The 254,844-nt window shown below is 43.0% G+C and overlaps 1 protein-coding gene across 8 annotated transcripts; it reads left to right on the top strand.

The window, feature by feature from the left end:
* Positions 1 to 65,942: 65,942 nt before the first annotated feature.
* Positions 65,943 to 239,402, top strand: LARS2 (leucyl-tRNA synthetase 2, mitochondrial). Of its 8 annotated transcripts, none has more exons than XM_036899365.2 (21): positions 65,943 to 66,057; positions 69,809 to 70,062; positions 74,717 to 74,845; positions 86,482 to 86,573; positions 88,998 to 89,058; positions 132,575 to 132,664; positions 142,350 to 142,493; positions 167,343 to 167,450; positions 169,505 to 169,664; positions 180,485 to 180,589; positions 183,157 to 183,272; positions 185,068 to 185,351; positions 188,811 to 188,909; positions 191,610 to 191,747; positions 203,775 to 203,875; positions 206,413 to 206,595; positions 208,098 to 208,267; positions 209,968 to 210,045; positions 212,716 to 212,827; positions 231,860 to 231,987; positions 236,475 to 239,402. In XM_036899365.2, the coding sequence occupies exons 2-21, from the start codon at positions 69,829 to 69,831 to the stop codon at positions 236,652 to 236,654; spliced, it is 2,712 nt and encodes a 903-aa protein (XP_036755260.2). In that variant the 5' UTR covers positions 65,943 to 66,057; positions 69,809 to 69,828; the 3' UTR covers positions 236,655 to 239,402. The 8 variants fall into 8 exon arrangements, with proteins under 8 accessions (XP_036755260.2, XP_036755262.2, XP_036755264.2 ...); XM_036899367.2 differs by having other exon boundaries at positions 191,619 to 191,747; XM_036899369.2 differs by lacking the exon at positions 212,716 to 212,827.
* Positions 239,403 to 254,844: the final 15,442 nt, after the last annotated feature.

Consider the following 254,844-nt stretch of genomic DNA (forward strand, 5'->3'; position numbering starts at 1 on the left):
CAGATTAGCACAAGATTTTTGATACACATTGACAAGGTGCCATGATTTATACACTCCAGCCATGTACGAGCCTGCCCATTTTTCCAAAACCCTACCAAACTAGATTTTTAAATATATATATATTTTGATAGGTAAAAACATAATGGTATCTAATTTTAGTTTTCATACCTGATTACTCATGGAGTCTGAGCATACTTCCATATGCTCATCAGCACACTGGGTTCCTTTTTAGTATAATTTTATCTTTAATTTATTGTTTGTGGAGTTCTTTATATTAAGAAAGTAATCCCGTCACTTATCAAGTTGTAAAAGAAAAGGAATCTCATATTTCAGTCACAGCCACTCTCTCCTTGAGGTCTAGACTGGAATCTCTGACCTACTAAGAGGAGCAGCACGTATGGCACAAAGAAAGCTCTTAGCACAGAGCCTGGCATGCAAGAGGCCTCAGCAAGTTTGGGTGCACACTGCCCTTGCAGATGTGCACCCCCGGCTGGTCCCACTGAGCCTCCACAGAGGACGTGTCCCCTCCTGTGACCACAGGTGCCATGTAATAAACCACTGCAATGAAGTTCAGTGGTCTCGACCCTGACTGCTGCCACCCACTTCACTCCGCTCTCTCCATCTGCTCATTTTGGCCCAGACCTGTTGGATCTGCCTCTTGATTTTCCCTTGGCTGAACTACAGACACACTCCCCGGTTTACAACAGCTCGATCTGCAAAGGCCCCACCCCCAGAATCATGGCCAATGCAAGATGCCTGGTTCAAAGGATTGCACTCGGCAAGCACAGAGGGTGGGGGCTGAGGTGGGAGCTGGGGGCGATGCATGCCTCCAAGGAAAGCCCTGGCCAGGCTGGCCTGAGGTGTGGGACATCCTGGACAGGCCAATAAGTTGATGTCCCATCAAGCTGATATATTTGTTTAATTCTTTAATGGAAATAAATACAAAGTTATTTTCTGTTTTAAAAAAATAGACTAGTGTCTTGCCACTGTGTTTCAGCCCTGGGCAAGTTTACTCTTGATTCACTGAGACTGAAAAATGACAATGGAACATTCTTGGAGTGAAAGGGTTTACGCCCAGCTTTATTCTCACGGTGGCAGGTCAGCTAGAATCTCGTCTGTCTCAGAGTGAGTCTGCACGCAGCAAGCTGGTCTCTGCCTCTGGGCCTCTCTGTCCCCTGCAGCCACTTGAGTCTCTGTGCTCGGCACTGCCACCACTCCAGCCTCTGCCCTCCTGCAGCCCTGCAGTGGTTCAGCAGCCGAGCCACCTTGTCACCCAGAGCACTGGGCAGAGCCCTTTATACAGAGTCAGTGATAACATATTGCCCACAAGTGTGTAGTGAGCAAGCCAACCAGGGTCAGGTGAGAATCCTGGCCACAGGAGCTTCATTTTCTCTAAACCTGGAGTGAGAGCTTTTTTCCTCTATGTTCCAGAAGTGTCTCTAAACCTCTCTTCTAAGTTTTCCATGTTGTGATGTCCCAAAGCTTGTCTACATTGTCCAGCCAGACTGTGAGCACCTAGAAACTGGAGACTTTCCCCATTTATCTCAGAGTCCAGGAGCCTTGTCTGACATATGGAAGGTACTGGAAAGAATTGCTACTCTCTTTCTGTTAGAGGATACAGTAGATACATGGACTCAAAGAGAGGAGCAAGAAACCTACACCTTGCTGATCTCAGGCCCCTTTGGACACCAATGCCCAGTCCTGGGTGACTTAGATCTGAGACAGGGACCGTGGGTATAGTCAGAGTAGGGTGAGGGCCTCTGGAGAAAACAAGGCAGGATATTTGCAGACAGGGCAGTGTAACTACATGCAAGGAAACCCCCCTACCAAAACTCTGTGTTAAACATTCAGCTCTAGAGTCATTCTTCAGTGAGATCAGTTAATATTTCCCAGATAAAGAAGAGAAGCACGTGTTTTTATTATGTTAATCATTTGTAATCATGTAAGATTCACTTTAGAATGCTACAAGGACCAGGCCTATGTGCTGTCATTCCTCCTTCAGATGTGATTAAGTGATTTGCAAACAGGACAACTAATTTAGCATGCAGGCCCAGCTGTAAACAACATAGAAAAAGGCAGGAAGGATTCCACCTTAAAGATAAGATTGCATTTTAACACCGAAGTTAAGTAAGATTCTTAACTTACTCTTTAGCAAACAGACAGTAACTCTGCCCACCTTGGGGGTTGGGCAGGCAGCCTTGTTTGATATGCTCCCAGACCAAGACGCTGGTATCCCAGGGAGAAATCAGAGCAGTAAATTTCTTGTGTTAAGTTAATTCTAAATATTCAGGGACCACTTAACAAGTCCACACCCCTAAACCTTTATCCAGTTCCCAAAATTCTTCAACTGCCTATAAAACCCCTAGGCAACGCACCACTACAGGATCTCTTGTCCCCTTCTGACATGAGCCAGGAGCTCTGTCCTCTCACTGTATCTCTCAGTAAAAGCCTCTCCCTGGCTCTCCTACCTTGGGTGTTTGCTAAGTTCATTTTTTGACTCCACAAACAAGAACCCCAGCATCAGAGCCACCATGCCTGGGCTGTGGAGGGCAGCCCAGAGACCTGCCCTCCTCCCCTCAGCTCTTCTAGATTATTACCTCTCTGAACCCTGAGTCACATTCGGCTCATCTTGTCCTGGATTAACTTCAAAAGGCAGTGATTCAACTTGGAGGAAGGGAGTGAGGGTGAGAGCAAGCCGGAGGGGCACTGAATGAAGTCTGGGACTGGGAGGACTGCCAGGCTGCCCTGGCCACAAGGAACAGGAAATTAGATTCAAAGCAGAGACCTGTAGGCACAAGCGGCTTCAGAGGCTAGCTTCAACAGTTTATGATAGCCTACTGTAGTTCTTCCACGCACACCTGCATGTTTTAAATTCTCTTCACAATAAACAGTTTTAAAAGAAAACAGCTGTGAAAATGTGTTATAGAAAGAGAAAAAGATGGAAAGCAGTCATCCATTCTCCAGTTTTCTCACTCTGGGCCCCAAGGTGGTGAGATGCTCTCTCCCTATCTGTACCCTCCCCAGGATAGATGCAGCTTCTAGGAACAGGATTCAGTAACCCCCCCGCCCCCCATACCTCCTGGCTCCAGGCTAAGAAACCATTCCTCTAGTCCCCCTATATCCTGCCCTTGCTTTGAAAATAGTATTTTTCTTTAACTCTCCACAGAGTACTTTATTTGATCTTGCTACCTTTTACCGTCTGGAATCCTGACTGATACAGTTTTGTTTGGAACTTTTCCAAAAGCTGCTCACCATTTTGGAACATCATGTCACCAGTAGCAATGCCATGATGGTATCTGAGTTGCTAATTCAACTCACCTTTCTCAATCTGCATGTCAGAGCAGACACATCTATGTGTCTATGACAATGATATTTTCTAGCATAATCATGCTCAAGCATTTACATGTTGAAATGAATGCTGTTTTGTTATACATTCCTTTCCTTTTGTTTCTTCCTTTTACTGCAGTTAAGGATTGTATTGGTTCTTTTTAAATCATGTATATGGGGAGAGTATTGCATTCACAATAGTAAAAAGGGCATTGTAAATTATGTTATAAAAAGAAGTTGTTAGAGTGTTGCACAGAGAAGGCAAACAGTGACTCTGTGGCATCTTACTACACTGATGGACAGTGACTGCATTGGGGTATGGGTGGGGACTTGATAATATGGGTAAATGTAGTAACCACATTGTTTTTTCATGTGAAACCTTCATAAGAGTGTATATATCAATAATACCTTAATAAAAAAATTTTTTTAAACTAACCATTGCTTTAAAATAAAATAAACCATAAAATAAATATAATTAAGATTGTAAAAAAAAAGTTGTTGTTGGGAGCAGACTCACAGACTCCAAGAAGGGAGTAGCAGTTTCCAAAAGGATGGAGGTGGGGAGGGTGGGAGGGGAGGGAGGGAGAAGGGGATTAAGGGGTATTATGATCAGCACACATAATGCAGGGGGGTCACGGGGAAGGCAGTATGGCACAGAGAAGACATGTAGTGACTCTGTAGCATCTCACTACGCTGATGGACAGTGACTGCAATGGGGTGGGGGGAGACTTGATAATATAAGTTAATGTAGTAACCACAATGTTGCTCATGTGAAACCTTCATAAGAGTGTATATCAATGATACCTTAATAAAAAAATATATATTTTTAAGTACATAAGAAAAAAAAGAAGTTGCTGGGGCTGAAAGGCTAGAATCCAGCCACTGCTGTAATTCTGCTCCCGGCTATCTGTCCTGCTTCTCCCCTGCAAGAAGCCTGGACTCGTACTTTTACGCTGACCACATCACCAATAGGCAAATAATAATCATTGCCATTTGTGAATGTCTTCTATGAACTCTGCTTCACATATGCTTTCTCCTTTAACATTGTCCTTACCACTCCTGAGTTGCTATTTGATATATGATAATGCCTATCCTCACTTCCCTTTACAGCTATACTAAAAATTAATATGACAATAAAACAGTAAATTTGTATAATGAAAAACAAACCCTGTAGTTACGATATTAACAGCCCCTCTTGGAACAGGGCTTGGCTGTGCTAGGTTCCCAGTTATAACTGATGGGCTTGATCTTAAAGGATAAACCACTGGGTTCAGGCATCACAAAGATGAGCAGTGCCCTGAGCAGCCCTTCCCCCCCATCACTCCACTCCTGTCCACCAGAAGCAGCCCTGTCTCTGTCTCCAATTGCTCCCTTTCCCAAGGCAGTACATCAGAGCTCAATGCTTATTTTCTCATTGACATATTATTTGCATAAACTTCACCCGTTTAAAGTGTACATTTTGATGAGATTGAATAAATGTATACAGTCCCGTAACCACATGTAACCCCATCACAATCCAGAGCAGCACCGTCTCCTCCCACTAAGAAGCCCCTCTGCCCCTCCCCCCACCAGCCTCAAGCAGCCACTGGTCTGCTCTCTGCCATTATGGGTTTGAATTTTCTAGAATTTTGCATAAATGCTCCCATATATCACTTTTTGTGTTTGACTGCTTTAACTTTAAGATAATATTTTTGAGAGTCATCTGTGTTGTTCTGTGTATTGCTATTTTGTTCCTTTTTATTGCTGAATCATTTTCCATTGTATACATATTCTACAATTGTGCATCCATTCACCAGTTGAAAGACATTTGTATTGCTTCCAATTTTGGGTGATTATGAGTAAAGCTGCTGTGAGCATTCATGCATACATCTTTATGTGGACATAGGTTTTCATTTTTTCTTAGGTAAACATCTAGGAGTAGAATGGCTGGGTCATAGAGTAAGTCTATGCTTAACTTTAAAAGGTACTACCATAGTGTTTTCCAGAGTGGTTGCACCATTTTGCATTCCCACCAGCAATGTGCAAGAGTTCCAGTTGCTCCACATCCTTGTCATTGCTTGGTATTGTTAGTTTTTGTTGGTTTGTTTTAGTCACTCTAATAGTGGTGTTGCAGTGTAACATGTGGTTTTACTTTGCGTTTCCCAAGTAACTAGTAACGTTGAGTGTCTTTTCATGTGCTTATTACCCATTTATGTATTTTCATTAGTAAAATGTGTGTTGGAATGTTTTGACTACTTTTATAGGATTGTCTTTTTATTATTTAATTGTACAATGCTTAATTTTTAATAGCTAGCTTTTCCCTAGGACCCAGTTACGGAATAAAAGTCTGATTTCTGTCTCTACTGTTTTACTTCACTTAAAGAGACAGATTGAATAATACTAAAATCCAGAAAGTGTCTCCATTCAAATCATGCTGACCATCACAAAATTACTTGAATTTGTTGTGCATTGTTAAGCTAAAAAAAATATCTGTGATCTGGTTGACATGACTTTGCTTCCCTTTTTCAGGAACATAAACATGTAAGAATACTTGTGTGAGAAAACACCCACGTTCAAACTGACACTTTCTTTTTCTTTCTTATGTCAACTGAAGTTAGGTAATTACAAACAGAACTTGGAGAAATCTATCCTAGAAATCAGTCCCTTAGCTTCTGGATACTCTGATGGGTCACTGCTCTGAGTGAGGAAATTTCTTTACATCAGGAAATACATGCCCTGGCTCAAATTCCTGGAGTTTCTGATTTTTACATAAAGCCCTAAACATGCCAGGGAACCCTTACATATATATAGTTTGACCATGTTTCTGTGTTTCATTCAATTCCCTACCACAATAGGACACAGAGTAAACCTATTAAGTTTAATAATTTAATGATAGTTACCATCTATAGTCTGCTTATTGAGTGTTTGGCCCTAGGGACTTTCAATTATTATCTTATTTAATCCTCACAGAACCCTGAGAAATGGTGACTATTTATCCCCATTTACAGGTGTGGAAGCTGAGGGTGACAGAGGAGAAGTAACTAACAGCCTAAGGCCGCAAGCCCGCAAGGGCAAGGCCAGGTTCAAACATGAGACCCGTTGCCGCTGACCACTCTGCCACTCCGTGCCCGTGCGTTGTCTGTGTAGCCAGAATGCAGAGGCCCTCGGGCTGGACACACAGCCAGCTGTCCCTCCCCCAACTCCCCCTCAATCTATTTGCAGAGTTTGAAAACTAACACTTTTGTTTCCTAGACTTCTTGGCTGGGGATCTGAATGTGAATGAGGTTCTGCCAACAAGATACTCCCATGCAAGATAACCCATTATAAGTTAAATCGTGCCCATCCAAAAAGATACGTTTAAGTTCTAGCCTCCAGTACCTGTGAATGTGCCCCTATCTGGAAATAGGGTCTTTGCAAATGTAAACAAGTTGAGTCCTTGGGATGGGCCCCAATCCAATAGAACTGTGTCCTTGTAAGAAGAGAAAATGCTATGTGGAGACAAAATCACACATGTGACAACAGGCAGGGACTGGAGTCATGCAGCTGTGAGCCAAGGGATGCCAAGGATAGACAGCTACCACTGGAAGCTCAGGAAGAGGCAAAGGCCAGAGTCTACCCAGAGCTTCTGAGGGAGCCAGGCCCTGCTGGCCCCTGGATCCCAGCCTTCCAGCCTCCAGAGCTGTAAGAGAGCAAACTTGTGTTTTTAGGTCACCTACGTCATGGTACTTTATTCTGGTGCCTGAGCAGACTGACATGGGAAGGTGGCCGCAGGGCAGAGGCTGCTGGTGGGCAGGCTCGGGTGGGCATGAGCACTTGCGGTTGCAGCTTTACAGCAGTGTCGTAACTCGGGGTCTCAGCTTTGAGGCTGGATCTTGAAGCCTGTGGTTCAGGGCAGCCCATGGATCCTACTTGCCCAGCCCTTCCGATGACTTTTATAAGCCCTCAGTTCCCTGTAACAGATCCTTTTCTGATCCTGTACCGAATCCGACTGACATACATTCCTAATGCTGCTAAGTATTGGATGGATGTAAAAGAAGAGAAGGTTCTCATTGGGCAGTCAGGACACGCTACAGGAGACATGCAGCAGCAGGGGTGGGGGGCTTCACCCCTGCCTGGGCCGGCCACTCTCCTCTCTCTGCTCTCCAGACTGGGCATTTGTCAGCCCTCCAGAGGCCTGCATGTCCTTTGCAGAGCTGACATCCTAAATGTGCCTCGCCCCAGTTTGGCTGGCAACCTGGGCTGGATTGTTCTATTGTCAGCTTGTTTACTCTGAGATTGGTATTTTCCCAAATCCATTTCCTGTTATGCTGCTGGGTTTGAGTTGGCCAAAGCTGAAGTGCTTCGAGACCTGAGAGGCAGAAGTGAAGCAATAACTCTAAAGGCTGTCATCGGTTCGAGGCACTAAGAGCGGGGCTGGTTCATACCTTCTTGCTCCGAGTTCTCCCTCCTGACGGCCAGGCCTGCTGACCAGCCATGTCCCCGGATCACTGCCATGCTTCCCCATGATCTCCCAGGCGGCCACTGCTGCCCCTTGCCTGGCACGCAGGATGCCTACCACCTGATTTGAACATGTTTGTCCTTGTCCCAGGACTAGGGACACTCTCTGCTTAAAGGTCCTGCATTCTCTCCTTTTTTATGACTTTGTTCACTTGCTTTTAGAATTAGAATGCAGTAGGCTAGATTTAGTTCCAAGCCTTTGTCTTTCTCCTATTTGCCCCATGAGATTCATGCAATGCTGAAGCTCGTCCTGTTTTGAGGGTCGGTGCAGGTTGAGGAGGACAAGTAGGACTTAAGTGTCATTGTTAGCAGCGGGATCCACACGGCATGGTTACAGGCATGTTGTACATTTCAAAACGCCAGAAACCACAGCCGACTGGGGTTGAGAAAACCCTGGATAAGAAACATGAGGCTGCACATGCTGTCTGGCTTAATGGCTGCGCTTTTTCTCATGGGATGAGAGTTGTTACAGTGATGGGCTGAGTGAGGGAAAGCGTGGTTTTAGGTGATTATCTATAGTCAGGGTCATAACTCGTTTGGACCACTGCAAAAGTTTTCCTTGCGGAGCTGTGCTTGAGACATGTTTCCTTCACGCCATGGACACCATGAGGGATGAGCTGCAGTTTTCTGGGATTCCCAGAGCTGGGCCCAATTTTAGCATCTTGGCATTACCCAAAGTCCTACAGGGAGCCCATAGCTGCTAAGGAGGGTAGGGAACTGTCAGGCAGGCAGCCCAGTGACTGGGAATGGACATGTTTTACTGGTTGTTTTCCCATCCTCTTCTTCAGACTCTAGAGGTTGTATATTCTGGAGTGAAGCCTTTCAGTGGCTGCCCTTCTGAACCAGTCATAACCCTTTGGTGGGTACAAACTGTTTTCACTTGCAAAAAAGATACAGAGCCTGGCTAGAAAAATCTCGTGTCAGACTTGGCTAATCTGAAACTTCCTAGACTACAGATATCCTTTTCTAACAATCTGGCTGACACCACATCTGTTCACATATTGGAGAGTCCTTGGGAAATCCTCTGTAACTCTCACAGTACTCTGTCTCTACCTGAAATCTCTGGGCCACCCAGACCTCCTCACCTCTGGCTCCCATGGCTCAGGGAAGCGACCACATTTGCACAGGCTCCAGGAAGACTCAGGCTTGCCTCACACACGCTGCTCTTCACTGCAGGCATTTATCCCTGTAGACAGAGGCTATAATTATACCAATCACTCTGCCGGCTAGACCCAGAGTACCCCCATGATTAATGGAGGAGATTCACTCAAAACACAAGATGTCTCATTTTCTAGTCGGGTGTACAAGCAAAATACCATGGAAATGTAGCCTCCACCACTCAGCTGGAAGGTCTCAGCAGGCTCCCTTTTACTCCCAGGTGACAGGAAACAGCAGGGGTATCTCCTTAGAATACAAAATCATCATCAGGATGGGGGTGGGAGGGAGGGAGTAGAGGTCCCAGGTGGTTTTTAACAAGTTTTTAGGGTATCTACTTTCAAAAGTTATTTTACAAAAATTTATTATAGAAAAGTTTGGAATTACAGAAAAATATGTGAAAAAAAACCAAAGTCATCCATAATTACACAAGCCACAGATAACCCTTCTTGGCATTTTTGAGTATCTACTTCCATCTGCCTTTGGTGCATATAGTAATATGGTCACATGAAACATTCTGGGTTTTTTTTCTTAAACTTTTTCTTTAGCACATCCTAATTATTAAATACTGCCTGGCAACATATATGGAGCATAAGCTATGTACTAGGACCAATTTTCCACACTCTACTTGTATTATCTCATGTAATCCTCTCAGGTACTAGAAGGAATGATAGGTTTATTTCTTCCATTTTACAGATGACAAACAGAGGCACAGAGGTGTTAAAACAACTTGCTTGGGGTCACTAGCTAATACACGGTGGAACTCAGACCCTGGCAGCCTGGCTGCAAACCCATACTCTTGGCTGCCCCCATGCTGTGCCCCCCACTAGTGAGCTGTTGACCTGAAAATGTCTCTCGGCCTTCCTGTCACGGCCTGTGTAGGCCTGGCACAAGGCATGCTGTGCAAACCTTTCCCGAGCACCTGCTGTGTGTAAGGTGCTGTGGCTGCAGATGTAACAGAGTCCCGTCCTCAAGAAACTGAAAATGTCAGGAGATGGACACCATTCCCTTAAAGTACGGCAAAGCCAGAGAATTCATGGAAAGGCCTCCAGGGGGAGTCCTGCAGGCAACAGTGAAAGCAGGGACCTGCCGCTGGGGTGACCCTGAAAGCTGGCCAGGGGGCTTACCCTGAACAGCTGTGGATCCTTGTGGGGTCAACCTGCCCAGGATCAGGGCTGTGGTGGCGCTGGGAATCAGGCAGTGGAAGAACCCTGGTTTTGAGAGGGCCATTTGTTACCGTGGTGCCAGATAGTCAGGGGCTGGGGGGCAGCCAGAGAGCAGCACAAGTACCTTCTGCCCCCTCAGCAGGAAGACACGTGGGTAAGAGGACATCTCAAAGGTGGAAGCATTTTGAACAGCCAAAAGCAGCCGACCAAGGGGCAAAGAGAAGGCCTGTAGGTGTGCTTTTGTTTGCAGGAAAGTAGGTCATCTTCATTAATGCACATCTCTTGAAAATTGATCCTGTCCCCCTGTGGGTTGGCAGCTGGGCCGTGCCTCTCTGTCGTCAGAGAGTGTCAGTGTCTGGGAAGCATGTATGGAGGTACTTTCCTGCTAGTAAGAGCCACGGCCACAGTGCCCAGGCATTTCCAGAGTTTTCCCACACTATCTCACTGAAGCCAGTGCAGCAGCTTCTAGGATTTCTCTTGTACAGACAGGAAGTGAGCCTCGGAGAACACAAGGCCTCACCCAGACCACACGGCTCCTGAGAGGCTGAGCCCGGATTCAAGCCCGAAGCCTTCCAATCACAAACCCCTCACTCAGCCGTATTCTGTGACTGTGTCCATTTGTGATACTTGAAGCTCGATCTGGCCAGGAAATAACCCAAAACTTCAAACCCTTGGGGCTCTGGAGTCATTTTGTTCAGGCAAAGGGCCACTGGGCTGGAGGATGTGGCACCCGGAGAGGTGGTGGTGGTTCTGTCTCCATCTGGGCAGAGCCCAGGGACTGGCTTCCAGGAGCCACTCACACGCCACCAGGGGCTCCAGGGAGGGCTCCGGGGGCAGGGCCCTGCCTGCTCGCTGCCAAAGCCACTCAGCGACAGACCAGCACACCCAGAGCTCCATCCACACACACTGGGTGGACAGGACACACGGGCTGGCGGCGGGACTCCTGAGCTGTCTCAGCGAAGCTCTTTCTCTCCTCTCCCCACCAGCCTTCTCACCCCAGTCCCAAAGGTGCTCATCTACCCTGCCCGAGGGCCACCTCTGGCTTCTGCTATGACATCTTTCCTACAGACAAGCACCACGGCCATCTCGATGCTCAGCCCACATCTCTCCCTCCTGCATAGACTTCCCCCTGGCCAGGGGCTCCCTCCTCCTCTTGACTCCTGGCACACCTGCCTTAGCTGTGAAAGCCTGGGGGCCCTCCAGAAGGTCGCCCTTCCTGCTCCCCTCTCTACCCCTCTTCCTCTCCTGCTTGCTGCTTTATCATCTCCCCCACACACTTCTTTTTTTGGTAAGGAACCAAAGTTGCCATCTTGTTAAAGGAGATAAGAAGTGTGGATAAAATGAGGGTTCCCATGCTGCATGTAGACTTGCTCTGAGTGCATGGGATTTTAGTGATTGATCTGCCACCTGGAAATAAAGTTGGGTATAACCCTTTCACCCCAAGAACGTTTTACTGTCATTTTCTTTGATCACACTGAATCCTTAGTGAACTTGCCGGTGGTTGAAACCCATTGGCAAGATAGGAAGTTGTAAAGACATTACCTTTTTAGAATGGTATCAATAGAATAATATTAACATTCAGCATATTTCAGTCCCAGCTTCTTTTGTTTTTAAGACTATGCATTTCCAAGTCTAACTCTCATATCCATTTAAAAATTGAATTTTCCTATAGGCCCTCACCACCACTGTCCCCCACTTCCATTAGGAACTATGTAAGCCGTGTACTCTCACTCCTGCCACGCCAGTTTGCTCCTCTGATCTGCGTTGTAGAGCCAAACACATACCAGGCCTGCCTCTGGATAAAGCAGTGGAAATAAAGTCTAGTCCCATTCATTCATTCATTCACTCACTCACTTGACAAATGTTTGCTCATTATCCACTATGTGCCAGGCACTGCTGTGGAGACACAGCAAGGAACTAACATCTAGGGCAAGGAGCCAGAAATAAGCAGATAGCATGTAACAGGGAGTGGGGTGCTATGGAGAAGAGTGAGGCCAAGTACAGGGGCCAGGGAGTGGGGTGCAGATGAGGAGAGGGAAGGCCTTGCTGCAAAGGTGATCTTTGAGCCATTCGTGAAGCTCCAGGTGGCAGGAACAGCAAGAGCAAAGGCCCTGAGGTGGCTTGGTGAGCAGAGCATGCCAGAGGGCAGAGGAGAGGATCATGGGAGTGGACCGAGGAGAGAGTCTGGAGCCAAGTTCAAGGTTGGGGGTAGAGCACCAGGGCCTTGTAGGTGAATTTTAATGTCTTTGGGTTTTGTCCAGGTGAGCTGTGGAGGCTTTGGAGGATCTTAAGTTGTTTTTAACTTATGTTTTAAAGAATTACTCTTGTCCTTGGATATAGAAGAGATGTGGGGGCAGGGGCAAAAGCTGATGCAGGAAAACTGGCTTGCATGCTGTCAGTTCTCCAGGGGCTGGATTCCAGGTACATTTTGAAGAAGCAGCAGATGAGATTCCCTGATGTCTTGGATGTGGGGTATTAGAGTAAAAGGAAGAGACCAAGTGATGCCAAATTTGACTTTATATAGAAACAATTTTCAAAGTACTCTTGTGCATAGTATAGAACAGAACAGAATCCAGACCTTTTGGGTCAAGGGACTTTAATGATGGGGCTATTAAAGAGTCCAGGCAGGTTAAGGAAACACAGAGACCAGCCACAGTGGGGGCTGTTGGTACCCCGGACCTGAAGAGGTAAGAAGGAGGGAATGGTATTTTTGGATCCCTGAAAGAGCTGGAGCTTGGAGGAGGAGCCGCTTCACAGCAGCTGTGGTTATGGGGCCCCTGCCAGGGAAAGAGCAGGAGCCCAGCAGGGCAAACCTTCTCTGGCTCTCTGCCCCCATGCAGGTCTCTGCCAAAACCTTGCACTGGAGACCCCAACCAGAATCCAGGAGGCGAGGTAACAGGTGATACACTCCTCAGAGACAGCCTCGTGGCATCCAGGGCAGGGCGAAGAATGTGTGAGGGAAGAGGCAAGAGGAAAAATCCAGCACCCACACAGAGGCCTTAACCTGGGAGAGAGCGTACCGCATTGTTCACTGCTGCTCTCCATAGACCATGCTTAAGCTCCAGTTGGGGAAAATCAAGTTCTCTGGAAAATACATCTTTCATAGGAACAGTGATTAGGTACTAAAAACCAGAGACTGTGAAAGCCTGATTCTTGAGGGCTTTCCAAAATAGACGTAAGCAATCATTGGCTTCAGATGGTAGAAATTTTTGGAAGGCAGAAGCATAGATATAAGACCCTTGAAATAATTTGTAGTTCTAGTATTAACATATGTGATACAGTATTTTCCAAATTGGCCTACATAATTTTGATATAATGGACATAAAAGTAATTCCCAGGCAAATTATATACTAACATGTAAATTCAGATTACTATGTATCCCTTTTCAGGACAGACACATGTTAATAACTGGGATGGTGTAAATGGGTCTTAAAATCCTTCTAAATTCTGAATAAGTACAATGGTTTAGAACCAAAAAGAATTCACTGCACACTATGGCTAAACACATCACCTTCTTAATGTAAAGTATTATTTTAAAAAAATTAATGCTTTCTTTTATTCCCCTTTTTTCCCCAACTAAAGTCTAGTTTTCCACAGGAGAGCAGCTGGCCTTTTGATTTGAGCAGAATTTGCTACTGATTATAAAGTCAAAGATCAACGCTCATCAAAAATCAAGTCAGCCTGGAAATCTTTTTATTTTCCTGAACCGTGTAGGCAGATTTTCTGGTAAGGCACTTGCTCAGGTATTGGCATTGCAGAAGTGTTGTGCATCTGAAAAGCACCCTGCAATCAGATCCCCCCACCTAACACCCGGGCAACGTTGGTCAGCATTTCCCCATCAGTCCAGTCCTTTCTCCATGCTCTGCGGAACTGTGGCTGGGCCAGAAGTCTTTGAGTTTAGTACATGTACCAGAGGGGGATGAGGTGGGGATGCAGACCTGCGGTGGGGCCTTCAGACCCCAGTAGGGTACGAGGGCAAACCATCTTCGGCTCCCTCTCTCCTCTGCCTTCTCTCGACAACGGCTGCCTCGTGGTGTCTTTTTGCCCTTTTTTTTTTTTTCCTTTTCTCATCTGATGAGGATTTTTTAAGAAAGGATTTTTAAATTATAAGGAAAAGAAATTTTAAAGGTTTGTAGGGAGGGGAGGTTTGGTGATGTCAGCATCCTTTGTTTTATAGAATCGAAGAAATGGGAAAGACTAAAAACTCGATTTGGATGACTGCGTGAATAGATACATAAAACTCAGGCAGTCAGAGAGCGTGAATTGGTCTGTGAGAGAAGAGGGCGCGGTGAGAGGAGGGCGGGAGGGGGTAAAAGCGGGTCCCACGCGTCTCGGGTGGAAGAGGGGGCCTGGGATCCGAGGGGGAGAAAGACGTGTCTGGGGAAAGAAGAGTCGAAGGGATTCCGCTGGGTGTTTTCCGTTATTTCCAGCTGTTGATCTGGAATCTATCTGCGCGCAGCCCGCGAGGCAGGGTCACGGGAGCCCCGGGTCCGCGCGGGCCTCCCCTCCTCCCTGTGCGGGAGGAGCTGGCGTGGCTCTGGTCCCCGGGCCGGTCAGGTCTGTCTCCTCCCCGCCCCCTCCTGGGCTTCGCTCCGGCCGCCAGCACCTCCCCTCCCCGCGGCGCTGTGTCCTCCTCGCCGAGTTCTCCTCCTCCTCCGCCCGCGGACACACTCGGGTCACCTCACCTTGAGGAGATCCTGCCCCGAGGGGGCCGCCTGCCCGGGCCTCTGCCTCTGCCCTGCACCTCTCCTCCCGCGTCTTGGCTTCCTCTTCCTCGCACCCCTGACCAGGCCGCACTACGGTCTCTCCGGAACCCCTTCCTGCCACAGAGACGCCCCGGGGCCTCGAGGGCGCTGGAGTCCCCACCTGCCGTCTGCCCCGCCCTCCGGCTTCCGGGGCGCAGGGCCGCCCCTCCCCGACAGCCCCTCAGCCCTCTCCCCACCCCTGTCTCCTCTCCTCCCCCAGGCCGGCCCACACCGCTCCCAACACTGACTGTGGCCCAGCCTCCCTCGAGCGGGCTGCTCCCCAGGCCCCGCCGGTTGGCGCTCCCCGCCCTCCCTCCGCGGCCCTCCATTTGGTTCACCTCAGCGATTTCACCCCACCCTCCACGCCTGCTGCCTGAAATTCCCCCTTCCCACCGTTTCTTTGTTACCACATCTCTTCCCTCTACAGCTGACCTTCTCTCTTGAGAAGTCCCCTTTTATTTCTCTTTTCCCCTGATCATAAATACGTCCTGTGTCTCAGCACCCTCTCTCTGTTCCCACTGACATAAGTGTATGTTACCATAAAGAAGGATCCGCTTTACAGGGTTCTCGTGAAGACCAAATCAGAGACAGTGTGGGTAACACACTTAGTAGTAGGCCATGGTGAGTCTTTAAAGGCTGCAGAATGATGATGGAAAAAAGAAGGCAGCGTTCTCTGACAGTGCATGCATTCCCCCAACCCAAAGGCGGTGCTGTGTTCAAGTATTCTCAGTCTTGGAAATGTAAAAAGAAAAGTCTAAATTTGTAGATATATATAATTAAACAGCTATGGTTTCCACTTTATTTTTCTTCCTTTCTTCTTACCATGCCGTTTCCCTTAGTTCTACATAGCAAGAAAAGGACACAAAAGACTTGGACTCTGGAAAGGCTTGTGCTGTGAATTAAAGAAAGCATCTCATTCATTAATTCAATAATATTAACAGGGGACACTTGTTGAGTATTTACTCTGTGCCCAAATCCATGCTGAGAACTTTAGATGACTGACATTCAATCTGTATAAACGCTCTGTGGGAAAACTGCAAACCTTATCACTACTTCATGAGCAAAAAAAAAAAAAAAAAAAAAAAACCAAGAAATATTTATTGTGCCAGGCCCTATGCTAAATGGGGAGGAATGAAAAAAAAATTACACATCATCCTGGCATATCAATAAGCAGAGGATTATAGAGGCAGACAGGCACATAAACAAAAACATGCAATAAAGTATTAGGGGGCCACCATAAACAGCTGCTAGGGGGTCCAGTTGGGCTTGAAGGAGAAAATGGTCCCTTCTCCTTAGTGTTACTCAGCTGTCTGTAAGTCCTGGGGCTTTTCAAAGGGTTGGAAGATAATGAACCTCTGACCAACATCACAACACACCCTTTTTTTTTAACCAGAGCTCTCAACCAACCCCATTTTTCCAGGTCTCCCCTACTTGGAGCTTTACCCCTGCACTCCCATCAATGTGTTATCCCTCAGACCCTTGGGTCTGCTCACCACACCCTAGAAAGAAAAGCTGATCTAGATCTCAAAGGCTGGCTGAATAGACTGACAGTTGGGTTATAATCACTTTCCCCTCTCCAGAACAAAGCATAATCTCAGGAGAGACCAGTGTGAAGGGGGCACTAAAGGCAGCTGCAGTCAGACCCTGGGAAGGCGAGTCTGAGAGCCTGTGTTTGTGGACACTGAGAGGGAGGATGACCACAGGCCTGCAGGGTGACATGAGCTGGCTCTTTAAAGGCTCCTAAAGCCTTATTGGAAAATTGTGATGGAGAGACCCCTTGCCCTCTCCTCCTTCCCAGGACATATGGTAACATCTTTCCTTCACTCTGATTACCCTCAGTTTTGGAGCTTGGAAAGAAGCTAATCAGAAGGCTAACACTGTATAAGGTACTTCAAGTGCAATTTAGAATCTGGCATGATGAAGGGAGTCATCAGGGGTGTCATTATAAAGAAGTGTTCCCACGTAATTAGGGCATGAAGGTACAGGCTCTCTGTGTAGGGCTGGGAGAGTGGACAGGAATGGTCACAAGAAATGGGGGTACAGCTCACCCTCACTCTCGACATCTCCTGCCTCTGCACACCAGCCGTAAGGAAAGCCAACCTCATTGCATTCCTGGCTGCCCAGCAGTGTCTCCTGTCAACCCCTCAGCAACCCTCTGAGGTAGGTATGTTGGTTTCCTACTGCTGCTCCAACAAATCATCGCGAACGTAATAGCTTAATGACACACATTTATTTTCGCAATGTTTTGGATGTCAGAAGTCTGAAGTGGGTCTCACTAGGCTTAAATCAAGGTGTTGGCAGGGCTGTGTGTGTCCTAGTCTGGAGGCTCTGGGGAGAATTCATTTTCTTGCCTTTTATAGCTTCTAGAGGTTGTCTACATTCCTTGGCTCATGGCTCCCTTCCATGTTCAAAGCTAGCAATGCCAGTCAAATCATTGTCACACCATATCACTGTGACATCGACTCTCCTGTCTCCCTCTTCTACATTTAAGGATCTTGTGTGATTAGCTGGACCCACCTGGATAACCCAGAATAATCTCTTTATTTTAAAGTCAGCTGATTACTTCACCACTTGCCATATAATTTAACATATTCACATGTTCCAGGGATTCAAAGATTAGAATGTAAACATCTGTGGGGCCTCTGATAAGTAATATTATCATGATAGGTAATAATATAAACTACCATGACAGGTAATATTATTATATTCTATTTCCCAAGTGAGGAAAATAAGGCACAGAGAGGTCTGTGGCTTGTCCAAGGCCACACAGCTAGTGAGCAGTGGAGCTGGGATTCACCCATGCCCTCTGATGCAAGACCCTGTATTCTTAACCTTTAATTGTATTCCTTTCCTATGTTCCTTGTTCTTTTATTCAACACTCCAGGGAAGGCCTGTGTCGCTGGAAATGGAGGGGTTGAGGGTAAGGCAGAGACAACAAAAGGCCCATAGAAAAAAATGCAATAGTTGGGGTGGGGACAGAGGCAAGGATTTCTGGTGGTATGACATGCAGGGGTGGGAGAGCCATACTCTGTACCCCAGAACAGAGCCAAACAGACGACCATCTCCCTGTGTTCAGTCACAAGAGACCTGGGTTCAAGTCCCAGCTTGCCACTTATGTCAGTGTGTCTTACAGCCACTGCCTAATCTCTGAGTTTCCTTATCTGCTAAATGATAAGAATGGAACCCATCTTGTGGTTTGCTGTGTTAACTAAAGCAGAGTATGTGAGGCCCCCAGGGGGGCCCAGATCATAAGCAGTATTCCATAAATTCTGCTTGTGCTCCCCCATCTCTCCTTGCCCCTCTTCCCAAGGAAATGAACTTACTCACGTGTAAGTATTAATGGGGGAAGTGGTGGCCAAGATTTCTGCATTCTGAGTAGCAGATCTGGGAGCAGTGGTGGCCCCTGGGTCTCCCTTCATCAGGCTCATTGGAAAATACATTCCACACACTTGACTGCTTCTTGTGAGTCAGAATCTGGCAGCCAATGATGGGTTACAGGCTAGAGGACACTGAAAAGGAGTATGCAGGAGAACAAGCGCTCTGTTTTCATCTGTGTTGGGGTGGCCATTAGATTTAATTAGGGAAAATGCCTCTGTGGCTAAATCTAATTTTAAAAACATTAATGTCATCCCTCTCCTTTTCCATCTCCTTCCATCATTACTCCCTCCCTCCCTCCCTCCCTTTCTTCCTTCCTTACTCTCTTGCTTTATTTTTAGATAAAGTAGGAAGAGAGAGAGAGGAGAAATAAAATGCCCATTAAACTTAGAATTCTTTGGTTACAAGCAACAGAATCTGACTCCAAACTAACTTAAATGAAAGTTGGAATTTGGTGGAAGGACATGGGGTAACACAGAATACTGGACATGTGGGTCTCAGGAAGACAGGTGCAGGGCAGCTGTTGGGGCAGGGTGGGCCTAGACAGCGAGGAGGAGTGGGAAGTCCCTGCGGGGCAGCAATGGAGCCCTCCCAACCTGCTCCCAGGCTCGGCACTGTGTCCACTGCTCACCTTCCTGGGAAGCAGAGGGTACTGGTCTCACCTGGGACACCTGCTGGCCTCTAGTCTCGGAAGGAGAGAACCTTGAATGACTGTCCCTCCAGAGCATCTCCAGAGGGCAGAAATGAGTTCCCCCAAAAATAATTAGGCAGTGGAGAAAGGGAATGGAGGCTATTAAGAAAACAAGTGACAGCACATCCTTTTACTACATTTGTAAATGTATCTTTCATCCCCAGCCCCCTCCTCCAGGACATATTTTCACTTCTTCATTCATTCTGTTTATGCTGCAAAGTATCATTTTTTAAGCTATTGCCATAAAAAATAGGAGAAAGAAAACCATGCTTCTCGGTGCTTGGGCAGAAACTTTAAATAAGTTTTATTATGGGGTCAGCTAACTTGGTCAAGACGGGACCCTGAGCATAGTGGCCTCTTGCTGTGTCAGCACCAGTCTGAAGGGGAACGAAAAGCCTGTAAGGAAAAACCAGTCTGGCTCAACCCTGCATGTTACAGCTGAGACACAGGTCTGAAAGGCTCAGCAACCTGCTCAAGGTCATGTGGCAATTCAGAGGCAGGGTTTCACTACTCACTCCTTCCATTAAACAACCTAGGCCTCTGGGGGTCCCATTATCAGTTGGGCACAGCATCACCCCACCATGGATAAAGACAGATGCCTGGAGCTGTCCTCTATGGCATGGTGCTGAAACCCAGTGCCCAGGGTGGACTCCTGGCCTAGGGGAGTACATGCTGGCTGCTCTTGAATTGTGCACCCAGAGAGCTGGTACCCCACTGGGGAGTCCCAAGGCAGATGCCAAACTGTCAATAATTCAGTCCGTGCCTTGGCAATCAGTGCCTCTAAAGGCTTAAAAAAGGAAAGAAAGGAGAAACCTCTCCAGTCTCTGATCTTACAGAGCAAGGCAAATTAAGATCCAAATCTCAGAGCAGCGGAAATCTCCTCCCAAAACAACATATATCTATGAAAATATAACAAAGACAACCCTTCCTAGAATAAAGACCAGAGGACACAGGACAATATCCAGACCACATCCGCACCTGAGAGAACCCAGCGCCTCGCGAAGGGGGTAAGATACAAGCCCCGGCCCCGCGGGAGCCGAGCGCCCCTCCCCCCAGCTCCCGGCGGGAGAAGAGCAGGCAGAGCGGGAGGGAGACGGAGCCCAGGACTGCCGAACACCCAGCCCCAGCCATCCGGGCCAGAGTGCAGGGCGCTCAATACTAGGAAAACAGGGCAGCAAGAACAGTGAGCAGGCACTGGAGGCTGGGCGACAGAGGACATAAGAAAAGCGCGAGACCATTTATTTTTGCTTTTTTGCTGTTTTGTTTTGGCGAGCGCTTTTTGGAAGTCTTAAAGGGATAGGGACCCCAATACTAGGGAATCAGGGCAGAAAGACCGGTGAGCAGAGGCCTGAGGCTGGCACCGCAGAATAAAGAAAAACGAACGACCACCTTTTTTTTTTTTTTAATTAAAAACTTTTTTTTTTTTTAATTAAAAAAATTTTTTTCTCCTTTTTTTTTTTGGTGGGCGTTGTTTTGTTTTGGCGGGTGCTTTTTGGAAGTCTTAAAGGGGCAGGGCGGGTCACTTAATCCAGAGGTAGGGAATCAGGGACCTCTGGGCACCCTAACCCCTGGGCTGCAGGGAGCAGGGAGGCCACATACGGAGATAAATAGCCTCCCAGCTGCTCCTGCTCCAACGCGACTCCACCATTTTGGAGTAGCTGCCCGAGCCAGGCCACGCCCACAGCAACAGCGGAGATTAACTCCATAGCAGCTGGGCAGGAAGCAGAAACCCTGTCTGCACGCAGCTGCGCAGCACAAGCCACTAGAGGTCGCTGTTCTCCCAGGAGAGGAGGGCCACAAAGCAACAAGAAAGGAAGTCCTTCCAGCCGTCACTCGTCCCAGTTCTGCAGACTATTCCTATCACCATGAAAAGGCAAAGCTACAGGCAGACAAAGATCACAGAGACAACACCAGAGAAGGAGACAGACCTAACCAGTCTCCCTGAAAAAGAATTCAAAATAAGAATCATAAACATGCTGACAGAGATGCAGAGAAATACGCAAGAGAAATGGGATGAAGTCCGGAAGGAGATCACAGATGCCAGAAAGGAGATCGCAGAAATGAAACAAACTCTGGAAGGGTTTATAAGCAGAATGGATAGAATGCAAGAGGCCATTGATGGAATTGAAATCAGAGAACAGGAACGCATAGAAGCTGACATAGAGAGAGACAAAAGGATCTCCAGGAATGAAACAATATTAAGAGAACTGTGTGACCAATCCAAAAGGAACAATATCCGTATTATAGGGGTCCCAGAAGAAGAAGAGAGAGGAAAAGAGATGGAAAGTATCTTAGAAGAAATAATTGCTGAAAACTTCCCCACACTGGGGGAGGAAGTAATCGAACAGACCACGGAAATACACAGAACCCCCAACAGAAAGGATCCAAGGAGGGCAACACCAAGACACATAATAATTAAAATGGCAAAGATCAAAGACAAGGAAAGAGTGTTAAAGGCAGCTAGAGAGAAAAAGGTCACCTATAAAGGGAAACCCATCAGGCTAACGTCAGATTTCTCAACAGAAACCCTACAGGCCAGAAGAGAATGGCATGATATATTTAATACAATGAAACAGAAGGGCCTTGAACCAAGGATACTGTATCCAGCACGACTATCATTCAAATATGACGGTGGGATTAAACAATTCCCAGACAAACAAAAGCTGAGGGAATTTGCTTTCCACAAACCACCTCTACAGAACATCTTACAGGGACTGCTCTAGATGGGAGCACTCCTAGAAAGAGCACAGCACAAAACAACCAACATATGAAGAATCGAGGAGGAGGAACAAGAAGGGAGAGAAGAAAAGAATCTCCAGATAGTGTATATAACAGCTCAATAAGCGAGCTAAGTTAGGCAGTAAGATACTAAAGAGGCTAACCTTGAACCTTTGGTAACCACGAATTTAAAGCCTGCAATGGCAATAAGTACATATCTTTCAATAGTCACCCTAAATGTTAATGGGCTGAATGCACCAATCAAAAGACACAGAGTAACAGAATGGATAAAAAAGCAAGACCCATCTATATGCTGCTTACAAGAAACTCACCTCAAACCCAAAGACATGTACAGACTAAAAGTCAAGGGATGGAAAAACATATTTCAAGCAAACAACAGTGAGAAGAAAGCAGGGGTTGCAGTACTAATATCAGACAAAATAGACTTCAAAACAAAGAAAGTAACAAGAGATAAAGAAGGACACTACATAATGATAAAGGGCTCAGTCAAACAAGAGGATATAACCATTCTAAATATATATGCACCCAACACAGGAGCACCAGCATATGTGAAACAAATACTAACAGAACTAAAGGGGGATATAGACTGCAATGCATTCATTCTAGGAAACTACAACACACCACTCACCCCAAAGGATAGATCCACTGGGCAGAAAATAAGTAAGGACACGGAAGCACTGAACAACACAGTAGAGCAGATGGACCTAATAGACATCTATAGAACTCTACATCCAAAAGCAGCGGGATATACATTCTTCTCAAGTGCACATGGAACATTCTCCAGAATAGACCACATACTAGGCCACAAAAAGAGCCTCAGAAAATTCCAAAAGATTGAAATCCTACCAACCAACTTTTCAGACCACAAAGGCATAAAACTAGAAATAAACTGTACAAAGAAAGCAAAGAGGCTCACAAACACATGGAGGCTTAACAACATTCTCCTAAATAATCAATGGATCAATGACCAAATCAAAATGGAGATCCAGCAATATATGGAAACAAATGACAACAACAACACTAAGCCCCAACTTCTGTGGGACACAGCAAAAGCAGTCTTAAGAGGAAAGTATATAGCAATCCAAGCATATTTAAAAAAGGAAGAGCAATCCCAAATAAATGGTCTAATGTCACAATTATCGAAATTGGAAAAAGAAGAACAGATGAGGCCTAAGGTCAGTAGAAGGAGGGACATAATAAAGATCAGAGAAGAAATAAATAAAATTGAGAAGAATAAAACAATAGCAAAAATCAATGAAACCAAGAGCTGGTTCTTCGAGAAAATAAACAAAATAGATAAGCCTCTAGCCAGACTTATTAAGAAGAAAAGAGAGTCAACATAAATCAACAGTATCAGAAACGAGAAAGGAAAAATCACAACGGACCCCACGGAAATGCAAAGAATTATTGGAGAATACTATGAAAACCTATATGCTAACAAGCTGGGAAACCTAGGAGAAATGGACAACTTCCTAGAAAAATATAACCTTCCAAGATTGACCCAGGAAGAAACAGAAAATCTAAACAGACCAATTACCAGCAACGAAATTGAAGCGGTGATCAAAAAACTACCAAAGAACAAAACCCCCGGGCCAGATGGATTTACCTCGGAATTTTATCAGACATACAGGGAAGACATAATACCCATTCTCCTTAAAGTTTTCCAAAAAATAGAGGAGGAGGGTATATTCCCAAACTCATTCTATGAAGCTAACATCACCCTAATACCAAAACCAGGCAAAGACCCCACCAAAAAAGAAAACTACAGACCAATATCCCTGATGAACGTAGATGCAAAAATACTCAACAAAATATTAGCAAACCGAATTCAAAAATACATCAAAAGGATCATACACCATGACCAAGTGGGATTCATCCCAGGGATGCAAGGATGGTACAACATTAGAAAATCCATCAACATCATCCACCACATCAACAAAAAGAAAGACAAAAACCACATGATCATCTCCATAGATGCTGAAAAAGCATTTGACAAGGTTCAACATCCATTCATTTAAAAACTCTCAGCAAAATGGGAATAGAGGGCAAGTACCTCAACATAATAAAGGCCATCTATGATAAACCCACAGCCAACATTATATTGAACAGCGAGAAGCTGAAAGCATTTCCTCTGAGATCGGGAACTAGACAGGGATGCCCACTCTCTCCACTGTTATTTAACATAGTACTGGAGGTCCTAGCCACGGCAATCAGACAAAATAAAGAAATACAAGGAATCCAGATTGGTAAAGAAGAAGTTAAACTGTCACTATTTGTAGATGACATGATACTGTACATAAAAAACCCTAAAGACTCCACCCCAAAACTACTAGAACTGATATCGGAATACAGCAAAGTTGCAGGATACAAAATCAACACACAGAAATCTGTGGCTTTCCTATATACTAACAATGAACCAACAGAAAGAGAAATCAGGAAAACAACTCCATTCACAATTGCATCAAAAAAAATAAAATACCTAGGAATAAACCTAACCAAAGAAGTGAAAGACTTATACTCTGAAAACTACAAGTCACTCTTAAGAGAAATTAAAGGGGTCACTAACAGATGGAAACTCATCCCATGCTCTTGGCTAGGAAGAATTAATATCGTTAAAATGGCCATCCTGCCCAAAGCAATATACAGATTTGATGCAATCCCTATGAAACTACCAGCAACATTCTTCAATGAACTGGAACAAATAATTCAAAAATTCATATGGAAACACCAAAGACCCCGAATAGCGAAAGCAATCCTGAGAAAGAAGAATAAAGTAGGGGGGATCTCACTCCCCAACTTCAAGCTCTACTATAAAGCCATAGTAATCAAGACAATTTGGTACTGGCACAAGAGCAGAGCCACAGACCAATGGAACAGACTAGAGAATCCAGACATTAACCCAGACATATATGGTCAATTAATATTTGATAAAGGAGCCATGGACATACAATGGCGAAATTACAGTCTCTTCAACAGGTGGTGCTGGCAAAACTGGACAGCTACATGTAGGAGAATGAAACTGGACCATTGTCTAACCCCATATACAAAAGTAAACTCAAAATGGATCAAAGACCTGAATGTAAGCCATGAAACCATTAAACTCTTGGAAGAAAACATAGGCGAAAACCTCTTAGACATAAACATGAGTGACCTCTTCTTGAATATATCTCCCCGGGCAAGGAAAACAACAGCAAAAATGAGTAAGTGGGACTATATTAAGCTGAAAAGCTTCTGTACAGCAAAAGACATCATCAACAGAACAAAAAGGATCCCTACAGTATGGGAGAATATATTTGAAAATGACACATCCGATAAAGGCTTGACGTCCAGAATATATAAAGAGCTCACACGCCTCAACAAACAAAAAACAAATAACCCAATTAAAAAATGGGCAGAGGAACTGAACAGACAGTTCTCCAAAAAAGAAATACAGATGGCCAACAGACACATGAAAAGATGCTCCACATCGCTAATTATCAGAGAAATGCAAATTAAAACTACAATGAGGTATCACCTCACACCAGTAAGGATGGCTGCCATCCAAAAGACAAACAACAACAAATGTTGGCGAGGCTGTGGAGAAAGGGGAACCCTCCTACACTGCTGGTGGGAATGTAAGTTAGTTCAACCATTGTGGAAAGCAGTATGGAGGTATATCAAAATGCTCAAAACAGACTTACCATTTGACCCAGGAATTCCACTCCTAGGAATTTACCCTAAGAACACAGCAATCAAGTTTGAGAAAGACAGATGCACCCCTATGTTTATTGCAGCACTATTTACAATAGCCAAGAATTGGAAGCAACCTAAATGTCCATCAATAGATGAATGGATAAAGAAGATGTGGTACATATACACAATGGAATACTACTCAGCCATAAGAAAAGGGCAAATCCAATCATTTGCAGCAACATGGATGGAGCTGGAGGGTATTATGCTCAGTGAAACAAGCCAAGCGGAGAAAGAGAAATACCAAATGATTTCACTTATCTGTGGAATATAAGAACAAAGGAAAAACTGAAGGAACAAAACAGCAGCAGAATCACAGAACTCAAGAATGGACTAACAGGTACCAAAGGGAAAGGGACTGGGGAGGATGGGTGGGTAGGGAGGGATAAGGGGGGGAGAAGTAGGGGGGTATTAAGATTAACATGCATGGGGGGGTAGGAGAAAAGGGAGGGCTGTACAACACAGAGAAGGCAAGTAGTGATTCTACAACATTTTGCTATGCTGATGGACAGTGACTGTAAAGGGGTTTATAGGGGGGACCTGGTATAGGGGAGAGCCTAGTAAACATAATATTCGTCATGTAAGTGTAGATTGGTGATACCAAAAACAAAGCAAAAAAAAAAAAAAGGGCAGTTCCTGTGTGGTAACCTCCAACGAGTTCTACACAAGGGTATAAAGGGCATATAAAAGTGTAGGCAAAGGGTCTGTTTGTGTTTATACAGAGGATCAAAGCCTAATTGGGCTACCCCGAAAATGAACTAAGATACGATATGAAAAAGAACTTCCAACATCTGCACTCTCTGGAAGACTCATGCCAGAAGATGATCATCAAAAAACCCCAACAAAGATCCACGCACTGCTACAGCTGTAGATGCACTCATCCCACCAGTTCCTGGACTTGCCATGGGAATGAGGAAGGAGATATCTAAGCTGGCCTGTGCATACAGTAAAACAACAAATTTGACTGGATCTATACTGTTGGAACTCAACCAAGAATTTGGAGAAGTGCAAATTGTAGCGCTCCAAACTCTTACAACTACAGACTATTTACTGTTAAAAGAACATATGGCATGTGAACAGTCCCCAGGAATGGGTTGTTTTCATTTGTCTGATTTCTCTCAGACTGTTCAAGTTCAGTTGGACAGTATCCACCATATCATAGATAAGTTTTCACAAATGCCTAAGGTGCCTTAATGGTTTTCTTGGTTTCACTGGAGATGGCTGGTAATTACAGATATGCTTTGGTTATGTAACTATACTCCTATTATGTTAATGTGTGTGCGCAATTTAAGTAGTAGCTTAAAACCTATATATGCTGAAGTTACTCTACAAGAAGATTTGTCAAAGAAATAATCAATCTTCCCATGTTTTCTTCCGCCTGCTACTTCTATAGCTTTTCTTCTTCCTTCCTAATTACAACCCTTAAATAGAATTCGTGCCTCATATCAAATTTACCGAGTATCATAACTCCTCCAAGTGGTAAAGATACCTCAAGACAAATGCTGGGCATAGAAGCCACAGGGCATAAATATGCAAAGAAGTAAAAAGCTAACCTTTTCAAACAATAAGGCTTCCCTCTCACTTACCAACTTCACATTTCCCTGTATGGCCCTGGAAGATGACTGGTTAGCCAGAGACGGGTAAGATTCCTCAAGGGAGGAACAACCTAAGACAGGCACAGTCGCAGGGGGCCATCAGGTGAGAAATTGGGGATCAACAGAGGTGAGGCTTAGAACCTCACCCCCCCTGTTCTCAGAGAAATCTTCTGCATACGTGGATGTTTTATTGCCCTTGTCTAGCTTGGATTAACACACAGTCTACAGGCACACACCTGATCATCTACACTTGCTCTCTTACAACACTAAACTATGTTTTCTACCTTTATCTTGCATCTACCTACCACTTAAGCATTTTATTAAAAATAATAATAATAAAGAGAGAAATGTGGTATCCACATATAAATCAAGTATAAAAACCAAATGAGTATTCATATTTGAACTGACTGTTTAGAGTTCATAATGCATGAGCAAAACCGGAAGTTTCTGTGATGACTGCCCTTGTACTGTTCACTATGTAACTTATTCATTATGTAAGAATTTGTTCTCCATGTAAGAACTTGTTTGTTATGCCTCAGAAGATTGGAGACTGACGAAAATTAGGCTTGGGGTGGATTAATGATTGTGCATTGAGCACTGACTCCCCTATACAGAATTTTATTGTCGTTAACAACCATTTGATCAATAAATATGAGAGATGCCCTCAAAAAAAAAAAAAAAAAAAGGACAGACTTCCAATGGTAAAATAAATAAGTAACCGGGATGTAATGTATAGCATAAGGAATATAGTCAAGATATTTTAACAGCTTGGTAGGGTGATAGCTGGAACCTAGAATTATGTATATAAATGTTCTACCACTGTGTTGTACACTTGAAACTAATGTAATGTAATACTGTGCGTCAACTACCCTTCAATAAAAAATAATTATTAAAAAAAAAAAGATCCAAATCTCTCTCACCAAGAAACCAAAGGAAGATACAAAATTCAATAGATTTTTTTCCCTTTAAAATGTTGGATCCCATTTGGAAGAAGGGTTTCTGTCTTTAACAGAGAAACATGTGAAGTGCATGGTTTGTCCCCATGGACACAGAACCTGATGAAGCGTAGGCTGTTTCAGGATGTGGTTAACAGATCGTTTGAGCAAGGGATGCAGAACTGGAAGAGGGGTTAGGTTTCTAGAAGAATTGGGTATCTCCTGCTACCCAGTGACTTCCAAATTGCATCCTTCATTTTAAGGAGGGCAGAGAGGGGTGAGCTACTTTAATGAAAGTTGGCCCTACAGTGAACTTCCAAGCCCTAGTTCCAATCACTGGGCCTAATTGCCTTGCTCTAAAGGGATGGAATCTAAACCCAAACACCTCATTTTACCTTTATTATATTTCTAGGCTATCCTTGCACCCAGGCTTTTCTTCATGAATAGGCCCCTTGAGTCAAAAAACAAACAAAACAAAATAACCTGAGACCAACCAGCAAAATGAAGCAAAAATAATAATGTATTTCACTAGGAATAAAACATTCTGTTGTGTATTTTTAAATCCACACACACCAAGTTTTGGTGTCATGAATACCTCATTTCACCTTTCTGATACTTTTAGCCATTAGTTGGTGGGAGGTTTTCAGAGTAATGTTCAAATGTCATCTTATCTGAGAGGGTGGCCATCGCATCCTCGTACCTAGAAAAGCCTCTGGCACATATTAGCTGTTCAATAAATATTTGTTGAGTTAATGAACAACAAATTCTTTCACTAGGATGTATGCAGAGCCAGTTGCATTGATACTCTAGGAGCAAATGGGTCATTCCACAGCATTCCTCAATGGCCCCCTGAGGTGGGCACAGTGTGGAAAAGGGTAAAGGCAGTAGTGCCCTAGGGTCATCATCTTGGAGGACTTGAGAGTGAAGTTTGGGAGGACAAAAATGTACTTGGACATTTTAGAAATAGTGAACTTGTAACAGAGAGCAACATGGAGACAAATGATGTACATGGAAGTAATTAAATTTAGATGAAGTCATGAGGGTGGTGGCTGCATGATGGGATTAGTGCCCCAGAGAGCTTGCACGCTCTCTCTCCACCCTGTGAGGACACAGCGAGAAGGCGGCCGTCTGCCGGCCTGGGAGAGAGCCTGCACCAGAGCCTGACCATGCTGGCACCCTGGCCTTGGACTTCCCAGCCTCCAGAACCGTGAGAAATAAATGTGTGCTGCTCAAGCCACCCAGTCTGTGGTATTTCGTTAGGGCAGCACAAGCAGACTAGGATACTCAAGACATTGTGGAGCAGAGGCCATTCCTGCTATGCTGTCTCGATTATTGACCCATGAAATCCATAAGCATAATAAACTGTTGCTGTTTTATGCCACTAAATTTTTGGGGTGAACCTTTTAAATAGCAATATCTATTAACTGGAGAGATGGTTCCTATTAACTGGATCACCCTCCTTCCAGAGCCTGGTACTGAGAACCATGTAAGCCTTTAGTTGACAAAGGCCATAGCTGCTGACTAGTGGGGAGGGAAAAAGAGCTGGCCTGAGAAATAAGCAGGCACAGAGCAGTCAGCAAGGAGGAGGAGAGAAAGACCCAGCCCTGCTTGATGAGAACCAGTCAAACCCCTAGATCGAGCTGGGTCAAATTTCCCCTCCAACCTTTCAGTTACATGAGCCAATAAATTCCTTTTTAAAAAAGTCTCAAACCAACTTGACTTGGTTTATGTTCCCTGTAGTTATAACTAGAATCCAGGGATTAAAAGGAAGAAGAGAGGCATGGGGATGGGGCAGAGGTAAGACAGGGCTGGACCTGTCCTGTTCTTCATTTCAGTGTAAAAGTGGTGTCTGTAGCAGACACTGGAGGCTGCCTACCTAACGTCCTCTACTCACCTTCTCCCTTGTTAATGGAACCTCAGTATTTTGCAGGTGCCATGCTCCCCCAGTGGCTAGAGGACAGTGACTCCGAGTCAAATCCAGGTTAGTTCTAAGCTAATCAAGGCAGTTCTCTGTCCCTTATCAATGACTAGCTCAGGAGTGGGCACGTGACCAAGTTCCTCCAGTGAGATGTGAGGAGAGGTCTCTGGGAGGAGCCTCAGGGAAAGGCTCCCTCTTCTCAACAAGGAGACTGTAGGAGAGATGGGCCCCCAGCCTCTGAACAGTATGCTTTGGGATATGACACCTGGAATGGCCATAACTACCTTGTGACTACAAGTTGCCACTAAGCAGGACAGCCAGCAGAGGAGGAACCTGGGCCTCTGATGACATCAAATGCTAAATTTATCTTGCCTGAGGCACACCCTCTTCTGCCTCCTGATGTGTGAAATAACAAAGACAAACCAGTCTGAATTGAGGTTTGCAGCTTGCCGCCCTGATATTGCAGGGCCTGAGGGAGGCCAACTTGCCACCATCCTTTATTGTGGAAGGAGCTAAGGCCCAGAGGGACAGCCGTGTACACAGGTCTCAAAGCCAGCTAATGGCAGTGTGAGACCAGAGACTGACTTACCTTCCTTCTCCTAACACAAGCCTCATCCTATCATACAGTTTCTAGAATCTTCAGTCATTGCCTTGCCCCCATCAGCGCAGAGCCTTCTGTAGTCAGTTGTGTCTACGGAAGCTCATCTGATTTGAATCCAGCAGGCAGTATTCCATCTAATTAAGCAATTATGGGCAGGAAGGCTACATCTCCGGAGCCTACCTGTGTTTTGTGATGAGTCTTTATAAACCCTCCCTGGTTGTTGTGACAGATGCCAGGGGCTGCAGAGCCCTCTGGAAGCAGGTCCTGCTGGGCCACAGTGGGGGCTGTGGCATGTCTGTTTATAGAATCTGAAGTCTGCATTTGGATAATTGCCTCCATGTAATTGTCAGATTAATGTCACCTGGACCAGAAGGTCTGGTGTTTTCTTCTTAGGAGAAGAAAAACAAAACCCCTTGGAGATGCCCAAAAACTGTGAACTTGTAAAAACCTGACTCCCAAAAGTTAGTGAACCAGGGTAGTGAGGCAAGAGCATGCCGAACAAGTGTGCTTGTGCATGAGGGAGCGAGGAGCCTGAAGGGAAATGTGTTGATTTTCCTGCTTCCCTCACACACACATACATGTACCCACAACCACACACGTGCACAAAGGTGTGCAAATTCTCTGAGAAGCAGGCAACTGTGGGCACCCTCTGTCATAACAACTGCTGTCAGGAGAAGCTCACACCATAAAATTCAGCAAGAACATAGCTTGGGAAAAGCCAGGTCCAAACAAAAGTTACTTTCATCTTGAACATCGGAGCCATTGTTGTTACCCAAAGGGTCAGCCCTTCAGCTCAAATTCATGGGCAGTAATATTTCAGCACTAAAGTAAGTAACCTTCTCTCAGAAGAACTTCTTAAAGAAACTAGGGCTGGTGAGACAAGTGCTCAGCCAGTCCAAACAGGCCTGTGGGAGGGAGACACCCCTGCAGATGCTGCCGAAACAGCATTGCCCTCAAGGCTGGGGAGGGGGTGAGGTCCTCAGGCAGGTGTTCTGTGGGCAAGTCTGGGGGTCATGTGTCTTTGTGGCCCAGGGCCTGTTTCCCTGAGTGGCTCTGAGGGGTGAGTGGTGAGTGCAGGAAGGAGGCAGAGAGCGTGATTGGTCCTGTGTGCAAGTAGGATTGTGTGTGTTTGCACACCTGTGCACATACATTCCTACACACAGGAACCTTTAGGAATTTGTGTATCCCTGACAGTGGGAAACGCCTGGTTGTTGGCAGAGAGCACTGGACTGGGAGCCTGGAGTCATGCTAATGGAAACAAAATATTACCTAAGTATGTAACTTTAACTTTTCTAGTGGTTACATTAGAAAACATGAAATTAATTTAAAGAATACTTTTTATTGAACTCAACATATCCAAAATATGACCATTTCAACACACAGTCAATACAAAAAATGTAAATGAGATATTTCATATTCTTTTTTTTTCTCTTATGAAGTCTTCAAAATCTGGTGTGTATTTTACACTCACAGCAACATCTCAGTTTGGAACAGTCACACATCAAATATTCAATAGTCACGTGCAGCTCATAGCTACCGTACTAGGCAGTGCAGGTCTAGAAACTTGAATTTCAGTTTCTGCTCAGTTTCTTCCCAGCTTTGCAGCCCTGAGAAAATTATCTGTTTTCAGCCACAGTGTCATCATTGGTATAGTGCTATTAAATAGTCCATCTCATGGCCATTGTTTCACGGTGTGCTGCATGTTTTTGGGTACCCAAGGAGCCAAATCAGGGCTACTGGACTGGCTGTACAGTGGTACGTTGGAACTGGCTCATGCTGGCTCACAAGAGCCAATCGTTAGTCATGAATTTTGTGAACTGGTGTTAGACCGTTAGTCTCTTGAAATCAGCCATGGTAGGATTACATCTACACTATAGGAAGTGGGCGAATGCTTACAAATCAGCCCCTGCCACTCCAGAGAGCTGATCGTTAAGCATGTACCTGCACACACTGAATTTGGGTATATTTGTATGCAATTGAAGGGGCAAGTGTGGACCACAGGATGTTTCCCGGACTCTTTGCTCCCGAGGAGGCCTTATCATCTCCCTTTGGCAGCCCCACCTGTGGGCAGCTCCATCCCACAATTCTTTTCTCCCACTTGGAGAGGTGGCAGTGAGTAGTGGTGAAGCTGGAGGTGTGTGGAGTACACCCTGGTGACACTATTTGCTAATTTTGTAACCCTGGACCGGCTACTAACCTCTCTGTGCCTTAGTTTCCTCATCTGTAAAAATAATGCCTGCTGAGAAATAGGGTTGCTCTTGTTGAGGAGTAAATCCTACCCATGTGAAGTGGTAGAACAGTGTGTACTGCATAGTAAGTGCTCAGAAAATGTTGCCTGCTCCACGATGATGACTGTCTGCAAGCTCCACCTGACCTGGCTCTGGCTCTCAGTCCTGGTCACTGGCCAACGTTCCTGAAGGGGCAGGGTATATGGCAGGCAGGGGCATCCAGAGGCGGTGCCAGTGGGGTGGTCAGGACACAGTCACGCTGGGCCAGGATTCTACCACAAGGACTGACCAGCTGCCATGTGTGCCCTCGATGGGGAGCTGGTGGGTACACAAAATTAAGAAAGACCTTTGCTCCTGCCCTAAGGAGCTTACAATAGCTCTTTGTGTCTCAATTATTTTTAAGAATGTAAAAAATGGTGAAATGTTGAGACCAAAAAGTTTGAGAACCATTGGACTGTGGTGTAATGGAAAGACTGCTAAATATGGGGGCCAGAGGGCTTGGCCCAGGTTCTAACTCTGTCACGTAATATTGTGTTTCTAATCCCTTGACTTCTAGCCTCAGCTTCTCCCTCTGTAAAATGGGAGTGATAATGTGGCTTGCTACTCCAGCCACCTCCAAGGTGCTGTGAAAATGCATTTGAAAACTCTAAAGGCCCTCATAGGAAAGGGCACCCTCAGGATCACTGTTGGCACAGGTGGGCCCAGGGACCTCTGTTTTGAGGCTGACCTGTCACCATCCAGGAGATTTAATTGTTCCCCATGAAGGGTAGGGAAGCCCAGAGAGTGCCCAGCATGCTCCCCAAGCCCTGTCATCTGGCTTCCTGGAATCCCAGGGATTCTGAGGTGTTTCCCAAGCAAAGCATGAAAAACAAAACTAACACACTGGGTACTCTGGAAACATTGCTAGAAAATCCAGGTGATGAAGGGATTTGAGGCTTGAAACTTCTAGATCTCTGCTGCCTTTCTTTGGCTTGATTGACAGCCTCAGGTGTGACACGAGCTGAGACCAATCGTAACGAGGACTCTAAGCCCCCAGCCCAGCCCAAAGGGGACATTCCTGTTTACCCAGCCCTTCCTTCTGTTGACCCTGACCTGCTCTGGCTCCAGTGCTTTTTTCTCACCCCAAAGATGCTGCCTGGAACCCATAGGAACCCATAGGTTGTCTCATGCCAGAACCCCTATCTCCTACCCCACTCCCCCAGGGGCCTAGGCCTTAATTCTGGCCACTAATTGGCATGAGGAGACCCCACAAGAGCTGAAGAGCTTTTCCCAAAGAAAGGCCTCGAAGGTTCCTGGGATGTTTAAATACATCAGTATTAATAGAGACTTTTTAAGTGGAAGAAAATGCCAAAATTAGAGCTGGTCAAAATGCTGAAAAACCTCCGTGCCAAACTCAGAAAACAAAAGGGTGGGAAGGATAGATTCTCCTTAGCAACGCTCTGGCCATTAACCCTTCCCTCTGTACTCCCCCTCAGGCAGAGGCCCTCCCCGGTGCCTCTCCCTCAGACCTGCCCTGTAGGTAGACAGTGAACATCTGAGCAGAGGTCTCCAAATGACACCCTGTCAGTTTGTCTATCTAGTTCATTGCTATTTTTGACAATGACTTTCAAAATGAAAATTATTTTTTTCATATAAGTGTCTTAATTATAAAAATAAAGCTTCATTTAAGAAGTTTAAAATAGGGAAAAGAAAAAATATCACTCAAGTCCACCATCCCCCGATGCCACCACCACAACCACCACCATCCTATTGGTGTCTTTTCTTGCAGTCTTGGTCCCTATAAATACATTTTATTTTAGCGTTGTGATATTTGTCTTGGCTGGTTCCCCGGAAAGCAGAGTCTGAGACAAAGGTTTCTGTGCAAGTATCTTATTGAGGAACATGACTCGGGAGCAGGAATGAAGAATGGGGGAGCAAAAGAGGCACAGGTGTGTTACGAATCAGCTCAGTGCAACCGGATGAAGGGTCAGAAACCATCTGGGGAGCGGCTTCCATGGGTGGGGTGGAAAGAGAGAATCATTCTTCGGTAGGCTCCCAGCCCCATTGGTCGAAGGCTTTCCCCACGGGGTGACACCCCTACACTACTGGGCTGCCCTTGCATAGGTGCTGACTGGGTTCCCTCCTGGTCCCAGGCAATGGCGCTCACAGAGAAGCCCCACGGTGAGAAGCAAGAAGCACGGGGATCATGATGTTAGATTGCACCTGTGAGAAGCTGGCTGGGGTCAACCCAGAACTGGTCACCCCGACATTGGCTACACTGAGACAGGTGGGGCCCAGCGAATCTGAGGAGGTGTCGGTCTTTCTGATGCACATGTAATCTCATCCTTGTTTTTCCCACTGAACATTATGTATTTTCCATAATGGATCAATAGTTCTCACAATGTTTAGTAACTGCTAATTATGTTTCCAAGTAGATGGAAAGAAGCGCACTTTGAATGTAAATGATTTTTATACATTGTGTTTTCTGCAAAAAAATAGTGACAAGCCAGCCCACTAAGGCCACCTGTGAAGGGTCACTTAATGCCTTTGTGGCTTGGAGGGAGCTGCCATTCTTCAATTCAAGTGAGTAGTGGGAGGGTATTGATCTCCTTACTAAATGCTTCTGCTTCTATTTTAAATGCCTTTGGAAAACTTTGATGATTGGAAGTCAGGAGAGAAAAAAAACACTGATATTTATTTCTGAATAAAGATCTATTCCTTTTTTTTCTCCCCAGTGGCAGTAGTGTTAGGCTTGCTGGAGAACTCTGGATAGAGATGGGTTAGGACTCCGTTTGTCTCTTTGCACTCATCCATTCGGTGACTATGGAGTACCTGCTGTATATCAGGCACTGGGGACCTAAAAATAAGGGAAATTCTCTGTTCTCACCCAGGTGATGCAGGCATGTGAACAATCAAATATCATCATGACAATGCTCTGATGTAAGCATGGGACACAGGAGGAAAAGCGTAGGTCTGATATTCATTCATTCACTAACTGTATTATTACCTATTGCTGGGAAACAGGCTGCCCCAATATTTAGCCACATAAAACTATAAAACATATTATTACACTATTTTGGTGGGTCAGGAGTTCAGGAGCAGCTTAGCCTGGTAGTTTTGGCTAGAGGTCTCTCATGATGCTGAAGTCAAGGTGCCAGCCAGAGCTACAGTCGTCTGAAGGCTGAACTGGGGCTCAAGGATCTCCTTCCAAAACGACTCCCTCACATGGCTGTTAGCAGGAGGTTTCAGTTTCTCCCTTCTGAACTTGGACTTCTTGAGTGTCCAGGACATGGCAGCTGGCTGCCCCAGAGGAAGTGATCCTAGAAAAGGAGACTGAAGCCAGAATGTCTAGTATGACCTAGCCTCAGAAATCACACACCATCACTTCCACCATATTATGTTGGTCTCAGGACAACGCTCTTCAGTTCAGGAAGGGACTACCAAGGGGTGGATACCAGGAAATGGGGGACCATTGAGGACCATCTTTGAGGCTAACTAACACACTGATTCATTCAATTGCCATCTATTAAGTACCTGCCAGGACACTGGCACTGAGCCCAGGGCTGGGGATGCCAACAGGTTAGTGAATAATTGAGTTCAGGGAGCAAGTCTTTGGTCAATTTGTATCTCCAATGTGTGGAACACAGAAAGTCTCATTAAATGCTTATTTATTGTCAAAAGGAAACAACATGTGATGGTTAGGAGCTGGACCTCTGGAGTCAGTTTGCCTGGATTCAAATCTGGACTCTTCCTCCCAACCCTGATGCTTTTCCAATTAATTTTACCTAACCAGGGTTGGTTTATGTTGTTTATAATCAGGAACCTTAATTAATACTCATGAGTTTCTCCACTAGTCCTCTTTTACTAGTTCAGAGTCCAGTCCAGGATTCCCATAATGCATTTAGCTGCCATGTCTAACAGGGTGTCCCTGGGGTTCTATCTTCCCCTTTGTAATTAACAATCCTCTGGTGGGGAGATGCTTTGACACGATGAAGCTATCCTGTTTCTCACCCTTTTGTCCACTAATTTTAGCATCCATGGATGGTTCTTTTGAATAAGTATTTCTGTGCTGTTTACCTATGGCTGATTTCCTATTTCTATCATTCCTTCTACATTTATTAATTAGAATTCTATGATAAAGAAGAACTGTCCCTAATCTTTACTTCTTCAAGTGTTTATTTCTATCAGTATGGACTTGTGGATGGTTTCTTTCTTCCTGTGGGTTATCATCCATTACTGTGATTATCTGTTGCCCAAATAATTTCAGATGTGGCTATGGGGAATTCTCAAGATGGCTCCTATGTATAAAGGAGTATTTTTTTTTAATCTCCATTTTCTTATTATAAAAGTAATATATCCCTGGCTAGAACACATATGGGACCTATTTATGCAACTTATCTGTGCTGACTTATAGATCTATAATTATTTCAAAAAGAAAAACTTTTTTAAGTAATACATGCTTATTGTAAAAAATAATCCAGGAAGTACAGAAAAATATAAAAATAATTATCTCTTAGACATAATCTCTGTCTATATTATGGCTTATTTCTCTCCAGATTTTTTCCTTATCATTTTAAATACTATCATAACACAATTGTGGCAGCACGAGCAACAACATTCTAGTCTGTCATGGAGGGAATGCAGGCCAGGGATTACTGAAACAGTAACATCACCAGCCCTGACCTTCCGTGTGTCCACCAGGTATTCCTTGGCCCTCCTGGTACCTAGCCTTCTTTAATCCATCCCCAGGAATTAGATGTGTTTGGGGTTAGGTGGGCAGTACTGATCAGACAGGGCATTGATCTATTGGGTCAGGAATGAAAAGGTATCAAAATTGGTTTGTAGAAACAGAAAACAGAAGGAGTTTCTGTTTAAACACAGTATTAAGGTAATAAATTCAGGAGAATGTACACAGGTCAGGCCGACTTTGCAGACAGAAGCCAGGTAGGAGGATTTTATTAGAGGGAGAAAAAAGAGAAGGAAATCATAAAATATCAAGTTTTTCTATTCTTGCCACTAAGAAACAGGGTGTCCAAGGACTCAGAGGGTGTTTAACAAAACAGACTTAAGGTTTTGGTCAAGGACGGGCTTCCTGCCTCCTCTCTGGGTTGCCCTGACAACCTCCTCCTTCTGGTATTGACCTTATTGTGAGATATAAGGAAAAACAGGCAAATGAAGAAAACAGTCATTAGAGGCGGAACCAGATGTGGTAAGGACTTTGCTTCCTCCTGGGGGGAGGTCCAGGGAGGGGCAGAGGCTCTGGGGCTGTGATGCAGTCGTGAGGACTTGGAAGGAGAGGTGAGGTTTCTTGGAGCCTGCATGCTACAGAAACCCAAGGTGTCTCTCAGAAACTTCAGTGAAGCAGGTCAGTGTCAATTAAATCTCAAAGGCTGCATATACTCATTGACTCTCCTGCTCTCTTCAGATTAGTCAAAGACGCTTTGAAGAAAACGCCAGAACTCCAGGCTCAGGAAAAGGCAGCCACTCACTCTTCCAGTATGTCTCAGGGTCTCCCTCTTAGGCTGGCCTTAAACCCCTCTCTCCGTTTCCACCTCTCAGAAGATTTGGGACCATCAGAGGAGGGGTTCACCAGTAGTTACCATGCTCTGCTCCTTCCAGAGAGGGAAACTGCGGCCAAGACATTAAGTAACTTGCCTAAAATCACGAAGCTAAGAAGTGTTAAGGATTCAAACCCAGGTCTGATCAAGTCAAAGTATTTACTTGATAATTACCTCACTCTGTGATACAGAGCACTGGTTCTCAAACTATAACTTGCATAAGAATCCTCTGATTAAAGGATTGTTAAAACACAGATTGTTGGGCCCCACCCCAGAGTCTCTGATCTGGTAGTTCTGGGGGACAGCTTGAGAATTTATATTTCTAACAAGTTTCCAGGTGGTATTTATGCTGCTGGTCTGGGACTACACTGTGAAATGAGCCTACATAAAGCAAACCATTTAGCCCCTGGACCTCAAGTATAGCCTTTGTGAAAGAGGAGTAGGACTAGACTCGCAGTCCTAACTTGCGTTCTGAGGATCCTACTTGTTGTACAGGTGCCTTAGCTGGGGGGCAGGGATCAGAAGGCTGAAGGAGTTCAGGTTCTCACCCTTAACTCCAGCAAAGCTCCGCTTGGATCTCTTTACATATTAGAGTTCCATGTGGGATATTATTGGAAAGAAGTTTCTGCTATTAAACACAAAGTCAAGAACTACATACAGCTGAACTAAAAGATGTTAAATATCGTTTGCTCCTGTTATCTACTGCTGTGGCTTAAAACAACTATTTTAATATGTGATTTTGTGGGTCAGAAATCTGGGCAGATCTACTCCTCATGGGGCCCACTAAGGTTACTCAGTGCTACTGGGCTGGTGTCCAGGCTGGTCTGAAGGGCCCGGATGGCTCCACTCACATGCCTGGAGCCTCATTGAGGGGCTGGAAGGCTGGGCTTAATAGTGGCTGTCAACTGAACACCTATTTACGCGTGACCTCTCTGAAGTTGTGGTCTCAGGGTTGTTGGACTTCATGGCATCTCAGGGCCCAGAGCAAGTGAGACAGGACTGTGGGTGTAGTCAGAGTAGGGTGAGAGCCTCTGGAAAAAGACCCTTACCAAAACTCTGTATTAAACAATTAAGCAAAGTCAGAGTCACATTAATTCTCTAAAGTAAAATATCGAACTAGGAATATAAGCATTCCTCAGTGAAATTAGTTAAAACTGAAAAGCCAGGAATAACTTGGCCTGGAATGTTTGAACATCCCCCAGATAAGAAAGTATCTCAGCATAGCCCATGTCTTCACTGTGTCCATTAAATGAGGCTATTGTAAAATTTACTTTAGCCTGCTAACAGGCCCAGCTTATCTTCTTTAACTTTGCCCAGACGCTGCTTTTCCTCCTCCAGCCCTAACCAAGTAATATATAACCTGGGCACTTAATATAGCACGCAGGCCCAGCCGTAAACAACATAGTAAAAGGCAAGAAGGATTCCACCTTAAAGGTAAGATTGCATTTTAACACCCAAGAAGTTAAGAAGTAAGATTCTTAACCTACTATTTAGCAAACAGACAATAACTCAGCCCACCTTGAGAGCAGGACAGGTCCTATGCTCCCAAACCAAGAAACTGCTATTCTGGGAAAGAATCAAAGCAGTAAATTTCTTATTTTAACCCTGCAAAATAATCCAGAAACCTGATAAGAAACTTAGTGTCTCCTCAAAGATAAACATTTAGAGACCATTTGGTGGGTCTGCCTCCCTAGCCCTTTGTCTCTCAACAGCCTGCAAATCCTCTAGACAACACACCACTATGGGCTCTCTTGTCCCCTCCTGGCGTGAGCCAGGAGCTCCATCCTCTCACTGTATCTCTAAATAAAAGCCTCTCCCTGGGTCTCCTACCTTGACTGTTTGCTAAGTTCATTCTTCGACTCTGCAAAGAAGAACCTCAGTGTCACAAGTATTCCAAGAGACAGGAAGAAGAAAGCACCAGTCCCTTAAGGCCCAGGGCTGAAAACTAGTCAAATCACTTTGCCATCTCTCATTTATCAACAGAGTCAAAGGAGTTGCCCAGCTTATGACTTAAGACAGGGGAACATACACTGATTTTCAGTGGGTGGAATGTGTGGTAGCTATCTTTGAACTGCACCTGAGAAAACTTAGCCACACCTGAACCTTATTTAGATGATGCTATCCTGGTCCTTGAGCCAAATGTGGTAAAGGGATGAGACTTTTAGGGGTGAGTGTATTTTGCATGTGGGAGAAATGTAAATAATTTCAGTAATATAACACCTGCTCTTGATGTCCAGTCTTCTTGCTAGAGGAAGCCCAGGAGTCTGGAGAAGCCCACAGAAAGAGATCTGACCCCCATCTCCACACAACCCAATAGCCCAGCTAAGCTCCCAGCCCACAGCCAGCACTAACTTGCCAGCCATGTGAGTGAGCCAGCTAGGAAGATGTGGCTTCTCCAGCCCCAGTGGAGCTCCTGAGCAGACACAGTATGGAGTAATATGACACCAAGTAGGGCACCATGATGGATAATGTTATGTGTCAACTTGGCAGGGCCATGATGCCCAGACTTTTGGTCAAATGTTATTCTGGATGTTTTTGTGAAGGCGCTTTTTGGATGAGATTAACACTTAAATTGGTGAACTCTGACTAAAACAGATTCCCCTCCATAAAGTGGGTGGGCCTCATCCAATCAGTTGAAAGTCTTAACAGAACAAAGACTGACCTCCCTGAGCAAGAAAGAGTTCTGCCAGCAGACAGCCTTTGGATTCAAACTGCAACTCTGAGCTCCATGGAACACTAGTTCTTGAATGTTAGTAAGTCCTCAGCTCAAACAAACAAAAAAATGGTTCCGTGGGTCAATATTGTTTGGGGAAACCCTTTGTTAGTATTTGAAGGGTCTCTGTGTTGCAGAACTTCTCATAATTTGGTCATGGATCTCTTTCTGTATAGCACATCTGGAGACTTGGAGAGGCTGATCTAGGCTTATTGTGAGCTTCCTCACAGTTAACTTTTATTCCGTCCTGAGGGTGGGTATGGGTAAAATTGCAATATTTCCAGAATCTCTCCTGGCTTTAGTTCATCTGTATATCAATAGGTGTTTCCAAGGGGTGGAGAGAAATACCATCTACATATCAATAGGTAATTACAAGGGTGTGCAAGGGTTTGTCTGGACCGTAGAGGTTGGGTGGAGTGCTCTACTGCTGCAGCCTGGTCAAGGGAGAGACGGGAGGACTGCTTGTAAGAAATAAGCAGGTTTCTTAACTTTATTTCTCCCTTTGACTGATTTCAGTTTCAAAGGTATTTTGCCCTGGGATTTCCCCCCCAGAATCACAGTGGGTTATCCTGGTCCATTTCCCCTCTTTTAGAGGGTCTCATTTCTGGGAGAAAAAGGGGGTCCCCTTTTTAGGTGAAGGGAACTTGATGCGTTGCTTTGTTCTGTTCCATCAGAGCAGGTTTGTGGGCCCTGAGGGAAGACTCCAGCCTGAGAGCTGGTGCTCCATCCCAGCCCTCCCCAGCTCTATAGACTTGTCCCTCCTGTGAGGGAGTCTGGGCCACTCCATTAGATATTCTAGAGCAGAACAAATGAATTATTTATGCCCTTTTCTCTGGCAAAAAATGCAAATGATATGCTAATGAATACATTAGTATAATTTCAATGCGATTCCTGGAGACTTCTTTTGCCTCAGAGGTGCTTCCTCTGCCCACTACTGGCCACGGGAGGGGCAGGTGGCCAAGGAACCAAGGAAATGAAGACTTCCTGGCCAGCTTTTCGTGACTATGGAGGTCAAAAGACTGCTTTTCTGGTGGCAGGCTGCCCATCTTCCTAAATGCAGTTTTGGGGACTTGTGTGAAAGCTGGTTTCCAGTCACACTAGCAGGACAGCCCTCAAAATATCCAGGATGCCCTTCCTCGTCAATCCCTATCGCCTGCACCCCCTTCTTCCTCCCCGGGCTGAGAGATGCATGCCTACTCTGTGCTCCACAGTCCCCGTTCTTACCACCATCAGACTATGGGGCAGTGGGGTGGGGCGTGGGGGTGGTTTCAGTTGTCTGTCTCCACCAGGAGACATCAGATCAGTGTGTGTGTGTTCAGTGTCTTTCTTTTCTTTAGCCCCAGGACTGAAGATGGTGTTTGGTATATGCAGGATGTCCAGACATTGTTTGATGGGTTGAATTGAATTGTTCATATGTGGTTAGTTCAATTCAGAAAGAAACTTGGTTATTTTGATAAGGATTAGTCTTTTTCTTTGGATCTGCTAAGCAAATTTAATATATAAACAAGACCCAGGTGGAGAGATGTTAAGCACTCTTTAAAAATTCTTTTTCACCAGCACTTTGGCAGCCTCCATTTGATGAAAGTTAGCTAATTTCAAATGGTTTAAATATATTTGTTCAAGTAAGTTCAATAGGACCAATCTCTATTTGGAAAAATTCTGCTAACTCTCATTGTCTTTCACTGTATGGCCTTAGAAGTAATCCACTTTCATTTCATTTCACTTCTTTCTTTCCTTCCTTTCTGTTTATTAAAGTTTCATTATTTGAGCTTCCCACTTGTTCAGATGGTCTTTGTTCCCAAAATTAATAGAAATAAGTAAGTATTGGGAAGTAAACTGGCGGTCATGTATCTTGTCTTTACATCTGCATTGCTTTGATGTTACAATCGACTCTGTCACACCAGAGACCGCTACTAACAGGGCAGTTCCATGGGCCGGCAGCATCACCTTCTCCTGGGAGCCTGTGGGAAGTGCAGAATCTCAGACTTTCTGATCCCTGGGTGATTCATATGCATATGCATGTTTGAGAAGCAGAGGTTTAATTAACCTGGAGAATGTCCCTGTCCTTACAATGTGGGGACTGAACAAGGAGAGAAGTTTTGGATACATACCTCTTTGAATTTATCAGCACTAAGTAGCCTATACCTTTACTGGATCTATACACTCATCAGGTTTCCTTGTGTGTCCCACCCACACTTCCTAGAAGGGGCAGCCCCACATACAGTATTGAAGACCTCCACTACATTGTGCCAGCTGTTTCACACGCATTCTCTCCTTTAATCCTTATAACAAATCCATGAGGTGGGTGCCACTCCTGCTGCCCTCACAGGGGAGGGGCCTGAGGATCAGAGAGGTGAGACAGCTTGCTTGCTCTCCCCCAGCTGGCATAGTCCCTGCGCTGCCCAGAGGCTTCTGTGATTGAGGCCTGTTAGCATTCCCCCCTCCTTTCTGGGGAAAGGGTGGCCCAATTTTAATTGATTACAGAACAGTCTACTGCCTGGCAAACTGCACAGTGGCGCCATCACCTATTGCCAACCCTTTGTGGACAAGAGAATGGCATTTCCAGCCTGACTCCTCCTTCTCCCTCCCACCTCCCTCCCGCCTCCCACCCTGGGACCCAGGTGGACACGTTAGGTGATGTGATTTTACTGTTCAGCCAGCCAGGAGTGTCAGTCCCTTCTCCCCTTTGGTTCTTCCCCTCTTCCACCCTGGTGGGAAGGAGGTCATTTGGCATAAGAATGTGAATTCTGCCATGAAAGGCGATCGGCATTAGGAAGAGAAGGGCTGCATTGGCTTACAGGTTTAAAAACTCTGTGGGGCAAGGACCCAAGGGTGAAAAGAGCACAGGGATGAGGAGGAGACTAGAAAGAAGGGGCTCCAGGGGCTCCTCCACATGTATTCTGATTGGTCTGAAAGGCGATTAGTAGGAAGAGTATAGATATGTTTGGCACCATCCCCTGTATTTGGGATATGTCTGTCATCAGCTACCAGGAAGACACTGTCAGATAAAGGATATGCTGGCAAGTCCTTCCAGCCACTAGGAGAGATCGAGGTGCTGTTACACTACTGTCACCATTAACATCAGCCACCGGTTCCTAAGCTCCCTCCATGTGCCTAGACAGACACTGTTAAGTTCTTTGCATGCACCATCCCTACACCTCATAAACTGGGCAGAGTAGGAAACGGGCCTATGCACTCTCTATTTGATGTATAATTTGGGCAGAAAACTCTAAACTAGATCTTAGGGAGTAACACACAATGTGCTGTCCTCTGTACATAAAACTATTCTGGGGGTCATGGATCAGAGGAGCATGATCATTGACTTAATTTTTGTCTAGTTGGGAAGAGAAGACACAGACACATAAACTCAAGGGTAATCAACTCTCCAGGAATACAAGAAATGCCAAAAGGTGGTATGGCCAAGTGCCAACTTAATGGCAGAGATATAGGGACAATAAGATCCTATTAACATTTATTTATTAAAACTACAGTTATCACCAAAAGATGGGTGAGATATATTTCATGCATTTGCAAATAAATATATACCTATAGTCCACTCAGACTAACAATAACAAATCCTGAATATCTTCAGGTCAAATGTAACTCAATTCAGATCTTCCTCAACTTACAGTGGGGTTATGTCCCGATAAACCCACTGTAAGTCAAAAATGTTGTAAGTTAAAAATGTAGTTAATACACCTCCCCTACCAAACATCATAGCTAGCCTAACCTACCTTAAATGTGCTCAGGAAAACTTCTGTTAGCCCACAGTTGGGCAAAATCATCTAACACAAAGCCTATTTTTATAATGAAGTGCTGAATGTCTTATGTGATTTATTGGCTGCTGTACTGACAATGAAAAACGGAGCAGTGGTGTGGATCCAGGATGGGGTAAGCACATGTGGGTGTTTATCCATCTGGTCAAGTGGCTGCCTGGGAGCTGCAGCTCGCCGTCTCCTGCCCAGCATCACCAGAGAATCTCGTACTGCACATCCTTAGCCCAGGACAACATCAAAATTCAAACTTCAAAGTACAGTTTCTACTAAGTACACATCACATGTGCACCATCATAAAGTCAAAAAATTGTCAATCGAACTATTGTTAAGTTGGGACCATCTGTACTGTTTCATACATTCAGTATTTCTTCAAAAAGGATTATCCTTTTCTAGAAGCAATCACAAGGCCTAAGGAGATTTGTAGGAATAAAAAGGATTTTTTTCTTCCCTGTAATGAACAGATTAAAAGCTTAATTCCAAGGTCCGTCTCTGTGTCCAAGTACAATTGTAGTGTGAGCCACTCCAAATGGGTTTTTCACATACACTCAAGAACTGTAAGGCATTTGGTGGGGGGGGAACCAAAATTTTAAAAGCCAACAGAAGAGGTCACTTCCAGCAAACTGTGAGCCTTAGGAGAGATGCCCTAACTGGGTACTTTTTAATATCAGGCTGCAAGGAAAATACTGATTTTACTCCAAGCCACTCAAGGCCAAGATCACTTTGTGACAACTTTCAGAAGGGCATCTACTCCCATTTTCTTGGTTACTGACCTCTTGGATACTGGCTCTGAAAAGATCATTGTGAGTCTTTTGGCCCATCAATGCCAGGTCTAACCAAGACCTAATAGTAAAGAACAATTATCCAAGACAAGTGGCGAGGCAGACTTTATTCAGGGGGTTTTTGTGATAGGGACTGCTGCCGTTTGTGGCAGGGGAGGGAGTAAGCTCAGCTCTGAGTAAGACAAGGAAAAGTGGGAATTTACAACCAAGGAGCAGAGTGTAAGGGGTCAGTGGATGGAAAATTACTAACATGAAACATAAGGGGTACGGGGAGAGTCTGGCTATACTGACCTGACAGGATTCTTGCTGAAGGCAGGCCAGGGTGACGAGACATCGCTAGGTGGGGGGCAGGGAGTGGGGGGTTGGGGGATGGGTGGAGGATGAGGAACCCTATCAGATATCAAGTGTGATCAGATACCAAGGGTAGGAGAGCCTGGTCAAACTCACTTAGGTTTATTGCTAAAATTGGGCCAACCCCAGTCCAAAGGCTGAGGCCTAGTTGAGAAGAGGGTTTAGAGGCTGATTCAAGTTTGGTCAAGGAGAGACTCTTTGAACAGAAGTGAAAAAATGGTCCATCCAATCCTGAAGCCTATTTCCTAAGAAGCAAAGCTTACAGCTAATGGAAAACTGATATTTTTGTTAGTGTTTTGAAAGAGAATAATTTAAAGGAGCACAAGATTAAACACTTGAAACAAGGCCTGTTTGGACATTGCAGGGTTGAAGTGATGCTCTAAAGAAGCAGAGCCTCAATCTGAGGAAAACCAAGGCAGATGACCTTTAGAACAAGGAACAAAGCCTTCCTTTCCTCTTTACCTTGTGAGTGGTGGAGACAGGTTGACTGCACGGGATGATGGCTAGTTGATAGGCCTGTTGATTTTTCATTAATAGACATTTAACTCATATTCATCAGGCAGGCATGTGCAACAAATGCTAAGGAAAGCAGCCAGGCTTTAGTGATTAAGAGCATGGGCTCTGGAGCCAGACTGCCTGAGTTCAAATCCCAGTTCTAATCCTTTGAAGCTGTGTGACCTGGAGCAATTTTCTTAACCTCCCTGTGCCCCAGTTTCCTCATCTGCAAAACAATGACCACAGTATTTAGCTGAGACAGCTTGTTATGAAGTTTAAATGGACTAATACTCAGCACGTATTTAACACAGTGCCTGACACATATTAAGTACTCAACAAATATTAGTTATTGGAACTTCAAGGGTCCTGGGGCAGATACAAAGATAAATCCAGAGGGGGGATAGCTATGGACAGACCTCACACACAAAAGGGGGCCAGATAAGAATATAAGTTTAAATTGCCTTTTCCTGCCTCATGTCTATGCTTCATCCAAGGTAGAGTAACAGATGAGGAGGGGTGCTCTCCCTGAAGGGGAGTCCTAGAAGAAGGGGTGGGACGCACAAGGGCAGGCTGGCACTGCTGTCCTGAGGGAGCCTTTCCTGCAGGTCCACCCAGCTCAGTGACAGGCATTTGCACTTGCATGAGCCCTGAGGCCACACCAGTTCCAGCACAGCTAATGGGACAGATGTTTTGGGGGCTGGAATGTAATCAAGAAAACCTACTGGCCACTGCAGGGACAGGAAGCCAACACTTACTGTGAGCCACCCGTGCTGGACATTGTAGAAGGCATTTTACATGGAAGGTAGGCAGCATCGCTGTTACCCCATTGACAGGTGAGAGTGCCAGGGTAGGTGATTTGTCCAAGTTCATACACCAGGGAGGGACTGACCCACAATTCTACCCCTGGACCTGCCTCCCTCCTGAGCTTACTCAGTTGCTGTGGTGTCTCTCAGGTGCCTGAGATTCAGTTCCTGTCCTCAAGGAGCTTACACTCCGGTGGGGCTATCGGGGAGGTGTACTCCGTACCATTTCCTCCTCTGCTGAATGGGATTAGTAGCAGAGAGATCTGTTTCTTTCACCCACAGCCTTGGCACTTGCCAGCCACTTAGCAATGTGTGTAGACCAGCTCTTCAAATTCAGTAAATAACAAAAACTGTAACTACTATTTATCAAGTTTTTACTCTGTCTGGAACTTGGTCAAGTACTTTACATGGTAATCTCACTTAAACCTCCCAGCAACCTAATAGGTGGACACAATAGTCCTCATTTCACAGAGAGCAGCTGAGGCTCAGGGAGGCTGAGCAACTTGCCCGGGATTGTTCATCTTGAGATCAGGAGAGCTGGGTTTCACGGCAGGCCGCCTTGGCCGGGAGCATGCACTGCGGACCACTACACTGTGGCTCACCAGTTTCTTTTAATTGGATGTCTTTTAAAAGACACTCTATGTAATATATATGGTTGATTCATTAAATTGAACTCACAGCCAAAAGCTTTATGGGTCATGCCTGAAGGAAGCTTGTCTACCACATATATTTTCTCCGTTGACACATCAGAGCTTTACTGTGCTTACAAACATGAGTAAGCACGTCAGCACCATGTTTGAGAGCCATTTTAAACAGCGAAATCACCAAAAAAAGAGGCACAAAAAGGTAAAACACACAGCACAGAATATACTGGGGGAAGGACCTTGTTTGTAGTATGAGAGCTGAAAAAATAGGCAGAGTGTCCCCTTATTCAGCCTCAGCTGGCTTGAACAGTTAAGAGGCCTCCCCGGCTCCTTACATGGGAAGTTAAGGGGCAACCAGCCTCAGGCAGGGCTTGATCTAGCAGATCCTTCCATGGTGCCAGGACCCGATTCCTATCTCACGTTACTTCTATTCTTAGCAGGTTCTCCCTTGGTGGTTTTGAGATAGCTGCAGCAGCTCAGAAGGATTTTATTCCCACATGCAGGAAAGAGGATCTGGGTTCTGGTGTTCCCAGCAGTCCTGTGCTCCCTTAGTCCTAAAGGTCCTAAGCTCTGGCTTAGGTCATGTGCTGCATGGACTGTCTCTGTGGTCAGGGGATAGAATGAGCAGATTGGATTAAGCCAGACATCAGAACTGGGGCATGAGGGGTCAAGTCCACAAGACAAAATGGCTCAGAGTCAGAGGAAGGGGTCCTTTCCTAAAGGAAAATACAGGAGCAGTGATCAGAAAAGATGGAGGAATAGGTTCTGCTAGGAAACATAGATGATACACCAGGTCTACGTCTTACGTGATTTGATTAACACAGGTGTGGCATTTTTATTGAAAAATAATCCATATAGTAGCAAGAATCTTAGGGTTTGCCTTTATCTTCATAATGGAAGACTGAAAGCTGTGCCCAGAAGATCTGAATCAATGTCTGAAACATGACAGCTCAGGTAAGAATTTACATGGCTGTCCAGTAGTTTATTTTTGGAAAGGTCACAAAAGCATGGAAATAAATGTCAAGTTGGAATTATTTATTACTTATGCACTTCTAATGATTTCTAGTGAGTTTGCCTTATCTAGTGAGATAAGCAGGGTGGAATAGTCTTGTTTTTACACGGAAGGAAAGAAATGGAGATTCCTAGTCCTAGAAATTCCTGACATGCAAACTTTTATACGAGACAGAGCAAGCGTAGAGCGAGGTGCGAGAGGTCAGGAAAATAGAGAAGTGAAGCTGCACAGATTCAAATAGCCCTCAAAGATGTTTAGGGAGCCTGCAAAGAAGTCAGCAAACTAGTCATTATAATTTTTTAAATAGTGCTCAAGTTAATCCTGAATGCCTAAAGCTGGGCAGGTTCCAGTAGAGCAGGTGAGGCAGGGGAGGTGGGAAGGGGGTGAAAAGCCAAGGTAAGGACCAGAAAGAGGTGGTCTGAGGTGGCTGGGAAGAGAGAAAACAGTGAAGGAGAGCAATCAAGAGAGAGACAGAGAAAGAAAAAGATGAAGACGTAGGAGGAGGAGGAAGAGAAATTTGGAGGATCAGACCCCATGATATGGAAGGCACACAGATTGGAGGAAAGGCAGGGGGCCCAGGCAGAGAGAACTAGAAATGCAATTTGAGCGTCAGAGTCTCCCTGAAATCAAGAAGCCCGTCTTCTTCAGTGTTGTGTACCCATTTCCTGATATAAGGTCTGGCTCTTGCAGCGTTTGCAGCTCTGGCTGAATAAAAACTAAGGCTGACGAGACACCCAGAGAGGCTGACAGGAAGCTGGACAGGGAGGCGCGGGGGTGGAAGCTGTGCAATGGTTCAGGCTAAAGATCAAATGCTGTTAAAAGAAATGTCAGTAAGTATGTTGGAAGGAAAGTAAATTTTGCAAGTCATCCATACTATAGAAGCCTCTCACAAATGGAAATGGAAGGTAATGTAATTTCTGAAACAGGACTAAGCCTATAGAGTTAAAAACAATATTTTTCATTTTTTAATCACACAGTAATATATATCTGCTGTAAAAGACTTCATGATTGAATACAGTGTTAAATGTTCAAGTCCACCTCAATGATCTCAAAAGCTGCCCCCTTACCTTTTCAGAGACCTCTTTCCTTCAGTTACTCCTTCCATTTTCCACATCATTGATTTCTCCTTTGACTTTATTCACTTACAAACATGTTCATGCATTTCATATTCCTTTAAAGAATGCACCAAGGAGAAAATGCTCAACCTTCACTTCTGTGGTATTTCTACCAAAGATACAAACCCTGAATTAAATCAGGAGGGAAATTCTACAAAATCTCTAAACAGTATTCTTTGGAAGTGTCAAGGTTATGAAAGGCAAATAAAGATGGAGGAGTTGTCCCATATTGGAGAGACCAAGGAGAATGATATTTAATGCAGGATGTACCCTGGACTGGATCCTAGACCAGATAATAGAAGAACACTTTCCTGATGTGTTGGTGTATTAATTATCTTTTGCGGAGAAAAAAACTTATCCCCAATCATAGCAGCTTAAAACTATGAACATTTGCTATGTTACACAGCTTTTGAAAGTGGCTCAGCCAAGAGTTTCTGTCCCAGGGGCTCTCAAGAGGTTAGGCTGTGGAGTTCGGGGACTGCCACCTTTGAAGGCTTGACTGGACTGAAAGAAGTGTTTCCAAGCCCGCTGACTTGGCTGTTGGAGATGGCCTCAGTTCCCCACTGTGTAGCCCTCCTCATAGGCTCTCTCAGGACATGACTTCCTGCCGAGTAGGTGATACAACACACAGAGACAGAGAGAAAGAGAGCTCAAGAGCTAGGACAAGATGGGAGCAGCAATACTTCTGTAATTTATTGTAGGAAGTCACATACGCTTACTTCTGCTGTATGCTATCGGTGGTACTAACAAATCCTGGTGCATCCTGAGAGGGAACTACATAAGGGTGTGAATATCAGGAGGTGGGGTTATTGGGTGCCACCTTGGAGGTGGGATACCACAGAGAATGTTTACCAAAAGCCTAAAGCAAGCATCATACTTAAAGGTAGAGCACTAGAAGCAACTCCATTCAAGTGAGGGACCAGTAGAATTAGACAGGGACTTCGACTACAATGGCTATTAAGAACTCATATTCAAGTGTGAAAGAAGGCTCTCCTTCTCTGTGAGGACAGTTTCTCTCTAGCATGTTCGACCCTGACCTATTCTTGTGCGGGAGTCCAGCTCCAGCCTAGGGGTGGGATGCCCGAAGGTGCAGGACGGAGTCGGCGTATGGAGAGACAGGACACGGAGTCAATTGGAGGTGATCTCTCAACAAAGTGCCAATGACAGCTTTATTTATACCATTTTGCACAAGGATATGATTATTTTGTATTTGTTCTTTTGATTAACAAGCATAGGCAAGCTTTTTTCTTTCTGTTTCTTTCTAATCTATACATGGTTAGCCAAGTGTTAGACAGGTGATCTTTCTTCTGTTCCTTGACCTAAACTTTTCCTAGCAACATGTACTCTATTGTGTCTCTCATTTCTATCAAAGTGGTTTCTGAGTAATGCATGTGACCACAGAAACGTGCAGCATGTAGCAGTGACTATGGAGTCTATCAGCTCAGGGTAAAATACAGGTCACTCACTACTACAGTTAGCTAGGCAGGTATCATCATCTATATTTCTAATGCAATGGGTACATTTTATCCCCGTATAATATTTATTCTATCACAGGTAGATGCAAGATAAAGATAGAAAGCATGATTTAGTGCTGTTAGAGGGCAAGTATAGATGATCAGGTCTGTGCCTATAGACCAGGTATTGATCCAAGCTAGACTAGGGCAACAAAACATCCACGGGTGTAGACAATTTTTCTCAACACTGGGGTGGGGGAAGGTTCTAAGCCTCACCTCTGTTGGCCCCCATTTTCTCACCTGATCACCCCCCTGCAACTGTGCCTGTCTTAGGTTGTTCCTCCCGTGAGGAATCTTACCCCTCTCTGGCTAACCAGCCATCTTCCGGGGCCATACAGGGAGATGTTAAAGCTGGTAAGTGAGAGAGAAGCAATATTCTTTGAAAATGTTAGTTTTTACTCCTTTGCAGATTTATGCCCTGTGGCTTCCAGGCCCAGCACTTGTCTTGAGGTATCTTTACCTCTTGGAAAAATTATGGTACTCTGTAATTCCAAATATGAGGCACAGGTTCTGGTAAAAGGCTGTAATTAGGAAGAAAGAAGAAGAGCTATAGAAGTAGCAGATGGAAGGAAACATGGGAAGATGGATTAAGTGTCAGACAGGGATATTCCATTCAGTATTCCCCCATAACTCTATTTCTCTAATTTTCCTATATAACTCTTCATCACTAATTTCACCAGCATTGCAAACAAGGGGGGCATTCTTACTTAGGTGGGGATGGGGCGGTCAATGTTTGACTAACTGACTGCAGGTTTTGGTATTCCATGCCAAGATCGCCATCTGGCCTCTGTGTGTTCTATTCTTCAGGAGCACTGTCCTGAAAAGCTTCTAGGAAGTTTATGTTCTCCTCCTTTCCATGCTGCTTATCAAAGGTTAGCTTAGTCTTTGGCAAAAATGCAAACAAAAGCAAAGCCAATAGTATGATGGAGAATAACAAAATCCACGTGGGAGGGGAGGGGCAGAAGATGGCGGCGTGAGTAGAGCAGCGGAAATCTCCTCCCAAAACAACATTTATCTATGAAAATATAACAAAGACAACCCTTCCTAGAATAAAGACCAGAGGACACAGGACAATATCCAGACCACATCCACACCTGAGAGAACCCAGCGCCTCGCGAAGGGGGTAAGATACAAGACCCGGCCCCGCGGGAGCCGAGCGCCCCTCCCCCCAGCTCCCGGCGGGAGAAGAGCAGGCAGAGCGGGAGGGAGACGGAGCCCAGGACTGCCGAACACCCAGCCCCAGCCATCCGGGCCAGAGTGCAGGGCGCTCGATACTAGGAAAACAGGGCAGCAAGAACAGTGAGCAGGCACTGGAGGCTGGGAGACAGAGGGCATAAGAAAAGCGCGCGACCATTTTTTTTGCTTTTTTGCTGTTTTGTTTTGGCGAGCGCTTTTTAGAAGTCTTAAAGGGATAGGGACCCCAATACTAGGGAATCAGGGCAGAAAGACCGGTGAGCAGAGGCCTGAGGCTGGCACCGCAGAATAAAGAAAAACGAACGACCACCTTTTTTTTTTTTTTTAATTAAAAACTTTTTTTTTTTTAATTAAAAAAATTTTTTTTTCCTTTTTTTTTTTGGTGGGCGTTGTTTTGTTTTGGCGGGTGCTTTTTGGAAGTCTTAAAGGTGCAGGGCGGGTCACTTAATGCAGAGGTAGGGAATCCGGGACCTCTGGGCACCCTAACCCCTGGGCTGCAGGGAGCAGGGAGGCCCCTTACGGAGATAAATAGCCTCCCAGCAGCCCCTGCTCCAACGCGACTCCACCATTTTGGAGTAGCTGCCCGAGCCAGGCCACGCCCACAGCAACAGCGGAGATTAACTCCATAGCAGCCGGGCAGGAAGCAGAAACCCTGTCTGCGCGCAACTGCGCAGCACAAGCCACTAGAGGCCGCTGTTCTCCCAGGAGAGGAGGGCCACAAACCAACAAGAAAGGAAGTCCTTCCAGCCGTCACTGGTCCCAGTTCTGCAGACTATTTCTATCACCATGAAAAGGCAAAGCTACAGGCAGACAAAGATCACAGAGACAACACCAGAGAAGGAGACAGACCTAACCAGTCTCCCTGAAAAAGAATTCAAAATAAGAATCATAAACATGCTGACAGAGATGCAGAGAAATACGCAAGAGAAATGGGATGAAGTCCGGAAGGAGATCACAGATGCCAGAAAGGAGATCGCAGAAATGAAACAAACTCTGGAAGGGTTTATAAGCAGAATGGATAGAATGCAAGAGGCCATTGATGGAATTGAAATCAGAGAACAGGAACGCATAGAAGCTGACATAGAGAGAGACAAAAGGATCTCCAGGAATGAAACAATATTAAGAGAACTGTGTGACCAATCCAAAAGGAACAATATCCGTATTATAGGGGTCCCAGAAGAAGAAGAGAGAGGAAAAGAGATGGAAAGTATCTTAGAAGAAATAATTGCTGAAAACTTCCCCACACTGGGGGAGGAAGTAATCGAACAGACCACGGAAATACACAGAACCCGCAACAGAAAGGATCCAAGGAGGGCAACACCAAGACACATAATAATTAAAATGGCAAAGATCAAAGACAAGGAAAGAGTGTTAAAGGCAGCTAGAGAGAAAAAGGTCACCTATAAAGGGAAACCCATCAGGCTAACGTCAGATTTCTCAACAGAAACCCTACAGGCCAGAAGAGAATGGCATGATATATTTAATACAATGAAACAGAAGGGCCTTGAACCAAGGATACTGTATCCAGCACGACTATCATTCAAATATGATGGTGGGATTAAACAATTCCCAGACAAACAAAAGCTGAGGGAATTTGCTTTCCACAAACCACCTCTACAGAACATCTTACAGGGACTGCTCTAGATGGGAGCACTCCTAGAAAGAGCACAGCACAAAACAACCAACATATGAAGAATCGAGGAGGAGGAACAAGAAGGGAGAGAAGAAAAGAATCTCCAGATAGTGTATATAACAGCTCAATAAGCGAGCTAAGTTAGGCAGTAAGATACTAAAGAGGCTAACCTTGAACCTTTGGTAACCACGAATTTAAAGTCTGCAATGGCAATAAGTACATATCTTTCAATAGTCACCCTAAATGTTAATGGGTTGAATGCACCAATCAAAAGACACAGAGTAACAGAATGGATAAAAAAGCAAGACCCATCTATATGCTGCTTACAAGAAACTCACCTCAAACCCAAAGACATGTACAGACTAAAAGTCAAGGGATGGAAAAACATATTTCAAGCAAACAACAGTGAGAAGAAAGCAGGGGTTGCAGTACTAATATCAGACAAAACAGACTTCAAAACAAAGAAAGTAACAAGAGATAAAGAAGGACACTACAAAATGATAAAGGGCTCAGTCAAACAAGAGGATATAACCATTCTAAATATATATGCACCCAACACAGGAGCACCAGCATACGTGAAACAAATACTAACAGAACTAAAGGGGGATATAGACTGCAATGCATTCATTCTAGGAGACTTCAACACACCACTCACCCCAAAGGATAGATCCACTGGGCAGAAAATAAGTAAGGACACGGAAGCACTGAACAGCACAGTAGAGCAGATGGACCTAATAGACATCTATAGAACTCTACATCCAAAAGCAGCGGGATATACATTCTTCTCAAGTGCACATGGAACATTCTCCAGAATAGACCACATACTAGGCCACAAAAAGAGCCTCAGAAAATTCCAAAAGATTGAAATCCTACCAACCAACTTTTCAGACCACAAAGGCATAAAACTAGAAATAAACTGTACAAAGAAAGCAAAGAGGCTCACAAACACATGGAGGCCTAACAACACGCTCCTAAATAATCAATGGATCAATGACCAAATCAAAATGGAGATCCAGCAATATATGGAAACAAATGACAACAACAACACTAAGCCCCAACTTCTGTGGGACACAGCAAAAGCAGTCTTAAGAGGAAAGTATATAGCAATCCAAGCATATTTAAAAAAGGAAGAGCAATCCCAAATGAATGGTCTAATGTCACAATTATCGAAATTGGATAAAGAAGAACAGATGAGGCCTAAGGTCAGCAGAAGGAGGGACATAATAAAGATCAGAGAAGAAATAAATAAAATTGAGAAGAATAAAACAATAGCAAAAATCAATGAAACCAAGAGCTGGTTCTTCGAGAAAATTAACAAAATAGATAAGCCTCTAGCCAGACTTATTAAGAAGAAAAGAGAGTCAACACAAATCAACAGTATCAGAAACGAGAAAGGAAAAATCACGACGGACCCCACGGAAATGCAAAGAATTATTGGAGAATACTATGAAAACCTATATGCTAACAAGCTGGGAAACCTAGGAGAAATGGACAACTTCCTAGAAAAATATAACCTTCCAAGATTGACCCAGGAAGAAACAGAAAATCTAAACAGACCAATTACCAGCAACGAAATTGAAGCGGTGATCAAAAAACTACCAAAGAACAAAACCCCCGGGCCAGATGGATTTACCTCGGAATTTTATCAGACATACAGGGAAGACATAATACCCATTCTCCTTAAAGTTTTCCAAAAAATAGAGGAGGAGGGGATACTCCCAAACTCATTCTATGAAGCTAACATCACCCTAATACCAAAACCAGGCAAAGACCCCACCAAAAAAGAAAACTACAGACCAATATCCCTGATGAACGTAGATGGAAAAATAATCAACAAAATATTACCAAACCGAATTCAAAAATACATCAAAAGGATCATACACCATGACCAAGTGGGATTCATCCCAGGGATGCAAGGATGGTACAACATTAGAAAATCCATCAACATCATTCACCACATCAACAAAAAGAAAGACAAAAACCACATGATCATCTCCATAGATGCTGAAAAAGCATTCGACAAAATTCAACATCCATTCATGTTAAAAACTCTCAGCAAAATGGGAATAGAGGGCAAGTACCTCAACATAGTAAAGGCCATCTATGATAAACCCACAGCCAACATTATATTGAACAGCGAGAAGCTGAAAGCATTTCCTCTGAGATCGGGAACTAGACAGGGATGCCCACTCTCTCCACTGTTATTTAACATAGTACTGGAGGTCCTAGCCACGGCAATCAGACAAAATAAAGAAATACAAGGAATCCAGATTGGTAAAGAAGAAGTTAAACTGTCATTATTTGCAGATGACATGGTACTGTACATATAAAACCCTAAAGACTCCACCCCAAAACTACTAGAACTGATATCGGAATACAGCAAAGTTGCAGGATACAAAATCAACACACAGAAATCTGTGGCTTTCCTATATACTAACAATGAACCAACAGAAAGAGAAATCAGGAAAACAACTCCATTCACAATTGCATCAAAAAAAATAAAATACCTAGGAATAAACCTAACCAAAGAAGTGAAAGACTTATACTCTGAAAACTACAAGTCACTCTTAAGAGAAATTAAAGGGGACACTAACAGATGGAAACTCATCCCATGCTCGTGGCTAGGAAGAATTAATATCGTCAAAATGGCCATCCTGCCCAAAGCAATATACAGATTTGATGCAATCCCTATGAAACTACCAGCAACATTCTTCAGTGAACTGGAACAAATAATTCAAAAATTCATATGGAAACACCAAAGACCCCGAATAGCCAAAGCAATCCTGAGAAAGAAGAATAAAGTAGGGGGGATCTCACTCCCCAACTTCAAGCTCTACTATAAAGCCATAGTAATCAAGACAATTTGGTACTGGCACAAGAGCAGAGCCACAGACCAATTGAACAGACTAGAGAATCCAGACATTAACCCAGACATATATGGTCAATTAATATTTGATAAAGGAGCCATGGACATACAATGGCGAAATGACAGTCTCTTCAACAGGTGGTGCTGGCAAAACTGGACAGCTACATGTAGGAGAATGAAACTGGACCATTGTCTAACCCCATATACAAAAGTAAAGTCAAAATGGATCAAAGACCTGAATGTAAGCCATGAAACCATTAAACTCTTGGAAGAAAACATAGGTGAAAACCTCTTAGACATAAACATGAGTGACCTCTTCTTGAACATATCTCCCCGGCAAGGAAAACAACAGCAAAAATGAGTAAGTGGGACTATATTAAGCTGAAAAGCTTCTGTACAGCAAAAGACACCATCAATAGAACAAGAAGGATCCCTACAGTATGGGAGAATATATTTGAAAATGACACATCCGATAAAGGCTTGACGTCCAGAATATATAAGGAGCTCACACGCCTCAACAAACAAAAAACAAATAACCCAATTAAAAAATGGGCAGAGGAACTGAACAGACAGTTCTCCAAAAAAGAAATACAGATGGCCAACAGACACATGAAAAAATGCTCCACATCGCTAATTATCAGAGAAATGCAAATTAAAACTACAATGAGGTATCACCTCACACCAGTAAGGATGGCTGCCATCCAAAAGACAAACAACAACAAATGTTGGCAAGGCTGTGGAGAAAGGGGAACCCTCCTACACTGCTGGTGGGAATGTAAACTAGTTCAACCATTGTGGAAAGCAGTATGGAGGTATATCAAAATGCTCAAAACAGACTTACCATTTGACCCAGGAATTGCACTCCTAGGAATTTACCCTAAGAACACAGCAATCAAGTTTGAGAAAGACAGATGCACCCCTATGTTTATTGCAGCACTATTTACAATAGCCAAGAATTGGAAGCAACCTAAATGTCCATCAATAGATGAATGGATAAAGAAGATGTGGTACATATACACAATGGAATACTACTCAGCCATAAGAAAAGGGCAAATCCAATCATTTGCAGCATCATGGATGGAGCTGGAGGGTATTATGCTCAGTGAAACAAGCCAAGCAGAGAAAGAGAAATACCAAATGATTTCACTTATCTGTGGAATATAAGAACAAAGGAAAAACTGAAGGAACAAAACAGCAGCAGAATCACAGAACTCAAGAATGGACTAACAGGTACCAAAGGGAAAGGGACCGGGGAGGATGGGTGGGTAGGGAGGGATAAGGGGGGGAGAAGTAGGGGGATATTAAGATTAACATACATGGGGGGGTAGGAGAAAAGGGAGGGCTGTACAACACAGAGAAGGCAAGTAGTGATTCTACAACATTTTGCTATGCTGATGGACAGTGACTGTAAAGGGGTTTATAGGGGAGACCTGGTATAGGGGAGAGCCTAGTAAACATAATATTCGTCATGTAAGTGTAGATTAGTGATACCAAAAACAAAGCAAAAAAAAAAAAAGGGCAGTTCCTGTGTGGTAACCTCCAACGAGTTCTACACAAGGGTATAAAGGGCATATAAAAGTGTAGGCAAAGGGTCTTTTTGTGTTTATACAGAGGATCAAAGCCTAATTGGGCTACCCGGAAAATGAACTAAGATACGATATGAAAAAGAACTTCCAACATCTGCACTCTCTGGAAGACTCATGCCAGAAGATGATCATCAAAAAACCCCAACAAAGATCCACGGACTGCTACAGCTGTAGATGCACTCATCCCACCAGTTCCTGGACTTGCCATGGGAATGAGGAAGGAGATATCTAAGCTGGCCTGTGCATACAGTAAAACAACAAATTTGACTGGATCTATACTGTTGGAACTCAACCAAGAATTTGGAGAAGTGCAAATTGTAGCGCTCCAAACTCTTACAACTACAAACTGTTTACTGTTAAAAGAACATATGGCATGTGAACAGTCCCCAGGAATGGGTTGTTTTCATTTGTCTGATTTCTCTCAGACTGTTCAAGTTCAGTTGGACAATATCCACCATATCATAGATAAGTTTTCACAAATGCCTAAGGTGCCTTATTGGTTTTCTTGGTTTCACTGGAGATGGCTGGTAATTACAGATATGCTTTGGTTATGTAACTATACTCCTATTATGTTAATGTGTGTGCACAATTTAAGTAGTAGCTTAAAACCTATATATGCTGAAGTAACTCTACAAGAAGATATGTCAAAGAAATAATCAATCTTCCCATATTTTCTTCCGTCTGCTACTTCTATAGCTTTTCTTTTTCCTTCCTAATTACAACCCTTAAATAGAATTCGTGCCTCATATCAAATTTACCGAGTATCATAACTCCTCCAAGTGGTAAAGATACCTCAAGACAAATGCTGGGCATAGAAGCCACAGGGCATAAATATGCAAAGAAGTAAAAAGCTAACCTTTTCAAACAATAAGGCTTCCCTCTCACTTACCAACTTCACATTTCCCTGTATGGCCCCGGAAGATGACTGGTTAGCCAGAGACGGGTAAGATTCCTCAAGGGAGGAACAACCTAAGACAGGCACAGTCGCAGGGGGCCATCAGGTGAGAAATTGGGGATCAACAGAGGTGAGGCTTAGAACCTCACCCCCCCTGTTCTGAGAGAAATCTTCTGCATACGTGGATGTTTTATTGCCCTAGTCTAGCTTGGATTAACACATAGTCTACAGGCACACACCTGATCATCTACATTTGCTCTCTTACAACACTAAACTATGTTTTCTACCTTTATCTTGTATCTACCTACCACTTCAGCATTTTATTAAAAATAATAATAATAAAGAGAGAAATGTGGTATCCACATATAAATCAAGTATAAAAACCAAATGAGTATTCATATTTGAACTGACTGTTTAGAGTTCATAATGCATGAGCCAAACCGAAAGTTTCTGTGATGACTGCCCTTGTACTGTTCACTATGTAACTTACTCACTATGTAAGAATTTGTTCTCCATGTAAGAACTTGTTTGTTATGCCTCAGAAGTTTGGAGACTGACGAAAATTAGGCTTGGGGTGGATTAATGATTGTGCATTGAGCATTGACTCCCCTATACATAATTTTATTGTTGTTAACAACCATTTGATCAATAAATATGAGAGATGCCCTCACAAAAAAAAAAAAAAAAAAAAAAAAACAGACACAAAAATAAGCTTGAATGAATGGAAAGATGTATTGTGTCTGAGGGACTCTAAAATTAGATTCTAAGATAAAGATACAAGTTGTCATTATTTATTAAAGATAAACTCCTTTTAAAACCAAAAAAAAAAAAAATCCAGGTGGGTAATATGGGGAGCCAGCTGCGAAGGCCCCTGCTTTGTGGGGGGTCTCCTCCTGCCTGAGCTTCACTACACAGCTTGAGCAGCATGGCTCCCGGCACTCTTGAGGTTGATTTCTGGCCAAAGGGACAAATAATGTTTGGGAGTAACTTCAATAAATAATACATTCATATTAAATGATATATGTATATTAAATAATATTATTAAAATATATTTTAACTATTTTTATTTAAGTGTATTTATTAAATTCATTTAAAAATATTTTAAATATTTTCAGTAAGTATTAAATGTAATATTTACATATTAAATATTAATAAACATTAAAATGATATTAAAACATTCCAATCTTTCTTTTTTATTGTGTTAAAATATTCCACTGGTGGTAAAATTACCACTTTAACGATTTTTAAGTACCATTAAATGGCATTAAGCATATTCGTGCTGTGCAACCATTACCACCATCCTTCCCCAGGACTTTTTCATCTTCCCAAACTGAAATTCTGCACCCATGACATTCTAACTCTCCACTTCCCCACCCACCAGCAGCCTGGCAAGCACTCTCTGTCTCTGTGGATTTCACCGCCCTAGGTGTCTCATACCAGAATCACATAATACTTGTTCTTTTGTGCCTGGCTTGTTTCACTTAGCATAACGTCCCAAGGGTCATCCGTGTTGTCACATGTGTCAGAGTTCCCTTGATTTTTGAGGCCGAATGATATTCCATGGTATGGGCATACTACATCCTATTTACCCATTCATCCCTCAATGGACATTCGGGTCGCTTCCACCTTGGACTTTTGTGAGTAATGCCTCTACGAACATGGGTGTACACGCATGTCTTTAAGCCCAGCTTTCAATTTTCTTGGGTATTTACCCAGACATGGGGTTGCTGGGTCCTACGGGAGACTGTATTCTTGCTGTTCTGTCCCCCAAGCTGCACTCCTCGCAGTCCTTGGCTTGGGGCCTCCCTTCATCTTCAAAGGCAGCAAAGCAGTGTCTTGTTTCAGTGGCCGCAGTGCCTCCTCTGTCTCAAATTTCTCTCTGCCTCTGTATTGTGAGGACACTTGGGATTGAATATAGGGCCCACCAGGATAATCCTAGCTCAGGATTCTTAATTTAATCATGTGGATGAAATGAGAGTTCCTGTGGCCAGGATTCTCACCTGGCCCTGGTTGACTAGCTCACTGCACACCTGTGGGCAATACATGGCTTTTGACTCTATACAAAGAGCTCCGCCCAGTGCTCTGGGCATGACACGGTGGCAGAGCTGCGTGCAGGAGAGCAGAGCAGAGGCTGAAGTGGTGACAGTGCTGAGGACAGAGGCCCAGAGGATGGCTGTGTGGGATGACTGTGCAGAGAGGCCCAGAGGACAGCTGTGCAGGGCAGCTGTGCAGACAGAGGGGCCCAGAGGCAGAGACTGGCTTGCTGCATGCAGACTTGCTCTGAGTGAATGGGATTCTAGTGACTGATCTGTCACCTGGAAATAAAGTTGGGTATAACCCTTTCACCCCAAGAACGTTTTGCTGTCAAGTTCTTTGGTCACATTGAATCCATAGTGAACTTGCCCAGGGCTGAAACCCACTGGCAGGACAATTGGCGTAGTTGGCAGGATTCACTGTTGATCAAGGAAAAAGACAGGCTGCCCTTACAGGAGAGGTGCTTCAGCGGGCTGCCCCTGTGAATGGGGAGACAGTGGATTGTCCCCCAATGGGTATATGGTATGAGGTGGCTTGCCTCCTAGAGGACTGGGCTGCACCCCAGGACTGGAGGCAAGTGGAGGTGACACTTGAGGCAGTAGGGGTGGCCCTTGGTATAGTAAGCAGATCCTTTGAGAAGCAGAGTGTCCATGAGGCAGTGGGGACTGTGGGTTGGCTGCTTCTCACAGTATTAAAAAGGTCCACAGAGGAGACCCAAGAAAGGGCGGTGCAAAAACGTGAGCTGCAAACTTGTGTGGATTCCCTGAGGAAGGAGATGGCATGATGCAGGAGGAGGCAGTACAAGAGTGCCAGCATCAAGGTGCCATTGGAGACAAGATGGCAGCACTGCCAGGTGTTCTGAAGGAGGAAGAGGCCATCAAGGAAAAAGACAAACTCCTGAGAGAAGCGCAGGTGGAGGTGGCACAAGAACATTAGCTGCGAAGCATTGAGCTGAAGGTAAGAGACCTTCTGAAGACTGATCTGGCATTGTTGTGAGGCACTGTAGCAGAGGAGGCACTTGGGGGAGTGGAGAGAAAGGTGCCATCAGCCCCAGAAATGGAGGAGCTGGGGAAGGATGAAGGGGTGGTGCTGGAGGCACTGGCCCCTCCTGTATTGAAAGCATGCCCAGTGGTTGTAAAGAAAATAAAGACCCAGCAGCTGAAAGTTCCCCAAGGAGAGGAGCAGCCCCCTCCCCAGGTCGTGGAGCACTCTATGGTCCGCCTCTATACTCAGGCTGAGCTGGGGGCTGTGGGACTTAGAGGTGGATGGAATTGTTCTGTCAGGATCAGAGATGGGAAAGCTGTCTTCCCTGACAGTGCAGTCCGCCTTGAGGCAGCAATTACAAAATGCAAGGTGACGTGTACAGTAGCAGAAGCAACGAAAACCCGGAAAGAAAGAAGACCTGTTACTTGCAGGAGGAATTTGAGGGGCCCCGTGAGGGTTACGAGGACCCAGATGTGGGTTGATTTGATATGGGCAGGAGTAGATGGAAGGAAATTAGACAGGAAGCCAAATAGGATCTCACTGGAGCTATAGCAACAACTGAAACCAGAGCAACAGTTTCAGCCATTAAGACCAAAGAGGCAGAGGTCAGAGACAGAGCCACGAGTCCGGCCTGTGTGTCTGCAAGACTTTTTGCTGGAGAGGGTGGAGAACAATGTTCAAGCTTCCTTGCACAGGGACCATTGCAGAGGACTAAGGGCACACAGATTGAGAGGAGAGAATCCTGGAGGGGTGGAGTGTGGATAAAATGAGAGTTGCCGGGGCCAGGATTCTTCTCACCTGGCCCTGGCTGACTAGTTCACTGCACTCCTGTGGGCAATACATGGCTGTTGACTCTATATAAAGAGCTCTGCCCAGTGCTCTGGGCATGACACGGTGGCAGGGTTGCAAGGCTGTAGGAGAGCAGAGGCTGGAGTGGTGGCAGTGCCGAGAACAGAGACCCAGAGGACGACTGTGTGGGACGACTATACAGAGAGGCCTGGAGGACTGCTGTGTGGGATGGCTGTGCAGGCAGAGCGGCCCAGAGGTCAAGACCAGCTTGCTGCATGCAGACTCGCTCTGAGTGAATGGGATTCTAGTGACTGACCTGCCACCATGGAAATTAAGTTGGGTATAACCCTTTCACCCAAGAACATTTTACTGTCAATTTCTTTGGTCACATTGAATCCATAGCGAACTTGCCCAGAGCTTAAACCCATTGGCAAGACAATCACATCTGCAAAGTCTCTTTTGCCACATAAGGTGACATTCACAGATTCCAGGGATTATGACCTAGATATCTTTGGAAACCACTTTTCAGCCTAACACACTAGCTAATAGAAAAAGTAAGAGGAACACAGAAAGCTATCATGAAAAGAAAGGCCCATAAAACCCACTGTCCCTAGAGATCATCACAGGAAATAGTTTGAGGCACATTTTTCTAGATTTCTTTCCAAATATGTTTTTTATTTCCTCTCCTTTTTAAAAAGTCAAAAATGTGATAACTTTCTACACAGCCCAGCAACTTGTCTCCATTTAATAATGTATCTTTGCAGTGAGGTTCTTTACAAACGAAAGGGATTTACTTTTATTCTACTGTCTTCTTTGATATAAAAATAGCAACTTTCCAGTAAAGCAAGTGACTTTTAGAAAAATTCTATTTGAGATAATCTCCTAGAAATGTCAATGTTAACTTTAATTCATAAGAGGAAAGAGAAAATTTGAACTAGGATAAGGGAAGAGGCTAGTTAGAACTTAGTATTTTGGGTAAATGAGAGAAAGGATACTCTAATTATATGTAGATGCACAACATACCTGAATGTTTAATCACTCTATGTGGCATGTTAGCATGAGAGTCAATGATCCCATGGCATCAGTTTAGATTTAAGCATCCTGTTCTAGGGGTGGAGAGATTAGGTGACATGGACTGGGATCCTGGTTCTGCCAGGCTGAAGGCCAGCTATGTGACTTTAGGCAAGCTGTATCTAATTTCTGGGCCTAAGTGTCCCCAACTTTGAAGTGAGGGGATTGGACTGTAAGTTGTCTAAATTTCTAATGATCTACCATTCTGCAATTTGGGAAGAGTACTATTCTAGCAGACTAGAGACCCAGTTTTGAATTCCAGCTTACTTATGACCATGAGCTAGACAGCTCTGTTGGGCCTCAGTTTATTCACCTGTAAAATGGGCAAGCTGGATTAGAGTGTTCTCAGGATCCCTTCTAAATCACATCCTAAGTCAGTGAGTCTTTAACTTCAATGTGCCTAAGAATCCCCTGGGGATATAAACTTCAGTGTCTCATTCAGCAGGTCTGTAGTGGGGCCTACACTTCTAGCAAGTTCCCAGGTGAGGCTGATGCTGGTCTAAGGACCACACTTTGAATAATGAAGTATTTGGATTCAAACTGTCAGGAAACTTTGTAAAAGACTGGGAAACTGGCAGAAGAGATACTGTGTGTCCCTTGGGTGAAGGGCTTGCCTGGGGTTACCTGGTGCTGTTGGGGTATGCACCTTTGCTTGTTTTCTGTTGCTCAGTTTTGTAAGAGTAGAAGTTAAAAGCAGAGCATGGGTAGTAATGGGAAGCATTTTGTTTGATAGAGGTACCATTGATTTCAGCCCTGTAGAAAAAGGTGACTCCCAAACATTACTTTTTCTTGTCCTATAGGACATTAGCCAGTTTTGTACAATTAGCAAATTCATTTCAGTATTCCTGATGGTCCACATACATGAGTTCTTCAAAATATCCTTTAAACCGGTTTTACTTTTTTGAAAATTATACTTTTAGCACCACTGGTCCTTTGCAATTCATTCATTGATTCATTTACAGCAAGAAACACTTGGGGGAGGAGGGTCTTGGATACATAAATTCCTCTAGGAAAGTGGCTGGTCGGGAATCATGCTTTTCATATTCTTAGCCCAGGTGAGAAAACTACACTTTACCCCAATCTTAGCTGGATAATTCCCCTCCCAGGGCTGTAAAGTCATAGAATATGGTGGAAGAAGATACTTTAACCACCAGCTGGTCCATTAACGATAAAGAGGTCGAAAGACCTGCCCAAGTCCAGGTGGCTATAGCCCTGCAGGGATTCCGAGCCCGGCCTCAGGACTCCGGCGGCACTCCTTACACCTGCCATCTAGTTTATTCCGGGGCCACAGAACCGATGGCTCTCACACGCCTGCTACTATTTGGAATGATTTGACCCTCGGGCGTCTATAGAGGGACGCGGGGTGGAGCACCGGGCCGGAGGGAGCCTGGGGCCGCCGCGCCCGCGGGGTCCGGCCCCGGCCGCGCTCCGCCTCCGGCTCCGCCCCTCCTGTCTGTCTCCTCCGCTCGCTACCGATAAAGTTGTTGTTCTGCCAACATGGCGGCGCCCGTGGCTCTGTGCCGGGCCGTGTGCCCCTAAAGCTGGGGACTTGGGCACGAAGAGCCGCAGGCAGAGCCTGTGAGCAGGTAAACCCCTGATCGGGGCTCGGCGGGGCGACGGGCCGGGCTCCGTTCCCTCTCCTCCCGGGGGCAGGAGGTTCCGACTGGCTGGGGACGGCAAGGGAAGGTGCGGGCTGGGTCAGGTGGTCCCGGAGCCGCGCAGTTTCTGGACTGAAGTCTCAGGCCCGGGTCCCCAGACTCTGAGCCATGGACCGTGTTGATAGCTCTGGACCCTAACCCAGGAAAACGCACGTGTACATAGAGTTTTGTACCCAAGTGCCTCTCCCCAGCACTCCCCTATCCCGATTCATCTCCGGATCTTCGCTTCCTCGGCTGGGGGCTGGGGGTCTGAACTCGGTTAAAGGCTATCCAGCGCATCTCTGGCCCGCGGGTCATCGCCACAGTATGTGAGAGCTCGAAGGTCAGAGGTCATCTGGGTCTAGCCCTCATTTTAGAAGCTGAAGTGCCAGACAGGAAATAATTTCCTTGAGGTCACAGGAATTAGTTGCAACAGCCAAGATATTTATTGTTTTTGTCACAATACTTGTTTTCTTTAAGATGCATTTCCCTTGGTATATTCTTAAAACATTTTCTTTTGGGTAAAAATGCCCTCATGTGCCCCTCCCATGTGTTCTGTTTCTTTGCCTTGTCTCCTACTCTTCATCCACACATGATTGTCATTTCGGGTCCAGTTCTCAGGACTCTCCTTCTCTGACCACGTGCTGCTGCCCCCACCATTCTCAAAAAGCTTAACCTTAAGTTCTAAATAAGGCTGAAGTTCAGGGCTGACTCTAAAGAGGAGTGAATAGTGGGGATTGATGCTTTGGAAGGCTGTGGGAGGAAAGATTCCAAACATTTAGGCAATAAACTGAGTGAGACAGAGCTGAGGAAGAAAAGGGCCAAGCTGATCATAAATTATGAACCACACCTTTCATGTTGATCAGAAGGGGATAATCTAATAAAATGGCTACTCCCTGTTGTCAGGAAGAAGCAGTGCCCTTCTGGGTTTTGGTGGGTAGAGAAATAGAGAGCAGGGCCCTGAAAAAGAAAAAGCGGACAGGGCTGAGCCCCAATGAAGTTCTGTAATAAGTCATAGCACTACTAAGTACACTATATGCTGTGTCCCACTGAGTCCTGGGGACCCTCTGACAGAAAGGATGTGAACTTTTGTTAAAGGGCCTTGACACATACTATCAGATTGCTCCCCAGAGAGGTGGAATCAAAGTACATTCCTACCAGCAGTATATAAAAATGTACATTTTTTGCTTAATAGTTTTTTGCAGATCTTTTAAGAAAAATGTCTCATTGTTTTAATTTACATTTCTTGGATTAGTTCTAAAGTTGATCATTTTCACATATCTATTAGCTATTCTATTTCCTCACTTTTCCTTTGCCCATTTTTAAATTAAGGTTTTCAATGTTTCTCATATGTGAACTCTTTAGGATGACCTTTTGTTATTGCAGTTTTGGCAAACATTTTCTCTCAGCTTATTGTTTGCTTTCTAATTTTGCTTTTGGTGTTTTTGATATGTAGGCATTTTACATTTTTAGAGAGTCACATCTATTAATATTTTCCTTTGTGAATACTTCCATTGCTTTTATGCTCAGGACAGAAACATCCTGCACCTTGTAAGATTTATTAAATGCTCATCTACATTTTCATCTTGTTTTATAGTACTTAAAAAAAAACTACTCAATATAGGATTTACTTTGGTGTATTAGAGACAGCGCTCTAATTTGTTTTTTTACCCCATGCATGGAATAATCTAGTACTTTGTAATCCACTTGTGCCTTTTTCTTCATAAACTTTAAATTTTTAAAAATTCCCAGATCTGTTTCAGGATTCTCCAGTCTATACCATTGATTTATGAAAAGGAGAGGTTATTAGTGAGCCAGGTATTAATATGAACATATTTAGAAAGCTTATTCTTGTGTAGAGAGGGATGTTATGTGTTATTTATGATTAGCATATAGGGTAACTAGTTATAGAGATGGGATTAGCATTTTAAGTGGAAGAATGACATTCCTTTGTCTTGCTCATATTGGTGATCAGTCTGCACTTTTTGAAATTTCATTTATTACAATGGCTAACCAGCATTGAAACAAACATATGAGATTGAGATCAGTTAATTTGTATTTTTATAGTTTTGTTGTTTCCCATTGTTTCTATGATAGTCCAGAACACTCTCCTTATGTGTTCTTAGGGAATGCAGTCCAGGAGTGAAATGGCAAGCTTGTATCTATAAGCATCTGCTAAATGGCTTGTGAAGAGATGGAAATGCTGACTTAGCAAGAGAACCATAAAATCCATGTGTCCTGTGAAAAGTTCTAATTATAAAGAAATGCAACCCCTAAAAAAATGCAATTGCCTTAATTGTACAAAGCGTCTATTAGGTTGGTCATATTAAATTGATAATAACCAATTTCATACAGGTCACTATAATATCTGTAGTCATATCTGTACACTTTAAATAGCCAAGCCCAATGGATAGGGAAGTTTGTTCAAGCCCGTGTCTGATTCTACCTGCAAAAGGAGCAAGAGGCATTAAATACAGTGAGAATTGGTATGTCAAGAACTTTGGCAGACCAACTTGTGAAATGCCAGCACACAGATGCCATTTTATGTGAGTGCGAAGCATACTTGTCTAAGCGTCTAATGAACCCTCCTGGCAACACTTATGACCCAGTATCTTTGTGAAGCAGACCAAACCCTACTAGATACGGAAAAATTTTGAAAGAATCAAAGCATTAACACCACCAGTTCAGAGTGCCCGGTCCTTCCTTTATTTCTCCCTTGGTTTTGAAAGACCTCTTTTCATCTGTTTCTTCACTCTAGCACTTTTGAATGCTGTTATGCAAGAAAGCAAAATGCTTAGGCTGTGTAGTCATAATCTTAAATATTTGATGAACTCTCACCCTAAACTTTTAAACAGTGATGAAACCTGAAAACTCCTGTGAAGTCATTTCTGGATTTCACCTTTGGAAGAAGCTAGTGAAACATTAAAGTTGAATTTTGAATTGGAATCAGATGTCCTAATGAACCCATGAGTTGTATTCCAAAGACCATAGTACTCACCACACTATACCAGATATTTCTGTGTTCCCTACTAGTATGTAAATGCTGTGAAAAAAGGGATTTTGTTTTTGTTCACTGCTGGGTCCCTACTGCCTAGAACAGTGTGGACCTAGCGGTATTCAATAAACATCTGGTAAATGAATGAAGAACTAAATGAATAAACAGTCTTCTAAATAATGGTTATTTCCTGGCTCAGCCTACTGGGTTTATTTAATTTATAATATGTATGAAAATGCTAATAATAGCTTAGAGTCTCTGCTCCTCTTGGGATGCTTGTGTTCAGATCCTTTCTGATGTTCGAGCCTGAGGCCAAGCCACAATGTGCTTGGAGCTCTGCTGAAGCCTGGGCGCTGGGAAGTGAAGCCTGCTAGAAGACCCTGGGCTGGCCTGAGGGGAGGGTGGGAGGGGGCTCTGCTGCCTCCTCTGCGGCCCGTGAAGTTGTGTCTGGAGTGGGCCCAGGTCAGTGTCCGTTTCTTCCTGTGGGACTTTTGTGTTTGGGAGCACTGAGCACCTTTATATATTTTCCATTAAGTTTGCGTTTAGCCAATTAAACCCTAAAGTATTCTTTTCAGGGCAGGAAATCATCAAAAGAGGAGGCAAGCGTGTGAACAGGCAGGGACCACTGGGCTGTGCTGGAAGGGAGGACAAGCCCAGGAGAGGGCCCCAGGCTGCTCACAGTGAGTCTCCTGCCCTGTTTTTCAGGGTGTCCCCATCTTCTGAAGATGGCTTCTGCTTGGCAGAGACTGGATTTTTATGCCTCTCTTCTGAAAAGACAGCTAAATGGTGTGCCAGATGTTATCAGCTGGGGAAGAAGAGTGATTGCTGGATGTTCCAGAGGTATTTACAGTGCCACTGGAAAGTGGACGAAGGAGTATACATTGCAGACAAGAAAGGATGTTGAGAAATGGTGGCATCAACAAATAAAAGAACAGGCCTCAAAAATTTCAGAAACTGATGTGAGTATTCTGAGAGATTCTGAGAGGGTACAGAAGAAGGGCTAAGGACTTGAACTTAGGGCTTAGACTGCCCGTGTTCAAATAAGTCATTAAGTATGTGACCTCGAACCAAATGATCAAATCTGTCTGTGCTTCAGTTTTCTTCCCTAATATGACAGTGTTAATAATGGCGCCCATCTGCTTCCAAGGATGCTTGTGAGGAGTAAATGAAATGGGACAGGGATAGTGCTTTAAAGAGTTTGAGTGTGAAGCACGTATCTGCAAAGTGCAGGTGGGCAGCATCTGCTGGGGAAACTCATCAAGACAGGAGCCACACAGGTGTCAGGTCCTTCATGGTCCATTGCATGGTGGGCAGCATGCAGGGAGCTGCAGTATCAGATATGAGGCTCCAGGAGAGAGACCTGGGCCCCTCGGGCTGTAGAACTTTTAATCCACATATTCTGAGAAGTACCTGCCCTCCCCTGGCCTGACCTTGGCCTTCAACCCTATTCTGCCATCTCAGCATCATGGTTTGGGAGGTACCAGCCCTTCCCTTGTGTGATCTGGGGCTGGGATCCAGCCTTGCAGTAGCAGCTGTACCAGTTGGTGGACACCTGGTTTCTGGTCTGTGTGTGCTGGCTCAGCACTCTCCCGGACTCAGTTGTTTTGAGAACTTGCTGTAGCCAGTTTCCAGGGAGCACACTGCTGGAGGCCGACTGCTTCTGTAGGATGTTAGCCTATTGCAGATCAGCCTTGGATGTGTTAACCTCACCACTGGATATTGATGAACATGACAAATGGGAGATGTGATTGTGATGTGAAATGTTAGATCTAACCAGAGCAAAGCATTAGTTTACTCTTACATTCTGACCATCCCTCACCAAATAATACAGATCCTCTATGTTCAATTAAAGAGATAAGGCCAAAGGCAAGCAGTTGAGTAAATGTAACTGCCCAAGACCACACTTCACTAGAATTGCCTTTTCCCATCTCCTAATTGTCACTCTTACCAGACTCATATTTTCTGCAAGATTGGTCATTATGAAAAATGTGTGTGTTCGGGGGAGTTACTTGTGTTAAATTGAAGGGTGGTTTTTGGCACTGATTAGAAAGAAAATCTGGCAGTGAGAAAGATGTAGGATATAACAAGTAAAATGATAAAAAGGAAAGTTTGAATATGATGCATAATTGTTCAGTGAAAGCTTGACTTTTACCTCATTAGGAGTGAAAAGCTTTCATGTCAACATGACCAGACTAATGCTACTAAATGTATTCTGGAAACAAACTCTAGGTAGCAGTTTAATTCTGAATGAAGAGCATAAAATTAGTTTTTTTCTTTTCTTCTCTCTTTTCTTTTTGGTTTAGTTTATAATGTAGTGGTTTCCAAACACTTTAAACTTGGGGATTACAGATTTTGTGACATCTCATTCTTCTCAAGCATATGGTTTTTTAAAAAATTAAATGGGTCACAGTAAGCTATGTTTTTAATTGGAGAAATAGCTTAAGGGACATTGTGGGTGGTCCCCTGGTAGCAGTCTGTTAGGGAAATGGTGAAGTGGAGAGAGCACTTGAGAAGGAGTCCAGAGCCTGGGCAGTAATGCTGGCTCTGGCCCAAGAAACCAGTGTGATCACAGCCACATCATTTCACCTCTTAGATCCTCAGACTCCTTGCTTTGTTTATCTGACAGAATCGTTTTGAAAATCAAATGAGAAAATGTATCTGAATACATTTAACAAACTGAAGTGTTACATAAATAAAAAATACAAGAAGAGAAAAACAGTGGTATGTCTTTGTCAGACTGAGAATGTGACTGGGTGCTGGTGGAGTTTGAAGCATTTAGAATTGACCTCACTCTGGTGTTCGGTACATTTGAAATCTACCCAAACAAGTTTCTAGAAGTTGAATGTCTTGCCATCATCTTCATAACCATCATTAGGAGACGAATTTTTGTTTCATGAGGCTTGTACTGGGTGTCAGGCACCATTTTCCCATATATTACCTCATTTAATCCTGAAACAACCCAGGAGATAGGTATTTTTATCCACACTTTCTGGGTAAGAAAACTGACATTCAGAGGAAGGTTTCGTTCTCTGCTGAGATGCTCTCCTGGAACGTTCTTTTGCCTCACCTTTGATTTGCAAATTGTAAACTGAGCCCAGAAAGGCAGAGGAGTTCGCCTAAGGTCTCACAGCCAGCGGCAAGGCTGTGGCCAGAACGAGGGCTCCAGGCTTCTGTCTGCCATCGTCAAGGCTCTTGGACAGCTTCGGAACGTGCTCTATGGAAAGGCAGGAATTATCTTTCTCCTGATGTCAGAAGCTGACAGAAATAATAGGACCCACTTATAAAACCCATCCTTTTCCCTTTGCTTGCAATCTTCATTTCTTTTAAAGGCTTCAATGCTTACATTTTTATATAATTATGAAAATTTCCCTTTCAGTCAGATTCCTGCTCAATTATAACATAAACTCCCATAACTCCTTCTCTCTTTTCCACCCCCAGAGGATAGAACATATATCATTGTCACAGAGGAAAATGACTTAATTCATATAGAAGAGCAAAAGGCGGGGGCAGGCAGTAGCTGAATACCTTTTCTGCAATAAACAAAAATATTCATGAGTTTTAAAGACTTTTGCTAGCAATACTTTCCTATATATCTTCTATAAACTCAGTTTTGGAGTTTGGCTTGGCTAGAATGTAATAAATAACTCGATTTTCCTATAAATTTACTCTTTGTTGGACAGACGAACTAAAAGGAAATGCAAATGAATAAGCTGTATGTGGAAAATGTTTGGGCAAGATTAATTGTTAAATAGAAACAATATAAGAAACAAGTATATCACTGTAATAAAAACAAGGTGATTATAATAAAAGAAAAATAGGTTTAATGTATAAACCTTAAAACAAAAAACTAGAAATAGTTTATATCAAGGATTTTGTTTTTTCAGATCCCAAAGAACTCTGTATCAGCTGTTTTCCTGTCCCCCTAAAAATTTCCAAATAAAAAATAGACCGAATCCATTGCACAGAGGAGTAAAGTTTCCCTAGAGTAGACAGTTTGCATCTGATTCTGTGTGCAGTGATACCTTCTGTGAGGGCCTTGTTTATAAGCTGAGAGGATTATCTGTCACTTTCCCTCTTAAAGGCAGTAAGGCCTACGTCTCCACCTGTTCCTGAGCCTCGGACCTCTCATGCTCCTGAGGTTTTCCTACGAGTTATGGATCCACAGTTTCCAATTAAAGTGTGTGATCGATATGCTGCAGTATGTCCATTTATATACATCAGTTGCAGCTGTCACTTCTGCATTTGAAGATGATTTTCTAGGTTTGTATTATCCAGACTATTTATTCTCTTTTCCCTTTCCTCCTTTAGGCAGCTTTACTAACCACTCATTAGCAATTTCTAGAGGATGTTCCCCTCTAGTTTATTTTGCTACATGTTAGTGGGCCTGTTAAAGGTTTGTTTAAGTTCTTTGCTGAAGGAAATTTAAACCAAGAGTGAAATGACATTTGGAAAGAACTTGATTTCTGGTTTCTTTTGCTCGCCGATTACAGTTAGCTTTGTCAGTTACCATCAGTAATGCAAATAGTTAGCAAAATATTATACCACTGCCCCCAAATACACATACATAGAAGAGTGGTTATGAATATTCTGTTTTGTATTTGTTTTCACTACTTTTGGGGAAGCAAAGCTCTGAAGAACTCAGTAGCGCTCCAGGAAGGGTGTGAGGACAGAAAGAGGAAAACAGTAGCAGAAATAAATGAAATAGTGATAAGATCAAGATAGTCCCAACCCTAGTGACCAGAGAGATGCAGTCACCTGTTGTTGTTTCTGCTTTGGGAGGAGAGACCCACCCCCCAGGAGGATTTAAGGCTGGTGGAGGAACATTCCTATCACCTGGACAGGATTTGCAGAATTTGTTGGGAAAAAATGGCCTTTGGTAATAACTACTGTTGGGGGCCAGTTACTAAACCCCTGCTGGGCATGACTGGGGGCTGTGGTGGGGGTGGGAGAGCAGGCAGGTAGTAAGGGAAACACAGTGCTTGACCTTGAACCACGGTCCCCAATAAGGAGTCAATTAAATGACTTAGCGTCCTTTGGAGTCTTATCCCCTTGTGTGCCAAACTCAAAGTCAGCAATGCGGTAAGGAGTCCCTGCCCTGTGCTCATTCTGTTCAGATGCATGTGCCATTTTTCTGTTTTGCTAAGATGAAGCTTTCTCTTTGAAAGTTTGAGAGTTCTGCAGAATCTGCGGATAAATGCATCTACAGGAAATTTAGGAAGGGGCTCCATTTTTAGAGTTGTCAAATCTATGTGATTTAACTATTGTTTCCTTGAAATAGATGGGTATATGTGTTAGAGCTTCATTTGGAAAAACATACAGTTAAGACCTAAACAGAAACTGTCTTAAAAAGGAAAAAAAAAAGGATAAAAAATATATATGGGCAGTTAGCTCTTTGAGGTTGGTCAGCATTCTTTTGGACTGTCTTTAGTTCAAACCAGGGCTTTGAATTTTGATTTTTGTCAATTTACATTATGGAAACAATTTCTTTAAAAGGTAACTTTTTAAAATGTTAAATTACTGCATTGAGTAAAGTGCCAAAATATTATGTGAATGTAGGGTTCCCAGTAAATGCTTAATAAATACTCATTCTCATTCTTTGTCATTCTGTCCTAGAAATCAAAGCCCAAGTTTTATGTGCTTTCCATGTTCCCTTATCCTTCTGGCAAGCTGCACATGGGCCATGTGCGTGTGTATACCATCAGTGATGCCATTGCACGGTTCCAGAAGATGAGAGGGATGCAGGTAAGAAAAGACGCCTGCTGGAACAGCCGTCTTCCCCACACAGGACAAGAAAGCAGTAATACGTATTCAAGACAAATCAAAGAACCAATTTTAGTTAAGATTAGGACAGCTTTGAAGATAAACATGAAAAAGTTGATGTTTCCTTTGTGAGTTGGAAGACATTATAATAAAGCATCTAGAATAACTGGGGGGAAACCATGTGTTTGGTGTTGTGCTACGGGTGGAGATGGGATGGGAGTGGGTGAAGGGTAATTACAGATGTGGGTAACACATGATACCTGCCCAGGAGGAGTTCACCCTCTGGTGGAGGTGGAACACATAGACAATTGTATAGGGGAATGAATCCACTAGTGCAAATATGGATCACACACTGTGAGTAGGAGGTGGGGGCCAAGAGAAAACTCTTCCTATTTGATATTTTCTGTATTCTTTAATGAGCATGTATTAATTTTATAATAGAAAAACAAAGTTTTCGTAAGAAAAATTCTTGGGGAGTAACATCTTTGGGGGAATTTGGAAAGGCTCCGTTAAAGACAGAACATGTGACATGGGTCTTGAAGGACAGGGTGAATTGACAGGAAGAGATGGAGACGGGCCCTTCCTTGGCTGACGTGGATCGGTCCTTTTACCCTACTGTCTGTTACCCCAGAGCCTGCTCTTTACTCCTTAGCAATGCGTCATCTGTAAGATGAGGGGGAATAAGGATAATAGCGTGTTGGACCATTTACAAGAGGGGTCAAGGTGGGGCTGAGAGCATGGACCATTCAACCAGATGGTCAGGGATTGAAGGCTTAGCACTTACGAGCTATGTGGTCTGTCACTAGTTACTTAATTAACCTCTCTAAGAACTACTTTTCCCTGATCCACGAAGTGGGGATAAAATATTACCTGCCTGTTGGCCTGTAACAAGGATTCAAAGAGGATAACTATAGAGCACTTGGCACATAGTATGTAACAAAACCAATAAATATTAGTGGTGATTGTGCTCATCTGTGCCTAACTCTGTGCATTAGTCACCTCAGTAGCTTGAAACCTGCCATGGTGGGATGGAAATCAGCAAATGCTACAAATCAGGCCTTTTTCCTCTAAAGAGACAATTGTTAAACATTTACTGGCACTGCCCCTGGCTGTTGCTATTATTAACCTGTCAGGCTCTATACAAATGGTGTGCACCACCTCCTAGTTCTTTGTAAAGATTTTCGTTTCAAAGGGTAAGTGAATCCATTGTCACAATTGTTTTGAAAATTCTGCTGAACTGACACTGGCAGCAAGAAGTATTCCTAAAAAGGAAGTCAAGTGGTAACGGTTCTTGTCACTGGAAGAGTTAATAGCTTCATGCTGTCAGATTCAGAGATTTGTGTTCTACCTTCACGTGGCCAGAGGTGTTCGTCTTCCTGGTTTATGGCATGTTATTTTTCCCAGACACTGCTTTCCATCATTTCTGCTATGTTTATTAGAAAGAGTTGCTACAGAATGAATTGGCCTTCTGCCTGAAGTATGCTTCTTTATCTGCCTGTGAGTCTTCAACTAGAGTTATCTTATTTTTTTAATTTATGCCAGCTTATTTTGGGCGATTACTGAGTGCAGGCAAATTGCTGAAGATTAAACTTGTACAGCAAAATTGTACATTTGTGATACGGTTGAAGAGGTGTAGGTGGGATTCTAATTCCCTTGGGAAGGATGAGAGAAAGCTTGAGGCAGAGCCCAGGCTCAGAAATACTGGGACCCTTGTAGGCAGCTCAGATCCAAAAGACAAAATGGAGACTCCCCCCCTACCTACAGTAACTGAAGCCCATGGTCCGCCTGGACCTCGCAATTGGACAACTAGGTTTGAGCATCTTTCTACCCACTTTCTGAGTGACCCTGCACAAGTTATTTAACGTCTCTGAATCCCACTTTCCTCCTCTTTAAAATAGGGATAGCAGTAATTCTTACCTTGTGTGGGTTAAATGAGATAGTATGTCGGGGGGGCACATCATAACCCCTTAATAAGTGGCAGATGAGATAATGATTTATCCTGATCTGATTTACTCTGGGAAGCCAGTCACCACCACTTTATGAATGAGTCCCTGCTCGCTTCTGCCTGAAGCATGCTGTTTAGAGTTGCCTTCTGCAAAGTAGCCTGACTGCAAAACATTGCCATCAATTTGTATTGTCTGTCCTATGATTTGATTGGTGCCCCACACCACTATGTGCTATATGGCTTACAGAATCTTAGTCTGTGGGCTCAGCAGGTACTTAGGGTTCTCTTTATTCCTATGTTCAATTGCTCTGTTTAAGATGATAAGCTGTCTGTTTGGGGTATCCTTCAGGTTCCCCTGAAATTAATTTTCTTATTAATTTTCACAACCCATGTTTAGCTTAGATCATCTCAAAAAGAACTACCACGTTTGGTGAGAACTTTGTCCTGCCATTTTTAAGTGATATGGCAAAAGAGGAACAGAAATTTCAGTGTAATTGTCAGTAACATGAAAGCGTATTGAGCTGTCTGCTGTTTTAAAATCCCTCTTTCCCAATGCCAGGACTAGTCCTGGAGATAGAATGGGATTAGATTCAGCTCAAGTTCCATGATCTTCCCTCTATAAAGAAAGAAGGAATATGGAATCTGGAATAAGAGGGTCTGACACAGTTGGTTAATTCATTCAAGAAATAGTCATTGAGTACCAGCTTTATTCCAAACACTGGACTTTCTACTGTATTAAATAGAAATAATGGAGTTTTAGGCTCAAAAATCAGTCAGTAGGCCTAAGAAAAATACAGCAAGCTTTATCTTTTTTGAGAACTTCTTATTTTTTGGTTGGTTTGCTTTGTTGTTGAACGGAGATAGGTGAAGTAGTTCTCAGGTACTCTAAGAACAGCATTATGAAAAGTAAAAAGTAGGGTGACCCATGCACTGAGTCTTCTCTTTGCAAGGCCACCAGTGACCTCTGTGGATGTGTCTCCATCCTCATCTTTCTCAGCTCAGCGACATGTCGTGCAGTAAACCATTTCCTCCTTGAATCCCAGCTGCCTTGGCATGAGACCTCACTCTTCCTGGTTTTTCTCCTGTATCTTTGCTTCTTCCTCTCAGTTTCCTCCACAGGTTTTTACCTGCTCCATTCCATCTTTCCCTGCTCTTTATCAGGTTCAGAAAGTTCCCATTATTCTTAGTTTGCTGAGATTTTTGAGAAATGCCTTTTTCTGCAACTATTGAGATTGTTTTTCTCCTTTAATCTGTTAATGTGATGTATTATGTTGATTGATATTTTACATATTAAACCACCTTGTGTTCCTGGGACAAATTTCATTTTGTCATAATGTATTTTTTTAATGTAAATACTGCTATATTCGGTTTGTTAATTACCCCTTTGTGTGTAGGTAATATTAATCTGTAATTTTCTTTTCTTCTGATACCTTCTGATATCAAAATGTCTGTCTGGTTTTAATATCAGGGTTATGCTAGCCTCAGAAAATGAAGTAGGAAGTGTGCCCTTCTTCCTGTTTTCTGAAAGCTTTGTGTATGATTGGGGTTATTTCTTCCTTTATGGTGTAATAGTCTTCACCGGTGAGAGTGTCTGGGCCTAGAGTTTTCTTTGTGGGAGTTTCTTTAGTGGAAATAGGGCTATTCAGATCATCTGTTTCTTTTTGTGTCAGTTTTAAGTTGTTTTCCAAGGAATTTGTCCACTCTACCTCAGATTCTGCTCTGGACTGCCTTTTCTTTTCTGTCCATTTTCCTGAGGTGGTCTGCTTCAGTTTGAATGTAGTATTTTTTAAAGTATGAACATTTCTAACACATAAGTACAAATAACAGTATCCCAGATATCCAGATCTGCCATTAATAGGTAAAACAGATACTACCATTCAATCATATTAGCCTTAGTTTTTTTTTTAATGTTACAGATACAGTTGTTCCTCTACAAAATCAGATTCTAATCCTTCAATTCAAAGTAACCACTAACCTGAAGTTAGAATATGTCCTTTGCCTTCATATTTACATGTTTTTGCTCTAGATATTAAGGATATACACACACACCTTAAATGTAGTATTATTTTCAATTTTATATAAAAGATATCTTACTTAATATTCTGCATATTTTTTCACTCAGTATTTTGTATTAAGATTTATCCTATGTCTCTATAGAGTTAGCCTATCCATTATAAGTGCTGTATAATTATAGCAATAGTTAATTACCTGTTTTTGCATAGATAGAGTTTAGATTGCCTCAAATTTTTGCTCCACTGAACATCTTGTACCTGACTTGTGAGCCTGTGGGAGAAGTGGCATTGCTGGGTCATGGAGTGGGCACACGCTCAGCATTATTACATCGTGCCAAATTGCTTTCCAGAGTGTTGGTGCCAATTATTATTCCCACCATCAATGAATGATATTCCTTATTGTCCTTCCTCCTTGACAGCACCTAACAATGTTAGACTCTTTAATCTTTCCTAATTTGATATATAGGAAGTGGTATCTAATTGTACTGCTAATTTTTCTCAGTACTGGCCTAGTGAGACTGAGATATTTTCATATGTTTATTGTCTATTTAAGTTTCCTCTTCTCTGATTGGCGTGATCACATTGTTTGCCAAGTTTTTGGGTTGTCATTTTTATATTGATCTGCCAAATTCTTTATATAGTCTGGGTTATTGAATCTTTGTTGTTTAAATGCAATGCAAATATCTTCTCCTGGCCTGTGGTTTGTCCCTGTGTCTTGTGAGCCCAGCCAGACTGAAGATTGTAATATGGGTTTGAGAATGGGTGAGAATGATGATTTGGAAAGTTCAAAGTTGCTTTTGCTTTTGCTTCCACCTATAGTAGCAGATAAGTTTGCAAAGGAGAAAATGAGAGAAGAATGTAAGTGGATTGTGGGGGCTCCCATGATCTCATTGTAGCTCATGGAGATGGCCTGAAAATCATGGCCATCACAGTTCTCCTGGGGAAAGCTGAAGTCATAAGCAGCTGAGCAGACCACAGACACATGTAGGTTAGATGTGGGCCTTATAAGCAGAGTGGTCAGTGGTTTGGGGTGAGGAGGTGGTCAGGAGTAAGGGCTTTAGTCAGCAGCAGTCTAGATCCCTGCATGACCCACCTCACAGATTTGTTGCATGGTTCATGTGAAATGAACAATGAGAAAACCCTTTGAAAACTCTAACACAATTTTCTGGTGTAACCTGATTAATAGTAGCCATAATAAGGTAATCCTGAAGTTTGGCTATTTAAGCAGAAGCTTGAAGCTTGAAGCCAGAGATAAAGTATTCTCTTCAGGAATCAGAAAAGGCTGCACTGCCAACCAGTTTCTTCTTAAACTCATACATTGCCTGATGACATATGTAAAGCTTTGTACCACATGGTGATTTTGTTGTGTTTTTATATGTTATATGCACAGATGGTTGGAAAAATAAAATTACCCACCTCTCACCTTGGCTGGTCTCCCTGGTACCTTCTGGGCCAGAAGTGGGATTATTGAACCATCCAGGTACCCAGTGCCCCTCAGAATTAGGCTTTGACTAATTTGTCTCAGATAAAAAGCCACTGGGCACTGCCTAAATACAGTTCTCTGCTTGGGTCTTTTTGCTATTCACTGCAGAGGAGGAAAGAAATTGAGGCTGTGTGTTCACAGATGAATGATCATAATTACCGACAAATATCAGGAAGCAAGAGGAGTCCTTAGTAGCAAGTGAACAATAATACATGTTGTATCATTTTCAGTTTGCCAGTCAGTCAACAAGTGTTGATGAAATGCCCAGAGAGTGCATAGCGTGGCATTTAGTTTTTAAATTTCCAAATTCTGTAGCTTCTAAAAGTTGAGAGTGGATTTCTAGGGTTTATCCTTTCAGATGTAATTGAAGGGGTGAGTGAATTGCTGGTTTGTTGTCTTGATTGGACACAGGCTAATGTGTCGCCTGTCATGTTCTTGCACACCCCCAGAAAAGGTCTTCTGCCCTGGGCCTATGTGCTGTCATCTGGATTTTTTACTCTGAACAGTTTGTTAGATTTTAGTCCCCAATCTGAAATAATGGTGGGTTATTACACTTGCCAAACAAAATTAAATGTGATGTTTCTCATTTCTTGGAAATAAAGTGTTGAATCTACTCCAGAGAAACTACAACACTCTGAATATAGCAATTTTTGGAGAAGCAGTAACCATGGTTGCTCTCAGAAGCTGAGCTGATTTCAAATATAAAGTTTAGTTTTATGATGCGAGAGAGAAAGCTGGTCACTCCTAGGGACTGTTTGGCCCTTTCTAATTAACAGCTATGCAGGCTTCTCTGTCCGTCGGCAGGTGACCAGCCACCCCAGCTTCTTTCCCTTCTCCTTCCAAAGTCTTCTTACCTCTGATGGATCTTATTTCCTGTGTTGAAGGAAGAACTGTATCTTTGCCTATTCTATTTTTCCTTCTTAAAAAAGGTAATTTAAAATTGCACATGAAATCGCACACTCCGCCTTTAAAAGAAGTAATACAGTATAGATAAGGCTACGTCCCCTTTGGCCATACCCTCCCCGACCAGGCCCTTCTGGGCAGAAGTCCCTGACATTCTCCATAGCCTTGTCTGTACTTCGTTATATATAGCTGAGCTCTCTCCTGTGTCCTTTTCTTCAGGTCTGCTTACCATCCATCCTTCCTGGCAGCCCTGAGATGCCCACGGCTCAGCCCATCAGGGTGGGCCACGGTCATGTGACTGCGTCGTCCCAGAGGCTGGTCGAGCCCCGGCTCCCAGGCTTCACCCCCTGCCCCGCTCTGTCCTGACTTGCCAGGGCTCCAGTCCCTGTTTTGCCCCTTACCGGTAGCTGGTCCTGCCTCTCCTTTGACACCTCAAATCCTGGTAGATGTTGCCGTCCTCCTAGTGTTCCTGTGCTGGTTGTTGGTTGGCCTGTTTGCTGTCAGCACCATCCCCTGCTTTGGTTCATGTGGCAGAGAGGCTGACCGGTGCAGGCCACGTTACCCAAGCTCTGGTGTCAGCTGGCCTCTGGCTGGTTTTAGACAGTAAGAAATTATGACAAGACGAGGGCAGGAGGAAGGGGGAAGCGGGGAATTTCTCTTTCTCTCAGGCCTGGTTAGAATCTTCTGCCTTAATCCAGTTCCGTCTGGACAGACCTTCCTGTTTCCGCATCTGCAGCTGATTTCAGCTTTTGGTCTCTGTTAACTCCCGTTAACTCTTGTTAACTCTGCTTCTTCCCTTTGTTCCTTTAGTCCATAGGTGGGGGCAGTGTCCTTCTCTTCCAAAGTTTGGGGTTGTTTCACTGTTCCCTTGGCTTCAAACTGAATTTTAAATACTTAGAGTATTGTTTAAAAGACAGCTGGAAATGATATTCTTCACACTCTGGAAGTTTATTGTATAGATTTCCAAGTTATAGCTACTAGGACTTTTAGAAAGCATAGCCAAGAAGAGGTTAATTCTTGTGGAATTGAGAGGGCTCAGGGGGCATATAAATCAGATGAATATAGTTAGTTGTGGAACTGTAGAAGGATTAAACCAAGTTATGGTGATAGAAATAAAGGAATAAGAATTTCAGAACCCAAAGGGAGTGTTGAGAGTTCTTCCAGTGAATGTTTTTGATAGTCTTGGCCATAAAGAAATCAGACAAGAAAGTGGCATCGTGTACCTAGAATGGAGGCATTTGACCTGTACGATGTGTAGGAGACCAAGAGGTAAAGGAGTCTGGCAGAGGAAGTGCCTGACATGGTATCTTTTACATAAATGAGCTATAAAAATTTGACCAGCAAATAGGATCTTCTGCCTGGGGGAAAGGGCAAACTTTTGTGTTTTGTAGTCCAAACCTTTGGTGTTTTATAGTTTATTTGGTGTTTTAGAGTATAGGTGTTCGCTTTGTTCCCCGTGATAGTAGAGAATCATTGTACAGCACTAGCATGAGTTCTGCCCTGGTCAGTGGGTCTCTGGGAAACCCAGGGTATAGAAACGCTGGGACCCTTTCCTATTTCATAGGAACTTGGCTCACAACGTTTATTCCAATAATCTAGCCCATGGTGGAAAGAGCTATCCTGACTTAAACATGCAAAAAGGCTTTCCCAGTCTGTATTCTAGGGCAGACATTTGTTTTTCGGTAATTTTTGTTAAGAATATGAAATATTGAGAAGCTTTAAGATATTCTAACTTTATTTTCATAGACAGCTTGGGTAACGTGAGCTAAGAATATCTTTTAATGGCAATTTCATCTGAAAACAAAAATAGAAATGAATAAGTATATTACATAAATCCAGACTGGTTTTTGTGACTATCTCTGTATGGATTTTATTTAAAAATATGGACAGTACCTAACAGAATGTTAATAGGGAGAAACATTGAACTGGTGCCATTTTAGCAGTTCCAACAGAGAAACCAAGTGGTAATTAAGTTCTTCCTGTTCGGGTGGAATGGTACGGTGCTCTGCCCAGGGAGCAGCCCTAGGAGAGCACAGCTGGGTGCTGCACCCCAGTGCTTTCAGTGGAAGGATTTCAGAACTTTCTACTAATCCAGGACAAATCTCCGACATAGGATCTTTTTTTAAGCTCTTGAAAATTAAAAAGAAAAGAGAAAAAACTGTGATGCTTAATAGTTACTACAGGGGAATATTTTTCATCTATGGATTAAGCAGTAGTTGGTAGGAAGCTGTATCCCAAAGGGTGGTTGTTTTCATCAGGATTCCTGGTTACCCAGGACTGAAACCCAGCTCAGACCAGCTTAAGCAGAAAGGGAGGTTTTGTTTGTTTTTATCTATAAAACAAACCGGTGTAACTTACAGAATCCAAGGAAAAATTGTGCCACCCAGGCCCCCTAGAAACTGGGAACAGGTCCTTGAAGGCTGTCCATGTCCCCAGTCTGTCTGCTCCCATTTCTGCTTCTCTCCATTTGCCAGCTTTATTTTCTCAGACATCTCCCCCAGGTGGAAGGCAGGGCCACCTGGAGTCCTGGTCTCATATCCTTGTTGCTTCCTGACCAAGGAGAGAAGAGAGTGGGCCATTCTCATCACTGTCTCTGTTGCACACTCCTTCCCATCCCCACCCCCACCAGGCCCAGACCGCAGACAAGTCTGGAGAAAGGATTCAGGCATGTGCCTCTCTCTGTAGCCAGACCGCAACAGGGCTATATAAATTTGGAGGAGGAGCAGTTTCCCAAAAGAAGGGAAGGGTGCTATTTAGACAGATGACACTTTGGGTCTATCACATTTAGCAAGAGGAAAAGAGACTTTGGGTCCAAAAGATCAACTGGATTTGGTTATGTCCACTCATGTTCCTAAAACTACATCAAGTAGGTGTTCCCAGAGAATGTTAGAGTATTTTTAAAAGACACACATACACGTACATAATTTGTACAGGTGTCCATATGTTAAAGGCTGGTGTTACTGGTTACATTAAGGGGTTGAGAATGGGGATCAGGGCCAGGGGGAGAGGCTCAGGAGAGGATTGTCTTTATATTCATGTATTGTGTCATTTTGCTTGTTAAAATAAGCTTGTACTGTGTTCATAATTTGAGAAACATCCAATAAAGGGAAAGGAAGAGCTTCCTATTCAGACTCTCCTCGGGAGGCGTATGGATGCAAGGACTAGAGGTTGGTGGCTTGGGAGTCATGTCAGCTCAGGCTGGAAATCCAGGGCTTCCCGGACGTCCCAGACACCAAGACTAGGAAGCACAGCCCAGGCCGTGGCCAGCCCGGTTCTCCTAGAGCAGCAGCAAGCTGGAGGGGGCCGTAGTGCTGTTCGTCACCAAGACGTATCTCCTCCAGAAAGCAGATTAGAGCCACCACCACCCCTCATACAGCAAAACCTACCAGGCAGCATCCGGCGCAGCGCAGTGGTGGCTGCCTTCTGCTCATGGACTACCCTGGTCTGATTATCTGTGGCAAGAGCAGCTGGCCTGCTTTCAAGCAAAGCCTCTGATGTGAGCCATTAATTCCATGGGAAAGAACTGCTGGGTCCCTTTTATGGAAAAAGGCCAAGTAGCCAGTTGGCCCTGGAGCGTCATGGTCTGTTTGGTTTGGTTAAGAACTTCCAGTGCCTGGGACAAACTGCTACAGAAGCTTGTCGTGAAAAACACACCCTTAGGAACATAAGTAGATGAGGACGTGTAAGTTCAAGGTGTCTCACAACTTTTTATCAGAGAGCCACCATAATTAAAGTGGATCAAGCAGGTGACAACAGTTGCTACAGTGGCCAGTGCTGCCGTTTACCGTGCAGGATGCACCACAGATATCACAGCAAATAATTCTTAATAGTTCAAGGAGGCTGCTGTTAGTTACCATAAATGGTTGAGACTGAGTAAGTAATGCGCCTCAGGTCCCACTGCCTCTACAGGGCGGGTTTGGGTTCAGGTTCTTTCCTCTCAGACCACACAGTTTTGATGAGTGGGCCTTTGTGGGCACTTCCCATTCATTAGCCTAAGGAGTTAGAGCAGCTCTGATTTTAGGTGCATGGGCTTTGTTCTTGACATGGAATTATTCCGTGAGACTACTGAAACCCAGTGAAAAATAACATGCATAATGGAAGATGACTTTAAGGCAAGTGGCCCCAACCACTGGGAGGAGCATGCTCGGTCTCTTTCTGCCACCTGCTGTGAGAGACAAGGGAGAGGACAGATCTGGGGACTGGGGTGGGGAGATGAGGCCACTTTGGGGGACTTTGAATTACAGGTGCTTATGGACCTAAGGCAGCAATGGCCATGGGGGATACTTGTGAGCACCCTGGGGGGTTCTTGGGCCAGACTGAAGAGTGGAGGAAATTCCAGGTGCACAGAAAAAAGAAATAGGAGATAAAAAACATGTAGAACAATAATAATCCCAATGCTTAAAAATTAGATATAAATTTACCAAATTTAACTGGTTATGTATGTCTGTATGGTGGAATTACAGGTCAGTTTTATTTTCTTCTGAATATCTGAATATTTTTCTCTGTGTATAAGATTATTTATGGTGGACATGCATTACTTCAGTAATCAGAGGGAAAAGTTATTTGTAAAGATAAAACACCCATTTCTTTAGTGGAAAATATCCCATTTTGATATGCATGGGTATGAGGTGGTGATCAGCAAATACTTCTAAATATTCATCATTACCTTAAGGAAATCTCAACAGCCTCTTTAAGCGCTAAGATCTTAGGATTCCATGTTCTCCTGAGAATGGAAATATCTTAAAGGGAGTGATTTGAAGTGGCTGTTGCACACTTGAAATGTGGCCAGTGTGACTGAGGCACAGAATTTTTAATTTAATTTGTTTAAATGTACATAACCACATGTGGCTAATGGCTACCATATTGGACAGCACAGCTCTTTAATTGGAAAATACTAACATGAGGTGAGCATTATAAATGCCTATACATTTTTATATATGTATATTTTTGAAATTGAAAGAAACTTTTTGTAATTCCAGAAAAATAGTTCATCTTCTTTACAGATGATACAGACCAGAAGAAGAAAGTAGAAAGTAGTCATGAAAACATGTACTCAGAGATAACTGCTGTTGGCCCCTTGGTGTATAACCTTCTCAATTGTCTTCTATGCTTATGTCATCCACAGCCAGCTGGCTTTCAGAAGTATGGTTTGAAACCATCCAGAAAGGGATAAGACATGTTATATAGGCAAGAACACCCATTTATTGCCCAGAAGAGGATACTGATAGAGGTCTTAGCAGTCTGTCATGACTAATGTTTCTTTTCTGGATGCTAGGTCATCAACCCCATGGGATGGGATGCATTTGGACTACCTGCTGAAAATGCTGCCATTGAGAGGAATCTGCATCCAGAAAGTTGGACGCAAAGGTATGCATCTACAGGCATATTCAAACACTTACATACAGAAATGTCAAAACATTTTTAAAAATCTGTGTTGGAGGAAAAGAAAGCAAATAAATAAAACACTGTAGTCTGCCAAGCGATAAACAGAATCTTATGTATTGGTGTTTGCCTTTTAACATGCTGTATTCTTATCCAAGAAATCACAAGGAAGGTTTTGGGTATTCATTTATGTGTTCATTTTGATGGCTTTTTATTTACAAAGTTATTCTTCCTTTGAGCATTTGCACTGGGAAGGAAAAAGAAGGAGGACAGGGATGAATTTGTTAAATTTCTACAATGCTTCTTATCTTGACCATAGTTTGAGCTATATCCAAATTCTGTGTGATCATTGTCTCTGAAAGTTCTGTTAATTCTTTGACTTCACCATCCCATAGCAAGAGGAATTTAGATGTTCAACATAGACATATGTGACAAATATATTTTGGGTGTGGCTTTCTCCAAGGGGAACACATTACCAATCCCACCTGGCCTCAAGCTTTCATGTTGATGCGGTCCAGTGGTGGCCATCTCTCTCCCTCCCGGTAAAATCTTGAAGGCCTCATACCAGAACCCAGCAGAGTGTTCTGGGCTTGCCCCATAGCCTTTCACAAATATCCAGGGCCTTTCCCACACCATCCCTCAGAGATAACAGGAGGGCAGTTTCAGGGGCTGTCCCCATTGTCTTTCACCTCCATTTGCATTATCTTGTCCCAGGCTACATTGCAAAAAATGTCTACTGTACCATCCACTTATCTTTTTTTCCCCAACCCCTAGTTTCTACTTTTTCAGTTATGATTAATTCTAGATTAATGGGGGTGATGAAAAAAGGAAATTATGATCAAATATGACATAAATTTGATGTAAGCTAGATCAAGGATTGACAAATATTGGCACGTGGACCAAAATTGTTCCTGCCTGATTTTGTAAATAAAATTTCATTGCAACACAGTCATACCCATTTGTTTACATATTGTCCATTGGTTGCTTTCATAATACAATGGCAGAGTTCAGTAGCTGTGACAGAGACCATATAGCTTCAAAAGCTGATAACGTTTACCATCTCATCCTTTACAGAAAAAGTTTGCCAACCCCTCCACTAGATAGTAACCATTGAGAAGATGGCCCCTGAATCAGGCCATCTAGGTGCAAATCCTGCCTTTCCTTCTTGCTACTAATCACCTTGAGGAAATGACTTAATGCCTCTATGCTTCAGTTTATCTGTAAAAAAAGATAGTCATAATTCCTACCTCATATGAATAAATAAGGATTGAGTACTGTCTTAGATGCTATAACAAAAATACCATAGTCTGGGTTGCTGATAAACAACAGAAATTTATTTCTCACAGTTGTAGGGGATGGGAAGTCTTAAGATCAAGGCACCTGCCGATTTGGTGTCTGGTGAGGACCCACTTCCTGGCTTACAGATGTCCTCTTTTCTCTGTGTCCTCATCTGGTGGAAGAGGGGCAAGGAAGCTCCCTGGGGTGTCTTCTATAAAGTCACTGATCCCATTCATCAGGGCTCTGCCCTCATGACCTAATCACCTCCCAAAGGCCCCACCTTCACCTTTTGTCATATTGGAGATTTCGTTTCAACATATGAATTCAGGGTGCAGGGGCGACACAAACATCCTCTATAGCAAGGAATCTTCTGCAAAATGCTTAGCACAAGTCCTAGAATAAAAGGTGCTATTGTTAGCCAACCACACATCACCTAGAGAATTTTTTCATGGCTTTTCATGTTTTCAGCTGCTTGAACTGAAAGAGGACACAGTAGAAATGAATCAGTGCTTTTTCTTTAATGACTAGAAAAAATAACTTGTTTCCTTATTTCATGTTATATTAATATTGATTAATTCATTTTGCCCTCTGTCTTTCAAAAACTGTTGAATAGTATTAGATTTTAGGTTTTGGTTGACAGCACTAAACCAGGTTTCTTTAAAAAACTGTTGAATAGTATTAGATTTTAGGTTTTGGTTGACAGCACTAAACCAGGTTTCTTTTGTTTTCCCACAATTTGTACATGAAGGTTTTTTTTCTCTTCAGTCTATTTTAAACTTGCAAATGCTTGGCTTAAATTTATGCATAATGCAGATATATGGATGTGTCAGGAATGCACATATCAAAGCGGTTGCCTAACTGAATGGACAGAGGAAGGGCCAATCCAGGGCCAAAGACCACAATAGTTTCTAGTAGATTCTGTATAAGTCCAAAGAATAGGTGTCTTCTAACATAGTGATATTTTTATTGATTCTTAGTGATTAATTTTTCTGTCAGAGCAAAACAACACTTCAAGTCCTTTTGAATAATCAAGATTTTTCCACTTCCTTTCACCTTCTCAAAGTGTAGCTTATTTATGGTCACCACCTCCCCAGAAAAAACAAACAAAATTTTCTTCCCTTTCTTTCACAGTAATATTGAACACATGAGGAAACAGCTCGATCGACTGGGCTTGTGTTTCAGCTGGGACAGGGTAAGTCACCCTTTTTGCTGACAGGTCTTTGTTTTAGCAAAGTTCCCGATTGCACAGGAGGCTGTGCATTTACTTCATGATCTTTGGGGTGGGAGAAGGGAAGGGAACCAGGCAGAGAGCAGGAGGGAAGGATTAGTGAGCGCACCACAAATAGAAAAGTATCCCCACTGGATAATTTGCCTGCAGACAAGAATTTTAAGTAGAATTAAGCTAAGAGAATTAACTTCTTATTTAACTTCATAGTTGGCTATGATTTATGAGTGGCAAAAGCTTTGCGCAAGGATTTCTCCTGTTTTTAGTTTAAAAATACCATTGGAATCTATGTAAAGATGATTAAACCTCAACCCATTTGGTCCTTCTAGGTGATTAGCTGTTCCGTGATTGACCATTTATTTGCCTTTTGCCCCAAATTCAGAATTGAGGCTCATGACAGCCTGTTATGATTCTGTCACATAAGTGTAACTATGTATTAAACCAGTGGAGAATTCCAGGCCGGGGAGGATTTCAGTGCAGACCACCTGGGTGTTAAGAACACTCATTCTAAACATGAACTGAACCTTTCCAAGCTCTGGCCAGAGGCCTACCCTTTAGACATTGATGAGCGGTCTGTGAGGCTAAGATGGACTCTTGCTTGTCCCCTCTGTAAGGGCCCTTCCAATGTCATATCCCTCTTAGCATTCCATTTATTCCACAAAATGACTGGGGTTTTCATTCTGGGCCTGTCAAGTTCACATTTACTCATGAGAAGCACCTACAGTAACCCTAAATGAGCTCTCCTCCTCCTCCCCCAACAATTTCCTAAATGACAGAGATTTGATGAGTACAGTGAAAAGAGGTGAAAGTCAATTTTTACTTTTTTTTTCTTTTGGTAGTTTCTTTAGATAAGGTCATGGGCTAAACCAAGTTTAATTACACCATGATGGCATTTTTACCACTGACTTGTGAAGTCACTAGTGTTTGATTTGGTGGAGGTGTGAAAAAGTCCAGTTGCCTGGGTCAGGTTGTCCTGAGCATTGCTGATAGAGAATGAAATTCATGTAATGCCTGGAGAGCCAAGTGATTCCAGAGTTCTCCATGGGTGAGACTCTAAATTCCTTGCGAGCAAAGAAGGACTCATTAGCCCTCTAGGGTTAGGGTGATGACTAACAGAATCCTGTACAGGAACATTAACCATAAATGATTCAGAATATTAATGGATTATTTTCCTGATTATCATAGAAGGTTAGAAGATACAGAAAAGTATAAAGAACATAAGTCAGTATGACAAATTTAACAGCCTGTGATGATTCCTTCTAATCTTTTATTTTAGAATTATAAACATCTATATAGTTTACTTTTGCAAAATTGAATTCATAATGCATGTTTATCATTTTTTTTTACCTACTATTCATGAACGTTTTCCCATTCTACTGAATATTTTTTGGAAAAAGTCACTTTTTATAGCTGTATTACTGTCCATCTTATGAATATATCCTAATTTAATGTAACCTATCACTTATTATCATACATTTAAATAGATTATGATGTTTCTCTACTTAGTGTAAGTATGGGTTTGCAATCCCTCTTGTACAAATCTGTGGTCCAAAAAGCTTTAAAAACTGAAAGTTTTTTCATAACTCATTTGACTGCAAAACCTGACCTGAACTGATGCTTATCTCACAGAGAATGAATATTCATAAATTTTACTATGGGAATAGAAATGTAATTGATCACCAGGTACTCTCCCAGACTTGGCTGGATAAAATACACTATTATCTTTTAATATCCAAAAAGACCTTAATTTGGAAGCACATTTGACCACAAGCATTTCAGATTAGGGATTTTGAACCTGTTGTGCAGTGTTGTGATTCAATATCACCATTGCTTCTACCTCTGTCTAGTAGTTACTGGCACTTACTATGGGTCAGCACCCATTATCTCTTTGGATCCCTAGAAAGCTCTAAAGTGTAGGTGCTTGTATTGACATCACTTCATTGCTGGTCACTCAAGTGGCAAGGCTGGGCTAATCTACTGGCCAGCTTGTCTGCATTCATCCTCCCACACTTGGGGCAGAAATCTTGGCATGTAAGTTTTATTACTTCTTTAATATGAATTCTCAAGAAAGCCATGAACAAATTTGAGGCTTGTGGTTCTTAAATGATAACTTAAAATATAATTTGGCTTATGGTATTTAAAGGTATAAGGACTGTACGGATTCACACTCCCAAGTTATCATGCAGTTGTTTTCATTTGCATTTCTTTTAATTATTAGTGGTAGTGCATTCTTTTCATGTATTCAGTGAATGTTTGAATTTGGAATGTGTGTGTGCATGATCTAATCATGTGTTTTGTCCATATAGGTGGGGGTGTTTGTCCTTTTCTTTTTTTTTTTTTTTAATAATTATATTTTATTGAAGGGTAGTTGACGCACAGTATTACATTACATTAGTTTCAAGTGTACAACACAGTGATAAAACATTTATATACATAATTCTAGGTTCCAGCTATCACCCTACCAAGCTGTTACAATTGTCCTTTTCTTAATGATTTTTATTTTGTTACGAATATTTTTCCTCAATTTCTCATTTGCCCTCCATTTTGTTTATAGTGGGATTATTATTATTACACAAATATGTACTTGTAAAGACCTTCTTTGAGAAGGTAAATAAATTCATATCTCAGTCTTTTCTCATTTAATTTTTACATTTAACTTGACTGGAATTATTTTAGTATATGATATAAGATACAGAATTACTACTTTTTGTAAACAACCAATTGTAGAGAAATTAAAGAAGACACCAGTAAATGGAAATATATCCCATGCTTATGGATAGGATGAATTAATATTGTCAAAATGGCCATCCTGCCTAAAGCAATCTACAGATTCAGTGCAATCCCTGTCAAAATACAACAGCATTCTTCAATGAACTAGAGCAAATAGTTATAAAATTCATATGGAACCACAAAAAACCCAAATAGCCAAAGCAATCCTGAGAAGGAAGAATACATTGGGGGAGGGGTCATTACGCTCCCCAACTTCAAGCTCTACTACAAAGCCATAGTAATCAAGACAATTTGGTACTGGCACAAGAACAGACCCATAGACCAATGGAACAGAATAGAGAGCCCAGATATAAACCCAAACATATGTGGTCAATTAATATATGATAAAGGTGCCATGGATATACAATGGGGAAACGACAGCCTCTTCAACAACTGGTGTTGGCAAAACTGTACAGCTACATGTAAGAGAATTAACTGGATTATTGTCTAATTCCATACACAAAAGTAAACTTGAAATGGATCAAAAACCTGAATGTAAGTCATGAAACCATAAAATTCTTAGAAGAAAACATAGGCAAAAATCTCTTGACTAGAAACATGAGCAAATTTTTCCTGAACACATCTCAGTCAAGGGAAACAAAAGTAAAAATTAACAAGTGGGACTACATCAAACTAAAAAGCTTCTGTACAGCAAAAGACACCATCAGTAGAACAAAAAGGCGTCCTACATTATAGGAGAATATATTCATACATGACATATCCGATAAGTAGTTGACATCCAAAATATACAAAGAGCTCATGCACCTCAACAAGCAAAAAGCAAATAAGCCAATTAAAAAATTGGCAGAAGATCTGAACAGGCACTTCTCCAAAGAAGAAATTTAGATGGCCGACAAGCATATGAAAAGATGCTCCACATCTCTAATTATCAGGGAAATGGAAATTAAAACCACAGTGAGATATCACTCCATACCAGTTAGGATGGCTAACATCAAAAAGACAAGGAACAACAAATGCTGGTGAGGATGAGAAGAAAGCGGAACCCTTCTACACTGTTGGTGGGAATGTAAATTAGTTCAACGATTGTGGAAAGCAGTATGGAGGTTCCTCAAAAAACTAAAAATAGAAATACCATTTGACCCAAGAATTCCCCTCCTAGGAATTTAGGATGCAGGATCCCAGTTTCAAAAAGACATTTGCACCCCTATGTTTATCACAGCACTATTTAAAAATAGCCAAGAAATGGAAGCAACTGAAGAGAAGAAATCCTGTCATTTGCAACCACATGGATGGAGCTAGAAGGTATTATGCTCACTGAAACAAACCAGGTGGAGAAAGACAAGTATCAAATGATTTCACTCATTTGTGGAGTATAACAACAAAGCAAAACCGAAGGAACAAAACAGCAGCAGACTCACAGACTCCAAGAAGGGACTAGTGGTTACAAAAGGGGAGGGGTGGGAGAGGGCGTGTGGGGAGGGAGGGAGAAGGGGATTGAGGGACATTATGATTGGTACATCCAGTGTTGGGGTAGGGGGGGTTCACGGGGAAGACAGTGTAGCACAGAGAAGACAAGTAGTGACTCTATGGCATCTTACTAAGCTGATGGACAGTGACTACAGTGGGGTGGGGGGGGACTTAATATAGGTGAATGTAGTGACCACAAAGTTGCTCATGTGAAACCTTCAGAAGATTGTATATCAATGATACCTTAATAAAAATTTTTAAAATAACCAATTGTTTGTTTTTATTTTTAAAATATTTCATCACTGATTTAAAAGGCTGCCTTTATTGTAACTTGGTTCTTTTATGCTATTATTATACCTAGTTCTATTTCTGTTCATTTGATCTATTTATTGTATCATTATGAAACTATTTTTAATTACAATTGCTTAGTAGCTGGTTTTTAATACCTGGGAACAGACGTTTCCTCTTACTGTCTCAGTAACAGTGCCACTCCTATTCTCTTATGTTTCTGTTTCCTTGATATGGTTTGCTCATTTTCTTAAACTTTTAGCCTTTATTTGTTGAATTCTTTTTTGACATCACTTGTAGATACAGTTAATTTAAAAATTTTAAAGATGGACAATTCCTGAGGGGGAAACCTTTTTTTGGCCACTCTAGAGTTTTGGTCTTTAATAAGAAAATGTAAGCTATTTGTATTTATTTTCATAACTGGTGTTTATTTTCTGATTAGACATTTTTTCACAGCATCTTGCATTTTGGATTTTGTTCTTTTTTCCTCTACAGATTTTTTAAAAAACAATTGTATTTTTTTTAAAAACATGTTTAGAATCAACATTAATAATAAAGTAGTATGTATTTTTTGTTCCCCATGTAAGGTAAGAAAATTAGCAGGCAGTTATGTGTCCTGCTTTCTAAATGAATTTTCCAGAGGATTTTAGGCCTCATTTATTCCTATATTATAATTTTTCTGATCATATATCATTTCCTAAACATTATGTTTGTTATTTGGTTCTAGTTTAAAAATCGCATTCATAAAAACTATTTAAATTTCATGAGCCTTAACTAGTTTCAGTGCCCATCATTAAACCTTTAGGAGCATGACCACCTATTTTTAAAATTTTGATTTGTGGGAATTTTAACTCTTGCTTTTCTGACATCATACATCATTTTCATTTTCATTTTCAAACTGAGAATGACTTTCCTTTGCTTTCAAATATGAACATCAATTTTTGGGGCTATAGAACTATTTTTTCTTTCAAAATTCTGTAGTACACCTTGATCCTGGATCTTTTCTTTTCTTTTTTTTTTTTTTAATAATTATAGACTCACAGGAAGTCACCAAAATAATACAGAGCAATACTGTGTACTCTTCACCCAGCTTCCTCCAGTTTTTACATTTTATGTAACTACAGTATAATACCCAAAACATGATATTGGCACTGATGTAATACTATGTGGGTAAAATTGTAACATTTCTAGAATATCTCGCCTGGCTTTAGTACATCTGCATATCAATAGGCATTCAGAGGTGGACAGAAGTATGGCTTTAGTGCATTTGCATCATTCCTCAGGGGTGGAGATCCAGAGCTAGTGATCTGCAGACCAAACCTTTACAATCTGTTTGGTCGTAGGGAGCAGCAAAGTGAGGGGGCAGAGGAGTAGTTTATTTAATTGACTAGGCCGTGCCATTTATAATTAACATTCCGCAAGTCTCATAAAAGATAGGTAAATCTGCAGATGGCTAGCTGACAATTAACACAATGTTTCAAAAATAAGGTGGCTCAGAAATGTAATCTTCCTCCCCCAGATGGAGAAAGCCAACTTTAAAACCTGGGTCCTGGCCTCATTCTTCCTCTCCTTGGACTTACACCTGAATGGCGATGGACCAGTATATCACTTTAGAGATCAATCCATCAGCCTCAGGGGAGTGGAGTGGAAGCTCTGTTTAGTCTCGGCATCATCTCTTCCTTCCTGGGTTTGGGGCACCTACTACTCCTGGTGCATCTTTCTCTTTGGCTGATCTTCACCCAGGTGTGAGTTATGGTATCATAGGTACTCCTGGCCATAACTACCTGTAAGTCCAGGGAGAGGAAATCCCGGGGCAAAATACCTCTAAAACCCGAAATCGGTCAAAGGGAGAAATAAAGTTTAAAATTCGCTTATTGCTCACAAACTGCAGTCCCGGGCCTTCTCTCTTTCATGCTCCAGCAGAAGCAAAATCGGCCCTCCCCTCACCTCTCAGATACAGATGAGCCCTCCTTGCCCAGGTAATTAATTACCCATAGATATGGAGATGAACTTCTCTCCACCCCTGAGGAATAATGCAAATGCACTAAAGCCATTCTTCTTTCCACCTCTGAACGCCTATTGATATGCAGATATACTAAAGCCAGACAAGATATTGTGGAAATATTACAGTTTTACCTACACTACTCTACAGCCAGAGGTGTCTAGTTTGTGGGCTTTACATCTGCCTCATAGCCCACTGTGCCCTCAGGACCTGGCCTTTTCAAGTAAGGGGTGCCAGACTCCTGCTTCTCAAGAACCAGTTTGTTCTTAAGATGCGAAATACTGTCTGGCTTATGGTATTTTTCTTCAGTTTGATTCCAACTGCCAAAATTCCGTGGCAGTTCTGGCATGTCCATGGCATGTTTGTTTCCCGTATTGGTGCAGTGCCCGTGGCCCCATCTTAATGGGAGTCACGGGAATAAGTTGAGTAGCGTGTGTTCTCAACGCCCTCTTACCCAGAGTCCACCAGTGCTTTCTGATTAAACCTTTACAATGTGTTTGGTCGTAGAGAGCAGCAAAGTGAGGGGGCAGAGGAGTAGTTTATTTAATTGACTAGGCCGTGCCATTTATAAGTAACATTCCTCAAGTCTCATAAAAGATAGGTAAATCAGCAGATGGCTAGCTGACAACACAATGTTTAAAAAATAAGGTGTCTCAGAAATGTGATCTTCCTCCCCCAGATGGAGAAAGCCAACTTTAAAACCTGGGTCCTGGCCTCATTCTTCCTGCCTCTCCCTGAGTGGGAATCCCTGCAGGAATGGCTGAGCTCCTGAGCTGCAATCTCATCTTTCTCACACAACATAAAAGTCTTAATTCTCTGGACTTAAAAAAATGTATACATTTCTGAAATTAATCCATTTCTGGTGAGCCAGAATGATAATCAAATGATGTCTTCAGAATAGTCTGCATTTCACTATTTCAGGTATTATTCCCATAACAGCTTGCATCATCTTGAGACGAAGGAAAGAAACTGAAAGCTGGATTTGAATAGCTGAACATCTCCTAAGAAAGAGTAAGGAGGAAATAAAATTCCAGCTGTGCAATGAGAGAGATGTGTTTCTTTGTGGAGTACTTATTTTGTGGAATAATTGGCAGCCTTTCTGAGGAGAAGGTTTGGACTGCATTCTGCTGTCATGGGTTCAGGTGATGGCCTTGGTGATCAGGAACTGGAGCTAGGGAATGGCCCCATGGGTTCCTTGCGACAGTTGGCAGAGTGAGCTTCCAAGTTGTCTGGCACAGCCCATTGAGGCAGGTGTGCCTCACCCTGGATCCCTGTCTTCTCAGCAGTGCTCTGGTGTCTGACCTGGTTCTGGACCAGGCTTTGACCATAACTCTTGATTGAAGTAGACTCTGGGGCCTGATTATTATCAGGAATCATCTGGATAACTGTTTTGGGAGTAGTCCCTGGGAGTCCATTCAAAATCAGACAAGTGTAAGAAGATAAAAAAGTCCAAGCCAGCTAGGATTCAAAGCAACACCTGTGGACTCAGCCAGAGGAGGGCGTTGTTGGTTTGTGGCCCTTGCTGAGCAGTCCCCAAGCACCCTCACACTCCAGTGTCAAATCAAAACAAAACAAACGCAATGGACACATTCTCAGCTGGGCATAAATGATGTTTGGATTAACATTTTTGTCCTCCCTTACTGGAATAATCAAAGTTGACTCTTTGCTGAATTTCTTTATTTTGGAAAGCTTATTTGCACTAATTTAATTGGCTTTTAAAGTCCTGTGTTGGCTTTCCTTCTCGTGTTTCTATGTTCAGCCTTCTGTACATGTTGATGTCCAGTAATAAGACTGACATGACAACTCTGCCCATCAGTCCCAAAGGGCCAGGCAAACACAGGAATTACTGCCCCTGGGACGATCATCCATTCAAAGAAACTCAAAATGTGCCCTCCCGTTTCCCCAGAGCCCGTGTGGGCTAAGAGGGGTGTAGGGTGTGGTGATCTCAGAGCAGTGGAGGAGGCACATCAGAACTGTGCTCGTAAGACTTTTTACTGGGACAGGCTGATGGTGACTTTGAGTATTCCCAAGTTTTATCCATAAATGCTGTACAGCCTTCATAAAGTAGGGAGGCCGCTGAGGTGCACGTGGCATCTCCACCACCGGCACAGAGCTCTTTGCTTCTCTTTCTCTAGCTTTCTTGCCATCTTTCCTCCCCGTCTCTGCCCCCTTCCCATTCCCTTGTTCTCTCCCATCCCTTTTCCTAACACACCTGCTTTCCTTTTCCCCTCTTCCTCTTTTTTTTTCCCTCCTGCCTCTTTTTTTTTTTTTTTTTTTTTTGTAATTTCTTATTATGGAAAATTTCCAACTTATACTAAAAAAGTGACAATAATATAAGGAACCCCCAAACACTCATCACCCAGCTTCAACAGTGATGGTTACATGGCCAGTCTTTATTCATCTATACCCCTCCACTCTGGATTATTTTGCGGAAGCCCCAAATGTCTCGTAGCTTCATCTGTAAAGAGTCCGATGCATATCACCAGAAGAAGAAAGCTTGCCTTTTCTGCCCTCCACCTCCCCTCACAGCTTCAACACACACAAGACAATTAACGATAGTACCAGAACATCGTGGAGTACCAGTCATTTTGCAGATTTCCTTGGTTGTCTTCTAAGCATTTCTTTATACCATGGGTTTGTTGGAGGGCACTTCTGCTAGTCTTTATTTAGCCTTTTTTTCTCCCCTGCCCTCATGTCAATTACCATGGCTTGGGAGCAGTGCCCTCTTTTCATCCAAAACACACAAGCTTTTAGGGCCTTACCTGCAGAAGTTTGTTTTCAAAGACAGCATGATTTGAATGATTATAAGTGAAAATTAGTATTGCTTCAAGGTCCTTACTATCTTTGCATTTTATTTACACAGATAGGAAGAATTAGATTCTAAAAAATAATGAGGGCTCCAGGATAATAAAAAGGTATATTTTTAACATTTTTTTATTTTAAAAGAATTTAAAGAGTAGCTTAAGACAAAAAGAACTTGGGGGCAAGTGACTGCCTGAGAATATGGGGAGGACCCCTGTTGAGAGAGCTGGGAGCCACGGTTGCCTTGACAACATGGAACAGGCACTCAGTGTTTGACTGTCCAGGTCCTCTTCAAGTCCTAACAGAGATGAAGCAGTTTGTCTGCAGATCACTAGCTCTGGATTACATATTCTCCCTCAGTCAGAAAATGGACCTTTTTCCAGAGGCTTTTCCTGTGGCTTGGAGAGAAAAAGTGGTATCTTTGTTTTAGCTGAAATGAATCTACAGCTTATCTTTTAGAGCTTTTAGGCAGGAAGGTTGGTGCTTGTGTGTGAGGGTTAGGACTGTTGTCATCTTGTGGTTGGGAACCACATCTCATCATGAATACATAGCCACTTGCCGCTGACCACATGCAGAGCTGTGCCAGCTCAGTACTTACCAGCCTAAACTATGCGAGGTAAGCTTTTCCTTGCTGCAGCTGGGATAGCATTCTTGGACTCTTCAGCTCTAACTAGAGAAGGAGGTGTCCAGGGCCCCCCAGTAAATGTGGCTCTTCAAGGAAGTAGGTTTTACCCAGAGTCCCCACTGCTGCTCATGAGCCCAAGCAGGTCATGTCTAGCAAGGATGCATACTCTGGCTAATGGGGATAGAATTTCCCAATGTAATGCTTATTCATTGCTTTTTGGAGATGGGATCTGGACAGTCATCTCAGAGGCCTGAGTTTTGGTGATGAGTCTTGCCGTTCACACATGGTGGGCATGATCTGTTGCCCCTCTGAGGTTCAGCTTCTCTCCAAGGGAATGCTCCTTATGGTTACTGAAGAGGTTAGATCACTCTTTAAGTGCCTTAGAAAATAAAAGTACAAAACCTCTCTTTCCATGGCTGAATCAGGCCTTCACATCAGTCTTGCTCTTCAATCAGGTATAATCTTTGATGGAATGGGTGGTACCACTCTGGTGGTACAGACACAATGGACTTTAAGTGTGATGGGAAGCAATATCTAAAATGTCTGAAAGATTGTTACCTCTTGCAAATAACAAGGATTATTTATTTGTGTACTGATAGCAGTGGTTCTCAAACTTTGGCGAGCATCAGAATCACCAAGAAGGCTTGTTAAAGTACAGATTTCTGGGCTCTACACCCAGAGTTTCTGAATGGTAGATCTGTGATTTTGTTTTTCTCTTTGGAGAAAAGAATCTTAGGAATGATCATGCTCCCAAACCTTATTATGTTGGAATCAAAATACAGGCCTGCCATCAATCCTTCCTGACATAAGGCAGAGCATAAATGAATGATAAAAACATTCTTTAAAAAATAGACAATGTTTTTGCAAATGCAAGACTTATTTTTATAACTTCTTTAATTGTGAAATAGTAGGCCTGTGTAGACTTGAGCATAAGACATGTATGTATAGCTTAATACACTTCTGTAGTGTGAAGCTACCATCTAGGTTGCACAATAAAACTTCCCCAGCACCTGCAAACTCTGTGTACCCTTTTACAATCATAACTCCATCTCTTCCCACTACACATAGCCACTCTTCTGACATTTACGATCATTACTGCCTTGTTTTCAATATAGTTTTATTACCCACATGTTTTTTTTAACATTATATAAATAGACTCAGTATATATTCCTTTGTGTCTAGCTTCTTTAATTTAACTCAACATTTTTCTGTAATGTTTAATATAATTTTTTTTCAAACATTCATGTGCCTTTTACCTAAATTCAATAATCATTAACATTTTGCCATATTCATTTCATAACTTGCAGGCATAATGGCACTTCTTTCACAGGTACTTAGGCATTCCTGTGTAAAGATGCCATCCTATTTAACCACAGTATCATTTGACAACTAAGAAAGTTAACAATGTGTCCATTATATTATCTAATATCCAATCTGTATGTGAGTTTCTGGGTTGTCTCAAGAATGTCTTAATAGCTATTTTTATCCTAGTCTCCTGTATTAGTTTTCTGTTGCTGCCATAATAAACTTAACATCTTAAACAACACAGACTATCATCTCACAGTTTTAGTAGGCCAGAAATTTGGGAGGGCTTCACAGGGCCCTTTGCTTAGGCTCTTATAAGGCCCAAATCAAGGTGTTAGCAGAACTGTGTTCTTACTGGATGCTTTGAGGGAGAATGTGCTTCTTACCTCATACAGCGTGTTGGTTTAATTCAATTCCTTGCTGGATGTAGTCCTAGGGCCTTATTTTTTGTTGTTGTTTTCAGCCAAGGGCCAGTCTATGCTTCTTAGAGGCTGCCTTCATACCTTCAGTGCTTTTCACGTGACTCCCTACAGCACTTTTTGTTTGTCATGGAAGTTCAGCTACTGTAAATTCAAATTAGTGTTACAGCCTTAGGGTGGTAAATGTAATCCTCATGGTAACCAAAAAGAAAATAGTTAGAGAATATGCACAAAAGGAAATGAAAAGGGAAATAAAATGCTTCCCTGCAAAAAAAGGCAAAAATATAATGCAGGAAATAAGGAACAAAAAAGCTTAAGGCAGATAGAAAATCAATAGCAAAATGATAGAAGTAAATCTCTCCTTAGCAGTTACTTTAAATGTGAATGAGTTAAACCCTCCAGTCAAAGGACAGAGATTGGCAGAATGGATTAGAAACAACACGAACCAGCTATTCCCTCTGTAGAGGACTCATTTTAGATTCAAAGAACAATAGGCTGAAAGTGAAAGAATGAAAAATTGTACTACATGCAAATAGTAACCAAAAGACAACAGACAAAATGGACTTTTAATAAAAAAGGTTACAAGAGACAAAAAAAAGACAAAAGGACGTTATCTATTAATAAAAGCTTCAGTATAGCAAGAAGATGATCATTTATGTACTTAACAGCATACTGTAAAAATATATGAAGCAAAAATTGATAGAGTTGAAGGGAGAAACTGAAAATGCCAAAATAATAGTTGGAAAATTCAATACACTCACAGTAGTGGATACAACAACAAGAGAGAAGATAAATAAGGAAATAGAGTATTTGAACAACACAAAAAGGTAACTAGATCTAATAGACATACACAGAGCACTTTGCTTAACAGCAATAAAATAGATATGCTTCTCTAGTGCACTGGGCATTCTCCAGGACAGACTGTATTCTCCAGGCCACAAATTAAGTCTCAGTAAGATATCATACAAGGTACTTTCCCTGGCCCCAGAGAGATGAAGAAATTAAACAACACATTTTTAAACAACCAGTGACTCGAAGATATCACAGGGCAATTAGAAAAAAATTTGAGCCTGTGGCTCCAGGAGGAAGGGAGTTCCCCACCTGGGGCAAGTTCTCTATGAATCTGATGAGACCAAAGGAGGACAAGGGTGAGAGGCTGGGGAAAGGGTTTTTATTGCCCATGGCTCAGTCTCTCTCTTCGCATGCTCCAGAGTCCCCACTCTCCAGCCTTGGTGTGCTCTCCACCCCTGCTTGCTTTGTTCTGCTCCCCAAGCTCCTTCCCTTTGGCTTTGTGTATGCTCCCCTTCCCCTGTCCCTTCCTGCAGGAGGAACTCCATGGGTGGGTCCCTGGTGACTGGTAGGGGCCTGACCAATTACATACCAGGAATGGAGGGGAAGAGAGAATGGCTATTACTCTACACCCCTTACTACAGACCAGCTTTGCTGTGGTAACCATTCCATTGATAGGCAAACAGGCCCTTGTATGTATATCACTATCAAGGCAAAGTGACAAATTCTGGTTGAAAACTTCCATTTACCAAACACAGAAAAAATAAAAAAGAAACATAACATAGCAATACTTTGGGGATCCAGCAAAAGCAGTAGTAAGGGGGAAATGTATTGGTATAAATATTTACTTTTTTTTACATTAAATGTTTACATTAAAATACAAGATCTCAAATCACCAACCTAACATTGTAACTTAAGGAACTAGAAAAAGGAGAACTAAATCCAAAGCAAGCAGAAGGAAGGAAATAATAAAGATTAGAGCAGAGATAAATAGAGACTAGAAAAACAATAGCAAAACCAGCAAAACAAAAAGTTGAGTCTTCAAAAGGATAAGCAAAATTGACAGACCCTTAGCTAACTTGACTGAGAAAGAAAAAGATGCAAATTGCTAAAATAAGAAATTAAAGTGGGGAATGTACTGATTCTGTAGAAATGAAAGCGATTATGACTTAACATTCAGGTCTTTGATCCATTTCAAGTTTACTTTTGTGTATGGGGTTAGACAGTAATCCAGTTTCATTCTTTGTGTGTAGCTGTCCAGTTTTGCCAGCACCAGTTGTGAAAGAGGCTGTCATTTTCCCATTGTATATCCATGGCCCCTTTATCGTATATTAATTGAACATATATGCTTGGGTTTATATCTGTGCTCTCTAGTCAGTTCCATTGGTCTATGGGTCTGTTCTTGTGCCAGTATCAAATTATCTTGATTACTGTGGCTTTGCAGTAGAGCTTGGAGTTGGGGAGCATAATCTCCCCAGTTTTATTCTTCCTTCTTAGGATTGCTTTGGCTATTTGGGGTCTTTTGTGGTTTCATATGAATTTTAGAACGATTTTCTCTAGTTCATTGAAGAATGCTGTTGGTATTTTCATAGGAATTGCATTGAATCTGTAGATTGCTTTAGGCAGGATGGCCATTTTGGTAATATTAATTCTTCCTATCCATGAGCATGGGATGTGTTTCCATTTATTTATATCTTTTTTAATTTCTCTCATGAGTGTCTTGTAGTTTTCAAAGTATAGGTCTTTCACTTCCTTGGTTAGGTTTGTTCCTAGGTATCTTACTCTTTTTGATGCAATTGTGAATGGAATCATTTTCCTGATTTCTCTTTCTGCTAGTTCATCGTTAGTGTATAAGAATGCAAAAGATTTCTGTGTATTAATTTTGTATCCTGCAACTTTGCTGAATTCAGATATTAGTTCTAGTAGTTTTGGAATGGAGTCTTTAGGGTTTTTTATGTACAATATCATGTTATCTACAAATAGTGACAGTTTGACTTCTTCTACCAATCTGGATGCCTTGTATTTCTTTGTTTTTTTTCTGATTAACGTGGCTAGGACCTCCAGTACTATGTTGAATAACAGTGGGGAGAGTGGGCATCCCTGTCTTGTTCCCGATCTTAGAGGAAAAGCTTTCAGCTTCTCGCTGTTAAGTCTGATGTTGGCTGTGGGTTTGTCGTATATGGCCTTTATTATGTTGAGGTACTTGCCCCGTATACCCATTTTGTTGAGACTTTTTATCATGAATGGATGTTGAATTTTGTCAAATGTTTTTTCAGCATCTATGGAGATGTTCATGTGGTTTTTGTCCTTCTTTTTGTTGATGTGGTGGATGATGTTGATGGATTTTTGAATGTTGTACCATCCTTGCATCCCTGAGATGAATCCCACTTGACCGTGATGGATGATCTTTTTGATATGTTTTTTAATTCAGTTTGCTAATATTTTGTTGAAAACTTTTGCATCTATGTTCATCAGGGATATTGGTCAGTAATTTTCTTTTTTTGTGGTGTCTTTGTCTGGTTTTGGTATTAGAGTGATGCTGACCTCATAGAATGAGTTTGGAAGTATTCCCTCTTCTTCTGATTTTTGGGAAACTTTAGGAGGATGGGTATTAGGTTTTCACTAAATGTTTGATAAAATCAGTGGTGTAGCCATTTCGTCCAGAACTTTTATTCAGGTATTTTTTTGATTACCAATTAAATTTCATTGCTGGTAATTGGTCTGTTCAGATTTTCTGTTTATTTCTGGGTCAGCCTTGGAAGGTTGAATTTTTCTAGAAAGTTGTCCATTTCTTCTAGTTTATCCAGTTTGTTAGCATGTAATTTTTCATAGTATTCTCTATAATTCTTTGTATTTCTGTGGTGTCCATAGTTATTTTTCCTTTCTTATTTCTGATTCTTTTTGTGTGTAGACTCTCTTTTTTTATTGCTAAGTCTGGCTAGGGGTTTATCTATTTTGTTTATTTTCTTGAAGAACCAGCCTGTTGATTCTTTATATTGTTTTATTCTTCTCAATTTTATTTATTTCTCTTTTAATCTTTATTATGTCCCTCCTTCTACTGACTCTGGGTCTCATTTGTTCTTCTTTTTCTACTTTTGTTAATTGTGAGTTTAGACTGCTCATATGGGATTGTTCTTCTTTCCTGAGGTAGGCCTGTATTGCAATATGCATACCACAGGTTTTTCAGTGTTGAATTATTGTTGTCATTTGTCTCCATATGTTGATTGATCTCTGTTTTTATCTGGTCATTGATCCATTGGTGATTTAGGTGCATGTTGTGAAGCCTCCATGTGTTTGTGGGATTTTTCATTTTCTTTGTATAATTTATTTCTAGTTTCATACCTTTGTGATCTGAGAAATTGGTTGGTACAATGTCAATCTTTTTGAATTTACCGAGACTCTTTTTGTGGCCTAGTATATGATCTATTTTTGAAAATGTTCCATGTGCACTTGAGAAGAATGTGCATTCTGCTGCTTTTGGGTGTAGAGTTCTGTAGATGTCTATTAGGTCCATCTGTTCTAATGTGTTGTTCAGTGCCTCTGTCTCCTTACTTATCTTCTGTCTGGTTGATCTGTCCTTTGGAGTGAGTAGAGTGTTGAAGTCTCCTAGAATGAATGTGCTGCATTTTATTTCCCCTTTTAATTCTGTTAGTGTTTGTTTCACATGTGTAGGTGCTCCTATGTTCGGTGCATAGATATTTATAATGGTTGAATCTTCTTGTTGGATTGACCCCTTTATCATTATGTAATGTCCTTCTTTGTCTGTTGTGACTTTCTTTGTTTTGAAGTCTATTTTATCTGATAGAAGTGCTCCAGATCCTGCTTTTTTCTCCCTATTAGTTACATGAAATATCTTTTTCCATCCCTTCACTTTTAGTCTGTGTATGTCTTTGGTTTAAAGTGAGTCTCTTGTAGGCAGCATTTAGATGGGTTTTTTTTTTAATCCATTCAGTGACTCTATGTCTTTTGATTGGTGCATTCAGACCATTTACCTTTAGGGTGATTATCGATAAGTATGTACTTATTGCCATTGCTGGCTTTAGATTCGTGGTTACTAAGGTTCAAGGCTAATTCCCTTACTATCTAAGAGTCTAACTTAACTCACTTAATATGCTATTACAAACACAACCTAAAGGGCCTTTTTGTTTCCTCCTTTTTCTTCCTCCTCCATTTTTTATATGTTAGGTATCATATTCTGTACTCTTTGTCTATCACTTGATTTACTTTTGGAAGTAGTTGATTGGATTTTGCGTCTGGTTAGTAATCAACTGTCCTAATGTCTTTACTGTGGTTTTATTACCTCTGGTGACAGCTATGAAACCTTAGGAACACTTCCATCTATAGCAGTCCCTCCAAAATACACTGTAGAGACGGTTTGTGGGAGGTAAATTCTGTCATCTTTTGCTTATCTGGAAATTGTGTAATCCCTACTTCAAATTTAAATGATAATCTTGCCGGAGAAAGTATCCTTGGTTCAAGGCCCTTTTGTTTCATTGCATTAAATATATCATGCCACTCCCTTCTGGCCTGTAAGGTTTCTGCTGAGAAGTCTGATGATATCCTGATGGGCTTTCCTTCCTTTGTATGTGATATTATATCTCTCTCTGGCTGCTTTTTAAAGTCTGTCCTTATCCTTGATCTTTGCCATTTTAATTACTATATGTCTTGGTGTTGTCTTCCTTGGGTCCCTTGTGTTGGAAGATCTGTGCACCTCCTTGGCCTAAGAGACAATCTCCTTCCCCAGATTGGGGAAGTTTTCAGCAATTACCTCCTCAAAGATACTTCCTATCCCTTTTTGTCTCTCTTCTTCTTCTGGTACCCCTATAATATGAGTACTGTTATGTTTTATTTGGTCACACAATTCTCTCAATATTCTGTCTATCTTAGAGATCCTTTTTTCTCACTGTGCCTCACCTTCTTTGTTTTCCTCTTCTCTAATTTCTTTTTCATTTATTGTCCTCTACCATATCTAATCTGCTTTTAAAACCCTCCATTTATTCCTTAATGATTAGATCTCTGACCAGAATTCCTTCTTTAGTTCTTGAATATTTTTCTGTACCTCCATGAGAATGTTTATGATTTTTATTTTGGAATCTCTTTCTGGAAGATTGATGAAATCGGTTTCATTTAACTCTTTTTCTGGTGTTTGTAATAATTTGGTTTGAACCAGGTTCCTTTGATGTTTCATATTTGTGTGTGGTGCCCTCTGGTTCCCAGAAGCTCTACTTTCTGGAGCTGCTCAGCCCTTAGAGCATTGTTGGGGCTTGTAGGGAGTGGTGTTGGTGCCTGGGGGGAGGAAAGGGCTGTTACCTGCTTCCTGGCTGCTATGCCTGTCTCCACTGCCTGAGCCAGTGGGCCGAGCACACAGGTGTAAGCGTCTATGCTTTGTGATTGTAGTTGCTGTACACTGAGCTTCCCTCTGGCTCTCCTGACACCAGGGCACATGCTGCCGGTTTGTGAGCTAGCGGCGGGCTGGCTGCAAGGAAGGCGTAGCAGGCTGTTTGTCATGGTGGAGGGCATTGGAGCTGTGTATCCAGCCAGGGGGATGGAGCACCTGAAGCTCCTGAAAGTTCCCAACCTGATGGGCAGAGTGCACCCAGACAATTTTGGGTACCTGTCCTATCTCCTGAGCTGTAAGCTCTGTGCACTTCTTGCCTCTTTAGCAGTCCTTGGTTAGGAAGTCTCTCAGAGTGCCCGCCTTTCTTTTGTCCCAGAGCAGCCGGATATGGATCCCTGTTTTCCACATACAGATGGAATCTCAGTCTCTCTAAATATTCTGCTCGTCATAGCTTTCCAACCCCACAAATCACCAGAGCACCATGCAATGTAGGTTTGTGCTCCCAGAGCAGATCTCCAGGGCTGGGTGTTCAGCAGTCCCAGGCCTCCACCCCCTCCCTGCTCAGTTTCTCTTCTTCCTGCCAGTGAGCTGGGGTGGGGGAAGGGCTTGGGTCCCACTGGGCCATGGCTTTGGTACGTTACTCTGTTCTGTGAGGTCTGTTCTTTTCTCTAGGTGTATGCAGTCTGGCGGAGCTTTCTTTCCTGTTGTTCTTTCAGGATTAGTTGTATTCCTTATACACATAATTATATGTGGTTTTAGGAGGAGGCCTCTGTTTCACCTCTCACACCGCCATCTTTAATTCTCTCCCCTCTTGGCAAAGGTTTTTAATAGACATTTCTCCAAAAAGATATATAAATGGTTAATACGCACATGTAAAGATGTTCAGCACCACTAATCATTAGGGAAATGCTAATCAAAACTACATTGAGAAACAGCCTCACATTCATTAGGTTGGCTACTATGAAATGAAACAGAAAATAAGTATTGGTGACAATGTGGAGAAATTAGAACCCTTGTGCACTGTTGGGAAAGTAAATGGTATAACCATTGTGGAAAACAGTATGGTATTCCCCAAAGTATTAAAAGGTTTGGTATTTGATCCTGTGATTCTACCTATTGATATATGTCCAAAGAGTAAAAAGCAGGGTTTCAAAGAGATACTTGTACACCCATGTGCATAACAGCATTATTCACATTAGCTAAAATCTGGAAGCAACCCAAGTGTCCAGTTAGTTAATTTTTGCATATAAATAGATAAACAATATGTGGAATATTATTCAAGCTTAAAAAAGAAATAAGTTCTGGCATATGTTACAACATGATGGATCTAATGGACATTACACTAAGTAAAATAAGCCAGTTACCAAAACAAATATTGTGTGATTCCATTTATATGAGGTATTTAGAGTAGTCATTATTATAGAGACAGCAAATATTACCAGGGGCTTGGGAAGTTGTTCAGACAGGGAGTTACTGTTTAATGGGTATAGAATGTCCATTTTGCAAGATAAAAAGAGTTCTGGAGATGGATGGTGGCGATGGGTTTGTACAACAATATGAGTATACTGAATACTACTGAAGTATACACTTTAAAATGATTAAGATGGTACCTTTTATTTGCATTTTGCCACAATTTAAAAAAATTGAGCGGGGATAAAACCAACTTTTGTGGTGTGAAAATAAAAGCTGGAAAACTTTTCCCAGCCCCAGCACAGAAAGGACAGCTTTGAAAGCATGGATATGCTAAGATTTCAAAGCATGGCAGTAATTAACTGTTGCCCAGCTAACTGCACACTCGTTAAATATGCTTTAGGGCTTGAAGTACTCCAGTAAGGCCTGCTTTCTCTTCTTTCACTTCTTCATATTCCTCTTGCCCTTCTTCTTCCTTCATTCTTCCATTTGTGTATGTGTCATCTGCTTGGCTTTTATACTTCCTTTCTCCTTCTAAAGAAATTATTTATTTTTATTTTTTAATGAATATTTTTAAGTGTATTGTAACATTTGGCTTCATCTTAAAGATTTAGAATGGGTTGTTTTTATTATTTTAGAAATACAGGTATGCACCAGTTTTTTATATATGTTGTATATGATATGGTTGTACATTAGCATATATAAACATATATGTGTATGCCTGGAAAGTCGGTATTTTGAATATGATTCAAAATTTCTATTCCTATTTTATATCAGCTGCATTTTTTCTTTTTACCTTGTCCTCTTCACCCATTTCTCTCATTCCCCATTTTTTCTGTTACAGCAGTATAACTTTATATTCATTTCATATCCTGTAATCATGTTAACCACTTACTAATATTACAATAATTTTTTGTAGATTTTTGATAATAGTTTCTAAGTCCAGATTATTTTCCAATGCATTAACACAGAATGAGTCACCACTTATCTAGTTCTTAAATGTCTTTTATTTGTATTTCATAATTTTCAGCTTACACATCCTGCACATATTTGATTAGATTTACACCTAAGTATTTAATTTTTTTGAGTGGCTATATTCTTACTTCTAGTTTTTATATGTTCATTGCTAGCTTATTGAAACAAAATAAATTTTTGTACATTTATCTTGTATCCTGTGTCCTTTATGAACTCACTTATTCTAGGAGGCTTTTTGTAGATTTTCTATGCAAACTATTAAGTCATCTGCAAATAGGAATGTTCTTAATTCTTCCTTATTGGTCTGTATGCCATTCATTTCCTTTTCTTGCTTTATTGCACTGGAGAAAACTTCCAATAGTGTGTTGAATAGCAGTGGTGAGAGTAGACATCCTTGTCTTGTTCCTGATCTTTCACCATTATGGATGATGATAACAGTAAAGTTCTTTGCAGGTATTCTTTATCAAGTTGTGGTAATTCCCTCTATTTTTAGTTTCTGAAAGTTTTTATCATGAATGGGTGCTGAATTTTCTCAAATGCTCTTTCTGCATCAAATAATCTGCTATTGTGATTTTTCTTCTTAGCCTGCTAATATAGGAGATTACTTTGAGTTTTGAATATTGAAGTACCTTGCACCATTTGGTCATGTTGTATAATTCTTTATATATATTGATCAATTCTGTTTGCTAATATTTTGTTAAGAATTTTTGCATCTGTATTCACAAGGGGTAATGGTCTATAGTTTTGTTTTCCTTTGATGTCTCTGTCTTGTTTACTGTCAGGGTAATATTAGCTTCAGAGAATGAATTTGAGATGGTTCCCTCTCCTCTTTTCTGAAAGAGACTATACACAATGGGTGTTACTGATTCTTTAAACATGTAGTAGAATTTTCCAGTGAAACTATCTGGGTCTGGAGATTTCTTTTGAGGAGTTTTTAAACTATGAACTCAATTTCCTTAATAGGAATAGGGCTTTTCAGATTATCAATTTCATTTTCTATGGTTGTGGTAGTCTGTGGTTTTTCAGGAATTGATCCATTTCATCTAACTTGTCAAGTTCATGTATGTAGAGTTGTTTTTAATACGCTGTTATGATCTGTGTGTTATCTACAAGATCTATAGTAATGTCCTTGCTTTGTTCCCAGTATTAATAGTTTGTTTCTTCTCTTTTTCTTTGTCAGTTTTCTTCATCAATTTTATTAATCTTTTCAAAGAAATGATTTTTTGTTTCATTGAATTTTCTCTATTGATACCTTTTTTTTGTTTCATTGATGTCTACTTTCATCTTTATTATGTCTTCCTTATGCTTTCTTTGAGTTTATTTTGCTCTCACTTTTGTTGTTTCTTGAAGTAAGAGCTTAGATTGACTTGAGACTTCCTCAATTCTAATGCAAGCACTGCTTTAGCTGTATCCCTTAAAATTGGATCTGTTGTAGTCTACTTTTCACTCAGTTCAATGTATTTTTTAATTTCTCTTGAAACTTTGATGACAATTCTGTGACACTGGCTGTGTATCCTACAATTTAACTCAGTTCCAACACTATCTACCTGGAGATGGTATCAGATTCCACAAGTTAAGGGCTCAGTCCTACAAGACATCCACCTACCCAGTACTTCATACACTAATCACAAGGCCTTACCTGTGCTTCTGAGCAACCAGCTAAGAATTGGAGGTTACCAGAACTCCCTCTGGTTTAATTGATTTGCTAGAGTAGCTCTGTGAACTCAGGAAAACAGGTTACTTACTAGGTTACTGGTTAATTGCAAAGAACACCAGAGGATACAGATGAACAGCCAAATGAAGAAATGCACAGGGTAAGGTCTAGAAGCAAGCATGGGAGCTTCTGTCCTGATGGAACAGGAATGGCCACCCACCTGGCATGTTTGCCATCTTAGAAGCTCATCAGTCTCCTTCAAGAGGTTTAAAGCCCAGCCCCACCCACCTTCTCCTTTCCAGAGGTTAGTGGGTGTGGATGAAAGTCCCAGCCCTCTATTCACTTGTCTTTTTAGTGACCAGCCCTATCCTGAGGTGAGCTAGCGGCCTCACCTAAGTCACCTCATTAGCATAAACTCAGCTGTGCTTAAAAGGGGTCCTTATGAATAAAAAAATAAACTCCTATCACTCAGGAAATTCCCAGGGTTTTTGGAGCTTTGTGCCATAATGGGTACAAAGACCAAATACATTTTTTATCATATCATAGATTTTAATTCTTGTGGTTTGGTATCTGTCTTGAGAATAATGTATATTTTGCTATTGTTGGGTATAGTGTTCTGTGTCAGTTAGTTTCTTTTGGATGATATTGAGTTCTCTTTCCTGTTTATTTATTTGTTTTTTGTTTTGGTATCATTAATCTACAATTCAATGAGGAACATTATGCTTACTAGACTCCCCCCATCACCAAGTCCCCCCAACAAAACCCCATTACAGTCACTGTCCATCAGTGTAGTAAGATGCTGTAGAATCACTACTTGTCTTCTCTGTGTTGTACAGCCCTCCCCGTGCCCCCCCCCATTATACATGCTAATCATAATGCCCCCTTTCTTTCCCCCCCTTATCCCTCCCTTCCCACCCATGCTCCCCAGTCCCTTTCCCTTTGGTAACTGTTAGTCCATTCTTGGGTTCTGTGATTTTGCTGCTGTTTTGTTCCTTTGGTTTTTTTTGTGTTCTTATACTCCACATATGAGTGAAATCATTTGGTACTTGTCTTTCTCTGCCTGGCTTATTTCACTGAGCATAATACCCTCTAGCTCCATCCATGTTGTTGAAAATGGTAGGATTTGTTTCCTTCTTATGACTGAATAATATTCCATTGTGTATATGTACCACATCTTCTTTATCCATTCATTTACTGATGGACACTTAGGTTGCTTCCATTTCTTGGCTATTGTAAATAGTGCTGCAATCAACATAGGGGTGCATATGTCTTTTTCAAACTGGGCTCCTGCATTCTTAGCATAAATTCCTGGAAGTGGAATTCCTGGGTCAAATTTTCCTGTTTAGTTTTATATGTTGTTTCAGGGGAGGTGTTGAAGTCTTCAACTATAATTGTAGAATTCCTACTTTTCTTTCAGTATCGCTTCACATATTTTACAGTTGTGCTGTTTGGTGCCTGTAATTTTAGGATTGCTATGTCTTGTTGGTGATTTCCCCTTTTATAATTTTATATTATCCCTCTTTGTCACTGGTAATTTTCTTTACTCTAAATTCTACTTTTTCATATTCTACTTTGAAGTACAGGAAATACATATGACATATACATACTGATAATAAAGCCTTTCCTTTTAGTCTATTCTATTTTACATTAATTCAGCTTCTCTTCCTGTCTTTTGATTAATTTTTGTATGGTATATCTTTCTGTCATCCCTTTACTTTCAACCCACCTATATCATTGTATTTGAAGTGAATTCTTTTTATTTTATTTATTTATTTATTTATTATTAAGGTATGATTGATATACACTCCTATGAAGGTTTCACATGAAAAAACAATGTGGTTACTACATTTAACTATATTGTCAAGTCCCCACGCATACCCCAATGCAGTCACTGTCCATCAGTGCAGCAAGATGCCACAGATCCACTATGTGCCTTCTCTGTGCTACACTGTTCTCCCCATGATACCCCACACCATGTGTACTAAACATAATACCCTTCAGTCCCCTTCTCCCTCCCTCCCAACCCACCCTCCCACACCCCTTCTCTTTGGTAGCCACTACTTCATTCTTGGACTCTCTGAGTCTGCTGCTATTTTGTTCCTTTAGTTTTGCTTCATTGCAATACTCTACAAGTGAGGAAAATCATTTGGTATTTGTCTTTCTCCACCTGGTTTATTGAAGTGAATTCTTTTTAAACAGAATCTAGTTGGTTCATATTTTTGTATCCATTCTGCCAAACTCTCTTTTACTTGGTATAGTTAGACCATTTACATTTAATATAATAGTTGATATGCTAAGGCTTAATTCTGCTATTTTCTTTCAGTGATTTTATTTTCTAGTTCTAAAATTTTCCATTTGGTTCTTATAACTTCATTTTGTAGAGACTTTCTCTTTTTTTTCATTTGTTTAGAGTGTGTTTATAATTTCTCATCAAAGCATTTTTATAAAGGCTACTTTAAAATGCTTGTCAAATAATTTTGACAGTCTTGTCATAGTTAATTGTCATTTGTTTTGTCTTTTCTCATTCAGTTTGAGATCTTCCTGGTTCTTTGTATGGCCAATGATTTTCTATTGATACCTAGACATTTGGGGGGATTCTTTTAAGACTATGGGTCTGATTTAAACCTTGTATTTTAGAAGGGCCGTCTGATACTGCTCCAGTAGGTAAAGGGGGTCACTACCTTTATACTTCTGGGTAGTCATGGAAGTCTAGGACCTCCACGTGGCCATAATTGACACCCTGGGGAGGGAGGACCTCCTTCTTATAGTTGGGAAGAGGTAGTAGTACAGGCTCCCCATTAGGCCCCCACTGGTATCATCCTGATTGGGAAATGGCACATTGTTACTCTCCCCGTATGGACTCCACTTATACTGTGGAGAGGTGGCCCTGTTACCACTGAGCAGGGATGGACTTCCTGACTGTCCATTTGAACTCCTCTGACACTATCCCATCAGGGAGAAGTAGGGACATCTCATTACTGCTGGTTGCGGTGGAAGTCCAGGCACCCCTCTGGTCTCCACTGACACTGGCAAGGGGGATTGTTTATTAACATCCAGTAAAGGTAGCAGTCCTGGTTCTCTACTCAACTTCCTCTAACACCACCCTGGTGCAGAGATTGGGGTGCCTTGTTAAAGCCTCCCAAGGTCAGAGCAGTTATTGTCTAAATTTTCTTTCTTGCTAGACTGTCCATTTCCTGGTACTCTGTCTAGAGAGATCAGGGTTTGTTTTTTTTTTTCTCTTTCTTTTTTTCTTTTTCTCATCTGCACTCCTTGGCATTTCTGGGTTACTAAGCTTAGCTCCAAATCTGGGACTTTTGAGACATAAAGAAAATCCATGGAACTCACCATTGTCATTCCTCAGGTGCTAAGGTCCTTAATTGGTCTGCCTTCTCTTCTCCATTTTTCAGAATCTTACATTTTTGCATATTTATATGCATAATGTCCAGGGTTTAGTTGTCCTTAATGGAAAGAATGGGGAAAAGTACATCTATTCCATCCATCTTCCCAGAAGAAGATGGCACATATAGTTTGAAAATAACCCCAACTTCCATGAGATTCTGATCTGTCCTTCCCTGCTCCTAGCCCTTCCCTTAAAAACCACTGGACTAAAAGATCTTCAAAATAATTTCCTGTACTTTTTTCTAAGTTTATAGTTTTATTTCTTGGTCTGTGTCACATATGACATTTTTCAAGCTGTGACAGGTTTCTACTACTCATTGCTTATGGAGCTTGAGGCAGGAGAACAGCTCATTTTGCACACTGCTGTCACTGCTTTGCATCTGTGGAAGTGATAAATTCATATTTCCACTTCTTTTGGATATATGCCCTTGTCTAACAAATAGCCTTCATTTTTATTCAAGAAACCTAGAGAACTCATTTCTCAAAAATTTCTTTCAGAGGACTCTGTCCTATAGGTCCTGAAATTTTCAAGTATGTGGCAGATAAAATTGATGTTCTTTTCCCTCCAGAAAAATAGAACAATTGTGGAGAGCTGGTTTGGCTCCTATAGTTGAAATAGTGGCATCTGCCCAAGTAGACCAATAACAAATTACAATTCAAACCCACTAGTCTCATCTGTAGTTTAATGGAGGGTTTTTTGTTCCCAACTGTCTAGTTAGAAAAGCTGTCTGTATTGTTAGACTGCCTTGATGAAATTCTTGTCAGCTGGTGAAGAACAATTACCAAGAAATTAAGCAAATTGTTGCTTCCCCTCCAATTATGGATAGTTCCTAGAATCTTGTATAGTTTGTAGCAAGCGATAGCTCTTAGGCTACCATAAAAATGACAATGCTGAAAAAATAATGGTCAAGAAAATAGCAAAAAGAGGAGCTCACTGATCAAGCTGATTTCAGTTCAGAAAGACAGTGTGAGCTTTCTTTAAAACTGCAAAGACCATAATTTCCCTTCCTTTAATACTCATTCTCTAAATTGGCTTCAAGAGCAGGCAGAACATGAACCTTTCAAATTACTTGAGAATTTGGCTGTAGCCCTAGATTTTAAAAACAAGACCTTAAGAATAAAATGCATGCTCTGTAAAAGCACAGTGCCTATAGCATTTGTCATTTTCAATTTTCATAAAATGCTCATTTTCAGTCTAAAGTTAGTCCTGAGATGAAGGAACATAATTACATAAAAATGAGTTCTTAGACAAATGTTAGATTCCTGATTAATTAATTATCCTGATACTAACACCTGTTACCTACACTCTGCAAAAAGGAGGAGAGAAAGCAAGCCAGCAGCAGATGCTTGGCAAAAATGGAATTTAACAGATGGTTGAAGGAAGAAGAATGAGAGGATAAGGCCAAGAGAAAGCAACCGGTGAAGCTGAGGAAGCCTTGGCAGTGGGAGACCTGGGGAATGACAGAATCGGAAGGAAGGAAAGGAGGCTGTGTGGCCTAGGATGGGGACGCTACAGATGACAAAGAGTTGTTGGGAAAGATGCAAATGACATGAAATAAAGCAGAACATAGAGAGGTGGGAGGGATGGGACTAGGGCCTGGAATGCCTGCAGGAGTAAAGGTGGCTTGTGGATTGCCTCTCTTTGCCCTCAGAGACACCTGGGAATGAAGTGGATGGAGTGAGGATGGTAATTCAGAGAAACCTGGCTTAGGAGAGGAGAGACTATGGTAAGGCCCACTCTAGGTGGCCTTAACTTCTAAGTACTAGAGGAGAGCTCGTCTCTGCTACCTGACCCAGTGTAGCTGGTACTCAATCAGTGTCAGGAGAGTGGTGCAGTGAGCAAATGAGCAGGCAGAACCTTGACTGGTGTGGGAAATCCAGCCTTTCTCTCCTCTGTACCACCATTTTCTGTCTATAGCCAATTAGTGAGTCTCTTAGATAAGGGCTGGGTATTAGACCTTCAGTGAATGTTATTGGTGCATGAAGTGGGGAAAAACATAGAATATTGAACCAGCCTTATACCAGGGAGTTGAGGAACTGATCTCAACTGTGTCTCCTTTTAAAAAGTCATCATTTGTTTTTGATGTTATAGAACTTGCTAATGGAGGTAAACTTGGCTTTTTTTTGCCTTTGGAGGTTTGGAGGTTCTGCACACAGATTTCTTAGAGCACTTTGTGCAGTATAAATTGGGGCAGCATTTCCTATAGGGAATGCATATTTGATAGCATTAATGTGAATAAGCCAGACTGGGGTTCTAAAAACAAAGGCATTCTACTTTTTTAGAAAACCTGTTATATTTAAGAAAATTATATAAATTAGGGCAGCGTTTCCTATAGGGAGTGCATATTTGATAGCATTAGTGCGAATAAGCCAGACTATGGTTCTAAAAACAAAGGCATTCTACTTTTTAAGAAAACCTGTTATATTTAAGAAAATTAGCAAGAGTTCTTTCTCAAGGCTTTGATTTGTTTTTAAATGTAGTGATACTTGGCCGCCTGAATTTTGATATATTTGTTGCTTTAATGAAGATTTATTGAGTCCCTGCTCTGCACCATATTGAGCCAGACAGTGTTGGAAGGCAAGCTAACCCTTTTCAGGTCCCTTGATCCTCCCAGCAGTTATAGCGTCTGTCTTGCCAATGGGTTCCAGCCCTGGGGAAGTTCACTATAGATTCAGTGAGACCGAGGAATGACAATGGAACGTTCTTAGGGTGAAAGGGTTATACTCAACTTTATTCCCATGGTGGTAGGTCAATCACTAGAATCCCGTCCACTTAGAGCAAGTCTGCATGCAGCAAGCCAGTCTCTGTCTCTAGGACTCTCAGTCCCCACAGCCGTCTCAGTCTCTGTCCTTGACGCTGCCACCACTCCAGTCTCAGCTCTCCTGCAGCCTTGCAGCCATGCCACCGTGTCGCCCAGAGCACTGGGTGAGCTCTTTATGTAGAGTCAGTAGCAACGTATTGCCCACACATGTGTAGTGAGCTAGCCGACCAGAGCCAGGTGAGAATCCTGGCCACAGGAACCTTCACTTTATCCACAGAATCCCAATTTCCAGATGAGGAAAGTGAGACCCAGAGAGATGACATTTTCCAGGGTCACTAGTGAGTCCATAGGAGACCCATTGACCAGCAGTCAGGGCTCAGACCCAAGTCTTCAGCCTGCCAACGCTGTGCTCCTTCCATCTGCCCCCATGAGCTAACAGTCCATTTGGAAAGGTGAGCAAAACTTGAGGACTTAAATAACGGAGGCAAAAAGTCTGTGGAGATCCTAAAAGAGTTAATGTGCTTGGCGTTTCAGACTCCGTCAGGCCGGAGCATGGAGCCCTAGGCCTCCCAGTCTTTCTCCCATGGCCTGGGCAGCAGATTGATTCTGTCCCCACATGTGGGCAAGGGAGGCTGGTGATTCTTGGATACCCGTGGGGCCCCTGGCATCACCATCCTCCTCTCATCTGTGTGCTAAGCATTTGCCAAATATATTACCTACAGTTTCTCATTTAATCCCTGTATCCATCCCAGGTTTTGGTCTAGTTTTTTTCCCCTATTACAAATATATTTGTCATGTATTGCTGCATAACAAGTCATCCCAAAACTTAGTAGCTTTAAACATTAAGCGTTTATTATTTCACAGTTTTTGCAGGATAGGAATCCAAGCACTGGGTACTCTGGCACAGGGTCCCTCATAAAGCTGCCATCAAGGCCCAGTCTGAGGTCTCATAAGAAGGCTCTACTTGGGTAGGATCTGTTCACTTACGTGTTTTTTAGCTGCTGGCATGAAGGCTGGTTCCTTGCTGGTTTCTGGCCAAAGGCCTCACTCAGTTGCTTGCCACATGGGCCTCTGCATAGGGCACACATGCCATGGCAACTGGCTTTCTTCAGAGCAAGAGAAATGCAAAAAAGAGAAAGAGATGCCCAGGACAGAAACCATACTCTCTAATCCTGTAGGTGACATCCCTTAACTTGCTATATTCTGTATATTAGAAGCAAGTATCTAAGCCCAGCCCTCACTTGGAGGAGTGGGATTGCATAAGGGCATGAGGACCAGGAGGCAGGTATGACAGCCATCTCAGCCCCTGGCTGCCACACCTTACAAGGAAAATGAAGCACAGATGTGGTTGAGTCATTTGCCCTTATGACTCTTATGTGGAATCTGAGCCCTGCCATCCTGACTCTGGGATCCCTGCCCTCCCGCTCTTGCTCATTACTCACAGACAAAGGTGTCCACTGGTCCCTTTTACTCTTCTAACAACAACTAGGAAGGTAGAAAGGCCAACCTGGGCTTTTTACCCGGTGATTGTGGACAGTGAACCCCTACCTTCCATTCTATTCTGTGATTCTGCATTCAGGCCAAAGCCTTAGAATTTGGGTTGTCAGACTGATCGTGTGGATACATGCTAAGGTCCAGGAGCTCTGGAGATGGCCATGTGGATACCCCTCTGTGGTAGCCCCAGGACATTTGTTTGTCTATAGAGTACTGTCTCTAGTTCCTTTAAGGTCCACTGTGTGGGTCTGCAGGTGTACATTCCCAGTATATTGGAAGGCTTCTCTCCAGGGCAAGAGTCCCCATCATCATAGACTCAGTTCTTAGGTTTTCTTCTTCCTTTGAATCTAAAGTGGTTTTAAGAAATGTAAAACTGTAGGCTAATTCCTGTAATAATACACAATCACTGTACAAATCAGTGAAGTTCAGGAAACTTCATTATTTTAAGAAAATCACCCATGGTCAGTGATATTTTGAGGCAACCCAGTGTTTGTTTATATGTTGGTATTGTTTTATTTTTCATTATATAATGGAAACTATAAAATATACTCAATTTTCTATCAAATATCATGTTCTTACATCACTAAAAATTATATGTAATGTTTATGTAAGTAAAGGATATATTTCAACAAATTCAGTTCTAGTTTTAGTGTAAATTGTACCAGTATTCAAACAGAAAGACATTCTACATAAACATTTATAATACAAGTTTAACTATACGTAGAATGTATTTGGTTCACTTAGCTTTCCTTGCTTTGAAAGAACCCAGCATGAGAGTCTTGCAGAAGTTGGGGTGACATTGAGGGGAGGAAGTCGTTTGCAGTGGCACAGATACCAAGTCACTCAAACCTACCTTTGGGTCTGTATTTTGCCTCCCAACTTGTCATGCTGCCTTAAACAAGTTGCTTTGAGTCTCAATTCTCTGATCTGTAAAATGATGATTTATTCATTCAACAACCATTTAAAAAACATCCATTGTTCCAGGTATTGTTCTAAGCACTTATAATACATCAGTAGGAGGAAAAAAGACAAAACCCTTTTTTTCATGGAGGAACCGTATAGGTTATTGGGGTTGGAGAGGAGGGGAGACAAAGACAGGCAATAAATGTGATAAATAAGTAAATCATAAGGTATGTTAGAAGGTCGTAAGTGCTATGGAAAGAAAAAAAAGGAGATCAGGATAAGAGGGCAGGAGGTCCCAGGATGAATTGCGGTTTTAAACAGGGAGGTCAAGTCCACATTTGATAACCATAGTAACTGACTCTTGGGATTATAAGAACTAAGTGAGATGCTTCTAAACTGCTCAAACTGGGCTCAGTACCTGGTTGCACCTGGTGTTTGCTGTTGTTATGATTACCGCATTGTTACTCCTGAAAGAATATTCGCCATAGTACTCCTTGGCCCAGGAGTGCTCCAGCCCATTCCTTCTGTCTGCCTCGCCCAGGCCCCCTTGCAGCCCGTATTTGCGTCGCCCTGGTACTCCTGCACAGCAGGCTGTCCTTCCCAAGCTGCGGTTTCACTGGCCTGATTCCCCTCTGAGTCGGCAGACCTGGGCTCCAGTTTTGATTCTACAGTGTAAGAGCTGGGCAGCCGTGGGCGGACCACTCCCCGCCTCCCTGGGAGGTGGAGCGGAGGTGCACTTTCCTTCTCTGTGAAGCAGCATTCACAGTGCTTGCTTGGCAGAGCCGCTGTGGGAAAAGAGAGGAGGGGGCAGAGCAGTCTGGGAGCAAGGAGCTATACACACGTGTGTCTTGTGATTTGCTAATTGAGACACAAAGCCAAGGCTGTGCTGAGCTGTCTGCCTTCACTCCCTACGCCCTGCTCCTGCCAGAGGGTCCTCTCGGAATAGTAAGGAATTAGCCATCTTACCTACCCTTCCTCTTCCTGTGAAGCCCAGGGGAGGGCCAAGCCACTCTTATTCATTTTCTGGGAAGAGAAATGAGCTGTCAGAAAGTCTGGGGTTTTTAAACAGCTGGTCATTGAGCATAGGTAGTTACCTAATCAAGTTTCTGTACCTGTTGCCATGAAGGTGGGCTTAAAGTAGTTATTGCTCATTGATACTTGTTTTGTGAATGCAGGGACAATGAGAATTAACCTGGAGGACTGAGAGAAATGTGTTGTGATGGGGCTTAGGCGTGCAGGAGGATTTGAATCCAGGGCAAACTCGTTGAGCAGTCCCTCTTAGCACAGTGTCCTGGAAGCCTTGTTAGAAATCAAGTGTGAACTAAACGTGCTCCTAACTCCCGCTGGAGCCCAATTAAGTTCTGTGAAGACGAAGGGGCTGGACAGGACCCAGTCTCTCCTGCAGTATTTGGGAGGAAACTCTCTGCAGTGGCTCCCAACCCTGGCTGCCCATGAAGTGTCTGGGGCGGGCTGACACCCAGGCATCAGTAACTTTGAAAGCTCTGTTCCAAGCTACAACCAAATTTGGGAGCCAGTACTAAGTTTAAAGGACTGAACGTGGGTGTGGTCATCAACGTCCCATTCTGGCAGATTTTCTCGTGAGGTCCTCCTTGCTTCTTCTAACCCAGCAGGTGCTCAGAGCTATGGACTAGACCCTTGAACCATTACCAGTGAGCAACATCTGATGCGGCCTGGGTTTTTTTCCCTAAGCTGCACAGTATGACTCCTGAGGCCGATTTCTCAGGCCTTTGAGCTGTGCTCTGCTTTCAGAACCCCTCCCCTGCAGATTAGAGAAACTGGGAAGGAATAAATGACAAGGTCATTACCTTATGTTTCTTTTGCTCTATTGCAGTAAAGAGCAAATGACAAAAATGCATGTTACAATAGAGCAGTTTTTAGAAAGGTATGTGAGTACCTCCCTCGGGTGTTGCCAAGAGTCATTGTTTGGAAAGCGGGACTGAAGCTCACTGTGTGCCTAGGGAGGGGGAGGCAGTGCCTTGTTGCTGCATCGTGATGCACGGTGGTTGCTCACCTTTTTTACTGTTTGTTTCACCAATGTACAGGCCGCTGCATGACTGACAGATGAACATGTTGCCTCAGGGGTTACATTTGTTTTAGTATTTACTCCTGATGGCTAACCTAAATATTGTGAGGTTGTGATGCAAAATAAATGCACTGTGGCTTTGAGTGATGTTAGCTGTTTGTGACCTAGAACCAAGCACCGTCAGAGATGCAGTGGGACCAAGAAATGAAGACCCAGCTGAACCCTGGCAGAGCAGAAGGTGGGGGAGGGAGTGACCTAGCTGGCCGCCAGAGGTGACTGGGAGCAGCCTTGGGTGAACTTTTCTGTCTGGGGCATGCGTTTGAGGCTATCCCTCATAAACACTATTTCCTCTAGTCAGAAAGCCAGTATTTGATAAAGGGTGATGATAATAAGCTGTTTTTACCTCAGGGATGTCCTCTCCCTTTCTTCTTGTTCCAGGAGCCTAACAAGGGTCCCAGCGCACCTTTTGAGTGGTGCGGTAATGAAGCCAGCCTCACTTCTCATGTAACACTCAAGTCAAGCCAAGGGATGTAGCACCGTTGATTCCTCCTTGTGCCACGTGCTTTACAAACATATCGCATTTGTCCTTACAACACCCCTCTCACAGGTGCTTTATTAACCATGTTTTCTAGATAGGCACGCTTGTCTGTGGCCACAAGGTTGATGAAGATACAGGGGCGTGAACTCAAGTCAGATGGCTCTAAGGTAGAATGTCTTTCCCCGGGATCACTGTCTCAGACCTTTTCCTGGAGCAAGGAAGGTTAGCTGAGGAGACCTCGGTGAGGGCACGGACAGTAACTGCCCTGACTCTTCCTTCACAGAACAAATGCTGTTTTACATCAGGAATAGTAATGGCAGCCTCTCTGGCTCAGCCTTCTCAGATTTCATCATTGCCACATCCCTCTGCTAAGCACCTGCTGACAAGACTGGCTTAGTTACACTGCCTTGTGCAGCCATTGACGTGTGGGTGGCAGGTCCCAGAGGATGATGCTTTCGAGTCTGACTTATGTTCTGAGGGAGCTCACCTTCTGTGTCTGTTGGTCTCTGTTTGGCTGTGAATGTGCAAAATATTTTTAATACTACAAACCAAGTATAATAGAATGTAAAATTGCATTGTGGAGGAATGATTCTAGTTGAGATCTCCGATGCATGAATTTGGTCTCTTGGCAGCTAGACTGCTCTCTGGGGTTCAGGGGGATATAATAGTTGACACATTTATGTAGATCTATGTGCAGTGTGACCAGATTACAGCTGCTTTCAGAGCTATAACTTCAATTACTTTTAAAACAATGGTGCTTTAACATAGGTGTTGGCTTATTTGGAAAGAAGGGCAAAGGAAAGCAGAGGAATGAAAAGAGATTTTGGCACACAGTGAACATCCTTGTTTGACTTCTCTGGTGGTCTCCCTAAGAACTCTTACTACCAAGGTGGTGCTTTCTCACAGCTTGTGGGCAGATGTGGGTAAAATGCCCTCAGACAGCGGGCTCCTCCTTGGAGTTATAGGCATGGCTGAGCCTAGATATTTGGGTGTCATGGGCCGGATTCCAGACGATGATCTTTTAACACTTGCTTGTTCAACAGCACTTTCATGGGAGGGAATACACTGATGTTGTATCAAGAACAACTATATGCCACTCTATCTTCAAAATAGGAAATTTGTTATATGAATCTATTACTTGAAAGCATAGTAAATGGTTTAAAACTTAGATAGTGAAATCAGTCACTCATTCCTAGTGAGTAGCATTATGCATGCATGACAGTTCCAGAGCATGTCTGCCTGCACCCCGAGGCTTGACAGGCCCCTCCTCTGGTTGGACTCAGAGGACATAGAAGGGCCAGTGGTTGTGTCGTGCAGCATTCCTGTGTGCCCTGCAATACATGCTCTGCCGACATGATGTCACACCAGTGGGAGAAGGAAGCTGAAGTTAAATTAATTATTTGTGTTTCCACTTTTCCCAGTGGAAAGTTTCACATGAAAAAACAATGTGGTTACTACATTTACCCATATTATCAAGTCCCCACCCATACCCCAGTGCAGTCATTGTCCATCAGTGCAGCAAGATGCAAGAGTCACTATTTGCCTTCTCTGTGCTACACTGTCTTGCCCAGGACCCCCCACACCATGTGTACTAAACATAATACCCCTCAATCCCAATATCCCTCCCTCCCCACACGCCTTCCCACGCCCCTCCCCTTTGGTAACTGCTAGTCCCTATGTGGAGTCTGTGAGTCTCCTGCTGTTTTGTTCCTTCAGTTTTGCTTCATTGTTATACTCCATAAATGAAGGAAATAATTTGGCACTTGTCTTTCTCCGCCTGGCTTATTTCACTGAGCATAATATCCTCCAACTCCATCCATGTTGTTGCAAATGGTAGGATTCTTTCTTTCTGATGGCTGAATAGTATTCCATCGTGTATATGTACCACATCTTTATCCATTCATCTACAGATGGACACTTAAGTTGCTTCTATATGTTGGCTATTGTAAATAGTGCTGCAGTAAACATAGGGGTGCATATGTCTTTTTGAATCTGAGAAGTTGTATTCTTTGGGTAAATTCCAAGGAGTGGGATTCCCAGGTCAAATAGTATTTCTATTTTTAGTTTTTTGAGGAACCTCCATGTTGCTTTCCACAATGGTTGAACTAGCTTACATTCCCACCAGCAGTGTAGGAGTGTTCCCCTTTCTCTGCATCCTCGCCAGCATTTGTTGTTCTTAAGTCTTTTCGATGTTGGCCATCCTTACTGGTGTAAGGTGATATCTCATTTTGGTTTTAATTTGCATTTCCTTGATGATTAGTGATGTGGAGCATCTTTTCATCTGTCTGTTGGCCATCTGAATTTCCTCTTTGGAGAATTGTCTGTTCATAACCTCCACCCATTTTTTAATCGTGTTATTTGTTTTTTGGGTGTTGAGGCATGTGAGTTCTTTATGTATTTTGGATGTTAACCCCTTGTCGGATATGTTGTTTACAAATATATTCTCCCATACTGTAGGATGCCTTTTTGTTCTGTTGATTGTGTCCTTTGCTGTACAGAGGCTTTTTAGTTTGAGGTAGTCCCATGTGTTCATTCTTGCTTTTGTTTCCCTTGCTCAAGGAGATGTGTTCAGGAGAAAGTTGCTCATGTTTACATTCAGGAGATTTTTGCTTATATGTTTTCTTCTAAGAGTTTTATGGTTTCATGACTTACATTGAGGTCTTGATCCATTTCAAGTTTATTTTTGTGTATGGGGTTAAACAATAATCCAGTTTCATTCTCTTACATGTAGCTGTCCACGTTTGCCAACAGCAGTTGTTGAAGAAACTGTCATTTCCCTTTTATATGTCCATGGCTCCTTTATCGTATATTAATTGACCATATATGCTTGTTTATATCTGGGATCTCTAGTCTGTTCCATTGGTCTATTGTTCTGTTCTTGTGCGAGTACCAAATTGTCTTGATTACTGTGGCTTTGTAGTAGAGCTTGAAGTTGGAGAACATAATCCCCACCTGCTTTATTCTTCTCTGGATTGCTTTGGCTCTTCAGGGTCTTTTGTGGTTCCATGTACATTTTAGAACTATTTACTGTAGTTCATTGAAGAATGCTGTTGGTATTTTAACAGGAATTGCATTGAACCTGTAGATTGCTTTAGGCAGGATGGCCATTTTAACATTAATTGTTCCTATCCATGAACACGGGATGTTTTTCCATTTATTGGTATCTTCTTTAATTTCTTTCATGAATTTCTCTCTAGTTTTCAAAGTATAGTTCTTTCACTTCCTTGGTTAGGTTTATTCCTATGTATTTTATTCTTTTTGATGCAATTGTGAATGGAATTGTTTTCCTGATTTCTCTTTCTGCTAGTTCATCATTAGTGTATAGGAATGCAACAGATTTCTGTGTATTAATTTTGTTTCCTGCACCTTTGCTAAATTCAGATATTAGATCTAGTAGTTGTGGAGTGGATTCTTTAAGATTTTTATGTACAATATCATGTCATCTGCAAACAGGGACAGTTTAACTTCTTCCTTACCAATCTGGATGCCCTTTATTTCTTTGTGTTATCTGATTGCCCTGGCTAGGACCTCCAGAACTCTGTTGAATAGAAGTGGGGAGAGTGGGCATCCTTGTCTTGCTCCTGATCTTAAAGGAAAGGCTTTCAGCTTCTCGCTGTTAAGTATGACATTGGCTGTGGGTTTGTCATATATGGCCTTTATTATGTTGAGCTACTTGCCCTCCATACCCATTTTGTTGAGAGTTTTTTATCATGAATGGATGTTGCATTTTATAGAATGCTTTTTCAGCATCTATGGAGATAATCTTGTAGTTTTTGTCCTTCTTTTTGTTGGTGTGGTGGATGATGTTGATGGATTTTCGAATGTTGTACCATCCTTGCATCCCTGGAATAAATCCTACTTGATCATGGTGGATGATCTTTTTGATATATTTTTGAATTCGGTTTGCTAATATTTTGTTGAGTAGTTTTGCATCTGTGTTCATCAGGGATATTAATCGGTAATTTTCTTTTTTTGTGATGTCTTTGTCTGGTATTAGAGTGATGCTGGCCTCATAGAATGAGTTTGGAAGTATTCACTCTTCTACTTTTTGGGAAACTTTAAGGAGTATGGTTATTTCACTAAATGTTTGATAAAATTCAGTGGTGAAGCCATCTGGTCCAGGAGTTTTATTCTTAGGTAGTTTTTTGATTACCAATTCAATTTCATTACTGGTAATTAGTCTGCTCAGGTTTTCTGTGTCTTTCTGGGTCAGCCTTGGAAGGTTGAATTTTTCTAGAATGTTGTCCATTTCTTCTAGGTTATCCAGTTTGTTAGCAATTTTTCATAGTATTCTCTAATAATTCTCGTATTTTTGTGGTGTCTGTCATGATTTTTCCTTTCTCATTTCTGATTCTGTTTATATATGTAGACTCTCTTTTTTTCTTGCTAAGTCTGGCTAGGGGTTTATCTATTTTATTTTCTCAAAGAACCAGCTCCTGCTTTCATTGACTCCTTCTATTGTTTTATTCTTCTCAATTTTATTTATGTCTGCTCTAATCTTTATTATGTCCCTCCTTCTACTGACTTTGGGCCTCATTTGTTTTTCTTTTTCCAGTTTCGTTCATTGTGAGTTTAGACTGCTCATATGGGATTGTTCTTCTCTCCTGAGGTAGGCCTCTATTGCAGTATATTTCCCTCTTGGCACAGCCTTCGCTGCATCCCACAGATTTTGCGGTGTTGAATTATTGTTGTCCTTTGTCTCCATGTATTGCTTGATCTCTGTTTTTATTTGGTCATTGATCCATTGGTTATTTAGGAGCATGTTGTGAAGCCTCCATATGTTTGTGGGATTTTTCATTTTCTTTGTGTAATTTATTTCTAGTTTCATACTTTTGTGGTCTGAGAAACTGGTTGGTACAATGTCAATCTTTTTTAATTTACCGAGGCTCTTTTTGTAGCCTCGTATATGATCTATTCTTTAAAATGTTCCACTGCATTTGAGCAGAATGTGTATTCTGCTGCTTTTGGGTGTTGAGTTCTGTAGATGTCTGTTAGGTCCATCTGTTCTAATGTGTTGTTCAGTGCCTCTGTCTCCTTACTTATCTTCTGTCTGGTTGATCTTTCCTTTGGTGTGAGTGGAGTGTTGAAGTCTCCTAGAATGAATGCATTGCATTCTATTTCCCATTTTTTATTCTGTTAGTATTTGTTTCACATATGTAGGTACTCCTGTCTTTGGTGCATAGATATTTATAATGTTTATATCTTCTTGTTGTATTGACCCCTTCCTCATTATGTAATGTCCTTCTTTGTCTCTTATGACTTTCTTTGATTTGAAGTCTAATTCATCTGATACAAATACTGCAACTCTTGCTCTTTTCTCCCTATTAGTTGCATGAAATATCTTTTTCCATCCCTTTACTTTTAGTCTGTGTATGTCTTTGGGTTTAAAGTCGGTGTCTTGTAGGCAGCATATAGATGGGTCTTGCTTTTTTATCTATTCAGTGACTCTATGTTTTTTGATTGGTGCATTCAGACCATTTACATTTAGGGTGATTATCGATAGGTATGTACTTATTGCCATTTAGATTTGTGTTTACAGAAGATTCAAGGTTAACTGCCTTACTATCTAAGAGTCTAACTTAACTCACTTAATATGCTATTACAAACACAATCTAAAGGTTCTTTTCTTTTTCTCCTTCTTTTTCTTCCTCCTCCATTCTTTATATATTAGGTATCATATTCTGAACTCTTTGTCTATCCCTTGATTGACTTTGGGGGAAGTTGATTTGATTTTGTATCTGCTTAGTAATCAACTGTCCTACTTTCTTTACTATGGTTTTATTACCTCTGGTTACAGCTATGAAACCTTAGGAACACTTCCATCTATAGCAGTCCCTCCAAAATAGACTGTAGAGACAGTTTGTGGGAGGTAAATTCTGTCAGCTTTTGCTTATCTGGAAATTGTTTAATCTCTCCTTCAAATTTAAATGATAATCTTGCCAGAGAAAGTATTCTTGTGTTGAGGCCTTCTGCTTCATTGCATTAAATGTATCCTGCCACTTCCTTCTGGCCTGTAAGGTTTCTGTTGAGAAGTCTGATGATAGCCTGATGGGCTTTCCTTTGTAGGTAACCTTTTTCCTCTCTCTAGCTGCCTTTAAAACTCTGTCCTTGTCCTTGATCTTTGCCATTTTAATTGTTATATGTCTTGGTGTTGTCTTCCTTGGGTCCCTTGTGTAGGGGGATCTGTGCACCTCCATGGCCTGAGAGACTATCTCCTTCCCCAGATTGGGGAGGTTTTCAGCAATTACCTCCTCAAAGATACTTTCTATCCCTTTTTCTCTCTCTTCTTTTTCTGGTACCCCTATAATACAAGTCGTGTTCTATTTTATTTGGTTACACAGTTCTCTCAATATTCTTCCATTCTTAGAGATCCTTTTTCTCTCTGTGCCTCAGCTCCTTTCTATTCCTATTCTCTAATTTCTTTTTCATTTATTGTCTCCTCCACTGTATCTAATCTGCTTTTAAAACCTTGCATTTTATGTTTTATTTCTGATACTGTGTTCCATAATGATTGGATCTCTGACCGGAATTCATGCCTGACTTCTTGAATATTTTTCTGTACTTCCATGAGCATGTTTATGATTTTTATTTTGAAATCTCTTTCAGGAAGATTCATGAGATCAGTTTCGTTTTACTCTTTGTCTGATGTATTTATGATTTTCCTTTGAACCGGGTTCCTTTTACATTTCATATTTGTGTGTGTCACCCTCTAGTGCTCAGAAGGTCTACTCCCTGGAGCTGCTCAGTCCCTGAAGCAATGTCAGGGGTCGCAGGGGAGCAGTACTGGTGCCTGGCGGGAGGAAAGAGCTGTTTCCTGCTTTCTGGCTGCTATGCCTGTCTCTACTGCCAGAACCAGTGGGCCTCTATGCTTTGTGTTTGTAGCTGCTGTAGGCAGAGCCTCCCTCTGGCTGGGCTGACACCAGGGCAGGGTTTGCTAGTTTGCGAGCCAAGTGCAGGCTGGCTGGGAGGAAGGCGCACCAGGCTGCATACCACGGAGGGGGGCCTTGGAACTGTGTAGCCAGCCAGGGGGATGGAGCGCCTGAATATCGTGAAAGTTCCCAGCCTGCTGGGCAGAGTGCACCTGGACAATTCTGTCTACCTGTCCTTGCTCCTGAGCAGTAAGCTTTGTGCAATCCTTGCCCCTTTAGCAGCTCTCTTGCTGTTAGGAAGTCTCTCTGACTGCCCGCCTTTCTTTTTTCCCAGAGTAACCAGATATGGATCGCTGTTTTCCACAAGTGGCTGGAATCTCAGTCTCTTCAGGTATTCTGCCTGTCTTAGCTTTCCAACCTCCCTAATCACCAGAGCAGCATGTAATGTAGGTTTGTGCTCCCAGAGCAGATCTCCAGGGGTAGGTGTTCAGCAGTCCTAGGCCTCCACTCCCTCCCTGCTCGGTTTCTCTTCCTCCAGCCAGTGAGCTGGGGTGGGGGAAGGGCTTGAGTCCTACCGGGCTCTGTCTTTGGTACATTACCCTATTCCATGGAGTCTGTTCTTTTCTCTAGGGGCATGCAGTTGAGGCAGCCTTCTTTTCTGTTGCTCTTTGAGGATTAGTTGTATTAATTATATTTTCATATTATTTGCGGTTTTTGGAGGAGGCCTCTGTCTCACCTCTCATGCTGCCATCTAATCCCCACCTCTTCCTATCCCCAGTGACCTTTTATTGCTTTTTATGGCATGCCTATCAGAGAGTTGCTTGACTTTTTCTTTTTTCATCTATCTGTGGTTATGGACTCAAGCTAAGATCAACACCCTAAGAGTAGGGTGTCTATCCTTGGCATTGTTGACATTTGAGGCTGCCTGATCTGTGGTTCTGGGTGCTGTCTTCTGCATTGTCAGGTTTTTCACAGCATCCCTGGCCTCTACCCACTGGAAGCCATCAGTGCCACCACCACAGTTATGACAAATGGAAATGTCTCCATTGCTTACCAGATGTCCCTGGAGAGCAAAAGTTTTCCCGTTGAGCACCCCTTCTTTAGGAACAGGGAGGAAGGGCTGTTAACATCTTTGTGAGTACAGTAACCCCAAAAGACCCTTTTCTACAGGGCTAGGTTTTGAGTGAATAGTTCCCAGTGTGGAAGGGGAGTCTCAATTCCTAGACAATTGATAAAAGCTTTTACGTAGTTTCATGTCAGAAAGATGTCTGTTATGATTTTTACTGAAATGAGGCATTAGAAAACTAGTAATAGATTGTTTGGTTTTTTGGCATTCTTTTAGGTCATGAAATGAAGAGTGTTGTTAGAAGGGCTCTGTGACTTTTTCAGGAAGTGCGTTTCTGAGCAGGGTCTCTCTCTGACCATGTTTATGGTTCTCTGGAGACTGGAACCCTGTGAGTGCCTGCTCAGGCATTTGTTCACAGCTTGGATGGTTCTGAGGGACCTGGCCGGGCCCTGCGAGCAGCAGATGGGAATAACCGGGCAGGAGTGCAGTTCTGGTCCCTGGGCACTCCCAGCCTCCTCTGGGCAGGGGACACAAGCACTTCAGCATGAGGGACAATGGGAGTGCTATAAACACACATCAAAGTAAAACCATCAGAAGTGAAAGAATGGTCTCAGAATAGTGTTTTTCAAGCTGTATTCTTCTAGCAGCTGATGTTATTGTTTCTTCAGTGACATATACAGAACCCACTGTAAATAAAATAGGTCAGTGCCCAGTTTGAAGTGAGTGAAAGAAGGGGGCCTGCAGTCCCACCTCTCACCTCACCTCACCTCACTTCCAAAGAGAACGCACTCTGCATTCATTACACATCTTACTGAAAGGAGGCTAATGCTTGGGTGGATAACGACCTTTTTTTTTTCCCTGACTGGATCTATCATCTCTCATTTCAGATTAAAGTGATTTTCAAAACCAAAAATGGTGCTCTTGTGAAATTTTTCTCTTCATCTATGGAGACAGATTCAAGGGCTGAGAAAAATACATACATACATACATGTGCACATACTTAAAGCATTTTGCTATTTTATGAAAAACTTAAATGTATAGAAAAATAGAGAACAGAGAGCTATTTCCTAAATTTAACAGATGCCATTACTTTATCATATTTGCTTCACTTATTTCTTTAAACCTCTAATGGATAAGAATTTAAAATGACATATCCACGATAACAAGGTCTGGGAATGTTTTTACCACATATTGCCCTTACCCACATTACCACCCCATATCCCAGTTCATTATGTGGACCAAAATAATTCGAATTTAATTTTTGAAACCTATATGAGGAATACAAAGGTGGTTCAACTTGCAGGAGTTCCTATGTCTGTAGTCTGTTTTTCATTCAGCAACAATTTTGGGGTCCCTGCACCCAAGCATACAATATTAAGAAACTAGACCAAATATAGCTCCTGCCCTGGGTTGTGTTAAGCTTTCATAGCTCTTAAGTCCTGGCTCTGGTACTGAGTGGGGCCAGCCTGGGAAGGGACAGCTACCGTGTGGGCAAAGCTGGCAGGCTGGCTGGTTGTTCACTACCTGCTTTGCAGTGATCATAGTTGAGGTGTTTTTTTTCTAATAGTTATTAGTCTGCTATTTTTGTAAAAATAGCAGACTGTAAAACAGCATGTAAAAGGACCCAGGTATCATACATAAGAAAAATAGCCCATTAGGGCACCAGGAATTTACCTGACACTTTTTAAAATTCACTGCCAAGTTAGTCATCTGCAGAAAGACTGAGCTGTTCCTACTTTTGAAAGAAGTGTGTCTTCTATCAACAGTCTGTTACAAGTGGAACCATTTGGGATATCCTTTCCCTGCATCCATTTCTGTGTTAGTTCTAAGTTAATGAAGAACACTGGAAAAGAAACAGTGTGATAGTGTACAGGGTTTTATGCTTACTTGACTTTATCACTGCAAACCTTAAAGGTTAGTTAGTTAATAACCTGTTTTTAAAGATTCTATAGGAAATGTGTTTTCAGGATAGAAAATAAATTTGGGTAACTTTTGATTTAGCCTTGGAAATATGAGCCAAGTGATTTTTCACTGACTAAGTTTACTATTTGATAAAAGTTTTTAATGGACCTTACTATGTTGACTACAGCCTGATTCACATCATGGAATAAATGGAATATGAGTGTAAAGGAGCTGCCAAGCCCCAGTTACGTGTAGAAATACGTTTGTTTTCAAAGAGGATCATACTGAAGCAGCAAATATTCCTCTTGAATTTTGTGCTTGTTTTCAAATGAACTGCACTCATGAATTAGCTTCATGGCCCCCAGAATGTGTTTGTGCTGACAAAAATGGTAATAGCCAGTTTCGTGCAATGTCATTCACCTGCTACTTGCAGGGACGGGGAGGGGCACGGCGAGGACCTCAGGTCGGTTTTTCTCATCATTAAACATGCCCTGGGAAAGGGGCGTGGCATTTCAATAACAGCCCTTTTCCCAGAATAAATTGCTTTTTTCCTCACTTTACGAAATGGTGGAAAATATTTTATGTTGGTAAACATTTTTGTGGTATGATTGCTTTTCAAAATCGAATTGCAAGGCTGATGCATACCTTGGAGGGAAATGTTTACAATGGTCTGTGCATGACATTTTCCCCCCACTTTGGCAGGAAATAACTACGTGTTTACCAGATTACTACAAATGGACTCAGTACCTCTTTCTTAAACTCTACGAAGCTGGACTGGCCTATCAAAAGGAGGTAAGTTAAAGTTAGCTGTACTTCAAAAATTTTGTAAATCTTCTCCATCTTAAAACACATCTTTGTTAAATAAGAAACAAATAAATAGTGTTTGCACAGTAGCAGTGAAAATGACCACTACCTCAGGTTCATGAAGTCAGTCATAGCCAACCCAGAAAGTAACACTGCCTGGCTTAGTTTGGTGCCTCCAGGACAGGGCTTGGGCTTTCTTCACCTTTGAAATCCCAGCACATAACAGTGTCCAGTGCCTGTAATGAGGTAAGGAGGGAGCATAGGAGAAACGCAGGTTTCTTGGATCTTCGCTCAGCTACCTCTCCCAGCTGTGTGCAGGCTGGGTAGCTTCTCCCCAGGAATCAAGGTTTCTTATCTGCTAAATGAGTCGCTAACATCTTCCTTGCAGGGTCTTGGGAAGATTAGAGGTTATACTTAAAAGAACCACTACCACAATATCTACACATAGTGGCCTCCTAACAAATGGAGGTGCTTGTTATAGCAGGAGCTCAACAGTAGTAGATAAGCCTTAGATTGCGGGAGATGAGGGAGAATATCATTGCGTGACCTAGAGCTGCACCAGCCAGTGTGATAGCCATTAGTGGCATGGGTTGTTGCCACATGGGTTGTTGATCTTTAAATTTAAAGTACTTAAGATTAAATAATATTAAAAATTCAGGTCCTCAGACACATTAGCCACATTCATGTGCTATTAAGTTAGTATTGGACAACACAGATATACAATAGAACATTCCCATCCCATCGGGATATTCTACTAAATAGTACTGGTCCAGAAAATTCAGAAGTAACAAGAAGAAAATCCATTGTACCTTTATGCTTGAGACATTCTCCTTTAACCAGAGGGATTTAACAACAAACATAGAATTGTATTTACTTTTCTGTGGTTACATCACACTGCTTGGTCTTACAGTGGATAGTACTTACATAATCATGTGTTTTTTTTAAGTTTTTTAGAATCAACATAGAGACATATGCAGAAGGCTCATTGTGAATTTCAGAATAAAGCAAAAGTGTCTTAAACCTTGACATCTTAAAAATAATATAGTTCATAAACATTAGGAGGTGAAATTGGGGAAGAGAAGTAGAAGCAGGTGTAATCACTTCCTCTTTCATAACAAGGAGTCAGAGATGAAGAATTAAAGGTTTACATACAATTTTTATAGTCAGAAAGGTAACTATTAAAGCTAAAGATAACAAATACAACAAAAAACAGAAAAGGGGTTAGGGATGGGAAAAAGGCTATATAACCATACTGACTACCTCATATTATGTGGCAGAAGGTCAGTAGAACTGTATGAAAATAATATACCAAAATTCCAGTATAATTTTATTAAACTTCCGATGTTAAACACCAGAAGAACTAATGAGCAGATCCTGCTGAAAGTGGTGAAGTATTTTAATAACCATTTCATATAATTATGAATATTCTTCTTTGATACTACACCAAAACTCAACAAGTGGTAGTTTCTTAAAGGTCAGTTGCAGTGTTGAACCTGAAAAGCATCAATGAACTTTTTGTACTGTTATATTAAAATGTATTGGTCTGTCTTGCACTTTGCATTTTTACCTACTGGTAATTTTGTAACATTGTAACATCATACATTGGTGTTTTAGACCATGTTAGTTCATGAATTATGCAGACCTTCCAAATGTTGACATTATTTCATTGCACAATGTATCATCTGTTGTGCCAGTGGGTTTCAGCCTCACACAAGTTCATTATGGATTCAATGAGACTGAAAAAAATGTCAATGGAACGTTCTTGGGGTGAAAGGGTTATACACAACTTTATTCCCACATCATCAGGTCAATCACTAGAATCCCGTCCACACAGAGTGAGTCTGCATGCAGCAAGCCGGACTCTCTCCTTGAGCCTCTCTGCCCCCTCAGCCGTCCCAGGCTGTGCCCTCAGCACTGCCAGCGCTCCAGTCTCATCTCTGCTCTCCTGCAGCCTTGCAGCCATGCCACCGTGTCGCGTCCAGAGCACTGGGCAGAGCTCTTTATATCGAGTCAGTAATAATGTATTGCCCACACGTGTGCAGTGAGCAAGCCGACCAGGGCCAGGTGAGAATCCTGGCCACAGGAACCTTCCCTTTCTCCACATCATCAGAAGAGTCTTTGAGTTTGGGAAAGCTGTGAAGCTTCTGGTGGGCAAATACAAGGTTTCCAAAGTTCAAATTTTCACTTGAAAGTTCAAGGTTTATCACTGGTAACAGATACCATCAGTTGGTTTCGTAGGAGTGACAGGTTCGCTTTGTTTATTTTTGAGGACATGTCTGCCATATTCCTAAGTTTGAATAACTATAGTTTATTGTCAGTCATTTTTTCACATAAAAATAGTTACATGAAAAAAAGTGCTAATCAAGCTCACAGCTCAATCCCATTAGTACTTTTTCTCACAGAACATATTAAAAAGATATTTACTCAAGGGTTAAGATTTAATAAAATTAATGCTTTTATCACTTCCTCTAGGACATTCTTAGTGAAACTGGCTTTTTTTCTCCTTGTACTGTGAGTGCACAGTGGTGAAGAGTCCCTGGTCACTAGTGTGCCACTGCTTTGATTCATGCTGAAGGCCAGCAGGTTTACCCACCATTGCTTTTGCATCATCAGTGTAAATATAAGCACAGTGAAAAAGGGGAATTACATCTTATTACTATAATGAAAATAGTTTCAGCCTGCATACCCCCTGAAAGGGCCCTAGGGACCCCTAGAAGTTAATGGACACACTTTGAGAACCACTGTACACAGCCTCTATCCCTACTTAACAACCTCTACCCCTGGTCCCATCTTTAAGAATATTGAAATGTTGGTCGTTTAAAATGTTATTTATGTATTACTTAATATTAAAATGTTATGCTTATTTATTTTTTCAAAGGAAGTATTGAGTCCCTGCTGCATTAGAGATGAACTGAGAGTGAGAACTTGGTGGAACTGAGTCATGCTAATGTTCATGCTGTAGAATCTCCTGGGTCAGTGTAATTCCTTAAAGCATCACAGCTGATCCCACGTCCAGAGCTCCATTAGGTGAGGCGTGGTGAGAGACAAGATTGCCTGTCACAGACCTTTCTGTGTTGTTAAGGCATAATTTTCAAAAGTTGAAAACATGACTCCCATAGGAATTCAAAATGAACAGGTGTCAAAGATTTTATTCAACTCATTAATTAGTGAGGGAACCAGTTATATGTTGAGACTGGTTCAAATGAGATTCAAGAACAGAGATTTATAGAGTCAAAGGAATGCTGAATAAATTTGCTAATTGAATAAAAAGGGCTTAGTGTCCTACAAGGCAAGAAACCTAATTTTGGGGGCTATCTTTTCTATGACAGAGGTCTCATTTGCACTGTCACTGGATGGGAGCCATTTGTATTACTCTCAGGTAAAAGTCCTTATCCCTGCTATGAGTTTTCTATATGTTCACCTCTCCCCTTGCACCCTGGCAGGGTTGTAAAAATAACTTAAAAACAATAATTACTAGGAAGTCAAACAAAAGTACACATCCCTGGAAAGTGAGATAATCTCTGGAGGATGTGGGCCTACTAGACAATCACAGTTAATGCTGAAAGGATACTCAGAGATCCCTTTTGGCTGTGTCTAAGTTTTGGGTAATTTTTCTTAACAGCATCATTCAGTATTCAGAAGCAAAAGGGTAGGAAGGGAATTCGTGGAAAAATCATCAGAGATCCTACTCCATTCAGCAGGTACAGTTCTAATCTAGAAGACTGGCAAATAGACATATTTCCAGAAAAGCCTCCCTTTCTCTGAGTGGACAGTAATTATATCCCAAAGGAGTTTCCATACAGAATCACCCTTGGGTCTGGGCAGAGGTTGGGAGGTACCATGAGCTAAGCATATGTATCCCAAGTGACAGCAGGAAGGATAAACAAAAACAAAAATTGTAAGACATGAATAAGCCACAGTAAAGGGCATACTGCAGGTAAACCACAGGAAGAAGTCTACAATTCTTTGAGGAGCATAAGCAGTTATATTAGATTATCCAATATTACCTGTCCTCTGTGTAGTTACTGTTTATTTTATAAACATGAGATATGAAATGATGGAACATGTTATTGTAATACTGTTAACATTTCTCACAGGGAGCCCTAATATGTACTGGGTAATATTCCTTTATAGGACACTCTTTTTGTTATCTGTTGTGTATTTAAGTTAAATTTTTGAATATATTGAATGTTTAAATTTGTGGTACTCCTTTGTAGGACCTTTGCCTCTCTGTCTCTGCACTCAGGGTTTGGTCCTGCTGCCTCCATTCAAACCTAAATAGGAAGAGGAACCTTATCACTGTCTGTGGATCCAACAGCTGATCAAAGCCAACGTCTTAGGGGCTGAGTAGCTTTTCTAAAGATGGAAGGGATCACGGGAGGGCCCCATTGTACAGGCACCGCCATCCTGCTGGCTGCAGGTGTCTTTCTCCTCAGCTGTTTCCGAATCACTGTGACATACCTCCCTCACCACAGTATGCATGCCTCTGGGGAGAAGAGTCCAGTTTTCCCTGGGACTGCTTCTCTCACGGGGACAAACCATATTTGCTTCCTATTGCTGCTGCTGTAGCAAATTAGCACAGACTTGGTCACTTAAAACAACACATGTTTATCATCTTAGCAGCTCTAGAGGCAGAAGTCCACAAAATGGATCTTTCTGGACAAAATCAAGATGGTAGCAGGCTGCCTGCCATCTGGGGACTCTAGGATGAATTGGTTTCCTTGCCTTTTCCAGCTTCTGGAAGCTGCCTGCATTCCTTGGGTTTTGAGCCCCCTCTATCTGCAGAGCCAGCATGCAACATATTGAGATCTCTGACCTGTGCTTCCATCACCGTGCCTCCTGCTCCCACTCTGACTCTTCTGCCCCCCTTTTTTTCTTATGAGTCTTGTCATTACAACTGGGCTTAGCTGGATATCCAGCTTAATCTCTTCATATCAGGATCCTTCACTTAATCATATCTTCAGAGACCCTTTTGCCATACAGATAACATATTCACCGGTTCCAGGGATTTGGACATGGGCATCTTTGTTGTGCAGTTATTCTGCCTACCACAGGCCTCTTCTTCCTGTTTCACAGAGTTGTTAATAAGGATTAATCAAGTGAATGCTTATAAAAGCCTGGGATGGTGCCTAGCACAAAGTAGGGGCTCATTAAATGCCCACCTGAGCATGCATGCAGACTTACCTCCAGTCCTTATGGTATTTAAATTGGGAAAATAGAAAGTAAAAAAAATCTGAAAGCTTTCTGGCTAATTCTAAGGCAGCCCATCCATAGACAGGTACTAGTGAAAAATAATATAGATTATTTTATGGATTTTCATTTAGAAAGATAATGTTTTTGTTGCTAGTTGTTGACTTAAAGGTATTTGATGTATTTTTAAATCACCATTAAAATGTCATGATCTTAAGAAAAAATCATAAATAGAATGCAAAAATGCACACTTGGTACATTGTTTGGAGATCAGAGGTAGTTCTAATCCAAGGATTTTTCCAAGTATTCCTTTTATTGGATAACTATTTTCAAATTAGCTTTAAAATGTAAAACATATTGACGTTAGCATTCTATTTCTAAGATTAATTTCAACATATGCACTTTTGAAATTAACATTAGAAAGTTCATTGATTTCAGAAAGAATGCATACACATACTTTGTAGGGCATTTTTAGCCAAAAATAACTCACATATTAATACTTCTGTTCTAACAACACTGTCGTAGCATTTTTTTAATTTAAAAAATGAAAGATAGCCTTAACCCTTAAATCAGTTCTGCTTTTAAGATGTATAAATGAACGTTCATGGATACTATTTTAGCAAAGCATTACTAAACCTAGCTGGGATGTTTAAGTTTTTTGTTCTTAACAAGCTCTGTCCATTAAAGTCTTCATTTCCATTGCAAAAGGAATCTGTTCTTGCTCTCATGAAACAAAAACAGTTTCAGCCAAAAATATGAATATAAAACTTCTACTTAACAGAATGTCAATTTTACCTCTATGGCTTAAAAAAAAATATTCGTTCCATGGTTGTAGTTAGTAGAGAGAATGGTGCTGCACTTTGCTTGGATGTTCTAGGGACCTGTGGAGAACCACTGAATCTGTTCAGTGGCTTTGGCTGGCTCCATGGTTTCAGTGGCAGCTGATGATAGTGCTAATTCACCCAGCCATGCTAGGTTAGCCTGGTCTTCAGAAGCACATCAACAGAAACCTTGTACACAAAACAGGCACCTTTCTCGCTCTGCCTCCCCTGTAGCTTTGGGAGCTGGTGGTGAAGGTGACAAGTTCACAATAGCCCTGGGGACCCTTGCCCGAGCCCCCAGACTCAGTCCAAAGTTAGACCCATTCTGGGTGGAGCAAAATCAATTTTGAGAGTTAGATCCTCTAATATCTTTGCGTTGTTCCTTAATTAAGCATGCTTTTGTCAAGGAAAAGGCTAAAAGACCTTGAGAAAATCAATATCCTAAGAACATATACTTTGCCAGCCTTCTGGAACCTGAAGCCGCCTGGCAGGATACTCAGCAAAGATGTTAGGTAGGATAAAAGCAGAACTTAAGAAGAAAGAAGTGAGGGAAACTATGGAGAGTAGCCAAAGGTCTGAGGATCGGCCAGGAGACAAACACGTGCTGATGGGGGACGTAATCTAGAAGAGACTGGCACCCTGCGTGAAGGGTGAGGCCAGAGAGCAGGGCAAGGAGACAAAGGGAGAGGTGGGTGAGAAAGGGGGGTTGGGGAGAGGCGGCCCGCTGGCGCAGTAGACATCAGAGCTGCCAGGTTATAGAGAACAGAGCTGGTAAATGTGAATTCAGGATGATAGTGCCCTAAAATCCCCAGGGGAGCTCATAGTTGCCCACACCTCTTCCAGCTTCATGGCCAAGCTTAACGGTAGGGGAAGGGGGCAAAAGCGATGGGGTGCCAACTGTCCCTGTACAAAATTAACATGTGTGAACATAGCCGATTGATTTTGCCCACCCCCGGATTAACTACCTGTAGAAAGGCTGAGCCTGAATCCTGCAACCCTGTGGTCCGGGTGGATCGTACATGGTCCTGGGAAGAAATGTGAATGGGTCCTCAGAGCTCATGTATCTTTGATTTGAGATGCTATTTCCTTTGGTGTTTTTCCTCTTCCCCCAACACTTCCATTGGGGGAAAAAATTGCTTTTGTGTTTTGCTTTTATTTGTCTTTCACTCTACACCAGGGTTTTATTATGACATTTCAACCTCTTAGGAACACTCATTGCATTATATCAGGCCATGTGGGAAATGTTGATAAGAAAATTAAGTCCTATTTGTGTTTGCAATCTGCAGTACTGAGTGTTTCCTTCTCTTACATCCTCTGAGGTTTGCAGGGGGCAGGAGACAAAGGTAGGGGCACAAAGGGCTGTTTTCTCCCTTTCTTTGATGTATTTTATAGGTTTAGTTGTGCATGGGTTGTTTTTGTGCTTTTTACTCTGTGGTGGTTGCCTTTTGAAAGAACTGTCCATATTACTAAACAATGCTTGGCTCTTTTTACCTTTTATTTTGAGTGGTACCCCTCCCCCTGGCCCCTAGTGCAACAGTGGTAACAGATAAGTAAATTACCTTCCATTTATTAACCTTAAGTTTTTAGGTCTAAGATAAGTTCGTCCTATATTTTGTCTATGTTTATGTGACTCAAGGCTTTTGGGGGCCCTAGAATGAGGGAGGAAATTTATTTAGTGCATGCCTTTCCCACTCTGACTATAGCCTTAACAGGCTTAAATTTTTCAATGGATGTATACTTTTTAGTTGTAAAATCACAACTCATAGAAGGGCTAGCGTCTCCTCCACTCCTATTTCTTACGTAATTTTTAGATACGTCTGTGGATCACTCAGTTTCTCAGCAGGAAGTAGAGGGCATACCCAAATGCAGTCATTGAAGAAAATGTAATAAAAGGACTGTCTCTGTGCAGAGTTTAGGGAAAACCCACAAGAGATGGCTGAGCACATGGTGCTGGCAATCAAAGGAAGCCTTTGCCACCCCAGGCTGAAGGGGAAACATTGGGGAGCATTTTCTGAAACTGGGGAGCAGCAGTGATAGCAGTGGGAGAGGCCTGCCCGGTAGGGGCTGTTGCCTGCATCCCTGCCAGCCACGGCCCAGCTGGGAAGAAACCAGGGTGCCTCTCGTTGGTTGAACCCACCCAAAGGGCAAGGGTGCAAGTTAATGCAGGCACAGAGGTCAGCTTCCTGGAGTGCAGAAAAGGATGGAAAAAGGATTTGGAGGGGTAGATGGACAATATTCAGTACAATCTCTTACTGGAATTGTTCTTTAAAGCTTTTAAAAACAATGTGTATTGTGAGGATGTTTTAGTACCCAGACACATCTCTTTGTACTCATTGCCTTCTGTGTATAAGTCTTACTGAGATGTCATGAAAGAGTGAATGTAGATGGCAGAGATACTTATTTTAAATGAAGATGGAAATGAATTAGAGCTCTCTGGAGAAAAACTTCAGAACGGTTAAGACTGCAGGTTCTATCAGCCAAATAAATTTTTGGAGCTAGATCTCGGAATATTGTTACCTTTTGCAGGGCAGATGTTGATTGGGAGAGGCCACAACAGAATTTTCTGAGATGCTGGTAATGTCCTATATCTTAATATGAGTAGTTGTAAAAATTCATTGAGTTGTACATTTAAGGTTTATCCACATTACTCTATATATGTTACACCTTAATTTAGGCGGAAGTTTTAGAGTTCCTACCCTGCCTCTGTCACTGACTGACTATGTGACCTGAGGCAAGTTGTTGTCTCTCTTCCTCTGCAATATAGGAAGAACAATACTCTTACTTCAAAATGTTGTCATGAGGATAAGAAGAGCTAGTCTTAGTAAGGCGCTTAGCATCTAGCACATGGTAGTCACTCAAAAAATGTTAGCTATTTATATTAAAATAAATCTGTTTGTCTCTTCTAGGCAATACATAGAATTCTGACTTAAAGACTGATGGGCTGCTAAAAAAGAGTGAAATCTTGCCAGTTGTGTCAACATGGATGGACCTAGAGGGTATTATTATGCCAAGTGAAATAAGTCAGAGAGAGAAAGACAAATACCATATGATTTCACCTACATGTGGATTATAAAAACAAAACAAACAAAATAGATTCATAGACAAAAAGAACAGACTGGTGGTTGCCTTGGAAGGGGAAAACAATTAGAAAGCTTGATATCATGGTCTGGATGATAGTTACATGAATGTATGCACATGTCAAAATTCATCAAGCTATATATACACTCAAGATTTATGCATTTTATTATGTATGTACCTCATAAAATATTAAGAAACAAAATAAATATGTTTGCTTCCCCTAAAATCATCTAATTCTGCTAGGTTCCAAGTACCAATTTTTCTTCTTTTCCTCTGTTTACTAAAATTTCTAATCCTGCAAGTTCATCCTTTGTCAGGAAGATAGCAAACTTGAGTTAGACACATGCTTACAGTCTTCCTTCCCAAGCCTATTCTAACAAGATGAAAACACAGGCACAGTTCACATGTTCTGTTTTTACAGCTTCCTAGTGGTTTCTTTGCTAAACAGTACTCCAAGAAGATGCCCTCAAGTTTTAGAGCAGAGATAATGGATCTGCAGATCCTTTCACATGTAAGGAACCTGGAAATGATCCTTTTCAGTATACTTACCAGATCGTATCATTTTGCTTCATGACTTAAAACAGGCCTTGGTTAACTGGGACCCAGTGGATCAAACAGTGCTTGCCAATGAGCAGGTGGATGAACATGGCTGTTCGTGGCGTTCTGGAGCAAAGGTGGAACAGAAGTACCTCAGACAGTGGTTTATTAAGACAACTGCTTATGCAAAGGTGAGTGTCAGCCTGAAGGCTCCTTAATAATTCTGTCCATGTTGGCAGGCAACACCAAGGTCTTTTGGGTATTGGAAAGCCTCACTTTTGGGGGTGAACCCTAGGAACGGCCTTTAGAGCCATGGTGTGCAGACAGGAAGCATGGGAGTCTCAGGGTCACTCAAGGGTGATGCATGGGAGACTCAAGGGTGATGGGCTTGAGACTTTCAGTTGTAAGAGTGGCACCTGGAGTTTATTGTAGGCCCTTGTTTGCTGACCACTGAACACACTTTATCATTGTATTGCCATAGAGGCTAAAAAACACTCAACTTTATTTTTAATTACATCAAACATTAAGCTAGAAAGGAAAAAATATTTTCATTTGTGTAGTTCTAGTAAGACCTCCAGAAAGATAGAATGACATTTCAAATGGTCCAAAGAAGACTATCTAAAAGGAGCAAACAGATGACTGGTCTCCATGAGGGAAGGGTGGAGTGAAAATGAACTAAGCCAGAAACCAAAGCTTTGGATCTTAACTTCTGTTGTGTCCCTGAGTAACAGTGTAAACTGGTGCAAATTCCTGGGTCTCCGTGTCCTCATTGATAAAAGGAGAGCATGGGACCAGATGGTCTTTAAGGTGCCTTATGGCTCTTTAAATGTTCAGGGGTTCAAGGCAAAGCCAGCCACTGAAAGAAGAGACTTGCTTATTAAGTAACCTGGGCAAAATTACCCATCCTGGGTACTCCACTCAGTGCGAGGTATCCTTTGGCTATACCAAATTTCAGGATATGAGATTGAGGAATCACTGCCTGAAACTCCAGAGAAATGATTAAAGCAAATCAGGGACAGTCCCCATGTCAGTTTAATAATATCTGTATTCTTTAGCTTAAGGTTGGACACAAACAGTATCTGAGAAGGTAAAGGCATCATGCAGGGCTACTGACAATACATCATGGGGTTCTTCCCCTGTGCTTGTCACCGTAAGAAGGATAGTTGTACCCTTCATAGTAACCCATGGGTTTCTCTGAAGAGGTAAGATACTGGGCTGAAATGGACTTTGGCTTAAGTCCAATACTGTACTTCTTATATGCAAAGAAAGCGCAAAATTATAAATAACCTCTGAACACTAAAAAACTTCTCTGAGTTATAACTTCAGTTCACCATCTCACAATACCAATGCCATATGGGTATATGACCTCCAGGCTTCTCACTCAAAGGACAGTCTTAAATGAGGCTGTTTTCCCATTATAATTTTTTCAGGATATAGCAAAGAATAGCTTATGGACTTGGAAAACTACCAATCAGAACTTGTAAACGCAGTGCCTTGCTCCTTTTAAGCACATGGTAATATCGAGACTGAGAAGAGCAACGCTAAGAACGTTGCTTTCCATAACATCCGAGGCAGTGGGAGCCCCTGTTTGCTGACAGTTGGGGTCCACTGCATTACCAGGATTGATGCCAGGTCACCTTAAGGATCTGTCAGATGATTCTGTAATAGGCATTGTTAGAAAGGCAGCCTAATTAGCTCTTTTGTTTTGACCTCTGCCTCTAGTTGGAAATGTAATAACCTGACTGAGGGGCATTATTCTTTAAATTGTCAGCTGTGAATTTTCAACTTCTTGGCAGAAACGGCTAGTTACCATGGTGACTCGCCTGGTTCTTGCTGAACTCCTGTGCAGATTTATTGAAAAAGCTGTCTTTGGAGGTCAGCACTTGGGTTGCCTTGAAAATCAGGAAAAGAGGGTGTGGCGTGGGACTGGTAGGGGTGAGCAGAAGTCTGTGTTCACTGCAGGCTCTTGGCTCAGGGCTATACATGTACAAAGCAAGATTCCATGAGGCCTAATGAAAAAAAGGTTGCTATGAGAAAAGAATAGAGATACCAGGGGGTTACACAATGCTCAGGGGCCTTAGACTTATGGCCCAGCCAAAAGTATGCAGTTGAGACCCCAAAAGGCCATATGGAAGTATGTATGACACCCTTGGGGTAAGGACAAAAATCAGAATGGACTCACCTCCATGAGAAAATGAAAGTAAGCCTGACAGGTCAAAGGAGCTTTCAGGAAAAAATTCAACACCTTTAAAGGAAGACATCATAATCCAGACTTCCTGCAAGGTTGATTTCTTCTGCAGTGTCCAACATTTAATAAAAAGTACTAGACTTGCAAAGAATCAAGAAATTATAACCCATAATAAAGAAAAAAGAGAGCCCAATAGAAATAGATCCTGAGATGATCCAGATGTTGGAATTAGGAGATAAAGCCAGAGGCATCTAGTATATAAGCAGTGTGGGACTTAAAAGAAGAGGTGATCATAATGCTTGAGGAGATGGGGGTTCTCATAAGAGGAAATAGAAACAAAGAAACGAGAAAAACCAATGGAGATCTAGAATAGAAAAGCACATCTGAAGTAGAAAATTCACTCTGTGGGCTGTAGAGGGGTGAGTAAGGATTAAGGAGGCATCAGCTGGAGGGGAGCTCCTTTCCCCCAAATAGGAAATCATGTGTGGTGGCCCTAAAACAAATGGAAATGACATGTTTGAGAAACTGAGAAAATGACAGTATAGCTGAAAAGGAGAGACTCAAGATAGGACTGGAGAAGCTGGAAAGGTAGTTAGGGGCCAGATCAAGCAGGACCTTTTAGGTCTTAAGGAATTTGGACCTTATCATGGGGTCTGTGGGAAACTGTCAAAGGATTTTAAGGGAATGATACGGTCAGATTTGTATTTTTATAAATTCACTGTGGAAAGGGCAAATACATATTCAGAGAGACCAGTTAGGAGGCTATTGCAATGGTCCAGCCATGCAGACCTTAGACTTAGATGGGACTAGTGGAGAGAAATAAGTAGATGAGAAAAATATCAGATGGTGAAATCTGTATAACTTGGTGATAAATTGGATGAGCACATGTAAGAGATGCTGTCATCAAGAAAGAACTTGACTTGGACACTAAGTAGATGATTAAGCTACTTACTGAGATAGGGAGTCCTGGAAGAGACATAGTCTAGACCCTTTTGAGTTTGCAGTGGCAATGAGACATTTGTGTAGAGATGTACCAATAGTAGGTGCTTAGATAAATGGGTCTGAAACTTCAAAAAGGATCAAATAATATCGGACATCTACTTTAAAACCTAGTATGATTGAAATAATGTTGAATTAGTGAAGAGATTCTGCTATATAGATAAGGATGAGATATTAAATAGATGAGATATTTGGTAGAATGCTTTAAACTGCAAGTAACAGAAAATCCAAGCTATAGTGGCTTAAACAAATGGGAACTACATGAGAAGTCATGAGAACTTCAACTACGTAAGAAGTCCCAGTTGCTGAGACTGAACCTGGGATAGGGATCTGAGTTGGCACCTTGGTGGTTTTCTTGGCCTTTCCTTCTTGCCTGTCACCTCATAGTTGCAAGATGGCTGCTGTAGCTCTGGACATCAAATTTCCATCAAGACAGGAAGAAGCAGAAAATGCAATGTGAGTGACTGTTTCTTTTCTCTAAAAAGCAAGAACTTTCCCACAAATCCCCAGCAAAATGCTGCTGATGTTCTGTTAGCCCCGGCTGTGTCATGTGGCTACTACTCCCAGCTTCAAGGGAAACTAAGAAAAGCAGGCTCAAGTTTTTTTAGCAACTATAGTCAAGATGGTTGGGCGAAGGGATGCTGGAATGGCCGGTGAGCTGTGCCTTCCCCAGTTTTCTTTAAAGCGTTGTGTTTGCATCTGGTTCTGCAGCTGAGCTCCGCCTCTGTGGTACATGACTGCTGATCTGCTTGGGAGCCTGGCTGTGGAGGAGCCCTCCTTTCATTCACTTAACTTCCAAGCTATAAAGGCAACGCCTGATGTGAATATTGCAGGGAACCCTGAACTATAAAAAATTCTTTATTAAGGCTATTCCATGAGGTATTTGGTTTTTCTCCCATTAGCCCTCAGCCAGTCTTCCTAGGATTGTTTGTTTTGTGAAATGTTAAAGTGACTTCAGCCCCTCATTCTGTGAAAAACAAAACCTCACAGTGGGAGTATCTGAAGAACATGAATTAGTTTTGGCAGAGATGTGTGGGAGGTACCTTGTGGGCAGCACTGTGAGGTGAGAGTGAGGGGAGAAGGGTGGATGGGAGGCTGACATCCAGAAAGGGATTCAAGTCCGAAGGGCCCGGCGCCTCGGTTCTGGACAGCAGGTAACGATCGGAAGGCGAGATGAGGAGACTGCTTCCCATTTGAACTTCTCTAATAGATCTGTGGTTTCGATTCCCATGGCTGCCTCCTCGCAGGCCCTCAGCACTGGCTCCTCTTTGATGCTAAGATGGGCATAATCATGCCCTGATGGTGCTTCGTCAACCCCAACACCAAATTAAGGGTTATATTTTCCAAGTTTTCTGCAGGAGTTACCTGGCAGCTGCTCAAGCAGGAACAGAGGCTGGGCTCACCTCTCGTGTCCTACCTGCTTCCTTTGATGAGTGCTCAGGCCTTTACTTACACCATCTTATTTAATCCTCACATTATTTTCCTTTGAGGGTAGATACTCCTGTTATCCCCACTTTACTGATGAGGAAACTGAGGCCCATAGTGGTAATAAGTAACAGCACTGGGATCCAAATTGGGTTGCCTGAGCTCTTGCCTGGCAGTCTGTGCCATTCTTCAGGTAGACTCCGTTCATTCATTCTTTCCCCGGCTGTTCCTGAGTGCCTGGCCTGCCCCTGCCCTGGGTGCTGAGCATAGAGGAGAAAAGCTAAGTCCCTGCTCTTAAGCAGCTTGGAGGCCAGTGTAGACACAGTCACAGATGGCTGGGGCCCAGTGGGGTCGCTGTCACCCTGCAGAGAGGGTGGGAGGTGAGGAAGAGGAGCAGAGGCCCATCCACCGGGCCAGGAGGTTTCGGGAGGAGGGGATGAAAGATGGGAAGCACAGATGCAGAGTGTCAGTTAGGGAGCATTTTGTTGCCTTCACGCTGTAGGAAATTTCACACTTCGCAAGTATTTCCAAGTAGAATTTCTGCTGGCAAGAAGCAGACAAGCAACAGTGAGCCCTTACAAAATCAGGAGATGGGAGGGAATAAGCTCCCCATTTCCCTGCCCCTTGTGCCTCTTCTCCCCTGATTACAACCATGAACCTGTGGATAAAGAAGAGGTGCTGGTACCAGAGCACACTGCAAAGTGAAAACAAAGCACCGGAGAGGGAGGGGAGCAGAGGGAGGCTTACAACAGGAGCTCTTTGGGAAGGAGGAGGAGGAGGCTGGGGCAGAAAGCCAGCCATGGAGGAGCAGTGGTGCAAGGGTCCAGTCTCCAACATGTGCCCCCTGGACTTAAGAACCCCATGCCCTTGGGAATGGGGACACCTGGGCACCCCTTTCCAGTCCTGAGGTCTTGAGTTGCTTATGGAAGCATGTGGCTGTCTCTTGAAAACTGGGCCTGTCACGTGGCTTTCTGTCTCTACCCTCAAATCCCGCCAGCCTTAGAAGGGAGGCCAGCTCACAGGTGGTACCGGGAAATGCCTCCCTGGCACAGCAACCAAGTTATTCCTGAGCCGGGGGGCTTTGCAAAGGGATTGGTCAGTGAGGTTTGGCGACATGGGCCCACGTTGCCTCCTGCCCCAAGAAGGACCTTTGGCCCCAGTGCCTCCTCTGGTGTGTGCCTTTGCACAAGGGTGTGCACACCCATTAGATGTCAGCTGAGGAGGCAGAGTTTCTGAGAACCAAGGGGAGCAGCTGAGAAACATTTAATGAGCTGTCAGTTTCTCTGCAGGGGCGTTGGGATAAAAAGCTGGGAGGGTACAGGCCAGGGCCAGATTTAATGATGATAATGCTCAGGTTTATCTACTTCAAGGGTTTCTCTTAAAATGTGGTTTTACAGCTGTTACTGCGTTTGTCGCCACCATGTCCTGGGCTGAGGGTGGCCTTGTGCCTCCCTGCTTGTATAAAATGTGTTATTAGCTACTGAGTGGCAGGAGTGGCAGAGCCCATACGGAGTCGGGGCCCAGGGACTCTCAGGTGCACCCCCCGAGTCAGCTTTGGGCCTTTCCTGACTTTCTCCTGGTGCCATTCTCTCTTCTTTGGGAAACAGCATGCTCTGCTCTCATCCCCGGGATCTGGTTTTGACTCCCTGTCTCACAAAGCTGATTAATTGTTGAATTCTGCTGCCTCTCTCTTTCTTTGTAGTCTCTTTACTTCTTTCTGTTGTCTGTTCCCTGCTGGCTTGCCAGTGGGTTTTAGCCCCAGACAAGTTCACTATGGATTCATTGAGACTGAAAAAAATGACAGTGGAACGTTCTTGGGGTGAAAGGGTTTATACCCAAGTTTATTCCCATAGTGGCAGGTCAGTTACTAGAATCCCATCCACTCAGAGCAAGCCTGTGTGGAGCAAGTCGGTCCCTGCCTCTGGGCCTCTCCGTCCCCGCAGCCGTCTCTGTCCTCTGTCCTCTGCTCTCCTGCAGCAGCCCAGAGCACTGGGCAGAGCTCTTTTATAGAGAGTCAGTAACAATGCATTGACCACACGTGAATAGAGCAAGCCGACCAGGGCCAGGTGAGAATCCTGGCCATAGAAACCTTCACTTTCTCCACACCCACCTCTCTGGGATATTTTCTGTCCTAAGCCATAAGATGAACTCAGTTCTCCACCTTCCATGCTATCCTCTCAGCCCTCTTCAGGGTGATGTTGGCTGAACCAGGTGGCAGTTGTTACAGGGATAGCCTCAGAAGTTCTGGGGGTGGGAGCGGGCAGAGGCCGGGACCAAAGCAAAAGGAAAGTAGATGACTGGAGGCTGACAGTTTCAGTGCTTCCCAAGCAAGCAAAAGTCTGACTGGAGTGGCTTAGGAGCCTTATGTCCCCACCACTGTCAATAACCAAGAGACCAAGCTCTTTAGTGGCACCTGGGGATAAAGGGGAGCCTGCTGTTCTTGTGGGGGGCAGCTGGCTGGCTCTGAGCAAGTCTTAGCGGGAACTTCTGCCTGGAAAGGGTCACCAGAGTTGGTACAGAGCTGGGCCCTGGCTTTGGGATTTAGAAACCTGTTGTGTTTCTCAATGGTACAGAGACAATACAGGCAATCAGATTTCCTCCCCCTACTGCAGGGCCTTGCTGCCCACCTCCTGAATGTCCCATCAGTGCCTAATCACGTCTCATGTGGCCTCTGTTAGATCAGTTCTCTGTGACCACTTTAGTTCCCTCGCCTCTGAGTTCTTGCCCACACACTGCTGCCCCTTCTGTCAGGATACTGAAGACAGCCACGCCTGCACCGTCTCTCCAAAGCACGTAGCAATGGAAGAGAGCTGCTCAAGGAGACGCACGGCCTCCAGGCTGGCACACAGGCTCAGCAAACAGGAAGGTTGCATTTTGTTGTTTTGGGTTTTGTTTCTAAGAAGTAATGGCTACAAAGGGGAAATGGAAGAAATAAATTAATAATATACTTCTGGAATATTAACAATGAAATAAATTGTAAATTTGATTAGGAAAAAATGCAGACAGAACTAAATGTGATGTCCTGGTCTTAAAACTCCGATCAGCCTTTCCGAGCTCCAGGTTCTTTCCGAAGGTTGTATTGCCAATGGGTTTCAGCCCCAGGCAAGTTCACTATGGATTCAATGTGACCAAAGAAATTGACAGCAAAATGTTCTTTGGGGTGAAAGGGTTTATTACCCGGCTTGTTCTCCGGCAGTAGGTCGAGCACTAGCCTCTCTGCCTCCACCCAGAGCACTGGGCTGAGCTCTCTATATAGCGCAATAATAGCTTATTGCCTACAGTTGTGGAAGCGGCAGCCCAGCAACAGGCGAGTTACATCATCAGGTGCTTTAAGTTCAGTGAGGATCCTGGCCATAGGAACCCCAACATCCCCACAAAGGGTTATGCCCAACTTTATTCCCACAGTGGCAGGTCGATCACTAGAATCCCATCCACTCAGAGCGAGTCTGCATGCAGCAAGCCAGTCTCTGCCTCTGGGCCCCTCTGCCCGCACAGCCGTCTCAGTCTCTGTCCTCATCTCTGCTCTCCTGTAGCCAGGCTAGCTGTGCCACCATGTCTCCCAGGGCACTGGGTGGAGCTCTTTATAGAGTCAACAATGTATTTCCCACACGTGTGTAGTGAGCTAGCCAACCAGGGACAAGTGAAGAATCCTGGCCACATGAACCTTCACTTTATCCCCAAAGGTGAAGGCTTCCTTTCCTCTCTGGGTGTTAGCTTGAACCCTATGAGAGGGAAGAGACTTATTAGCACCTTGTTGGGAGGTGAGAGGGAGGCCCCTGGGTGTGCTAGGGAGGGTTAGTGAGTGTTGCCAATGAACCCCTCTAGCTTAGGAGTCATTTGAGCTTTAAAGCTGGAGGAAAATTACAAGAACATTTCACAAGTTCCCCATGTTTAGCTCAGAGTTTTCATTGCTTTTTAATCCCTGTCCTGATCTGAAAAACATAAAAGCAAACAAAAAAACCCTTATGCCTGCCTTTACTGCTGCTTGAAATTACAAAATCAATGTGATGTCTAAAAACAAATTAAAACAAAGGGATAATGTGTAGCTTTATTTTAGGTAGGCCATGTCCTGCTCTCTTCCTGTTCCCTGGGGGGCCAATTGAGATGTCCTTGAAAATTACTGCCCCTGCCCTTTCCTCGGTTCATAACTGGGGCCTCCAAGCCCAGGAAAGCCAGCATCAACTTGGGCATCCTCAGTCCTAGGCCTGCATTCTTTCCACTGGCTCTTGAGCACTGGTTCCCAAGCAACCAAGCGTTTCCAAGAACCACAGCAGATTGTCAGAGGGCTTGTGCTGCAGGTAGGCATCAGTGAATTAGGAAGTATAATAGGTACAGGGAAAGGGCACAAATGGCTGGGTAATGGACAGTGCAGTGATTAGCTTTTTCTAGTTTGTTCTGGATGGAATTGCTTTGGCCTGAGATCTGGATCTGTCATGTTTTGTGTCATTTTTCTCTGCTCCAGCACCCCTTACGCCACCACCTTCTGAGCCCAGCTGCTTGGAGAACAGTAAGAATTACCAGTGGTTGTCACTGCTGTTAAGGAAGCAAACAGTCATTAACAGATAAAGTATATATCCATATTATATTGTTTTGTTTTTCAAAATAAGTGTCCTCTTACAGAGGGGAACAGTTTTCCTCAATATCTTTCTGTTTCTCTAACTGTTTTGCTTCCTAGTCCAGAGTGACTAATTCTGAGTTTTGCTCAAAATAGAGATTTAATATTTTCTATAATAAGTTGTGAACTCTGGTAAAATGCAAACTCAAGTAGTTTTCTAAGAAGAGGATATTAACAACATGATCTTAACTGTACAAAAACGTGTATGCAAGTACACACGCTTATACTCTTTTTTAATCAATTCTAACACGACTGGTCTTAAATTTTATGCTTTACTGAGAAAAAAAATACTATCAGAGGCACTACTGGTTGTAAGACATGTCCCAATTTTAGAGTTTGTGGGGAGAACGTGCACCTTAAAATCAATGTAAGATGAGATATAAGTAGGATGGAAGGATACAGAACAAAACATTAATAATGATCTCCACTGGTGATTAAATTGATTGCAGGTAATCGTTATTTTTCTTCATCCTTTTCTGTTTTTTTCTAGATTTTCCATAGTGATAACTGTCATTTTGCTAATAATAAAACTTGAGAGCCTGATAGCAAGGTTATATCAGCAGTTATTTACACAAACTCTTTTGACCTGAGTGTCTTGGATGAGAGTGGTCTTAGGGTCTTGCAAGTTTTTAATTTATAGGCTAACTCCCAACTTGAAGGTTATTGAGCAAAATGTACCCTAGGACTGCTGTCCCCATTTTACTTTTCTTGATTAGACCAATGAAAGCTTTCAGTGTTGCTCCCAAGACCCCAATTTCCTGGAATAAAACCACCTTTTCAGGCAAGAGTTGCCCAGTGCTGTGGTTGGGCTGAGTGCAGTGCTCCCAGGGTAGCTATGTAACTGCCCCCTTTCCCACCTGTGGGGTGAGCTACAGTCCTGTGGACCCAGAGCTCTTTGTCCTGTGGACCCAGGGGCAGTGGGGTGCTGTGGGTGGCCTATGGGAATCAGAGGCAGTCTGATCGGACAGGTGACTCTCGTGCTGGGAGAGTTTACCCTCCTTCATCTGCTTTCTTAGGAGTGTGGTGGTGACATTTCAGAACCTATAGTCACCATCTCTTGGAAGTTAGTGGAATTAGAACTGCTTTGCTGCTGAAAAAGTGGGTCACCCTGGTCAGAAGGGGAAAAAACGATAAGTGCACTGGGTTCATATATGAATATATGGATAAGAAGACATTAGCCAAATTGGCTGCTACCACAGCTCCCTGGCTTCCTTCGCCACCTCCTTTTCCACAGCGCATGTGCATGGAGTGGGCCTGATGGCCACACGCAGAAGGCACTTCCTCTTCTCCTGCTGTTTGGAAGCTATGTAATAGCCCTTGGTCTGTCCCTGTTTTACAGGGCTGCTTGGATGCTCGGTGCTGCTTTTCCTTTCCCCTGGGGTCCCAGGAATCCACACCTTGTGGGCAGTTGGCGCTGACCGATTCAGAAGAGACCATTTCCCTTCTCAGTTAACAGCAATGTCACTGGAATCGAGACTCTCGGATAGCACAACTGTATTTGTGAATAAAACTTTTACATTGAGATGTCACAACAAATGGATTATATTAGAAATGCATATTACATTTCAGAAGAGAGTTTAAAGTAGGGCTATCACAGGGAAGTAAATATCCCACCAAATGAGCTTTTTAACATATAAATCTTCATGCATAACTTCACACCAGAGTAAAGCAAGAGAGGGAGTCTAGGATGCGGGAGAACTTATTCCTCTAGAATATCCTAGAGGTGACATCTAGATTTTTTAAACATCTTACTGCCCTTGACTTTTCTGTATTACAACTCAAATACACACTTTGTCTTTGGGGTGACTGCAGTGGAGTGATTCCCAAAACAGAAAGAATAAGGAAACATTGGCAACAAGAATAAGTTTTAGAAAAAAAAATATACAAATTATAATTCAAAAGTAAGTGCTGATCGAATCACAGTGATTCAGAAGTAGGCTGAGTGTCAAGCTTTTAAAAAAGCTTGTTTAATTCAATCTTCTCATTAAATCTTGCCTCTTCCACTCTGCTTAATCTGTGTCTGGCTCTCAAGGTTTTGGTTTCCCAACTCTCTCCCTAGTAGCCAATAAATCCACTTGTTTTAAAAGGCCTGTGTTTCTCAGTTTGCCTTAACTTCTTTTCCAGAGGTCTTCTAAAGTGGATCACGTTTTAAAACCACTTCTAGGATTCCTGTTTGTGGTTCTGTTGTGCCTTATTCTTAATGCTTGGCTCAGGTACTGTCTGTCCTCTCCTGGAGAGTATGGATTCATTCCTGACATCATTTCTGCTTCTTTGAAGAAAGAGTCAGATTAGCCATGTTATATTTAATCCTCTTTTTATTCCCAGTTTTTTAGTTTGAATCTTTCTCTCTCTTATTCCTGATAATAGTTTATACTCCTAAAGCCTTTTTGATTGGATGTGTGCTTCAACTCCTCTCTTATTGGGTCCCGCACTCAAGTGCTGGTTCCTAGTCAGACTTATTGATGTGCAGTTCTATTTCAGCATCTTCATTCTGATGATGTACCTGTAGAGCAACAAGGGCTGTTTTCAGACCTATCCTAGTAAAAATGATTATAAGGCCCCTTTGCAAACCTCACTACTTCTCTATATGCTAAATAGTAACCACAGGGAAACTTTACAGTTTGACTCAAGATGAGTATTAATCCAGTAATTATTTGTAAACTTGAATGAAAGCCCATTCATATTATTAATTTCTAGATTTTGCATGTAGAAGAAGTTGTCTTTTGTTTAATTTATATTAAGATACCTGAAAACAGAGCAGAGTGGTCCCAGGACAATCAGAAGATCTGGATGATTCAGAATGTAGTTCTGATTGATTTTGTCAAGTCAGCAATTTTTTCATTTATTAAATGAGGGGAGTTGAAAAAATAAGGGTTTCCAAATTGTGCCCAAGCCTTGGGAGGTGATAGGGCTTAGAGGAGACTATTACACCCTGGGTTTTCCCTCAAATTTTACTTGAAAGGGCTTTCCTAGCACTTTTCAAGTCTTAAAACCTGCTGTTTCCCCAGATTCTGGGATTCTGCAGACACATGAGATTTCTGTAAGTTGAGGCTGGCCAGGATGGGGATGGGAGGCACTGCCAACTGTTTGCCAAAGGTAAGAGCATGAAATGAGATGAATACCATCTACTCTGACTGTAATTGCAACACCAAAAAAAAAAAAACAAAAACGAGGAAGGTTGTAATCTCAATAAAACCCCCAAACAAACAAATAAAAATAGCTCTTTGGATTGAACAAGTGTAGTAGTGTAGATTCCCCACATTGTTCCTGTCCTGGTGGAGATGTGCGGGGCAGCGCAAGGGCTGGGAGAGGTTGTTGGCAGGGTAAGGCAGGTGCCCTCAAGCCCCATTCATCAAAATCTGTCATGAGTTACATGTTTATTTTACAGTGGGAACAAAAGGGAACTTGCTGGGCTGTTCTCAAGATGATAATTTCATTTGGTTTATTTTTAAAATTTTCTTTTGGTTTTTAAAAATATTCATAGACTTGGTAATGTTTTAAGCAGGCTGGATCCCACTGCTCCCCCTCCCATAACTAGCATATCAAAACATTCACATTTCATTCCATCTAAATCTTTTGTCCTCACTGAGATCCGAGTATCTTAAGCAAAGCAACTCCCCAAGAGTTATGCCTGCCTTGACAACTCAAGTGAGAAGAAACACACAGTGAGAGGGCTTATATACTGGTGGCTCAGCGCAGGGACAGGTGGAAGTGCTGTCAGAACTGGACCCCTCATCTCTGAATTTTCTGTGACAGGAAAGGATCAAGAGACATAGGGCACTCATCTTCAAGTCGTGTAATGTTGGGTTTATCTGATACCAACTTCCATGGGATCATATGTAGGTTTGCTGGGATGGAAATGGAATCTTATTGATTATTGGAGAGGAAAAGTGGTGGATCATTTCCAGAGGTTATAGTGCACGAGTTATGCGCTCGTGGGCATTTAAGACTCCCTAGATTGTTCCATATTATAATTGGAAAGTTTTCTAGAATGCATAATTTCACCAGATTAATTATAATTAATACATTTAAATTTTTATACTTTTGCTACAGTGATATCAGGGTACTACAGTATCAGCTAATACAGATATACATCAGGATGTCAAAACTTTTCAAATACATTGATATTAGTTAGGAAACTTGGTGACAAGCAACCTAAAGTTCCTATGGTTAACTTAAGCCGAAAAGGAATTGATGCCAAGAGGATCAGGCTACTCACAGTTGGATGGGAAGGCTGGAAACCAGGGCTTAGGCAGGAGTCAGGGAAGAGCAAGGACAGCTAACATCCTGCCCCAGGAATGGTCTGGTTAAGCCACTGCTGCCACTGGTGCCAGAATCTCCAGCTTCTCCATTCTGATGTGGCATTTAAACTAGTTGACCCTGTGCCTCTGGGTCACCCTGCAGTGTTCCAGGACTGTACTAAGCCTACGATTGGTTACACTGTTTAGCTTCAATGGGGAAGGAGAGTGGGATGGGGGAAGTACCCCCTTTCCAGCTGCCATAGGTGGAGCTGGTGCCTTGCCACTAACCCATCTTGCATTTAGCCCAGAGAAAGAAGAGGCTTCAAGTGTTGAGCAGCCTAAATAAGAGAAGTTCACTGTACCATTAGGGAGAAAAGTGCATATGAAGAAGGTACCTTGTAGTTAAATGAGGGCTGAGTAATGAATGAAGAGACCTGAGTTCTTGGCCTGGCTCCAATTAGCTAAGTGATGTTGGATAGATGGCTAAACCTGTGGGGGCCTCTGTGTCCCCAATATGAAAGAGGGAATTTTGATGACAGTCTCAGTTCTGTAACTCTGTAACTGGAGTCTTCTTTCCAGGAAAAACATTTTAAAGATATAAGGTAATATAAGCAGGCAGATCTCTAATAAATGCCTCTTCTAAATGAGCTGAAACTCTGAAATTATGGGTTTGGGAAAAGCAGGGTTTCAGTACTGCTGTTGGGAAGTACTGATTGTTTTGCAGGGTGTAGGAAGGAATACCGACTTAGGAGTCAGCTACACCTTGCTTCACATGCTGCTTTCACTGTCCACCCCATACTTGCAGGGTGACTTAGGGAAGATTTCTGAGTCATTTCCTCATCTGTGAGGTGGAGATACTATGCCTTGACTTGTGCTGTTGTACAGATTAAATGAGCCGACAGAGGTAGAAGTGCCTGGTACAGGGCCGTGTTCTCAGGAGCTGCTCACGTCCCCTCCAAGAGGCCTGGGGTCTGGCTCTCGGAGTCTGCCTCTTGAGTACAGGGGACTTGGGAATTGAATGAGCATTTGCCCAGTTAAAGGCACCGTTTTAGGCTCGTGCCATGTCCTGTATGGGATTTAAAGAAAAACCAGAGTTTGCAGCTGAGTTGCGGAGATCCAGGCCAGCGTTTCCCTCTCCAGAAGCAGTGGGCAATTCGGAGTTGTGACCTGTATGATACCAGAGCTGGTAGTAAGACCCTGTGCTTTTGTTGTCTACATTTTTATTGTAAAGTGAGATGCAGATAAGCATGAAAACAAGCATGCAACTTACTGAATTATTTTAAAGCTGCCACCATTGTAGGTCAAGATACCTTATTCTGCCAGCACCCCCAGAAGCCCTCTATATACCCTTCCCAATAATAAATTGCCTCTCATCCACAAAGGAGTCACTATCCTTTTAGAATAATCATGTCCTTATATTTCTCTCTAGTTTTATTACCTAAATGTACCTCCCTAGACACTATAGTTTATTTTTACCCTCCCTTTTTTTATGTGATAATGCCTTTTAATTGTCTTAATTTACAGTTTTCCCTCTTTACCCCTTTCTTTTTCTTATAATTTACCTGTTTAAGTACTGGCTGGTTGGCCCCTGGAGTGTCCTTGGGTTTTGCTGATTGAGCACTCATGGGGCAGTTCCACATGGTTCTGTGTCCTCTGGATTCCCTGGCACTTTTATTACACCAAACACAACATAGGAGCTCAATGACCATTTTGTAATTCAAGTTGACGGTATATGGAAATCTTGGTACGTGATTTATTCATAATTGAGACACCACATGCCATTTTCTAATTTCCAAAGCCCCTGGTTTCTTTGAAAGAACTTACTTCTAGGAAAGCCTTATTTTAGATGATTTGTACATTGCATTTCTTACCCACTGACTCATTTTTCTCTTTCATGCATCCTTAGGACAATTTATCCAAGATCAAATCCCAAAACTCCCATTACCTACTGGTCATACTAAAATGAGTCATTCACCTTCTCCAGTCTGTGCTGTCAATAACAGAAACTCCTTCATGCTTCTAATATTTGTTTTCCAACATTCTGAAACTGTTACATGCAACTATAGCTCTACAAATTCATGTTCTATTTATGTCAACCAGGAAGGGAAATGTAGAGAAACTTGTTACATGAAAGAGGGAACATAACTCTTTCAGTGAAGTAAATAGCCTAGTTAGTGTTCATATGTACACTTAATGTGTGTGGTTGCTTAGTTTCCAAAGAATTTGGATCCAACTAAATACATGTAAACTATATATGAAATATAATTTAATTTTTCTTTGATGAGTCAAGATCTCATGCTGCCATAAAGCCACCACCATGAGTGATTTCAGACACCCCACAAGTCATATTTAAAAATAAATCTGATATCAACTTGGGGTTTTTTTGGTACCTTTCTCTTAAAGTAGAAAGCTTGCTAACTTACAAACATGGGATTGAGGCCTCTTAGGATCCCTGAGAGGAAAGAAAGGGACACTAGTGACACTGAAAGACCGCCAGATGTCCCACTGAAGAACCAGGCTCCTGTTGGCCTGTGTCCCAGTAGGATGGGGCCGTGTGTCCACAGTCAGCAGTGTGACCACGGGGCAGGCCTGCTGGAAGCAGAGCTATAGCTGGTCCAGATTGTTAGAGTCGGGCTTTTCCTCTTCATTATCAGCAGGGGAGATGAGAGGGGAAAGGGCTTGTCTCTACATTACCTTTGAGAAAGGGCTGTTTCTCAAAGTGCCTATTGATACCAAGGACTGTAGATGCTACATATACACTGGTGAACAAAATTGAGGTGTTCCTTGCTCTCAGGGAGCTTACAATCCAGAGGATGAGTCAGATTACCAAGAAGCAAGCAAGCAGACCAAACAAGAGAGGAACAATTAGAGGTGTGGAGGAGAATGAAAGGGACACCTGCTTCCGATGGGGGCGCCAGGGCAGGTCCCTCTCAGGTGGCGACATTTAGGCTGAGACAACAACTGCCGTATAGAGGGTGAGGAAATAGTGTTGTGTTCCGGAGCAAGAACATAGCACATGACAAGGCCATGAGGCAGGCTTGATGTTTTTGACGAACTAAAAGCAAGTTCCTTTAGTTGATGCATAATGAGCAAGCAGGAGCAGGACTTTTACCATCTTCTCAAAAGTGATTTTTCCCTCAGGAAAATACAGAAACATAATGGGCCCTGATGGGCAACTTTATTAGTAACCACAAAGTATTTTCTATTTCCTGTAAAGCCGCCACACATCACAAGAAGCTGAAACATGGGTATTGCATTAGCACACGCTAATTTTATTTTTCTAGAACAAGCATCTCAAGATCCCCTTGTTCCTACCCTGGGAGATTTGGCAAGCATTCCTAGTAGAATATACTTCCATTAATATCATAAGGTGTTTTAAGTACAGATCATATTAAATTATCAAGTTTTAAAACTTACCTTAAATTTTTCTTAAAATGAATCTTTTTTATCAGCTCTTAGGTTTTCATGGATCTCCTTTCCAAACTACCAAATAGACTTACTTTCAGATGCGCAGTTTCTGGTTGGTGATATATCATCATAAAGGGCTTTTTTTTTTTATTAAGGTATCATGGATATACAATCTTATGAAGGTTTCACATGAGCAGCGTGTGGCTGGAAGCTCACCTTGTTATTGAGAAGAGAGCAATCCAGTGTCTCCCACTGTGGCAGCTGTTCATTGCAGTCCACTGTGGGCACACTCTTCAGCTTGGACACCATGCACACTAGAATTTTCTCCCCCAGTTTTCATTTCCTCACCTGCACCATTTCTCCATTACCTGTCTACCTTACCTCTCCTTTCAAATTCTCCTTATTTTTCCTTCTTTTTGTATCTTTCAGAGCTTCTCTTTCCTCACCCACCCACCCCTAAGACTTCCCTTCTTTATCTCTGTGGTCCATCTGCCCAGCTCTTTTGTATCTCTCTGTTTTTCACTCTGCTTTTCTTCCTACCTTCCCACTATTTTTCCTTTCCTTTGACTCATCTCCATGACCCATGTCCCACCTTTTTTTACATTAATAGCATTTGGTATTGAATTTTGATCAGTTACGCAACTAATAGCAGCAGGTTTCATTTGTGCATTATTTGAACTTAGGTTAGGGACTCTGGCACATCCTGCTTTGTGTATTCTCAGGCTCCCAATGCCTAGATGAGGTCCTGGTAAGGTGGGAGGGCTGGTTAACACACTGTGGTGGAATAAAGACATGAATGAACACACTGATGGTCAGCTTGATGGTGTCTGTTATCCACAATTTCTGCCTCAGGAAGAATTTCTGGATCTTGAAGCTTCTAAACTCTCCTGAACAAATGAGAATTCATGGATAAGTAGATGACAGGTATAAAAGATGCCCTGTGTTGACTATCACACAATAGAGTGAGAAACTATGTGCTACAGGGGAAAGAAGTGTGCATTCTAGTCCTGGCTTGTCTGTCTCTACAGCCTTGCATGAGAGAGCTACAGCCTCTCTCAACATAGGTTCACTGATCTGAAAGTGGGCAACCTTACCAGAGTATGTGAGAAGAGATGTATGTAAAAGCACTCCGTGAATTCCAAACCACTAGATGTTGCCTCTATTCATTACAATATAATTAGGAATTTAAAAGTGAACTCTTCGTACTACAAACATATGATTTACTTTTTTCTCCCTTTTGTTTTAATTTTGCTATCATTAATGTACAATTACATGAGCAACATTATGGTTACTAGACTCCCCCTATTATCAAGTCCCCACCACATACCCCATTACAGTCACTGTCTATCAGCATAGTAAGATTCTATAGAATCACGACTGGTCTTTTCTGTGTTATACCGCCTTACCCGTGTCCCCCACTTACATTACATGTGCTAATCGTAATGCTCCTTTTTCCCCTTATCCCTCCCTTCCCACCCACCCTCCCCAGTCCCTTTCCATTTGGTAACTGTTAGTCCATTCTTGGGTTCTGTGATTCTGCTGCTATTTTGTTCCTTCAGTTTTTTCTTTGTTCTTATACTCTGCAGATGAGTGAAATCATTTGATACTTGTCTTTCTCCACCTGGCTTATTTCACTGAGCATAATACCCTCTAGCTCCATCCATGTTGTTCCAAATGGTAGGATTTGTTTCCTTCTTATGGCTGAATAATATTCCATTGTGTATATGTACCATATCTTCTTTATTTATTCATCTACTGATGGACACTTAGGTTGCTTCCATTTCTTGGCTATTGTAAATAGTGCTGCAATCAACATAGGGGTGCATCTATCTTTTTCAAACTGGGCTGCTGTATGCTTAGGGTAAATTCCTAGGAGTGGAATTCCTGGGTCAAATGGTATTTCTATTTTTAGTTTTTTGAGGAACCTCCATACTGCTTTCCTATGGTTGAACTAATTTACATTCCCACCAGCAGTGCAGGAGGGTTCCCCTTTCTCCACATCCTCACCAGCATTTGTTGTTGTTTGTCTTTTGGATGTTGGCCATCCTAACTGGTGTGAGGTGATATCTCATTGTGGTTTTAATTTGCATTTCTCCAATGATTAGTGATGTGGAGCATCTTTTCATGTGTCTGTTGGCCATCTGAATTTCTTCTTTGGAGAAGTGTCTATTCAGCTCCTCTGCCCATTTTCTAATTGGATTATTTGCTTTTTGTTTGTTGAAGTGCATGAGCTCTTTATATATTTTGGATGTCAACCCTTTATCAGATATGTCACTTATGAATATATTCTCCCATACTGTAGGTTGCCTTTTTGTTCTATTGATGGTGTCCTTTGCTGTACAGTAACTTCTCAGCCTGATATAGTCCCACTTGTTCATTTTTGCTTTTGTTTCCCTTGCCCAGGGAAATATGTTCATGAAGAAGTTGCTCATGTTTATGGCCAAGAGATTTTTGCCCATGTTTTTTTCTAAGAGTTTTATGGTTTCATGACTTACATTCAGGTCTTTGAACCATTTCGAGTTTACTTTTATGTATGGAGTTAGACAGTGATCCAGTTTCACTCTCTTACATGTAGCTGTCCAATTATGCCAACACCATCTGTTGAAGAGGCTGTCATTTCCCCATTGTATGTCCATGGCCCCTTTATCGTATATTAATTGACCTGTATGTTTGAGTTGATATCTGGACTCTCTATTCTGTTCCACTGGTCTATGCATCTGTTCTTGTGCCAATACCAAATAGTCTTGATTACTGTGGCTTTGAAGTAGAGCTTGAAGTTGGGAAATGAAGTCCCCCCCACTTTATTCTTGCTTTGGCTATTCAAGATCTTCTGTGGTTCCACATGAATTTTAGAACTATTTTCTCTAGTTTGCTGAAGAATGCTGTTGGTATTTTGATAGGGATTGCATTGAATCTGTAGATTGCTTTAGGCAGGATGGCTATTTTGACAATATTAATTCTTCCTAGCCAAGAGCATGGGATGAGTTTTCATTTGTTAGTGTCCTCTTTAATTTCTCTTAACGAATGTCTTGTAGTTTTCAAGGTATAAGTCTTTCACTTCCTTGGTTAGGTTTATTCCTAGGTATTTTATTCTTTTTGATGCAATTATGAATGGAATTGTTTTCCTGATTTCTCTTTCTGCTAGTTCATCATTAGTGTATAGGAAAGCAACAGATTTCTGTGTATTAATTTTGTATCCCACAACTTTGCTGAATTCTGATATTAGATCTAGTAGTTTTGGAGTGGAGTCTTTAGGGTTTTTTATGTACAATATCATGTCATCTGCAAACAGAGACAGTTTGACTTCTTCCTTACCAATATGGATGCCTTATATTTCTTTGTTTTGTCTGATTGCTGTGGCTAGGACCTCCAGTACTATGTTGAGTAACAGTGGGGAGAGTGGGCTTCCCTGTCTTGTTCCTGATGTTAGATGAAAATCTTTCAGCTTCTCTCTGTTAAGTATGATGTTGGCTGTGGGTTTTTCATATATGGCCTTTATTATGTTGAGGTACTTGTTCTGTATACCCATTTTGTTGAGACTTTTTATCATGAATGAATGTTGAATTTTGTCAAATGCTTTTTCAGCATGTATGGAGATGATCGTGTGGTTTTTGTCCTTCTTTTTGTTGATGTGGTGGATGATGTTGATGGATTTTTGAATGTTGTACCATCCTTGCATCCCTGAGATGAATCCCACTTGATCATGGTATATGATCTGCTTGATGTATTTTTGAATTTGGTTTGCTAATATTTTTTTGAGTATTTTTGCATCTATGTTCTTCAGGGATATTTGTCTGTAATTTTCTTTTTTTGTGGTGTCTTTGCCTGGTTTTGGTATTAGAGTGATGCTGGCTTCATAGAATGAGTTTAGAAGTATTCCCTCCTCTTCTATTTTTTGGAAAACTTTAAGGAGAATAGGTATTATGTCTTCTCTAAATGTCTGATAAAATTTAGTGGTGAATCCATTGGCCTGGGAGTTTTGTTCTTGGGTAGTGTTTTGATTGCTGATTCAATTTTGTTGCTGGTAGTTGGTCTGTTTAGATTTTCTGTTTCTTCCTTGGTCAGTCTTAGAAGGTTGTATTGTTCTAGGAAGTTGTCCGTTTCTTCTAGGTTTTCCAGCTTGTTAGCATATAGATATTCATGGTTTTTCTCTCATAATTCTTTGTATTTCTGTGATGTCTGTCATGATTTTTCCTTTCTTATTGCTGATTATGTTTATGCCTGTAGACTCTCTTTTTCTCTTAATAAGTCTGGCTGGGGGGTTATCTATTTTGTTTATTTTCTCAAAGCCCCAGCTCTTGCTTTCATTTATTTATTTTTCTATTGTTTTATACTTCTCAATTTTATTTATTTCTTATCTGATCTTTATTATGTCCCTCCTTCTGCTGACTTTGGACCTCATTTGTTCTTCTTTTTCCAGTTGCAATAATTGTGACTTTAGACTATTCATTTGGGATTGTTCTTCCTGTTTAAATAGGCCTGGATTGCTATATACTTTCCTCTTAGAACTGCCTTCGCTGCGTCCCACAGACATTGGGTCATTGTGCTGCTGATGTGATTTGTCTCCACATATTGCTTGATCTCTGTTTTTATTTGGTCATTGATCCATTGATTATTTAGGAGCATCTTGTTAAGCCTCCATGTGTTTGTGAGCCTTTTTGGTTTCTTTGTACAATTTATCTCTAGTTCTACACTTTTGTGATCTGAGAAGTTGGTTGGTAGAATTTCAATCGTTTTTAATTTACTGAGGCTCTTTTTGTGGCCTAGTATGTGGTCTATTCTGGAAAATATTCCATGTGCACTTGAGAAGAATGTGTATCCTGCTGCTTTTGGGTGTAGAGTTCTGTAGATGTCTGTTAGGTCCATCTGTTCTAGTGTGTTGTTCAGCGCCTCTGTGTCCTTTCTTATTTTCTGTCTGGTGGATCTGTCCTTTGGACTGAGTGGTGTGTTAAAGTCTCCTAAAATGAATGTACTGCATTCTATTTCCCTCTTTAGTTCTGTAAGTATTTGTTTCACATATGTCGGTGCTCCTGTGTTGGGTGCATAGATATTTATAATGGTTATATCCTCTTGTTGGACTGACCCCTTTATTATTATGTAATGTCCTTCTTTATCTCTTGTTACTTTATTTGTTTTGAAGTCTATTTTGTCTGATACAAGTACTGCAACACCTGCTTTTTTCTCCCTATTCTTTGCATGAAATATCTTTTTTCCATCCCTTCACTTTTAGTCTGTGTATGTCTTTGGGTTTGAGATGAGTCTCTTGTTAGCAGCATATACATGGGTCTTGCTTTTTAATCCATTCTGTTACTCTGTGTCTTTTGACTGGTGCATTCAGTCCATTTACATTTAGGGTGATTATCGATAGGTATGTACTTAATGCCTTTGCAGGCTTTGAATTCATGGTTACCAAAGGTTCAAGGGTAGGTTCTTTACTATCTAACCAATCTAACTTTAACTCACTTATTACGCTATTATAAACACTGTCTGATGATTCTTTATTTGTCTCCCTTCTTATTCTTCCTCCTCCACTCTTTATATGTTAGGTGTTTTATTCTGTACTCTTTTGTGTTTCCCTTGACTGCTTTTGTGGGTAGTTGATTTTATTTTTTGCCTTTAGTTAGTGTTTAGTTGGTCTGCTTTCTTTGGTGTGATTTTATTTTCTCTGGTGACATCTAATTAGCCTTAGAAGTAATTCCATCTAGAGCAGTCCCTTTAAAATACACTGTAGATGTGGTTTGTGGGAGGTAAATTCCCTCAACTTTTGCTTATTTGGGAATTGTTTAATCCGTCCTTCAAATTTAAATGATAATCGTGCTGGATACAGTATTCTTGGTTCAAGGCCCTTATGTTTCATTTCATTAAATATATCATGCCATTCTCTTCTGGCCTGTAAAGTTTCTGTTGAGAAGTCTGATGATAGCCTGATGGGTTTTCCTTTGTAGGTGATCTTTTTTCTCTCTCTGGCTGCCTTTAATACCCTGTCCTTCTCTTTGATCTTTGCTATTTTAATTATTATATGTCTTGGTGTTGTCCTCCTTGGGTCCCTTTTGTTGGGAGGTCTGTGGGCTTCCATGGTCTGAGAGACTATTTCCTTCCCAGCTTGGGGAAGTTTTCAGCAATTATTTCTTCAAAGACACTTTCTATCCCTTTTTCTCTCTTCTTCTTCTGGTACCCCTAGAATGCAGACATTGTTCTGTTTGGATTGGTCACACAGTTCTCTTAATATTCTTTCATCCCTAGAGATCCTTTTATCTCTCTCTGCCTCAGCTTCTCTGTATTCCTATTCTCTCATTTATACTCTATTAACAGTCTCTTGCACCTCATCCAGTCTGCTCTTCAACCTTCCATTGTTTGTTTCATTTCTGTTATCTCCCTCCAGAATTCATCCCTTAGCTCTTGCATATTTCTCTGCAGGTCCATCAGCATGGTTATGACTTTGTTTTGAATTCTTTTTCAGGAAGGTTGGTTATATCAGTCTCACCATGCCCTCTGTCTAGTGTTTGAGTGATTTTTGACTGGACCAGATTATTCTGCCTTTTCATGGCAATAGAAGTGATCATTGTTGAGTGGTGCATGTGTCAGGCTGGGAGAACAAAGTCCCTTCCTGCTTGCTGGTTGCCTGCTCTTCTCCGCTGCCTATGCTGGTTAACCACACACAGGGAACAGTCTCTGGGTTAATTCCCTGAGCTGCCATGAGTGGTGGGGCCCTCAAGGTAGCCTAGGGCATTGCGGGGGGTCACAGTTGCATGGTGTGTGTTCTTCTGTGAGAACAATGCCCTTTTGCACCTTCTGGAGTTTGCGCCAACTTCCTCTACCTGTGCCGGGCAGCTGCCCACTGAAAGGAGACTCTCTGTGGTTGCTGTGGGTGGGGCTGCTCCTCAGCTTGTTTGCAGCAATGGCAGGTCAGCCAGTTTGCTTGCAGTGCCAGCAGGGGGGGAATGAACAGCAGGCTGCTTATCGCTGTGAGGAGCTTCAGAGCTGCAATGCCACCCAGGAAGTTAGGGCGCCTGAAGTTCCTTAAAATTCCCAGCCTGCTGGGCTGAGTGTGCCAGGACGATTTTGTCCATCTGTTAAACCCTTGTCCCTTTAAGACTTTTAAAGCACCCACTTTTATTTTGTCCCAGGGCATCTGGCTGTGGGGAACTGTTCTCAGTCTCATTCTTGGATTTTACTTTTCTGTTTCTCTAATATCCAGCACACCATGCACTGTGTGTCTGTGCTCCCAGTGCAGATTACTAGGGCTGGTTATTTAGCAGTCCTGTGCTTCCACTCCCTCCCCACTCCGACTCCTTTCCTCCCGCCGGTGAGCTGGATTGGGGGTTTTGCTCGAGTCCCACCAGGTCACAGCTTTGTATCTTACCCTTTTTGTGAGATGCTGAGTTCTCGCAGATGTAGGTGCAGCCTGGATGTTGTACTGTATCTTCTGGCCTCTCTTTTAGGAACAGTTGTATTTGCTGTATTTTCCAAAATACACATTCACGCCACCATCTTGAGAAAATCTCCATATGATTTAATTTTAATCCATCAGTTGAAGGAATGTGTCCCATCACCAAATGATAGGGGTTGGCATGTACTTGAGACCATGGAAAATAATGTATAGGAAAGCCTCCCTTTATAGGAATTTAGGATTAAAAGCAGACAACAATGAAAATACATGTGTACTTCTGATAGCAAATGTTTACACAAATCAACATGTTTCACTCATGCTGATTTTTTATGCAGAGATGTAATTATAATATAGTTCTGTGTATACTGTGGCTGAGTTGTAAAACACCCATATCCATGAATTGCTTGTCTTAGAATTTCAAAATTCATAAACTTGAACTTCTTTTGCTTAGTTCCAAGACTGTGAGAGAGAATGTACTGCCCATGCTCATCACAGATATTAATTATGCTCTTTCCTTGTTCATTTTCTTCCTTTCATGAAACCTTGGCCCACTCACAGTAGAGAACTCAGACCCATCTCACTAAGTTGAGTCATGGTGAGTGCATCTGTGTCTAACCCTTGCTTGGTTCCTCTGATTGGCAGGTGAATGAGAAGATGGCTAAATCCTGAGCCTCTTTTAGTGTCCCCACTCTTCCTACCTTAGCAAGCCCCAAATCATTTGCTTTCTCTTAAACAAATTTTGTGCATTTACGTCTCTTTCTTTCATTCCTATAGGCCATGCAGGATGCGCTGGCAGACCTTCCAGAATGGTATGGAATAAAAGGCATGCAGGCCCACTGGATCGGGGACTGTGTGGGCTGCCATCTGGACTTCACATTAAAGGTGATTGAGCAATAACATCTCCAGCAGTGAATACACACAGCTCCCCTTGTGCATTTTTAGAACTCACTGAAGAGACCAGCAACTTGGGACTATACAGCAGTGCTGTCCAGTAGAAATACACCGCAAGACACATATGGAATTCCAAATTTTCTAGTAGCCACGTCTTTTAAAGTGCAAATAGTGCAGCAGGTAGAATTAATCACAATAACATTTTATTCAACCTATTATATCCAAAAAATTATCATTTCATGATATGATATAGAAATTTAAAAATGTATTAAAGAAAGAGTGTATACTCTTGTTTTAGTACAAAGTCTTCAAAATCTTACTGTGTCTTCTACTTATAGCACATCCCAGCCACATTTCAATTGCTCTGCAGTCATTGGCTATCATATTGGACAGCGCAGGTATGGAGGGTCTTCTGGGGATCCATGAACTCCCTGAAATTATGTGTAGAATGTTCTTGTGGACATTTTTCAAAGCAGTGGGTCCACAGTTCTCATTGTAATTTCAAAGGGGTTCTGTCACAAAACAAGTTAAAACCTAAGGGAGCTGAGGCTAAGGGTAGCACCATTTAAGCCTAGACAGGCTTGAAGCCGTTCAGGGCTGTGTGTCGACCCAGGGCTCGGAAGAGCTGACCTGTGGGAACACCGCTGAGAGCGCCCTGACGATGGCCCACCTGTGCTGGAAGGGGCCCCTTGGCCTTTCTTGTCTCTACAGACTAGAAAGTTGTTCTGTTGCTATTTCTTTCCGGGTGTGTGGTTTTATGTTTTATTTTATTTATCCTTCTGATTTCTCCTTCATAAAGCAAGGCCTTTGTGTCATTCATTGAGCTCAAACCCTGCCATCCCCTTGGTTCCAGTCAAGCCTTCCGGAGGAAGGAGCAGCCGCCAGCCTGCCCTCTAGGCTCCCTCCTCCCGACAGCCACGCCAGTGTCTCCCGAGCGCCTGCCGTTCGTCACTGAGCTCACACGCATTCCCTGGGCCATTTCCTCAGAAAGGGACCCCGGTCACTCCAGCTGCAGACAGGGGGAGAAGTCCCCATGAGGGAGTGTGTGCTTGGGAAACCTTGGAAAATCAAATGCTGAAATGAGCCTTTCCTCTTGGTGCTTTTCTGGGAAGGTGGTGAGATTTCTGAAATTCCGACTAGCCGTGTCTTTTGTTCAGACTCTCAGGGCCCACTCCTCTGGGGTCCTGCGCATTCAGCTGGGTTTGGTCTTCATGTCAAAGGCCTCTGTTCTCAGCCAGGGTGAAAGAAGTGGGTCTACGAGCCACTCAGCAGCTGCACGTGGACGTCTTCTACATTCTCTCCCTTGCCCAGCATTTTATTTTGAAAGTGTCTCCATCTCCGTTCCTGAACCCACCTGAAAGTGAGATGTCTTAAAGGAGGGAGCACTGTCCGGCCTGCGGATTCAAGGCTGTGTGGCTGTGCTTCTGTGGTCCCCAGCCTGGCTCTGTAGGTGACACCTCCCTGACATTCAAGCCATAGTGTGGACGTCGGCTCCAGGCCCTGAGCTCCTAGTACCTCTCTTACACTCTGAACGCGTCTGAATGAATGTGTGAAGGAAGGAGCATCTCTCTTCTCTGTTCTCTGTGTCCATCACTGAGTTGGCATTCATTCGATGCTGAACAGGTGTTTCTTCCTCAGAAGGCGTTTAACCAGCCCTAGGAATGCCCAGAGGGGAGCTCCACTCAGGCTGCCCTTTCTTTCCTCTTCAAAATGGTGTTAGCCTTGGTGACTTTACCTGCAGGAAAGTATACCTCCTTTCTCAGAACAGAAACAATGTAACACAATTATTTTCCATTTGTGAACAAAGGAACCAGGAAAATGATTTGGGGCCACATGTATACCTGGTGGTGAGCACTAGGGAGGGCTTGAGAAAGGAAAGCTACCCTCTTCTCTCCTGCCCTTCTCTGCTCTCCCTCATCTCCGGGGCTCTGGTCATATGCTGTCCCCACTGTTTGGGACTGAGCTGGGGAGGGAGAAAAAGTGTTATGCTAAGGAGCATAACAGCCCAAAGGGAAGAACTGAAACAGCTGTGTTTCCCCTACCAGGTTGACGGGCAAGTCACAGGGGAGAAGCTGACTGCCTACACGGCCACCCCTGAGGCCATTTATGGCACTTCCCACGTTGCCATCTGCCCCAGCCACAGACTCCTACATGGGCACAGCCCTCTGAAGGAGGCCTTTTGGAAAGCACTTGCCCCTGGCAAAGGTGAGTTGGCAAGCCAAGGCGAGGATGGGGATTGTGGCTTTCTTTTGGACTGCACTTCACAGTTCAGTCCTTTCATGTGCGGTTTGTTCTCCACCTTGGCCTGACTTTTACTTCTTTATTTTAAAACATGAGGATAAAATAGAACTGTGAAAATGTTAAGTTACCCCCTCGTTTCACTTTGAGTCACTAGTTTGTCTGCTTCTCAACCCTTTCCCTTAAAATATAATCTAGATTTAAAGCTCTTTTCTGATAACAGTAGAATCTTCTGCTTAATTTATAATTCCATCATCAAATAAAACTATACTAACAGGGACAGGAAGGAAGCCAGTGAGAATTAGAGGAAACATTTTCAGTAGCTCAACCTTATTATTTTAAAGAATCCACACAGTAATTTGAGCAGATGGACAGTCCTGCTCTGGGCTCTAATGAATGGATGAAGCTGCCCTGGAATTGGCATAGCAAACATTACTGGTCAGGAAGGATTTGGGGAATGCCTGCACTTTCATCAGGATTCTGTGGTTGCAGTGAACAGAATCCATCTCTGGCTAACCCAGAGGGAGAGGGGACGTGTTTGAAGGATGGTGGTAAGCTTGCTGACTGGAGGACTAGCTGGGGAACCGGTGTGGAAGAGGACCTGGAGGCAGCCATGAGGGTTTGGGCAGCAGTTAACAGTCTTTTGGTGCTACCAACTGACTGAATCTGCCCTCACCTCCCTTTGAGTGCTTGGGCCAATTGGTTCCACACTCACATTGCAGGGAGAGGTGTTTGAACACGTGTGTAACTGGGGCCTGAGCCTTTCTCTTGGCCAAGGGAATGCCAGGCCCTTTTCTTGATAGACGACCAAGACTGTAGCCGGTGAGGAAGGGTAGCTCTCCAAAACCAACTCAGGCTCTTACCAGAGGAAGGGGTATGGATCCCAGGCAGGCAAAGGAAGCCCCCTGTCAATTACAAGTAGATCTTCAGTGAAATGTAAATTTTTCAATGAAAATCTCATCCCTGTTCTCTTTTCATAGAGTATAAACTTCAACCCAAAGCACACAGTCTGGATTACTGGGGTCTGTTTTAATTATGTGACTAAAACATGTTTTGGAAAGCAATATTAAGGTTTTTTTAAATTACTATTCTTAAAATAACCAGAATGAAAGATTTCATGGTATCAGGTTGGAAAGATAGACAAGGCCATCCCAGTCACCTCTGCTAAGACACTAATTGTGTACTTACTGCATTAAAGCCAGGGTTCAAATCAGTGAGCACTTACTAGCCTGCTGTGTGCTAAGCCCTCAGGAATGCATATGTGACCATTCCAGTCCTGCCTTCCTGGGATATTAACAGGAGAGCCAGATGCATCCGTAATTCACTCTGGCACAAGACAGATAACATTTATTCATTTCTTTTGTTGTTATATATTGAAATAAAAGACTCTTTTGAGTTAAAATGTCAGTGTATGCCAAAAGACCCCAAATAGCCAAAGCAATCCTGGAAAAGCAGAGCAAAGTTGGAGTGATTATGCTCCCTGACTTCAAGCTCTACTACAAAGCCACAGTAATCAAAACAATTTGGTACTGACACAAGAACAGACCCATAGATCAATAGAACAGAATTGAAAGCCCAGATATAAACCAAAGTATATGGTCAATTAATATACGATAAAGGAGCCATGGACATACAATGGGGAAAAGACAGCCTCTTCAACAGCTGGTGTTGGGAAAACTGGACAACTATGAGAATGAAACTGGATTATTGTCTAACCCCACACACAAAAGTAAACTCAAAATGGATCAAAGACCTAATGTAAGTCATGAAACCATAAAACTTAGAAGACAACATAGGCAAAAATCTCTTGAATGTAATTATCAGCAACTTTTTCCTGGACACATCTCCTCGGGCAAGGGAAATGAAATAAAAAATGAACAAATGGGACTCCAGGAAACTGAAATGCTTCTGTACAGCAAAGGACAAAAAGGCATCCTACAGTATGGGAGAATATATTTGTGAATGACATACCCAACAAGGGGTTAACATCCAGAATATATAAATAACTCATATGCCTCAACACCCAAAAGACAAATAACCCAATTAAAAAATGGGCAGAGGACCCGAACAGACACTTGTCCAAGGAAGAAATTTGGATGGCCAATAGGCACATGAAAAGATGCTCCACATCACTAATCATCAGGGAAATGCATATTAAAAGTACAATGAGATAACACCTTACACCAGTTAGAATGGTCAACATCCAAAAGACAAGAAATAACATGCTGGCAAGGATGCGGAGCAAAGAGAGCCCTCCTACACTGTGGATGGGAATGTAAATTGGTGTAACCGTGTGGAAAGCAATATGGAGGTTCCTCAAAAAACTAAAAATAGAAATAGTGTTTGACCCAGGAATTCCACCCCTAGGAATTTACCCTAAGAATGCAGGAGCCCAGTTTGAAAAAGACAGATGCACCCCTATGTTTATCGCAGCACTATTTACAATAGCCAAAATATGGATGCAATCTAAGTGTTCATCAATAGATGAATGAATAAAGAAGATGTGGTACATATACACAATGGAATATTATTCAGTCAAAAAAGAAAAGAAACCTTCCCATTTGCAATAACACAGATGGAGCTAGAGGGTATTAGGTTCAGTGAACTAAGCCAGGCGGAGAAAGACAAATACCAAATGATTTCACTTATTTGTGGAGTAAGAAAACAAAGCAAAACAGAAGGAACAAAATAGCAGTAGACTCATAGACACTGAAAAGGGACTAGCGGTTTCCAAGGGGAGGGATTGGGGAGGATGGAGGGAAGGGGGAAAGGGATTAAAGGGCACAATAATTCATAATCACAATATAGGTTTGTCATGGGGATGGTAGTGCAGCATGGAAAATGCAGTTAATTATTCTCTGAATCTTACTATGTTGGTGGACAGTGAACGCACTGGAGCGGGTGAGGACTTGATAATATGGCTAAATGTTGGACCACTGTGTTGTGTATTTGAAACCAACATAAGATTGTATATCAATGTTACTTTAATAAAAAAAATTTCAGTGTATGCTTACAAAGTCCAGTGTTGCTATCTCTCTGTTTTATTTTGTACTTACTCAAAAGAAAATTGGCGTTCTTTTCAACTGTTTAGTTTAAAGGGAAAACTCACAGTTTTTACTCTCATGAGCATTTTGAGATTCCTTGAGGGCTATGGTGGCTGAATAATATCTAAAAATGTAAATATCTGGCCCTTAGATTTTTTTTCTTATGATTAATTTGGGAATAGGAGTTCAAATGAGGTAATATTAATAGGGAATTAATAGCTAATAGATTATAAAAGATGGAGTTCCTGACATGAAGGGCATTATGTAAATTTAGAACATTTTCATATAGAAGAAGTTAAGAAATTATTTTAGCATATGCAGAAAGCAGTGTTTTTGTGATCATTTGGGTATCAACACATCTGACTTGACCTGATCATTTCATTTGGCACTGAATGGCTTCTTAGCTTTATTCTCACCTCTTTTTAATAATCTATGACATAAGTATAAATGGAACATTACACTTAGCTCTGAATTTTCCAATTCTAATTTTCAGAGTGGAAATATTCTGTTTGCAGATGTGAATTTATTCCAAGTCTCTAGATTAATTTGCATGTCAACTCTCTGGATTTGACATGTGATATTAGTCATGTAAGGCCAGTTCAGTGCATTAAGCATAATGTTGTTTTTCTAAAAGGTGAATTAAAATCACAATATGAATATGAATTCATGCCTCCCTTGGCCCTTGAGGTCACATCTCAAACTGGAACGGTGTGCTGCCACTGCCCCTTACTGTTAGCAGCTGGCTCACATCACATCAAGTCGCCGGCTTGGTTTTTCCTCGAATGCCAGGTTCTGGGGGCGACTAGTGTCAAAGCAGTGACCACTGAAAGCCATGACAGCACACAGTGGCAACTGGATTCTCTCTTGCTGGAGTTCACCTTTTCAGACATGAGTTCCAGCAGTTGCTAAGCTGATGTATGCCTGCCAGTCCCTGAGTTGGCCCACGGTGACCAAGGTCCTGGTCCCGGATCCATCCAATGACTTAAGTTTGTTAAGTTTTGCTTTCTCAGCAGAGCAGGTGATGGGGCTGTTGGGCAGGGTGGTTGCAGGGGGCCCTGTGGGTACAGGAGCCCTGGGGGCTCTGAGGAGGAGGGTGGCACGTGTGGACAGGGGAGAGGAGAGGCAGGTGGACCAGCTTACCCCACTGGTTCAGATGAGATGGAGAGGACTGCAGGACAGCGGTCATCAGAATGGAGGGGCAGCAATGGCTCTGGGAAGTATTTGGAAGGCAGCAAGAGGGGAGGCTCCTGGGACAACTCCCTGATTATGGCATAGGTCGCCAGGTTGCTGCTGTTTCTGACTAAACAAATGCACTGGGCTTTTGCCAAATCCTATAATTTGGCAGAGATTCCTTTAAGAGAGTAAAAAGTAAGGTGCTTCCCTATAGAGTTCTTGAAATTGAGTTTATTTCCATAATCATTGCCATTGCCTCCTTTTCTGAGCTGACTGCCTGCAACTTAAATCATGTTATGTAAGCTCTGACTTGATAGGAACTAGAAACCATAAAAAGCATCAATAGGGAAATATCGTCAGAGCTCTTGAAGCTGTTCTGCTTTTCCTGGAGTCTTTCTTACATCCCTAATATTAAAATATTCAAACCCTGGGGATTTGAAACCAGGCATTTCAGCTCTGAGTCACCAATGGTCTACACCATGCATTTTGCCAAAAGGGTAAATGAGGTCTTCCTGAAGGGTTACTTAGAACCCTGTTCATTGACATATTCATAAGCAAGAGCCTCATCTCCCAGGAAGCCCAAGAACATGAAATAATTAATTACTTACTATTGTCTTGCCCCTACAGAGCTAGATCAGCATGAGGGTGGGACAAGAGGGTGGAAGAACAGAATCCTGTAGATAATAATTCATTCTGTTAACCACACTCTTTCCACTGGTGTCCTTTCAGCATGTGTTAATAGACGTCATGTGGAAAGGAAAGCGCCTGTGCTCACATAACCTGGATAAACAGAAATAGACAGGCTGCTTTGCTTCTGGACTTCTCAGAACCATTGCTATGCTGATGTCCAAGGGAGGAAGTCATACAGCACTTTCCACACTGACTTGACCATAGACCCTGATTTCTGCAGTTCCCCTGGGAACTAGTTGCATGGAGCACTGCTTTGCTGAACACTAAACAAAAGCCATCTGCTTTTCCCAGGGGACATGAAACTCATGCCCTCTTTGAAGTGGGGACCATGAGCACAGAGGGCAACTTTTTGCTTGGAATGTTTCTTTTATAATTAGTGTTTATCTGTCATCTAACCACTGTGTGAAATGCTTCCATTCCTTCGGATTTCTCTGTGACGTCCTTGACTTCCAGTTTTACATCACAAGCACATGACTGAGGTGGAATATGGGGAATGCTGGACCTGGTCAAGGACTTCAGATTTTAGTGCTGTTTAGTTCTGTTCTAAGAAAGAGATTTTGACCAGGTACAGCATGGAGGTTGCTCCTATACATTTATTACAAACCTGCTAATGTTCAAGTTAAAAGACCATTTTTTTCTAATTGAAAAATTGTCAAAAGTTGAGAAAAGTTCTATTGGAACATTTCTGTGGAAATGTGACAAAGAAATCTTGCCCTTTAATGCAGTACTCTGCTTTTTTTCCCATGTTTTCCTTGAGCAACTGTATTGAAATACAATTTACATACTGTAAAATTCACTCATTTAAAGTGCATGAGATTCCTGGGGATTAAAGATGGAGGTGTGAGAGGTGAGACAGAGGCTTCCTCCTAAAACTGCATATAATATGAAAATATAATTAATACAACTAATCCTGAAAGAGCAACAGAAAAGAAGGCTGTGTCAGACTGCATACCCCTGGAGAAAAGAACAGACCTCACAGAGGATAACATGCCAAAGCCATAGCCTGGTGGGACCTGAGCCCTTCCCCCACCCCAGCTCACCAGCGGGAGGAAGAGAAACAGAGCAGGTAGGGAGTGGAGGCCTGGGACTGCTGAAAACCTAGCCCTGGAGATCTGCTCTGGGAGCACAAACCTACATTACATGCTGCTCTGGTGATTAGGGGAGTTGGAAAGCTAAGACAGGCAGAATACCTGGAGAGACTGGGATTCCAGCCTCTTGTGGAACAGGGATCCATATCTGGCTACTCTGGGAAAAAAGAAAGGCAGGCAGCCAGAGAGACTTCCTAACAGTGAGAGGGCTGCTAAAGAGGCAAGGATTGCACACAGCTTACCTGCTCAGGAGAAAGGACAGGTAGTCAAAATTGTCCAGGTGCACTCTGTCCAGCAGGTTGGAAACTTTAATGATCTTCAGGCGCTTCAGCCCCCTGGCTGGCTACGCAGCTCCAAGGCCCCCCTCTGAGATACAAGGCTGCTGTGCCTTCCTCCCAGCCAGCCCGCACCTGGCTCGCAAAGCAGCAGCGCCTACCCTGGCATCAGGCCAGCCAGAGGGAAGCTCTGCCTACACCAGCTATAAACACAAAGCATAGAGGCTTATGCCTGTATGCTCGGCCTGCTGGTTCTGGCAGTGGAGACAGGCATAGCAGCCAGGAAGCAGGAAACAGCTCTTTCCTCCCCCCAAGCACCAACACCGCACTCCTGTGACCCCCAACATTGTTCCAGGGGCTGAGCAGCTCCAGAGAGTAGACCTTCTGGGCAGTAGAGGACACCACATACAAATATAAAACGTCAAAGGAACCTCGTTCAAAGCTAAATCATAAATACACCACAGAGTCAAATGAAATCGACCTCATGAATCTTCCTGAAAGAGATTTCAAAATAAAGATCATAAATATGCTCATATAAGTACAGAAAAATATTCAAGAACTCAGGAATGAATTTTGGTCGGAGATCCAATCATTACGGAACACAGTATAAGAAATGAAGCATACAATGGAAGGTTTTAAAAGCAGATTAGATACGGTGGAGGAGACAATAAATGAAATAGAAATTACAGAAGAGGAATACAGAGAAGCTGAGGCACAGAGAGAAAAAGGATCTCTAAGAATGAAAGAATATTAAGAGAACTGTGTGACCAATCCAAACAGAACAATATTCCTATTATAGGGATACCAGAAGAAGAGAGAGAAAAAGGGATAGAAAGTGTCTTTGAGGAGGTAATTGCTGATAACTTCCCCGATCTGGGGAAGGTGATCGTCTCTCAGGCCATGGAGATCCACAGATCTCCCAACACAAGGGAGGAGCTATCAGACTATTTCATAAAGCAGCTCCACTATTTTACATTCCCACCGGAAGTATGTGAGGGTTCCAGTTTATCCACCTCTTCAACCAACACTTGTAGTTATCTATCTTTTCAATCCTAGTTATCTTAATGGGTGTTAAGTGGTATCTCATTGTGGGTGGCTATTTTTTTTTTTAGATTTTAAGCATTTTATGTTTTAAATTGATATGTAGTTGATATACAACATTACATTTGTTTCAGGTGTACAGCAGTTAACAACTGACTTGACAGTTACACGCATTACTAATGATCAGCCATGATAAGTGTCTCATTGTATTTTGATTTGCATTTACCTGACGGGTAATTCTTCTAAGTGTCTTTTCATGTGCTTATTGGCCATTTGTGTATCTTCTTTGAAGAAATGTCTTTTCATATCTTCTCCCATTTTTTAATTGTGTTGTCTTTTTACTGTTGAATTTTAGTAGTTCTTTATATAGTCTAGAAACAAGTCACTTAATCAATATGTGATTTGCAAAAATGTTCTCCATTTCTGTAGGCTGTCTTTTCACTTTCTTAATGGTGTCCCTTGAAGCACAAAAGTCTTCAGTTTTGGTGGAGTCCAGTTTATATACCTTTTCTTGTGTTGCTTTTGCCTTTGGTGTTCTATCTAAAAAAAAAAAACCACTGCCTAATCAAAGATTATGAAGATTTACACCCATGTTTTCTTCCCAAGCTTTATATCTTATATTTAGGTCTTTAATCCATTTTGAGTTAATTTTTATATATGGCAAAGGTAGGGTCCAACTTCATTCTTTTGCATGTGGTCATATTACTTTTTAATTCATGTTCCCACAAACATGTATCTTAAAAATCAGAGTGCTTTTGTTTTTATATTTTGGTCTTCACTTAATGTGATATCAAAAAAAAGTGTTTCTTTGCTTTTATGCAGGTTTCACAATTGTTTTCAGTCCATACATAATATTCTGTCAGCTCTGTACTGTAATATCCAAACCTTCTTTATCATCTTGGCCATTTGGCCTTTTTCATGTTTGGCCTGTTTTGGAAATTGCTGCCATAAACATTTATGTTCATCCAGCTCTTTGCCTCCCTAGAATTACTTCCTTAGAAGACATTCCCAAGAATGGGATTTCTTTTTATCAAAGTTTATGAACATTTTTCTAGTTCTTGTTAAGTGTTGCCTTTATTGGCTTCTGAAGGGTCCCTGTCAGCTTACAGGGCCATCTCCAGTGAGGATAGAGGAATTCCAGGACCACTTGACAAACACTGATTGCTACCCTTCTAAAAGTTTTTGCTAACTTCTCAAGTGTAAAATAGCACTTTAAGATTACTTTAATTTTCTTCTCTCTTTTTAAAAATTAACTTGCGTTTTTTAAAATCCAAGTAGTATTTATACATTCCATGAAGTGTCAGGGTACTGACAGCAGCAGGAGCCCCAGGAGCCTCCTTACCCAGCTTCTCCTGATGAGCTTGGTGAGTGTTACTTAGGACGTAAGTTTGGTGGCTATGACAGTTGTAGGAAAACCGTGCCGTAAAAGGCAATTTATTTCTTGTCCACATGGAACTCAGTGGTTATGACAAGTCTGCCCTGTGAGGTGGTTGGGGCCAAGGCCCTTTCTGTCTACTTTCAGGGGTTTTGCCCTTATCTTTGTTTTCTGAGATGTTCTACTCTTCATCTGCACTGCATTAGGTGAGAAGGGTGAAAGGGCATGTCCTTCCCTTTGAGAGCATAATCTAGAAGCTGCTTCTGCGCATACCCCATGGCCAAACCTAGCGTAAAGGGGACTGAGCAGTGCTGCCCTTAGCTACACAGCCATGTGTCTAACTAAACATTCTGTTGCTGAATCAGAAGGGGAGGCAGATAAGGGGTCAACTGGCAGTCTGTGCCATAGACAGTGTCTCTAGTTCAGGCCTCCATGTGTTTCTATAATATGCCTACACTGCTGTCTTCTGGTTCACCAGTTCCAGACATTACCTAGTGATGCATTCTTGCTCCTCCACACCTCACCTTCCATCCCCCTAATAACATGATATCACCACTGCAGAATTTGCAAATGTACACTTATTTGAGAAGGGACAATGTAGAATCAGAAATGTGGGTCCCACTTTGAAAAGAGTCAGCACTTAGGCAGCTCAGGCAGCAGGGACCTCCCAGGCACGGGACCATGGGTGCTGGCTGACCCTTAGCTGTGGAGACCAGTTTGGTTGCATTTTACTCTGCCCCCGCAACACCCTGTCCTTTGCTTCCTGACAAGCAAAGTGAAAGAAGATAGAACTGGCTTAGATGCCTATGCAGCCTATCTTCACTTCTTTGAAAAACAAATCCTAATTCCTAGGCTTATTTTAACTTTGGAGTTTGTAAAACATATTTCAGATAATTATATAGTCTTAAAACATGGTAAGTGTAAATAGTAAGAGTTCCTAAACTGTAACTGTTGTTAATTGCTTATGGTACAAAAAAGCTCAAGTGAACTGCTCATTGTTTACCACCTCTCTTCTGGTCTTTCTTTGGGACTTTATTGGGTCTTCATGCTTCCAGTCCTGCAGTGAAGATTCATGTGTGTGTGTCTGGTCTATGCATAATACACTACAGCAGTTGTAACAAGCTTCATTTAATGTGACACCCTGTGTGGATAATTCCAATGAAGTGTTTTATCATGACCACATAAATATTGTTCACAATTGAGCCCAGTATACCATGATTACATTTTCCTGTTTAAGTAACTTTCTGTTTTACCTAAAGTTCATAATATCCTCATTTTTTTCATTTGCTTTGTGTTCTTTGAATTTTTGACGAAGTCTTCCCATACCCTCCCAGAAGCTCTTTAAAACTCCTCTCAGTGTAGTTTGCTACATGTTCAAACTGTCAAATATGGTATCAACCCCTTTTTTTTCCCCAAGGATACTTCCTGGGCCTTCTCTGCGGCTGACAGCTGACCTGGTCACTCTCCAGGCCTCTGCTGCACATCTGTCATCCAGGACTTCCCTCTGTCTCTGTTCTGTGAATGCTTCACTCTCTTTCCTTTGTTGGAACCTCTGTTCCCTGGATCCCATATCTGTCTCTTTCTTGATTTACCCCTTCATTTTGTAGGAACACACCTCCAGTATTTCCTAAGAAAGGGTGTGTGGGAAGAAACTGTTTTGTCTTTGTATGTTTGGAAATCTCCCTGCTCCTCAGTCATTTTCTCTCCCATCCACTTCTATCTGCAAGTGTTAGGATTTGGAATTCCAGACATCTTGTCCCCCTATAGGTCTTTGTGTTGCTCATTCTTCTGTATATTTCAGGTATTTTTCAAATGGAAAAGGGGGGGGTGGGCATGTCTTTACTCCACCATCTGGAAAGTAAAAATGCCCTTTTCATTTCTTTGATTGTGAGCATGGATTAACATTTTCCTGTATTTGTTTAATCTTTTGATTTTCTACTGGTGTGAATTATCTATTAATACCTTCAAAGAACAAATTCTTTAACAATTAGCACAAAACAGAAGTTCTAATGCTTATTTTTCTCATTTGTCTCCTCTGAAACTCAGATGGTGTTAGCATTCCAGCCGACTGGCGTCCACAGTTATTTGCTCTCATTTTCAGATTGCCTCACGCCCGTGACAGCTGTGAACATGCTCACCCAGCAGGAAGTCCCTGTTGTTATCTTGGCCAACGCTGACTTGGAGGGCTCTCTGGATTCGAAAATAGGTAAGTAGCTATTAAAATGTAGTCAGGATAATATATTTATCAGGTTTAAGATCAAATTACTCGCCTGTTCCTGTCAATTAGAAGAGCTATTGATTCCATGATGTTTTGCCTCTTTGTAAAAATGAATGTCCCTTCATTTAATCATCCCTTGTTTAAGAATTACATTTTGAAAAATACCATGTACATCACACCTTGCTAGTTGTTACTGAAAATAATAAAAATAGTCTGGCCCATAGATCTTGCCAGTAGAGCTAGCTGGTGAGACTTGTACATATGATGTGGGGAACGATACAACTCGGGTGAAAATCCAGTTTCAGAACTCAGAGAACCAACAGCAACTGCTGAGCTGGGGGCTCAAAGCACAAATGACCCATGTGGGCTGGGTTTTCAGGAAAGGCTTTGTGGAGGAGGTGAATTTGCGCTATTCGGGGAGAGGCTCATGAAACAGCAGTAAAATTAAAGGCATATATAGAACTGTAAACTGGGTGTCCTGGCAGCCTTCCTCATCCCTGAGAGTTCTGAGTCACCATCACCAGCAGGAGGTCTGGGAGGGCGCCAAGGCACGCATGCGGCCCGGCCCAAACCCGCCCTCTGAGTGCCCCCGGGGGTCTCTCTGCCTGCATTCCTGCTCTAAGTTCCAGTCAGTCTCCAAAGTGCCGAAACCCTGCAGAGAGAGTAATTTCCTAGCACACTGAAGAAACAGCATTTCTTACCAAAATCATTTTTCCTCACAATCCTCAGATCAGTTTTTGACAGAGTGATTTGAAGAAAATCAAAACAAAAAAGATATTAAGCCATTCATGTCATTCTCTTCTGACCATTTAAACCTAGAGAGTATGATGCTTAAGGAAAATAAATCCTGCGATGATTTTTATGTATTGCATAATTAGTAAAATTCATTATTACAGCCAGCCAGTATAAACAGTAGAGGAAAGTTCTTGTTGATGTGGCTTTTCGTTGTTGTTACTTTGAGTCAAAGTACTGCTGTAATATTGAGAGTTCTGAAAGAAATCGGATTTTTTAGATGTGTGTGGAAAATCATTTTTCCTCTTATCTTGATTTCCCAGTTACATAATTAACATTTTCTAAGTCATTGCCTCTTGGCTTCTAAGAAGACCAGAAACAGAAATAAAAGAGGTAAAGCAGTCATTCTGTCATCCCACCTGTGTTGTACAAGTAGCTCGCACTCCACGGAGCCCCACATGGCCAACACCACAGTGCAGAGCGTCCCTTACGTGCTCTGGTACATTTTGCAGGCACAGCGTCTCTGAACCCTCCTCCTAGTGACTCCAAACCATACACTTTTGGAATGTAATAAGTGATTCTTTTCCCTTCTTGGCCATGAAGACTTTTCAGTAATATTTATTGCCTGCATTTGTCCTAACCCTTCAGTGTCTTTCAAGTCCACTCTGAACGTTTATTTGCCTCATTAGATGCTTTTTGTCAATAATCTCAGCTGAAACACCATAGAACTTTCCATCACACCACGGAGCTTTCTGTCTTACTAAGGAGCTTTAGAACATGTCCCCCAAACATTAAATTAGCCATTTAGGGCAGTGTTCCAGAGAGGTTGTTCACAGAAATCTGACTTAAGCATTTTGTGCATCACCCTTAGTTTTATCCTGCCCAGTGGCCACATATGTCCACAAGGATATCAGCAGTTTTGACTGGGGGCAATTTTGCCACCAGATCAGTTTTTGACAGAGTGATTTGAAGAAAATCAAAACAAAAAAGATATTAAGCCATTCATGTCATTCTCTTCTGACCATTTAAACCTAGAGAGTATGATGCTTAAGGAAAATAAATCCTTAAGGGGCCTGTGGCAGTTTTAGAGACATTTTTGTCACAACGGGGAGAGTGCTACTAGTCGAGGCCAGGAAGGCTGCTCAATATCCCACAATACACAGAACAGGCCCCACAGCAAAGTCCAGCGTGTCAACAGTGCCAAGGTCAAGAGACCCTGCCCTGGAGATCCAGGAGCTGACATAGCCATTTTGATGAACAGCTGGAGCCAGAACAGCAGGCCTCTGGATGAGTGATTTCCTTAAGCTCAGATTCATCTCCTCAAGGGCATATGTGGGCTGAAGAATAAATGTCTATGCAGAACGTAATGTTGCCTTTGGGAACAAAGCACAGTATGAAGAAATGTAGTTGCCAGCTTTTGACTTCCTGATGTGTGGATTTTTCTGGAGTGCTAGTCAGCCCTGCTTCTCACAAGGATGCCACTGTCCTGTCATTGAGGGAATCGAAAGAAGAGGCTCCCCCAGATAATTATGATTTTAGAATTTTGCTATATTTTAGAATTGCAAGATAAAAAAAAAAAAACTTAAGCAAAGGAAAAAGGCTTAAAGGAAATAATACCAGTATGGCAAACTAGTGATATTAGGGTGGTGGGGTTCTCCAGGACTGTTCTCATTTTCCCAGTGATTGTGGTATGGTTTTGTAGCTTTTGTAACTATAAAAGGTAGTCTCTTCTTTAAGAAGCTAAAGCTGAGTGTCAGTGCTGTCAATTATTTTATGATTTGGGTATTTGCAAAGATGTTTTGTGTTTCTTCTCCTCTGAACAGGAATTCCCAGCACCAGCTCAGAGGACACCCTCTTAGCCCAAACTCTGGGCCTGCCTTACTCAGAAGTCATTGAGCCTTTGCCCGATGGTACCGAGAGACTGAGCAGCTCTGCTGAGGTTGGTTCCCCATGGCACGGGCCTCACAACTCACCTCTAAAATCGTGACCTCGACTCTCATGGGCATTTTCCTTTGGGAGCAAATTACAACCTGCCATTTCACTCATCCCTGGTGTCACAGCCTCATTTCTTAAACCCCACAACAGTCTATGGCTTCATTTCTTAATCTATGACAACAAAATAATATCCTTTTTCAATTTTTTTCAATATCTGGAAGTTTATCAACTGTTAAGTCGAACCCAACCCTAGAATAGTATAGTTATTACAGTAACTTAACTTTAATTTTGAAGTCTTCTACTTGAGAAAACATGAGCTCTCACAGGGAAACACTAATTCCTTGAGAGCTGGCTGCATTTGGCTGTTTCTTCTGGGATCTCTGTTCTCCCTGGCTTACTGATGACTGCCACCTAAAGCTGAGTGGAAATGAACAGAGAGGTTCTGAGTCATGTTTATCTTTAGAGGTCAGGGTCATCTCTTGCTAGGTGGTAAGTCTGGCAGGACTTGAGCTCAGCCTTGACACTGAACCAGGCCGGAAAGTATGACGAAGAGGTGAGGTGATGCTTGGGAGGGAGAAGCGGGAAGTGGTTAGAGCAGTGACTCTCCCGCTCGAGCACACACCAGAACCGCCTGGTGGCCTTGTTAAAGCCCGGAATGCCTGCCCCCACCGAGACCCAGATTCAGTCATCCCAGGCGGAACCCACGCATTTGAATTTCAGCTACCTTGCCAGGCGATGCTGCTACCACTTGCTGATCCAGGGACCACATTTTGAAAATCACTCGCTATTCAGAGTCTGGCCCCTCGTCCAGCAGCATTGGCAATACTGTTAGAAATGGAGCCTCTCAGATCCTGCCCTAGTCCACTAAAACCCCCCTGTGATTTATATGCACATTGAAGTTTGAGAGTCCTGGTTTATAGCAGTTTCTTAAACTTGACTGCCCTTTGGAAACACCGAAACTTTTTTAAAAATACTGATGCTTGAGTCCTACCCCAGAGATTCTAATTTAATGGTTAGGGGATGAGGGACACAGATTGGGCATCAAGAATGTTCAGAGCTCTCTAGGTGATTTTAATGTATAGCAGATCTGGGAACTAACATAATGATTGCATACCTGGCTATGTCTCTGAATCACCTGGGAGATTCTTTCTGGCCCCATCCTGGTTCATCCTGATTCAGTTAGGCCTGAAGAACTGGGTATTTCAGGTTTGGGACTACCTGGCTGTAGGTTGTTTTACATATTGGCAGGGGTTGGGCGTGGAGCAGAAAGAGTAAGGAAATTGTCGGGTTTTTTCCCTAAGAGTGACAGCATTTTTTGACCTCATGTTCTGACCTACATTTACTTCATAAATTGTATCCCCAGACTTGAGTCATGCTCTGAGATACTGAATCTTAAACCTTTTTTTAGACTGTGTGTGAGCAGGCTCCCTGGACGTGGTGCAGAGCCAAGCCAGGCTGCCTATCAGGGAGCCCCAGATAACTGCAGGACAAGAAAGGGGGCACTCACGGGCAGAGGGAGGCTTCTGAAGTGCCCAGAGAAATGCCCATTCCTCAGCATAGGACTGAGCATTACGTGTGCTCCCTGGCTTCTTGCAAACAGTTTCAGGGGATCTGTTGAATACTCCCCTGGCTCTAGACTGAAAGTCTAGGATAAAGGAATTCTTTCAGTGGATGGACAGAGTATGGGTGAAAGGCTCCTGTTGTCTGTGAGCTTCTGGAATGTAAAGACAGTGATGCACGGAGAAGATAGACTTTCCAGAGAACTTGTGTTCCATAGAGTCTCTCTCTTTCCCTCTCAGTTCACAGGTATGAGCCGGCAAGATGCGTTTCTGGCCCTGACTCAGAAAGCCAGGAGGAAGAGAGTGGGCGGACACGTGACTAGTGATAAACTGAAGGACTGGCTGGTCTCACGGCAGCGGTACTGGGGCACACCCATCCCTGTGGTCCACTGCCCGGCCTGTGGGCCCGTGCCTGTGCCTCTAGAGGACTTGCCTGTGACCTTGCCCAGCATCACATCTCTCACTGGCAAGGGAGGCTCCCCACTGGCCAAGGCTTTGGAGTGGGTGAACTGCTCCTGCCCTCGGTAAGGAACCCTGTCCCCCAGCCGGGACTGCGTCTGGGGACCCAGCTCCCAGCTGGAGTTTCAGGGCCCTCCTTCCCCTGGGTGCTAACTCTGTCCCCTTTTTCTGGGACTTCTACCAGACTGGACCGAATACCCTAGGTCTTTCAGGACTTTGGAGAGAAGGGGCTGAAGTCTGTGGCCTTGCCACGGTGGCAAACGCCCTCTCCTCTCCTCTGAGCCAGTGGAAGCAGCAGTATCCATTCACACCTTTCCCACATTCACCTGATCCCGCATATGGGAAAGCTACCCTTTTTCTTCTTGGCTTTATAGGAGACCACTTTCTTTCATCTTGCATTCCAAAGAGCTTCTTGGGGATGAGAGCAAATGTTTGCTCTCTGCCTTACAGTCCCCCACAGCTGCCGGTGCGACAGTGGAGATGCTGTCAAAAATGGCAAAGTCGTCGCTGCAATGGGGAGTGAGTGAGCTCAGACGGTTCATTCTTTGACATACTGAAAAGCGCTCTTTTTCCTTCTTCTCATTTGGAAGTGGTATTACATTTTTCTGTCAATTCACTGCCATATCTTAAATGTGATTTTTATGATGCCATACCAGCTGATTAAACAAATAAATAACCGGTATCAAGCCCCAGGATCTTCTTTCTTCCCACTGTGGAGAAGCCATTTTCCTCTGCCTTACAGATCATGATGAGGATGTTTTAAAATAGCTTAGTCCTCTGCCGGTGGAGAGCTGAGTTCTGACTGGTAATTAGGTGACCACATAGAACACTTGCAAGGCTCAGCCTGCGGAATTCGGACACATAGATTCAAGTCCTGGCCCTGCCTCCTAACTGGGTGTGGCCTTGGGAAAGTCGCTTAACTTCTCTGAGCTCAGATTCCCTTTGGGGAACTAAAATAACCCTCTTGAAGGGCTGTTTGGAAGACTGGAATTAGCACATATAATCTGCATGGTGGCACATAGCGAGCATTCAGTGAGTGGAAGCCTGCCTCCTGTCCTGCCAGGAACCTGCCAACCATCCTCCCAGGTCCTCACCCAGCTGGTCTTGAGATTTGAGATGGGGTTTGTAGGCAGGCATGTAGGAAGCTCTGGGCTGTTTTAGGATAAAAATGTGGCACTCCAGCAGAAAATAGCACATCCTCTGTGTTGATAAGCAGTGACAAAGGGCTTCCCTGCCAGAGACATTGATGGCCTCCTGCTCCATTTGCAGCAGCTCAGGGCCTTGTTGTTGGGGATAGGTTGCCTACCGTGCTGCAGATTCCTGGAGCGCAGAGCCCTGGCCAAGGTAGTGGTCCAGGCTCCCTGGTGATTCTAATGTGCATCTAGGGCTGACAGCACTGAGCCAGCGTGGCCAGGCAGGACAACACAGTGCTAAGGACAGCAGGCACCCCAGTCCAGCAGGTGTGGATTCCTTCCTCTTGAGCTTTGAGACTTTGGGTGGATTTCTTAACCTCTGTGAACCCCAGTTACTCGTCTGCAAAATGGGTACATGGGTAGTATCTACCTCATCCCCAGGGTTACTGGGGTTTAAATGAAATAATGCCTGGGAAGCATTTGCCTCAGTGCCAATTATTACTGTCGGAGCTAATGACATTGTCACCGTCACCATCACCATCACCTATCCCTTCCACTTACTAAGTTGCCTCTTCCATACCACTCATATTTTAGACTCAGCAATAAAACGTGTTGGCCGTAGTCAAGTCCAACATGACTATTAAAAAGAAAACCAGCATGGTAAGTTATAACCAGATGTTACTCCTTCATCAATGCAGTTGAGTTCTGCATTTTCTTCGTAAGTTGTGCAGGTGCACTCATGGTGAGGGAGAAGAAATAACCTTTATCTGTTAATTATTTCTCAAAATAGTATCTGTGTTCTGGTTGATTGCTCTCCAAATAAAAAGACCTGGCTTTAACTTACAGGTGCACTGTTGAGATCAGTGTCATATTGCAGTCCTGGGTGGTAGGAAACAGGATTCCCTCGGAGCTCTTTCTGATAAGCCCTGCCAGGTCTGGGGCTCCTGCCTCTTTGCTCAGCCACTTCCATTTAATAAGCAGGAGGTGTGGAGTGGTTGTTTCCTTCTGTAGTATTTGTAAAGCCAACATGAACTCCTTCACAGATGCAAAATATAAATGCAACCCTTCATTTGTTTTTAAATTTATTTTTAAATTTAAAAGACAGTCAAGACCTTGTATGCTAAATTAACAGAAGATTTATCAGTTCCCCCTGGATCTCCTCATGTCCCCCCTTGAATTGTCCAAGAGCCCCCAAGGACTCACCCTTCCAGAAGGACGGCATTCAGAGGGGTGGTTGGTCCCGCCTCAAAAGGAAGAGCCTGGAGCCTGAGCTGTGTTCCGCTGTGTCTTCTCACTGCCACGGAAGGTCCCTATTAGTAGCTGGCTCAGCCCATCCATGGTTGCTCCTGGCCTTGAGAGTCTTCACAGGGCCCTGAGTCCTGCTCCAAGGACTCCCCCTCTTGGCTGCCTAAACCTGTGGCTTTTGGCACCCCATTCTTCCTGTCCCGCAGGCAGGCCGCTCATCCTGGGAATGTGCTTCAGACTTGGTTCAGCAGTTGGGCCCTCGCGAAACCTTAGTCCTCCCTGGCGTCTCTGTCCCTGGGATGAGGACTGCTTTTTCTTTTCAGCCCTTCACACACAAAGGATCTCACTTTCGTCACTTTCTTGAACAGGGGGGCTCTCTTCACCCTTCTGTCAGGAACCTATCTGTAGGCAGGGGTGTGTTGGTAAATGTCCCAAATAGCTCTCTGGAGTAGAGCTTCTGGTTGGTAGTGTTTGCCAGTTTCTGTAGTCTACGTGCTCCCACCAAGGGCTAATTTGAGGTTACTAATTTGATATCACTCATCACCAAGTTGGAAAGAGATGCTAAATTCTCACAGCCAGTGTGAGTTGGCTCCAGCACACCACTGCCTTTGGGCCCCCAAGGTTATTTATCTTCCTAAGGTCACCCCAGTGGATTTCTGTTCCCCTCACCCTAGAGCAGAGAGGAAAAACCCAAGTTCATTTTTTTAAATGCAATCTCTCTCTACATTGGTTTTCAACTTTTCTTTGCTTCATAAGTATTACAAAAAATTGATTAGCTTCGTATGTATTATAAAGTAGGCATTGGCTGAAGGCAATCATGACATACCTAAAGGGAAGTTAACATGCAAAAGAGATACGTAGTCTTGTCTCATCCTGTCAGGTGGTTAGATTTGCTTCCGGGTTAAATTCAGAAAAGTGGAGAATAAGGCTTTTGATCATTGACGACTGCAATTTTTATCTTGTAAATTTCTTTAAAACCTTGTGCACTGTCTAATGCACAAAGAATACTTTCTCTGACTTGTCTTTTCATGATGTGGTATTGTTCTTACAACATTTTAAATTGATACTAATTGTCATAGCTTTCTCAAGAAGCTGGTAGAAAACTACATGAGAGAAAGAAACCAGCTGATGAACTTTGTTTCTTAGGTGCAAGGGAGTAGCCAAGAGAGAGACGGACACGATGGACACCTTTGTTGATTCTGCGTGGTACTACCTCAGATACACTGATCCTCAGAATGCTCACAGGTAAAGCCCTGCTGACTTCTGTGAGTGTGTGTCAGTTTGAGTCCTCTGAAAAGCTAACACCAAGGTGGAATTAGATGTGCAAGAGCTTTCTTGGGGGAAATGCCTGAAAGGATAAAGGCAGAGGGATCAGCCCTTCAATCTCAGTGCAGGTCTAAAACATGAGAAGGGAAAGGGGGAAGGAAGCAGGCCAACAGGAAGCCCCAAGCAAAGCCTGTTCAGCGGAGAAGCCCAAGTCAGGCAGAAATGCCTCTGCTGTGGGCCCCACCCTTTAGGAGAGTGTGGGCTGCCCAGAGCCACTATGTGGTTCCACATGCAACGGCTGGGAGCCATTCGTCACTGTGCTCCTTGAAAAAACAGTTCTCCCGAGGGAGTGTGCTAGGTTATTAAATTAGATTCATCACAACTAAGCAGACCCCAAGTACCAGAAAAATAAAAAGTAGAGGAAAGAAGGGGGGGCTGTTGTAACACCCTCCTTGGCCCTGCGTGAACTATGTCTACACAATTGTAGAGATGTAATGTTGTTTGCCTAACTGAAAATAATGATGCCACTGGACAAGGAGGGTAGGAAGAGGCAGTGTGAGAGAATTCAGGAGCATCTCTATAATCACAGGTGGGCAGTAGCTCCTACAATTGATAAATCAACAGAGTATAAACATATTTTAATAATTGCCAGAAGAAATAGCTAAAAGAATTCAAAGAGCCTTAAGGGATAGGCAGGTGGCCAGAAAGGAATGGGACTGGAGACCACTGTTGTAAATTATAGACCTATAAATTATTCGATTTTTCAGCTATGTTTGTGTTTCTTTGACAAAAGTAAATAAGGGAGAGAGAGCCATAGATAGGTAGGTAAAAGAGAATGAGAGCGAAAGAAAACTACTGCAGAGCTCAGGAAAAACTGCAAACGCCACTCTCCAAAGGCCTGGTTATCTTGCCTGTGGAGGAACTATTGTTGTGAAATCCCATAGTCCATGTGTAAGAATGCCCCTTTCTCTTCAGTGGTTGTAAAATAATACATTTCCAGTGAGATGGGTGCTCCTGCCCTCCCCCTGCCAGAATCCCACCTGCAGTGTTGCGCTTCTATAATCGGAGTTCAAGCCAATCCAGAGTGAGTGGGGTCCTGTCAACAGTAGCCAGCAAAGGCAAAGGGGCACAAGGCGACTGCTGTGGCTGGCAAGCACCAGGGTGGTCCCGGCTCACCCAGAAGGGCCTCTCTTCTGGGTCTTCCTGCTTGAAGGGGCTGTGGGTACATTCCTTTTAGTGACAGCTACTTGGAGTGCAAGGGAGTCAGGCCCCCTACCAGCCAGAATGCTGCAAAGGAAAACCTTACAGATGAGAGCTCGAAATTACAGTGAGGAGACCCTTGCCTAGTAAGAGGAGGTACATCCTGAGGTCTTCACAGCCCCCATTTGGGAACACCATTTAGCACCATTTCCCTTGTAAAATGCTGCTGTTAGCTGGAGATCTCCATGGATGGCCTCTGGGGGTCGATCATAAATCCGAGCCCTAGTCACTTGGAACATCTTGCTCCTCTAGTACATCCCATGCTCGTTTTGGGGATAAGTACCGTCCTTGACTTCCCTTTCTTTTCTGTCACCTGGATTAGCAGCTTGATTTCCCTGGGGAATCATTTTTCACAACAGAAAAAATGTTTTTTAATTTTACAAGAATTCTAACATAGTGACTGGAGGAGGGGAAAACAAGCAGCATTAAGATGCGGCATGTGGTGGTGGGCTGGGTTTACTGCTGGGCTGCAAGCTCTTGCTTCCAGCCTGAGCTGAAGCCAGCCAAGTCCTCAATGCAGAAAAAAGAGTCTTGGGAATGAGGAAGATAACTCACAAGTATTTGAAACCATGGAGTACAAATCCTCCAAAGGCAAAGGTTTTCTTCATCGGATGACCTCAGGTGAGAACATCACCTTGGGACTGAAGCGGTCTGTCCCCAGCCAGCACTGCTGCCCATCCCCGGCCACACACACGCATGCACACCTCTGCACACCCACAGACACTCCCCACTCAAGATCCCCATCAGAAAATTGAGAGAAGCTGCCTTACTTCCCTCCTGCTCCCCCCCACCAGCATCTATCAGGACCAGGGAGTGTAAGGGAGACTTTATTCTAGGATCTCTGTCAACAAAAAAATATCTAATAGGTGAGAGAGAGTTGTTTGGTTATTTTATGACTGTTACCCTAAGTGTGCACCTTGCATTCAGGAGACAGGATACAGACTCTTGTTGACGTATCTGTATGTTAAGGCTGCTTTTAAAAATGAGGTTGAATTTCTGTTTTTAAAATCAGTGGTTAGTGCCTGCATGTTAATCTCCATTGTAAATGTCACATTGCCCCCTATTGGCAAGAACTCAAAAATCTCAACTGTCTAAATGAAAATTAAAGTAAGTATAGATATTCAAATACCCCTTTTAGGGAAATACCTTTTATGCTGCTATGTTTTCCTCTTATCTTCATTTTATATGAAAATCTCAAATATGTCAATCACAGCTTCTGAAATAGTTTTTATATGTTTCATAAATAAACACATCTGACTTTTTTCTTCTTAATCATATAAGCTTTTCTCTTACTATATTTTAAAAATAAAGTCACTGTCTGACAGTCTGTTTCAGGGCATATGCAGATCGCTGTAAGTCTGTGTGATTTATGCAGCTGTGGCAAAACAGGTATATAATAACGCCGTCTCTTCCTTCGAGGCCTTTCAGCGCGGCACTGGCAGATTACTGGATGCCCGTGGACTTGTACATTGGAGGGAAGGAGCATGCCGTCATGCACTTGTTCTATGCGAGGTTCTTCAGTCATTTCTGCCATGGTCAGAAAATGGTCAGACACAGGTAAGCATTTATACAGCTTTGCAAAAAAAATCAGTTCCAGGAACAGCAATGTAAAGCAGGCGTCAGTTCTTCTGAAATTAGATAAGTGTCTGTAGTAGAATAATTTATTTTTTAAGTATACTTTAGAGATTGCTGTCAGCTGGAGCCATCTGAAGTGCATTTCTGTGGCTTCATCAGTTCTAGCATGTTTCATCTTGCATAGAATCTTGCCTTCAGCTCTTTATTGAACTGAGTTAAGAAATTGAGAGTTTTACTTGTGAGGCACAGAGGAGCCGTTCTTAATACTATATGCATTTACAGCTTCTCATGTGAGGTCATGTTTGTCATCTGGTCCCTCTGCCTAAGCTCTGTGTTTAAGCTTTGCTGAGACATGCCTTGATGTATCACTCGGATAATAATATATAATGGATTAAAAACTAGGGAATCACATTGCAAATCCATTGATAATTTTTTCCCTTTGGTATATAATCTGTTCCCCATTATGTTCAGAAAGGTGTGTGTATACTTTTTTCTCATGAAATACATCATATATATAAAAAATTTATGTGATGTACTATCCAATTTAAAGTATAAAATGAATGCCAAGCAAATCTGGCTCAGTTTAAGAAGTAGAGTATTACAGGCCCCTTAGGATGAATACCCAGGGTGCCCCTCTCCAGTCACAGCACCCCTCCTCTCCCCTCGCTCTGTAGCTAACCCCCATCCTGAATCTTGAATTACTCATTTTCTTGTTTTTCTTTATAAATTATTACCTTTGTATATATTTTTAAACAATCTGTATTTTAAACAATTTGTTTTCCCATTTTTGAACTTTATATAAGTAGAATCATATTTCATGTGTTCTCTCTTACTTTCCTTGCTCAGTATTTTTGGGGATTCATCCATGTTACCACTGTTATGTTGCATTCCTGATTCATGGTATGCCATGATGTGGAGTGGAATTTCTAATACAGAACTCGGGTTTTGTGTCCATATCACCCTTAATGGTGAGCACTCTTGTACATGTTTCCTGACTACACGTGTCAGCACTTCCCCAGGTGTGTGCCGCAGAGCAGGATTGCTCTTGCAGAGTATGCACATGTTCGGCTTTACTGTGGAACACCAAACTGTTCTCCAAATTGGTTATATGAATCTACACCTGTACCAACGGAGATGAGGGTTCCCTCGCTCTACGTCTTCACCATTGTTTCAGGGCATATGCAAATCGCTGTAAATCTGCATGATTTACGCAGCTGTGGCAAAACAGGTATATAATAACGCCATTTCTTCCTTCAAGGCCTTTCAGCGCAGCACTGGCAGATTACTGGATATCTGTGGCAGATTACAGCATTTAGTGTTACCTGGCTTTTTTTTAATTTGCCAAATGGGTAGTTATATAATGGATCACTTTGTGAGTTAAATATTAGAGACACTCTTACTTAATGAAGCTTAACACATTTTTAATAAGTTTAGGACCTCTGTGCTTCCTCTTCCATTAAATCCCTTTTTGTGCCTTTGCCCTTATTTCTTCTGAGTTGTCCTTTATAGGAATTCTTTAAATATACTGGATGCTAACTCTTTTTCAGCTATATGTATTGCAAGCATTTTTTCCCAGTTCTTAGCTTGTCTTACTTTTTATGGTGTCCTTTGATGAACAAAAACTCTTAATTTAATGTAGTGAATTTTAACAGTCTTTACCTTTATGTCTATTGCTTTTAGTGTCTCAGAATCATTAATGGAACAGTCCTTCCATTTACCCACTGATCCATAGTGCCCTCTCCATCATAAATCAAGTTTTCATATACATGCAAGGGCCTATTTATAGGATCTTTATTCTACCCATGAGTCTGTTTGCTTTTTGCTTTGCTAATTACTTACTGACTTTGTTATTTTAATTGTAAGTCTGTACTATCTAATAAAGAAAGGCCTTCTTTATTCTTTTCCTTTATGAGTATCTTGGCTAAGATTGGACCTTTGTTCTTCCATATAAATATCAGATTCAGCTTGCCAGATTCCACACATATATCTATTGGGAGTTCAATTGAAATCGTATGGAATCTACATATTTACTAGTATCTTTTCTCACTCTTTCTTCTTACATCTCTGATCTTAACATCTGAAATCATTTCCCTTTTGTCTGAAATAAATCCTTTGGAATATTTCTGTGTTCTTTAGTGAAGATCCATCCAATAGTTATTTGTATAAAAATATATTTATTTCAATCTCATTTCAGATGAGTTTGCCAGCTCAGTGACACATTTAAAACAACAGTGCTTTTATATTTTATCCAGCCTTTTTCACTTGAGCACTAATCCAGGCTCTCCTGTATGCCGTACTGCTGGGGGCACAATCCCTGGCATTTTTCTTTTCAGCTGTTGCCTTGTTTTGTGTTCTTTTAATACAGTGTCCTTTAGAATACTTCGTAGTTGCAGATAGGAAAAAGAAAAAAAAATCTGTCTCTTTGTCCAGATAACCCATGTTAACAATAAAAACAAAATAAAAAAGCAATACATGTCTAAGGTTAAAAATCTTTGAACTGCACCAAAAGTAGCATTGAAGCCATTAAAAAAATGATTGAAGTCATTTCATATCATTTTTCAAAAATCAATGAACTCTCCCTCCCTGCACACTACCCTCCACATTTCTTTTCCACCTAGTAACAGTTTCTTTTGATTGGTTCTAGAAAAATATTTTGCATATCTCCATGTTTCTGTTGATTTCCTCATTTTGAATTATTACCTATACTACATGTATGTCTTTTGCCTTTTGATTTTATAATGTATCTTGGTGATCTTTATACATTAGCATATACAAATCTCCCATTCTTTTTCATTTGTGTATAATATTCCATCATATGGGTATACCACAATTTATTTAAGCAGTCACCTATTTTCCAATTGCTATTACCAAAAAAAAAAATGTCCAGTGATTCTTTTTATCTATATTCTTGGTAGGTATTTGGGATCATATCTGTAGGTTCAAGTCCTGACACTGGGGAATGCTGAGGCAAAGGATATGTATTTTTTAATTTTTGATAGATAAATTATATATTACTTCTAAAATCTCTATAATGAGACAAAATCCCAGTCTCATTAAAATGAAGCACATTGAAAGCCCCCTCCCTTCACCCCACCCTCAGAACTGCTCTCTTACACTGTACAGCATACACAGATTATAAGTCTACTATACAGAAAACTCATTAGGGTATAAATTAAATCCTTAAAATAATTTTCTCCCTATTAGTCCCAGGGACCTTCATGAGTAAAAATAAAGTGATCTATACCAGAAGGACATTAAACACATTAACAGCATCAATCCCTCAAGTAAACAAATTAGTTAAAATGTTTGTACCTTGGGTTATAGAATTTACCATTCAGCCTTGTGTTTCTTCTCTGTGGAAATGTCTTTGCCTCACTAGATAAAGATTACCCTTGAGGATGGGAATTGTGTCCTCTTATTAACACAGTCTCATGGATATAGTACATTCTCAGTGAATATTTGTTTAAGTAAATTGAGTTTAGCCCCTCGATATAAATAGATAAAAATGTATATTCTTCAAAGGAAATATTCTCCTTGGGATAGGGAGAATAGAGGTTAAATTCAAAGGCCAAATACAACATGAGAAATATTTTATTCTCCTGTTGGTCTGGAAGCAAAGACCATAAGTGATTTCTGGCTCCTGGATTCCTGGCACATTTCTCTAGCTTTTGAACAATTCTTTGTAGAAGTAATGAATGAATCAATACATTATTCAACAGATAACTATTTTAAGATACAGGACAGGGTCTGGCTACTTTTATGACTTCTTTACAGTGGTTCAAAACTACATTCCAGGAGAAAAAAGGTTCAAAACAGTCCAATATAATTTTAGAATATAATTTTGGATATAATTTGTTTCTATTCTAATGTATTTCTAATTTGCAAAGCTTCCAGGTACACCTGGAATTTGCTTAACCATCAACTTTAAAAGCTATATAGTATAAATTGCAATGTATTTCTATATAGTATTTTTTATTATTATTTATAAGATCGTAAGATTCTATTCCATGTGGTCCCATCCCCACAAAAGAGAGAGATTTAAGTACTCAAAATTCTGACCTTTCTAAAGAAGATGCACCAACTCATCTAATCTCTGTTTCTCAGCACAGTTGTCAGAATTGCTCCTGGTAAGAGGCGACCACAGCCTCTGAAAACCCTGAGCATTTTCCTCCATATCAGAGATGTTTTGGTAAACCAGTCAGCCACAAATGAAATGAAAATCATCTGCTTTCTGGGATGAGTAATTCAGAATTCTCCAGTTACAATTTTTGATCACATCCAAACCACTTTATCAAGCTGGCCTAGGAGGAAAAATGGAGAACTGTCAGCTACATGTGTATCTCTCTGTATTTACTAGCTATTTTTTCTGAAATGAGTATGAATCAGAATTTTGTGTCCATTTCTTTATTCTTTCTGATTAGCATTGTCATTTCAGGAGGGATTTGAGACTATAGCTATTCCACTTTTGTTTTCATCTCTCAGCCCCTTGGCCACTGTCTCAGTAATTAGCTCTAGACTGGGAGTCCAGCGAACACTGTCCCTCGCTCAGTGGGGCCACTAATCAGCATCTAGACAGGATGATGCCTTTGGTTCTCACTGGCCTCATGTGTCAGGAATTCAGTCACTTCTGAGTACCCTGTTCACTCTAATTCTTGTTGAATTTCTTCAAATAGAAACAGCAAAGGTTTATGTGAATCTAATCATCCTTCCTGTTCTCTAAACGAGATCTGGCCCTTATTTCACTACTTGCACGTTTAGCTTACAGGTCTCTTTACCATTTTAAGAAGCTGGCCTCTGGGTTGGGTGTGCCACTACATGGGACAGCAAGCACCTAAGTTGTGTGCCTGAAACACCAGGTTAGTGATTAAGCCAGAACTAACGCCAGCAGGAGATTTGCAAAGGGAAATACACAAATGATCAAGGGCATACTACAAAATGTTTATCTTACTGGTAGTAAAAGAAGTACAGATTAAATATCAGTGAGGCACTGTTTTCCATATACCAAGAGGCTGGGGCGAGAGCAGCACTCTAGTGAATGTGCTGAGGAAGGCAGCTTGGAACAACCTTTGTGAAAAGTATTCTGGCAGTATGAGGGCCTTAACAACAGTCACACTTTTGGACACATTGCTTGCACTTGTAGAAATCTATCCTAAGGAAATAATCAAAAATGCAAACTTATGGACCAGTGGGTTTGTGTAAGCATTATTTGAAGTAGCTAAACAATTGGATCCAACCTAAGTGCCCCAAAATGCTGAGAAAGAGTAAAGTATAGCCCACTTATATGGAAGACTCCTGTACAACTCTTTAAAGTTACATATAATGTTTAATCATGTGGAGAAATCCATCTGAAGTGATGACTAGAAAAAAATTGTAGATATGATTGGTTATCTTTGTATTTATATGTATGTTTACATGTATGTATATGTATACACACACACACACACACAAAGCAAGAGAAAAAAACAGAAAAAATCATGCCAACTGTTCAATACTAACTTTCTTTGGATGATGAAGATATTGATGATTATATTATTTTTTAATGCACTTGTGATTTTTTTTCCAGATTTTTCAGAATGATTATATAACTTATAATAGAAAAACAAAAGTCACTTACAGTATATATCCTGAAGCAGGGAAATGCCCTGAGCCCCAGGTTTGATGCATGGGTGTGGGGTAGGCAAACGCTTGGGCAGGACTTTAGCACTAGGTCCTGAGCACTAGGCTGGAAGCACAGAGGGGCACGTGGCAGGGGCGAGCGTGTCACAGCTCATCTCTCCTGAACTGAGATGAGGAAAACTTTCCTCTCCCTTTGTGAGAGATAGCTTAAACATGGAATCTTGTCAGTTCTTACTCTTGGTCTTCAGGATAACTCAGAAAGACCAAGGTTCCCTAATTGAAATTCTGCCTGCCGTTGGCAAGCAACAAAGAGTGGTGGCGTCAGAAGCCAGTGCTCTGCGTTTACAGCCACCTGCTGAGCCCTGAGAGCTCAACGGGCTTGTGGAACTTCTCTGACCACACCAGAGATGGAGCTGTCGGGTAAAGGGAAGGGCAGAGGAGAGAAGCTTTACTTTGGTCTCTGTCATCGTATTAATAAGACCTCCTTCTATGCTTAGAAGTAGAGATGGTGATATTTTAAGAACAAACTGTGACTTAGTACTTAATAACTGGCTAATGATGTGAACGTGATAGTCCTAGGCACAGGGCAGGGGAGACAAGGAAGGTGAACTTAACTGAGAAGGCCAAGTGAGAGACTGTTTGTTGAGGTCCACGGCTTTCTGCTGGCTTCTTTCCAGAGCTGCCTGGTCACCACCTGTCCAGGTCCAGACAGCAGGGCTATCCTGTGGGCAGCAGGCTACCTAGAGCTCCTTAGGTAACAGGGCATCTGCAGTGACTAGGTAGGGCTCTGAGGAATCCTGAGATTCTTTTAGCCACATCTTGGTTAGTACATTCCTTGTGTGCAGTGATTTTTATAAGGACGCCTAAAATAGCCAAAGTCCTGAAATTCCTTGTTCGTCCTAATAATTACCAACCCTCCCCCTGTGCACCTGCCCATCCTCCCTCCCTGCATTCCTTCCTTTCCTGCTGGGACAAAGGTGGCTCATTTCATGGTATCATCTGTTGTAATCTCTGAATCAGTGCTATCCAAACCACCTGGGAAATACTGAAGACTGCATTACTTTCATCATCCTCTTGTGCGTAGCTGCACTGCCACACAAGTCATTGTGATCCACCGCTAGGGGTGGGTATTGAAGGAGTGATAATAAAGCTGTCTCAGAAAAAAGCACAAATTTGTGTTTATGAAAGTGAAACCATCAAGGGTCTTCCTCAAGGCAGAGGCCCTGAATTATGCCCCCACCTTTGATGACCACCAAGTCAAAGCACTGGCGGTTTAGAGTTGCAGATTTTTCACTTCCTCATAAAGCCCTCTGCTATACATAGTCACGATGATGAATGAGTAACTCAGTTGCTTTCACAAGCTTGTTGCAAGTACCATTTGTTGAGTGAGTGAATGAATTAAAGGGAAATCATTGTAACAGTCATGAATCTGTATAATGAACTTGGTGATGTGGTGTGAACTCTGCTCCAGCAGGACTGGGTTCCAAGCCCAGGGTCCTTCCAAGGGTCCTTGGGTCCCCTTGTCCATTGCTGCCATGCACTTTGTACCTGCATATGACACATAGTACCTCCTCCTTGTGGAGTTGGTGGCTATTAGGGGCATGTCTTAGGCCGCCCTTTTACCCTACGCTCTCTAAATGCAGAGTGCTCGGTACATAACTGTTGCCCAAATGGGTGCTGAATGAATAAACAAGGGTGACCCCTCACTCAGAGCTCCAGTACACGTGAGAGTAGGTATGGCCAGGTCCAGCCGAGAGACTGAGACCCAGGTTCCCATGGTCCTGTGGGGCCTTCCCTGGAGCCCTGGGAGACTGCAGTGGGGGTCACTGGGGAGTGAGCAGGATTCCAGGAGCTGGGAGCACCCCTCCCACTGTGTAATGCCATGTGAACACCCTTGGGGCCCTCTCCCACTCTCATTCCCTTGCTCCTGCTGAGTTTCCTTAAACTCGAGTGGACAGTATGAAATCGGAGGGCGCTTCTCCGTGCAAAAAGGCCCAGCTGGAAGCCATAGCCTCCAGTGCCTGCCCTACAGTCATCTCTTCCCCACCTGTCCCCACCGCTGCTGCTGGGAGGTTTATTTCTTCATTCATGGAAACAAACTTGATTTAGTTCAAACCAGTTAACATTTATTGAATGTCTGCTGTGAAGTAGGCACTGGGAGGTCGTCTTGGAGGATTTTCTCCTCCTCCTGCGTCACAGGAGGAAGACAGATAAGGAAGCAATTCACCTGAACATACAGTACAATTCAGTATCTGCCAAATGCAGGGGAAAGAACAACTCATTCTGATCAGGGGGACCCACGATGCCTGTGCACAGAGGTGGCATCAGTCGAATCTGCAAGGAGAAGTAGAGTTTTGGTAGTGTGAACAGGAACATGGAAGCACATACGTATGTAAAGAGCAGAGCAAGTGAAAAGAGAGGAAGAGAAGTCCTTTATGGTGAGGCTGAGGAATTGGCTCTGGTCTGGAAGGAGTTGATCTGCAAATATGACGAGACTCCGCCTTTATCCCCTCAGAGCTCTGAGGTGCCCAGGCCTTGGTTTGGTTCAGTGGTAGCAGATAGGCTCCCTGAGGACAGAGACTGGCTTACTGTCGTGATACCCCAGTTCTAGACACACGGCAGTAAATACATGCTGAGTGAATCGGGGATACGTTTCCCGTGGTGACCAGTCTCTGAGAACGTGGCACTAAGAAGAGCCCTGAGGCTTGGTGTGAGCCAGCCCAGAAGTGCTGCCGTGTGCCAGGGATGCCTGTGGAGAGGTAGCCGGGCAAGTTGCAGCTGCCAGGCGGCGGCGTGCCAGCCCTCGGGAATGGCAGCCCCTCTCAGGAGCAGGCCTTGGTTTTATGCACTGCTGTCAGGGAGCGACCACCAGCTTGAGAGGAAGCCTCCATTGTGGACACCCTTCTGAGATCCCTTGTTCTGAGAGGGTTGGAAGTGGTTTTGAAACAGGTAGGACTAGTCAGTGGTGTTTGCTTTAAAAAGAACTAAAGATCAGACCTGCAGAGTGCAGGCTTAGGCAGGCGGATAGCTGAGTTGGGGTAGGTGGCGTCTGTCCATTCCCAGAAGGTGGCGGCATTGCGCCCTTGATAAACTGCAAGACTAAGGCAGGATTCGTTGTTTGTTACCCCGCCCCTTTTGGAAGCTTACTGGCTATTGCATTTCGATCATCATACTCATCTTTATCTTTGGGATCCAGTTATTCCTCCTTCGATCCCAAAGGCATATCTTTCTTTATTTCTCTTAAGAGTGACCAAAGCCACGTACATAACAGTAAGAGGGGAGGAAACCCTCAAAGTGGGTACGGGAACACTAGCACCTAAGAGGGCAACAGCAAGTTCATCCCACTGGCACCCAGCACGTGGGAAAAAGGTCATGGTCTCTTTCTTTTGTGGTAGGCAGCAGCACATAACGTGATTTGAGGAAGATTCCGATCTAAAAGATGAACTTGTGCTAAAAAATGTGCCTCCTGAGTACACGCACACATTACCCCATCAAGCCCACTGATACTCAGCGAAGGGGGCCCTTGTAGAATACTAGCTCAATTTGCTTTCTGCTCTTTAATGTGTTTGTATCCAGTCTCTTCCTTCTCCTGCCCAATAAAAGTAGCCATCTGATTTTCACCTTCTGTTTTAAAATTGTTGTATTGTTTATGTAATGAGATTAAAATCCAGGTGCCACCTTCAGTTGGATGGAAGTCAAAGATGGTGTCAGGCACTAACAGCAAACACCCAGTGTCTTCCTCCTTCCACCCCACATCCACCTGTCTGTTCATTCATATTTGTTCATGTATACATCCACGTTTGGAACATTTAAGAGCCTATGGTCTGTTGGGCACAATGCTCGGTGCAGGGTACAGAAGGAAGAAGAGGAGAGTAGTCCTTGCCACGCTGCATGTAGAGCAAGGGGTGGACTGGCCTTTATGTCATAATCACAACACAGCCATCTCACGCTCTGCTGTGCCGGATCTTCTGTACACAAAGGAGACCCTGGAACTCTGTGCAGGGGACAGGGACAGCCACCAGAAAGAGAATGCCTGAGTTCAGTAGTACAGGGTAAGTCCAGGCTTCCCCAGGAAGCCAGGCTGAGGTGGGCATTCTTGCCAGAGGGCACTGAATCCTGGGGAGCATGGCACTTCCTGGAAATAGCCAAGCATCCTTGTGACCTCTGTGAGGAACAAGTGCGGGTAAGTGTTGGAGAAAATGCTCAGTCTGTGGGGACAGTTCTCTGAGCTTTCTGAGGAAAATGCAGACCAGGATCCTTAGGCATCAAAAGCCTGACCTGCCCTGGATAAGGCCCAGTGGCCTGAGAACACACGCTTCCTCATGGTGTCCATGCCAGTGTTCCCAAAAAACAGGGAATCGCAGACATCACTGCTCCCCTTCAAGGGCTTCTGTATCAAAAGCAGCATTAGACCCAAGTGCATTTGATTTTTATACTGTTTTTCATATCTTTCTTTGTAAAGAGTTCACATTTTCTAGTAGTCTTGCTGGAACCTACACTGTGGCCCCACGGAGTGACAAAGGCTATCACTCTGCCAGCTGTGACTGCCGGTGGGAGTGTCTGTGGGGAGGTGGGAGGAAGGCGGTTTTATGACTCAAAAGAGTTTATTATAAAGATAGATTTTTGAGCCAGAGCAATAGTGTGATGACTTCCATGCACATACCTGTGTGGAATTTCTACCAAGTTAGCTGGTAGTATGCTGGAGGGCCCTGTGACATCAAGTAATGACATGGAATAATTTGAATGAGGTCTCAAAAATAAGTGTTACATTTCTACTTGACTGTTAAATATAAATATATTGGGTCTTTTCCACCTTGGAAAATACCCCCACACACACCACCACCACTGCCATCCATATATACACATGCTCTCATAACAAGATTTTAAAATGTAAAGGTCACGAATCCTTTTTTTTAGCTGACCCTTATCTCTCTCCCAGTCTCGCCCAGATCCACTGGAAAATTTCCCTTAAACCACCTGTGTGCACACAGGGGCTGCGAGGAATAAATCAGAGGCCTGTCCAGAGGTTTTCCTTAGTATCAGGGTTCATCTAAATTAGATGGCCTTGCATGTGAAATGAGGATCCTGTTAAATTCACAAAGTCCACTCCTGCCACTTCAGAGTTACAGACTTTTTGAACCTCTAAATAAAAGCCACCCTGCCTAAGGGAACTTGCAGCACCAAAGGGTGACATCCTTGGAGAGCTCAGTCAGTCTTCTGTATTAGCACATTCCTATATGCTGTCTTTATAAATATGAATCCGTACACGTGTTAGCAGCAGATGTCTCCACAAAGCATTCTTTGAATTTGTAATAGCTCTTGCTCACATGCTTCCAAACTGAATCAGATGAATTCTTCAGAATAAACTGTTTTTCAAATCTTGAAACAAAGTAATTTCAGTATGAGGGTCAACCTCTCCTTGTCTCCTTAAGAGAAAAAGTTTATATTTCACTATTCAGCCAGGAAAGGTGATGATAAAACTAGTTTTTAAAAAACAACCACTATAAATCATAATCCATCCAAACTAGACAGCCATTTAAACATGAGATGGATCTATCTGGACTGTTGGAAAATCCATTCACATCATCAAATGAAATACCACAAAGTAATATGTACACTATGATCCCAGTCATTTAAATCCCAAAAAGATCTATAAAACCATATATGTGTATATACACATTTGTATTGAAAATACATTGAAAAAGAACTTTGAATAATACCCACGTCAGAGGGGAGGAGGCCTGGAAAGAGGGGGTAATGTTTGAATTTGAGCAGAAAGGGGTATATTCATGTGTAATGTGTATTATTTAAAAATTTAGAAAGAACATAAGCAGGCACTATGTATAAGGCTAAGGAAAAAATAACCTTACACAAAGCTCCAGCTTAAACCTCTGTGTCTTCCTGAGCCCTTTTGTGTGCTGGACTCAGCGCATAGCTGACATTTGTGTGGTTCTTTAAAATATACAAGTATCTTTGTGTAATCATTCCATTTAATCTTCCCAACAACCCTTTGAAGCAGACTTCTATTACCTCCGTTTTACAGATAAGCAAACTGATGCTAAGAACAAGTAAGTGACTTGCCTTGGCTTCTATAAATCACTGAGAAGCAGAACTGAGCCTCGAATCCAGGCCCTCCGCCTCTGAAGCCTGGTGCTCTTTCCACTTGACCACAGTGGAAAGTTGTTAATATCTGCTACTTTGACTTAATTTTCTTACCACTCTTCAGTAAGGAGCCATTTGGTCCAGTTGGGTTTACAGGTGGCATCGGGCAGACTGCCTGTTTCCATGACAGGCACTTACTGCCTTCCATCAGCTGGTGAAGGTTGTGTTGCTGTTTTCTGGATGCTTCGAACCCCTACCTCACCAGTTTTTTTTTCCTGTTACTTTTCTCAGAGAGCCTTTTCATAAGCTGCTGGCCCAAGGCCTTATCAAGGGACAGACATTCCGCCTACCATCTGGAGAGTATCTACGGAGAGAGGAAGTAGATCTCACAGGTAAGAATGGCAATCCATCTCCATCCAGGTACTCAGCAGAGAACCTAGACCAGGCCTGAGAGCCACTGACAGAGCAGGCATATACTGCAAGGCCTTGGCTGGATAGAAAGTCCAGGAGAGGACCCACTGGCCTTGGGTCTCTAAGCCTCAGCCTGCTCTGGGCCTGTGCCCTCTGCAGGCTGGGCTGGGCTGGCTGTCAGCTCCTCGGCCCCACCTCCATCCGGCTGAAGTGTCAGCTGACTTCTGGCAGGGTTTCATTTGTATGTAATGAGAGTCAACTTGGGCACAACCTCACGTCCTAGCCTATGTTTGACAGCCCATCTCAGGGACAAAGCCCCCAGACCCAAGAGACACTCTCAAGCCTGGGCTACTTCCAGCATTTCTCCCCACGTGGGCTAGAAGTGCATTCCAGAATCTTGGAGGCCACCCCTGTACCCACTCCTGCAGCACCCCGGAGCAGCTCCATCCAGCGCTTCCCTAGCAGAACACCTCTCTCCCTGGTGCCCTGGGCTTCCCTCTTCCCCCAGCTCTCCCAAGCCTTTTCCCTTCTCTCTAGGTTTTCACTCTTTCTCAAAGGTAGTTCCTCCCACCAGATCTTTAGATGGCATGAGGATGTATCATGTGCACCCAGCATACAAATGAAATAAATGATGTTAGAAAATAGCAGGGGGTGGAGGGCATGCACCTAGAGGCAGTTGTGAGAAAGCCCCAGAACTCTGGCCCTTACATGTAGAAAAACCAGTGCATAATGGATGAGACTTGGTAAACCTAACAACCCCTTAAGTGGTAGGCAGCCTCCCAAGCCAAACACTAGACAGAAGGTTCAGGCGGCAGCAGTGAAATTACCTAAGCAGCAGTAATATATCAGGGTTTAGAAAGGTCCATGCGAGAAAAAGCAGCTGTGGCAGCAGAACTTGGCAGTGTTTCTCCAACACAGACTAGAGGGGAAAGGACTGCATCCAAGGGGCACATAAGTTTCCGCTGTTAGTGAAGCTGTGTACTGGGCAGGGCTGGCACGCATAGCTGCGCAGTTTGTGTACTGCACAAAAGCACCCAGCCAAGGCAGCGAGCAGGGCCTGAAGTTCAGCCACGTGCCAAGAGAGGGCACCTTTTTCTAACTTCTCAACTTCTCTGTGCAGGAAGATCCCTTTTTCCTCATTGGCACAACAGTGGTCTGAAGAGCAGCTGCAGCCTGGAGTGGGTGTGTGGGAGAAGGGGGGCAGTGGTTCCCTGGGCCTCCCTACAGCCTGGATAAAGCATCTTCCAGGACCTCAGTGTCCCTTTGCTCTGATGTCACGGGGCCAGCCAGGCCGTGTTGGGAATTTCTTTTCCCTTCCCACGCAGACTTGCTTCCTGGAGAGAATACTTGGATCAGCAAGGGCAGGCTTCTATCTACTTGATGGGTGTGCCTGTCACAAAGTATGCAGTTAGCTTTGAGGTACATATATCAGTCTCTTGGGAGTTTGGTTGCTAGGAGAGCTGGGATTATTTGGCTGGAAGGGGCAGAAGTCTACCCAGTGTGGGTTTATCCAGCCCAGCTGCAGGAAACACAGCCGGGCCTCACAGCATGTAGGAATCGGCTGGCCACTCCTTCCTCCTCTTTCCTGAGCCTCTAGTCCCTCGTCCTTGTGCTCTCTGTTCTTCGGCCCTGCTCTCCGCCTCCACCAGGCCTGGCTTCTGACCCCTAGTTTCAGTTTACATGAGGGAGCCACAGTGCCAAGCCTCACCCCCTCTCCCTAAGATCTGTGGTTCCAGGCCTCATAAAATTAAAATAGAGTATCCGTGTCTAAGTTCCAGTTCCTGAGAGAGGCTGAGCCTTGTCAGACGTCCTTCCTGGTCCCAGCCACTGGGGCTTGGCAACAAGGTCACTTGTCCAAACAGCCACTCACGCCTCCTCCATCAGCACCGTCTGGGCCAGCGATACAAGTGGGAAGGAGACAAACCCACAGAGCAGGATACAGCAGGCTGGCACTACAAAGGGACCCCCACATTTAATGGGAGCCTATGAGCCCTGATGGGAACGTGTTTGGCATGGGAGGGGGAACAGCCCTCGAAGTGAAGTGGCCTCTCAGTGTACTTTGCTGCTCTGAGACCTTGACTGGTCAGCTGCCAACTTACAGATTAGACCCTGAATCCGTAAAGAAAACACAACATGTCTGAGTCTTACCCTTTTTTTATTTTGCTTTTTTGTATAGAATTTATATAATGTACATAATTTTGTATATAATTTCTATAAAAGGGGAGATTGTTTTTGTCTTGTTTTGTGGTTGAGAAAAAGCTGGCACAGGCATTATAACTGTGCTATATATTTATGAAAGGAGGATTTGTAATAGAGGGCTGGGCCTCATTTACTTAAAGACAAAAACTTTTTATAATAAAATATAGGGGGTGAGAAAGAGGTATGTTAAATAAATTAGTGGGATTCTTCAAATGGACACTTTTAATTGCTCAGCCAGTGTTTTCTTACTGAATATATTTTTACAGAACCAATTCAGAAACACACATACCATACCAATGTATATTATTTTGATGTCTAGGTTCTGTTCCTATTCATGCAAAAACAAAAGAGAAGTTAGAGGTGACGTGGGAGAAGATGAGCAAGTCCAGACACAATGGGGTGGACCCTGAGGAAGTGGTAGAGCAGTATGGCGTCGACACGGTCCGGCTCTACGTCCTCTTTGCCGCCCCTCCTGAGAAGGATATCTTGTGGAATGTGAAGAGTAAGTCGCCATCCTCTTCCTGGCCTGACTCCTTTGGGGTCTGCCTCACATGCCAAAGGAATCTGGGGAAGGAAACGTCTTCGCTGAAGACAGAAGTAGAGGATTCTAGTAATCAGTTCTATGGAGCAGGTAGCAGTTTTTCCCAGCATCCTGTTCCATTCTTAGACCACTGTTCTCAGATGCAGTGAGCCTCAGAATTGTAGATTCCCAGGCCAAAGAACCTGCCTTGGGCAAGTCTGAGGTGTGGTGCGGGTTCCATGAGGACCCCGCCTTGAGAACACTTCCTTGGAGCCAAACCGGCTTCTGTGCTGCCCCCAGGCCCACTGCGATCTGCAGAGGACAGTCCCCTCTTGATTTCCCTGAAAGGCAGGAACAGTGTCATCGTCCCTTCCCAGAATAGAAACCCTGCTTGGGACCTGGTCTTGATGTTACCTGTGTCCTGTGACCTCAGTCACCCACAGCAGTCTACAGAGCCCCCTCAAGAGAAATTTGTCCCCAAGGTTGTTAGATCTTAGATGGCATGAGGTAAAATAATCTTGTGTATCTAGATACCCTAGAATAAACTGTCCAGCGGTTACTCAGTTTTCCTCCATGTGGTCTGCCCCAGACATTGTTATGGGAGAGAGAAGTCAGATGCCTGGAACACCATTTATTCCGACAGACCATCTCCGGCGAGTAGTGTGGCCTGGAGTGCCGTCAGAGATGCCAGCCCTAGAGCTAGTGCGTTAGAATCACCTAGGACTCGCAAAGCGCAGACATGCGGGGTACAGGTTCTGGCTCCCCACCCCTTCCTGGGAGGAGCTCTGGAAGTCTGTTCCTAACTGTGCCTCCAGGCTCAAGAATGCCTAGTCCAGTGGCCAAAGGGTAAAAGACCAAGACTGGTCTAATTTGGCTGGTCCTGTAATCCAGGACCACCAGGGGAAGCCACTCGACTTCTCCAGAAGATCAGATTAGCAACTAGATTTAGTGAACATGTTTGAAATAGGTAATATACAGATCCCTAGGGAGGAAAGAGATCATGTTAAAACACCGCATGCTGTACAGAAGTGCAGTCCCCCAGCATTGCGTGTTACCTGTCCATGTGAGATGAGGAACTTGTACCAGTGTACATCAGCTGTCTCCCCAAGCACACTGTTATTTCTGAGGACACTTCTGTCACAGCATGCTTTCTCAAACAAGGAGGCCGTGCACTGACGCACATCCGGGCCCCAGCCTCTAAGCTCATCCTGGGCTGGTTGCAGTTTGGGGCAGCATTGTGTAGCCCTGCCGTCCAGTGCTCTGAATAGTTGGGGCTCTGATATAGGATGGAATCAGTCCTGGTCTGAGTTCCCAGACACTGGAAGCCTGGGAGGTCCCCTCGACTGGCCTTTGGATAAATCCCTTGGGGTACAGTTAAGTGTGTCTTCAATTCCCAAGTGCTTTTCTTGGCTTAGGTGTGTAACCAAATCAGTCATTCTCATGGGTGTCTCTTTCTGTCTCTCATTTACTGACACTAAACTCAGCTGATGCTCTCCCGGGGGTACTGAGATGGCAGCAGCGTCTTTGGTCCTTGGCAACCCGATTCATTGAGGCCCGGGCTTCTGAGAAGGTTCCCAGGCCTCAACTACTGAGTAACGAGGAGAAAGCCCAGGCCAGGAAGCTCTGGGAGTATAAGAACTCGGTCATCTCTCAGGTCAGAAGCTTCCCAGGGAAGCCTGGTTGATGCTGTAACTGAATGTGCATGGTGGGGCCTGCCCGGGGAGGGGCTGGGGATGGGGGGGCACTGCGGGCCTTCTTCATTATTATGGTGGCCCCGCTTGCCTTGATTGGTAAGTCTTACTGCTTTGGACACCTCACAGAGATGGAGCAGCAGTACAAACGTTCTAATGGGAAAACGTGCTCTCAGGAAGTGGCTCCTTCTGATGACGTTCATCCTGGATCTCAGGAAGTGGCCCACCTTCCATGTTTGCATACTTATTAACACATCCAGGGAGAGGACCAAATTCAGGATCACACTGATAACATACGACACATGTTGCTTAACAAAAGCAGAATTTTAGAGTCAAAGAGGCATAAGGAGATCTCTTCTTTAGCCTCCTCATCTGACAGACGGGGACAGAGATGAGGCACAGAGTGGTTAAATGTCTTGGGGAAAGTCACACAGCTAGTGAGGAACTGAGCAGAGGCTAGAGTCCAAGTTCCCTGATGTCCACATAGTGGAGACTTTCTCACTTAGTTACACGATGTCTGTGTGAGTTATTGTGGGTTAAGTTTTATGGATAAATGATTTTTTCATGGTTTCTTCTTAGAGAATAGTATCCATTATTATTGTCCAAATCATTTTAAAATAGTAAATCCCTTTAAATTTTTTATCCAGAAGACTGCTATGATACCATCACATTTGCCTTTTTAAGAACTTTGTGGAAAAATGTCATAGGTCTTTAGAAGAAGGCGTGGCATTTAGGAAATCTGAAGCCATTTCTTGATGGGTGCTGGATACCCCAAATGCTCCTTGGGCTGAATTTTTTTAATAGTGTGCTGATTCAAACTTACAAAGTCAGCCAAGGTCACTTCTCTAGACTGGCCCTGAAGGAGCGGGGTTTTTCCTCTTTCGTTCTGTGACCTGATGTGGCCCTTGGTCCAGCATGGCCTCATTTGGTGACACTTCTTCAGCTTTATTTCTGGCCCGTATACTCTCGTATAGACAAACAGAGCTCATGGAACTGAATTTAGTGATCTGAGTGATGCCTGAATGATTGTTTTCATACCACATATTTTCTCTCTGGATTTGGCAAATTCTTCCATTCTGTCAGGTAATAGAATTGGGTTATTTCAACAAATTGGAAAATCTTGATGTCTTAAGATGTGCTATTTTTCTATATTCTTGTCCATGGTCAAAATTGAAAGGCACACAAACAGGAAAAAGCTGACAAGTCATACTGGTATTCTTACATTGATTCCATATTTGAAAATGTAAAACTAGCGTATCCCGTATACTCTTCACCTTTATTGTGAATTAAAGTCACGTAACCACGGAGAAATGACATCCTTTACCTCATCTCTTGTTTACTGTTGTTTTGATGTTTGCTCATCAGTGGGTCCTGCCTCTAGTCACGTATTTAGCAGTGTTCTCGTAAGTACCTGCTATGAGAATCCATAGTGTTCCAGATAGGGGGAAGAGAAACAGTTTGAGTAATGGAAGCAACATTGTCTTTGATTTTTAAAAAGTCTTTGTGCTGTTGAAAAACTACAGGGATCATTTGAGATAGTGAATACATATTTAAATATCTTCAATTGCATTCATTTAATTTCACATTTTTTGGATAATTCCAGTTTGGGGAGAAAACTGAAAGGAATTTTAAAGAAAGTGAATTATTCAACTTTTACCAATAGGTAACCTCCCATTTCACAGAGGACTTCTCACTGAATTCTGTGATTTCTCAGCTGATGGGACTCAGCAATGCCCTCTTGGTAAGTGGCCTGTCTTCATTTGCTGGGGGCAGAGGAGGGAGGGTAGCTTCCAGCCTTGTGGTGAGGTGGTCTGCAGGGTTCCAGCATGGGAACAGAGAACAGCACGGTGGGGTCACTGCCTTGGGATGGCTCTGTTATCTTAGAGAAACATTTTTCCATATAGTTTTATAGTTGGTAGTTTCCTAAAGATTGTCTGGTCCCAGATCCCCCTTCCCCACCATATTTTGTAACATGCCTTAGGATTTGTTAGGGATGAACGAGGGCCAGACTCGGGCCTCCTTTCCCAGCTGTGCCCCTGTCACGGTCCTGCTGCCTGGTTGCAGGTTAATCTGTGATACGCCCTTGGCATCATTAGCATTTTATAGTCATTTAACCTACATGTATCGGGTCTGTTCTTCCTGTAAACAATAAAACCAACCTTTCAGAATAGACTTATCCTCTTGTCAGGAAAATAGATTTTCCCTGTCAGGAAAAGGATTTGTTAACAGATGGAGCTTGGGCAAGTAGCTAGCTGTCTGGACAACAAAAAACCAAACAAGCAAAGAATGCATTAAAACTTTTAGCAAATGCTTTTTATAATGAAGCTCCCTCCAAACTTCAAGAACAGTGAAAGAAATTTACATATCTGACTACGTAAAACTTACCATTTTCAGCATATTAATACATGCCATATTAAAAGATAGAAAAAAACTGGGGAAAACATAACAAATCTGTCAGACAAAAAGCTTAATATCTTTAACATATAAAGAGCACTTTCAGATTAATATGAAAATACCTAACCTAAAAGTGGTCAGAGGATATGAAAAGATAATAATTCACAGAAGATGAGCTCGAAATACCCAGTAAACCTGACGGAAAAAAGTATCTGCCTCACTGATTATCATGCAATGCAAATTAAAATGAGATGCTATTTTTTTACTTACCAATTTGCAGAGATTTTTTTAACATCAAAGTCTCCATGCTCTCTCAAAGACAGTGAGACAGGCTCTCACACATGTGTGATAGACGTGGTCGACGTAAGCTAGCCAGGAAGCACTTCTGCTGTGAGGTCATAGCCCTGTGGTTGTATCCTCTGACCCAGGGATGTCCACTGGGAGATGATTTATGATTGCAGAGCCTTGGAACCCCAAATGTCTTCAGATGGGGACACGGGAGAAATAACTTGTCCTGTCACTGAGAGGGAAGTGTGCCGCCGGCACTAGCAGTGTGCCTTCCAGGAGTGCTTACTGTCAGAAACTGTGCATAATGTGACTCTGAGTAAAAAACATGTGATAAAAAAGTGTCCTTATGATAAAAACCCCAGTTATGAAAATGTTGTGTATATAAGTGTGTAGATTCACATAGTTTCGTATCTTTGGAGACTGGGATAAAATACATCTTTTTCTGGATGGTACCATGAGTGGTTTTGTGTTTCCCAAATATTCTTTGCTGAGTGTGTATTTTTTTTAATTAGGAAAAAGGGGCAAATAGAGAAAAGTTAAATTAAAAACAAAATTTCTACTCCCTGGCTGCTTGTTCTGTCTATAGCCCTTTGGGTAGCCTTTCTCTGTATCTTACTCATGAAGTTATAGTCAATTCTCTTAGGCAATTTTCGAAGGCCAAACATACATGCATTTTTTTACAATACGTATAATATATTTGGTCTTGCTTTGCCCAGCAAAACACATCATATGGGCCCCTACTTTTCATTTAACAAACTTATCATAAAATTGAATCAAACTTTTTTCCGTCACAGGGTGTTACATTTTCTGAGTCCCACAGGTATGTAGGCTGACTTCTAACATAACTTCCTCAGGTGCCTTGAACCGCCAGCCTCCACAAAACCCTTTTAGCAACATTCTTCCTACAGTCACCTCAGGACCACCCATCTTCCCTCCTGGCCGTTCTTTGACTGCACACCCCAGCTCCCAGCCCACTGTGCCGGGCACCCTCCCTCCCCACCGGTACCCTGTGGGATCCTGTGATGTCCTTGTCTCACTTGTCTGCTTCCTTCCCGATTGAGGGCAGAGACCATGCCCTTCTGGACTTCTTATTCCTAAAGTCTGGCGTATGGTCATAACCCCATAAATCGAGTGGGTGTGGCAGGGTTACTTGATTAGCCACACCTCAGGAAGAAACTGGGTGTTTACAATAACTGGCAGAGCTGTTTAAGAAAATGCAGACCCCTGAGATCCCTGAGGGGAGCAGGAGGACCCCTGAACTGGGGGTTGCACGTCACAAACCTTTAAGCAAGTCTATTCATTTCTCATTTGGCCTGCAGGACTTAGGAACCTTGTGGGGTGGTTAAGAGTTTAACTCTGAATTAAGACCAACATGGATTCTTTTCAGGGTCTATCACCTGGTTAGCTGTGTACCCAGGGGCAGGTTACTCTCTCTCTGGTCTGTCAAATAGGGAGAGAATACCACCCTCAAAGGGTAGTTGGGGAACTAACTGAATTAGCGTCAGACTGAGGACACAGTAAATGCTTGGTTAATAGTAATGTATTTGCTGTTACCATTGCCGCAGCTATTTTTAATACTGTGATTAAATGGGAAAAGTTCTTTATTCAGGGCAAAAATGGATGGTCAAGAGAGCTTCTTCCTACCTGCTTGTGAAGTAAGTGGCCTTTGTTACCCCTGCTTATTTTATATGCCTCAGTATTCTTAATATTGTTCTTTTCTCTCCCTCAGCAAGCTTCTCAGAGAGTTGTTCTCCACAGCCCTGAGTTTGAGGACGCTCTGTGTGCCCTGATAGTGATGGCTGCCCCCATGGCCCCTCATATAACCTCCGAGCTCTGGGCAGGTAGGCGGGGCAGGCCTTGTTCAACCAAGTACTCCTAACCAGGATGTGCTTGGGCCTCTTGTTGGACCTTATTGGGGGTTCAGATGTGTGCAGCCCTGGAGCCAGCATTTGACATGTATACTTGGAACCTCTCTATCTTGTGGTCTGAATAGTGGTACATTTTTTTTCCATATTGTCACCTGGCTGAAGGGAAAGACACTTCACTTTGGAACAGGGTGCTCGGACTAATGTGCATGTGATGTCACTACAGAACATTCTTTCTCCTAGCTCAGCCCCCTGGTATCCACATGTCATTGCCCCACATATCTTTTTAAGGTGGAACCTCATGTTTCTTCCCGCTTTACAGATGGAGAAAAGGGCACTAGAATTACATTGCGGATGGAAAACTTACTCATTAAGACTGTGATTCAGTCCCCTCCACCAGACCGCTATTCCTAAACTAGGCGTCGAGCAGGTCTGCTGCCTAAGGCTCAGGTGGCTCAAGGGTGGGCTTACCTGTGGCCCAGCAGTAGCCGCAGGGTGGAAATGGAAATGGAAATGAAGTGAGAAGGTGTGGTCTAGGAGGACTTGATGACTGCTCTGCTGGGCCCGGTCTCCAAACCTGTATTCAGGAGACTGCGACTTCTGTGGATGTTTCAGAGGAGTTTGCAGGCAACAGCAGCCTGGAGCACTGCACTGACATGATGCCTTTATCTGGGGTCTGTCCGAGGAACAGCAAACCTCACAGCAACCCTTCCCAGCACCTCTGCTGAAAGCCACGAGATGGCACATCTTAGCGTCGATTCATGAATAAAGTACTACTGGCCACTAACTGCACAAAAGAAGTCATTGAATGTTAGCTCACTGTTCAAATCTTTATGTTAGCTCACTGTTCAAATCTTTCAAAGATGAAAGCCAGGTGGAAAGACAATGAACCGCAAGATGGAAGTAGTGGCATTTATGCTGCTAAGTAAGAAAGGAGAAGGGCCAGCTCAAAACAAGGGAGAAAGCCTTTGCTGGATGTGTGATGCTCTGACGAAGTCATTGAGCCCCGAGACAGTGCACCTACATCTCTTTGCCTCCATTGTACCCCCAGGCTCAGCACAGTGCCTGGCATCAGCAGAAGCTACATACACACTGAGAAAGACCCTTTTTTCAAAAATGATTCTGTTCATTGCTGGTATCTGCATCAATCTGATTATTTGATGATTCTTTTAAACCCAGAAACCTTATCACCCTTGTGTACTTAAAAACTTAGAGCTGTCTTACTATAAGTCCATTTTTTTTTTTTTTTTTTTTTTTTTTTTTTTTTTATATAAGTCCATTTTTTGATCTGGACTTCTCAATTATTCTTCAAAAGTTATACCACTAACCACTGTGAGTCACAGAGAATAAGAAAGGAATGATGAGTCTCCTCTTAACAAAATCTTCCACAGTAGGCCTCAATCCTTCCCTAGCTTTGGGCTTTAAAGGGTATTGAACAAGTTTAGGTAAGGGTTTAGAAAAGTCCATTTCTGCTTCAGTGGGTTCAGCCCCTGGAATTATCTCTATATCAGTAGAACTGTGGCCCAGAGAGAATCAGGGACCTCACAATCCCAAGCTGGGATTGAGTCAAACACAGGGACAGACAAAGTGACATAGAATTGAGCTACTAAAGCATTATCCTTGGGAGAATCTTCCGATATTTCTAGAAATAGCCTCTCTCTCTGAAATGCAGTTGGTTAGAGTTCCATTTACATTAGAGACCTCTCCTGATCAAACTTACTGATGTGGTGTCACTGAGAAGAAATGAGTGAGATTGGGTGGTGAGAATTTGAGGATTGTTTGAAATTCCTGCAACCCAAATAGTTTCCTGACCATGGGAGATGGGTGGGAATTGTAGTAGGATTTTGTAATTGGCAGAGTAGTGTCCATATTTATCAGAAAGATTTGTTTAGGTTGTTCTGTTTTAAAAAATAGTTTTCCTTGAAGCCAATTAATGACCCTGTAACATCTTACTATGCTGATGGACAGTGACTGCAGCGGGGAGGTGAGGACTTGATAATATGGGAGAATGTTGAAACTACAGTGTTGTTCATGTGAAACATAAGATTGTATATCAATGATACTTTAATAAAAAAAAACAGTTCTCCTTTTTTTGAGGGATCCATTGGAAATTGGCACCAGTTTCTCTCAAAGTTGTTTCATGATTCTTCAAGAGTAAAAGGGAACATTGGTCCCTTTCCTTTTTAGCTAAGATCAGACAATTATCTGTCCAGTGTTCCCTTTTTTTTTTTTTACAATATCAGCAAATGCCTCTGTCAAAAGGAAAGTATTTTTCATCCCTTTGGCAAGAGGAGGACCTATTTATTTGCCTGCATTGTAAGGTCATGAGCTTAATTTGGATTTTATCGTTTTTGGTATCTAAAGCCTCTTTAGAATGTTCAGCCAAATGCTGAAGTTCATGCATTGGGGTGATTTGCCAGCCAAGTTTTTGTTTCTGGTTTTAAACGTCTACCCAAGAAAATGGAAAGGGCATGGAAATGTCCATATCAGGAGCTAATTCTGAAAATGCTCGAAAGAGGTTGATAGGTCTGTCTCTGAAGTCTCCTATGGAGTCATTCTGTGCTGCTTGCAAGGTTGAATCAAGGTCTAGTTGCTTTAACAGGCAAGATCTTGGTATAGTTCTCAAAAATTCTGCCTTGAAGTATTCTGATTAGGTAAAAATGTATTTCATTATGTTTTAAGTCATTCTCTGGATTTTTCCAATTAGCCTTTTCTAAACAAGCTTTTCATCTCCAGTTGGCTTCTCCAGCAGGTGGGTCAGTTGGTAGAGAGGTCAGAGAGGCCTGGGCTTGGTGGGCCAAGATAAGTTTGAATTCTTCAATGAGTTTCTCGCTCTCCATTCTGGGATTTGAAAAGTCCTTAAGAATAGTGTGGAGATCTGAACTTGATGAGGGCTTAAGCTCTGCATACCAGTCAATGTCAGGATCCCCCTTTACAGGGATTGCAATTTTAAGTGACATTGAGGTAGTGCGACAGATTGGGCAGTCATTCATATTTGCCGAGAAAGGGGGATGCTTGTTGTTCTGTGAGTCATAAAAACAGTGACCTTGTCTGGGTCTGTGCTCACACGAAGTTATGACGTGGTCTTATTTTGTCTCATTTTATCATGGTGACAGCATGACCTAGTCTGACCCTGTTCTGTGAAACTGTGGAAAATAATATGGCCTAGCTGTGAGTGCCAGGCAAGTTCTAACAGCACTGAAGCCTAGCTGTAATTGCCAGACCAGTCCCCGGATGTCAGGGGCTGCTTTTTATTTTCATTCTCTCACATATGTGAGAATATTTAAATCCCCTTGCTCTTACCTTGCTTAGAAGCAAACAACCATTGTCCACATCTCAATGCAGATGGGTAGTTATATCCAATTTGTATGTATCCAGCTGGTTTTTGTTTTGTTTCAGTCATCATGTCTCTTTATTAAGATAAATTTACATACCATAAAAATTGACCCATTTCAGGTATATATTTGATGATTTAAGTAAATTTATACACTTGTGCAGCCATCACCATAATCCAGCTTCAGAATATTTCCATTATCCCAAAAAGATCTCTCACAACACTAGTCAGTCCTGGCCTGTTCAGCTCCCAGCATGACCGACTCTGTCTCTGTAACTTTGCCTTTTCCAGAAATGTTATATAAATGGAAGCATTGAATGTGTAGTCTTTTCAGTCTGGCTTCTTTCATTTACCATAATACTTTTGAGATGATCCATGTCATTGTATACACTAGTAGTTCCTCTCTTTTTATTGATGTTGTTTTTATTGTTAATCTGAGATCATCTTATAACCTGATTTACACATTTAAATATTCTGTGATCTATTTATATTCTGGGTTCTTAAATATTCTTCTACATTGCTTTTAATTGTTATGTATAGTCTCCATTGTTTGGATTTACCCACTCCCTATTTTTGGACACTTAGATAGTTTGCAATTATATATTATATTTTTAAAGCTGAATGGTGAACTTTCTGTTCACATTCAAAATCATTTCTTTAGAACACCTATCTAAATGTAATTGCTTGGTAAGAAGATATACAAAATATGAAGGCTTGAATGCCCATACCTAAATCAACTTTCAGAAATTCTCTGGAGCATCGGCAATAAGTTCATCTCTGAGTATTTCCAGTTTAAAAACAAGACATATTTGTAAACATTTTGATTTTTGTAATTTATAAACATTTTTAATGACTGCATTAATTGTCCACTTACAACATGACTGTGATACATATTCCACCAATGTGTCTCCCATTCACTTCCATAAGCAATCCACCATGGACAATTCTGTGCATAAATCTTTGTTCCAACTTCAAATGATTTCCTTGAAGTGGAAAAGAGAGGAATGTATTTAAGACTCTTCATATATGTTGCCAAATTATTTTCTTGAAACATTATCCCCATTTCTAGACTAGGATCTGTTTTTGAAGTGTTCTGTTCTGTTTTACTGATTTAATTACTGAATTTCTCCAAACAGTTTTAACATCTGGTTGGCTGGCTTCCCTTCATTTCTTTTTCATAATTATTTTAGCTCTTCTCAACAGTTTATTCTTCCCAGTAGAATTCTTGATATAATTTTGTTAAGTTGTCCTAAAATCCCTTGAGATTTTGATTAAAATTTGGTTAAATGTAGAATTAATTTGTGATCTTGACCACATCTAGGCTTTTAACCAGAACGTGGTTTGTCTCTCCACGTGTTCAAGGCCTCCCTTAGCCTTAGTTGGGGTTTATAGTTTTCTTCATGTGGGTCCTACACATTTCTTGAGATCAAGTAATCCTGCTTTATTTTGCTCTTTTTTCTTTTATTTTGACTGGTAATGGCTGGCATATGTTTTTTTTTTAAATTGTGTACTTGTTCTCTATCCAGACTTCCTACCAATTTCTCATACTTTATTTAAGGGGTAAAATCCTCTTAGATTGTCTAGAAGTCTATGACCAGCAAATAAGGATAAGTTTTCTCCTTCTTTCTAATAGTTACATCCTGGTGTCTGTTGACTTAGTTTATTACACTGCTTAGAAGAGCCCCTGCAGTGTTAAAGAATGCTGCTGATAGGTAATCTTGTCTCATTTTCAGATTTAAATGGAAATAATGCTTCCATGTTAGGTTTGATATTGGCTGTTGGTTTAGGATAGCTATTCCCTATAATATTATGCAGCCTTTTATCCTTGTTTACTAGAACTCATATTAGGAATGGGAGCTTTATTTTACGTAACATCCATTCTTTAATTGTTGAGCTGTTGTATATTTGAAGGCATACACCTCCCTTTCCATTCCTTTTTTTTTAATAGAAAATATTTTTTTTTGGTACCATTAATCTGCAATTACATAAGCAACATTATGGTTACTGGACTCCCCCCATTATCAAGTCCCCACCACATACCCCATTACAGTCGCTGTCCATCAGCATAGTAAGATGCTATAGAATCACTACTTATCTTCTCTGTGTTGTACAGCCTTCCCCGTGCTTCCGCCACATCTACATTATGTCTGCTAATTGTAATGCCCCTTTTTCCCCCTTATCCCTCCCTTCTCACCCATCCTCCCCAGTTCCTTTCCCTTTGGTAACTGTTAGTCCATTCTTGGGTTCTGTGAATCTGCTGCTGTTTTGTTCCTTCAGTTTTTTCTTTGTTCTTATACTCCACAGATAAGTGAAATCATTTGATACTTGTCTTTCTCTGCCTGGCTTATTTCACTGAGCATAATACCCTCTGGCTCCATCCATGTTGTTGCAAATGGTAGGGTTTGTTTTCTTCTTATGGCTGAATAATATTCCGTTGTGTACATGTACCACATCTTCTTTATCCACTCATCTACTGATGGACACTTAGGTTGCTTCCATTTCTTGGTTTTGTAAATAGTGCTGCAATAAACATAGGGGTGCATATGTCTTTTTCAAACTGGGCTGCTGCATTCTTAGCGTAAATTCCTAGGAGTGGAATTCCTGGATCAAATTGTATTTCTATTTTTAGATTTTTGAGGAGCCTCCTTACTGCTTTCCACATGGTTGAACTAATTTGCATTCCCACCAGCACTGTAGGAAGGTTCCCCTTTCTCTGCATCCTCGCCAGCATTTGTTGTTTCTAGTCTTTTGGATGGTGGCCATCCTAACTGGTGTGAGGTGATATCTCATTGTGGTTTTAATGTGCACTTCCCTGATGATTAGTGATGTGGAGCATCTTTTCATGTGTCTGTTGGCCATCTGAATTTCTTCTTTGGAGAAATGTCTCTTCATATCCTCTGACCATTTTTTAATTGGGTTATTTGCTTTTTGGGTGTTGAGGCATGCGAGTATATTTTCGATGTTAACCCCTTGTCAGATATGTCATTTACAAATATATTCTCCCATACTGTAAGATACCTTTTTGTTCTGTTAATGGTGTCCTTTGCCACACAGAATCTTTTTAGTTTGATATAGTACCATGTGTTCATTTTTGCTTTTGTTTCCTGCTGGAGGAGATGCATTCAGGAAGAAGTTGCTCATGCTTACATTCATGAGATTTTTGCCTATGTTGTCTTCTAAGAGTTTTATGGTTTCATGACTTACATTCAGGTCTTTGATCCATTTTGAGTTTACTTTTGTATATGGGGTTAAACAATAATCCAGTTTCATTCTCTTGCATGTAGCTGTCCAGTTTTGCCAACACCAGTTGTTGAAGAGGCTGTCATTTCCCCATTGTATATCCATGGCTTCTTTATCGTATATTGACTATATATGCTAGGGTTTATATCTGGGCTCTCTAGTCTGTTCCATTGGTCTGTGGGTCTGTTCTTGTGCCAGTACCAAATTGTCTTGATTACTGTGGCTTTGTAGTAGAGCTTGAAGTCAGGGAGCGGAAACCCCCTGCTTTATTCTTCCTTCTCAGGATTGCTTTGGCTATTCGGGGTCTTTTGTGGTTCCATATGAATGTTAGAACTATTTGCTCTAGTTCATGGAAGAATGCTGTTCGTATTTTGATAGAGATTGCATTGAATCTGTAGATTGCTTTATGCAGGGTGGCCATTTTGACAATATTAATTCTTCCTATCCATGAGCACAGGATGTGTTTCCATTTATTGGTTTCTTCTTTAATTTCTCTCATGAGTGTCTTGTAGTTTTCAGAGTAGAGGTCTTTTACTTCTTTGGTTAGGTTTATTCCTAGGTATTTTATTATTTTTGATGCAATTATTTACCTTTCTGCTAGTTCATTGTTAGTGTATAGGATTGCAACAGATTTCTGTGTATTAATTTTGTACCCTGCAACTTTGCTGAATTCAGATATTAGATCTAGTAGCTTTGGAGTGGATTCTTTAGGGTTTTTTATGTACAATATCATGTCATCTGCAAACAGGGACAGTTTGACTTCTTCCTTGCCAATCTGGATGCCTTTTATTACTTTGTATTGTCTGATTGTCGTGGCTAGGACCTCCAGAACTATGTTGAATAAAAGTGGGGAGAATGGGCATCCTTGTCTTGTTCCCAATCTTAAAGGAAAAGCTTTCAGCTTCTTGCTCTTAAGTATAATATTGACTGTGGGTTTGTCATATATGTCCTTCATTATGTTGAGGTACTTGCCCTATACCCATTTTGTTGAGAGTTTTTATCATGAATGGATGTTGAATTTTGTCAAATTATTTTTCAGCATCTATGGAGATGATTATGTGGTTTTGTCCTTATTTTTGTTGATGTAGTGGATGATGTTGATGGATTTTCAAATGTTGTACCGTCCTTTCCTCCCTGGAATGAATCCCACTTGATCATGATGGGTGATTTTCTTGATGTATTTTTTAATTCGGTTTGCTAATATTTTGTTGAGTATTTCTGCATCTATGTTCATCAGGGATATTGGTCTGTGGTGTCTTTGCCTGGTTTTGGTATTAGAGTGATTTTGGCCTTGTAGAATGAGTTTGAGAGTATTCCCTTCTTTTCTACTTTTTGGAAAACTTTAAGGAGGATGGATATTAGGTCTTCACTAAATGTTTGATAAAATTCAGCAGTGAAATCATCTGGTCCAGGAGTTTTGTTCTTACATCGTTTTTTGATTGCCAGTTCAATTTCTTTGCTGGTAATTGGTCTATTCAGTTTTTCTGTTTCTTCCTGGGTCAACCTTGGAAGGTTGTGTTTTTCTAGAAAGTTGCCCATTTCTTCTAGGTTATCCAGTGTGTTGCCATATAATTTCTCATAGTATTCTCTCGTAATTCTTTGTATTTCTGTGGTGACCATAGTGATTTTTCTGTTCTCATTTCTGATTCTGTTTATGTATGTAGACTCTTTTTTTTTCTTGATAAGTCTGGCTAGGGGTTTATCTATTTTGTTTATTTTCTCGAAGAACCAGCTCCTGCTTTCATTGATTCTTTTTATTGTTTTATTCTTCTCAATTTTATTTATTTCTGCTTTAATCTTTATTATGTCCCTCCTTCTACTGATTTTGGGCCTCATTTGTTCTTCCTTTTCTAGTTTCATTATGTACTGTACACTTGGGATTGTTCTTCTTTCCTGAGGTAGACCTGTATTGCAATATATTTCCCTCTTAGCATGGCCTTTGCTGGGTCCCACAGATTTTTGTGTTGTTGAATTATTGTTGTCATTTGTCTCCATATATTGCTTGATCTCTGTTTTTATTTGGTCATTGATCCATTGATTATTTAGGAGCCTGTTATTAAGCCTCCATGTGTTTGTGGGTTTTTTCATTTTCTTTGTGTCATTTATTTCTAGTTTCATATCTTTGTGATCTGAGAAGCCGGTTGGTACAATTTCAATCTTTTTTAATTTGCTGAGGGTTTTTTTGTGGCCTAGTATATGATCTATTCTTGAAAATGTTCCATGTGCACTTGAGAAGGATGTGTATCCTGTTGCTTTTGGGTGGAGTGTTCTGTAGATGTCCGTTATTTCCATCTGTTCTAATACGTTGTTCAGTGCCTCTGTCTCTTTACTTACTTTCTGTCTGGTTGATCTGTCCTTTGGAGTGAGTGGTGTGTTGAAGTCTCCTAAAATGAATGCATTGCATTCTATTTCTCCCTTTAATTCTGTTAGTATTTGTTTCACATATGTAGGTGATCCTGTACTGGCTGCATAGATATTTATAATAGTTATATCCTCTTGTTGGACTGATCGTTTTATCATTATGTAATGCCCTTCTTTATCTCTTGTGACTTTCTTTGTTTTGAAGTCTATTTTTTCTGATACAAGTACTGCAACTCCTGCTTTTCTCTCCCTATAAGGTGCATGAAATACCTTTTTCCATCCCTTTATTTTCAATCTGTACATGTCTTTGGTTTTAATGTGAGTCTCTTGTAGGCAGCATATATAGATGGGTCTTTTTTTTTAATCCATTCAGTGACTCTATATCTTTTGATTGGTGCAGTCAGACCATTTACATTTAGGGTGATTATCGATAGGTATGTACTTACTGCCATTGCAGGCTTTAAATTTGTGGTTACCAAAGGTTCAAGGGTAATTCCCTTACTATCTAACAGCCTAATTTAACTCACTTCATATGCTATTACAAACACAGCCTAAAGGTTCTTTTTTTTCCCTCCTTTTTCTTCCTCCTCCATTCTTTGCATGTTATGAATCATATTCTGTACTCTTTGTCTGTCCCTTGGGTGACATGTATTTAGCCTTAGGGATACTTCCATCTATAGGAGTCCCTCCAAAATGCACTGTAGAGGTGGTTTGTGGGAGGTAAGTTCTCTCAGCTTTTGCTTATCTGGAAATTGTTTAATCTCTCCTTCAAATTTAAATGATAACCTTGCTAGGTATAGTATTCTTGGTTCAAGGCTCTTCTGCTTCATTGCATTAAGTACATCATGCCATTCCCTTCTGGCCTGTAAGGTTTCTGTTGAGAAATCTGATGATAGCCTGATGGGTTTTCCTTTGTATGTGATCTTTTTCACTCTCTAGTTGCTTTTAAAAGTCTGTCTTTATTCTTGGTATTTGCCATTTTAATTGTTATATGTCTTGATGTTGTCTTCCTTGGGTCCCTTGTGTTGGGAGATCTGTGCACCTCCATGGCTTGAGAGACTATGTCCTTCCCCAGATTGGGGAAGTTTTCAGCAATTACCTCCTCAGTGACACTTTCTATCCCTTTTTATCTCTTCTTCTCCTTCTGGTATCCCTATAATGCAAATATTGTTCCGTTTGGATTGGTCACACAGTTCTCTCAATATTCTTTCATTCTTAGAGATTCTTTTTTCTCTGTGTGCCTCAGCTTCTTTGTATTCCTCTTCCCTAATTTCCAGTCCATTTACTGTCTCTTCTACTACATCAAATCTGCTTTTAAATCCCTCCATTGTATGTTTCATTTCAGATATGGAATTTCTTAATGATTGAATCTCTGTCTTAAATTCATTCCTGAGTTCTTGAATACTTTTTCTGTACCTCCATGAGCATGTTTATGATTTTTATTTTGAACTCTCTTTCAGGAAGATTGGTGAGTTCAGTTTCATTTGGTCCTTTTTCTGGGGTTTGTGAGATTTTGGTCTGAACCAGGTGCTTTTGACGTTTCACATTTCTATGTGGTGCCCTCTAGTGCCCAGAAGCTCCAGTCTCTGGAGCTGCTCAGCCCCTAGAGTGAGGTTGGGGGTCGTAGGGGAGCAGTGCTGGTGCCTGGTGGGAGGAAAGAGCTGTTTCCTGATTCCCATCTGCGGTGCCTGTCTCCAGTGTCAGAGCCAGTGGGCTGAGCACACAGGTGTAAGCCTCTGTGCTTTGCATCTCTAGCTGTTTTATGTGGGGCCTCCCTCTGGCTGGCCTGATGCCAGCGCAGTGACTACCGGTTTGCAAGCCGGTGCTGTCAGGCCAGGAGGAAGGCTCTGCAGGCTGCGTGTCACAGTCAGGGGCCTCGGAGCTGAGTAGGCAGCCAGAGGGATGGAGCGCCTGAAGCTCCTCAAAGTTCCCAACCTGCTGGGCAGAGTGCATCCAGACATCCTTGTCCAGCTCTCTTCTCCTGTGCAGCAAGCTCCGTGCAAACCCCACCCCTTCAGCAGCCCTCTCGCTGCTAGGAAGCCTCTCAGACTGCCTGCCTTTCCTCTGACACAGAGCGGCCGGGTGTGGATCCCATCCTCCACAAATGGCTGGAACGTCAGTCTTTCAGGCACTTCGCCTGTTCGAGCTCCCCAACATCCAGAGCACCACACAATATAGGTTTCTGCTCGCAAAGCAGACCTCCAGGGCTGGGTGTCCGGCAGTCCCGGGCTTCTACCCCCTTCCTGCTCCATTTCTCTTCCTCCCGCTGGTGAGCTGGGGTGGGGCAAGGGCTTAGGTCCTGCTGGATCAAGGCTTTGTACGTTACCCTGTTCCGTGAGGTCTGCTCTCTTCATGAGGTCTGTGTGCAGTCTGGTGCAGCCTTCTTTCCTGTTGCTGTTTTAGGGTTAGTTGTATTAATTAACTATATTTTTGTACTATTTGTGGTTTTAGGAGGAGTTCTCTGTCTCACCTCTCACACTGCCATCTTGAATCTCTCCACTTGTTCATGTTCGCTTTTGTTTCCCTTGCCTGGGGAGATATGTTTATGTCCAAGAGATTTTTGCGTATGTTTTTTTTCTAAGAGTTTTATGGTTTCATGACTTACATTCAGGTCTTTGATCCATTTCAAACTTACTTTTGTGTATGGGATTAGACAATGATCCAGTTTCATTCTCTTACATGTAGCTGTCCAGTTTTGCCAGAGGTGTTGTATCATTTGCTTTTAACTTTGCCCTATTGATATGACTTGTATCCAATTAATTGATTGCCAAATATTAAGCTATACCAGTATAAACTCACCTTGATCATGATATAGTAGACTTTCAGTATACTGTTAACAGTCTATTTGCTAGTGTTTTATTTGGAATTTTGCAATAATGTTACTAAGAAAGACAAGTCTTTTCTCGTTATGCATTGTCCAGTTTGGGAATGAGGGTTTCATTGACTTCACTGAGTGATGGAGTTGGGTTGCTTCTGTTTGCTGTGCTTTCAAACACACTGTAAAGGATGAGTAGCTCACCCATTCTTCCCCAAAAAGACAGAATGCCGTAAAGGAGGGTGGTATATGGCCTAACCATGCTACTGCCATATTGTATTATATTATGCAGCCTTTTATTATCTCCTTAGGCAGGAAACATGGCTCTTTCATTTAGCATTAGTGATCACAATAAGCCTTTTAAACAGCACACTGTTAATTCTTCCCTAGTCTTCCTTTGCTATAAAATAAACCACTCTAATTTGTAATAAATTTAACTCTCATCCTAGAATATACACATGTCTTCCTTTCATCTCTCTTCTTTGTCCCACATTACCTGTGTGCCTGCTTCATTTCATTTCTCCCGGGAAGGACCGATGTAAATGGGTTTTCAGAAACTCCCTTCTTGCACGCGCCTCCAGTCTCTGTGTTGGGGGTACAGGGAGCAGAAAGGATCTACTCTCTCCAGGGCCCTGTCCCTGCCTGGCAGGCCTTTGGTGTGAGTGTGCACTGTGGCGTTAACCCTGCCACTTTGTCCTTCACTTACATGACAAGATCTCCAGCAGGACATACCCTAAAGCAATTGATAGAAACAAGTCCGTTCCAAAGTTTACCAGTGATTTTACCTATACATGACACCATTGGAGCATTTGTGAGCTCTTATGATAAGGAGTGGGCCTAGATTGCATGTTAGCTTTGCTACAGTGTTTCATTCAGTCAGCATTTATTGATCATATATTATGTGCCAGGCTCTGTCTGAGACATTTGTAGGAAAGCTGGGGAGCACAGTCTGAGCAGTTCGCATTATAGTCCGTGTTCATTTTAGTTAAGGTCTTCCCTCAAGCTTTACAAGTCCATAGCAACTAATTTTTTTTTTAATTGAAAGAAGCAAACAGGAATACTTTGTCCCCTGGCTCTCCAAATGTGTTTGTGTGGCCCCCTCTGAATGAGCAGCTGGGGCCATGACCCGGTCAAGTGAGGAGTTCCATGCAACAGGCGTGTCACCCCGATCATTAACTCACAGGTTCTTGTCAGGTGTCCTCAGGAGAGAATGGGACATGACCCCTGCCTGCTTTCCTAGAACTAATAAGGGCCAGTGTCTGAAGGTGTCATAAGTCCTTTGCAAACAGAAGCACTGTATCGTGAGGGGGCATCATTGCTGTCATCCCATGCTGTCATTCATTTTCATTCCAAGGCTTTGGACAGTTTTTATATACATCTCATTTATTCTGGAAAAAACATAGCTTTCACATTGCTTCTAGTTTTATTCCTGCATCTTTGAAAGATAACTTCAGATTAACTATAAATAATGGAATATGGTGAAGGTGGAATGTTGAGAAATTACCATCTCTCAGAGTTCCCCAGAGAGCAGATTTTCACAGGAGAGATTATTCCCAAAGAACAGCAGAATTGAGATCTGTCTTCTAGGGGAGATTTGAAGTCCTATGGGCAAAATGGCCATTATTGGCCTAGATGAAAAGGAAACATTTCAGAGAAGCCCAAAGTATTTGGAGCCAATATTCTCTTACCAGTCACTTAAGAGTCAGTGGAGACCTTTGGTAAGAAACAGCCAATGTCTTGGCAGTTTGCAAACTTTCACAGGATGAAGAAGTCTTTTTTCCATCCTGAATCTCGGATCTGAAAAGCTCAAGACATCATGTCTGAATTTACAAAGTTATCTTTTGTTTACTATAATAAAATAGTATCCTATCCAGAAGAGGGTGTTAGCTGCTTGCTTAGGCAATTTTTTAGTATTTGGAGTCACTGATACTGTTTCCAGATGAAGGACACATGGTTTTCTTTGTTGGTAGAGAGTAAAAGAACAGAAAGTCACCAAGCACGGAGCTTCTTGGTGGTACTCTGGTTGAAGATATACTTTCATTGTCATCGAAAATGACCTAACAGGCAACAGCTTGGGTGGATCTCAAGGGGATTATGCTGATGAGGAGTCAGTCTCAAGAGGTTATAGACTGTTTGTATAACATTCTTGGAATAACATTATAGAGATGGAAAATGCATTAGTGATTGCCAGAGGTTAGAGACTGGGCAGAGGGGATGGTGGCCCCACCAGGGGAACAGGAGGGAGCCCTGTGGCAATGAAACAGTTTTGTATCTTGACTGTGGTAGAGGTTACGTGAAGCTACACACACACACACACACACACACACCCCAAAACCTGATTATCGCACTAGTGTTTGCAGCACTGTATCTCCTGCAGACCTCAGCAGAGCAGCGTGGAGTGCCAGCAGGAGCACACACTAACAGGATGGGCCTGCCCTAAGTCATCAAAATGCTCTGCTCCTTGGGAGTGACCTTCTTCTAGACAAGCCCAGTCTCTGAAGCCAGCTGCAGAAAATAACCACCTCCAGTGTACTTCTCTGGGCTTCTCAAAGCAAAGCAAAACCTATACAGATACTGTAAAACCTTCAACTGCCACAAAAGGATGTGTCCTGAGGTCTGGCTGTCCCTAGTCCCCCGTCTCTCAGCTATTTTCCCTAAGAATCTCTGCTCCCAGTTTGATACTTAACCTCAGTGTATGTATGTGAAATGTGTCTTTTTTATACAAGTGTTAGCATTCTATACACATGCATTTCTCTCTTACTATATTTGAGAATAGTTCTATATCAACACTTTCAGACCTGCCCATTCTTTTGTACCAGCTAGATGGTATCCCACCCTGTAAATGTTCCATAAGTTATTCAGCAAGCTTCCACTGAAGGACATTTGGGTGATTCCTCTTCATTTGCTATTTTTTTTGGGCTGCTTTGAGACTAGCCACTTGTCCAAAATGCAAGTTATTTAAAATGCAATGATAAGATCGCCATTTCTGTTTTTCTGTCCAATTTTCTAGTTCTACCATGCGTCTTCTGTCTGTATTCTGCCTCAGGCTTCTGCCTCATGTGATCTCCATGTTTTCCATCAGCACTTTAATTGTGAGGGTCCTTTTCCTCCCTGAGCAATTTGAAGTAACTCCTAATCTTGAAGTATCAGTCTATGGCCACAAATCCATTTTTCTTTATAAAATAAAAGTAGCTGTATGAAAAAGACATATGCCCCCCTATGTTGATCGCAGCACTATTTACAATAGCCAAAAAATGGAAGCAACCTAAGTGTCCATCAGTAGATGAATGGATAAAGAAGAGGTGGTACATATACACAATGGAATATTATTCAGCCATAAGAAGAAAACAAATCCTACCATTTGCAACAACATGGATGGAGCTAGAGGGTATTATGCTCAGTGAAATAAGGCAGGTGGAGAAAGACAAGTATCAAATGATTTCACTCATATGTAGAGTATAAGAACAAAGAAAAAAGTGAAGGAACAAAACAGCAGCAGACTCACAGAACCTAAGAAAGGACTAACAGTTACCAAAGGGAAAGGGACTGGGGAGGATGGGTGGGAAGGGAGTGATAAGGGGGGAAGGGAAAGAAAGGGGGCATTATGATTAGCATGTATAATGTGACGGGGGACACGGGGAGGGCTGTGCAACACAGAGAAGACAAGTAGTGATTCTATAGCATCTTACTATGCTGATGGACAGTGACTGTAATGGGGTTTGTGGGGGGTACTTCGTGATGAGGGGAGTCTAGTAAACATAATGTTCCTCAAGTAATTGTAGATTAATGATACCAAAATAAAAAAAACCAAAGTAGCTGTGAAATTGTGGCTCTGGTGTTTTGCCATACATAGGTGCTGTATTCATTAATTTCAGTGAGCTGACAAATGTACAAATCATGCAGAAGTGTGTCTATGTGTGATATTGTAAGGGAGACTTAAGATAGCAACTGATGTTCTGATGGCATTTTATAGATGAATCTGTGTGCTGGGTCCACGTTGTTATTTCAGAGTAATGTCAATGGAACCTTTTCTGTGGGTGAAGGATGAAGTGAAGCGGAGTCACTTCCTCACCATTTCCTTGGAATTGCCAGGGCTGGATGAGGCTCGATGGGTGTGAGACACCACCGAGGCCCCCCTGTTCTCCCCGGGTGCTTATGAGGGCGGGGTTCCAGGGGTGAAGCCGGCCTGAAGTTGGCCACTGGAGGGGCCTGGCCATCCACAGACACCAGGCCCTCCGAGCATTTCCTGCCTGGAGCCATGGTGGCATGGCAACCTCCCCAGCAACCTGAGCAGGAGAGGAGGCTCCATTCAATTATTTTAGAGGGTATAACAGCCCCCCCAGAGGAGAGAAGGAAGGGAGCAGGCCACAGGCGACAACCACCCTCCACGGTGGCCCCGTGTACCAGGACCTGGCCACTTCCCGGCCTGTGGGCAGACCTTCTCCACTGCTACCCAAGGACCAGCTGTCCATGTGAGGAAACCATTGTATTTGGCACACAAATGTTAGATATTTTTACTTCCCTAAAAAGAACAGGATGGCAAAAACCCTACGGAGAACTCAGGAGAATCCACGGTCGTGAGTCTCTGCCGCTCCCCGTTGAGCAGAATGGCCCCCTCCCATCCATATGGAAACGCTGGCAGGGGCCCAGGCTGCTATAAACAAGCATCCTGATTGCCCAGGAAGACTGGGCTTCCTCATTTTTCCAAAGTGGAATTTGTAACAGCTTCTGCCCAGAACATTTGTGTCCAAGGTCCTTTCATCTCCCAGGCATCCTGTACAACTACCATATGGCGGCTTTGGATTTCTTCCCACTGCAGCTGGGCACAGGACTAGCCATACTGGCCAGCTTGCTAAAATAAAGAAATGATTATCTCCTAGGACCTCGGTCTGGTATTCAGATATGAGTCTTAATAGGATCCCTTCTGAGGAGCAAGCAGGAAGTTCCTCTCTGCTTCTGCCAAAAGACACCCCTAGAAATGGGGTAGGCTCATCAGTAAGCACAGGAACCCCAGGGCACAGGCGCCAGCCAGGCCTCAGGAATACACCTTTTGCACCACTTGATTCTCAGACCCTGATGGGCCTTTGCTTCCCTCAGATTGACTGGCAGCACAGGGTTACAAGTGTGCCAGATAGTAAAACGTAATGCTACAAAATAGATCTGCGGTGCTAGCACGCAAATCAAGACAGAGGTCAAGAAGAGAATAGATTGATGCTTCTCAGAGTGATCTGTGGACCGAGGATTGGTCTGGGAACTGTGTGTTACAGTCTATGACAAGTTAAGGAGCTTGAGCTGAGAATGTAAGTCAGCTGTGTCACTAAGCACATGTCTGAGTCAGGCTGACCATTGTTTTGGTAGCAAGACTGTCTCAATGAAGGAAGCAGTGTGTGGATTCACATTCTGGCCTGTTCTTTACCTCATCACAGACAGGTCCTTTGAGTAGCTGCATATAGTGACTTTGAATAGTCCTGGAACAATTCCTAGTATAATGTATTGTATAAGAAGAACCACAAACCAATAGGGAAGAGAAGGTTTATTCTAAAATTAGGTTTGGAAAATTGACCATGTATGTTTTTAGGGGAAGAAATTTCTTAAACAGAACATAGAAAAATCTCAAACTGATCTCACAGTTTGTAAAAACTTCATTTTAAAATATCTTTTCAGATTACAAAAGCAATAAGTGTTCCTTGCAGAAAATATATAAAACACTAAAAAAAAGAAAGATCACCCATACACCTGCCTCCCAGAAACAAACACTGCTGCTATTCTGATTTATGCCTTCCAGTCTTTTATTGGTTCATACAAGTATTTAGTAAAACTAGGGTCATATTATACATATATTACTGTGTTATCCTTTTTCCATGAAATTATTATTTTAAAATACAGAAAAAAGAATCAAAACCATGTATACAGAATGATCCTGGTGGTGCAGTTTTGGTTGGTTTGGTGGGATTGGTTTATACGTACAGGTACTCATTAAATATATTACTGCCTTCTAAAATAAATTTTAAAAGGCTACCCAGGTGAGAGGATTTTCTTCTTTACATTTGACCTTTAGTTAACAAATTTCCTGCAAAGAGCATGCATTACTTACATTATCAAGGAAAATAAAACAAAAGTTTGTCACTCACAACCCAGTGTTCTTGACACTGGTGTTTGTGGGCTTCATTCTCTCCATCCCAGACTTGCCCTCAGACCATACCCGGAGCCATGGGCCTGTCCCTCAAATGCATCTCCTGGTCTCTCGGCTAATAATGAGAGAGAGGCATGCAAGGGCCACTTAAAGAGCCACTAACAGCATGAGGGCTGTGCATCTGGCAAGCACTGCCCAGCACGAGCACACCAGCCACATTCACTTGCCAGCCCTGCCCAGGGCCTGCCTCTGGGAGAATGAGGAGGCAGTGAGGATGTGGCCCCACTAATAGAGCCCAGAGATCTGATTTCCTGATATGTATCTCCTGCACATTTCGGAGCATCTCTTGTGCTCATAGATCTGCAGAGGCTTTGAAATCAAAGCTTTCCCTGTTAGGAAGCCCCTGGTTGAAGTCCCCAGGCACTGACAGTTGGCCTTGTGCAATCTTGTAGGTGTGAGTGGGGCGTGCCCTGGGCACGGTGGCCTCTGCTTCGGGCTGCAGCAGGAAGCACGGTGGGAAGCAAGGCTTGAGAGGCTTCATTCCTCACCACTTCCTCCCTCACCACTTCCTCATGTTTGGCCCCCGGAACCAAGGACAGGCCCTTTCCAATCCCATTGTTGGCTGGAGCCCCTCCCGAGGGGAAATGAGTAGGAAGGTTGCAGTCTCTGAGAAGATTGAGAAGGAGCACCCTGCTGTTCTCGGCATGTGGGCCCCAGAGAGGATGAGCAAAAGGCCTGGGTGGGAGGCCCAATCAGACCACAAGCACTCACAGGCAAGAGAGGAAGCAAATACAGCTCATTATTCTGGGATCTGCTCTCAGGAGCACGAAGACATTTCTTCATCAACAGAACTGCAGAGACCAAGTAGAATCAGCACAAGTAAAATCCAAATGCACACTTAGACCAGCGTGTCCTTCCCTCCTTACAACTCTGGGTACTGTTTGAAAAAAAAGGTACTGTAAGCCTGTCATGATAACCCAGGCTGAAGTAAGTGGGGAGCAGCTGGTAGGCTGGGAGAAGCTGTGGTGGCCTGGATCCTCCTCAGGCAGCCCCAAGCCGGGCTGTGCTGGGACTCCCATGAGCCTCATGTGTGCTCAGTGACCCCTCTGTACCTTGGCATTGCAGGCCTGGCGCTGGTGCCGAGGAAGCTCTGTGGCCATTATGCCTGGGATGCCAGTGTGCTGCTTCAGGCGTGGCCAGCCGTGGACCCGCAGTTCCTTCAGCAGCCCGACATTGTGCAGATGGCAGTTCTGGTAAGTGTCCCCCCAAAGCCCCGGGTGAACCTGCCGGGGCTGGTCACTGCCCTGCCTGCGACCCATAGACATGACCTGGGCTTGGAGGTATCTGGCCTTTGTAGCCCACCCGCCCTCACCCTGCCTTCCCTGCCTGCCTCTTTCTTTTGCCAGCGCCTGCAGTTTTGGGGTCACCGCATACTAAAGCTTGTGAGCATAAAGCTCACTCGGCCCCCAAGGGGATTCACAAGTGAGAAGAATAAACCTGTCCCGCGTGACAGGTCTGATCGCCATCCCGTCCAGCTGTGTCTGGATCTAAGCCTCTTTCAGCTGCTGTCGGTTCTTGAGGAGGAAGGGTGATGGTGAGGGCTGGCAGCGCAGGGACGCCTCACTCGGGAAAATGCATTTCAGAAGAGCTACATAAAATTTCTTTCTTTTTTCTTTTTGGTAAATTGCATCATTGTAAGTACATAAAAGCAGCATATTGCTTAAACCTTTTATAGAGCAAATAACTGTCATAGTTTACCCTTTATCTAATGCTTACATATTTAATATGAGACACATTATAAGGAATCTCTTCAGTACCCTGATGTGGCTGGAGAGAGGAGGGGGCGCCCTTCCAGCCTGCCGCCTCTGAACCCCATGTGGGGCCAGGTGATTCACATGATATGGTATGGTAGGTATTACCATTCTTGTTTTTTTCCCTTGAGAAGTCAGCCTCAGAGAAGTTCGGCACCTTGCCCAGGTGTGTTTGTTTATTCATCAGTAATTTTCAAGTTACCTGTTCTATATCACACAGGGCCCTAGGCCTTGGGAATACTAAATCAGAGTCCCTACTCTTATGGAAACTAAAGCCTAGTGGAGAAATAGAGGCAAAGAAAAAGGAAAGAGAAAAATAAATAAAGTTATTGAACATGTGAAAAGGGCCTTAAACAAACCCACCGAGGGCCAGCATGGCCCCCCCAGAGGCTTCACCTGCCAGGCCCCCGCCCGTCTGTGCCCACACACCCTGAGCCCTGTGGGCAAGTCACTTTTGGAAAGAGTGTTCCGTCCAGGGTACTAGCCTCCTTCACAGCAGCTCCGTACCCACACCACCTCCCCTGGCACCTAGTTCCCTGCTGACCCCACTTTACCCCCCTGGTGGGGGAGGCGGGAGGGCTGCACTGGAAGGCTGCTTCCAGAAACCCTCGGAACCACAACCAGCCTGTGGCACAGAGAGGACATTTCTTTAACTTGAGTCATGTTTATAAGAAATAAATATCTCATGTAACCCTGAGAATTCATCCTCAGCACAACTGAGAAATGCCCCATTAAGAAAGTGAAGTTTTAGTCTATAAAATATCTATTTTAAATTATCACTGCAAAAAAGAAATTTAGTTTGGTAATTGGCACAATAATTTTAGATTATCATTGAAATGAAAACCCAAATTTGAAATGTATTTAGGATGTCCTGCAAGTACACCCAACTTGAAAACCTCCAGGTCAGGGCACCTGGCCACATGGCAGAATTTCCCTGAGGTCTGTGTTCTGTCCCCTCATGATTGCAGTTGGTGCCATGGCCAGAAACAGAAGCTGCAGCACAGTGCAGTGTAATTGCGTATGATTCACTTTGGCTGTGCAGTGGTATGCCAGGCTGGGCGAAATACCAGAGATACAGGGCCCAGAGGCACCATGTTGTCTTCATGGAACTCAGCTCCCAGGAGGGGCGGCCCAGGGGCACCTGTGTTGTTACACACACGGAGTTTAATGTAGCCTCAAGGTGAAAATATAAGAGCTTGGGAGTCAGACCATCCCAGTATAAGTCTCAATTTTCCAGAATACTTAACTTTCGTAAGCCTCAATCTTCTCAATTATAAATGGAGGCAAACACAGTGCTTGCCTTAGCCAGTTGTTGGAAGAATTAGATGGGATAATAACAGGAGGTGCTGAGACTGCTTCTGGACACACTAATGACAAAAACTAACATATATTAAGCACCAACTAAGGACCACGCATTGCCCCAAGAATTAACTCATGCTTTGCACACCAGCCCTGTGAGTGGATCCTGTTTTTAATCCCCATTTCATAGACAAGGTAGTTGTGGAACTAACTCCACTTTACAGGTGAAGAAACAGTGGCAGAACAGGGCTCAAGAGCTCAGGTGGTCAGTGGTAACTGCTGTTAGCATCAGCATTGGCACTTCTGGAGGCTGGAGGGTAGGAACAGGGTCATGAGGATGGGGTTGTGGGAGGGAGGAGCAGCGTTCCCTAGTGGAGAAAAGGGTGCTTGGAGATCAGAAGCAAAGGCAGGGGAAAGCCCTCTGTGATGCTGGCCCTTGAGGTGGAGGTGCTGGAGCAGAGGCAGGGCCGAGCGGGACTAGACAGAAGGCCGGCTCCCTCCCAAGGGGGTTCGGGGCTGGTGGGGGGTGTGAGCAGAGGAGAGGGGATCCGTGATGTCATCCCATCTCTACCACCTGCTGGGGTGGGGCCTTGGAAGTGACTTGACCTAATGTGCCTCAGCTTCCCCATCGGTAAAATGGGGGGTGGAATGGCCATGCAGCTACCTCAAAGGGTTGTGGCTTGCAGGGTGAGTGGTGATGGATGGGGTCAGGGGAGCAGCCAGGGGCCCATCGGTTTGGAAAGTCTGAGAGGATCATGCTGAGGCTCTGGACCAAGGTTGTGAGTGATAAGATGGACATGGCAAAGATACAGGAGCAGAAGCTTCCTTGCATGGCCACCCCATGGGGACCAGAAGACATTTCTGAAGTCAAACAGCCGCTATAGAGGTGATGTGACAGCGCTGTTTGGGTCCCTGAGGGCCAAGTCCAGTGTCAAGTCCCATGTGGACTTCTGTTGTCCATGTAGTTGGCGCCTCACACCTAGGAGGAGGGAACATGAGGGAGACCCACTCACCCTGAAAGGACTGCCCTGGGTAGGGCTATTCAGGAGAGCCCGGGGAGCCAGGCACTGAGAGGGCAGTGTGGAAAGCCCGCTGGGCACCACGGCCGCCTCCGGAAGTCACGTCCGCACCCAAGAGCCCAGCTGGGAACCGCACAACCCGGCTTCCCTGGACAGGCCTCACCGTTGACAGCTTAGAACCAGCACCGGGCTCGGGGGAAGCGCCAGGGCTTTGCTGGGTCCAGGAGTCAGGGCCATTGTGCTGAGGCTGTGTAACAAAGAGGCATCTCGAGGCTGGCTCCTTCCGTCCTGGCCAGGAGTCTTGACGAAGGCAGAGGGAGTAAGCCTAGTGAGCCTCACTTCACACAGGTCATCTCGCTTCTTCCGCTCAAGAAGCCAGAGAATTCTGTCCTTAGAGAAGAGAAAACAGCTTTTAAGTCCAGGTCCTAGAGTCAAACCTGAGTGCGCCCTGTGTATGAATCATGTGCTCTTTCACCACATCCCCATCACAGGAGAGGCCTTACCCGAGCCACTCCTCCCCAGAGAGACGGAGGGCGAGCAGGAGGGGGGAGCTGGGGCCGGCATGGTCGGAGGGGTGCGTGTCCGCGGCCCCTGGGCTCTGCAGGAGGCTCTGCAGGTGCGGCAGCATGAGAGGCCTCTCCCGAGGTCTGTCACACCACACACGTGGCCTGGAAAGAAGGCAGCTTCTGATGGCTTAGAGCTGTGACGGCAGAGGGACTGTGGTCCTTCGAAGCAAATATCCCAACTGCATAGCTTCAGAACACTAAGACCCTGCAGTGTGAAGCCTCACACTTTTTAAAGACAATAATGGTTAAGAATATTTCAGGACATGATGTTTTGTTTTGTCTCTCACCCAGTGTAAGGGTTCTTATGGGCGCAGTGGGACCCAGAGTTTGAAGCAAGGCTGTTTAAGTCACCAGGGCCTTGTGGTCCCTTTCCCCCGTGGCAATGTCAGTCATATTTGATGTGAAGTGTGTCTTTATGAACTGATGTTCAGTGAATGCCCATTGCTGTCTGGAACTGTACTGGCCCATTTTAAGCAAGAATTGTTATTGTAATGTGGGTGAAATTTCCACGTCGTCAAACTGGAAGCACCCACTTCAAGAGCCAGTCGCCAGAGAGAGAGACTGCCTTTCTTCCCCAGATGTCGTCCACCTGAGACCTAGGTAAAACCCTTAGTGACACCCCCAGTAGCTGGATCTGAGCTTAACTTGATCCCCAGTGACACAGCCTAAGATCCCCCCAGAAACAGGTCATCTCTGAGCCTGTTCACGCTGAGGATTTCTGATAGCATCCCCAGCATAGCTGTGCTGGGGGCCGCACTCCCGGAGCACAAGGTGGTGCACACTCCAGGTGTGGGCGCTCACATGTGCTCTGCGTGCTGGGCTGTGAGCTCTGCCCCCTCTCCCTCCCTGCATCTCCTCCCTGCAGTGCTCAGGCATGAATCCCATCCATCTCATCGCACTTTGTCCCCTTGGGATGCTGGCGCTGCCTTTGCCTCCTTTCTCCCGCACCGATGAAGCTTTACCCTTTCCCAGAAGGGGTGTTAGTATCAGGCTGCCTGCCCCTCAGGACTTCCCTCATTGTTTGTCCTGGCTTTCTCCTTCTCAGATCAACAACAAAGCCTGCGGCAAAGTTCCTGTTCCCCAGCAAGTCGCCCAGGACCAGGATAAAGTCCACGAACTTGTTCTCCAAAGCGAGCTGGGTGTGAGGCTCTTGCAGGGGCGAAGTATCAAGAAGGCCTTTCTGTCCCCCAGAACTGCCCTCATCAACTTCCTGGTGCACGAGTGACTGCAGACACCTGTGACTTCTATGGGGGCCTCTGAGGAACCTACTTCCAGGCCTGGGATGAGGGGAAGCCGTCTGCTGGCCCGGGGCAGAGAAGAGACAGCCGCCTTGAGTATTTACCCTGTGCTCTGGCAGACTGGCATCACCACTGTGCCTCTGTGGTTTGGCCTGGTGCAGGGGCAAGGGCGGATATGGGCAGAGGAGAAACGAGCAAACAGGGAGGGATCCAGCAGTCTGTCACCCCCACCCCACAGCAAGGTGGAGGAGGGCACCAGACCCCAGGTGAAGCCACCAGAGATACTACGGGGTGGGAGCAGGAAGGAGGAAAGCAAATGAGAACGAGCATGATGCCTCCTGAACAGCCCAGCAGCTCCTGGGCCCCAGAAATTACACCGCCTCAGGCAGGCCCCAGAGTGTGAGGGTGAACTGAGGACCCACATGTGGCCGTCGTGGCTGGTCAGTAACAGTGCTGGCATCACGGTGACGGTCTCCTCACCTTTGGGCCAGATGGAGAGGCCGTGTGTCCACATATGCAGTTTGTGCAGTGGCCGCTGGGTCTTCAGAGGTTGCTCCCGAACCAGAAGGCATGCGGCGCTCGTGCTCTGCAAGCGGCCCCACTGCTGAGCCTGCTCTGAGGCCGACACACAGGCTCTCGGGTGAAGCAGCCCTTCCTAAACACTCCTCAGGGTGTTAAGTTTGCAGCATAGTAAGGAGGAGCCAAGCTGGTTCGGATCTCAGACGGAACCAATCCGAGGGCCCCTGCAGCCCAGCAGCGTGCCTGCTCATGTGGGCCACAGAGGGTGGTGCCACCACCAACGTGGCCCCCAGAGCCAGTCTTTAGAAGGAGTGAGTTCACTGCAGAGCGTGGGACTGATGCCACCCAGGCACTGCCTCCTGTGTTCAAGCCTGGCGGCCAGCGAGACAGCCAGGATGCACCGTGGTGTTGGGATGCTGTGGTAATGCTGGGTTTCTATGAAGTCAGCAGTCAGGTGCTCTTACCAGAACTGGCCTAAGCCACTAGTTAATATTTAATGGGGAAATGGAGGAGAATCTAGCCATTTTGTGATGCTGAGAATCGGTATTTGTTTCCTAATGCCATTTTTCTAAGTAGCCTCAGATGTGGCTATAGTTTAGCAGTTAGTAGGTGACTTTCTTTAATGCATTAAAATGTTTGTCATGTATTACTTCGGGACATTTGTGTGAACTTGGAATAGCCACCATATTCCAATTCTAGGAGTTAATCAGGAACAGACTGAGGTATCCCGTCATCAGGACCATTGGCAGTGTGCCAGCCTCCATGTGGAATGTTACAGAGGGAGGTGTATGTGGAACTGTCAGAACAGGGCAGACTACACTGATTCAGGGACAATAGCAATAGTGTTTGTCACTGGTTCTCAAAAAAGTAGCTCAAACTTAATACCATGCCTGGTCCCATGCCCAGAAATTCTGATTTAATTGATCTGAGGTATGCATCAGGGATCTTTAAAGTTCCATAAGTGATTCTACTGGGCAGCAAAGTTTGAGAACCACTGAATTAATTCGTGCATTTGAACCATGATGTCTGACTGCTCCTTCCTCTCCGTCTTCCTCTGCACTGGGATCAGTTTGGTCTAGGACCAAAACATGATGAAGTGGAGCTGGGAAAGACTGGGGCCAGAACTTAGGAGCAGAATTTAAGACATTCCCAGAGCTTGCTTGAGTGTCCACAGTCCAGCTCCACATCCCAGCCAGTGTGGATTAAATATAAGCAAACAGATGAAGGTATTTGGTGCAAGGAGGGAAGAGTAGGTGTTTTTGCTGGATAATCTTGTTTATTCCTTACCATACCTGGTAAGGTAAGCTGAGTGGTCTTGACCCCGTCAACAGGATGAGGGTAGGGAGCCTTTTCTCTGCACACAACCTGGCCACAGCAAGAGGATAAAATTGTGAAAACAAGCTCATTGGTACCACTAAGGGTTACAATGGGACAGGAAACTGAGAGTCGGGGGCAGGGAGGTGAGGAGAGGAATGATCTCAATCCTTTTTTTTAACTTCCTTGGTTAGGTCAAAAACTGGACCCAAGTTCCCTTGTGGTATGTCATTTAATTCTCAGAAAAACTCAGGAGGGAAGCAATTCTTCCTTCCTAAATATAAAGAGAACAAATTTGCTCAGTTTCCAAGAAAAAAGTAGAAAGGCCAGAATCTAAACCCATGTCTCCTGGCCTTCAGATCCCCTCTGGCCCCTGACTGTGTTCCCCAGTCCCCTTACCTAAAGGCCCATCTTGCTTGAAGTACAACAATCAGGAAATTGAGCTGTTGGCCGAAAGTTGGCATTGTGAGTGGAGTCTGGCCCAGCCTCTCCTCCTGTGACGTCCTCACATCTGTAAAGCTGTGCCACCTGTAGAGGTAAAGGTGTGGCTGAAAGGCCAGAAGCACTGGGTTGGTTCCGTAGGGCACAAGGCGAATATTGCCAAAGCAGTGGAAGATTTCCTGTTCTGTCAGGGAAATGAGGGAAGATGTGCCCAGGGAAGGTGCGGCCTCCAGCAGATGTGCCACAGTAAGAGCCACCCACCTGCCAAAGAAATTAAATTGATCTCTAAGAGCCTAAACAGTAAGTGAGCTGGGGAAGACGTCTAGGCATGCTTCATCCCAACCTAAATACATGCCTGCAGGGAACTGGTTTAGAAAAACAGGGTGCAGCCAGCAAAAGATGGTTTTTAAAAAACAAGTAATATGAAAATGTTGTCCTGAATAAAGCAGTTTACTTACACAGAGTGCCTCCAACCATAATTTTCTTTTACTTCCAACCCTTACAAAAGAAGGAAATGTGCCCACAGATCAGTAGTTGAGAGTCCTACAAGTTACTTTTGGCTTTTGTTCCATTTATTTTTTTTGCATTTTCTAATTTTTTTTGGCTTTGTAGTGTTTCAGGAATGGAGAAAAAACATAAAAGATCCAAACATTTGTGAAGATCCAAATGAGCTCAGGACCTGTCCCCCTTGATTTTCCTTTTCTCGCAGTCAGGTTATCTGGCTGCCTATGGGGATGGCCTGCAGGTAAGGAACATACTCCTGTCGTGGGAAGTGGAGTCCAGGGAAGCAACGAGCAGCCGCCGCGAAGCCGCTGTTGGCACAGCCACTCGGTGCTGGGTGGTGCGGGAAGCTCCCTTCCATCTCCCAGCCCCAGGGTCTTGCACCCTGAGGACAGAAAAACAGAAGGTGACATCCTTCTCACCGAACTCTCCTGTTCTTGCTGGGCAAAGCAATACCATGGCCAACGGCATGTGCTCTGGAGTCAGCCAGACCTCGACTCTGGGGCTCTGACCTCGAACCTCGGTGACCTAGCCATGGGACCTCTCTGACCCTGTGTTTCAACTGTAAAACAAGTAAAAATAATGCCCTTGGGGGGGGTGGGATAAAATGATGTGAGGATATGTGTGTAAAGCATGTCATAAGCTCTTAATAAATGAGAACTTACTGATTTTGCCTGAGTAAAGATAGGCTATGGTCTAGAATGAGATTATCTTTGGTCAAAAAGAGGGGAAAGTTTAGAAGCAATGCATCCCAGGTGCAGTGTCAATCCTGGCCTTCCAGGCCCATGGAGGAAAAAGATTAAACAAGTAACCTTGGTGGAATCTTATCCCGTTGGCAGAACCAGCCCTATTACGTGGTATTCTCACCTCATGCCCTAAAACCCTAGTGCTTTCTACTCCACATGTTGATTCCATGCCTCCTGGTTAGTGTTTGGGACCGTCATGTGTGTGATTTCTCTCTGGCGCGGGAGACCCTCTTTTCCTTAAGTAGTGGTCCAGGCCCTGAGCGGCCTGCCAAGGATCCTAGACGCTCCCAAACCTTTGGGTGCCACCATGGCCATCCACCTGTGCTCCCAGAAACATGGGATCATGATATGGAGGAAGGAATGGAGCAAGAGACGAGAAGCTGAGAGCCAGAAGCCATAGGCACGAGCCAGCCCGACCCCTCAGGTCACGTCTGGCTGGAGTGGCCTTCCTGTGGTACCAGAGTAGAAGGTTTCCCCACGTGGCATCTACATCCCAACCTCAGCAGCAGCTTTTGGAAGGATAGCCAGGCTTTGCTAGGGACTAATGGGGCAGCCACCATTCTTGCTGCCTCTGCTGCCTTGGCTTGGAATTTACCTTTGATGCTGCTGGGAGCCAGAGGTTTGGGGCCAAGTGGGGAAGTCCACCCGAGAAGCCTGCAGGCCGCTGTGGCCCAGGGAAGCATCAGAAGTTTTCTTGTACAGGTGCTTTGGTTCCTGAACGGAGCCCCAGAGGAAGGGTTACGAGGCCATCAGTGCACACGGGCACGCAGCACACGGCTTCCCGTTGGGCCAGACTTGGCCATTAGGGCCCACAGGCCCAAGAGGACATGGTTTCTGCTCCATCTGGCCAGGCTTCCACCTGCGGGTGCCCCACTCAGCCTTTCTCCTCATCCTCAGAGAGAAGAGAAGGGGCAGCTGAGGTTACAGGGTTATTCTGTGCACCAGGCCCATTCAAGGGGCTTTGCTGCTGCTCCGGAATCCTCACATCACTGTTACAAAGTGGGCATTGTGACCCACATCCTATAAATAAGGAAACGGAAGCCTAAAAAAGTAGTAAAGTACCTAAGTTATGCCACGTTAACTGCTAGGGCCAGGATTCGCTCCAGGGCTGCCTTCTGTTCACAGCTCATGCTGTCTCTCCAGCACCAGCTGCCTTCCTGGGAGGAAGGAATGAGTGTCTTGAGAGGAATCCAGCTTGTTCTTGTCCTTTTCTGTCCAGGAAATTCTGAACTGGAGCTCTGGCATATATGTGGCCCTGCAGACCTGTCACCCCAAGGAAGGGGCTGGGCTGGACTTTTGTGCCCTGAATGTGTCCGTCATTGGCTGTGGGTTACTTCTGTGGTGGGGGTTAATAAGTTCCTGGGCATCTTGGGATGAAGGGGCCCCACACACACACACACACTGGCTCAGGGAGTTTCCAGAGTGGGGTACAGCTGAGCCATCAGCACCGGCATTCAGAGCGGCTGGGGACACACACCAGCCTGTGAGGAGGTGGCCACCACAGAGGGCAGGAGTCCAGGCCTGAGAGCACGTCTGCAGGTGAGGGAAGGCTCTCTGCAGATGGCAGAGTCACAGGAGAAGAATGCTGGGGGGTCCTCCGGCCTGCCTCAGGCCAACGGGCTCTGTGGCTCGGCAGTGGCGCTGGACTGGAGGTGGTAGGTAGGACCTAAGTGGACGTTAGCCCCTTTGCAGAGGACAAACTGGCTCAAACAGGCTGTGACTTGCTTGAGGACATGACAGTAGGTAATGAAGTATCCCCAGTCTGGGCTCATTCCTCTCAGAGCGCTCCTCCCCTATTGGTGGGCAAGCCTGGAGCTGACCCCAGGGAAAATTTAGCTGAGGAGGTTAATTTTCATAACGGCCCCGCCACACCCTATAGGCCAAGGAAAAGCCTCAGGGTAGACAAAATGACATGAGTTTGCCCTCCCCCTTCTATAAGAAAAGCAAGTAGAAAACATCTGTTTCATGGGCTGGATCCTGGTCTGATGCTCAAAGGGTGGGTGGCTAAAGGCTTTCATCCAAGCTGATGAGTTTGGAGATTGGAATCTGGGGTGTCCAACGATGAGCAAGTAGGGAATCCCTTGAGGGTGGGTGGGTAGGGAGGCATCTGTGGTGCTGGTAGGGAGGGAAGGGCCTGGAGCAGTTGGGGAAAGGCCAGTCCTGTGGACAGAGGCCTCAGATCCTGGGGATTGGGCAGGGGCAGGGGGCAGCAACCCCAGAGGAGCCGACCTCCGTCCAGGCCACCATCACATCTCTAGGCCCGCCCCTTGAGAAAGGGGTAAAGGGATGATGAGGCCCTGCGGGGAGGTGGTGGCCAGGCCTGCCGGAGCCCAACCCTCATGACTCACTCCCTGTGCCTCCAACCCTGAATTTGAATTCCAACCCTTATGTGGCTCCTGGAAGAGCATGCCTATGCCACACACTCAGTGTGCAGGGGCCACGGCCTGTGGCCCACCAAATCAACAATTATAGCTACGATTTTTCGAGGATTATTGTATCACGCCCTGTTCTAAGTGCTTTACCACAGAAGGGGCCTTGCCCAAGACCACAGGGGGAAGACGGCAGAGCTGTGAGTCCAGCCCTGTCCGCCTTAACTAGTACACTAATGCCTTAGTGGTCTGCTAGTTCCTGAATGTCTACTAGTCATCTTTAGCAATTAAAAATGTTTAACTATCAGCTAACTGATAATGTAACTATAACATATAAACCCCTAAACCTCAGCGGTCATACACAGCAGCTTTATTTCTCTTTCCCATAAGGCTAATCCTCGAGAAGGGAGCAGGAAGGAAGTTCTGCTCCAACTTGATGGAGGGCCTCAGGTTGATGGAAGTTCCCCATGTTCAACTCCTGGCTTTCAAGGCTGCCCTGGGTATTGATACCCAGCCCACAGATAAGAGAAGAAAGATGCAATTTCGTAAGGAGGTTTGTATGGGCGTGGCTTAGAAGTGGTATTTGTCACTTCTACTCACCTTCCTTTGGCCAGAATTCAGCCAACTGGCCTCATAGGGCTGCTGGGAAATGTGGTCCCGACTGGGCACACTTCCCAGCAACAACTCTGCACAAGGGAGAGTCCCCAAACCTTCAGTGGGCAGTAGCTGCCTTTGCCACCTGAATAATCTTCTTTGCCAAACTTGGCAGTGACTGTACATCCTAGTTATCTTCTGAATATCTCAGTTCTCTGCTAACACTGAGGTTTACAGACATTTCCTGAGTGACCACTGTTTACCTTCCCAATCTGTAAAAGCTGCCGATTATGGCTCTGAAATAGCTTGCAGTCACAGAATTGGTCACCACCTACCCTGCTGACGCCTGCTCTGCCCTCTGTCCTGGACTCCAGGCCTCACAACATGGAAGCGTGTGAAATCACAGGCCTGCTTTGTGCCATTTTATAAATGAATGATTTGTACTCCAAAGATCTGCTTATTGGTTCCTAATTCCCTCCACTCACCGTCCTGTGTGAGGCTCAGGGATTGGTGTGTGGAGAGAGTCCGGAGTGTTTGGTGGTTTGGAGGGGGTGGGAATTCTGAAAGGTAAAGAAAGGCAGGCTTCCCAGATGCCCTGCAGGAGACCTGGGAACCTGGGAAGGTCTTCGGAGTCTGGCTTCTGCAGGGCTGTGGCTGTTCATCCTGGGTAGAAATGTGGCACATCCCTGAATGCTTCACTGTGTTTTAGTCCTCAGCCCCACCCCACCTACACATACACACACATACCTCACGCCTATCATACAACACACATACACATACAACATGCACAATACATAGCACAGACACACCATACCACATACAGAGCTTAGGGCCTGCTTTAGGGAAGGGTACCTGGTCATTTATTTTTGCCTGACAGAGATTGAGCCCCACAGCCACGTCACTAGGGGCGTTGTGGGAAGGGCAGTTTAGTCTGGAGAATTAATCAGAGTCACAGCTGTCAGGGAAGTACCCGAGGCTGGGGCCAAGAGGGACAGTTACCCAAGAAGGCCCCCACCCTCACACACCCAAGGCACTGAATTGCAGGGGCTCCCTTGCTCTGACAGCACCCAATGGCGGAGCCCTCTGTGTGGTTAGGAAAAGCAGAGCAGCAGTCACCAGGGCCCGGCTGCGGTTGCACCATCCACAGTAGTGGCCACTGTGTATTGAGCATGAACTTTGCGCTAGAGCTTAAGCTCAACGAACGGCCTAGCAGGTGAGAAGCAGGACTCAGCTCTACCTTTTACTGACTCTGAGAGCTCAGTGGATTACTTAACCTCTCTGAGCCTCCATTTCCTCACCTGGGGATATGGGGGTAACTGTTCCAATCTGGCATTGTGAGGATTCACCAAGTTTAATGTTTGTAAAAAGGCTGAGAACTTAACCAGAATCCTTATGGTTATATGCTTTATCATTTATTCCTCACCAGGCACAGGGGGGTGGAGAGGCTAGCCAGCAGGGGCCCCACTTTAGAGACGAGCTTGCAGGCATCGGGCACCCTCCCTGATAGGCAGTTCATGAGTGCCTAGAGGGGCGCTGTTGGAGTGCAGAGTTTATGAGAATGAACTGAGCTGTAAACTTGGTACAGCTCAATAAACTGCCTTTTCTGACTCTGTTTCCTCAAATACTTTAAAAAATGTCTGTAACACCAAATAGACCAAAACAGCCATTGTGACCCACCCAGCACAGCCTTGGGCTCCACCTTCTGGTGATTTCACGTATCCTGCAGGGCGACCACCAGGATGGGCAAGGTAATGAGTGGACTAGGGTACACGATAGTGCTTAACACATAGTTACCTTCTCCCCATTCCCCTGGCCTCCCCAGCCTGCCAGGAAAAGCCCAGTCCTGAGACAGGGCCCTGTGGGGCAGGAGGAACAGGGGCAGAGACCTGGTCTTGATTTGGGGGATTCTCCTCCTGTGGCCCTGCCTTTCCCTGTGGACTCATGACAGCCAGGTGGACTCAGGGGGGCAGGTCTTCCCAAGGGTGAGCTGAGGCACAGCCCTAGGGGCTGAGGTGGGCTCAAACCAGCTGAGGTCCAGGCTGGGACCTGCCTGGGGCAGTGACCAACTGGCTGGGTGTCCGGGAGAGGCAGTGACAGGGGGCTGGGGGCAGGTTTTCCTTCTCAGATCTCTTCTTGTTCTTGTCCAGATGCAGGTCTTTCCCTGAAACCTGAGCGAACAGTGCAAGAGCCAGGAAATGTAAGTCAACAGCAGTTCGCTGTGTACCTATACGTGTGCTCTTCCTCTCAGGCCTGAGCGGTAGCTCAAGGTCAGATTCCAGGTGAGGATAAAGCACACAGGTCCCCTACAGGGTTGGGCTCACCTGCATCTACTGCCATAGTCCCATAAGCTGCCACAAACCTGTGATCAGCCATGCTTTGTGCTCTGCTAAGCAAAGTGCACCTAGAACTGAATAAGACAACCTCCGCATGATCCGGCCACCCCACTCCACCTCTCTCCCTGCCTCTCCAAGATCCCTTCTTTCCAGAAATACTAGCTTCTGCTGTTCCTTAGGTATTTCCCCTGAGGCAGAAGTGAAGAGGAGTTGAATTTTCTATTTACCGTAATGCTAAGGCAAAAGGAGCCAGGAATGGGAAATGAGTGGGGAAAACCATCTGTTTATACCAAAAAGCTTGTTGGCTATGTTGGTGGTTCTGGACCCTGGCTGTGGATCAAAATAACCCTCTTTGGACCAAAACTAAAAACTGCTGGGTAGTAGAGTAATGTGGAGATTGGTAAACAGTGGCCCATGGGCCAAATCTGGCCCACCTCCTGTTTTTATAAATAAAGTTTTATTGGAACACTGCCATGCAGTTGTTTATATATTGTCTGTGACTGCTTTTGCACAGTTGAGTAGTTGGGACAAAACTCTATGGCCCATAAAGCCTAAAATACTTATAATCTTGCCCTCTACAGAGAAAGTGTGTTGACCCTCGTGATGATAGAAGAATCAGGCTTGGAGGGTCCAGAAACTTGGGTTGAGTTCTGGAGCACTTACTTCCTATCTGGTGGTCTTGGGCAAAGCTTTAGCCTCCTTGGCCAAGCTTCAGTCTCTTTATCTGTGAAATTGCATTCTAATGCCCATTCTACCCTGTTGTAGTAAATAGATGAAATATTTATTACATCTCCTTGTATTATTTTTAGTGGTTATTCTAGACATTATAACAAGCAAACTTAATGGCTAATAGTCTTCCTTGAGTTTGTATTATACCACATCAACAATGTACACATTAAACTGTTCTTACAGCAGTATCTCCTCCTGTCCTTTGAGCTATTGTCAAATACTTTTTCTGCATATGCTCTATAAATCCCAGATAAATTGCTTGTTATTTTTGCTTTAAACAGCCAGAGGTCTTTAAAAAATTTTTTAAAGAAAAAACTGGTCTCTTATATTTACCCAAATACTTAGCATTTCTGGTGTTCTTGATTCTTCCTGCAGATCTGCCCTTGAATCTGAGATAATTTTAGTTTAAAGAATTTTCTTCAGTGTTTCTTTTAGTAATTCTGCTAGCAATAAATTCTTTCAAGTTTTCTCAGCTTCTGTTTATGTGAAAAAAAAGTTTTTTCCCTATACTTCCATTGTGTGTGGGCTTCTTGGGTGACTCTTTTTCTTTTCAAATTTTTAGATACCATTCCATTGACTTCTAGCTTTCATTGTTTTGAGTGAAAATTATTCATCAGTCTTTCTGTTGTTCCATTGATGATGTCTTCTTTCCCTTGGCTACTTTTAAGATTTTTCTCTTCGACTTGTATTTCAGTACTTTGAGTAGGATATGACTAGATGTGGTTTTCCATGTATATACCCTGCTTCATTAGATTCATGGGGCTGTGGATGGATAGTGGTCATTAATTTTGGAAAATTCTCAGCCATTAAGTCTTCAAATAGTTTGCCTCATTTTTCACTCTCCTTTCTTTCTGATATTTCACATACATTTATGTCAGACCATTTGATATTGTCTCATAGTCCTCTGACACCCTGATCTGTTTGTTCTTCCTTCCTTCCTGTCTTTCTCTTTCACAAGCAGATGTAAGAACCAATAGAGAGAGATCCTTTACACTCTTTACTCAATTTCCACCAGTGGAGACATCTTGCAGAACTCAGGTACAATATCACAACCAGGATAGGGACATTGATACAACCCACTGATCTTATTCAGATGTCCTCAGTTTTACTTGTACTGAACTGGGGTGTGTGTGTACATGTGTGTGTGCACATATGTGTGTGTTTAATCCTATGCAATTTGATCATAGATATAGGTACATATATCCACCACCACAGACACATACAGAACCAGTTCCATCAATGTGAGGATCCTTTGTGGTGCCTTTTTAAACCATCCCCAACTCCTTAGCACATCCTCATCCATCCCTAACCTATGGCAACCTGTTCTCCGTCTAATCTGTTCTCCATCTCTATAATTTTGTCATTTCAAGAATGTTATATAAATGCAATCATGTGGTATGTAATGTTTGGGATTGGCTTTTTCACTCAGTATAATTTAGTTAAAATTCATCCAAAGTTTTGCATTTACCAATAGTTTGTTTCTCTTTATGACTGAGATATTCCATGGTATGCACATACTATTGTTTGTTCAACCATTTATCCATCGAAGAACATCTGAGTTGTTTCCAGTCTGGGCTGTTATCAATAAACCTGCTATGAACATTTGTGTATAGGTTTTGTGTGAACATAAGTTTTTATTTTTCTGGGATAAATGCCCAAGACTGCAATTCCTGGGTCATATGGTTATTACATATTTACTGGCATCTTTTTGAGTTCACTGATTTCTTTTTCTTCTGTGTCCAGTCTATTGTTGAACTTATATAATGAAATCTTCATTTTTTTTTTTTTTTTTTTTTAATAATTATTTTTTATTGAAGGGTAGTTGACACACAGTATTACATTACATGAGTTTCAAGTGTACAACACAGTGGTAGAACATTTATATACATAATTCTAGGTTCCAGCTATCACCCTATCAGGCTGTTACAATATCTTGACTATATTCCTTATGCTATACCTTACATCCCGGTTACTAATTTATTTTACCATTGGAAGTCTGTCCTTTTTTTTTTTTTTTTTTTTTTTTTTTTTTTTTTGTGAGGGCATCTCTCATATTTATTGATCAAATGGTTGTTAACGACAATAAAATTCTGTATAGGGGAGTCAATGCTCAATGCACAATCATTAATCCACCCCAAGCCTAATTTTTGTCAGTCTCCAATCTTCTGAGGCATAACAAACAAGTTTTTACATGTAGAACAAATTCTTACATAATGAATAAGTTACATGGTGAACAGTACAAGGGCAGTCATCACAGAAACTTTCGGTTTTGCTCATGCATTATGAACTCTAAACAGTCAGTTCAAATATGAATACTCATTTGGTTTTTATACTTGATTTATATGTGGATACCACATTTCTCTCTTTATTATTATTATTTTTAATAAAATGCTGAAGTGGTAGGTAGATACAAGATAAAGGTAGAAAACATAGTTTAGTGTTGTAAGAGAGCACATGTAGATGATCAGGTGTGTGCCTGTAGACTATGTGTTAATCCAAGCTAGAACAGGGCAATAAAACATCCACGTATGCAGAACATTTCTCTCAGAACAGGGGGGGTGAGGTTCTAAGCCTCACCTCTGTTGATCCCCAATTTCTCACCTGATGGCCCCCCTGCGACTGTGCCTGTCTTAGGTTGTTTCTCCCTTGAGGAATCTTACCCGTCTCTAGCTAACCAGTCATCTTCCGGGGCCATACAGGGAAATGTGAAGTTGGTAAGTGAGAGAGAAGCCTTATTGTTTGAAAAAGTTAGCTTTTTACTTCTTTGCATATTTATGCCCTGTGGCTTCTATGCCCAGCATTTGTCTTGAGGTATCTTTACCACTTGGAAGAATTATGATACTCGGTAAATTTGATATGAGGCACGAATTCTATTTAAGGGTTGTAATTAGGAAGGAAGAAGAAAAGCTATAGAAGTAGCAGGCGGAAGAAAACATGGGAAGATTGATTATTTCTTTGACATATCTTCTTGTAGAGTAACTTCAGCATGTACAGGTTTTAAGCTGCTACTTAGATTGCACACACACATTAACATAATAGGAGTACAGTTACATAACCAAAGCATACCTGTAATTACCAGCCATCTGCAGTGAAACCAAGAAAACCAGTTAGGCACCTTAGGAATTTGTGAAAACTTATCTATGATATGGTGGATATTGTCCAACTGAACTTGAACAGTCTGAGAGAAATCAGACAAATTAAAACAACCCATTCCTGGGGACTGTTCACATGCCATATGTTCTTTTAACAGTAAATAGTTTGTAGTTGTAAGACTTTGGAGCGCTACAATTTGCACTTCTCCAAATTCTTGGTTGAGTTCCAACAGTATAGATCCAGTCCAATTTTGTTGTTTTACTGTATGCACAGGACAGCTTAGATATCTCCTTCCTCATTCCCATGGCAAGTCCAGGAACTGGTGGGATGAGTGCATCTACAGCTGTAGCAGTGCGTGGATCTTTGTTGGGGTTTTTTGATGATCATCCTCTGGCATGAGTCTTCCAGAGAGTGCAGATGTTGGAAGTTCTTTTTCATATCGTATCTTAGTTCATTTTCGGGGTAGCCCAATTAGGCTTTGATCCTCTGTATAAACACAAACAGACCCTTTGCCTACACTTTTATATGCCCTTTATACCCTTGTGTAGAACTCGTTGGAGGTTACCACACAGGAACTGCCCTTTTTTTTTTTTTTTTTTTTTTTTGCTATCACTAATCTACACTTACATGACGAATATTATGTTTACTAGGCTCTCCCCTATACCAGGTCTTCCCTATAAACCCCTTTACAGTCACTGTCCATCAGCATAGCAAAATGTTGTAGAATCACTACTTGCCTTCTCTGTGTTGTACAGCCCTCCCTTTTCTCCTACCCCCCCATGCATGTTAATCTTAATATCCCCCTACTTCTCCCCCCCTTATCCCTCCCTACCCACCCATCCTCCCCAGTCCCTTTCCCTTTGGTACCTGTTAGTCCATTCTTGAGTTCTGTGATTCTGCTGCTGTTTTGTTCCTTCAGTTTTTCCTTTGTTCTTATATTCCACAGATAAGTGAAATCATTTGGTATTTCTCTTTCTCCGCTTGGCTTGTTTCACTGAGCATAATACCCTCCAGCTCCATCCATGTTGCTGCAAATGATTGGATTTGCCCTTTTCTTATGGCTGAGTAGTATTCCATTGTGTATATGTACCACATCTTCTTTATCCATTCATCTATTGATGGACATTTAGGTTGCTTCCAATTCTTGGCTATTGTAAATAGTGCTGCAATAAACATAGGGGTGCATCTGTCTTTCTCAAACTTGATTGCTGCGTTCTTAGGGTAAATTCCTAGGAGTGGAATTCCTGGGTCAAATGGTAAGTCTGTTTTGAGCATTTTGATGTACCTCCATACTGCTTTCCACAATGGTTGAACTAACTTACATTCCCACCAGCAGTGTAGGAGGGTTCCCCTTTCTCCACAGCCTCGCCAACATTTGTTGTTGTTTGTCTTTTGGATGGCAGCCATCCTTACTGGTGTGAGGTGATACCTCATTGTAGTTTTAATTTGCATTTCTCTGATAATTAGCGATGTGGAGCATCTTTTCATGTGTCTGTTGGCCATCTGTATTTCTTTTTTGGAGAACTGTCTGTTCAGTTCCTCTGCCCATTTTTTAATTGGGTTATTTGTTTTTTGTTTGTTGAGGCGTGAGAGCTCCTTATATATTCTGGACGTCAAGCCTTTATCGGATGTGTCATTTTCAAATACATTCTCCCATACTGTAGGGATCCTTCTTGTTCTATTGATGGTGTCTTTTGCTGTACAGAAGCTTTTCAGCTTAATATAGTCCCACTTACTCATTTTTGCTGTTGTTTTCCTTGCCCGGGGAGATATGTTCAAGAAGAGGTCACTCATGTTTATGTCTAAGAGGTTTGTGCCTATGTTTTCTTCCAAGAGTTTAATGGTTTCATGGCTTACATTCAGGTCTTTGATCCATTTTGAGTTTACTTTTGTATATGGGGTTAGACAATGGTCCAGTTTCATTCTCCTACATGTAGCAGTCCAGTTTTGCCAGCACCACCTGTTGAAGAGACTGTCATTTCGCCATTGTATGTCCATGGCTCCTTTATCAAATATTAATTGACCATATATGTCTGGGTTAATGTCTGGATTCTCTAGTCTGTTCCATTGGTCTGTGGCTCTGCTCTTGTGCCAGTACCAAATTGTCTTGATTACTATGGCTTTATAGTAGAGCTTGAAGTTGGGGAGTGAGATCCCCCCTACTTTATTCTTCTTTCTCAGGATTGCTTTGGCTATTCGGGGTCTTTGGTGTTTCCATATGAATTTTTGAATTATTTGTTCCAGTTCATTGAAGAATGTTGCTGGTAGTTTCATAGGGATTGCATCAAATCTGTATATTGCTTTGGGCAGGATGGCCATTTTAACGATATTAATTCTTCCTAGCCACGAGCATGGGATGAGTTTCCATCTGTTAGTGTCCCCTTTATTTTCTCTTAAGAGTGACTTGTAGTTTTCAGAGTATAAGTCTTTCACTTCTTTGGTTAGGTTTATTCCTAGGTATTTTATTTTTTTGGATGCAATTGTGAATGGAGTTGTTTTCCTGATTTCTCTTTCTGTTGGTTCATTGTTAGTATATAGGAAAGCCACAGATTTCTGTGTGTTGATTTTGTATCCTGCAACTTTGCTGTATTCCGATATCAGTTCTAGTAGTTTTGGGGTGGAGTCTTTAGGGTTTTTTATGTACAGTATCATGTCATCTGCAAATAGTGACAGTTTAACTTCTTCTTTACCAATCTGGATTCCTTGTATTTCTTTATTTTGTCTGATTGCCGTAGCTAGGACCTCCAGTACTATGTTAAATAACAGTGGAGAGAGTGGGCATCCCTGTCTAGTTCCCAATCTCAGCGGAAATGCTTTCAGCTTCTCGCTGTTCAATATAATGTTGGCTGTGGGTTTATCATAGATGGCCTTTATTATGTTGAGGTACTTGCCCTCTATTCCCATTTTGCTGAGAGTTTTTAACATGAATGGATGTTGAACTTTGTCAAATGCTTTTTCAGCATCTATGGAGATGATCATGTGGTTTTTGTCTTTCTTTCTGTTGATGTGGTGGATGATGTTGATGGACTTTCGAATGTTGTACCATCCTTGCATCCCTGGGATGAATCCCACTTGGTCATGGTGTATGATCCTTTTGATGTATTTTTGAATTCGGTTTGCTAATATTTTGTTGAGTATTTTTGCATCTACGTTCATCAGGGATATTGGTCTGTAGTTTTCTTTTTTGGTGGGGTCTTTGCCTGGTTTTGGTATTAGGGTGATGTTAGCTTCATAGAATGAGTTTGGGAGTATCCCCTCCTCCTCTATTTTTTGGAAAACTTTAAGGAGAATGGGTATTATGTCTTCCCTGTATGTCTGATAAAATTCCGAGGTAAATCCATCTGGCCCGGGGGTTTTGTTCTTTGGTAGTTTTTTGATTACCTCTTCAATTTCGTTGCTGGTAATTGGTCTGTTTAGATTTTCTGTTTCTTCCTGGGTCAATCTTGGAAGGTTATATTTTTCTAGGAAGTTGTCCATTTCTCCTAGGTTTCCCAGCTTGTTAGCATATAGGTTTTCATAGTATTCTCCAATAATTCTTTGCATTTCCGTGGGGTCTGTCGTGATTTTTCCTTTCTCGTTTCTGATACTGTTGATTTGTGTTGACTCTCTTTTCTTCTTAATAAGTCTGGCTAGAGGCTTATCTATTTTGTTTATTTTCTCGAAGAACCAGCTCTTGGTTTCATTGATTTTTGCTATTGTTTTATTCTTCTCAATTTTATTTATTTCTTCTCTGATCTTTATTATGTCCCTCCTTCTGCTGACCTTAGGCCTCATCTGTTCTTCTTTTTCCAATTTTGATAATTGTGACATTAGACCATTCATTTGGGATTGCTCTTCCTTTTTTAAATATGCTTGGATTGCTATATACTTTCCTCTTAAGACTGCTTTTGCTGTGTCCCACAGAAGTTGGGGCTTAGTGTTGTTGTTGTCATTTGTTTCCATATATTGCTGGATCTCCATTTTGATTTGGTCATTGATCCATTGATTATTTAGGAGCATGTTGTTAAGCCTCCATGTGTTTGTGAGCCTCTTTGCTTTCTTTGTACAGTTTATTTCTAGTTTTATGCCTTTGTGGTCTGAAAAGTTGGTTGGTAGGATTTCAATTTTTTGGAATTTTCTGAGGCTCTTTTTGTGGCCTAGTATGTGGTCTATTCTGGAGAATGTTCCATGTGCACTTGAGAAGAATGTATATCCCGCTGCTTTTGGATGTAGAGTTCTATAGATGTCTATTAGGTCCATCTGCTCTACTGTGTTGTTCAGTGCTTCCGTGTCCTTACTTATTTTCTGCCCAGTGGATCTATCCTTTGGGGTGAGTGGTGTGTTGAAGTCTCCTAGAATGAATGCATTGCAGTCTATATCCCCCTTTAGTTCTGTTAGTATTTGTTTCACATATGCTGGTGCTCCTGTGTTGGGTGCATATATATTTAGAATGGTTATATCCTCTTGTTTGACTGAGCCCTTTATCATTATGTAGTGTCCTTCTTTATTTCTTGTTACTTTCTTTGTTTTGAAGTCTATTTTGTCTGATATTAGTACTGCAACCCCTGCTTTCTTCTCACTGTTGTTTGCTTGAAATATGTTTTTCCATCCCTTGACTTTTAGTCTGTACATGTCTTTGGGTTTGAGGTGAGTTTCTTGTAAGCAGCATATAGATGGGTCTTGCTTTTTTATCCATTCTGTTACTCTGTGTCTTTTGATTGGTGCATTCAGCCCATTAACATTTAGGGTGACTATTGAAAGATATGTACTTATTGCCATTGCAGGCTTTAAATTCGTGGTTACCAAAGGTTCAAGGTTAGCCTCTTTAGTATCTTACTGCCTAACTTAGCTCGCTTATTGAGCTGTTATATACACTGTCTGGAGATTCTTTTCTTCTCTCCCTTCTTGTTCCTCCTCCTCGATTCTTCATATGTTGGGTGTTTTGTGCTGTGCTCCTTCTAGGAGTGCTCCCATCTAGAGCAGTCCCTGTAAGATGTTCTGTAGAGGTGGTTTGTGGAAAGCAAATTCCCTCAGCTTTTGTTTGTCTGGGAATTGTTTAATCCCACCATCATATTTGAATGATAGTCGTGCTGGATACAGTATCCTTGGTTCAAGGCCCTTCTGTTTCATTGTATTAAATATATCATGCCATTCTCTTCTGGCCTGTAGGGTTTCTGTTGAGAAATCTGACGTTAGCCTGATGGGTTTCCCTTTATAGGTGACCTTTTTCTCTCTAGCTGCCTTTAACACTCTTTCCTTGTCCTTGATCTTTGCCATTTTAATTATTATGTGTCTTGGTGTTGCCCTTCTTGGATCCTTTCTGTTGGGGGTTCTGTGTATTTCCGTGGTCTGTTTGATTACTTCCTCCCCCAGTGTGGGGAAGTTTTCAGCAATTATTTCTTCTAAGATACTTTCCATCTCTTTGCCTCTCTCTTCTTCTTCTGGGACCCCTATAATACGGATATTGTTCCTTTTAGATTGGTCACACAGTTCTCTTAATATTGTTTCATTCCTGGAGATCCTTTTGTCTCTCTCTATGTCAGCTTCTATGCGTTCCTG

Source organism: Manis pentadactyla, chromosome 1, assembly GCF_030020395.1.
Source record: "Manis pentadactyla isolate mManPen7 chromosome 1, mManPen7.hap1, whole genome shotgun sequence".
Classification (NCBI taxonomy): Eukaryota; Metazoa; Chordata; class Mammalia; order Pholidota; family Manidae; genus Manis; species Manis pentadactyla.

Excerpts from the sequence above, each read along its gene's own strand:
- LARS2 (XM_036899365.2), top strand. The coding sequence starts at position 69,829 with ATGGCTTCTGCTTGGCAGAGACTGGATTTTTATGCCTCTCTTCTGAAA. Across the intron at positions 185,352-188,810 it reads GTGAACTGCTCCTGCCCTCG|GTGCAAGGGAGTAGCCAAGA; the intron begins GTAAGGAACCCT and ends TTTGTTTCTTAG. Across the intron at positions 208,268-209,967 it reads AGAACTCGGTCATCTCTCAG|GTAACCTCCCATTTCACAGA; the intron begins GTCAGAAGCTTC and ends TTTTACCAATAG.